This window comes from Typopeltis vanoorti, chromosome 26 (assembly GCF_054136105.1).
Source record: "Typopeltis vanoorti isolate ZY-2024b chromosome 26, IOZ_Tvanoo_1.0, whole genome shotgun sequence".
In the NCBI taxonomy this organism is placed as follows: Eukaryota; Metazoa; Arthropoda; class Arachnida; order Uropygi; family Thelyphonidae; genus Typopeltis; species Typopeltis vanoorti.
Window position 1 is genome coordinate 883,469 of NC_143574.1, and position 243,793 is coordinate 1,127,261.

The window sequence follows — 243,793 nt, forward strand, 5'->3', positions numbered from 1 at the left end:
TGTTTTAGGAGTGCAAAAATTTAGCAGCACAGAAATAGAGAAGATACTTCCCAAGCACTTCGAGATTCTCACGAAATCATAAAAAACTCTAAGTAGGCAATTGATACACTCAACAGCTAAGTAAGATCTGTTTCTAATTTCAAGACGTAAATTACATTTTTGCTAAAGTAGGTTTGATTGAGTGAATGTAATTATTTTGCAGACCGAAATGAGAATTATTGTTTGTTATATTATTGGCAGAACGTACCAATACTGATTCTATTCATACGTCATCCAAACTATATTAACACGTACTGGGATGTTTATCGCTGCTATGGTGTCCTAGGTCTTGGTTTTTAAACCTGTCATTGCCCTACAAATGCTGGTACCATGAATGCAACTAACGGTCATTAAAATAAATAAAAAAGTAAAGTAAAAATTAAAAAAAAAGTAAAAATAAAAGTGTTAAGAAATTGCATTCCATTAAGTAATAATTATCTTGTCACTAGATGCCGCTAGTAAATGAATTTTTCATCAAAGATACAACAATTACATTATCTTGATCTGTGTGAAATCTAAAAGGTCCGAACATTAATATCTTGCTTTTCCACATACGGTTAATTTCTATTAATAGTACTTTTTCATCCAGCTGTTGCTCGTTCGCAACACCAGTCAACATATCACCACCTTTTACCCTCTAGTTTACTCTGTTCTCTAACAGCCCCAACTCTGACTCAACACTAAAGAACTGAAAATTCATCACTTGAATGAGTTGGCAATGACAATGGTTATTTAGTGAACAGAAATATCCCTTAAAAGTATGATAAACAGACCAGAAGAAATTACACAATAACTGAAGGTTTGTTTTTGACCTTGCGCCTCTAAAAAAGAACTGCTAAGGAATATGAAGAAACATTTTTCGCATGAAAACATCTCAAGTAAGTAATAATATATTTACTTCGCGTTACAAGGTTGCGTGTAATGATTACACGATATATTCTAAACGGTGAGCCATCCCAACATTGTAATATTGTCGTGTTACATAATATTTCTTACTCTCCTATTTTTGTGCTTCAGTTTTTGTAATTATTATTCTTTAGCGTATTTCGTGGCTTGAAATCGTGGGGGCGCTGCAACTTTTGAAATATACATACACACTGTAAGTACAGTGTATACGTGTTTGGATAAAATATCAAAATTATGGTAAAAATTTAAAAAAAAATGAAAAATGAAAAAATATTGTTTATTATCAATAAAATTATAGTTTGGAATAATTCAAAATTACTTAAAAATAAAATCCATTATCATAACTCCAATAATGTTCTAAAATAAAAACTATAACGAAAGTAACGTCTTTAATTTATAATATTAAAAATATTATAAATTATTAATATTATAAATTAAAAATATATAAATATACATATATTTATACATATTAAAAATATGTATAAATATATATATACATATTTTTAATATATAAAACTGTCCTCCCTCCTCTCTCCTTATAGCTTCCCCCCCCCACACACACACACACGCACGCACATGCAACGCTTTTTTGATTCACAAACCTTGCTGTTTAACCATGGTGAGCAATATGTTACGTACCGTGCATTTCGTTTACAAACCACTAAAGAAAGAAATCTTTAATCGTTACTAAAAAGGAAGTGAATGTAATGCTTGAAAAGTCACTATCATGAAAGCTGAATAATTATGCCAAAATGTTTCCATCCTATTTAACTCGCCGCAATTGCAATTGTGGTGGCGCTGATGTAGACCAAGAGAACGTTGACATCATTGTTTAAAACAAGTAGGGCATAACTATATAAATGACTAGCTATTGCTGGAAAATTGAGTACGTTTCTCGGATTATGCACTAAAATTATATAAAGTTTTTTGTGTCAAGGGTGAAACCCTGATATATTCTTTTTGCTTTCATGTATTCTAGATCTTGTAAAGCTAACAACTTGTTAAAACACGAAAGTCAACGCTCCGATGTGTTTTTGATTACAATAACACAGGCCATACGCAGTCAAAGTGTATCTATGTAAAGAAAAACTGAGAAACTATTTTTAAGTTGATTTACGACCATTTTAAAGTACTAATGTTAAAAGAAATTAGAACATTTTCCTGTCATTAAACTATCCATACGTTTTATGTCAGTTCACGTGTTCCCAACACAATAAATATCTTTCAAGTGTGGAGGATATTTTTCAATTTGATGATGGAATTGTCAAAAATGGAATGGATTGAATGTCTAAATCGTTTCTTCAAGTTAATTTCAGTTTAGACAGTAAATCGTAAGGGCTTGAGAGAAGTCCAGACTGACTTGAGAACAGGGGCGAATTCTCACTGCTTGCTACGCAAGCTCATTAATTGAGAAAGAAGTAATATTTATTTGCTAATAAATGCGTGCATTTATAAGCATTCCATTTAGGCTTTTATTTTTGTAGACAGAAGACGTCTTAAGCTTGCGCGGCAATAATTGAGCTTTGCGTTGTGTATCGAAGGTCGATGCTTGCTCGTCTAGACAAAGCTACCTTGGCTTGCTCGGTTGTGGGAGCTTTCATGTGCTCGCTACAACACTGTGATTTCATGCGCGCGCATAAACATTTCCGCTCCCTTCACGTAATCTTAAACACAGGCCATATGCAGTCAACGTAGCTCTAGCCAGTGAGCTTCAACCAGCCTTTACAAGTGTGCGTGTTGCTTGGGAAAATTAAGTTACAACCAACTTTTTATGACGATGTAATTGACCAGTTCATAAAGAAGAACCGTAGGATAGAATTTGTATTCAAGTAGCTAAATTGAAAAAGATAGAATATCATTTGTAAAATAAATATTGTATTTGTATGATTAAATGTACATAAATTTCTAAATATGTAGTTTTAAATGATCATTAATTCATTATTCCACTAATCAGACTTCAATCACATCTCCCACTCCCTGAATGATAACAAGAGTGAATTTCAAGACCAGCATTCGCCCCTGCTTGAGAAGTCAGTCAGGGCTTGAGAGAAGTCAGATTGAAAGCCTCAGTGAAGGACACAGAGGCTCTCAATACCACTCTTTCAACACTAACCCAACTTACACAATGTTAGTTTTACTTGCATATTTTTCGGGTCGGGTTGATGAAGGGTTTTAGGGCCCGTTTCCAAATAGAGCTCTGTAAAAAGAAAAGAGAACTGGATTTTATTCTTTAAATTTGTATAATCACCTAATGAAGTTTATTGAATTTGCATTAAAAATATATTTATCCGTTCAACTCGGCTCCCTCAAGATTAAATCCTAAATGCGCCACTGACTCCATATAATTAAACAAAGGAAAAAAATAATTTAAAAAATACATAAGAATTTTTTTCAAGATAAAGGCTTCTATAACCCTTTAACCAGTTGTCAATTGTCCAGAAAAAAAAAAAAAAAACAGACTTAAAACAATTTTTTGTACTTATGTTATTTAGTACTTTTTTAAGCTGCATGCAGCAAAGTAGAATAGCAAGTGGACGGCCAAGGGAGAAACTTCGCGATCCCCCATCACTTGAAAAGAGTTATATCACTATAATTATTTGCACACAAAGCAGCCTTTTGTCAAAGCGCATGTTGAAGGCGTGCGGATCCTGTAGTCAGCTCTTGTTACCAGAACCAATCTTCCATGCGCAAATGTAGACTATTGTTTTTATGATAATCCCGCCACAAAAGGTTATAAATGCATAGCAAATTAATACCGGGTCAGTCGGACATTCCGGAAATAAATCACAGTTAAATATTTATAACGATTTTCAAAAATGAACTGTGGAAGAAAAAAAAAACGGAGTTTTATACATCTAAACTTGTAATCCATTAAGTATCACTATCTTTATCTAAGCCGATACTTAGTTCATTAATAAACGAACTCTTTTAATTTTTTAAGCCAGCCATCCACACGCCACATGTTCGTACTGCTAATGGCCTAGCGAACACCTTAAGTAGCAAGGTCACCTTTATAACCTGTCTTGGCAACCACAAAGAGGGCAACACTGAGTCGATGATGACTTCCCTGCTATTATTTCCAGATGGCTATGATGAATTGACTTCTTTTTTTATCCTCGGCGGCAATGCAGGCTCAGTGTCCACGAAACAGTAAGAAGAATGGGTGCGCATGCGTAAAGAAAAGGGAGCGAAAGAACGATGATGGACAACACAGTGGGCATGGCCACGTGACTTCCGCCGTCAGTCATAATCAGAGAGAATTTTGCTTTCGTAAAGTTTAGTTTCGTAAAAATAGGAAGACCGGTTATTATCAACGGGTTTAGAAGATGTTATTATCGAGATTTATTCTAACAGCATTCATTAATAACCATTATTAAAGGTCTATGAAAAATAAGGGACAAAAAACCTTCAAAGATGTTCATCCTTCTCTCTCCCTTTTTATAGATATAATATGCCTTCGAGTAGAAATGTTTTTGTTATCAGCGAACATCTTTTCAAGTGAAAAAAATTATGTACTGTTTCTTAAGATCTATAATTAAATATAAATAAATTAGGAAGTCTTAAAAGTTATAAGTATATTTATTTGATAAATGTGCGCTGTCTTCTCTCTCTCTCTCTCTCTCTCTTTAGGAGTATTTAGTGGTACGCTTTGTTATCCCTTAAGATATCAGAACTAAAACTCTTCTGGGTTTGTAAGACTTGTTCGAGGAGATTTTTAGCAGTCCACTATCGCCTAAAGCATTTTTCCATTTGATATTTACACAGTACAGTAATAAAATACGTGCAGAATAGCTCAATCATTTTATTAACAATAATAATTAATAATAATTTATTGCTAATTATTAATTAATTAATGTTTAATTAACAATACTAATTACGTAACGTATTAGCAAATTTCCCATTATCACATTCGTTTCGGGATGCATAATTTCCCTAGTTATGCTAATGACCTTTAAATCTCTTATTCATGTTAGATCACAATAAATAAATAAAAAATAAAAAGTACAGATCTTTGGACGGATAATACTGGCATCAAAAATAATTACATCAGAAACTTACAAAATACCTTAAATGATATGATAACAATGAAAGAATTAAAGGACAACCTAAATAAAATAAAAAATGGCAAAACAGCAGAAGATGGGATAAACTCCGAACTGTATGAATTTGCTGGGAAAAAATGTCATCAAAGATTGTTAAAATTTTTAAATAAAATATATACAAATGGACAAATACCAATAGAATGGAATACAAGTATAGTAATACCTATATTTAGAATAGGGGATAAAACAAAACCTGCTAATTACAGAGGTATTAGTTTATTGAATATGCTACAAAATATATAGTAGAATACTATATATTTTTTACTATATATATTATTACTATATATTTATTTATCTCTTCAAAGTGGGGTAAGATACTAAATCCCCACTGTCCCTGCGGAGCCGAGACCCAAAGCATTCGCCATATAGTACAGGAATGTGAGCTGACGGCATATCCAGGTGACTTTAAGGTTATCTTTGACCTATCCCCAGAGGCGATCAACTGGATCTCTTTTTTTATTTACATTATCATATATGTGTATCTTATCTATATTCATGTGTATTTTATCTTATAGTCTTTTAACATGTGTGCATGCCATACGATAAATAAATAAATAAGTAGAATACTTAATGAAAAACTAAAAATATACAGTGAAGAAATATTATTAGAATGTCAAAATGGATTTAGAAAAGGACGCTCTACAATGGATGCAGCTTTCTGTTTAAAACTACTCACAGAAAAAAGAAGAGAATTTAATTTAGAAATTAAATTCTTGCGTGAATTTTGGGTGTCCCAAAATTCACGCAAGATTTAAATTTAGCGCCATTTGTGCGGTAAAGTGTTGCCAACGAGAAAAAAAAAAGACAGCGTGACAGCTGACAGTTCAGGGTTATTAAAAATGACCACACACAGCGAAGAGAGTTCGTCGAACAAAATCATCTTCAGCGACGAGGCTCATTTTCATCTTGATGGCTTCGTTAATCGACAAAATTGTCGCATTTGGGGTTCAGAAAATCCACGCGTGATTGTTGAGAAACAAATGCATCCACAACGTGTCACTGTTTGGTGCGGATTTTGGACTGGAGGCATCATCGGTCCATTCTTCTTCGAAAATGCGGCTGGTAAGGCAAGAACAGTTAATGGTGCTCGCTATCGCGACATGATAATCCAGTTTTCTGTGCCTAAATTGCAAGATAGGGATGTGGACGACATGTGGTTTCAGCAAGACGGTGCCACATGCCATACACCCCGAGAAACAATTCAATTACTGCATGAGTCATTTCCTGGTCGTGTAATTTCCCGTTTTGGTCTGGATCAAAATTGGCCGCCCAGATCATGTGACTTAACGCCGTTGGACTTTTTTCTTTGGGGTTTTTTGAAGTCTAAGGTTTATGCCAACAACCACCCACGCCTTGAAGGAGGAAATTGAGCGCTGTATCAAACGAAATTCAGCCACATTTATGCAAAACGGTCATGGAAAATTTCGACAAAAGAGTGCGTATGTGCCAGCAAAGCCGTGGAGGCCATTTACCCGATATGCTATTCCATGCATAACCCTATACTGTATACTTTATGAATCAATAAGAAATTACAATTAAAATTAAAAACCTGTGTTTTCTATCAAAATTACTTCTTGCGTGAATTTTGGGACACCCTGTATATTTCGAAAAAGCATTTGACAAAGTAAAAAGATATATACTGTTTGATATATTACGAAGAATAAATATACCTAATATTTTACTACATGCAATATTGAATGTATACAAAGATAATGAAATAAAAATAAAAATAAATTAAAACTTGTCTGAAAAACAATCTATAAACCAAGGAGAAGACAGGGATGCCTGCTGTCTCCAACACTTTTCAATATTTACATTAATGAAATATTAACACAGTGGAAGACTTTAAACAATCAATGTAGTCCCGGTTGTTGAGGATTATTAGTCCTTTTTAAGACTTCCAGGGTAACGAATTGCAATGCTGTAGCCAATGAAGTTTTAACTGAGGCTCGGCTATTGCCGTTACCTAGCCATGATTAGAGCTTTTAGCTCAATAACATCTCATCCACACAGATTTTCTTCATTCAGATGACGGGATAAAGACTCAAGGACTCAGTCCATCTGCCAGTTCTTTTAAGAACTTTAAGAACAATCAAGGTATAGAAATTTCCCGGAATAACAAAGTAAATACGCTATTATTTGGATAATCAAGTAAATACAAACAAATTTGTATACACATATCTAGTGTATTGCTGGAGGTCATGAGTAGCTGCGCATGCATATATTACGAGTGATATTCCACACTGTTTATGCTGTCACTTTTGGTTTAATACGTGTTATGTAAAAGGTGTGTGATATTTCATAGTAAATTGTATTTGAGAGATACCACGACCTCCGATGCAAGTATAATATTGGTTTAGTTGTTTTTTTTTTCTTTGTTTTTTTTGTCCATAATTTCTAGATTATAACTGAAAATAAATAAACCATCATGTATTATATTTGCAGTTTTTTTTTTTAATTTTATCGCATTTTAGCACATACTAGTAATGAATGTATCTCTCAGATACACGCGGCCTACGTTGCAATTTTTTCGACCGCGACCTCTGCAGGGATCTGCGGAGGTCGCGGTCGAAATTTTATTAACAATTAAATTATTGCTAATAAAATAACAGCAATATTGTTATTTTATTAACCATATTTAGACATCATTTGCAAGCTTAGATAATAAACGTTTTAACAACATTGATCATTAATGGAGTCTATTTTGTGTACGTGATACATACACAAATACGTACATGGTATTTTAATTTTATTAAAGTACAGCATTGGTCCTGATTAGAGTAAAGCAAATAATATATTTAGTTAGAAACAAATGGCGTAAAACAAAATTATGCATGGAACCAAACGACAGAAAATTCTCAAAATATAAATACTCTAATTCGAGTATAAAATGTTATGTAATATTGTTGGTATCATGTAATATACATACCTAGGTATGTATATTATATGATCTTTTATAGCTTAAATCAAAGGAATATGTTCTGCATGCAGTAGGCACGCTGTTAGTAAGGCGTTATTAACATTTTCTACTATTAACAAACAAAAGTGGAACAGCAACTGCAAATATGGACATTTTGACACTTCGAGAAAAATAGCTATTTTTCTCTAAGATAAATTTAAGATTTATCTTGGCTTCGCATCAACAGAATTACAAGTTATTGGTGCCAGTCAAGAATGTACAAGAATGGAGGTTCTAACAAATACTTCGGATATCCCCTCCCAAAAAAATACGTTGTTCATTCTCACTTTGTTGCAATATTTAAAATAGCAACAGGTTATAGAAATGTAATTGTCTGATATTGAAAAAAAACTAAATACCGGAATTATAGCAATTAAGGCGTAATTAAATATTAAAATTCTGATTTAAGAGCTATGTAATTTGTAAAGGGCATTTTCATAAGGTTTTCCTAAGGTAATAGGGGTTTTTCTCCGTGAAACTCAGATATTTCATCCCTCATACAGGAAAATCGGCCAAAAAACACACGCAAGTTAGACCAAACATACTATTGGTAATAATGGTAGACAGCTCATACGTTTAGGTCAGGGGTCGGCAAAGTGGTCGATGTGGCTATCCAATCCAAGGGGGTCGTAAATGTCGAGGGGTCAAAAGGGGGTCAATAAACACCTAAAACGATTTCGAGTAACACTTAGTAAACATGCAACGCCAACTGGCTACTGTTCATTTAAATAATGTTTAATTATTGGAGATGGTGAGTAGCGTGTAGTGGAGTAATGTGCTCTCCCACGATGAGTACATGTAGGTATCGTGTAATAAATAATAATATTCCGTATTGAATTTGGCCAACATAATGCCCATGTGTGTGTGTGCGTGTTCTCATAAGGAGGACATATCGCCACCTCATCTGTCTGGGTGGTCCCCGATACAATTCATTAAACTAAGAAAATAATATTTTTTTCTTTTTAGTTTTTTTTTTTTTTTACTAAAACAAAAGTACTTATAAAAGTAAACTCGGTGAAATAAATTAGCCTATTTATTAGCTCAGCGAAGCAAGTCAGTAATAGTCACTGTTACAGTCCAGTGATTAGATAATGATACTGATGCTTATCCTGAATTACTGACTTGACTAGATATTTCGTTTTAGTTTATTTACACTGAAAAAATATAGTTCAAGGTTATTTAGCTGTACTGTTGCGATCAGGTACTACTTGCAGTGCTTTTCGTGCCGAGGAATATCCATCCCTACGCTTATTGTGAAAGGTGTGGGTGACATCATTCTACCTGACATCCCCTACAAATACGATGATGTCATCGTAATTAGGATGACTGTACCGCTCACCAAGTTAATTATCTTGGTCAGATACCCATGACTTCGTTTCCTGCTGAGGTTATGTACTTTTAACGACCTGCCAGGTAAAAGTATTCTCCTTCTAAGTAACTGTAGCTGTTTCCTTAATAAACTATTCTAGAGGCAGATTTTTTTCTTTATGTGTGACTATGATACACCTCTACATCAGTAAACACACAATGTTTCATATGCAATACACGAGTTAAGAGGCCTTGATTTATTCACGTAATGTAAAAGTTAGTCAAGAAAAAATGAAAATTCTGTATACGTGAGTTCATTTACGTGGACTGTTGCATACAACCTTTGTATTCACTGTTGGGTGGAGTCTCGAGTTACAATAAACTGTGAAGTATTCCTCAGTCAGAATCCCAGTGCTATTAATATAATTGACGTTCTTCGTATTTAAATATCCATGAAGCAGATGTCCTCATACATTTTTGCAGAGTTAGGCAGCAAACATTTGTATCATTTAATAAATTTTTCATTAGAAAAACTGCGCGTTTCTGCTTATAACAGTAATATAAACATTATAATAAACTTGATGTTATTTGAGTTGTTTTTCTAAAAATTCACGATGGTTTTCTTTATTAAAATATTTGCCAAACAACGGACAAGAGTTCTAACTCCATCCGTTATTATTTTATATAATATTAATAATTAACAACATACCATACACTAAGATTGTTCCAATCCTCCCATTACGAAAGGGTTGGATCTACTTCTCCTACGATGACCCACTCCATATTGGGAGAATCATATATATTTGTCGGAATGAATGTGAAAGACAATCAGAAACATCTACCCTACGAAGTCTTTTGATTGGAGAGTGGATACGCTAACCACTCGGCCAACGAGGCCAGCCTGTACACACTATAAATAAATAATTAAAATTTTCACTTTAGTCTTAGAGATCGAATATTAAACTGAACTGAAATATAATTCTAGCTATTTTAGTGGACACTGAGCCAGCATAGGGTAAGACGATGGATGAAATGTACTTCATATGTAATATTGAGAAAGATTTTTATCCACTCCCAGAGACAATAGCCAATGAAATTAGATTCCAATAAACTGAAATATGCCCAATAAGGAACAGTTTTTTTTTTTTTTTTTTTTTGTGCTGAGAGAACATCGTATTTTCTTGAATACAATATGTACTTTTTTTTTTATCACCATAAATAGACACAGAGAACACGTGCTGTTTACTGTCAACACTGGCTCATAGCATTATTTGTTCTTCCGGCAATTTAGGCAATTTTAGGGGTTGATAGCATATCAATAGATAAGAAAAATCGTAAGAAAAAGAAAATTTAAAGAATCTACATTCGGGTATTCGCACATTGAAAACAATGGCGTTGATTCAGCATTTCTAGTTAAATTTGGAAAACAAGCTACGATAATCCTTTCACCTTTACTTCGTAAAGGGTTTACAAGACCAACACAGAGAATTTTGCTTTCTAAGTGGTAGCTGATAGTTCGAATCTAATCCTATTTATTCTCAGAATGAGATGGGATCAGGACTCTTCCAGTTATTCTACCTTTATTCTCCAATAACATACAAAAACATACTCAGACAATTCTGAGAATTTTATTGTGCTGTTATACACATGGAAGGGAAACGGAAATCACCGTTTGGCTTTCAGATACTTACTTGGATAAAGAAGCTTAGAAATAAAGGAAATAATCCTGTAAAAGACGTGATAATGATATTCTATACTCCCTTTGAACATACAAGTCTTGGTTTGTTAGTAAAGTTATAGGATTTGCTCTCTTTCTTAATCCGCTTGTTCACCCGGGTGTCCTCCTCGTGAACTGTGACAAAACTTTTCCTTTGTGGGGTCGTTCACCCGCACGACAATCCATGTCCCCGTAGACAAAGTAAAACACAAAACGTGAGTTCAGCCGATAATAATAATACCGGTGCATTCACTGAAGAAAGAAAGAAGATAAATTAAAGGATGCCGTATGTAGAGTGGCACAAAAAAAAAAAAAAAAAGTTTGTCTCTCCCCTTTCAGATTTTAGCTAAGAATCACGCAGGGTACTTGTAATACTCGAGTCACATTCATTTAAAGGACATTGATGTCCAGAGGAAATAACGCTACTTCCTCAACGTACTAGAGTCACAAGGAAGCCGCACACTTTATTATTCGAAGTAAAATCCAGTGACTATTACATCTATATGTCTAAAATGACTAGTATAACTACTTCCAAGTTTTTAATAATAGAATGAAGAAAATAATTAAAAGTTTCTTGTTCTGATTTGTTAAAATTAAAATAACTTACCTACAGAAATCAAGGTTATTAAAGTCGATGAGTTATTTACAGTTATTTACAGATGAGATATTTGTCGCTATTCATAGTTTGGCGCTGCAGACAGTTTAGTCTGCAGCGCCAAATTATGAATAGCGACAAATATCTTTTAATTTAAATATTTTTGCACACATCTGTTATTTGCATTTTAAACTATTATTTTCAATGTAAAACTTTTAAAAAGCTTTTTTAATCATTTTAAATTAGTATAATATGTAATAACGCTAAAGTAATGAATAATACTAAATATATGTCTAAATAATGCATAATCTTTATATTTCGAAGCACAGCACAGGTTACAATATAATTTTTTCCAAAAATAAAGGAACCTGCTGATAGCTTTTGTTTTTAATCATCTATCTTAGAGCTCATAGTAAATTATGTATAAGTTTTTGACAACAAGAAATTCTACGACAATTTGAAGCAATTCGAATCCAAGATGAACTGTGAGCTTGCTTGTGCTAAGAACGTTCCCTCTGCGTAATTTACGATCTCATCTCAAGGTAGCTTATGAAGAATTAAACTATCTCAAACATCAAAAAATAAATAACTATTTTTTAAGAATCCCAAATGCCCAGAGGACCTCAAGAGCTACTCTTTATTTTCTAAATGTAAATTAAGAAAGCAACAAACACTCCCACCTTGATTACTATTTCTTTATCATGTTTTATGATCTTGTCGTTAGAAAATATCTTGGAGTTCGTGGAAACAGTTGAAGAAGTGATCGATGCGGTTTTGCTCTGCTACTCCCAACAGATCAAGTATTAATTACTACACTCTTGGGTAATCTATAACTTATATAATGTACCAGTACGTTGACTCATTGAAAGTCGGTAAGTAAAAAAGATAGAATATCTATATGTTTTAATTTCCAAATGAGAAAACAGAGATCAATGTGAGTCATCGTTGATTATATAAAAGCATTTTACAAAATTCTGAGAAATTAACTATGGGAAACTCTAAAGGAATATCACATTCCAAACCAGCTACACAATGCTCTATTGAACATATACCATAATAATGACATAGCAATAAGGCAAAATGATACCATATCTACTTGGAAATCAATAAACAGAGGAGTCCGTCCAAACTGTCCTTTATCACCCATATTATTTAATATATATATGGACAATATTATCAAAAAATTGAGAGAAATAAATACATGAGGCTTCCAAATTAATCGACATACAAAAATAGACACGTTACTCTTTGCTGATGATCAGATCATCTTTGGAAAGACTAAAGACGAACTGCAGAAATCAATTGATAATTTAAATAATATTATACAATAATATGGCCTGGAAATGTCAACGGCGAAAACTAAAGTCATGGCTTTTCATGGAGATAACCCTGTCAGAAGTAAAATAGTAATTAATAATAAAATGGTTGAGCAAGTTAATAATTTCAAATACCTAGGCTGTAAACTGTCTTACATAAATGAAATAGATATTGATTTTAAGATCACAAACTTTATTAAAATCACTGGAGTAATTAACAGAACCTTTAAGCCTAATTACGTACAGAAACACACAAGATTCAAGAGTCTACAAAACAATAGCCAAACCTACATTATTATATGGACGTGAGATACGAAATTCCTTGAAAACAAAAAAACTTACCCTATTAGATAAAAAAGTGAATAATTAAAAATCTCAAATTAAAATCAATCCCATAACAGACTCATTGATTAAATATAGGAAAAACTGGCAGACCATATAGCAAGAATGCAGAGAGAAAGATTACCAAAAAAGATTTTAACATGTAAGCCTAGAGGAACAAGGAATAGGGGAAGACCAAGAAGAAGATGGACTGAGTCCGGAACAGGCCATTTGGCCTAGAACCTGGATAGAAAGATGACGACGGCGAACTACTTGTGTTGAAGTTAAAAAAAAAGGCGACATTAGAAGGGCATTTCGTCCAATTATTTTCGTCCAATGCAAAATCTCGTCCAAACCCTAGATGTCGTCTATTATTTTTCTCGTCCAGTAGGACATTTCGTCCAATCTTATTCGTCCAATCCTGTTTGTCCAATTCTTCATATTAGTCTAAGGAGTTATAAGTAACTTGTGATCATTAATAATAGTCAGTTGACACAGAAGGACGCAAGACAATATGCATGTCCACCCTAACACGTTTCGTTAGGTTAGGTTAGGTTCGTTGGCACTTTGGTTAGTCAGGTGACTAACCTACTAGTCAGTTGTCATAGTAGTAGGTTAGTCAGTTGACGCAGGTGAGAATAATACTCAGCTGACATCGATGGGACAAATTGAGATTGGACGAAATGTCCGACCGGACGAATGTTCCCTTGGACAAAGTTATAAAAGGAAAAAAAATCTTGGATCATCTGCCTTCAAATCTAGAAGACAGTTAGATATTTATAACTTAACTTAAATGAAAAGGTCAAAGAATATAGAAGGAAATGAAAGAGCGTTTATATAGGATGTAGAGATATCTGCTACCAAAAGCAGTAAATAAATACAGACCCATGAGAAACAAAGGAAGGCGAGCTGCAAGATGGAAAGAAGCTGGAACAGGTAAATGCTTAATCCTTGATGAGGAAGAATTACTAGTAATCTGCTGTTTTCTGGTAGAGGGATTAAAAAAAAAATGGCACCATTATGAATGATAATTCTTCACTGAAAATCCTGAGAATGAAATCTGTATGGGGGGGGGTTATATCCCAGGACGCAATACTTGTTGATGAACTGTACATGAGGCAAAAGGAACAAATAAACACATATTCGCCACATCAGAATATCACCTGGATGGGTACTCAGCATCATTACTAAGGGTTGTACACCCCCTTTCCATAATGCTGTCTATTTGCAAGTAAATAATACGGCACGACAAATATCTGTATCCTGATAGATTTTTCAGATATTTTTCTGGCATCTCTTGCTTTTATGTTTATTCTTATTCCTTTAGTTCTGCCCGTTCATAAATATTTATCTCAACTTTCCTAGAACTCATTCGGATTGAACATCTTCAGTTTAAACAGATAATTTATTTTAGCAATTCCCAACTATATTTCCTTATGTTGAACTGCTTCTATTTGATTTTAAAACCATATCTTATATATTTGTGTTCCATTAGTAAAAAAAAATCATTCTAACCTTATTGTCATTAAATTTATTCATAAACTAGAACTTACGAATCATGTTTCAACCAAACGTTGTTTCTCTTCTTAATAACAGCAACCCACATACTTCTGGCCTTCGCCCTAAATCGCGTCCTCGATTCAAAACAATTACTGATTCTGTTGTTCTGTTTTGTATTTTCGTCAATGTCCTTCCAGTAATGAGGTCTCCAAATATAACTACCATACTACAAGGCTATGCAATGCGGGGGAGGGTGGGGGGGGAGGTGAGTTTAATTGTGCCCAACAAATGTTCTGAAAGTCCCAAAGAAAAATTCTGAAGAAGTCCTCATACGTTGGAACTCAAAATTATGCTACTGGTTATGTAATATTCCAAGCAACCATACTAAGCCTTTGTGGTATGGATTCTTAGATACTAAATTTCTTGAGATCATGGATAACTGAAGGTTTCTACAAATCGTTTCCACTGCATATTAAATCCTGCGTTTCTGAGTATGCTGTTTGCACCTTCCTATTATTTGAGGCATCTAGATCCTGCTTATTTTAACCACAAAGTTCAATATCTCTCTGGCAGTCAACATGTAAATGCAGAAAAGGTTGTTTTGCAATATTATAAATTAATTTAACTACAGTATTTGTTTTTTAGTGAAATAACACAGTGTGGAAATTATAACATTAAATTACTCGGTACAGTACTGTATCGTAATATATAGTGAAACATTAGTACACAAAGCGTCTGTGTGCTTACCAATAAAATAAAATAATCAGGTGTAAACAGGTGGAGTAAGAATGATTCTTCAAAGCTGCTGCTTTAATTGGATGATTCATTGGAGAGGAGTTAGGTCATCAACGACAACATTCTTCAAATCTGAGGATGGTTCACCAGATGAGTTAAGCTCCTTTTCAAAGGACAGTAGGAATGGGCTTCTTTGAAAATTTTTACATTACGTCAAATTTGGTCTGCACAATTTGCCTTTTCTACATAAATTTCTCAGTAGTAGCAAATAATTGCAACTCGCATCAATTGTCTACTTTGCCAAATCTCTCCCTGTTGGGATTCATTTCGTGAAATAAGCGAATTGCCTAATTAACAGAAGCAATGCCTCTGCCAAAATAATGTCACTGTCAAGTTTTTTTGTTTTTTTTTTTGAGGGGGGTGGGTTTATTAAGTTTAACACATAAATCAATCGTAGCTTTCTGTTTGAAACTCATTTTCCGACCATTCGTCCAAACACACTGTCACTCTTGGCACTATAACTCGGCTTCTAATGAAACAAATGTCACAAACAGTTGACACAACACTAAAGAAGGTTGCCGCTTTCGACAACAAAAAGATACAACAGGTGGCGCCATTACTTTCTTCTATTTTAGAAACGTTCGGTTTCTTTTTGGACATAGGGTGTAAATATCGTCTGGGATCCCAGGAATCTTTATAAAGGTTACTGAAATGTAGGACAGAGTTGATCTCAATAGAGGTGACAAGATTTTCCCTCACAAAAATACGGATTTTTTACCCCACAAACCAGACAAACTGGCATGAGAACATGCGCAATTTACAGACAATATAGCTGAAAGCATTAGTTGCTTCAACTGCATTTCCGAACAACCAACTCACCCCTACTAATATCAAGTGTCACCGGTAAACTTAGATCGCAAGCCTGTGACACCATGAGTAACGATTGTAAAAGCGAACTTTGGTGTACATCGTTAGTTAGTTTAAGAGATTCCAAAGTCTGACCATTCATTACCGTTTCTATTCCTCTTTCTGTGATTAGTTCTTTGTTCGCTGGCCTACATTTTTCTTGTAACCAGCAAGCTTCAAGTTTCAATAATAAATGTTTATGAGATGCTTGTATCAGAGCTGCGCTAAAACATAAGCACAGTATGTAAACAACTGCCCACATGTAACACTTATTAGTCATTATAACGTCGTTAACTAATAGGGTTCGTTAAACTTGATGTATTTTCTCTTTAAAAGTCCTTCTTCGAATATCTCTTCCGTTCACATTTTTATCTAGTGTTTCAGGATGAATGACTATGTTTCTGTGTATTATAATTCTGTAGTTTACTGAAAACTGAATGCTGCTGATCAGTAATCGTCAACAGTGTTGACAACAATGGGATAAACAAAAAGGATCTTTTGGAGTTCGATAAACAGCTTATTATGGGTGCCGTTCTGGTTGGAGCCACGATTTTGAAAACAGCAGAGCTGACTGATTTCTCAAAAGGTGAGATATCTCAGCTATTTAACCAGTGGAAAAATATCCACACTGCTTGTTCAAGAGGCATAGCTGTGGTCCTAAGACAGATAAACAGAACATCCTGCGTGCAGCAATTGACCCAAGCATTTAATGAAGTCTGTTCCCGACCCATATCTCACCGAACTATGCTCAGGGAATTGATGAGGATCGGTATTGGCAGTCACGTGCTTATACGGAAACCGCTCATTTCTAATTAAGAACCAGAAAGTTCGCCTGTAGTAGTATCAAGAATACTGTGATTGGGCACTAGAAGAATGGAAGAAAGTCATGTGGTCCGACGAGTCAGGGTATACCTTGTTGTCTACCGACAGTACGCAGAGAGTTTGGCGAGAACCCCATGAAGCAATGAACCCAGCTTGCCTTGTAAACAAAACTCAAGGTTCTGAAGGTGGCGTCACGAAACGGTTCCCCTGATATTGCTGGAAAGTCGGGGGTTCTCCAAGGAAGTCTGAACATTGCTGCCGATCAAGTCCATCCGGCAATGCTAATTTTTTATCCATCAAGTGATGGTTGTTTCGTGGACGACAATGCTACTGTCCATCTCGCAAGAACTGTCCAGTAGTAGTTCGGCGAGCGTGACAGCGACTTCCACTATCCTCCCTGACCACTGCAAAGCACGGATCTGAACCCCATTGAGAATGTATGAACATGCTAGAAAAAGAGATCCTGGAGCAGGGTACTCTCCCGTCGAATCTGAACTGGTTCAAGGACCGTCTGGTGAACGCCTGATAGTCCTTATAAGGTTAATTGAATCACGCATGCAATTACTCAGGAAAGATCTGGGTTCAAATCCCGTCTGGACAAGCCATTCCAATTATGGCTTGCCTTTATGGGTTCGGAAGAAGCGCCGTAAAAACAGATTTATTAATTATTTATTAATAAATATATAAATATTTATTAATAAATATTTATACTGGCTAAATAAAAAAGCCTAAGAAAAAACACATTAGTCGGCTCTTCTTCCGATACTATGACGTTATGGGAGTATTGCCACATGAAACTACACAAGTAGCCTTAAAATTATTATTAGAATTTTAGAATTTAAATAACACGACAATTATTATAGTTAGAAGCGTGCATATAAATTAATATATTGGTAGTAAAATCCCTAAGGAATGAATATATGAAGTGAATACAAGATACTTAAAGCAGCGCTTCCCAAACTGTGGGCCGCGGCCCCCTTGGGGACCGTAGGTTTTGTTGAGGGGGGGCGTGAAATAATGAAAACAAATTTAAAATGTTTTAAGACTAAGTAAATTTTTTTATTTTAAAAGAAACGTATTTAACTTTTATTATTTATTATTTCTTTTTTGTTATATTTTATATTTTAATATCAAGAACTGTTGATATTGACTTTATATACATATCAAAACTCGTTTTATATTATCACTGTCATCCGAGCTAGTTTTCTGTCACCAATAAAAGTTTCGCATATACTTCACACATGAAAAAAAGCTTAAACAAGTTCATGTGGAGAGATAGTAACTCGCTTGCAGTGGTAAACAACACCCCTCCCTAACAGCCACTATACTGCAGAGGCAATAAAAACAAGGACTTTTATTATGCCAGTGAATAAGGTATGAGGGGTCTGTGTAATATATTTCTCAACAAATAGTGCAGTTAGAGACAACTGGGATAAAAACACACTAATCACATGTCCCCTCATACAGAAACTATGCTGTATAGACTGAAACCAAACCATATGTTGCATGGGCAAACACAGTATCTAACTAAAAACTATTGTTATTAATTAGATGTGTGTGAGTTTGATTTCCCAAGGCAGCAATAAAATTCAACCGAACGTGTTAAAATTCGTAAAAGTGTTAAAACTAAGTAATATATATATATATAATGAATGTTATGGCAGTTTCACATCTGGAATTCGGTTGAAGAAAGTTAGCATTTCAACTCAATTGTCAGCTATGCTTTTATCTTTCGGTTGCGCGATCTTTTGTTAATACCGCACCAATCATATGCACGTTTTAATAACCTGCCTTTGCTGTCTGTTTCGCGTTAGGCTGAATTACCGTAAAGGGAGAAAAGCCACAAAAGAGAAAAATGTTCCTGGTCCGGGGATTCCCTTATTCAGGTAATATTCACTAATTTCATGTTATCAGTCTGTGGTGTGCCAGTATCGGTAAGTGGTGATATTATTTGATATATTCTACGTTAAAAAATTTAACCCTGAGATGGATAAGTGGCTGATAAAAAAATAAAAAAAAAATCCCGCGAACAATCAGAAGAAGCAGAAACAGACTCAAAAAAAAAAAAAAGGACAGTATTTCATATTTTACCAGACCAGCCCGCATCGTCTGCAGAACCAAAGGTAAGATGCTAAAAATATAATACTATTTGCATTTGATTTTTGCAATATTCGCTGTGTATGTTTTGTATTGAATATAAATACAATAAATATTATAATAATATATCTCTCTATTACGATTTTGTTTCGAGGGGGGGCCGTGAAATATTTTAATTTTTGCAAAGGGGGCCCTGACATCCAGAAGTTTGGGAAGCACTGAACTTAAAGTCCGAGCCATTAGGAAAAAGAAAACCAGGACGTCCTCTTAAAAGATTCAACGCTGACTTCTAAGGCCGGAACAGGCCACTCTAGGCCTAAATCCTTGATAGGCATGATGATGAGTACAAGATATTAAATGGCAGAAAAATTATAAAGCTTTGAAAATGATTTTTGTATAATTAAAAAAAAAGCACGTCACTGTAGACAAACAACAGTGTTCCCCACTACATTGGTTCTGAGAAAAATTGTAGTCATATGAAGTATTGCTCCAACGTGATTCAATATATTCTTCATCTATTCGTGATTCATCTATTCTTCTTTGAAGCTGAGCATAAATGTCATGTCGAAGTGCATTTTTCACCGACCAGCTTTCTTGAAGACAGAGAGAGCATTTTTTTCTACTGTCTCTTTCTATGAATCATCATTATGTTGTCACTGTTCGCACGCGAAAGGGCAGTACGTGGGTGTAAGAGATATTTAACGTTCTCGGAACACGAGTGGGTGTATCATGTGATGCGGAATTCCGTTTTTTTTCCCCAACTGTTGCTATTGCACTGATATTATAGTGACACTATTGATAGTTTTCGCAAAGTATCCATGAGAACGATCGATAAACTCTCATGTGGGAAGGCACATCTATAAAAGATTACAATTTCATCCCACACTCAGGGTAAATTAGATTCAAAATCTGTGCAGTCTCATTATAATAGTCCCTTTAGTTTTAAAGGGATATATTCTAGACAATATTTTTCCAGATAACTTAACAATATCGAGTTTTGAAGCTAGTGGAAACACACTAGATTTCTCTGTTGAAATGTTTTATGGATTTTGCAAAAAGCAAAAGGGTTTACCAATCTAACTTGTGTTTTTTCTTGAATTCGTACTTCTAAAGCATTTAATAATTTGGAACTAATTTCAGTCTTTAAATGTTTAAGTTCATTTAAGAGAAATTCAAATATGCCTTCACTTATTAATAAATTGGCATCTTCCCACCCTAAGGCCTCAGCTGCTAGACGTACTGGTCCCAACACTTTAAGAAGCTCCACGATTTTAGGATATTGAGCTTCATTCCACATATGAGAAGCACCAATATCGTTCAAAGCTAAAACAACACATTCTTTTAATGTTATAAATCTTTCAATCATGGCTTCTAAACTATTCCATCTCGTTTGTCAGTCAATAATCTGACTTCGTTACTTTCACTTTTCTTGTTTTACACAATTCTGAAGGATGCTATCTCTTACGGGAGATTTTCTAAAACATTTGCAAATTTTTCTAATTGGGGAAATTGATTGTTTGTAATTGTCCGACAACATAGGGAATCCACAGTCGTTATCTGGATCAAGAGAATTTAAAAAATCCTTGCCATAGTCATCTTTACATTCATCTTCATCTTCTGATTCTTCACTTATAACATATACATCGGTTTCAAGTCAAAATGTTAACGTTTTTAATTAATAATTATTTTTTACTTATTAATTCTACTTTTTAAAACCTTTTAAATTAAAAAAAAAACGGTTTACAAATTTATCCAGAAGACCGGTTTTTAAAAACACAAACCGAGTACCCAGCGGCTCCCACAAATTTGGAAACAAGTGGAACATTTGGAAAAAAATTGGGAACAAAAGTAGGATTCACTTATTTGTGGGCATCAATATGCAACGCTGTTCCAAAACAATTTTCATCAAACTAACGTTTTCAATACCTTACTTTGCTAGCCTAATTTTTTTTTTATCAATGTTATCTCGTTTTTGTATTTTTTCATCTATTTTTACATAGTCCAGAAACTCTGCTTCTAGAGACCAAACAACAGAACTATTTTCAAGCCACTTCAGACCTCCAATAAGCTGTGGGGGGAGGGGTCAAACGGGACGATGAAATTCATCTCCCACCTAAAGTGGATGCCAAAATATTTTCTTTTTTTTTTTATGAAATGGTGTTTTGAAAAGGAATTATTCTCTGTATTTCAAATCATAAGAAACTGAATGAGATATTTATATAAGGATGAACTATCAAGATGTCAAGGTTGAAACTTATCAAATTAGACCAACTAGTAGTCGATTACTTGCTGTGTTGATAACTGAATAGTTCCGCGGCTGTGTAAATCGTCTTGTTTATATTTTTAGGTTAAACCTACAGAATCTGGACTAGTCTTCGAAATTCAGTAAGACTGTGAATCAAAGTAACAAAACTGAAACGACTAGTAACCTGTGATTTGGGGTGTGGTACCAGTACATAAAAATCCCTCCCTGGAATGTATCCTCAAGAAGTGTTATACACATACCGATCAGTGAATTAGGGACTTTTATTAGACCTGCTTTAATCCGAATTACAGCACCTATGCGGGTCGAATTCCGCCTGGGACGTTGAACTTTATATGATTCTTTTTTTTTCTCATAGTTTTTTATCCCATAAAAAAGACCAATCTGTCGTCAGAACACACAATTTGTAGACATAATACACTAACCTCACAGCTTCGACTGCTTCTGTTGTATTTCCAACTAACTCACCTTCAGTCGAAACGTCCTTATAAAGTTTCGTGCGTTCTGAAGACGCCTTTTCTATCGGGTAGTCATTGATGTCACTATATAACCGTTTTGTGTATGTTTCTTTTTTTTTTTTGTAAGAAAATTCGATCTTCAAAGGTAACGCTAAATGATTTTGGAGATCAAAATGATTAAGAATACCGTATAGCGATTGACATTTGAAAAACATTAGCATTAGATCTCGTATGTTATTATTCCGAAGAAGAAATATAGCAATTCAACTCTCTATCAGTATTTCTATAGACATTTCTATGATATATATATATATATATTAATCTCGAGCGTTATTGAAATATTACTGTCAACTGACAAGGAAACCCATTGTGCATGCTTGTTATGGTTTCATCTGTGGCTGATAGCAATGCGATGAGAAACAGAAAGGTTATCAACTGGAAAAGTACTGTACCTTGTCCTGTTTTCTTTTTCTCGCCTGATTAGACAAAATTTTATCTCTATTCTGAAGAGTGTATTGTCTCTGCCTGACTGAGTCATCGCATTTCATGCCAATAACTACGGAAAAATAGCTTTACCCCCCAGTTAAGGAATGCATTAAGAGTTGCTATTGTCTTTCTTATCTACTACTTAGAAATGTCTACATAGCCAATAGACATTTCATCGAGCACCGATCACTTTCTTGGAAAGGGCTTGATCACCCGTTTTTGTTGATTGGAAACTAGTAATGGTCGTGTTATTCTGGAATCCGATGACCTTTGATGCAGTGTATTCGCCTTGCGTGAGAGTCTTTTTTTTTTCTCTCTAAATATTTTATTTCAAAGGGGAAAATAAAAGGATTTCGTATTTATTTGTAACATTCCTTAAATATTTATAAAAATATAAATACGAGTATAAACTTTAAAACAAACGAATATAAACTTTATAAACTTTTAAACTCGTATTTATACGAGTATAAATACGAGTATAAAAAAAAAATTCAAGATTATAATTGAATATCTAAATTTTAAAAGTTAAATAAAATCACTACAAAGTAAAAGTATGTTTATAAAACTTATAAATTTATTCACAACAGCATATAAAAAAATAATAAAGTAGATTTTATTTAGCTATTGAGACAATTTTAACCAACACCTTTGAAACACAAGCATTTGTTAGAGAACAAAAAGCATTAAAATCATTGTGCTGCTAGCGCCCTCTAAGTGCTACAAGATGGATTTTTATTATTTTTTATACAAAATAAGAGAATTATATAGTATTGTTGATAATTGTTGATGATAAAAATTACATATCGCAAGCAAATATGAATAAATTAATTATATATATATATATATATATATATATATATATATATAAAACCTACTTCTGTCAATTTCGTCTTAAATATTTTCAACGAAGTCATTGAACAGACTGGATGAAGGAAAACTAGGAATTTTTTTTTTTAATATAGCTGTGTTAAAACCACAATCAAAACAAGGAAAACAATAAACGAACACGGACAACTTTGATGCTCTTCTTTTTATGCTTCACTGAAACTCCTCAGCCATTAAACTTTCGATTTTCACATCTTTGAGGCCTCTCTTGCTGTTATCTCTAAATATACCAAACGAGGTCAGCGGATCAAGCTTCTGCTGACACTTGACCTCATTGTTTTTAACCACCCACTAAGCTGTGCCGATGGATGCTTAAGAAAATTAGCTATGATCATGCTGATGGTACTTTACGATTCGTTAAGTTGCAGTCTACATAACTGCGTACTTGACATTTCTCTATTTTAATATCTTGTGAAACAAGAGTGCATATTTGGGAAACAGAGGAAGACAAGAGAGGAAAGAGGTCACAAGAGGAAGCTCGTACAAAAATCTATTTTTCAATTGTCAAAGACTTTATTACAAAATTAGTTTTGTAACTTATGCTGGACTAATTCTGAGCACTGGTAGCATATCTGTTCATATTCGATTAAGATACGATTGTTTTGTATCTATAATCAGCTGTTGGAAAGTTCCAATAGTTGATTACAGGCCATGCATGATATGAGAGAAGTCTAAAAACTTCTGGAGGGGTAGCTATTATAGGATATTGGTGAATGAAATGTCATCACATGGAAGGTGGAGAGGATGAAGAGGGGATACTCGTGGAAATTAAGTATGTGTGTAGCTACGAATGGAGTGAGAGCTAGATTTTTCTTACAGGATAATGAGTGAGTAGAACAGTTTCAGAGCCCAATTTACGCAACAACTTAGGGTCTCGCAATGGGTCTCCATCTCACTATAGATAAGCTAAAATTTAACTAGTAGAGGGCTTCTCAAATGTTATAGTTTGCTTGCTGACGTGTTGAGTGCATCCATTGAATGAACTTAAGAGGTGTGACGTGGTATGAGTGATATGTGGCCTCTCTCTCGAAGTGGTCTTGACTTTCTAAAGGTCTGTAATAATAATAATAATAATAATAATAAAACTACATACTTGTAAGTATACATACATACATACATACAAGCATGTACGATCAGATGCTTCGACATGTATCAGGAAAGAAATAGACATCAAGTTGGATGAGGGGAGAAAATATATTTATTTATTTGAATAGTACTTATTGATACAGAACCAACAAATGCACAAAAACATCTCAGTCTACTAGAGGCACAGGCTAAACGTATTGGTCTACAGATCAACATCCAAAAGTCCGAGGTATTCTCAATAGGTTGTGAAAACTTTATACTTCATATCAACAATAAACCCTTAGAAAGAGTAAAGGACTTTCAATACCTTGGATCGTACATCAGCAATACAGAAAATGATATCAGAAAACGTAGACAGCTGGCTCTAGTCTTCCATAACAAACTCCGCCACACCTGGAAATCATCATTAGCATCATTAAAGACAAAATTAAGACTATACCGTGCAACCAGTAGATCCATCTTCTTGTATGGTTCTCAAACCTGGACAATAAACACCAAAAAAACTACAGATATAATTAACTCCTTTGGAACTACACGTCTCAGACTGATCCTTGAATACACCTGGATGGACCGTGTCACTAACTAGGCTGTGATAAATCTGGCTAAGCAAGAACCACTTGTCAGTATAGTCAAAAAACTACAACTCAGGTGGCTTGGGCATCAACTCAGACATCCTGAAGTCTCGCCCTTTTTGGAATCCCTCATCCTATACAAACCAGAAGATGGCAAACGCAGTAGAGGAAGACCATGCAAACAATTTTGGCAACACATAAGTGAAACCATCAGTGGGCTGAACTGTAAAACTCCATCTGACATCTACCAGTTAGTTCAAGGTAGAGAGACTTGGAAGACCATAATTTGCAATATTTAATTTTTGATATAAATCTGTTTTCGCTTTTCACATTGTATCATATTGTGAAAAAACAGTGTGTGTACACACACACACACACACACACATTTTTTTTTTTTTTTTTTTTTTTTTTTTGTCAACGTTATTTCTATTTTTGAAGTGCATATTTTTTCCAAAGTGTGGGTCAGCTATAACTGTTCATGGACTTCCTTATTTTTCCCATCATTCACAGCAGTAACGTGAAATCCGAAATTTACACACGTTAACGATTTTATATTTAACTTAAAATTATCCATAAAGATTTTAATCTGAGTCTGGCTATTCATAATTCAAAAAAGTAAATTATTTCGTTAGTTTAATTGATAACATTTTACTATTTCATTAATAGTAAGCATTTTCAAACTAAATTTCACGATTAACCCATCCATAGTTTAGCTCCTAAGGCTGTGTATATATAAGTTAAGTTAAGGAGATAATAAATCCTTCATTATTGTACAGCCGAATACTTCGTATCCAGCTGTACAATAATGAGGGATTTATTATCCCCTTAACTTAATTTACGCCGCTGGAAAAAACCGCCGAGATTTCCATTAAATATTGATAAACTGTTATAACCACATTGTGGTTATGACTTTTTGAAGAGGAGGATTTAAATTCATGATAACTTTGGGCCAGATATCAATGACGACTAAGAATACAGTTGGCTGCCCAACTCTACTCTTAGCCGTCATTGATAGGTAGGTCTAAATGGCCTCTCGTACTCCCTTTGGGGAATAAAAGGCGTTAGTCGATTTATACTTATTTATTTATCGGATCACTTTCTTATTTTGTTATTATTTCTATCTTCTGTTTCTAATTCTTTTAACCACATAGGACTGTTACTGAATATACAGTCTTGGGCAAATCAAATATTAACACACGTGCATTTTTAGAGAATTTAAATAAATTCGAAAAATTTACAAATATATCTTTAAATATTCTTTAAATATATATATATATATATATATATATATATATATATATATATTTGCACGTAGTGCAAGTCTGAGGAAACTCGGGGTAAAGGTGGAGCAAGTTCCGATCACTTTCCTTAATATTTTTCCCTAATGCAAAGCACATCCCCTTGCGGAGATGTATGATGCTATGCATTAAAAGCAAGGGCCACTATCAGAAAGTGATCGGAGCTTACTCCACCTTTACCACGAGTTGCCCCAGACTTGCACTACGTGCAGGTGCAAACTTGACTTCCTTGTCTGTTTGCTTACTTGGGAAAAAAAGGATTAAAACCTAGCTTATCCAATTGCTTGGTATGTTTAATATATATATCTACTCTATACTATAAAATGATAACCTAAAATTTGAAACGGACGTCGGCTTGAAACGTTTTTTGTAACTTTTTTGTAACGTTTTTGCCAAGTTATTTGAAACGTTTTGAAACTCAGGGGCTACCCTGAGTGTCGAGGCTTCAAAATTCGAGTCATCAGAATTCAAGGAGAACCTTCCTACCAGTCCGGAACACGGGGGGGGGGGGGTTGGGGCGCAGTAGGTGGAGCCCCCTAGTATATATATATATATATATCTTTGCCCTTACACGCATACACAAGTACGCACGCACAACTCATTAGTCTAATGTTCCAGTACTTTGCAATAAAATTTTTCAAAATGAATTTTTCCCATCATTAACTTGAAGTACATCTTTATGTTCTCTTATTGGTTTGCAGCAAATGCTTGAATCGTGTACTTATTCAGCGCTGGTCAAATCCTGCAACTTAAAACAATTTTCGATTTCGAATCGCTGCTCATTCTTCAACGTCCTTTTTGTTTTTCTTTATTAAAACTAGCTTTAATAAAGAAAAACAAAAAAAAAATTGTTCGCGATGAAATTGAATTTTTTTTTTTTTTTTCAACTGAAGGTGAGTTAGCCGATCGTATACGGAGGTAGCAGCATTTTTCTCCCGGAAACTTGGGTTTTTAATCCCGCGTACAAACAAATCGACCTTGAGAACACAAGCAATATACAGACAAAAAATACTAGTGGTGATTGTGATCAATAGATGACGTGATGTGTACATAGTGATGATAGTAGCCGTCCTGTGTAGTAATAATAATAATATACCGTATAGTCTAACCATTTATCGCATTAGGTGGCCAAGTAAACGGCGTACTGGTGCGAATCTAAATCCGTAGATTCCCACTGTGGCATGGATTTGAAAGTCTTTAGACGACACATGATTTTCATCGCCGATGTAAGACGGCCATGTTCCCTTGCACCACACGTACATATAAATAAAAGTCATAATACATGTTTTTAATCTTTCATGGGATTATCCTAATTTTATTACAAAACAAAACAAACACCCGACAGTAACAGTCTGAAAATATATTCAGTTAAAATCATCATTTACGAAATTGTCATAAACAAGTTACGTATGTTGTAAAACGAATATGTTACAACATATTCACTTCATCTGCGCAAGAATGTATTACTATTAATAAATTACAGAATTACAGCGATGTTTATTTATCTTGCAATCAGTAGCAGCTCGTGGCTTGAAATCGTGGGGGCGCTGCAACTTTCCAAATATACATACACATTGTAAGTACAGTGTATATGTTTGAATAAAACATCGAAATTATGGTAAAAATTTTAAAAAAATTAAAAATTAAAAAATATTGTTTATTATCGATAAAATTATACAGTTTTTTAATTCAAAATTATTTAAAAATTACTATAACAAATGTTATGCCTTTAATTGTAATGTCCAAATATTTAAAGAGACGGGGTAAACAAGATAAGCACTACGAACACTCTACTCCTGGCGCAAACTGCATATAAACAACAGTGGAACTACGCGACGGACAGCGACGCATTACGCTAATAGCTCGCATCTCACTGTGACGTGCATATGCTTGCGCGCGTAGCAATATGACACTGTGGTAAACACAGTGCTGCTAGCGCCCTCTTAAGTGCTACAAGATGGATTTTTATTATTTTTTATACAAAATAAGAGAATTGTTTAGGATTGTTGATGATAAAATTAAATATTACAAGCAAATATAAATAAATTAATAAGTATATTTATATATCGAGAAAAATTGGGGGTGCTGCAGTTCTGCAGTGCCTGTGACCGAGCCAGGACTGTCTTTTTTTTTTCATGACTCAGTGGCATGTGTAATCCTGGACCATAAAAGGTGGCCCAAAAATGTATCATTTATTATTATTATTATTTAATATTTGTGTACTGGGGTGGTCTCCTTTCAAGGTGACTATTTAAAATATTTATCCGTAAACATGTATCTGACAATACCGTAATCAGAATTAATCTTGTTACCTTTATCGGCATTCATCTCTCTCTCTCAATATATGTGTACATATATTTTTTCGGTATTTTTTCTTGAAGATGAGTGAATGAATACCTGCCAAGATTTAAAACTCTGAAACAAGCATTGATTGGTTTAATATTATGTAAAGACTTATGCTTGTAAGTCTTTCCTTCATTTGATGCTTGTAGCGACCTCATGCAATGGCAATATGTATTAATAGAATTCTTGGAAGTGTCTTGCTTATTTCCAATTATTCAATAAGAATAATAGGGAAGTGTGTTTCTGTGGAGGAAGACCTTTCCTAAGCGGAAGAGGCCTAGAATGCTGACGCAATAAATTGAATTACGACATTGAACATGTCACTTAGACCCAGTAAGGGGAATAAATGGTATGACGTGAATCTTTAATATATTAATTCGCTAAAATGAGCCAGCTGAAAACAGGATATAATATGTCCCTTACAGGCACAAATTTATTCCACTCCATATTGCATATTAGTGATATTCCTGGCACGGTACCAGACGACAGCAACTTCCGCTTTAATATCATAAATATGCGGCAGAATAGCCCCTCTATTAGGTTAGGTTATGTGGGTTACTAAAAGGCCGAAATCATTTTTGAAACAAAATAAGTAGTACACAGCTACTCGTGAAAAAAACGAGGTCAATTTTGTTGCTATCAACAAGCGGTAGCCTTAACACCTAAAGCCTGTTTGATTGGAATTAATTCTCTATAGCTTCCGAAGGCCAGGGTCACTACAGATGACGTAACATCGACATTAGACTCTTGTTACTTAGTGGCTCTTTTTTTCTTTTTTCCAAGGCCAAGTAGAGCATCTAGTTTATGCTTCAAGAACATTTCTTAGGAATCTAGTAGACTGTGACTGCTGGCATGTATGAGAGGCCCTATCCAAAAGGTAGTCCTGTGTGGTCTCTGATATGGACCGCTTAATACAAGTTTAAGGTTACCGGCCACTAGTTTTGTTCAAAATGCATGATCTCCACTTCGTTAAATATGTATTTTTTTAAATTTATTTTTCGAAGTTGATCATAGGCCACCGTGTATATCATCTACAAAAATGGTCTGTTTGAAACAGACCGTATTAACGTGGTCTGTTATAAAGCTAATGAAACGCAAGCTAATTAAAATGCAGATCAATAACTACATTTTATTTTCATTTTAGAATATAAAAATCATCCGTGCATTACGACTGTAAAACTGGTTTCCTTTTAGCATTCAATTACCTTTACAGACGCAATCTCCTAACGCTGAGAAGATTAATTTTATTTATTTTGTTTACAAATACAGATAACACGGCTTTCATTCCATAAAGAATATCACCATTTAAGCTTGTATTACAAAAGAAACAAAATAGGCAATGATTTAGGATAAGGTCGTTTCAGAAGAGGTTCCTAACAGTGCATGGCGACCGTTGTGAGTCATGCTTAAATGATGTGAAGCCCTGGAGGACAGGGAAAATGTGGCAGCCCGTGATAGAGGATATATCTAGAATGACTGCCCTCACAAAGTAGAAGTTCTTCTTCTTTTCTCTTCTTTTTTTAAATTCAATTAGAAACAAAACTGCTTAACATTTTAAATATCATCAAAGGGACAAATCGAAGAAGCACATTACATCATTTTATATATATATATATATATATATATAATTATTTCATATGCAACTTAGCGATACAAATACTAAAGAAACAAAGATTGTCTGCAAATTTTCAGAACGAGCTAATTTTACTAAAATCTCCGTCTTTTTTTATTTTATTTTATTTATTTTTTCAGAGATCTCATTATGAAAAGTTGTTTATTGTAATCAAACTGTTTACATTCGATTATCAATTTAAAATATTACGTCCTGTTTTCAAAGCAAAATTTCTTCTTTTTTTATGTTCATTTAACTCGAATTCCTGTGTTTTTTTAAAATTTTCGTGTAGGAAGCACCTTCCAAATATATGACGATCTTCCTCAATCGTATTTCTTAAGATTTTTTTAATCTACAAATTAAGTAATACGTTTAATAGTTTTCTGTTTTGAAAAGTATACAAGAGTAAAACATTGTATACACTAATAAAGATAAATGAATATTCAGTTTATAATATACACTAACTGGGAAAATATCCCCCTGCCAATCGAGGTCATCTTTGAATTAATAATTAATACGCAATATTTACATGAAATCTTACCAATTGTACGCTCGTCATGAAATTCCTGATAATATACTCTTAAGGTGTATATCTGAAATATGTGTACAGGATACTGTCATAGTACTGCATGAAGAGTTTATATTATTCCTATAAACAAACCTCCAAATTAATCTGTTATCGATAAGGACTCCAGTTTTGCCAGAACCTATATTTTGGTCATCTAAGGCAGTTCTGATTGCATCAATCCATCTAGCCTCGGCCTTCCTCTCGCTCCTTTTCTTACCATCTCTTACCATCCTAGCATCTAACACCTGTATGCTAACTTTTTATCCCTCACCAGGTGACGTACCACCTGGAGATTAGCTCCGCACCCAACCAAACACACACACACATTCCTACATGCTAACAATATCAAGTTCATTCCTAGTATCTTCATTTTTAATACGATGCTGCCATACCATCTGTTCGCTCCTCCATAATTTTTTTTATCAAATTCTCATCTCTATGATCTATAGTCTTTGATCAACTGTTTTATTCTTAACCCAGCTCTTAGGAATCCAAAAGGCCAACAAGTTAAAATTCGATTGAACACTGTCTTATATACAACAAGTTGAGTGTTTTGACTAATTTTTCTCTTATGTCACACGAATTTGTTGCTTTGACTCCCCACCATACCAGCTGTGCTTATTCTGTTATTCTATTTCCATATTTAATTTGCCATCTTCACTAAAAATTATTGCTAAATAACTGAAATATTTTATTTGTTCTATAGGTTCTCTATTCAGGACCTAGTTGATGCGTTCGATGTTTCTGCCTATCATTTTTGTCTTTGTATTGCTGATTTTCATACGAATTTATCATACTTGTTATTCAATTTTAATGACGGATTCCCGCAGACCTGCACTAGATGTGTTTAGGAGTACAGCATCATCTGCATAAAGCAAATCGCTAAGTTTGATCCTTCTAATATTGATACTAGGCTTAATACCACTTTCTTTCATAATGGGATCCATATAAACGATAGCTAACAGTAGATATAATGTGCACCCTCCTCTTCCACCTGAACTGCAACTCAAACATAGACTTCTGTTGAAATGTAACTTAAATATAAAGCTACACTTATAAGGCGTAGCATTTTATGCAGTTCACCACTTGTATTTCATTATATGCCTTTTCCGAATCTACAATATGCTCTATATGGCATGAACCCAGCTTGTTCTTCTTCAACTTTCCCTTCCACTTCCTTAGATTTTTCTCAAGTATAGTTACATAAATCTTATATGGAGCATCTCAGTAGAGTGTCATTTGGAAATTCAGTTTTATTTACTGATATAAAGAGCCAAAAAGCTTCACTTCGGCGATGCAAAATTATTCAAATTAAGTGGATATTGAATCCAACATTTTTGCTGAATATAGAAACTATAAAAGTTTCGGAGGATCCTTATGGGCGGATAACTTCTTCATCACTTCAACCCTGAGTATTTACATCTAGGTCTGGCTCCCACTGACGAGACCTCAACAAAGGTCGAAACCGGTCTGGGTCACTACCCAGACCGGTTTCGACCCCATTATACATGTCCGCAGGGAGATGTGCTTTACATTATGGGAAATACTAAGGAAACTGGTCAGAGCTTACTCACCTGTGCCACGAGTTGCCTCGTGATGTCATGTAAGGTTTGCTTACGCTTGGATCCGCCGAAACTTTTATAGTTTCTCTATTCGGCACGAAACTCTTGTAGTTTCTCTATTCGGCTTTGAAATCATGTTGGATTCAATCTACTTAATTTGAATCAGTTTTATTTAATCTTTTTATAGATCTGTAGTCAGAGAACTCGACTCCAATCACACGGAATTCGACCTTCTGCCACTAGGCCTTTGAAATTATGGAATGCAGTCACTAGAAAACTTTTATTTCTTTATTTTTCACCATTCCTGAACGAATATCATCTACATTTCTATAATTGTCTTCATTTATTTAACAATCTTTCAAAGTAATTATTCTTTCCTCGATTTCTAAAGTTTTGTTTTGCTTTTTTATATTTTTCTCCATGTTCTCTCAGAAAACATGTTGAATTACTTGCTTGGAACTTTTGATACTCTTTCTTTTTTCCCACGTCTCCTCTTTAACTTCCACCGCTGAGTTCTGCTTTTTATACCCTTGCAAACAGCTTCATCACGTGCTTCCCTTGATGAATTTTAAATTTTAAATTTAAATTTTAAATGAATTTAAAATAAAATTTAAAGATGAAAGTATTTTAAAATTAAAAAATGAAGTGAAATTTAATATTTGTAACTTTTTTAAAGAAGTTAATTGACACACACATTCTTTTAACCCAAGGAGATCTTAGGATGAGGATAAAAATATAACACTCGTGTTTGTACAAAAAGTGGGTCAATGTTTTCTCAGATGTAACGCAATAACTAATGAAAACAAAAGTGTTTGTCATACAGAAAGGTTGAGCAGATGACAATCAAGATATCCTCCACATAGTTTTGCACCTCTTGTAAAGAAGAGTTAATATTTTAGTACAGAATAAATGCTTTAAAGAACGAAAAAACATATATCATCAAATAACAGACTGAAAATATCATTAAATCACAGACATTTCCAGTAAAGTAAATCAAAAATAATAAGGCAATGGGAAAAAAATCTAAAGCGTTAATCGAACAATTCCAATTATTAACTATTCAATCAATGTCAAAACATAAGCTGTAACCTTTAACATGTTGTACTGCATTTATATGTTGTAAGCATTGTTATTATTTATAAACACAAACAAAATTAAAATTTTTCATTTTTTCCTTGGGGATGCTGCAGTGTCGCAGTGCTTATGTACGACCGCCACTGAGTGAAACTATATAAACACGAGCAACTTCAAACTGTTCAAGTAGCTGAACCTCTACGACTCTGAATACCTTTCAAAATAGAACTTTGCCAATTAAAGGTCATCTTTGCGAAAGCAATCATTAGGCTAATGATAGTGAATCTATCACAAGCAAGATGATATTTACTGGGAAGCCATAAATCTGTTTTGTAGAGAGGGAAAAAGTGGGGAGGAAAATGAAACCAGCTAATCCACCTTCTGTTGAAAAGTCCTCATTTTTTTTCCCATAAAAATGAACTCTGTATGCATCAATTTCTTTACATTGTCACTACTATCACGACAAGAATTGTATTCTAACAACAAATATAATAAAGCTCTCTCTCTCTCTCTCTCTCTCTCTCTCTCTCTCTCTCTCTCTCTCTCTCTCTCTCTCTCCACATTATCATCTCCTCCCTATCCCCATCTCTTCAAAATCGCAACTTGTTAAACAAATTGTTACTAAGGCTCCTTTCAGCCTACTGCATACACGATTATCTTCCACTTGTGTATTTTTTTCCTATGCCCTTCACTCGAATACTACAATAGTGGGCACATTTCCAAATCTTATTCATTTCTTTCTTCAGCAAATAAGATAATACTCTTTATCGGTGAAGTAAGACCCATTATCTTGAACTTGAATCGTTATATTTGACAATCGGTCACCAGAAACCGTATTCATTGTTTCAGTTTATACAGGTTGCACGTGTGTGTGTGTGTGTGCGAGCGTGCGTACGCGTCTTAATATATATATATATAGTCGTTTTTAATTGTCGTATTACACGATAAGACTTGCTAGTTTTTATATAAAAATATCAATTATTGGAAACACAACTATGATAAAGTTTTCATTTTAATTGAATTTATTGTTATAACGAAATTATTTTTAAAAACAAATTATAAATTAGATATTTACTTTTAAAAAAACTGTAATAACTATCATTCGTACATCTTATCTGTTTTTCTTTTTTCTAGGAAAAAAAAAACTTTTTTGGGGGAAAGTGGGAACAAAGGGCATTTATTATTAAATGGACTTTGTCCATTTAATAATAAATCTTAATCAATTTTATTCAGAAAAACTCCTCTCAACTAGCGACACTTACAGCAATGGTGAGGAAAATTCACAGTAGTATTACAATACAGTATTTGGAACTAAGTTCTCGAGACTGTATTTTAGAATTAACGGCGAGTGTTCAAAGTGTCGCCCTGGGAGGATCGCCCTTCCGCTCCTCTCTAGCTACTCCTCTGCATTCTACTCCACGCAGCCACCACTACAATACTTAATCCTCCATCTTCACACAACACCACAGTCCATCGATGAAGCACAACTCCATCTGCCACTTCAGACTTTTTTTTTTTTTTAAATAATCAGAAAGGCTGTAATGAGATCCATTGAAAACCTTGTCTGAAGAATAAACTGAAAAGGTAAGCCAGTAAAATCTGTACATTGAAAAGAAAGAAATCGTCTCTTTGTTGGAAGAGCTTCGATACCCCGTCACGATAATCGAAAGCCAACAAACGAGAATGAATTGCGCTGAAGTTCATAAAAGTGACCCCTACTGGCTGGATTTTATCCGCAATAGTTGCGAACAATAACGGGACATTATTACCATGAGAAAATGATTTGCAATGTGCTCGGTACGTTAGCCGAATGTATACAGCGTGCATTTGACCATGTTTTATAGTTTCCTTCCGAGGATCGTGATACTTCAAGATGTTTTCAAGTTCCTTCGCTTCTGCGACATTGCTGGAATCAATGACGTTGTAGCTGTAATCTCTTTTCGCTCCCCCTCCCTCTCTCTCTCTCTCTCTCTCTCTCTTTCATTCTCTCATAGTCAGAAACAGGGGGGGGGGTACGTGCATAGGCACTGCGGAACTGCAGCATCCCCAATTTTTATCAATATATAAATATATTTATTAATTTATTTATATTTGCTTGTAATATTTAATTTTATCATCAACAATCCTGTACAATTCTCTTATTTTGTATAAAAAATAATAAAAATCCATCTTGTAGCACTTAGGAGGGCGCTAGCAGCACTGTGTTTACCACAGTGTCATATTGCTACGCGCGCAAGCATATGCACGTCATAGTGAGATGCGAGCTATTAGCGTAATGCGGTATTGGTATAGTTTTTATTTTAGAACATTATTGGAGTTATGATAATGGATTTTATTTTTAAGTAATTTTGAATTATACCAAACTGTATAATTTTATCGATAATAAACAATATTTTTTCATGTTTAATTTGTTTTTTTTATTATTTACCATAATTTTGATATTTTATCCAAACACGTATACTGACAGTAAGTATGTATATTTCGAAAGTTGCAGCGCCCCCACGATTTCAAGCCACGAGCCGCCACTGGTCAGAAATAATGTTTGTCTTCAAAGACTGATAATAGGTTACAGATAAAAAATTTTAAACATAACTCAGATGCGAAGTTTTCATTAAAGTGTGGTAAAATTTAGACCTTTTGATATTTACAGAGCCCTCACTCTGTAAATATCAAAAGCTGCGCAGTTCGATAAGCATAGTGGATATTTGAATGTTTGGAATCCTTTTACCAGTCTATGATAGGAATCTAAAAATAGCGATTACTAAAAACGTTATTAATTAAATTAAATTAATTTTCGAGTAATTAATTAACAGAATTATTTTTTCTTAAATTAATAAATTTTTATTATTATTAAATTAAAATTAATAACGTAACTGAATTGAATTTTTAAATTTGTAATTTGTTAACGAAATAATTATTAAAATTCAAAGATGAACTATTAATTTGATAATAATGATTGCATTTATACATTTTATTCTTAATTTTCATTAATTTTAGTATTTTTACATGTATTAATAAATGTTCTTTGAAATTTGGAATTGAGGTTGGAACATAATTTATGGGAATTTCTGTTTTAGAATAAAACTAGTGCAGACGATTATTATTATTATTACTTGACACCTCCTGACTCATCGAGGGTGGTCACTTGCTCTACAACTCTCCATCTCCACCTCTCAATCCACAAACTATCGAACCACATCATCTACACCATCGCCATCTACTGTCCACCACCACTAGTATTTTCACAGAGAATCACAAACATCCATGCCCACGGCGGGATTCGAACCCGCAGCCTTTTGGCTGGAGAGCCCTCACTAATATACCATATTAACAAACTGAATAGTTAAAATGTTTTCGCCTTAAATTAGGGATCGCAAACTAGCAGTTCGCGGGCCGTATCCGGCTCATGAAGGCTTCGTATCCGGCCCCCGACCTTAATGATTTCTAAAAATCAATGTTTCTAACATCCTGCAAAAAATTAACATTTAACTTCTAAATGTTTTATGAGCTTTAAACAAAAGTAAAACTTGTTACTACAATTCTTTGTACCCTGTTTCTATCATCAAATGTTGGCAACACTCAATGGAAGTTACTTGTCAGGCAGCCATTTTAAGCCACGTGATACAATGTCAATAAGTTACAGGTTACCATTGTAATCAAAATCAAATTTTAAAAAAAAAGGACTCGTAGATAAAAAATCTATTTTTGTAAGTCAAAATTATGTATTTAAATAATTTTCTTAAAGTATGAATAAAATGTAATTGAACTTATATTTTCTAACTTGTTATATTTTTAAAATTTTAAAATAAAAATTGTTATAAATTTAAAATTTAAATGGTGGTGTAACTGTTTACGTAAGTCGTAAAGGCCCGGCAACAAAAGGGCCTTTGTTTGGAGCCTTTCTTTTTTTAGTTTGTTTTTGGTTCACAGAATAATCTTGAATACGGCTCGCGTCTGATGTACATCTAATTGACCGGCCCTTTGCTGGGTTTGAGTTTGAGACCCTTGCCTTAAATAATCATAGAAATTTAAATTAGAAAAAAAAAAAAAAAAAGAACTTCAAAGAGACTTAATAAGGTAAAGAAAATAATCTAACATATATACTTGTACAATAATCAGTTTATCTTCATTTACTGCTTCTGATTGAAAATTCACACATGGGGATGAATATGAATGTTTTAATTAGCATTTTTAAGAATATCGAATAACAGGATATTCCGTATTTAAGTTTGAATGCGGGCTTTTGTTCATTTTCATAATACGAAAGGCTATCCAAGATTCTAGTTGTTGTTGTTGTTTGTAGAGGGAAGAAATATTCTTATCTCATCCGTGGCAATATGGTCACCCCAGAAATACTCCACTTCATCATTCGCATATCCCATAAGACTCCAAAAAGTTACCAATCACTTTAGTGACTTCGACAACACATCCATTGCAACCACCTTGAATATAGGCAAACTTTGAGATGAAACTTTATTTTGGAGAAAAAGTAAATGTTTCGAGGGAAGAAAACCTTTATTTAAAACCTTGGCTGCTTGGGATTGAATACAATTCCCACATGCCATTCAAACATTTTATAGCCTTCATGATTCCAGGTGAATTTTTTTTTTCATTTTTTCCCACAAAATTTAAAAATGAGCTTCTCAAACATATAGTATTATTATTATTACGTGACACTTCCTTGGAGACTGCTTGTAAACAGCCCACCCTCTTCCTACTTGTTACTCCAACTACAAACTACATTCCAACTATACAACGCCATTTACCACACAAATCGTATTTTTTGTCTATAAATTGCGTGTTCACTGTGTGCGGGATGAAAAACCCAATTTTCTGGAAAAAAAAAAACCTTGATAACTTCTATGAGATCAGCTCACTCACCGTCAATTGAAAAAAATCTATATAAATATTCCCTCTCATTATGACATGAATCGAACTCCGATTCTTTCCAATCGATGTGTGCAATGCCGTTCTTCCAAATGTGCTACAGAGGTGCTTGTTGACCTTGGAAGTAGCTAATTGATAATAACTAACGCTATCAGACAAAAATTATCGATGCCAGCAGATACGAGTGAGGCTAATTTAACAGTTGACATTAAAGCCTGCGAATAACGAAATATATTGATCACTGCTTCAATTTTATCAGTGATATCATTAGCATATCGCTAAAAGCACCAATAGATGATCGAGTTTATTGTTCAGGACAGAGAATACCGCTGCAGCAAACGAATACTCAACTTAAGTACAACGGAAAAAAAATCGGCTGTCCCGTAAAACCAATTCGTCTTCTGTGGAGGGCTGGAAAACCATTGTAACTGAGGTATGTCTGAAAATATGAATTTGAAAATACGCTGATTATACGTTCCTATTTTTTCCTGAATACCTATTGTTAAGATTCTGTTCCCGTAGCCATAAACTATTCGAATTATTCAAACTTTCAGTATTTCAAAAAATCTTACTTGAATCAGTGAAGCTGGTGAGCATTATAATAAATAGTATTTAAATCTATGAATGAGATTGAAAACTAATTGGAAATTGATTGAGTTTTCAATATTGAAAACTTTCCAATTAAATCCAGCTCTCATTTCTTAAATTATTTATTGATTTATTTATTGTAAAAGAAAAATAGTATTTTGTTTTTAAAAGGTTATTTAAAGAAATACAACAGCAACAGCGACATTAAACTCTTGTTTAATGTTGCTGAATTTATTTAATTTAACTTAATTTTTGTTATCGTATCATATAAATTTGATACGATAACAAAATTTGGATACAGTGTCTGGATCCAAATTTCATTCAAGAGAGATTTATAAAAATAAAATAAAATAAAAAAAGGCAACCAGACAGACAGGCATTTAAAAATCGGAAACCCAAATTGTTTCTTTGAATATGTTTTTCTAGTGCTAATGGAAATCTTTGAATCCTTGGGAATTCCCTCCTATGCCACATCCCCTCATTGATTCGAAAGTAAAAATATCAAACGTTGATTCAAACTGAAAGCAAAATTAAAAGGCTTAGTACACGGGAAATCCCCTTCCTGTTTTTTATTTTATTTTTAAATCTGAGCTCATTATTGAAATCCTCGTGGTCTCTCTTCAAATTATTTGTATTGCTTTTTTTTTTTTTTTTTTTTTAACGAAACCAATACAGCCACGTGCTCTCCTATCAGGATCTTCATAAATAACTCTTTGCGTGTCTTGACGTCAGAAACAGTATACCAAACGTCAAATAGCTAGACTTTCGTGCAAATAAACGAATTATATAGTAGTAGCTATTTATAGAACAATGCAGTTTCGTATTTCACAGAGATATTTATTGCAATTGGGCTGCTTTAGAATGATGCAGATAAATAATTTATGCTTTCATCGCACTAATGGCAGACATAGAGATAAATGCGAGACTAGAGACCTTCCTGTAACAGGAAGTAACAAAAAAAAATAAAAAATGTAATGTAGAAATGAAATAATTATGACATGGTAGCTCGTGCTTTTGAACTTTTTTTTTTTTTTCAAATAATACAAAGTCATAAGACTTATGAATAAAGTTTAAATAAATAATCAAAAGATATAACGTTTTTATATTAAAACATGCTTTATAGGAATGCGTGTTATGAAAATTAAAACGACGACCTTACATTTGTATTCCTGATACGCCAGTAATATTCACAGCGTACAATAGAAAATATATTGCACAGGATCGCTGGACTTCCTGCCAGAACTTACAAGCTTCCTCCTTTCTTGAAAAAAAAAAAAAAAAAAATCAGTACATAAAAATAAAAATAATAAATAAATAAAAGATGTATTAATAAATTCATTAATAAATAAATAAATAATAAGTAAATAAACAAAACCGACATATAAATAATAAATAAATAAATAATAAGTAAATAAACAAAACCGACATATAAATAATAAATAAATAAATAATAAATGATAACTAAAACTAATACATAAATAAATAAATAAAAATAAAAACCAGTACCATATTACTGATACTATTTTTATTTCCTTTTTATTAGTTACTACTAATTAAAGTGCCAATAATAGTTACAGTGCATCGTAAATGAAAGTATTAAGTAATATGTCAAAATGGCGTCTGCTATTTAGCAATAATTTTCTCGATATCTCGAGACTAATCGCGAAGTAATATTTGTAACAAATTTTGAAAATGCCTATTAAAATCGTAATTAGGATTTAATAAAAATCAATTTTTGATGGTGTTGGACACAAATGAATGTATTTTTTAATATCTATTTATTTATTTATTTGCTTATTTTTAAATTTTGTAATGCTGCTCAAGTTCATAACAGATACAACGAGAATTTAAACACGTGACGAAAGGCGTATTCGCTGATGCCTTGTTTAAAAGTGCTACTGAATTTTTTAAATGTCACGAGGGGAAGACTTAGAAAAGTATTTATGATTATTTTTATTTATTTATTTATTTGCACAAATAAATAAATAAATTTATTTATTTGTGCGAATTTACAAATTATTTATTTACAAATTTATTTACAAATTAAACTAAGCTCAAATCTCTCTCATTTCGGAAATATTCTGTTGACAGTCCACGTAACGAAAAAAATTAGAAAAAAAAAAAAGATAAGTTCTGGTAAACTATTCATAGAATTAAATAGAAAAACTAGAGAAACATTTCCATCCTGTGTGCTATATCATTTAACGATGTCAGCTTTTGATTTATTCCGTTTTTAGCCGCTCCAAAATGACACTACCGGTCTAGAAATATCACCTCCGATTTGAATCGGGTCATATGCAGGATTTATACTTCATGTAGTCCTAAGCATGTGATTTTCACTCTTCCTGTTGTCTACCGATCTGATTTTCATTTTCCTTAAAAAATATTTGATTTGCTAAAAAAAAAAGCTTACTTTTAAACTATAATCCAAAAAATATGAAAATGTATATTATAATACATTGACTTTTACTACTTAAAAAAAAACAAGAACATGCTGGCACCTATCTATGATAACTCTGGTATTTTTCATATGTACGTTTAAAAAATAAAACACAAAAAATGATGAACTTGAGAATAAAGAAAGGTCTGCCAACATGGTCAATAATATGAATTAGAAATTATAAATCATCTATGATTTACTGGAGTGTTAATATAATAAACATTGTAGTGGCTTGCCCAGAAATAACAGAACAGTTTATTATAATAATTTTGTCATTAACTCATCGTTTGTTTGATGCTATTAATTGATATTAGTAAATTATGTCATGCTAATAAACGTTATCTGTTTAAATGACAGAAAAATTTTATTGAGTGCCCTATTATTTTTGTCTACCTTATATACAGATTACTATTGTTATAAATATTTATAAAACCTTAATAGCGATGAGTTTATCGTCCGGTGTGAGGCAACCACCTTACTTTGAAAGCCTCAAGCGGTTCGAAAAATTATGTTTAGTGCCTAAAGCAAGGTGTTAAAGGATTATGATAATCGTATAAGTGATAGAGCGCCTAGCATTGATCCTGGTGTGTATTCCAGTGGAATATAAATGGAAGCTTATTGTATTTCTAATTTATTTGCATTTTTCAAATAGGCGTCAGATCAATAACGCAAAATCGAATTTCTAAAACAGTAGACTTGCTGATAAACAGGATATGCATGCGACATTATCAGATGCCTTTGAATAGCTCAAGATAAATGCTTATCCTTATTTCATTGAATCATAAATCATTCATATCAATATTATAGTGATTTATTATGTCACTATAATATTCTGTTCATTCGATGGTTGCTTAGGAGATTAACTCTCGTTAATCCCGTTAAGCAACCATCGAATGAACAGCGACGTTAATCGCTGTTCATTCGATAGTTGAATGAACAGCGACGCTGTTCATTCGTATCACTGTCGTATCACAACAGGCGATGATTTTCATCGCCTGTTGTGATACGACATTTTATTTTTATAGAGGTCTGAATTGACTTTAAAATGGACAAAGTTTCTATAAAGTATATTATCTTTTATCCCACCCACTCTACATTAGCAGAATGGATGGCATAAAAGAAACAGATCTTGAGTATGATTATCATAAAAAAATTGAATTAAAAGTATCTGAAAATTAAAAAAAAAAAATGGTAACTAAAAGTCCCATGTACTTGAACTCTTTGTCCCCACAATAAAGCGAGAATAGTGAAGCGTGTATGTGGAAGCGTGATGATAGAAGGATGTTCTATTATTAGCTACTTATGTGTTTAGAGCTCTAAACACATCGATTTCTTCAGTGAGCGTTGACCTTTGAACTTCCTGAAGAATGACGCTCAACGATATCTTTTGCAATCATTGTCTAAATTTTCAGTGTGTGAAATATAAATTATTGAATTGCAGTAGAGAAAGAGAACATTTATGGTTTTATTTTATTTATGGTTATCGATGCCGGAACACAAAGTTTGGCATCATGGAATTCCTAACAAAATATCAACTGAAAAGTTGATATTTTCTTATTTCAATAAGAAAAAAAACATAATTAAAAAAAAAAGTAAGCAAATTTAAATCATTGACATTAAAACATGATTTCATGTCAGCAATTAATCGAATAAAAAATCTCCCTAGTTCTTGTTCCGGTTTTTATTTATCTTAAAAGTTCCGCTACTCTGTTCAAACGATGTCACTTCCTGACTCCAAAGACGTGTCCATCTAACCACACATAGCCTGAAACTTAATCCGTACATGTTCGGCACGTCTTACTCACACACGGAAACGCTCTGTCAACGTCTGTGACATTTCGCTCACGAGACCTGACGTGTGTGTTTCGGTGTTGTGGCGCCAAGGTGTCCTGCGGATTATCGTGCGGGATGTTTAATGCTAGAAATAGTACTAGGCTCGGAGTGTTGTTTGCTGCAGGCAATGCAGAAACATCAGTCTGAATGGCATAAAAGATGAGACGCACTTGAGACGTGGCCTGCTTTAGGCAGGGTATAGTAGTAGTTCCCGTCAAAACAGTTGTGTCCCATATACAAGAACTTGTAGGAGTGACAGTAATAAATATTATATACAGTAAATATCACAAAGAGTTACATAACTCATCTCAGAAAGTTCAGTGACAAGAAACAGTTTTTCATTCTTCATCTTATGCGAATGTAGTACACTAGTTTCGCAATCACAAGAAAACAAACATTAGATTGCATTAGGACAAAAATAAACTTCACGTGCAATATGCAACGTGTAGTTGCTAATAGGTTTTATCTGCAACCCCTGAGGACAATACGTTTTAGGCTTACACTGGAGCATGTCTTACTTTAGTATCATTATAGGGAGTAACGTTCTCCCATAAACATTGATGCAACCAGGAAGCGTTTCTCCATAAATCACCTTCCCTTACACTGTGTACTTCTAGCCATAAATTTGTTCAGAACAGCAAAATTTTCTATAAAATTGTACAGATTTATTATTGAACATGAACCTCTTTTTTTTTTATGATAATTCAATCCAAAAGGTAGACTTATAGTCGTGCATAGGCACTGCGAAACTGCAGCACCCCCAGTTTTTCTCGAAATATAAATATATTTATTAATTTATTTATATTTGCTTGTAATATTTAATTTTAGCATCAACAATCCTATACAATTTTCTTATTTTGTATAAAAAATAATAAAAATCCATCTTGTAGCTTAGGAGGGCGCTAGCAGCACTGTGTTTACCACAGTGTCATATTGCTACGCGCGCAAGCATATGCACGTCATAGTGAGATACGAGCTATTAGCGTAATGCGACACTGTCAGTCGCGCAGTTCCACTGTTGTTTATATGCAGTTTGTGCCAGTAGTAGAGTGTTCGTAGTGCTTATCGTGTTTACTCCGTCTCTTTAAATATTTGGACATTACAATTAAAGGATTTAATTGTAATGTCCAAAAATTGTAAATCCAAAAATTGATTTTATTTTTAAGTAATTTTGAATTATATTAAACTATAATTTTATCGATAATAAACAATATCGTTTCATGTTTCAAAGTTTATTATTTTATAATTTTTAAGTAATATTTTTAAGTACACTAATAGTTTATTAGTTTATAATTTTTTTTTAAATTTTTACCATAATTTTGATATTTTATCCAAACACGTATACACTGTACTAACAGTGTGTATGTATATTTCGAAAGTTACAGCACCCCTACGATTTGAAGCCACTAACCGCCACTGCCTATAGTACATTAATACTATGTTTGGAATTAATAGATAATTATAAATTTCAAGGATCTTTCTTCAGATCCCAGACAAAGTACTTTTTTTTTTCCAGGTCACTTCAGGCTTTTAATAATCAAGAAGATTTCACACTGGGCGATGAAAATCGTCTTCCACCTATCAAACATCCATGCTGCATTAGGAAAACGACTTCACAAGTTGCTTGGTTGAAAGCAAAGGCACCCACACCGTTACTCAGAATGACGATGTATCCAATTATTTTTATTGATTTTAAAATTCATCATTGTATACATTGCATTTTGTATTGTTTATAACGCTCATCAACAGCTTATCATTCTTTCCAGAATGCAAGCGAAGTAATGTTAATAATATCATTCTTGAGCATTGATGCTGGACGTTGTGTTATTCGAAACGTCGGAGAATTTGAAATGAAAAATGCATCATCCGATGTTTGAATTCACTGACGCAGGTATCCCCAGTACCTTCAGATAATAGTATACCATTAGTAGTGGTAATGTACTGTTTAGAGCTAAATAAGCAGTTTATCGATCTTTTAAAGCCCATACCGCCCTCTTTTGAAAATAAGCATTATTTTTATGGAGTCAAGGAGCAATGGAAGACTATGTTTTGCTAACGTCTGGCATCATTTACCCCATTTAATGATATGCTCACACATGACAAGTCTCATCAAGACCGGTCTTTATTTTTTTAGCTATACCGCGATGCTATAAATTGCGTCTTGAAAGTGTCATTTTCGAGATTCTTTTAAAAGATGTTCTGGACACAATCTGGAAATGTAACAACATGATAGGGCGCCAAAACTTTTATAACAGAAGTTATGAAATCTATGAAATATTTCTTAATTCCTGGAATTTTTTCTTCGATGCCATTGAGCCCTATGAACCCTTAACACGAAGTCAAGCACTCTTGTTGTTACACTAGTGCACCCAGGAATTTGCCTTGCAGGGATGAGTTGGATTAATTTGAATTAGGATAGAAGCAACGTTGTGAGACCACGATGTTTATGTTCTTAGGGTTTTTTCAGAGTAATTTGCACAGTCGATCAAAATATAATTAAAAACTAAACAATTTTAAAGCTTTAATTTTTTTTTTCCGTTCTGAAAACATCATGGAACATACGAAGTAGTGGATTAATGTATATATTAATAGCCAATACGATTTCTATAATCATTTTTACTCCTATCGAACCCGAAAAGGTTTCAAGTGTAATAAATGATTGCATAAATACGCAAGAAAATGTTCATTTCAAAATTATCGAACGAGAATTTACAGGAAAAGCTTTTAAATCAGAAGTGAAAAAACTTTGGAGATGAAGAGAAAAAACCTTTATGCAATCATTTATTATTCTTAAAGGGTTTTTTTATAGGTTTTGCTATTGAGGACTTTTTTCTGAACAGTGTAGGAAGGAGTGTCTTCTAGTTCTCTCCCTTCCTACACTGTTCAGAAAAAAGTCCTCAATAGCAAAACCTATAAAAAAAAACCTTTAAGAATTTATATGCATTTGTCATATCTCTTCTCTTATGCCTCTCAGCTAGTTTTTGGAACCTATTGACCTTTAATCTATTCTCATGTGAAGCACATGGACTCCATAATCTTAGTTACTCGCCTCTGAATCTTCCCAACCATTTGTTCGTCACCCAGAAATCCAGGCCACCAGATCTGTGCGTAATAGTCCAGATGTGTTCTTATTAATGCCTTATAAGGTGGAACAATACTCCCCTATTCCTGCTTTAGTGTGTTCTTCAACAACCACGTAATTTGATGTGAAATCAATAGGATTGAACTAGAAAAATATGATTCAAAGGTAATTACCACAAAACTAAGTTGTCCGAATCAATTTCAGATCATCATCATCATCATCATCGTGCATATCAAGGATTTAGACCTAGAGTGGCCTGTTCCGGCTTTAGAAGTCATTATTTAAGAGGACGTCCTGGTTTTCTTTTTCCTAATGGCTTGTACTTTAAGGCTTGTTTTGGTAATCTTTCTGTTTTCATTCTTTGAACGTGTTCCATCCATTTATGTTTATATTTTTTAATTTTTTCTATTACTGGTTCTTGGTTTAATTCTTTCGTAATTTCTTCGTTTCTTTTGTGATCAAATAGAGTATACTTTTCTCATAAACTTAATTTCTGCTGTTATTAATCTTTGTTTGTCTTTTTGTTTTATTGTCCAGATTTTGCTTCCATGCATTAAGACCGGTAGGACTAATGTATTGTATACTTTTAGTTTGGTTTGGTTTAAATATAGAGTTAATTACGCCTGTTATTTTTAAATATTTTGCAATTTTTACGTTTATATCTTTTTCATTTTCATATGTGATCATACATCCTAGGTAGTTAAATGAAATCAATTTCAGATGTGCATTAAAAAAAAAAAAAATAATAATAATTTAGATGGATACAATATTGGTAATGTCTCAGCAACGTGTGCATATTGTGATGCGTTCCATTACAAATTTCGCACACGCATATCATCATATGCGTGTGCGAAAATCTTTAAGTGGCGGATGATTTTAATCGTGGGTGTAACACAACTATCCTACTTATTGGAAGCCTGAAGTGAGTGGGGAGAAAGTGCCATGTTTAGTCCCTGAGTAGGATTCTCAGATCTAATCCTTATTCCACCCACAGTATTAATTTATACCTACTTTTACAAACCGTTCGTGCGTGGGATTGTCATAAAAGATATTAACCTAAATAATTCAATGCATTTTTTTAAATTCAATGATTTTTGGTATTTTCTGCTTTACATAAACTTGCAGTTGTATTAGCTGGGATTATGGCGAAAGCAACTACGCAAACAATGAACAGGCAGTGATCTCTACAGAAGGATAAATTTATATTTATTGATGAAATCAATAAATATAAATTTATTGATATTAATTGATATCGTATTGAACAACGTACTATACGTACGTCTTCAACACCTTGAAATTCTAAAAAGCGTAACCTAATATCAGTGATACTACTTTCTTATCATGTTTAATTTTTTTTTTCCTGTTTTTATATATAACGACTTTATTTAGAAAATTACGCATCGTGCAAAAACGTTTTGCTTTTAAAGTTGCCAACACAGCCTTCATTTTAACGTGCAGCTTGACACAAAGTGTGCCTTTGGAATTTAAAATTTGTGCACTTAAAAGTATTACACAGAATACGCAAATGAATAAAATCTGTTGCCACGTATAGGAATTCGATCGATCGGTTAATTAAATAAAAAAAAAAAATGGAAAGTTCTTTCAGTTTCCACTAATAAGATATGGGAGAGATGACAAAGAATAAAATGCCAAAGTGATCTTTCATGCGGAAGAAATAAATGAGAATGACATCGCGAGCGGTGGGTGAACTAAACTAGTCAAGTGTACATGTAAGACTAGGCCCAGTTGGAGAAATCACGTAATGAAATGAGTGATTAACGTTCCAATCTTTTAAAAAGAAAATTGGATTGAATTCTTGAACACGTTAGCAATTTCCCGTCCTCATAACACTTAGCTAAATAAAATTAATTTCCTGCATTGTAATTCTTTTTATCATATGTTAAGCAGCAGATTACATCTATCAGTCAACTTCATAGAGAAGTGCATATACGGAAATTATATTATTGGAATCAACCTAATCTTCTCTTCTAGGCAGTTAATCGAAATCAATTTCCTATTGATTATGTGCATTATGGTTATGCCCAAAAATTTAGGTACATGGCACATGTACTTCTCTAAACCGCGTATTACGAGAATGTAATACTGCTAAACAGTCACTTTGTGGTACCAATCGCTTTTTGTTGGCACCAATTTTAGTTCCAGTGACGCGCATCGTCCAGTGTAACTTCATTGAAGGCTTGAAATGGAATGGGGAAAAAATCTTCTCTAGTCGTCGATTACAATCAATACCTTCAAGAGTTAGCAATCTTTAGTTTTTAATTTTAGTTTTAGAAACTAGTTTTTTTTATATATATATATATATTTATTTATTTATTTATTTATTTATATTATAACACATGAATAAGCTTGATGCACTAATGTGCTGTTTCACTCTTTCATGTTGGCGACTGACCGGGGGAGAAAAAAAAAGGAAAGACAGAAAGAAAAAAGTGATTCGGACAGTTATTGGAGTTGGCAGTGGAATCATGGCATTCGCTCATGACGCCAGTTGGACAGCCATACTGATGTGACACTGAGTAGTTTTAATTTTAATTTTTTTTAAATCTTATTTTTTGCTGGGTAAAGTCACATAGTAATTACGCGTTCTGTTTAACTTAGTAATTTAAATCTTGAAGCCTTCATGACAAAGTTGTGGACGGCCGACAGTTCTGATGCCAGAGGCGATTGTTCATGGGTTGGTTTTGAGTAACTGGTTTAGCAGTCGTGATTATGTTACTTTTCTTTGCTAAAGTATTTGTGACAAGGACTAGGTGCATTCTACTGTAGTATGTTTGTCAGACCTTTTCCAGATAAGTTTATCGTATAAAAATTTATAAACATAAAATGAAAAAAAACGGCAACAAAATTATATCTTTTTTTAAGTATGAACAATTTTTTTTTTCAGAATTAAATAGTCAAATTAACCAAAATGTAATAATAAGATCACTCCTTCCACTAACTTGAATTCATTACAGCATTTTTTTTAAACTTCACTTGTTTGTTTTTCACGGTCAGTAGTAAGCTATCGACACTGTACATGCTTACCAACATAGCGACATGAGGATATAAGCTCCAAGTATCGCAGGCAGGAAATTATTTCATGTTTGGTGGAATCTGATGCAATATGCCACTTTTTGAATAGACTGGTGCTATTTTTCTTTTGGATTTAAATAAGGACGACTGACTATCGAAAACTCAAATTCGTGAGAAAGTGACAAATGATATGAAGAACAAATAGAGGTTCTCATTGAGTTTGTGATTCATGGTCCAATGGAAACGAGGTAATTTCCCACTAGCTACAACACTTCCTGCGTGGAGACATTGACTCTATACGTGTAAGCCGATAGAACTTCGTGTGGATAGTTTACAAACGTACACGATACGATTTTAAAATTGCAGTGAATATTCACTGACTGGAAAGCTGAGAATTGATTTCTTTGTTTTTTTTAATGAATGTATCTTTAAACAGTGCATTGGAAGTTTATTTCAGATTAATTTTTATCAAGTAGTACGAAGTGGTGAATAGTTTTTACAAGTTGCCGTTGTAAAAGTATTGACTGTATCCATCTTCCAGTGTAACAGTCTTCAATTAACTACGCTCTGATTCTGTTTTAGAAATCAGAAGGGTTTGAGGATCGTTTCAGTGATTTTGATAACAAAAAATCACTAACCAGAATATGCCAATATAAAGTATGCTTCACTGCTTACATCTGGAATCGTGGATTGCAAAAGATTCTCTGATCCGAAGGTTTAGGGTATACTTTAATAGCCAAAACAAAAGCAAGATCTTATCTTACCGTGCTAGCCTCTATATGGAATTCTTATCTACCCAGTTCTGCATCCTACACTTAAACAACTTTACGAAAATATTATCACCACTTTATAAACGCTAAATGGTCTTATAATTTAATCTCTCTGTCCTTACACAACCTTTCATTAAATAGTCAAGTTTAGGACAATGGCAACTCTTTAAACATTACCTCACAGTTTCATTCACTTCGACAGTCTTTGCATCCAGTAAGCTGCGGCACGAATGTTTACGAAAATCGTTAATTGGCAGATGATTTATTAATAAATTTATTAATAAATAAATTAAATTAAATCCTCCTTAATTTATTGTTTACTTTGTTTCAAGTGTGTTTTATTTAGAGAACCCATTCTGATTCATTTGCAATTTACGAGAGAATTTATTATTGTTATTACTTAACACCTCGATGGAGTACAAGGACTCAATGTGGGACACACTCTACGCCAATGCAACCCACCGTCTACAATACTTAATCCATCATCTACAGCATAAATTTGCCAAGTACGCTATCTACTGCTCACTAACAGTATTTTTGCTTGTTAATTGCGTGTGTTTTCTGGCTGATTCGCCTGCATGTGGAATCCCGAGTTTCCGAGGGAGAAAATGTTAACCGTACGAGTTAGCCAGTGTCACAGTGGAAGAGTTTTTCACCCTGCAACGGACGTAATACGCTTGCTCAATCCAAATAAAGATAACTGTCTAATTTAATGCATCTAAAAATTCTCGATAACTAATTTCGAACGCACATAAGAATGAGTTTAAACAACGTACACTGGTGAAAAATTAAAACGACCCATGAGGATCAAAGACATCAAGTAGTTGATTCCATCCCTTACTAACCAATGATAGGTTCTGGATGGTTTTACATTTAATCTAAGCTTACTGTATGGCCCTATTTTGAAGGAACAATTCTGTTTTAGAAATGGAAATCTGATGCTGCTGTTCCAGCGGCAGTTTGTCCCGTGAACTACCGGTATAAGTTTTAAATTATTAGTATTTTCGCCTACGTTCTAAAAATAGTTTTGGATGAGTAAAAAATCAATTACCACATTAGTAGCAGATCCAGATCTAGTTTCAGATGGAATGGTTGATATGATAGGAGTTGATGATGGAAAATACTTGAATTCTTCTGTATTTCTTATTTTATTATAATTTACTTCGCTTTTCACATAACATTTGTATTACATTTTTATGTATATTATAATTCAAAAATATATAGGTAGGTTTTTTTTATATATTTAATTAAATTCATATAATTTTGTTTTGATTTCTTCAAGCAGTTTTTCCCCTATTATGATGACTCAGAACTCCTTAACGAAAAATTAGTGGCCTAAAATCTCATTAAAAAAATGTCACTTCAGATAAAAAGTTCTGTTATTTGGATTTCTGGTTCAGACGAAATGGCCATTAGAATACACGCAATTTGTAGTCATAATACGCTGGTTGCTTATGCTTAATTCCAACCCTCAGATCCGGGTGATTTTCCATAAAAGTTGTTAAAGTGGGACGTCATCCTTATACGCGATATGACATAGTGTGTTATGCTAATTTTGATTTACAAATAAATTTGCAAATATTATGCAAATATGAACAATTTTATTTAAAGCATTTATTTTTTCTAAACAAACTAATTAATTCGTCATAATCATTTGTGTTTGAATATCATGAAAGTTAGTCTGGACTAGGGGGACTCGTGCATAGGCACTGCGGAACTGCAGCACCCCCAATTTTTCTCGATATATAAATATATTAATTAATTTATTTATATTTGCTTGTAATATTTAATTTTATCATCAACAATCCTATACAATTCTCTTATTTTGTAAAAAAAAATAATAAAAATCCATCTTGTAGGAGGGCGCTAACAGCACTGTGTTTACCACAGTGTCATATTGCTACGCGCAAGCATATGACGTCATAGTGAGATGCGAGCTATTAGCGTAATGCGGCGCTGTCCGTCGCGCAGTTCCACTGTTGTTTATATGCAGTTTGCGCCAGTAGTAGAGTGTTCGTAGTGCTTATCATGTTTACTCCGTCTCTTTAAATATTTAGATATTACAATTAAAGACATAACATTTGTTATAGTTTTTATTTTAGAACATTATTGGGGTTATGATAAGGGATTTTATTTTTAAGTAATTTTGAATTATACTAAACTGTATAATTTTATCGATAATAAACAATATTTTTTCATGTTTAATTTTTACCATAATTTTGATATTTTATCCAAACACGTATACACTGTACTTACAGTGTGTATTATATTTCGAGAGTTGCAGCGCCCCCATGATTTCAAGCCACGAGCCGCCACTGGTCTGGACTGATCTGTTCTGACTAATATACTAACAAATTTCCAGTTAATGTGTACCTAGTTAAAAAAAAAAAATAAATAAAATAAATAAGAGAGAGAGAATTGTTCGTTATCAGTTTTGCTGATTACTTTTTAATTTTCTTTGAGTTTCAGTTCTCTTCAAAGAAAAAAAAATATTGATGAATTCTGAGATAGCATCTTATTATATAACTGTAGGAAATAAAGCCACAAACGTATTTTAATCCCATTATGTTTTTTCGTTTTCCATTTTGTAAAGCAAAAAAGCCAAAACGTTATTACAAAACGTCTTATGCCATTACCTGAAGAGTTCTTTATTATGATGACAAAGCGTAACGCCACCGGATATGTCTCATTGTCATAGCAACTAAGTTATGCCAGCAGGCGTTTCTCTTTCTCTCTCTCTCAAATCAGAAACAAACAGGAAAGACGCTGTGCGCCTCTATTTCTGAAGGAGAAAAAGGAAGTCTTGTCAAATAGAACGACGGCAGAAACTTGCTTTTGCGCTGTGTGCTTAGACCACCTAGAACGTCTGCGTGGAAAGAGCCTGAAGAGTCATTTATATTGCAGTGTTACTGAATACACTGACGCCGTTCAGTCTAGACGAGGAACAGGGACACTAACTGTATATAATGCGACAGAATTTGGCTCTGTTCCTTACCGCTAGGCCGTTTTTTTTTTTTTTAGATTTATTTTTATTAGGATCAAGTTCGCGTTTACATATCGAATACGATTATCGATAGAAGAAGGTTAAGCGGATTCAAATGAACGGGGTGAATATCATCACTTCCTTACCTTCACTTCCTTATATATATATATATATATATATATATATAATGACTCATCGTGAAGCCTTCCAAGATGAGTCCTTTGTCTACATAGAGGTACCCATGTACGGGTAGTAGTAATAATACACAATGCACACAATACCGAAAAAAGAGAGCCAAAAGGCTTCACTTCGGATGCAAAATTATTCAAATTAAGTGGATATCGAATCCAACATTATTTTAAAGCCGAATAGAGAAACTATAAAAGTTTCGACGGATCCTTATCGGTGGATAACATAACTTCAACCTGAGTATTTACATCTGGGTCTGGCTCCCACTGACGAGACCTGAACAAATCTCGAAACCTGTCTGGATAGTGATCTTAATGTCATCATAATGTCCACTAGGAGATGCGTTTTACATTATGGGAAATACTAAGGATAGTGATCAGACTTACTCCACCTTTACTACGAGTTTTCTCTGTGATGAAAGGTTTGCTTACGCGTGGATCCGCCAAAACTTTTATAGTTCCTATATTCGGCACGAAACTCTTGTAGTTTCTCTATTCGGCTTTGAAATAATGTTGGATTCAATATCCACTTAATTTGAATAATGCACACAATAGTTTTACAACGCTCTTTATTTATAATCATCCATAGGATTATTAAAATTTTTAGGAGGTAGTATAACGTGAAACTTTTGTATCGTTCAGTAGGCTTAGGTGTTGACACTTATTCATCATATGTTTGAAGGTTTTGAATTGTTGAGTTGAAGTTGGTCTTAAAATGTCTTCCTCCCAAAGTGTAAATAAATTAATGCCATAATTCTTGAGGTTAGGATAGTGTTTTATTGCTGTTGTATACTTCAAAAACAGTCTCTCCGAATGCAACTTCTATATAACACTGTAATTTTCTTCCATCTAATCCTGAGATAAAGGTCCTCTGTAGGTCAATCGGTGGAAATGAGTGGCGTCGTCAGCGGTATATGAAAATGAGCCAAGTCGTAAAAAGCGGACGTTTTGGAGTGTTTTTCCATTTCTTGTCTGGAATGAGAACAAGATATTTCGTGACACCATTTACTCATGAACTCAGGCGGCCCACCATCGTAAGATCAGAGGCCGGCCAAATTCAGACGGAGGCAATGAAATGGTTACGTGTTAGTGATTTCGTGGTTCACAGACTGTGGAATCGATTCCAACACTGTACACCTTCTTCATTGCATCCTAGAGATGCAGTGAAGGTGTACAGTGCTACTCCGAATCATCTACGATCTGACCCAGCGTCACATTTATAGTGGACACATTTATCCTATAAGACTATAATGCTCATATTCATCGAGAGGTTAGGTTAGGGGAGTGTTAACACACCCCTAACCTTAACAAAAGAAACTTTAACAAGTATGGATGCATTATTTTTTATACAACTTCAAATAGATAGTTGAATAGCCAAAAACGCTATTTTAACAAGAATAGCATTTTTGGGGCTATTCTTGCTAAAATTATTTCACGCTAAATTGAAATCCAGAGAAATAACAGCTATTTAATAAATATATTGTTTATTTTGTGCTTAACGATGTTTAATACTATCAGAAAGTATTGTTGATTTGTTTCACATTTTGCCATTCGTTTCGTATTTTTTGCATCGTGATTGCGAAGTTTGTCCTATGACTGTAAGTTTAGAAAAAAAAAACCTTCTTGGTTAGCAAGATTATTAAAATACACTCCTCAAAACAATTAGTTGATACCATGCAATCAAGATCTACCACTGTTTTGGCTGTTAATGGAGACCATACGCCCGTTTAAAAATTAACAAAAGCGTTTTTGGCTATTCTTGTTAAAATTATTTCACGCTGAAGTGTATAATTTGTTAAATTTGTAATAAATATCGATTATTTAAACAATATTTCATCAATTACACCCTATCCACAAGTAAGAAATATTTATTCGTGTATAAAGTACCCAATAGTTATAATTATTTGCAGAAATTTATACTTATCCGACAGTAACTAAAATATTCTCTAATTAGCAGTGTATTTAAAAAATCATAGTAAATATATCAGCGCACGTTGCAACTCTCAGCAAGCTAATAATGCTAACTACAATTTAAGTTTAAGTTTATCTAAATTTCCATAACATACTGAAAATCAAATTATGCAAAAAAAAAAAAAAAGGAGTGAATGCGTATGTTTTCTGTGTATGTGTAAGGGGGTTGCAGAATGTTACTATGCACTTAATTATATATGTATATACTTTTTTTTCGTATAAATATGATGAATTAGCATATTTTATGCACAATAAAAAAGTAAAACATTAAACCTATGAAAATAAGACTGAATAATCATTGTGTTGGGTTTTTAGATAACTTAATTTTTTTAAAGTAAATTAGGCCATTAACTTTCCCCAGCAGTTTATTAATTATAATACAATAGGTTTCACTTAATCCGATCATTTTATTAATTATCAGTCTTCTATTAAAAGAAGTAATATATTACTCATTGTTCACTGCTTTAAATTTATGCGCCTTTTTGTTTTTTAAAAAAATTATTGAATTTTCACACCTTTAAAATATTTGTCGCTGTTCGGTATTTGCCTATTGTCATCTATGAGTAAATTTAGTAATTGCCAAACTCCAAACCAGCTTCTCCAGGACTTTAATCATCTCCCAGTCTATTTATATGTTCGTATAACATGCACATCTTTAACTACAAACTATTCTCTAGTGAAATGCATGTTTTTATTATTACTGTAACCACTGTCAGTGCCAGGTTATTTTGCGCCCTAGGCAAAGTTTACAAGTGCACCCCTTATTTTACAAGTTGGACATTTTTTTAAATGAAATTTTAAATATAAAAAATAAAAATTATTTTGGCATGCTTGATTAATAATATACAAAGCAATATACAATATGTATAATATATGAAAATCAAATTTTAATTTTTCTTGCCATCTTGAAATTTTGAAAGTTTTGCGCCCCTTCATGGCTTGCGCCTTAGGCGGTTGTCTAGTTTGGCTAAATGGTAACGCCGGCTAACTAGTCGCGTTGTTTTGAATTATGACGGAAGCGATAATGCTATGAGTCGCTCTAAGTGTCGTCTTCAAATTATGCTAGGCTAATATGACTGCACAGTCATCCCTCAACTTACGTCCGTTCGAGTTACGTGCTTTCGAAGATACGTCCGTGATCCCATAAGAGAATAAATAACATTTTCGGCTATACTTTCGAACAAGACGAAGAAGCATAAGGTAAAGCATGCACAGTGGCAACTCAGCGGCAACCTCCCTCGACAGTCGGCACTTGGCTTCACCAGTTCCTCTGTTGATTTTTTGTTTAAAAAAATATGTTATTTGTTTATTTATCGTTAAATACTCGCGATTTTTTGTGCAACATCACCCCAGCATGCCCAATTAAAAAGCTTAGTGAAGAATCACAGAAAAAGAGACGAACAATTGATCTTGAAACGAAGTTTCAAGTTACAAAGCAACATGAAGCTGGTAAGCCCATCAGTATGATCGCATGGTTTTATTCTACAGTGACGACCATTTTGAAAAATAAGGACAAAATCGTCGAGGCTGGGAAAGGATCTGCTTCCATTAAATCGACGAGAGTGACGAAGCAACGACAAGGTCCTATCGGTGATATGGAAAAGCTACTTGAATCATGGATAGAGGACCTGAACCAAAAACGATTGCTTCTTAGCACTATGACCATAACCGCTAAGGCACTAAGTCACTTCAACATGTTGAAAGAGAAAGCAGGGCCCGATTATGACTACGAATTCAACGCTTCTTCCGGTTGGTTCATGAGATCCAAGCAGCATTCTGCGCTCATAATGTGAAATGTATGGGAATCTGCAAGTGCTTAGAAGGCTGCCAAGAAGTTTAGTTTGTGGAAAAATTGGATAAAATTATTACGGAGGAAAATTATTTGCCCCAGCAAATATTTAATATGGTTAAGACGTCCTTGTTTCGGGAAAAAACTGTCCGAGCGTACATTCATCCACAAAAACCTACAATCTATACCTAATTTTAAAGCACTTAATGCCCGTATTAAGATTCTGTTATGGGTAATGTGGCTGGATATAAACTGAAACCATTTGTGATATGGCACAGTGAGAATCCACGAATCTTCAAAAACAGTAGGAAGCATACTCCCAGTTCATTATCGGAGCAATAAGAAGTCGTGGATGACTCAAAAATTGTTTGAGATACCTTAATCAACTGTTATGCGAGTTGATTAAGGATTATGGAAAGTTATTGTGTGAAAGAAAATGTAGAATTTAAAATTTTATTAATTCTAGAATGCTCCAGGTCATCCGTCTTATACGTCCAGGGGCGCGCCGGTCATATGTGCAATGTGTGCGACGCACACAGGCGCCTGGATAGTAAAGGCGCCAAAGAGGAGGAAATACTTAAAAAAACGTTTCTTTTAAAGTGATTTTTTTATTGGAGGGGGGGATAGGGACGCTAACTAAAGTTTTGCACACAGGCGCCGGACACTGCTGGCGCGTCCCTGTATACGTCTTAAAGCGGTGATCTTCACCAAGTTCAAGGTCATGTTTCTCCCTCCAAACACTACTTCATTGATCCACCCAATGGATCAGGGAGTTCTTGCAGTGTTTAAGGTTTATTATCTACAGAGAACTTTTTCACAAGCCAGTTCTGCTACTTAAGGAAATGACAAGATTCTCATGTAATTCTGGAACGCATTCAATATTTATCATGCTACTAAAAATATTGGTGTGGCTTGGGACGAAGTGAACTCTCAATGTATGAGTGGCATATGGAAAAAGACATTAAAAAAGTTTGTGCACAATTTTGGAAGTTTGTAATAGTGGGCCTAGGCAAACAATCTGAATCTCGAAGTGAATGATGACGACATAACTCAACTCATATAAAGTCCTCCCCCCCTGAAGAGTTGACGAACGAATGATTGGTCGAACTGGAGGAACAACTGTTGCAGAAGAGGAAAAACAAGAAAAAAAGAGGTAGTTAACGTACAGTGAAGGATCTTGCAGAAATGTTCGTTGCAGTTAGCGATGTTCTCAAAATAGCTGAAGACATGGACCTCAAATGTTGAACGCTACTTAATAATAGAAACGAAAATACATGACGCGTTTGCTTGCTATGAACAAAATTATGATGTAAAAAAAGAAGAGGAATAAGCAAAGCCCATTGGACATTTTCATCGTAAAAACAAAGGCTACACCAGAAGAGCCACAGCCTGATCGTTCACACAGGGAAGGTAATGAAGATGTGATTGTGGAGGAAGATTTGGATGATTATTCTCCTGTTTTATAGTGGCAGTAACACACACAGTACAGTTTTATAATAAGGTTTAAAAATTAAAATGGCAGTATACTTATTAGGGTTAAGTCCCTAACCCCTATAATTCTATTGATTTAATGTATCCACTTACGTCCGATTCGACTTACGTCCTGCCGGATGGAATGGAACCCCGACGTAAGTCGAGGGATGACTGTAGTCAGTGATCAACAAAGCTTTACTGTCGTCTGACTTTATTCTGTTTATACTTAATTCTATGTGATTTGTTCTATTTATGCTTTATTCTATTTATGCCAGTTTTCTTTCATTTAGAAAATAAACACCAGTGATGAGACTACACTTTCGACGAATCTGCAATACCAGACATTAGTATTATCAAGTCTATTGTACTGAAATATTTTCCATAACAACGTGGTATTCTGTATCAGAATGATGTTTGCCAAAAATTTCAACAGACATCTTTAAAACAAATATGTTAAAGATGCTTATTGAGATAAGTAAGCTTTATGGAAATCACGTCATAGTGCTAGACTGCCAGAAGAAAGACCATTGTAGATTCCGTTCTGCTCACGATGAGAACTTTTAGTAGACCGATTTTCACCAAGTACCCAGGTTCGTCACTCTTTGGAACACGAAAGTAGAGTTCAGAAAAACTGAGTTTTAATCCCATAACTCAAAACTCCACCGTAAAATTTACTGTTGTGAATAATAATATATAAATGCTACCCATCATGGACATAAAACTTAACACGTATATTAATGCCTATGAAATCACTGATAACTTGGTACACAACTATCAGTGATCGTTAAGGACAAAGACTGACCGCCAGTGTAACTTTTAATTAATATTGAAAGAAATCCCGCTCCTTATGGAAATTAAATGTGTTAGCGGGTTTATTTATTTAATTTTGCAAATCCCATATCCAATGGTCACACACTCGAAGAATTAACAAAAATAAAAACGCTTAAAATTGAACAGTCTGTAAAAAGTTAGAAATTGGGAAGTTAAGATTCAAATATATAAAAATATATATTAAATTTTGATATAACATTATATCAAAATTTATTTAAATTTATTTAATCCCACATTATTTCTTCTTATTATTATTTAGTTCATCACATACTTGACAATCGGGGGTCTTGTTTATTATCTGTTTTGTAACTGTTCCTGGAATTCAATACTATTATGTTCTCTCCTTTTTTTTTTTTTTTTTGCTGAGCATGTAATTCGAATACTGTTAAGTTGCCTCTATTTTTAATAGATTTCTTTATTCCACTACTAGAGTATTTGTGATCATCTATCTGTTTTGAAATAATTTATGAATCCAGATTGTAATACCTGCCTTGAATCTTTTTAACATTACAGTATATCAAAATTCTCTTTTTTCCTGTGTTTCCTTTTAATTTTTTCCTTATTTCTGTAATCATTGTAAGTTTGAACCTTCTTATTTATAATTATTACATAACACGATGCAGAGCAACCTCCAACCTCCAAGGATAAGTCCTGAGATTCTGTGGAGAGTCATCTTTAACACCTTACTAATCAACTCTAAATCATCTAACACCTTTTAATATCCAAAGAGAATAAGCAGAACTCTTTTAACTGTAATTTTTGGAAATCAGCAAGCAGCAGTTTCTACCCTTAATTGTCATCTATATTGGTTCTTAGCTACCAACGATTTTGGAGTATATTGGGTGATAGTATGGCAGACGGCTACCGCCATCTTGTTATGAAATCTTAACTGATATTATTGCCTGACATGTGGGAGACCTACTATGAACACAATATTGAAATTTCTGAGTTGTAATGTTAAAAACCAGAATTTCAGGAAGGGTAAACAAACCTGCTTACCTGTAACAAAGATCGATTAACCCGGGAACTGTCTGAAGAAAAAGGCCTAAAACAATCTGCTTTAATTCAAAAAGAAACCAAAGAAAAGAGAAACAGTTATAAGTTCCATGGAATCGAACTTATAACTTTCTTTTTTGTTAATCTAGTATTATGGAACCAAAAATTTTGTCACAAAACGACACTGCAATATTATATCTAATTCTGTTTCGTCTTATTATGTGACACCTCCAGGGAGCCCAAAGACTCATCGAGGGAGAGTGTGCCAACAGCATCGAAACGATTGAACCCCTTCCAACCAACCGCGCTCAAATTTGCTTAACTTTTTGCATGAGCCATCAGTAGCAGAGGCTCTACCAATTCCTGTGTTATGTTCCAGGCCATTTTACTTATTAGCCTATGAAAGTAAAGAAAAATTTTCCCATGTTTTACTACTAAGGCCTATCGATTTGTGTGGTAAACCTTCTGCTTACATAGTGTTAAACCACCAGAAGAATGATCGTTGTTCGCTTATTATTATTATTAGACACCTCCAGGGGGTCCAAGGACTCATCGAGGGAGGGCACCTGCTCTACAATTCTGTCTCCGCCTCTCAATCCACCAACTGACCGCAACTACACCAACGTAATCTACCGCCGCCCACCACCACTAGTATTGCCAAGGACAATCACAGGCATCCATGCCCACGGCGGGATTCGAACCCGCAGTCTTTTGGCTGGAGAGCGGATACGCTAACCACTCGGCCAGCCAAGCTAGCAAAGTCGCTAGAGAATATATTATAGTCGCTAGAGAATTTTTGTACATATATATCAAGCTTAAAAAGTACTTTAAATTGTTGCATTAAATTAAAATTTTCGTATTATATTTAAAATAACAACAAAGTAGGCTGAGAAACTTCATGGTACATTTATAACACCAGGCCTACAGAAGATAGACCTTATAGGTTCGATTCTAGTCACAGACTAGAGAAACTATTACTAGGCTGTTTTAATTATTATTATTATTTATTTATTTATTCACACAGTTAATAAATAAATAAACAAATCAGAGTATGTCGATCTTTGGTGCATGCAAGTATGATTTTTTCTAATAGAAAGAAAGGCGTGTTTTTAATTCTTCAACTGGACAAAATCGACCATAGAACACACACACACACAATAATGCGCACTCAGAAATACCAGTTATTGTTAGAAATTTGCTTCTTACCTAGCATACTATGAGACCTTTGCAATAGTTAGAGGTGATACCCAAATACCTATCGATGTCCAAAATTTTCGTACTGCAATATTCTCTCCTCTCGTTGGGAAACGAAAAGGCATTAGAGGATTTATATTTAAAATCATCACGATATGAAAGGGAAAATTAGATATTGCGGCACGAATCCTCAATAAACACTAATTTACTTTAAAATGTCCACATATTTAAACAACTTTTAACACTCATTGATCTTCAGCTCTGAACATTCTCAACATTAGGCATTCTTCAATATACTTTACGAAGTATCTTTCAATGTTTTGCTTATCTCTCGCTTTCTTACTCATTCAATCATACACCCTCAGCTACATGGAACGTTCCAGGTTAATGTGCCCCTAGTGGTGAGTCACCTTACCTGTCAGCCACAAATGTTCGCCTTTGGAGTTCGCGAGGGTTTGTTCGTGCACGTGTTGTAACTGCAAAAGTAGGGAAAATACGCAACCGGTAGGGGAACTGGAGGTTTTAGTCTTTTATATTGTTAAAATAATAATAATAACGGTCAGGTAGTGTTATAACACTAATTAGCGGTGGAGTAAATATATTTTATGTAGTGTTCAGTCTGGTTTTTCAGCTGTTTAACCGTTGCATTCTGAAGAAAAGTGGTTTGTTTTTGTATTTTAAATGCGTCCCGTTGGAGAATAAAGGTGAGACTTTTTTTTAGATCATTCATCTAATTGACAAGTATATTATTTAGAGATGTTTGATCACATTTCTTTTATAACTCAGGAAGTCTGTTAATTTATGATAATATTAATATAAGAACATATTACCATGTAGTTAATATAATAGCTTTGCAGGCGACACCTTTATTTATAAACAAAAGAAGAAGACAGAAAAAGATTTGAATGAAGAACAATACTCCTTGCTATAATAGGAAATTATTTGAAAATGAACTTGTTCTGAATACTTGTTTAGTAAAATAATAGTAATTATTACAATAGCTTTAATGTTTGCTCATCAGATCATGGCAAACAACATCACATTATCGTGTTGTTTGCTACACAAAACTTCAAAAATACAATTAATTCGCAAGTAATTCAAATCTGTGTAAGAAAATAACAGTGCAACACTAGTGAGATAATATGAGCCTCTATGAAATTTAATACAATTTAAGAAATTCGGGGATATCATCCTTAAGCTCTTCAATCATCATAAACCTTAGGTGGAAATTTGAGCTTTAAGGAACGAAGCTCAACTAGCAAAGTTCACATGCCACATCAGAATCCACATGGGAGGAAAAAATCTTATTTTTTGTACTTTATTGCACTAATAAGCTGTAGAACTTGAATCGGATTTGTTCAATCGGCCTGTTCAATGTATATATCATAAAAATTTCTCAGGGAAGCAGTATTCTTGGTTTCATAGTTATTTATGTAATGATTTTTTCCCCCCAAGATATTACTCACATTGGTAGTAATATTTTTGGTGATATTTTTAATCTCGTGGCAGTGGTTATGCCTAGCATCATTTAGAATGCTCAAGATGTTCTAAATGACATTTTCTTGCTAAAATGCTTTTCTGTGTATTGTGCTTGTAAGACCTGTTCATCAGCTCTTAAGAAAGATTTCTTCATGATCATATGAATGTTCTGTATGCTCTCACCTGTTTTGGAAAGTAATACTGAGTTTGTTTGTTTGTTTTTTTTGGAAAAAATCGTATTTTTTTTATGTAAGAACCATGCTTAATTCAGAATACTACATACAGTTTGGTTTGATTGCTAGTAGTTCCAAGAAGCTTGATAGTTTTCTCCCCCCCCCTCTACATTTCATGCTTATCATATCTGTAGGTAATTCTTTGAAGCAAGGTATGTTTAGAATAATTATTTGAAATTTCAAACATTTATTCAATTAATTAACAATATCATTTGAACTGCATCTTTTTTGATGGAAAAGATTTGACACCAGAAAAATTTTCCCCATTTCATTGAAGTAATGCAGAAATGATTGATGCATCTTGATTAAATAGGTTTTTATCAAATTTAATACAGATTATTGAAAAATAATGAAATGATATACCTTGTTCAGCACATTCAGGTTATTTTTTAATCATTTAGTTAAAGTAATCTTACAATGGATGTGCTCCAGTTATTTTTAATTAATTTTTTAGGCTTTGATATCATGTTACTGATGCAATCCTATGTAAGTTTGTACTCCAATGGGTTTATGCACCTTAAGTTGAAGACTAGTCTAGAGAATTTAAAAGATTAATCCTGATATATATGGAGGTGGGGGGGGAGGAGATGAAGGCAAAATCGGTTTCCTCTGAAGGATTCAACTAATCATTTCCTTAGCAATTAAAATTCCCTTGTAGATAACTGTCATTGTATCTGATAGTTCTCAAAATATGGGCAAAGCTCATAACTGGACTAAAATCAAGTTTATTAATAATAATTTTATTATTATTTCTTTGACTTGTATATTAATATCATTAAAATAATTTGAAAAAAGATTTGAATGAATGCCAGTTCACTGATACTAGTATAGTTTTATACTGCTTTGAAATTATGGCATTTGAAGTAAGTCACCATTTGCTATAGCAATAGGACCACAGTAGATCTGATGATATTGTGGCTGACTAGGAGTTGGAAGGTCATGAGCTATGCAGAAATCATTGCAGTTAAGCAGTCCTTCTTGATCAGATTTCATGTCAGTTATGGTGATGATATGATCTTAATCAAATTTCATCTCAGATATTGTGTGTACTGATTTGGTTTATGTGGACTCTGATTTCAGAGAGTAGAGTAGATAATGGAGAAGATCCAAGGTTATTAACCATGGTAATCATTACTGTGGAATTTTAGCTATAAAAATATCTTGAAGGAGTATAAGTTAATCTTAGTAAATTGGAGGAAAATGGATATGATTGATATAGAGCAAGGGTCAGCAAACTTTTTAGACCATTGACCCCCTTCATGGAATCCTTGATCCCTCATCGACCCCCATGTTAAATAAATGTTATCAATAATTTGGTGTTTATTTGACCCCCTTAGACATTTATCGACCCCTTGGATAGCCACATCGACCACTTTGCCAACCCCTGATATATAGAGGAAATTGACAAAATAAGCCTCATTTAGACAAGTAGACATGGAAGAGATTTGTTATTGGAATGTAAGAGGTGGTAGAGGGAAGAGTAAAAAGCCATTCTTGCAACTTAAATAAAACCTATCATCAACTGAAATGTGTGACAGAAAATCATGTAGCCACATAGCACAGGTCATATGAGAGGCTTTTGCAAGAGCATGGATGGCTGTTGGGGTTACAGTCATCAGGAAAATACTCCATAAGAATGGGAGATCATCCCAAACTGTCTACATGAAACTGATTATATAGAGATATCATTAGTTTATATAATCCCTATTGGCTTCAGTTTTTCAAACTGATATTAATAAAAAGTTTTATTGTTTATATATATATTTTATATATATATATATATATATGATATAAATCTCGACTCACACACAAGATCACAAAATTTGTAGCATAGTAGTACCATGTGTGGGCATAGTAGTACCATGTTTCTTTCTCCTTAACCATAAATGGTTAAGGAGAAAGAAAGATCCTTTACCTATTTTTTGAACAGATGGAGGTTTTAGTCCTTGAGGAAAATGATTTTGAGAGAGGCTGCTCCATAGAACAGACACATGAAAAGAAAAGGTTGGTGGGAAGTCAGTTTGGTAAGTTTGAAGCTGAAATTTGTAAAATATTTGACCAATAGGCTTTTCATACTTGAGACAAGTGGAGGAATTTTGGTTAGTTTGGTTGAGTAGCTCATGAAAACAGCTATAGAAGAGATGAGGAAGAAACTTTACATATTCTCATATAGAATGTGTATGAGAAAGTGAATTGTGAGATGTCTATTAAGTGAGCTGATCTTTTCTGATGTTTACTTCAAATATCAAATATGTCAGAAGTATTTTTAAAGTTGGACAGATTTTGTGGTTTTATATATAGTGTGAATGCTAGCCTGGTTTGCTGAGTGGTTAGCCAACCAACAAGGTGTGGGTTCAGATCTCACTGTGGGCATATATGTGAGTGTCTGTAGGTGGTAGATGAATTTCATTGCCTGGTGTGAGACTGCCATTGGAGGCCTAAAGTGGCTTGAAAAAGTTCTATGTTTGGTCTCTAGAGCAGGACATCTGGACCAGGTAAAAAATAAATTTAAAAATACAAAAAAAGAAAAAAAAAAACTCATAGTACTAATGTGCTATATGCTTACAACCTTTCATGGGTGGAAGTCATATAATATATATATGTGTGTGTGTGTGTGGTGCAAAAAGTTGTATGAGTCTTGAACAAGAGTGAACTAAATTTTTTTTTTATTTTTTTTAATTTTTTTTTTTTTACCATGGACATAATGTGTAAAAGGGGTGGGGGAAAGTGTTGTGAAATCTATTTCATTAAAAATAAGACAGAAACATGCTTTGGTAGCATTAAAAGTCAGTATATTGTCCTTTCCCCTCTGGAGATTGATGTTTAAAAATTGGCTACGACAGATTTTGAAGCTTGAAACATTTTACTGCTACTAGGTTTGGCAAATGAAGAGGAGAAATGGAGTATATAGTCATCATGAAAACTATGGCTAAGATTTAAGGTTAGAGGAATTCTTGGGATAATCCAGCATCAATGGAGAAATCTTGAAGAGAAGAAACAATATTAAGTTACCTTAATATGTAGTGAATGGCCAACTATTAGACTGGTGACTGAGTTGCAGGACAGCAGACCATACATACATAGCTTATGGCAAAAACATGATCTTAAAAAAGAGAATCATGATGTCATTATGTAATAACAGCATTGAAGAATTTAAAATATTTTAAGTTAAAAACTTTGAAGGAAAACATAAGACCCTTCGACACTTCTGCGCATGTCCCAAATAATTTTCTAAGGAGTTGGAAAATTAAAATAAAATAAATAAAAGTTAAAAGTAAAAGTCTTAATATGTTATAATAAGAAAAAACATATCATTATAAATTCTGATCTAAATTTGTAATCCAGGTCACTGATTCAGGAGCTGCTTGTAAAAAGTCATTCAGATAAGCACGAAAGGTGCATTCTTTTACAATTTGTTGTATCTGTCATGGAACACCACAGTCACATACTGAAAACGATTGTCTGTTCCATTTATAGAGAGTATCTCCACATAGGCCATCTGAATCCTGTTTAGTATTGTCCAGGTTTTTCAAGGTAGATCCGATCCTGTAATGATTTTATCACCTTTAAAGATGTTATGCTAAAGTTATTTTGTATTTTCCTTCCATGTTTCCTCCCACTTTGATAAAGAATTAAAATTATTTAGAACTAGTTCTTCTGCTGCTCGTAATGGTGGCGAGATATCAATCTATTGACATTAAGAGTTGGGAGATCCTGATGAATAGGTAGGTTTGGATTACCAGCAATTTTTTGAAATTCACAGACTAAAGAATTCAATCTACATAGTTCTGTAGGGATAATGCCTGCTAAAAGAGGTAACCAATATGTTGGAGTCGATTTAATAGAGCCTGTCATTAATCTTAAGGTATTATTCAATTGAGAATTGATAATCCTTGTGTGAGGACTATTTAGCCACACAGGAGCACAATATTCAGCACTTGAGAATACCAAAGCGAGGGCTGTTGTCCAAAGGATAGAGGCCCTTGAGCATCAGTAGTGCCACAGAATCTCTAGATAGAATATTATTACGTGTCCTTAGTTTATATGCCAAGTTTAAAGGATGTTGCCTGAAACTGAGAGAACAGTTAAGTGTGACTCCCAAGTACTTACGGAATTTATTATATGGAAGTGTTGTTCAATTCAATTTTTAGTTTCACATTTGCCAAGTTATTATTTAGATGAAAACAAGATATTACTGTTTTGCTCCTATTTAAACAGAGTCTCCATTTATTAAAATGTTCATCCAGTATATTTAGGTCAGCTTTTAGAATATCTTTTGTACGATTTATGCTGTATAGTTATTGCTATATCGTAGGAATAACAAAATTTCCTTGATGTATTGACGGGAAGATCAGATATATATAGATTGAATAATAACAGAGATAAAACAGATCCCTGTGGCAATCCATTGTTTAATTTCCTTTCGCTGTTAGTTTTTATTGCCTATAGCCACTATAAATCTTCTATCTCCTAGCATATTGTTAATGATATGGACTATTGTTTTACATGGGATAATTTTATATAATTTATATAGAAGGCCTTGTCCCCAGATGGTGTCGAAGGCTGCTGACAAATCGATAATTGCTTATGTTTTTAAACCTTTTTGAAAACCAGCTTCTATGTGAGTTACTAAAGAGAGAACCTGGTTACGACACCCACAATTTGGTCTGAAGCCAGCTTGTTCTATTGGGAAGATCTAGAATAAGCTCCACCATATTTAAAAATGGTGGAGCTTATTCTATTATAAATAAGTCTTTCAAAGAGTTTATAACAACAACTGAGCAGGGGCGCACCAGTAGTATTTGGCACCTGTGTGCAAAAACTTTAGTTGGTGCTCCTATACACAGTAGCACACCAGTAGTGTCCAGTGCCTGTTGCGCACATTGCACATATGGCCGGTACGCCCCTGCAACTGAGGAAAGTAATAGGTTGGTAACTTTCCAGTTTATGATTAGGCTTACTAGGCTTTAAAATGAAAGTATTTTTGCTTTTTTTAAAATAATGGGAAGTTTACCAGTTGTATGTATATCAGGATAGAACTTAGTTACCCATGATCTTGCATTTCTTCCCAGATTAATCAAAAATTCTGGATGAATGTTATCAAAACTAGGAGCCTTACCAGGCTTTAATTCCTTTAAGGCTGCTTCAACTTTGTGCTGTGTAAAAGGGCATGCAAAATTTGAAGTTATAGGTGAAGTCTTGCTAAATTCTTTTAATTTTCTCTTAATATATCTTGTATGCTTTTTATTGGTTACGGTACATGATGTATTAACAATATGTATAACTAGTTGATCTGGGTGATTCCTGGTTGTTCTTTAATCAATGGAGCACTACCACCTAGTTTCCTAAGAAGGCTCCAAGCTTTACAGCTGGAATGAGTAAAGTCTATACCTTCAACTGTATTACCCATTTTTTCCTTCGGGATATATCCAAGTTCGTCTGGTGTTTTTGGGTCGTTGTTCATCTGATATTCATTATAAAGTAATTCACATTCTTCACTTCAACCATGTATATAGTTATGCCTAATACCTCTAGGAATACTTTTCTTGGCAGCAAGCAGGACTACACCTATAAATCGATTAAAATTATTACTTATTGGAGATATCCAGCGAATACATTTGTCAAGTTCATTTGCGTATTTATTCCAGTCAGCCTTTTTGAAATTCCAATGTGGAAAAGGCATTGATCTGACAAGTGGAATAGAAATACCAATGTCAATTAATACCGGTCTATGTTGACTATGAGGAAAGTCAGTTAAGACCCTTCTCAAATTTTTGCATAGGGTGACCCCTGAATTATTTTTGCTCACAAGACAAATCAGGGCTATAGTCTCTTTTCCAGATGCAGATCTAAAAGTGCCTTTGACTTTGGCACCAAAGGTTAAATGAAGATTACAGTATTTAGATTATGGGTGGATGAAAATGTAATGAAAAACTCTACAGAAAAGTAAATCGAAAAGAGAATTCAATGCAGAAAATAATTAGAAAACTTGTCGTGTCTATAAGATGGATGATAGAAAATAAACAGCAGACCATAAGATGGTAAGTAGGTTTTTATCATTGGCAGTGCCAGTTGGTCCAATGCCTGTTGCTGTCTGATGCAGCTCTCACTATTCTCTACCATCCATCTTATAGATATGTCCAAAAAAGTTTTCTGTTTTCTAATTATTTTCTGCATTACATTCTCTTTTCGATTTACTTTTCTGTAAAGTTCTTCATTACATTTTTCATCCATCCAATTTGTAGGACTTTTCTGTATCACATCCTTTCAAATGCTATTATTCCCATTACAGAGGTTTTTGACAATTACCCAAGGCTCAGTAGAGAGTGCATTTCTGAATAAGTACATGTCATGTAAAGGCCTATTGTTTTACTTTTGCATATCTTATCCTTTATCTGTAGGTTTACAGATAAACTATAAGATATGTTCTTACTCCTTTTTTTCTGTCTGAATTGTGTCTCTGTTGCCCTCTAGGTACATGAAACTCTTAAACTCTCTTTTCCAGTCCACTGATCTTTATTTGCTTATTCAATTCCTTATCCTAAAATATCAGCATTTTATTTATTTTTTCCATGTTCATTATGAAACCTGTACCTCTTTCCTTTGTTTAACTTTAGCACTTTTTTTTCCTACTTTGTTCTGAATAATGACTCATTTACAAATGTTAAGATACTGATTCTCATACCTTGAAACATGGCTCCCTTATATTTTTCCTTCATAGCATCCATTTTTTCTTCCACAAGTATGATGAAGATGCTTGTCTCATGCTTCTTGTCTGAACTATTCTGTTTTTCCAGTATTTTCTCATAGCAATCTGTGCATAACTTGTTATTCTGTAATAGTATGAGTTCCAATCTGCTCTGTGAGATTTAAATGCAGCCTATGCCACTTCGTGATCTATGCCGTTGAATGCTTTCTAAAAGCACAAAGCAGGCCTTAATATTTATATTTTTACAGAGTAGAGCTTTCTCCATGTTTAATCTTAACATTAAGATTTGTCTTTCTGCAGGAGTACAGCATACCAAACATTAATGTAATGTCTCTTCTGAATCCTACTAGCATTTATTTGCTTCTCTGGAAGAATTTTTTCCCCCTTATTTTTTGTTAATATCACGATAAGTACCTTTATCATATGATTTGTGAGTGACTTATGTAATTTTTTCAGTTTGCTTTTTTTTTTTTTTTTTTGTGAATAGTTAATAGAATTGATCTTGTTCATTCTTTTGGTTCTCTGTCTTCATCCCATTGTAGTTCATCTGTCATCTCCTCCTCACTGAACTTGTCTTTCTCAGAACTTTGTGCCATAACAAATCAAATATTCTGGAAATTTTTATTACATAACACCTGCAAAGACTTAACAGGGAGAGAGGACACTATACAAATCCACCATCTGTGCTACATAATCCTTGTACACACACACACCATTTCCTACACACTGTGCCATGCTCAATCTACTTACAATATATCTTACTGCCCATAAATAGTATTTTTTTGTCAGTAAATTGAAGAGTATGTTCTCTGGCCAATTTGCCTGTATGTAGAATGAAAAATCTGAATTTCTGGAAAAAAATGCTACTTTCATATGAGATTGTTAACTCAACTTCTGTAGAAAAGACTCATAAAGATTCCTCTCATCAAGATAAGAATTGAAATGTGGGTCTTTTTCCAGTCAAAGGGTGCTTTGTCTTATTCTTCCAATCATGCTATGGAAGCACTTAACAATGTGAAGATCAACCATGTTTTTAACACCTATCTTTGGACATAATCTCTTATCAAACAATATATCAAAAAAAAAAATATATAAATATATATATATCTTTGATATATCAAAGAATATCTCCCATCAGATATGCTAAGATTTGAGAGGAGATATTGCTCTTCTGTTAAATAGCAGAATCCATAGTGATGATTACTGATTAACTGTTGTACTTCAGGTGGAAGAAGTTTGCTGTAGATGATCCTGTTATTTTGTAATAGAGTTCAAGTGAGGTCTATGGGAAATGGTTTGATGCATGATTCTCCCCTTCCATTTTTTGATATGTTGATTATAAGCATGCTTTTGTTGTCAGATAAAATATCTCATTCAGATGAGTGAGATATTTTGAACACTGTATAGGGTGGATCTTAATTTTGAAGCACAGTTGGGAAGGAGTACTATCTAAACCAGAATTGTTGGTTTTGATAGCTGTTAAATTCTATTGAAGCATGCAGTTAGCTTCCACCATATATCAATCTTGCACATAAAAGTTAAAACCTATATCATATCAGTGATGTTTTGTTGAACAGGAGGTTAAGGCAAGGTGACCTTAGTATTTGGGTGTTTGAACTATAGAATTGCAGGCTTTAGTGATAATTAAAGTTGTAAAGTTGTAAAGCAACAAAGATAGAAAATGAATGCTACAAGAAAATTTCCTTTTTTGAGCCACAGCAACTAGAGAATGACAGGCTGGTGTTTTCTAACATGAGGTGCTATATCTGACAAATGCTTATGTACTGCTGTCCACCTCATCTATCCAAACTATATCGGCGGCCGAGTAGTTAGCATATCTGCTCTCCAGCCAAAAGGCTACGGGTTCGAATCCTGCTGTGGACATGGATGTTTGTGATTGTCTGTAGAAACACTATTGGTATTGGTGGGCAGTAGATGGCATTTGTGCAGTTGCGGTTAGAATGAACTGTAGAGTAGGTTCCCTCCCTCGATGAGTCTTTGGACTCCCTTGAGGTGTCATATAATAATAATAATATTTTACGACATTCATTGAGAAGAAGAGACTGGTTTGAATGACTAAGTGGCGGTGCATACCATTTGTGTTAGTATTGAGGTTATGAATGTTAAAGTGGTTTGTATTATTGGTGTTTTTGCTTGGCATTTGGTATTTTGTTTTTTATGTTTTTGAAATAAAAATTGCTGATATAAAGGGAACCCAGTCTCTCCTGTCTGTGTTGAACTTCTTGGCCTTGTAGAAGACCAAAAAGCTAAACTCAACCTTCTACCAGAAAGTACTTGCTCTGGCTGATTTGGGAGACAGAAAATATGTCATTTGAAAGTTGAAACTGAATTAATTATGTTTGTTCCAAGGAACAGCCATTTCTTTTGCAACATGATGTAAGGCCACATGAAAACATGCTCAGTAACTATCAAAGCGATTTGAAGTTGTGGAACATCCTCACTATAGCCTGGGGTATCATATTTTGATATGATGAACAAGTGAGAAAATAGTTCCAAAAACAGAGTTTTGCTATGATGACTTTAAAAAACAAACTTATATGGTGGAGAAAATGTATTGAAAGGGAGGGAGGTTATGTTGAGAAAGAGTTTAAAGTCTACTTTATTTTCATACACTATCTTTTGTTTTTTATGTCACTGATGTTTCTTTGGGTAGGAAGATTTTGAGTCATTATTTTTGGAACACTTCTCATGCTTATTTAGTTGCTATATGCAATACCATTGTTTACTGCCATACCTTTTAATGCAGGAGTCTCTGGGTTTCTGCAGTTTTTGACATGTTCTTTGCTTCTTACTTGCATTGTTGAGGAGGAGGCAGGGTACAGAAATCAGGAGTGATGCTCTACAAATGGCAACAGCCTGTTCAGGTCTCTTTGCTGTGTTATGATACCACTTAGAAGTAATTTCATCCAACCAGGGAAGTTATGCATTTACAAATGCATATCTGTAATTGGCGATAGTGGTAGAAAAAACAATTCAAGTGAAGAAAATACAATATCTAACATGATGATGGAAAGGATATTGCCAAATCCTATTGGGAATACAACAGTAGGATTAGACTGCATTAAGAGAAATGACATTGTCTATAACAAGTTTAATTTTGAGCACTGGTAGGATCCTAAGGAAATAGGATATGATATTTCTATTACATAAAGAAGGGTCTAAGACAGAAATAACAAATTGCAGTTTATTCAGTATCTGAGGAGTTGTGATTAAGATATTGGAAAACCTAGTTAAGGCCAGAATTTGGGAATGAGTAGATATGAATATTGTCCTTGCTTATTAGGAGCAGCATGGTTCTGTAAAAGAAATGTGACAGTTCAGTTGGATATAGAAAATGGCTATACCATGATATTGTTGGACTTTCCAAGTCATTGGACATGGAAATCTATTACATTAAAAACAAATAGGAATGGATATGGAGTTTGTGACATGGATAAGAGGGTGACTATTAGATGGATAGCAGAGCCAAAACTAGAAGGCAAGTGATCAATAGTGAATCACAGGACTTTATATTTGAACTGCTGTTTAATTTGTACTTTTTTTTTTAGTACAGTAGGTGGACTAAGGATCTAATCTGAGAATCCTGCTTAACAAACTGAACATGGTACTTTTTCAGGTCACTTCAAGTTTTACTATTTTATTCTTTCATGTGGAATAATATTGGCAAAAATCATTGGGAGTCAGACATAGCAGAGGCTGCAAACCCATCAGTTCACATTTGAATGAAGTTGCTACTGCTGTTGTGAAGCAGACTATGAATGGCAGTGTTTGTTCTTGCAGTGCATGTGGATGTGCCTTACACAACTGCCTGGAAAATTCTATAGAAGAGTCTGCATTTCTGCCCATTCAAGATAACCCTGATACAGGAATTGTGCCCACAGGACTTTCATTTGACTGACATTCACTTTAACATTCTCTGCTCGAGTGGAGTGGGATGCTGCATGGCCATGGATGATTTTGTGGTGAGATGCTCATTTTCACCTGAATGGAGCTGTGAATACCCATAGCTGGGTATGAGCTGCACCGTACCCACATGTAATCCAACAAATTCCTTTGCATTCACCCAAAATTATTGTCTGGTGTGGCTTTACAGCTTCATTTATCTTTGGATCATTCTTCACTGAGGACATTTGCCCGTTGAGTCCTCCTGTGACCTGCTCAGTTACTGCCAAGAGGTGTCGTGATATGATAAACAATTTTGTTGTGTTACAACTACAGCAGTGCCTGTGCATGGATTCAGTCAATTTCATGCAGGATGGGTAGCCCTTCCACACATTGGTTGATCTGTACAGGCGGTTCTTCGAGAACATTTCACATTTCACCATGTGTTTCCCACCGCATGGCTGCCTTGTTCACCTGATCTGACCTCCTGTGACTCCTGACCCTGTTGATTTCCTCAAAAATAGGGTTTATTGGGATCATCCTGATAACTTGACAGCACTGAAAGTAAGCATGATGGTGCTGTCAAGGCTATCTGGTGAGAACATGTGCTGTTAGAAAGCTCCTAAAAGATCTGTGATTTTTGTTGATTTATTAAGTGTTTTCTTAGATTTAATTGTGTATTTTTAGTAATTGTAGTTTTATTAGTGTAATTATTGTACTACAGCATTTTATAACATAATTGCATAAATATTATTAGTTTTTACTACTCTTAAGAATGGCACCAAAAACTCATCACAATAAGGCAGTGTTTAAAGTTCAAGTTGTTACTACTCAGGAGAGTGTTTGTCCTGATGAACAAAAGTACTGCTGCAGTGATGATTATAATTTATCTGAGGATAAGTTGACATTAGAAATATCTCGATCAAAAGAAATTATTACAAAATCGACCAGAGAATTGGAAAAGGTGGAAAAACATTTGACTAAACTTAGGCAAGTTAAGAAAAAGGATCAGAACAAGAACAGGCAGGAAAGTACTGAACTTGGTAATCCTAATATTAATAACAACAAAGTAAGTCAGTTAAAATCTAAGAAAAAAGAGATGATATGGTATGGTGACTCAGTCTTAAAATTTGCGCTTGCCGAGGGAGTCACCACATCTAGTTTTCTGGGGGCGAAATTTAAAAATATGACAAACATAATTGGAAAAGAAAAGTAAAAGAGACTATAGTTCTGGTAGGTACTAATAATTTAAGTAATGAGAAATATATATATGAGAGAAGATATGAAAGGACTGGACTGTTGGTAGAAGCGAGAAAGAAATGAGAGTTAAAATTGTAGGATTGCTACCCAGATATGACAGTACTGAGCTATGAAGGAGGGCGATGATAGCAAATGATTTCACGCGCAGTCTGTGTAGAAGAAATGGATGTGTAACGGATATACTATTTTTAGGAATGACAGAAGAGATAGGAGAGGAGGAGTGCTACTAATGATATCTGAAAAGATTTGTATAACTATGATGACCTGCACTTGAATTCATTTGTCAACAAGAGCCTGGAGAAATTTTTTCTTGGTATGAGACCTAATGCAGAGAGTCAGGGAAACTAGATCATCAAGGGAGGAATGGGAAAAGTGTGTGAAAGTTCAGCTATGGTATGTAAATGTGATAAAAATATGAGTGTCTTCAAACATGGTTATGTATGTGGCAAAGGGTGGAAAAATATTCTTTGAGTTCAGACCTTTTAAGTTATGTCTGGGGAGGAAAAAAAGAAAATTCTAGAACAAGACCAAATACATTGCATATCTAATTAGAAGAATAGGCTGGGTGGTATAGTATGCCCACATTTGCTTGGCTTTGTACCAAGAATAGTCGATTCATGCTGAAGGGGAGAAAGAAATGAAGGGTGTACAAATTGATCGCAAACATACGAAATCACATGCTTTATATGTAAAATTTCAACTGTTATACAAGCAAAATAGTTACCGCTTTACAAACTACAATGATCATAAAAGAGAAGTTGATTTTCTGATGTGTAATAATAAACAACTCATCCCACAATAAGGTTTGATTACCCTATTATCGGAATGGATCCTTCTGTTGACATGCGCAGAAGTGTTGAATGGTCTCGTATCTGTGGGCGTACTATAATTTATTATATCTATACACAAATGCCGGGAACATTAGAAACAGAGGGGTTGAGTTTGTTGCTGTATTGAATACGATGTGGCCTAAGATTGTTGGCATTAGTGAAACCTGGCTATCAGAATCAGATATGGTAAGCGGGATCGAGTGTAATGGATATACTATTTTTAGGAATGACAGAAGAGATAGGAGAGGAGGAAGAGTGCTATTAATGATATCAGATGACTTAAGTCCAGTTAGGGTAGAAAACAGCGATAGTAACAATGTCCCATGTAGTGGTGAGTTTAAGTCAATCTGATGTGAAGCAGAGGTTAACAGATGAAATATATGGTGGGGTGTTGCTACACAGTTGCTACTCAGTTGCAGGGGATGAAGAAATGCATTGCCAATTTAGCCTTATGGGTACCAAACGAGTGATCATTATGGATGACTTTAATTTTCCAAGCATTGATTGTGTAGAAGAGCAATCTCATGATAAGAAAGAAGAGGAATTAATTGAATTGTTGCAAGACAACTTTCTTAAGCAGTATATGAAAGAAAGAACTCAAGGTCAAAGAGTGTTGGATTAGCTCATAACGTCAGAAGGGAGGGTCTCTGTTAAGAATATGGCTATTTTACCACCAATTAGTGACAATGATCATGCTGTGCTTTCTTGGAAAGTATCTAATTATATTGATGCTCTGATTAAGACAGGTTACATGCTGAACTACAAAGCTGGAAATTATGATCAACTTAGGAGAGTACTATCTTTGGTCTCATGGTATCAGTTACTGAATGGGAAAAATGTCATAAGAAATTTCTGTGATTTTACGATCCATTTCAGGCTTTCAATCATGAGAACGACCTTTTGCTATCGAAAAAAAAGCACCTAATTGAGCTTTCAAGTGACAGTGGGCTTAAAATGCAATTCCGTGATCGTGGTTTGGCTAGATTCTGGATCTCGCCTTCAGTGAGAAGTGAATTTCCTGAATTATTTGAAGAAGTCGAAAATCGTCATGCAGTTTTCTACAACTTATCTTTGCGAGAAATGAATTTCATCGCTCCTTCAAATAAAAACAAAATACAGAATTCGTCTTAGTGTGTGTGCCGGTCTTCGACTGAAGTTGACCAATATTGAGCCAGATATCCAGCAACTCTGCAAGGTCGAGAAGCTCATCCATCTCATTAAAAGTAAATAGTAACATAATTATATCATTTTATTTATTTGTTTAGTAAAAATTAAAACTTTGTTTTAATTTTTATCCACAAAATTTAATTTATCTATATATCCGGCCTGATTGGCAGACTCTTCAGCCAAAAGGCTGAGAGTTCGAATCCTGCCGTGGGCATGGATGTTTGTGATTGTCTGTGAAAATACTAGCGGTAATGGTCGGCGGTAGACAGCATTGGTGTTGATGATGATTGTGGTTGGTGAAGACGGAGAGTTGTAGAGTAGGTGCCCTTCCTCAATGTCTTTGGACTACCTGGAGATGTTATATAATAATATATCGACAAGCTTTATATGTTCATTGTGCATCACATAGTTTGAATTTGGCACTTGGAAATGCTATATCTGTGACAGATAAGAAATTGCATTGGCATAATTGAAAAGGTACACAATTTCTTCAATACCTCTAAAAGACAGGACGTTCTTGTTGTCTATAGTATTATAATATTAATATCTGTTAAGATTTATAATATCTTTATTTAGCTTGCAAAAGATATTTGCGTGCACCTTACCAGTCTAAAACAATGCAAAAATCTGACAGTGACCTCTTAATTGCCCTAAATTTTGTTGATGATCTGACTCAATTAAATACCGTTCATGAAACACCAGATTTTTCATTTAAAGATATTTACGATGAAGCATGTATAAAAGCCAATAATTTTAATATTGACATTAAAAAGCGAAGGACTTCATCAAAACAAACATTAAAGTCCAATGTTCCAGCCGATTCCGTAGAAGAGTGTTTCAGGAGAACTATTTCATTCCATTTATTGACCAAATATTGACTCAACTTCATGAACGTTTAACTTGGCACCGCAACATTTTGAAATATATTTTTTTCTCTTCTACCAAATGGAAATGATGCTCGAACAGCAAGTGCAATTGGAAGATTTTCGTCAGTTGTGTGAATTTTATATCCAGCAATTTTGAACGCCGAATTCAAGTTGTGGTATAAGAAATTTAAAAAACCGTTTGCAATAGCTCCATGCAAAAATGCCGTTGATGCAGTTTCAAAGTGTGACAAAATGATATATCCTAACATCTATAACTTATTAAAAATATTTGCAATGCTTCCGATAACAACATGCGTCAGTGAAAGGTCATTTTCTAACTTATGCCTTTTAAAAACCTATTTAAGATCTACCATAACACAATCACGATTGAACGGACTGGCTTTGCTATATACATGCACACAGAGAAAGATTAATGTAACCATGACTGAAATAATTCAAGAGCTTTGTAAAAAGAAAACTGGATTTTATTCTTTAAATAAATTTTTATAATTACCTAATGAGTTTTATTGAATGAATGAAATTTAACGAATTTTAGTTGGACAGATAAAAATATTTTTAATGCAAATTCATTGTATTAAAAATATTTTTATCCATTCAACTCCCCCCTCCCCTCCTCAAAATTAAATCCTGGGTGCTGCTGCTTTATAGCCCTGTAACACTTAAGAACTAGACCTTTTTCTAAAGTGCATCAACATTCCATGATGGAATTCACTCTTGAAAGAGACTATCTTTTCTTGACTAGAATTATCCAAAAGCTAAATGGTTATCAACTTTCTGATAATCATTTAGTTTTTGGAACTGTCCTTATCACATCTAAGAATTCTACTCACTTATACAGACTCCTCTCATTGTCCTATTCATAAGCTAAGAAATAGATAAACATCCTGATTCACGAAGACATCATTTTGATTCATCTGAATCACATGTACAAACATGTAATTGTCTTCTACCATAGTCTACTATGATCCTTTTTAATTTATTTGGATAGATGGGCAAATTGGAGGTTTTGTATAGAAAATCAGAATTGCAGACCATACATTAAGTGTCATTTATATGATTTAGTGGGAAAAACCAAAATATTGCACAAAGCAAATTTTATTCGCAAGACTTGAATCATCAATCATTAATAAACCCTCGACACCGCAAGGTAGAAGAGGGAAAGGAAGATGAGACTTGAAGAATCTGAGACCCTAATAAATACATAATAAACACTCATCAAAATATGGCTGTTTGTTTACTGATTTTTGTTTTGAATTAAAAACTATTTTGGTGTGATGGCTTGATAATTATGTATTTCCTTCTTCATTTGCATTAGTGTTTCTTGTTATTTAATAATGGGATGTCCCATCATCTACAGCCTACTAAGTGTGTTAATCTGGCATTGAATATATCATATTAATATAAAAACTTCTCTCTATAAATGTCAAAAACGTCGCATACATGCATGTTCAAGAGTATTTTTAAATTAAACAAATTATTAAATAGTTTCAAATAAGTTTTCTTACATATTATGATGACAAACAGAAATTAGAACTAAAATAGAAGTAACAAATCATTTAGTGACTTCTATTTTAGTTCTAATTTCTGTTTGTCATCATACATATGTAAAAAAACTTATTTGAAACTGAACCAAACTGGAAATAGGGAATCAGACTGTTATTCTCACTGTTTATTGGTTATATAATCCTTAGAACCCTAATTTTTTTTTAAAAATTGTATCACCTACAAACATCTCACTATACAAATATATTTGCATAATAAGCACCTGTTTACCTTTGTTCTGTCCATCCAGCCAGATGGATTTTATTGAAATTCTGTATTTAGAATTCTTGCAGAAATTCTGCTCACAAGCGACTATTTACAGGAGCAAAATGTTTTAGCTGTATATAGCAAACATTAACTCCGCTCTGGCTTCAGTTCAAGTTATTTTTTGCCAGAAGAATTCCAACCAACCGTAATAATTCCTTTGTGTTAATTTGGTGAAATTTCATGATGGATAAATTTTATTGCTGGTGTGCAGGGGCGAATGATGATCTTGAAATTCATGCTTGGTCTTGTTATCATTCAGGGAGTGAGAGGTGTGCTGGAAGTCTGATTAGCAAAATAATGACCATTTAAAAAATATATATTTAGAAATTTATGTACATTTAATCATACAAATACAACATTTATTTTACAAATGATATTCTATCATTTTTCAATTTAGCTACTTGAATACAAATTCTACCCTACGGTTCTTCTTCTTTATGAACTGGTCAATAACATCGTCACAAAAAGTTGGTTGTAACTTAATTTTCCCAAGCAACATGCACACTTGTAAAGGCTGGCTGAAGCTCACTGGCTAGAGCTACTTTCACTGTGTATGGCCTGTGTTTAAACGACGTAAAGGGAGTGGAAATGGCTATGCGTGCGCATGAAATCACAGTGCTGTGGCGAGGACCTGGAAGCTCAGACAACCGAGCAAGCCAAAGTAGCTTTGACTAGACGAGCAAGCATCGGCCTTCGATACACAACGCAAAGTTCAATTATTGCCACGCAAGCTTAAGACGTCTTCTGTCTACAAAAATAAAAGCCTAAATGGAATGCTTATAAATGCATGCATTTATTAACAAATAAATATTACTTCTTTCTCAATTAATGAGCTTTACATACATATCCTATCCACAGTACTAATGCACTATTGGTTTCCAACTTTATGTGGATACATGTTACATCATACATACTGGCAGGAGCGAATTCTCCATGCTTGCTGCGCAAGTTCATTAATTGAGAAAGAAGTAATATTTATTTGTTAATAATTGCATGCATATATAAGCATTCCATGTAGGCTTTTATTTTTGTAAACAGAAGACGTCTTAAGCTTGCACTTAAGTTGTCAATAACTGAGCTTTGTGTTGTGTATCGAAAACCAATGCTTGCTCGTCTAGTCAAAGCTACCTTGGCTTGCTCGGTTGTAGGATCTTCCAGGTTCTCGCTGCAGCACTGTGATTTCATGTGCGCGCATAGCCATTTCCACTCCCTTCACGTCGTCTTAAACACAAGGCCATCAAAGTAGCTGTAGCCAGTGAGCTTCAGCCAGCCTTTACAAGTGTGCGTGTTGCTTGGGAAAATTAAGTTACAACCAACTTTTTATGAAGATGTTATTCACCAGTTTATAAAGAAGAACCGTAGGGTAGAATTTGTATTCAAGTAGCTAAATTGAAAAAGATAGAATATCATTTGTAAAATAAATGTTGTATTTTTATGATTAAATGTACATAAATTTCTAAATATATAGTTTTAAATGGTCAGTAATTCATTATTCCGCTAATCAGACTTCAATCACACCTCTCACTCCCTGAATGATAACAAGAGCAAGCTGAATTTCAAGACCAGCATTTGCTCCTGCATTACTGCCCATATCAGTTTTGGTTAGATTTAACGATTTATAGTATCAAAAGTAAAGAAAATAAATTGCCTACATCATAAACCAAAAGTAGGTTGTTTCAGTAATGGGACATGCTTGTCAGAGGTTATGTATATATCCTCATTCATTAGTACTTTTAAACCTTAAATTTCTTGCAGACATGATTTTTCTCACAATTTTTTTTTAATTTTTTTTTTAATCTAAATCCTACCTACAAAAGGTTGGCTGTTTGAAATTGCAGCTGAAGCATCTAAAACTATAAAATCAGTGTATTATGTTGTGTGTCTGACTGAAAATGGTGTGTCTGACTGACTGGTTTCCCTATTTTGGGAATGAAAAAAAATCCAATTTTTGGGGAAGATGGAAATTCTTTCACCTCCAAATCAAGTTGGCTAACTCACCTTCAGATGGGGGGGAGAAAGAAATCCTTATGAAAATTTTTCACGTCCTAGATGGGTTTTGAATCCAGCCAACAAAAGGTTTGAAAATGTATTGTACATTAATACTCTGGGTGTGCTGAGGAATTAAATCCAGAAATTCTGCTCTAGAGGAAAAACATGGAGCCTTTCGAAGTATAAACAATTCAAACAGCCTATTGATGCAATATATATATATATATATATATATATATATATATATAATTTCAAATAATTTCCTTAATTGTTTATTTTTCATAGCTGTGTGCATTTTTTTGTCAATTTCCTTTTGGCTTTCCTCTTTCCCTATTTTCCTTTTGAAACTGACTCATGCCACTTTATCATCCAGCCTTCCATATGAAAAGGTTGAATACCACTTCAGTGTATATATATATATATATATATATCTAGTTTTCAATTGTTCAAAACTGGCAGAAATTTTCTAACATTTCACGTACTGGAATCTATTTTTCATCCACATGTAGTTAATTTCATTAGAAAGTTGCCAGTTACATAACCTAGTCAAATATTCAAGTCATTTTATTTCCATTTTTTTTTCACTACCTATTAATATGAACTGCTGTAATTTTGAATTGTGTTCAAGGTGAATTCCTGCCTTGTTACAACTCTGATTGCTACTCTTTAACTGCTTTGTAATAATAGCACTGTCAATGTTTCATCAAAATGCACTGAGTGGTTAGTTTACTAGGTACATCCTCTCTCATTGTCGATCTACTTTACCAGTACAATATACTGGTAAAGTAATGCCCTATTGAAATCCGGCCATCCAGGTCTCCTGATCTGATGTTATTGAGCATCATGTCTAGGATGTCGTAGATAGATGTGTTGTTCCTCTCAAACCCTGTCTCCCCCAAAACCTTGAGAGACTTAGAACTTTTGCTGGAGCAATGGTTATCAGCAGCTGAATTTCTGGACACATTATACAGTGCTCACAATGATGTTTCAAATGTATCGATCCCACACTAATGGTCATAAAATTATGTGCAAGCAAGTGCAAAGGAGAAACAGACTCTGTTGATACATATCATTGAACAGCTGTAGGTTGTAGCCCATACCCCGTGGAGACATTAAAAAAAAGGATGTTCTAAAGAACAGAGGCATATGGAACGAAAAAGGATGAGTTTGTTCAAAGACTTGAAGATTCATTCATTCATTTCATGTGATGATTCAATGGCCGTGAGCCCCTTTTACTGGGAGGTACGGCACCACCTCAACTCCCCCCTATTTTTATCCAGGCTTGGGACCGGCATAGCTGACAATTCAGACCTATGGCTGGAGGGATTGTCTTAAATATTCCTGACTGTATCCGTTTGTGTTCAAGGGGCCGGTTTGCCTGCTTGTGGGATAAAAAACCCTGCTGTCCACGCCCAAGACCAGCTAACTTGGCTATGGCTGAGGAAGATCTACTAGTATATTGTATTTTAGGAAATGGCTGTCTGGTCTCCACCTTCGTCATATCTCTAGAGCGGATAGACAAAAGCGATGTCATGCAGCACGTACCGTCTGCGATTTGATGTTCCTAAACCTTAGTAGTATTAATTCGCGAGGTCTGCGGTCGATTTTTCCGATTTGTGGAATTAAAATTTCTACTTACCTACATCAAAATTAAACTATCTCGAGAAATGGCTGAAAAAAAAAAAAAAACTTTGGAAATATTTCTCTAGTCTCTGACTAGAATCGAAAACGGGCTTTCTTATGCCTGTCTAGATTAATGGAAGTTGCCACAAAGCTAGACAGGTATCCCTTAAATTGATTTATATATTTTTATTAAATATTGACCCTGTATTTTTCATTTTGGTTGGAACTTTTGATTATTTTGAATGCTGTTTTAATGTCCTTTACAAGTGGATAGCCCATCTTACTTTTGAAATGCATCATCCTACACTATGAGGATGATCAATATATCTCTAGGATGTTTTTTTTTTTGTTGGGGAGGAAACTATTATGTATCGGCCGGTACTGCTTGTACTCCTTATGTATACTTAATTACAGTTAATTAATCTAGCCAACTTGATTAATTCAGAATTCTGGAGGGAGGGGGGGGGTGTAGGAGGAGATCTTGCACATTACCGATTTTCGAGTATGATACTTCGTCACAGCACTTATTAGATGGTCGTAGATTTATGTTGGTTATTTGGGATTACCGCCAGAAGCAGCGAAGTCTGAGGCCGGTATTCTGTTAACTTCGTAGTTCTGGCAGGTGTGCCTATTTTGCGAGTTAAAAAAAATTGAGTTCTGGGCGGAGAAATCCTTCCAAATCGCCCTACAGACTTAATTCACTCATTGTCAAATGAAAAGAAGAAACAATCTTATAAAGATTCTTTCCATCCTAGTTGGGTTTCGAACTCAAATCTTTCCAACTATAAAGCTTCGCCAGTATGGACTGAGCTATGAGCTATCGTTGCTGTTGAAGGATATTTTGGTGGAGTCTAAGAATTATTTTCGTATTTAGACGTATCCAGTTGCATTAAAGGCAGAGCAAATTGCGTACCACCCAAAAATATCTTCAAAGAAATTTCGTAAATTTGCGTTCAAGGTCACACAAAGGTATACAAGCATACAGCCTAAACCAAAACAAAGATTTGATGGATGCAATCCAGTGTTTAAATAATGTGATAAATTGAGTGTAGATGTTCTAATGTAGGATGCGAAAAAACATCTGCCAAATGAGCAATGCCATGTGGCTGGTGACGTCTTTAAGAACTCAGCAGCCAAATCCTTTAACTTTTTAATCTGTATTTTATTACCCAACTACTCTATGAATGGTCACGTCACCTGATATTTACGTAATCAGACATACCACGTAAGGCGTAGTTTCCTCAAGCTCTCGCATCGTATCCCAGTGATGGAGCCTTAATGCAATTAAAGTTCATTTCCTTGCAGATGTATTCCACTGGTTTATGTAGAGATCAGAATGTCCAGAAAGCAAAACTAAAGATATCTCGGAATGAAATAAGAGGAAATTTGTTGCCCCCAACACTGATAGGACGTGAGTCAGAGGGGCCATATGGCGGTTACTTGCTTGTAATTGCCGATGACGCGCTGAAGTTTATAAGCCGCCGGTAATTACGGAAATAAAGAAAAGAGCGAAGTATTATACACAATTACGATCTATACTTTGTCGTATTATATCATTAGGTATGTTGATTAATGCTCTAGTGGTTTTCAAGTGTCTGCTGACATTGTCCAGCTAGCTATTGTTTATTAAAAATTGCACATGTACCTAATGCTATTCCTAATTAGTTTAACATATGTTATCTAAATGGCAGTTCGCTAGTGGAGATAAATTTGTGGCATTTTGTTCCTCTCAAACTTCTCGTTTTCAATGCTCTCTGGACCAGTTCTAATCACTTTTCTTTTTGTTTTTTCATTGAAATAGTCACCAGTGTTGAAATATCGTGGTGGGCGTATTGTGTTATCCCAATCCAAAATATTCCAAAAGATCCAAAGTATTCCCACATCCCAAGAAATATATTCATGAAAAATATTTTCGATATTTTTCATGAAATTAAAGCGTTCACATCAGAATACACGCTGCTTACACATTCATTTCCCTGCATTATTTAGAAATCTTCCCCCCCCTTCTTAAGCACTTGCCATTACTTATATATATATATATATATATATATATATATATATATATATATATATATATATATATATATATATATATCTGACGCGCACACGAAATGTCACAAAACCCATAGCAGAATTTAGTGTCGTGTGTGGGAAAGAGAAAAAGAAGAATGGAGGAACCTGTTCACATTTTGTTTAAACAGCTGAGTATTTTTTGGGAAGGCCATTCCAAAGAAAAGTAGATGTAATGAAAGAGGAGAAGTGAAGTTGGTTTTTGCAGTCCAAGATGGACTGCAAAAGGGTATTTATTGGTTAACAGTGGCTCTTGTTTTAATAATTGTGGAGGAAAGTGAAGGAATAAAAGTGGCCAATTCAGCAGCGTATTGTCCAATAAAGTATCTGCAGAAGAGGTGCAAGCCAGAAACTTGAACGTCTGTAAGAGAGGGATCATTAATTAACCGGATTGCTCTCTCCTGGATAGAATCGGGCAATCTTAGAGAAGATTTTGGATCCATAATATGGGAGCAATATTAAATGTTTGGGTGGAATTGGGATTTGTATAGAGTTAGTATCTGTGAAGGTGTCCGCGCGGTTAGCCTAGTTGCTTTGCGCTTCGCAACCATATGCCTGGGGAAGGAGTGTCCTAGGTTTGATTCCCGCCGCCGACGTGAGGAGCTTAAGGATCTTCCTCAGCCATAGCGAAGTTAGCCGGTCTCGGGCGTGGACAACAGGGTTCTCCCCCCACCCCCGTTTATCTGGGGTTTTTCATCCTGCAAGCAGGCAAACCGGCCCCGTGAACACACACACACACGGATCTACTGCCATAAATACTTACCTCCCATGAGGGGGGTCAACTCGTCCCAATAGGGGCGGGGGGGAAAGGGAGGGAACTCCATATGAATTAAAAAAAAAAAATCTGTGAAGGTGTGAAAAAGTATACCAGTATATTTCCACGTCTGCAGAAGCTATAGTTGAAATGTCTTTGTGCCAGGAAAGGTTGGAAGTTTAAGTCAGTCCAAGAAGAAAATTCTGATCGTGTGTGGATGTCTGGGTATTATTGAAGGTAAGGGGGATGGATGCGAGTTCTTTCTTGTGATCTCTCACACCTCTTTCTTATGGATAAGATTTGGAAGTCTGTGAGAGTGGGTCGTTTATATATACAGGAGGGAGAAAATTGGTGAAAGAACAGAACCCTGGACACTCCTGTAGTGGTGGGGAAACCGTCCATGACACGTGGTGAGTGGCCAGTGAGAAAGCGATTCAGTTGTGGAGGTGTGGGAGATAGACCATAGGATGTCAATTTGTGAAGTAGGCCCGTGTGCAAAACTCGATCAAATACCTGTGAAATGTCGAGAGCAACCACGTGAGTTTCTCCGAATTTTTCGATGACCTCAGTCCAGAGGTGGATGGTGAAAGCTGGACCAGCTGTAGATCGCGAGCGGCGTAATCTGTCATTGATTATTTGGTAAGTCTTTAGGTAGCACCAAGAGTTGGTTGTTGATGACCTCCCGAATTTTAGAGAGAACAGAAATGAGAGCAATTGGACGGTAGTTGATTGGTTGACTTTTATCACCTGGATGTAGGCCTGTTTCTATGTCGTAGTAGATGCCAGTTGAATAGGATAGATTGAAGAGGCAATGCAGAGTGGGTGTTAATTCTGGGGCACAAGTTTTTAACACAATAGATGGGATACTATCAGGACCAGATGCCTTGTTTGTGTTCAGGTTATTCAGATTTCTTTCTGGCAAAAGACTATGTGACAGGAGCAGTTCTTGGTGGAGTGGAAGGAACTTTGCCCATTTCATTATTGCAGGAATTGAAAGAGAAGAATGATGCCAGTAAGTTGGCCTTGTCTTTAGGTGAAGGTGACTAACTACAGTACCATTCAGATGTGAGAGTGGGGGAGACCTGGGTGAGCAAAAGTTGTACCCTTTGGTCTTGTCAAGGGACCAAAAGGAGCAACTGCCATTTGGACAGGAGGCAATTTGCTGTATTTGTCCCTTTCAAAGTCTGATTGGAATTTGGTGAGGATTCTTTTACAGCTGTTGCAACCTGCAATATAGGCGAAGTGAGCAGCTGGAGTTCAGCTATTCGTGATATGCAGAAGCTTTTTCTTTTACTACATTGGCACTTTTTTTTTTATTTATTTTATTTTATAGCACCAAGGCTTTGATGGTGGCAGTGAATTTGGAGTGGAATAAAGGATGAAAGCCTTCATTTTTGTGAGGATGATTTCTGTTATTCAGTCTGAGCAGAATGCTTAGATCAGATCTGAAGCAGTATTTGGACTATGGGAAGAAGGAACAGATGTCACATCTATTCCTTCTTTCCATTAGTCCACCCTTGAGAGTTTTTCTGTTGCAAAAGACTGGTATGAGGTTGTGATTTAATGCAGATAGAAAACTTTCATTCACAGTACAATTGGAAGGGAAGCTTGTTAGGAAGAGATCAAGTCTATTGACAAATTGGAGGGGAATGGTCAGGTATTCTGATAGATTGATCTACGATAAGTCATTGTTCATGTCACCTCTGCATTCCTGCCTGCTTGATCTATGAATGTGTGTGTAGTGACTGATCTTCAGAGAGTTGAAGTCTCCAGAAAAGCATACAACAGGACCACATGGTGATGATTGATGTTGCACATTGCTGAACAGATGATGGGGGTTTCTTTTGTTTCATTTTTGTTTTTTATGATTTCTTTTGAACTATTTTTTTGGGGGAGAATTTTTCTGATCCGCATTAAAGTCTTATTTCTTTAGGTTGTGATCCATTGTATGTGGCGAGGTAAAGAGGAATGGGACATGCAGTGAGAGGTGACAGACTCGCAAACACACTGCCCACACAGAGGGAACCGGTCTCCTGTCCATACGTGACTTCGACAGTTCCTCCTGCAGCCACTGTACTTGATCTCTCTCCAGTCACGAACTGACAAAAGTGGCCGCAGAATTTGACGTTATCTGATCGGGAAGCCTCCAGATTCTTTACCAACAGGTTCGGTCCGTGCACTGACCAGCAGCCGGCTGGGGAACTGTTTTACTTTTGTACCCTCCAATGGGAGGGAATGCGAACTCCCCCCCCCCCCCTACAGTACGATTGCCATGTCATTGAGAGTATCATTCTCGCTGCATGTGATTAAAAAAAAAAATTCGACGAAATCGACAGATGTGTTAAAACTAAGATTGCAGAAAAATATTTACTTTTAGTTGCTATTTTATTATGCAATCAGTTTTAGTAAATGTATAAAACCTGGTAAAGTACGTGATTTATGATTTTTATCAGATTTGTGTAATTGTTTCTGTAGTTTCGTCAGTGTTTTATGGATGTTATTTTCTTAGAATTTACGCAATACTTACTCAGTTTGATCATTACTGAACAACTAATTTCACTTCATCGTTGTGCTATTTCGTGTGTTTCCTGTTTCCTGTCCATACGTGATTTCAGCAGTTCCTCCTGCAGCCACTGTACTTGATCTCTCTCCAGTCACGAACTGACAAAAGTGTCCGCATGATTTGATGTTAGCTGATCGGGAAGCCTCCAGATTTGTTACTAACAAGCTCGGTCTCGTTCACTAACCAGCGGCCGGCCTGCGGAACCGTTTTACTGGCTAGTTTTTCCTGAGACATTTGATGTTAGGTTAGACAAGTTCATCAAGATTCTTTACGTGATCCGTCTGATGCATCTCTTACTTTGCCCTCAACTTCTGTTGTTAGAGAACCCTGCTTGGAAAATCAAGTGTAATAAAGCATTTTAAGATAAACATTCAGCATATTTCAAGTGGCGAGCCAAAATCTTCTATTTCGCATCGAGTTCCATTTTCCTTCCATGTTTCCACCTCTCGCCAGGTGGTACCGTAACATCACCTATAAGAAAACTTCAGGCATTGGACTCCTGAATACCTTTTAAGATGTGTCTACAATTAATTATATTCCGTATATATTCCTCTATTGTATGATATGAGGGTACATCCCCATTTTTTAAGGCTTTACTAGTTGGAAGTGTCATCTAACATTCTGTACATATGCAAGTCGCCATTCGGGAGGCCTAGATATTCCGGAAAAGTAGCTCAGTCCATACGTTACGGGTTTTTTTTTTTTTTTCTCCTGTAATTTCGATTAGGATCGAGATCTGAAACTAGATACAAGTTAACGACCGCGCTCCAATCAGTGCGGTCGTTAACTTGTACCTACTTTCAAATCCACTTACGCATGGTGAGCAGCCTTACTGGTTATGCATACAATATACTTTTGTACCATGTAAACTTACCTTCGAATGATGGGTGCGTTTTCATGGAGATCCACAGACACGATAAAATTCTCAGATAGTTGTGTTTAGGATGATCTCTTAAATACAGTAATGCATAGTACATATTCATTAGTTAATTCAAGTTTCTTTGAAGAAACTTGAATTGGTTCTGACAGCCAAAGACATCTGTTTGTTAATTTCGTACATGTCTGTGTTCTAGAGCCAGTTTGTTTGCTTTGCGGGATTAAAACGAGGAATTTACGGGATGGAATCAAGCCTCTTTCATCTTCATATGGGACCTGCTAACTCACTCTCCCGGCCGACTGGAAGTTTCTTGGACTACACCATGCACTGTTTGGTGCAAAATGAACTATCCTTATTTAGCAAAGATATAAAAGGTTAGTGAGCCAGTGTTGTATAATAAACCAACTAAAATTACTACTCAGGTCATGGTATAGTGAAGTGATCTGGAAGACAAGTCTTCCGTCGTACACAAGATTTAAGTACCATGTCTTAAACTGACACTATAGCGCAAAATGTTGTTGAATTGGAATTTAAATTTAAGTACGTTGACTATATTCTATGTCCTATATTCCCACATTAAGAAAATAAATTCTTGTGTCCAAATAAAGAATAAAAATGAAGTTCCTGAATTTAATTTTAACATTTTATTTCAAATTAAGCTAATTGTAATAATTAGGATAAAGATTCTCCACCAAGAACAAATCATTTATAATACTCTGAAAATCCAAACGAAACATTCATACAGCTTCGATCTGAAGTTATTTTAAAGAATAGCAATAAGCTTTACCACTCCTAACTTTAGCCGCCATGCTTCCTCTGAGTACATATGCCATGGAAACACCACATTCAAAAGTGAATACAGCAATCCCTCGATTAGTGCCCCTAATGCGTTCCTTAAAACAGGCGCACTAATCGAATATAATAACCTATGGGAAAAAGTATAATTCGTTCTTCCTCAAATTTCTTTTCAGAACCTTAATTTTTTTTTTATAAAAGAATTAAGGTATGTCTCAGGGCCTAGTTAAAGGAAAACCATGAAGCTGAAGACAATAAAACATATTCAGAATATAATTTTCATTATTCTACTTTTTAACAAAGAATTGAGCTAACGTAGTTTGGCGGGCATTTTGTTTCTTTTTTTCATACAACCGACGGTACGGCCCTATTGCCTCTTCTGCAAATTTTACTGCATCTCTCTTCATCAGGGTCAGCCTTTAAGCATTGCTGCTTAAAAACTTCGATTGTATGAAAAATATTTTCAAATTGTTTCTGTGAAATCTCTTTTGGCTGACTATCAGTGCTTAAATTTTCTTCATATTCTTCGGGATCTTCCCGCTGTGCATCTAAATTTAGCAGGTCGGAATCACTCAATTCTTCAGAATGAGATTTAATTAACTCTTGGACGTTATCATTGTCAATCTCATCAAAACCCAGTTCGTGCCCGATGTTGGCAATTTCCTCAACAACATTATCCATTTCATTTGAAAAGCTTGCAAAATCTTTTGCACAATGTGGAAGAATGTGTGCTTCCAAACGGCTCGCATATTGCTAGCAGTAGTTTCATTTCAATAGCAGATTTAACATTAAATTTCTTCCAGAATTCTACTAATGTCATATAATTCTCACCAGATGTTGCTTCTATTGCCTGTTTAAATGTTCTTAGGTAATATGCCTTAAAGGTTGCGATAATCCAATGGTCCATAGGTTGTATGAGAGTAGTTGTATTTGGCTGTAAACATTTGGAACATAGTATACATGGAAGTAGTGTAGTATGCCATTAAAAATGACTTTGTAAAATGTTTTAAATCGATAACTAAATTATTTTATTTCATTCTGGTGAGTGATTTTTTAAAACCTGTAACATTTATTTTTAAGATGCAATATGGGCGCACTAATCGAATTTGGGTATCGAAAAAAAAATGACGCACTAATCGAGGGATTACTGTAGTTCGATAATAGACGCTAGTAAAGAAAAGGACAGTTCGCTTAATTTGATTGAAAGTTGAATGATAATCTTGTTTCTGGAAGATCAAAGCAGAGGAAACGTAGGACAACACTAGTATATACTGGTGGATCCAAAGAGATTTATCAAATGAAAAGATCTTGTTTCAAGTTAATCATCCAGTTGCATTTTATTAATAAGGTGGATGTATATTGGTCTATTGCTGTATTTCTAAATTTTGCAAAGGTATATGACAGACTGTCACATGATATAAGTTGGACAGAAAATGAGTTCTGATAGGAGATTCAGAAAATGTAGTAGTTCTTTAGGACAGTTGAATGAATTCTCTGTGAGGTTAGAATGTTCATAATCAGTTGATTTTGCATTCTGAAACTTGGAAACATGGCATTTGTCACTGAATTGTGTTATGAGAATATAGAAATGGCATCGAAAAACACTTAAGTAAATCAAAATAGTGTTGTATTATCTCAAATTCATTTAAAAAAAAAAAAAGAGTGAGCCAAATACTGAGAGTTAGGCTGCAGTTCAGAAGCGGCTACTTTACTACATTTTTATTGCTGTAATGATATAACTAGGATTTCAAGGGAATTTACGTTCACGATAATTACAGTTGCGCTGTAGTTGGATGACACCAAATAATGTAATCCAACTACGTTTGTGCATTGTAGCAGACAAAAAGGTTCTCGAAAGGGAACCCTCTTTCGAGTCATCAGAATTCAAGGAGAACCGGCCTACCAGTCCAGAACTCGGGGGGTGCCTTAGGCGTCAGGGGGGGAAGGACCCTCTAGTATATGCGTGTGTGTGTGTATATATAAAATCAGTATAGTATAGTATGAAAGATGTAATGTATGTCGAGTACCTTTCCCCTTAAAACATTAAAAACAAAACAGTTAGTTGTAAAAACAGCAACTAGGTTTTAACGACATAATCACGCACCTTCTGAAGCAGTGGCGCACCCAGAGGGGGGGGGAGGACAAGGGGCCCGGGCACCTCCCAAAGAAAAGGAAAAAACACCAGAAAATTTTCCAAAAATCTTTTCCTAATTAAAATTCATTTTTTTATTTATGTTGTGTTGTGGCTTCTATTTCTATACTACTTATGAATTAGCGATCACTGCAGATGTTCAGTCATAGGTCGTATGCGATGCGTAGTGTGTATTCGCAAATCGTCCACTCAACTCGCCCCCCCCCCCCCCCCCCAAGGTTAAATCCTGAGCGTCCGGCCCCCTCCAAGATTAAATCCTGAGTGGTCTCCCCTCCCCGATTAAATCTTGAGTGCTCGGCCCCCTCCAAGATTAAATCCTGAGTGCGCTACTGTTCTGCAGCATTTTGCATGATATTATCAATATACCACCAAGCGCTAATTCCAAATTAATAATAATAAAAAAAAAAAAAAACAGACAATGTATGAGGTACTTAAAACTGAGTAATTGGGGAAAGGTCATTCGTTATGAAAAGGTTAGGACTCTTCCCCCCCCCCCATTATAACAGTTTAAAGTGCATATTTCCAAATGAATATTTTTTGAACATGAAAGCAAAGTTATTTACAAGTTCAAATGTTGTTTATTTTGATAGGTGTGTGTGTGATAAAGGGTAGGATAGCAGCTTTTTAGTAAGTAAATTCAAATATTATGTTGCTTGCTCAACACAAGTTGGAGTAGCAATGGTTCATTTTGCTGGTTAAACTGGAAATTATTCTAAAAATAACTTCCCTCCATGTACGAAGTTGAACGTCCTGCATAAGCAAAGTCAGAAAATCGCACAGCTGGCTAATATATCATGCTGGTGTCAGAGTTCAACTTCATCCATCGGAACAGCTTCCTAAAATTAACACCCGACCAAGTCCATTTAGCTGTAGTCTTGCGGTATTATGCATACTTTGTTCCCTTATATCCCCCCCCCCCTCCACACACACCACTCCCATCTGTTACTAAACTTCGCAGTTAATGGGATTATTTCAGTCATTTCAAAAATGTGATATAGAAATCGCTGTTGCTAGTTGTCCAGAATAAAAACAATGTGAATAAAGCGATCGTGAATTAATATACTTAAAACTGCACATTCAATTAGCTAATAGTTAGATTTAATTAACGTTTCCCTAGCATTATTAAGGAAAGCTTTTAAGTCAGTGGTTGCCAGAGTTGTTGATCTGGCGACCCGAAAAGTGAGCAAAAAATATTTTCGCGTCGCCAAAAACTGTATACCACTTTTTCATGCTCTTTCTTCTTGTACTTAAGTAACGGAGTGGCATAAATAAAAATAATATGCACATATCTTTACGAAATTGTGTCATGTGATGGTTCGACGATTGGAATTATTGCTTTAAATTATTATGCTCACTAGCAAAGCTATTAATACAAAGCTCACCGAATAAATAATGAATTTACTTGCTTCTAGGATTAAGCATTTCTTTAATTTATCAGCTTATACCAAATCGTACTCCAGAATTAAGAATTATAATTTGAAGAATTTCTTCAAGTAATAAAGGATACCGCAAGTTGCATTCTTATTTCACCACATCATAAAATTACAGCTTGAAAACATTATAGGGGAAGTCATTAGCCCCTATATACAAGTAGCCCAGACGTGAAGGATGAAACCAAGAATATAACTTCATGGCATCTGTAATTTATTGTAAATAATTTCCTTTTTCTCCTTAACCACTTGCTCATATGCGTAACTGTTGTGTTAGGTCTTGTGACATCTCATGTACGGCATCAATATGAGAAAAATAAGTTCCTAACTATTCAGATCATTGTTTTAGATAAATCCAAATCTAACAACTCGTTGTTTTCTTCTGTTCGTGCAGATAGGTTTTATACCTTTTTTTTTAAAGGCTTCCTATCTGATGAATACCGAGAGTAGAAGATTCACCATTCGTAAGTATCGCAATTCTTTGCGGTTGCGGGTGAAATAGCTATGAGGATTTAGATTAAGACACTTCTTCTTCTGCAGTTTTTCCCACTTAAGTAGGGTCGCTGTTTGTGGTGAGTCTCCTCCACAACTTCCTGTCTTGGGCTGTAGCCACTTCCAAGTTCTTCATCCTCAAGTCGTCCTCCACCATCTCTTCTTTGGCGGTCCGCGCGTTTCCTCTTCTCCTACACATCCATCTGCATGACCTTTCTTCCCACATACTCTTCCTCCCTCCTCATCACAGACCAAACCATCTCAACCTTGCCTCCTGTATCTTTGCTCCTAAGTTCGTAACTTTCACCGTCCCCCTTACATAGTCATTTCTCAGATGATCAGATGGTCACACCGAACATCCACCTAAGCTTTCTCATCTCCGCTACCTCCATCCTGCTGATGTTATTTTTCCTCAGGGCACCAGTTTCCAAAGCATACGTCATAGTTGGTCTCACTACTGTCCTGTAAATTTTGCCTTTTAGATTGATCGGCACCCTCTTATCACATAGCATTCCAGCCATCTCTCTCTCCAGTTCCTCCATCCTGCTTGTATCCTGCATCCCACTTCCTTCTCAGCCTCACCATCCTCTTTCATTGTTGAACCTAAGTATCTAAAGTCACTGACCTTCGTGATGGCATTTCCTTCCAGCTCCAGATCTGTCTCCTGGCTGCCATCCACTTTGCAACACATATACTCGGTCTTACTTCTGCTCAGTCTTATACCTTTCTCTTCCAGTACTTTCTTCCAACTTTCCAGTTTGGCTACCACTTCTTCTCTTGATTCTGCACACAGCACGATGTCATCTGCATTCAACATAGTCCAAGGCGCGTCTTCTCTCACTTCCTCCGTCACAATATTAAACAGGAACGGACTTAATGCAGACCCTTGATGTAAGCCAACTGTCACTGGAAAACTTTCTGTCACTCCCAGGCAGGTTCGAACACTTGTCTTCACATTTAGAGTAAGGCACTAATCTTTCTAATGTCAGATTATTAGTTTTCTAGTTTTCTCTCTAAATGACAAGCATCCCAAAAGTCGTTGACCAGTCCATGACTATGCTTAGCTCTACTAGCGGTGTAGCAATAATGAAAAGGCTATTGTGAAATATAGGGGACCTATATTTCATACTCAAAGTAATGAAACTACGTAGTCCTCACGAGTGACGCTATCTCTGATAAAAACATTTGTTAACGAACCACACCTAAGAAAAACAGTCTATGCTTGTTTTACTAGCACCCGTAGTGACATAATAATAAATTAAAGGAACTAGTTTCAAAGACGTGCAGTTGAGAACTCTAAGACAGATTCGATTAACAGTATTCCTGTAATGTAAGACTGCTTCAGATGTATTCAACCCATCTCTCTATTTGTTCTCATATTACCGCTACGTGTCAAGAACCACAGTGGCCATATGGCGATAATGACTATATAATTTTTTTAAATATCACTCTCGTGAGATCTACTGTATACGCTTTATTACCTACCGGATTTAAAAAGGAAAAAAAAAAGCATCTGTGTATTGTGTTATAGGAACTGGAGAGTTATTCAGAAATTTCGAATGTAATTATAATTACGAAAAGTTGGATCGAATGTGTCACGTGACTAACCTTTTTAGTAAAAAGCCTCGCAAGTACTACTTTTTTTTCTTCTTTTTTTCAGTCTGTGTCCTAATTATTAAAATAACTGGTAAAGCATTTTCTTCGAAATGTTTATCATATGAACTTTTTTTATGCTGCTCATTTCCTTTCATGCCAGCTTGTAATTGATTTCTAGCTACGACCGACCAACCTCGGCATCCCCGAAGATTGCTGTGACCGAGTACAGTGACATCTCAGTCGCTATTTCTGTATCCGCTTCAACTTATAGGAGAAAATGAAATATTCATATATTCAAATGTAAAAATATAGTGAGCCTTAATAATTGCATTTTAATTTTTAACATAAATAATGAACTTTATGCGTCGTTAAAGTTCATTATTTTACAATTATGGTATATGAAATTCCAGAAAGTATTTATTTGTACTGATGCAGTTAGTACAAATATCTATAACCCCAGATGCCATTTAAAATCATGGTAATCTTGGGCCAGCTATCCGTGATTGGCTAAGGATGTAGATTGGCCGCCGACTGGTCTCCAAAAATTAGTTGAGAATATTTTGGGAATAAAAGACGTTAGCTAATTTAATTAATTATTTTTTATTTTTTGAGTCCATTCTGAATATTACAAAAATCTGATAAACAGTCTGCTTTTTCATATAATGTGCAAAGCTAATTCACCTTTGGTTGAAAAAAAAAAAAAATATTCCGAGGAAATGTTCCCCACGTCAGCGACGAGTATAGAACTAATTTCTTCTCAAAACGCTACAGAGACGCTGCGGCAGGATCATTACTAGTAATACTAAAACATCATTTTTCAGAACAAATGGGTGTTCTACATAGTTTAATAACTTCTCACTGAGAACATCATTGGTATTATTGAACATCGGTTGATAAATTTCTAAACTTCGTATCGCTAACTGAGCAAGAGGGCGAGGCCTATCTCTCGAACTCGTCATAGTTATTGTGACCGTTCACGTCTCAAGGTTTAAAGCATTAGTCAGCCAGTTCCAGGGATCGAGATATTACAAACGACCACGCATCAAGGTCAAAGCGTCATCCACTAAGAGAGTTTAGTTATGGGGACATAACATTTAATGCCGGTTCAGATGAATAAGAGACGTGCAGCTGGAAATGAGTACCTGTGTACTCATTTCCAGTACTCTGTGTATTCATAACCACTTGAGAGTTGTGGGCGGCATTAGCAAAATATATGTGAAGGGCAAGCGTTATTATGTAATATATAAAATTGTTATTCACCTATTTTAATATTAGCTATGACTTATTAAGAAATTCATGTTTGTCAACCTTGATTGCACATAGAAAATGCGCGCGCGAACTTTCCTCCGTTCAAATTAAAGGTTTTATAGTAAGATATTAAATTTAAAAAATATTTTAAAATCACCCTTCATTAAACTTGTGTGAAACCGACACCGAGAAATAATCACGATTTATCTTATTTTATTGGTCGCAATGGATATTTATGGTTTGTGCATTAGGATCATAATGCATTGCCGACAGCAATTCATCTTTCATTTTTCCATCTGGCTCGGATAGTCACCTCAACCACAAGATCGAAATGGTATTTAGATCTCTCACTGTTCTGTAACCGAGATAATGAAGTTTACATTTTCTCTCTTTCCCTTAAGTTTTAAAATAAAAGAATTTGAAAGGCTATTGGCCTCCGTTTTTTCTTTAGATCCTTGGGAATGTTGCCAGAAGGGATGGTCTACGCATTTTCGACCTGCTGTTATTATCGTCAGTACTCGGGAAGGAGGCGGGTGGATATTATTCCTTCTGTAATATAATGAGAGTGCGATTGCACGCAAAGATGTTAGACATTTTACAAAGGCATAACACACAGTTATGCGGTTATTAGCGGAGGGTGTAAATGTTATTCATAATGAAACTTCATTACGAGTAACTCAAGTCGTCCAGACAGATCATTGACCTAAAGAGAAATAGTCTTATAACATTTCAGATTTTTATTTTATTTTTAAACGAGGTTTTTCCTTATCTTTTCTTTAAGGGCTCACAGGTTTTCGAAACCATTTTCTAGTTTAATAATATTTGTGGGATGCTTTTGGTACATATCTCATCCTCAGTTAGTTGCTAGGAAAGTGAAGCCGTTGATTTTTTTTTTTTTTTTTCTGATTTGTTGATGCAGATTGCATATTACATAAAATGGTTTATATAATGAATGAGCTTATTTTATTCCTATTATGAGCACCATCATACCCGAGAAAAATGTGATGTATACGCCAGCGAATGCTGGCGTATACATCACATTTTTAAGGCCAATACAGATGTGGGCGACAATCACTTAGTTTAGGATATCCATTCCATACGTTTCGGTTTGTCCGGAATTTGTCCCCAGCTTTTACAAGTCATTTATGCAAATAATAAACTCAAATTTCTACACACACACACGAGGGGATCTGGAAAGTTCTGATAAACACCTACAACAAAAATGAACATACTAGTAGCAGAGGTATGAAAGTAACTTCATGTGCTGTCTTGTGGTTATATCAGTTGCTTTAATATCATTTTTTGTTGTAGGTGTTGACTTTCCAGACCACTCGTGTATTTATATATATATATATATTTTTTTTTTTCGTGCACCAAATAACGAAACGCCCATATGTGTAGTGAAAAACTCTAAAATCTCCTATAATAGCAGACAATATGTGGATCCCAATTAGGTCTCTCGTTTGTTTGTATTTTTTATATTATATCAGTAAAATGCAGCCTATTGAAAGTAATTACGATATGTAAACATAAGATGAATACAATAATAAAATAAACGGGACTGGATAGAACTCATCTCAATAACAAATCAGAAATATTAAATTATAAATGACAAAGAAGGTGATCGAGTAGACCTGGGGGGAAAAAAGTAAACTAATGAGACCGGAAAAAATTCAAGAAATTGGGTCTCCATCCGTCGATGATTAATATTTCAATCTTTTTATTTCAATCTTAAAGCAATCGCTTAATTCTATAATTCGGCACCTGCATGGCTTAGAATAACAGCTTGTCTCATCATAAACTTATCACAAAGGTTGTCTCACCGGCGTACATTAATCTCTTATGTTATAATCCGTATTGAGACAACCTTTGCGATGACACTAGCTGTTATTCTAAGCCACGCAGCTTGACACCAAGACGGAAGCTTTCATTGACTCGTGTTGCTACTAAGTTAAACATATCTATAAGGCATATGTAGCATATAACTATCACACCGATAAATTTTGCAGTCTGTAGAGATCAAGCGAAAGTTTTGTGCTTTCGGATATGGCTCAAAAGTAATTACTCCGCTGCCCCACCATTTTACTCATTCTCAATCTTTCTCTTTCCCATGGACCTAACGAGATGAGATGCAAACCCATTTCCCATTTTTCTTTGCATATCTTGACAGCTTGTCACAGCCAAACAGTTTTGCCTCATTGTAACCAGATTAATGCTCCGAGCGGTTAATCCTATCTACATAGTGTATTATGGCGGGTGGAGGGATTTACTATCCCTCATGAAACTAGCTAACGCGTCATCATATGAAAAACGGGATTGAAGCCCAGGTCAAACGACATCATAGAAATTGACTCAATTACTGAAGTTCTTCAGTTGCAAACTGCTTCCAATTATTTCTTGGCAACAATTCTTTATAAATATGCTCGTGAGATGTTCACAAATCATTTGTCTTGATAACAAGAGGACGCGCTATCGTTAAGGTTTTATTGCTGATCTGGGGTCGAAACCCATCGATGACTGTAGAACTTTTTTCTCGAGTTCTTCGGCCACTGATGACCGTTGCTTTTCAGTTAATAAGGCTTCTTCGCACATTAATAGACATATTAACATGATTTATATTTTCATGCCTTTATGGTAATTCTAAATATTCTAAACGAATTATGACGAACATATTTTCATATGTGAAAGTTTTCCATGGTGCATTCCACTGTCATCAACTAATTACGAATTTTGCTTCCTGCATGTAGCGGTTTGCTGTGTGGTGATTAGGTAATTAATGTACAATATTTGTTTTGTGCGTTGCCCCAGGAAAGTTTTTCTTTTTTTCTTTGCAAAAATCTTTTCCTTCCATCCATTACTCTATTGAAGTAACGCACAGCAGATTGCGTGAGCGTTCCTTCATTAGTTTCTGTATTATCATCAGGGAAAAAAAAAACGACGATAATGCTTCCGTGTTCTGGACAATAGAAAACTACTGAACTGACCTTTCAAGCTCGCTTGAGTTAATAATATATGTTTATCGTACTTCGCGACTTTCAAGTTTTATGGAGGAAATAGGAATGAATTGAAAATTTTTCTACTGCACACCGATATTTGTGAGATATTTTCTACTTGTATTCCTGGTTTCACTGATGTAAAAATGACTTATTAGTATTTTGAGGACAAATTACTAATAAACAAAGATTAAACTAATTAACTAAATAATTTCTGTAGTTATTAATTATAGCAGCGTCGATAAATTAATTTTATTTTTTGTTGCGATTATCCGGCTGTGTCATTGATCATTATTTATCCTACTAATCATAAAATATTTTACTCTGCTTGTTCCAGCAAATCGAGAGGTTATAGGTTCAGAATAAGAAGGCTGGCTTTCGATGCTATCTTCTGAGCAAATTCAGAGGCAAAGCGAACTGAACTGCACGAAATAGCGAAATTACAAAACGACCTGAATGGATTACTGATAACTTGCACAAACTATGCTAAGTTGGTGATGTCATCACTTCGCGAAAGGTCAAATTGGTTATCCAGTGAATGAAGTTCTAATTTTTTTTTAATCTTCTTCACCGCCTTTTAATTATTGCTTTCGGTTTTATGTGAATTAATTGTATAATTAGGTAATTAATAGAAGAGATTGAAATTAGTGACTATAAAACAGAGATGTAGTTTGTCTCCAACTATTGAGTGTATATATATATATATATATTCATTGGATTGTCTGGGTCTTGTTCACATATACCTTTTTCCTTCATGTAATTCCATAGGAAGGAGTCCGGGGCCTTCAGATCTGGAGATCGTGATGGCCAATTAATTGCAAATCTTCGAAATTATCGCTCACCAAAATGTTTTATAAAATTTCAGAATTTTGATTCGTTGTTGGGTTGTGAACTTTTCCATGATTAATTTCCCAAACATTCCTTAGAATATCTGAAAAATATTCTATATTTTTCAGATATTCTAAGGATATGAAAGACTCAGCAGTGAAAGCAAAAAAAAAAAAAAAAGTGAGAGTAGAAGAGATTAAGGAAAAGTTTTACCTTTGTACTCATTATTATGAGTACAAAGGTAAAAATAATCGTTAAGAAAGGGTGGGATGCGGTAAGTGTTGAAGATTTTAATTTTTCTGGGAGAGTTATCCATGAAGTTAGTTTTTATAGATAAAATCTACCATCACATCATATCGATTGTAATGGTAGACTTATGTTACAGACCTCTCGCCATTAATCTTGGACGCCTGTCGAATGATAATGAATTTTCAGGTCACTAATATACTGGAATGAATTCATAGTAAAATTACTAAATGAGGTCTGGATCATTTTGTAAATGTAGAACTGCAATTCTTCATAATTTTTCTTATGGACTTGGAAATAGTTTTCCTTAAACGGTCGACTGCTAATATTTACTAATAACGAAAAATTAGTAAACTGTTAAATATTTTTATTTCATAATGAAAATTATGTAATAAATTAAAATTATAGTAATTAAGATTTTTAATTGATTAATAAGTATTAATCTATATACAGAACATTGCCACTCAGTGAGTAAAATATAAAAAAAAGTAACATCAGGTTCATCCTGTATTCATCAAAGACATTGGTTCGACGTCGGGATGTTTTCGTTACCTCATCTTGCTAATGTATGGGTTTAATTTTCGTTTAAGTTCATCAAAATGCATGCGATCCAAGCAGCAACCATGCGAAGTGAAACACGTCCAACACTTAAATTTTAAAAATATTTAACTATATAAAGATATTTCGCTTGTTTATTGCCATTATATATATATATATCATCATCAGCCATTGTTGAACCGCTGCTAGATGAAAGCCTTTCCAAGATTACTCCAGAACTGTCTGTCCATGGCTTTCCTTTCCCATGTCACTCCTGCAAATCTGATGATATCATCAATCCACCATGATTTAGGTAGGCGTCGTGGTCGTTTTTCCTCTCGTGGAATACAATCCAGTACTTCTTTTGTCCTTCATTGATTTTGTCTTCGAGCAATATGCCCAGCCCATTGCCACTATGGATGTTTCACTCTTCCTATGATGTCAGCGACTTTGGTTTGATTTCTTATCCATGTATTCCTTCAGTGTCCATGTTTCACAGCCAGTATAGGAAGAATACATCGGTTAAAAACTTTTCTCTTCAGGCATAATGGTAGTTGGCTTTTGAATATTGAATGTAATTTTCCAAATACTTTCCACTCAAGCATCGTGCGCCTTTTAATTTCGTCCATGATATTTTGTTCTATTGATATCTGTTGTCTTAAGTATATGTAGTCATCTACTTGTTTAATTTATCATTATTGATTTTTTTATTATTTCTGGTTGAACATAACTTGGGTCTTCTTTAGATTTATCTTTAGACCAGCTGTTTCGTTAGCAATTTGGAGTTCATGGATACGAGTCTGTAATTCATGTGCAGTTGAAGTAAAGAAATTATGTATTGTTTTTCTTTATAATAACTTGTATTATTGTTTTTGGTGTCGGTGTACACTATGATAAAAACACGGCCTGTTAATTATCTTTAAATTAAATTGAATACTTAAAAGCCTAAACTTGAGAATTCATCCTAGTTGGTGTTAAGTTATATTTAACACCATCAATGAATAATAAAGCAAATCCCGCAAAATGATGCGCGTGTCTTTTTATAAGGAAAATGATCCATTTGTATGCTACACTTGTAATAGCTCCAATGTATTATAATAACTCCCCCCCTTTCTCAAAAAAAAAACAAAAACGTTAATTTATGAACGAAGCCGAAGCAGACATTGCATGTTTACAACGTTGAATTCCCACGTTTACTATCTTGCGCATCTCATGGCACATTCCCATTTTGTTACATGCTTTATTTTCAGTACAAAACCTACTTAAGACAAGGCATGCGTAGATTATCAGTGGAGTATCTTCACGTGGAAATGAGTTCTGCCTTTATATAATTTAGACTTTCATGAACTTAAAAACTTGTAAACCACTTGAAAGCAGTGGTTTTGCATGGAGCAGCATCCCGATATGTTATTGCCATTTCCCAAGTTTAACACAAATGATTTATCAGCAAGTATCATGTAATTATAAATCCGTATTCAATTTACAGTTTACATGAAAACCGTTAATCCTTGTACAGAATTGTGTGTAATTATCGCATGATTTTTAGCTTTGCTAGATTGTCAGCTAAACATACATCTTCAAGGTCCACCTTTCCTAATTGGGTTGTGGGGGAAACAACTGCAAAGAGGAACTTCCAATGGTCACGATCCTCTGCCACCAAGCTCAGGTGTTCTGGTGGGATTCCCAAACGTGTCCACCCAAGGTTTTGGATATAATCTATCCAGAGAGTCCTTGGCCTTCCACGTGGCCTCTCACCCTCTGGCTTGGCAAAGAGGGCCTGCTGAGGGAGCCTCTCTTGTGGCATTCTGACCAGGTGCCCGTACCAACGTAACTGTGATCTCTCAACACGGAGAAGCAGCGGTTGAGTATTGAGGGTTTCCCGAATTGCAGAGCTTCTGATCCTGTCGAGTCTTGTCAGCCCCGCAATCCCTCGAAGAAACCTCATTTCAGCCGCTTGGATTCGTGTCCGCATTCTTTCGGTCATTACCCAACTCTCATGACCATAGGTGAGGATGGGGACATAGACTGTATTGAAGACAGCCAGCTTTGCCTTCTGGCTTAACTCCCGCTTCAATACTACCGAACGGCCAAGCTCCCGCAATATTGAGCTTGTTAAGCCAATCCGAGTAGCTAGCTCTACGTCCCATTTTCCATCATTCGTGAATATGGACTCAAGATATTTAAACTTCTCCACCTGCCTCATTGGGACTCCACTTGGTGTCACAGAGTGCACTGGGATGGTTGTCTTGAGCCACAAATGTTTCAGTTTTGGGCACACTGATCTTCATTCCGGCGTCTGCACAAACAGCTACAAACCTATCCAGGGTCCGCTGGAGGTCATCTGTGGAAGAGCTAAGCAGAACTAGGTCATCTGCAAAAAGCAGACGTCCAATGCTACATCTTCCAATTCTGACACACACACTCACTGCTTCGGCTGTGCCTATCAATCCAGTCCATAAATATTATGAAAAGGAGGGGTGACAGAACACACCCTTGGCGAAGGCTAACGGAGACTGTGAAAGGTTCAGACTAAACATGTCAGAAGAAATTATATGCTTGGTTTAATCCTTTATCCAAGTGCAAGCAAACAAAGTTTGTGGGTGAAGTATCTTCAGGAATGGGCTACTTGTATATAGAGGCTAATGACGTCACATTAATTGCCTTAGTATTTCATAATGCAAAGCACATCTCCTTTCGGACGTGTATAATACTGTACTATGCATTATAAAGTTATGACTTCTGCATTACTTCAACCTTGGTATCTCTTCTGGATCTGGCTCCCACTGATGAGACCTCAAATGTCGAAACCGGTCTGGTGGCCCTTCTCATTATGAGATACTAAGGCAATTGATATGGAGTTATTATCCCGTATATACAACTAGCCCAGTCGTGAAGATACTTTGTTTGCCTACACCTGTATAAAGTGTAGGCAAACAAACCATTTCTTTTTAACACATGGTTTGTATTCACAAACCATGTGTTAAAAATAAACGGTACAGGAGTTATTTATACTTAATGCAGTAGATATGTGGAGTGTATCTTCCACACATCGCCCTTCGTTTCATCAGATCCAAATGCTTGTTATATTATTATAATCAGTAAAACGTGCAGTTAAACATTTCATTTGGGGAAAGCGAATAATGACATTATCTTATACAAATCGATATTTTATTTTGGATCGCTAGTCAAACCTAATTTTTACTACTTAATCTATGCTTAAGGGAGAGTTGCAGATTTCAGATAGGAAACATGAAAAAGATAAGAAATCCCAACGTTGGGTGGGCTTCCAGCATTGGAAGTGTTGTAAGTGTAACGGTTTACTGATTTATTTATTTTTTCAGTAATTTCCACTTGAGATTTCCTAGACTTTAGTGCTTTTTAATACCACTCCCGTGCACGAGAGGTTTCAGAACCTATAGCACATTGATCATAAGTGTGGCTAGGGGTTAAGAGAGAGTAATCAAGCCTTATCTTTGAACAACCTAGAGCTCATGATCCTGAGAACACCATGAGGAAATGAAAGAGGAAACTTCTGTTCGCGGGTTTTAGCAGAAAGGGAAAGAAGATACGGATGCCAGTTCAGTGGAACAGCGTGTAGAAAAGACACATAAAAATAGTCCATCTGGTCCGTAAGATAGCAGTTTGAGTGAGTCGAGATTGGGCTATTGAATCTCTGTTGAACAGCATCAATAACTTTTAGGTAGGTTTTTGATTCATCACCCAAAGGTGAGAACAGTATCCTAATGTTGGCTAAATTTAGGATTTGTGCAGAGCTTAGTAGCTCAACAGGTGAAAATAACATCTTAAGCTAAAAATTACAAAGATTTTAAAGGCCAAAGAAGTTACAGATGTAATGCATTTATGCCAGGAAACACTAGAATAAAATATCAACCCAAGAAGAGAAATCTGGTGGTGTGTGTGTTGAGCTGAGTTATCAGAAATAATGATGACTATGTTTTAGTAACATTTGAAGAATGACCAAAAAAATTGTCCCATCCCTTGGAAGAACGGTATGGTCATTGTTTACAGCACTAGCTCTAGAAAATTTCGAGGTTGGAAATATTTGCGAACCAATGTGAGGTTTATAGAATGTGAATATGCGGACTATTCGCATTAGAACTGTGGATCAGAGATTTGAGATACTTTATGTAGTAGTAAGAATATTAAGGTAAACCCCCCCCCACCTTTCCACTGGTATAAAAATCTGAAGCCATCAGTGAATGGACCAGACACAAAAATGGCCCACTTGCAGAGGTCGAAGGCAAACTAAAAGATGATATTTGGTGAGCAGCCTTCTGTGACAATCTCTCAAATGCCCTGGAAATGTTAAGTGCAGCACTAAATGTTTTTACGAACATTTCTATGACTTGTCTCCAGATGATTTAAGGAGATTTGCTTTTGATTTACTTTTGTAATCTGAATTGATGGACTCTAAGTGGTGGGTCCTCAGATAGTGAAAAGTTAACTGGTAATGACATCCATTATTTTATACAAGAGATGTGAGAACAGTTGGTCGTTAGTTTGACACATCTTATTATAATTTATTATTAGTAGTATTTTGAAATGGCCTACTTCTATACTATCAGGACGAAGACTTTTTAGTATCTAGGTTATTCAAGATTTTTCTTATATCTTGTTGAAAGGAAGGCAATGGGAGTCATGTGGCACATTGTTTCTGGTATGGTTGTAGGCGATTTGGGTTATCTGTGCATGAAAAAAATTGGAAGACAGTGTTGCCAGGAAGTCAGCATTCTCTTTAGATAAGAGAGAGGTGAAAGCACAGATGGGCAGAAGTTAGACCCAGTAACTTTTTCAAAGAACCAAAAGGCAGGACCGCTGTGTGTACAAGGGGGAGTTTACATTTAACTCTCTCAGATTTAAATTTCTTGATTATTTTGCTGCATCTTTCCCTGTAGGCGCTGAGAATGAAGCCGAACCGTCTCAAGAAATCGAGAAACGTTACTCTCCTTGGAGACAGTATATTGCTTGTTTCTCAACAAGAATTTCTGTAATTTAATCAGAGCCATTGTTTGTTTCTCCACTCTCAAAATCAAATTTAAATGAAAGGAGGAGCAGAAATCTCCCAGGTCATACCACTTAGTACATCGAGGTTGAGAATGGCTGAGTGAGGGACGATTCTGTAGTAAAGAAAACATGGATCCTGAATTATAGTCTGAGTTACTGTGAAGAGAGGCGACATCTAGTGTATAGTTGGATGGAGAACTGTTCAAGGAAAGAGGTTGTATTCTGGTTGAACGATTTCGTGAATTACTTACAGCATTCCTCACCATAGCTTCCAGTTAGTCAGTGGAGGGTAAAAAAAAGTTATCCAGTTGAAATATTGAATAACGAAGTTACTAAGGAAGTACTTCACTAACCAATGAATTCAAAATCAGTCTGGTCGTAAATGCCTGTAAGTAATAGTGTATATGATTTATACCTGGAATATTGCTAAATGGATGAGTGATTTTTGTAAGGTATCTGTCATGTTTTTGGTAGGATTTTTAGGGAATTTTTTTTCTAACTTTAATGATTGTGATTCTTTTTCTTTTCATGAATGTTAGAGTAGACATGTAATGAGATGATTCAAGACAGTAGTGTCCATACAGAGAGCATCGAGTTTCTTTCGATAACTTCTCAGCCTCCCTTTGGAATGATGTGACAACGAAAATGACAGCAAGATTTTTCGCTAACTGATTGGGAACTTCTCCTGATGCACTACCACCGTGCTGTGTACTATATAGCAGCTGGCCTGTGTAATCGCTTTTTTGTATCCTCGAATGGAGGAGGGTCTGAAACTCAATAGTATGTTTGGTACACTCCTGAAGGATATTACTTACACTGAATTGAAAACGGGGAGAGAAAGCTGGATCCCCCCATAATGAAAAATTGTTTGATCGAGGTTGAGAAAAGCTGATGAGCTGAAACGTGCCACACCACGAGAAGGCGTGGTTGACAATCGATCGGGAGGGTATATATTGCACTTTACATGCCCATAAGTGGTTAGGAATATTCTGAATAAAGAATGCCGTGTAGCAGGTGTCAATTTCTGGTAATTTAAAATCAGTTAGTAAATTAGTAACTACTCTTTTTTATTAATTATTTCCAGATAACTAAAAACATCGAAAAATAACATTAGTATTTAAATTAGGCTGTCTTCCTGTTGCGCATCCTCCCGAAATTCCATACCATAGATCTTCCATTTAGGGAAACAAAGTTCAACAAAACTTTTTTTTCTGCAAGTATGGTTAATATGTAGATTGTACATATTAAATGTTTTGATTTCCAGAGCTGTTCAGTTTTTCATACACTAAAATAGGATAACGAAATATAGAAAAATATATAATTGTATGTAAAATACATACTATATTTTAGGCACTATTTTATCACATGCATGCATGTATAATATCGAATAAGTTAACCGAAGTCCTCCTGGTTCCTCTGTTTAAAAATTAGCACCTTCTTATAATGTAATGTAGTTAGAAATTAATTTTCCTTATTACTCATGTTTCTCCTTCCATTTATATTACTATATCAAATTGGAAACGAGCCAGATATTCAGGTTGTGTGGCAAAGGGCCAATGTTTTCTTACTTTTACCATGCAGCACTATAAAATTGAGGACCTGTACATATTTTCAGTTTCTGTTTTGTAAATCATTCATGACAATGTAGGTAACAACTGGGGAGGGGATGTTAATTTATTTTTTCCATTTACAGTAATTACCATTGTGACATTTACCGCGTTAAATGCTGTTAAATGAATTTTGCAGTCGTGCTCATTTAGTGGACTACGATTTGCTTCTGTTCAGGGCATCGAGGCACGGTGCATTGAACCTTTCATTCATTTGGACACGTGGGATATTACAGGATATTTTGCTTATCCCTCCTGTGTTTTAGGGATTAAGTCTCCTTCAAAGTTTATTGGGTTATTAGCCAGGTGCCCGAAGTCTTAGACACCAGGTGTTATCGACGAGACAGCACCTGATTTTAAGTAACATCTGCCGTTTCCACGTACAAATTTAAGAAAAACACTCCAGTATTCCTGATCAAATTACAGTGCTATTTCTTAACTTGCGCATGCTCAGTGTTGTATAATATACCGGCGTCGTTGGAACTGTTTAATTTATTCCGAAAATTTAATCTAGGAAACGAAGTTCGTAAGTTGTTCTTGCATAGAAGTAATTTAGGATTATGTATACCTAAAACAGTGATTCTCAGTTTTTAAACCATCACAGATTCCGTTCAGACCAATTTTATTTTGTTGCTCCTATGTCTTTTTAATTATTAGGACTCCAAACTAGGTTTCACTGCCGAATAAGAATAAAGACTAAATCCGAAATACCCAAATGTACTAATTGCAGGGGCGAGCATCCCGCTTACTCTCGAGCATGCCAATGGTGAAAGGATGAAAACTAGATTCAAAAGACCGAGCAGAACGCACCGTATCAGGAGATTGCATACCATCTAGTAGAAAACTCTTTATTATGCCGAGAAAGTAAGATTTAAAAAAAAAAAAAAAAAAAGTTCTCTCTTTAGAGACATTAACATATATGACTGTCTCACCTGCTTACAGCGCCATCGTCACTGAATGGTATGATATAAATGGTATATGGCCTCCTGAAAACACGCCTAAAATGATCCTACCACAGTAACACCTGCTAATTAGAGAAATAATTAACTGTGCACGACAAAGAATAGAGATGCTTCCAGGTTCACAAACAAATCCGATGGATACTTCACTCTCCCACCCGAAGAAATAAAACTATTTAGTGTCCTGGATGGAGTAGAATTTGACGATGTCCTGGATATTTTTCCGCAGCAAAAGAGATGGACAGTAGCCATCCACAATTCTCCAAAAATGAAAAAAAAATTTCCAAGAAAGAAAAAGAAAAAAGACCTCGTAGCACCAGAAGCTAAACGGTTCCATCTAAAAATAAGTAAGGAAATTATTCCTACAATGAAATTATCATGGATTCTGGCGGAATCCATGATAATTTCAAGGGAGAGTTTTGCACAAGCATCGTCGGTTTCGCCGATGCCCTTTAGTTGGAAAGACCGGGTTCGAATCCCGTCTAGGACGCGAAGAACCTTTATCAGGGCTTTTCAACTGAAGATGAGTCAGCTGATCTCATACAGAGGTTGCAATGTTCCTCTCCCGGCAACTCAGAATTTTCATCCCGCAAAACAGACAAACCAGCTATAGCATGCAATTAACAGACATAAAATACACTTTCCCATAGTCTGAGTTGCTTCGACCGTAAATCCAAAATAACCTAACCAAATATTCTTGCCTTTTCCTGAGTTCCCGATCCTCAAACAGAAAAACAAATTCTCTTTCCTTCGAACAGCTTGGAATATTAAAACATTCGAAAGCTAACAATGAGTCCGAAGAACTGTCGCAACTGGGATTATCGTTGCTCCTTTATTCGATTAGCAGGAAAAAAAGAGAAAAAAAAACCTTAATATCCATATACGTCAAATGTGGGATAGGTGCTGGAAAGAAATGAGCATCCTCCGCAATCCTATCTTTCATCTCTTGGAGAGACATATATTTATTGTAACCTCTCTACAGAGCACATATCCTATCGAGACTTAGATTTTAAGTCTGTTTATGTCCGAGAGAGTACTCTTCGGTGGTTGTTTCCATCCATCAAGCAATTAGAACCGCACTCGGATTATTTCAGACCACACTGGTTCTTAGTCTTTATGTCGAAGAATGAGCTAAACACTCATTTGCCTCTTTGGATGTATAAATAGTTCATTGACGTTCTAGATATTATTGTTGACCATATTGCACGAGTGCCTCCTAAACACACGACCTTACCTTGGCATAGTGCATGGAACTTGTATTATACTTTATGGAGATGAAATGCTACTAAAGGTGCATTATTTACTCCGACTCGTTATATCCCAGACATATAGTGTCCTCATTTGGATCCAACATCTCTTCTTTCAGATCTGGAAACTTCGCTTAGACGTTCGCCTATATTGAATCCCAAGTCGTATTGGAATCGAGAGATATGAGGCTGCATACGCTGCTGCTAAGTCGGATCTTTCTCAAAGATATCATCTACCTGTCTCCTACAGGGATATGGACAGATTATAGGAAAGAAATTAATATCCCAGTTATAAATTTGGCAAAGAAAGGGAACAACAAACTATACCAGATGAAGCCTGAACTTACTTTAATCCAATCCGTGCTGAGATCGTAAAGCGGAAATTGTTCTTGCTGAGTCATACTGCTCATCTCATCTCACACAACCCATGTTGAAGATTAATATGCTTATACGCCTGCATGGTGCATTATAGCCTCAAATGCTGGTGCACCATAAATGAAATCAAAAACTTCCTGCTGTAAGCAAGCAAGCAAACCCTGTGAACAGACATAATATACCATCCTTGGGATGGGGGGGGGGGGGGGGGGGCAAGAGGGAAATGGCAAGCCGGATGCCTTAAAACTGCAAATCCTTATTGGTTGTAACAGTTAATGATAAGCTCGAGTGAACTTTTCATAGTCGTTGCACAGTACTCTAGAAAATAATTAAAACTGGCTAGTTCAGCAAACACCAATAATCTGGCGGCTTCATTAGGTTTCTTTTTTTTTTTTTTTTTTTTAATTTTATGACGAAAGTTTAAGATAAAAACCTAAACAAATCGTTAAAGAGAACAGTTGGACGCAAATTAAATACGCCTTCAGGGCGACATGTCAACTGCCTCTCTGTAGAATTGGTCAGTAATTTGTTGAAGTTTAGTCTGAGTCAAGAAAATCACTAATTAGTGATTTTCAGACATTCCAGTCACTGTAGGCGCCTGATTTGCGTTAGATTGTTTCCCTTCTAACAATTTAGGTGTTTAACATCAGCTATTTTCTTTTCTTGTTATTTTATTTTCTTGTATACTGTGCAACGACTAATGAAAAGTTCTGGAAGTATTTTTTTTTTCCAGTCTTATAATACAGTTTAAAAGTTAATGATAGTATAATCTGATCCTGTTTTTATTTAAGACCCGTTTTTGTTTTCATTCAGTTTTAATCTTTTTTTAATTAACTCTTTAAATGTTTGCTCTCCTTTCCACGACATGGCCATCATCCGCAAAAATCAGGATTTGCTTGGGTCTATTTATGATGGTTTCTCTTTGGTAATGGGCTTCGCTTGATATCCTTGTTTTCATCTTACAGCTTTTGTATTGTACCTTGTGTAACTCTCTCCCATGTTGTCGAAGGCCTTATACGCCCAAGGAATTCCAAATGGTTATCTGCCACCAACAAACATTGGTGGACTAGAGGTCCATCAGTATGGATTCGCGCACTCTCGTTCCACAGTGAATCTTCTTGGACACAAACAGTTGAAATGCTTAAAGAAAGAAATTCATCTAGTTGCTGTTGATATTTCCAAGGCATTTGATCTGGCGTAGCACAAAGTCCTACTTACCAATTGCAAAGAGTGGTCTACCGTCCACTCTTTGCAGATTTCTCTCTCTTACACTTTTAGCCGTTCCTGGAATAACTACATCACACTCATAAGCCTCCTTCTTCGTATCCAAAAATAAAAATTTCCGTTCAAGATATTGGTTGTCACTTCTACAACGTCTAACACTAGATTCTAATATTAGAATATTGTTCTCACATTTAAGATGGTACACCAAAAACTCCTTAAACCGAATTGCCTTCTCTTCCGAGAACAATCTGATTTAACCGATTAGTGCTCCGTTACGCCATTCACTTTCTCATAGACTTGTTTCTGCTTTTAAGTATTTGCATGGGCGCTATTCCGCTGGGCTGTCTACCACTTTCTCTACGTTCCTTTAAAACTATAAATGCACGAGCAACTGGTGTTCGATATCCGTTCATTGTTCAGCTTCAAATTAACCAAGCCACCCTCCCTACATCTGCTTTAATTCTATAGCTTCCTCTGCTCTCTATAAATTTTCCCCATGGACTATTTCCTTCCTTCTTAACCTTGCCCTCCTTCCACAGATGTGATATAGGTTTTGCAGCCTCTCGTATGTGTCGGGTTGACAGGTAATGTCTTTTGAATAGATACTTGCTTGAAAATCAAAAGCAAATTCCTCATTAACTTTAATCGTTTCAATCTATTATAGCAGTACATAAAACGAAAGAAATGAGCTAAAGCTTGTTTTCAGCCATTCTGGTAAGACTTCTCATATGTGTATTATCTGATGTAATCATTTCCACAGTTTCTAGCTTACTGCTTATAACATTTCCACTGTTTTGTTCTCTTCTCCACGAGCTTTATTGTATTGCAGTTTGTTAGTACTTTCACACACCGCTTCACAGGAATGTCTTAATAATTGTCCATAGTTTAGGATGGTGTACTGAATAGCTCACGAGTTATTCTTTCCATCTCCTTGTGTTTTTCTGTCACTTACTAATACTTTTTTTTTTTACTGCTGTTTAATTAGAGTTCTTCCCCCCCCTCCCAATTAGTTGCTGTGCTTCTCTCTTTTAAATACTTTCTGTATTTAAAAAAAAAAAGCAACATGGAAGAAAATGGTCCTTTATTTGCATTTTAGATGTAGTGTAGACCAATATGTGGTTTGAGAATTTCATATTTTATCATTTCTTCAATCTCACTTCCTTGCTCAGAAGCCGCATGCCTCGTACTACTGTTTTTATGCAGAAAAATTCATCGTTTTGTATCGCTATCATTATTTAGTACATAATGGTTATACTTTCTGGTTCCGTAAAAACAGACTGAATTAGTACATATATTATTCGTTTTAATATGCACATAACCTTATTAATAGTTTTGAATCATCTGAACTACTACGTAATAAATTCCCATACGTAGTAGGAATCCAGTTTTACTACTCAAATAAATCCAGTAAGTCTGTATGGAGGGTATTCCATTCTTCGCGAAATTTATATCTTGTCATGGGTCTTGTTGCATCACCATTCGAGTGTGCCTTATTTTTTGCCAGTGACATTTTGCTCTCAGTGGCAAGTTAAACGAGAATTACCATAGCAACTGGTGAATCAGCGTCGCCTGAATCCTGACCCGAGAAATATTAAAATTATATTGAAGTTGAGAAGTTGGAATATAAAAATACCATAATATAGACACCAGGAATATAAACTGAGTCAAACATCCATATGGTTCTCCCTTCCCTGCTGAGCCTTGCTTCTTTGATCCTTTCATTAATGAATTCCACTATTACATAATCTTTTTCTTGTACTTCTATGCCAATTTTCCGTTTTACCAAGTCATTAAGTACTTTGATATGTTGCCAATCTAAGATTCCATGATGCCAACTGTAGCTCATGTTGACTTTGTTTCCAGGTCTTTTACCATTACAGACAAATCCGGCTTTGGTATCCTATATTTGAGGTTTTTTGTGACTTCCAACCCAAGAAAGGTTGTAAACCTATAATTCATTAATACCATGGATTGAGTAAGGATTTTTAAATATTTCATTAATTTTTTACATAGTTCAAATCCTGCTACAGAGACCAAACAGGAACCTTTTTTCAACCATTGCAGGCCTTCAGTAGCAGATTGTTGGTTTTACAACACGATGATAAAACCTCCATTTTCAAATATGTCTTGGAACTGTAACAGACTTTATATTCATACACTATTTTAAATCATTAAATATATACCAATTTTATTCAAAATGGGATATATATAAAATGAGTTGGAATGTTTCTTAAAAATGCAAACAGCTTTATTACGACAATATACTATTGACAAATTATATTCTAGTATATTAATCAAGTATCATTTTTCTCCTTCATGCCAACAAAACAAGATAAAAAAAAAGTAATCATTATTATTTGTATTCAGCTTTAAATAACTCAATCTATCTCTTTGCGTGAGGCAGTTTAATTTTCACCGGGGTATAACTAGTATATCAAATACAAATAAATTACTTGAAAATATTCTTTGTGTCAGTATATTAATATTTTCTTGTATATATCTGCACTGACTGATAACTGTTGTTATTTGGTATCGATATTTGCTTGGTGGGTTATGCGTAAATGCACTTCACTTGGTTTTAACAATGATAAGATTGCAGGCAAAGTTTGTGACCTTTGGATTGTACAGTTCTAGAATTACTCAGTAACGGCTACTGCTATGATATTCTTATATTCTGAGAAAAGGATAGGTTCGAAATAACATAAGAAATCAGAGAACTATTGTTTATATATTCACAGCGCCCCATTGTTAATGGGGCGCTGTGAATAGTTTCGGCATTTAAAGTACTATGCTTAAGGTAGCTGTTAGTTATTCGCATTTTAACGTCACTGAACGCTTATGGATGCTCCCCATACCTCATAGGGTTTTAGGAGTGAAGCCTTCTACTGGAAGTAGTAGGATCGCAAATGCCTTTCCACACAGGACAATCACAAACATCCATGTCCATGATGGGATTCGAACCCGCGCCTTTTGGCTGGAGAGGGGATACAATATTTTTTTAATATCGTAATATTGCTACTACTGCATTACAAGCATTTCCTGGAGTCGCTCATTGAGGAGAGGTGGGCGGGGGACTAATTGATCAGCATCTGTTATATGATCTTTGGGTACCTTCTATTGATAGTTTTTGTAGTACTACCCCAGTCTCCCTTTTTAACAATTATTATAAACTAAAGTATTTGACTTTATTATAAATAAGTTACTGTAACACACATATGCATCATATTTTAATGAATTCTGGATCTGGTTGCCAGTAGTTTGTAGATGGCATAATATTTACGGGATATAAATTGTGCTCTTGATTTTTATGAAGCATTGATTAAAGATCCTTAACATACTAGCAAGAGATTCTTGCATCAAGCCACCAAAAAACTCAGTTTTGAAGTTTCTAATTTAAAATTAGCTTAGCTGAAATAACTATGGTTTTATTTTCCTCTCACCAGTGTTTATTGACTATCGAAATTCCACATTCTTCCGAAACTCGAATTGTGTACCTTTTCCATTTGTGGAAAACAATCCTTGAAGTAATATTTGGTATTTTATCTCACATTGTTGTCTGGTTCTATCTTTGAAAGAAAATTGCGAGTTGAACTAACACACTTAACCCCCCCCCCCCACACACACATGCTTGTCCGCACAAAACCGATATTTTATTATTCACTTTGCTCTCCCATACACACAGAAAATTGTTGTATTAACATCCTAGAGGTGACAGACGAGTCATGATATTTACTTAATAGGCAAGTTTTTTCAAGTCATAAAATATTTTGCTGTGTTTTCTCACATCTTCAGAGCACAAATAGTTTCACATTACGGAAACACTGGCAATCAGTTATTAGTAGAATCAATTTAAAATTGTAATTGATATAATAACTAAAGTCCTAATTTGGTGTCCTCTGTTGGATAAAATGAAGTTTGTATGTTAAGTTAGTTGTCCAAAAATGAATGTCTCCTAGACTTTTGGTAAATTAATACAGTCATAGTCATACTTATGGATGTTCTTCTTCTTTACCTCTTTTACTTTGCGGTGTCGAGGATTTTTCTATTCATTTAACCGCAACCATAAGGATAAGGTGGTTAGCCCTACGCCTCCCGGTGTATCCTATGTCTGTAGAAGCGTTGAGTTCTCAAGGCCGGTTTGCCTGCTTGCGGGTTGAAAAATCCCAGATGAACTGGAGGTGGGGGGGGCCTGCAGTCCACGCCCAAGACCAGCTAACTTGGCTATATCTGAGAAAGATCCTAAGCTCCTCACGTCAAAGATGGCAATGAAGCCCATGACACTCCTTTCCCAAGCATATGGTTGCGAAGCGCATAGCCACTCGGCTAACCGCGCGAACTGCTTATGGCTGTTTATTGAGTATTTCATTTGTACAGCAACTGACTCCCAAAATAGGCTCTCCGACTTATGACAATTTCTGTGTAACGCATTCTGGTTTTTCTTCCATTTAACCCTGCGCGAGGCAGTGCCGCGCCCTTGTGCAAAACCTTTTTCAGCGCCCCCATAAAATAAGTTTCCATGAAAACTTTTTGCGAAAAATTTTACTTTGTTAAAAGTGCAAAACAGTTTATACGCATACATAAAATAAATTTTATTTAACAATAGTAGAACATTGTAATCACTAAAATTCATTAATAAGGAAGTTTTAATCATAAAAATTTTCAAAAATGTTTATTCCTTGATATATAAATACAACAGTGTGTGTGTGTGTGTGTGTGTGTGTGTGTGTGTGTGTGTGTGTGTGTGTGTGTGTGTGTGTGTGTGTGTGTGTGTGTGTTTAAAAATAGATTTAATGACTTAAAAACCGAGGTTACTTAAAGATTTAATAAGAATGATACAACTAGTTTCGGCTTATAATAGCCTTCATCAGGTATTCTTAAAGGAAGAGAATAGTAATAAACATTGAAGTATCTAAAAACTGGAAAATACAGGTAAAAAATCGCCACACATAATTGATACATAAAAAAACGTATTTTTTCATTGTGCTAACAGGCGTGCCATTGTTTATTGCAAGTATGCGTGCAGACTCACGTGAATGCCAATATTGAATAACTGCAGCATGGCTATCTGGGATGTTATAACTCAAATTGTTGTTTAAGTGGACAGGATTCAGAAGGATTTCCCTTGATTCTATAATTTTTCTCTCAAACTCATCATCACAGCGAAAAATATTTTCTGATCTATCCCAGCAAACGGAGTGGCTTTGTTGATCATCATTAGGATTATTTGAAAAAAGGTTCCTGTTTGGTCTCTGTAACGGTTCTATAACAGATATGCCAATATTTTTTCTCACTTTCGTATAATCTTTGTTGTGTGCAATCAATAATGCATTTCTTAATCAACGACATTTTAAGTTCGCTGTGTTTTGAACAGTTTTTAATGTGCGCGGAACTTGTCTCGTGTATTTTTAGTATATGACTCAAATGTTGCCAATCGTTACAACCGTATTCGTTAGTAAGTTGGGAATTTTGACTACCAAATATGTTTGCAATAATAACAGAAAACCGAATTTCGCGATTCTGAATAAACTAAATAACTTCGTAAAAGTTTTTCTCTATTTGCTAAAGTTCGATACTAGTATGAATCGGAAAACTTGCGGCCAGATTCATCTTTGGGAAATTCTTTATTAACTACTTGACGTGGACAATGCTCAACTAAACAATCTCTAACTTTGGTAGTTATATGATTCAGCCAAGTACCTGGATCATTAACATTAAAATTTGAAGTTTCGCTGAATCGGAATCCAATATTTCTTCTGCTGCAACTTCTGTAGACGGTCCTGTCAGGCCAGTTTCATTTTCGCATCTAACATTTGTTTCTTCGTAGTTATCTTGTGTCCTCTTTTTCTGTAGTAGAGCTACACGGAGTACTTGCTTCGTCAGAACATTCTGTTCTTCGTTTTTTATGTGGTCCTGAAGTTAAAAATTTATTCAGCGATCCAACCAATTTATGTTCCAGTTGTATTCGTTGCTTTTACTGTTTTGTGCACCAGATAACTTCTTTGGCTTTTTTCCTGACATCTGGGGGTTAACATACTTGGTTAGACTTTAAAATAAGAAGAGCGTTAAAAGTTATCCACCAATATAAATAATAATTGCTGAAATTTTCCCTTAAACTTATTTTTTAACCTCTATTATTTTTAAGGTGAAAGGTCCAAAACTGACTATTTTTTTTACTACAGAATTTGATTTTTCAGATGTTTTGAATAATAAATATGCTTACATTTTAGGTATTTTTTTTTTTTTTTGAAAATTAGCAAGTAGAGATATTAGGCGCCGATTGATTTCTCAGTGATATTTATTTAATATATTTTACATTCTGGTAATTGTTTAATAATTAAGAAATTTCTAGAATATTAAAATTATTTATTAAAGAAATTAGTAAAAGGACCCCAACCCCAATGTCTTCCAACCAGAACAAGAACAAATATAGAAATAAATCTCTTATTGAAAATTATTTATTTTCTAGACGTCTACCCAACATAAGATAAAAATCTTTTGTTTTCAAAATAAGATAATTAAACTAAATGAAACAATGAAACTGATTTTCACCCTTAGCAAAAATATAATAGACGTACTTACTTTACTTGAATAATAATCCAAATTCACAAAAACAATTCAAAAATTGTCCAAAGTCACTTAAATACACGATACACTCAATATGTTTCGCATTCAAAATTGAAATGACGCTGAAAAAAAATTTGGATAGACGCTATTTCGTCTATCCAAATTCGAAGCTGAACTTAAGAAAACGAACATCGTACTATACGCCTATGTTTCAGACTAAATATTTGGATAGATCAGTGTTTCTGAAACTTCAGATATCTGTGTACCCCTTCTTTAATTTTCATTATTGCCAAGTACCTTTTCAAAATAATAATATGAAATATAAATATATTTCATTTTAAATGTTTGTTTTATTTGAATTTAGATATACATTTCAATAAAAAAAAAAAGATTTATTTTTATAGAACAAAATTTATAAAGATACTATACATTTTTACTTAATATAAATAATTTATCATCAATGAGACAAGTGAAATTGCCTATTTCTATATCTGCTATATTGCACTCTTTTGTGCGTTTTATAAATCCAGTCTTTAACCAGTGATCCATACTTAAGAATTTGAAAGCTAAAAAAATTACCGTATTTACTCGACTATAACTCGCACTTTTTTTCCCAAAATTAAAGCTAAAAAATCCTGGTCCGAGATAGTGGAGTAGCTAGAGATGTTGCCGCCCATCTCAATACACACCAAAAGTAATACAAAAAGTCCAAACGACGTATAGGGTAATAAATTAAAACACTATGTTTATTTTTGAAGTAAAACTTTTATTTCAACATTCTAAAATGTTATTTTTCTTGCTTTTCTGTTAGCAAAATCGTCGATGACATTGACGAAGTCTATTTCATAGTAATGTAGGTAATTCTTAATCAAATTTTATTTAGAAAAACTCCTCTCAACTAGCGACACTTACAGCAATTGTGAGGAAAATTCGCAGTAGTATTACAATACAGTATTTGGAACTAAGTTCTCGAGACTGTATTTTAGAATTGACTGCAAAAGTTCAAAATGGTTCAAAGTGCTGCCCGAGGCGGGCTTCCCCATCCACACGCTCCCTTAGCTACGTCACTGGTCCGAGATATATGCGAGGATTTTCGGAAACTAAAGTTTTCAGGAAAAAAAAAAAAACTGAAAATGGGTATGACTTACCAAGAAGCTTCTATTCTCCATCACTTCTTCTTCTGTCCTCGAGAGCAGTTTCCTTGTGTGCAATCAAAGTTATCTACCCAAATAGAGTCATCTTCTTTCCCATTATATCAAGCAAAAATTACCAGTAATTTAAAACTTGAGATACATAATGAACAATCCTTTACAAATTACTAATGAGAAGCGAAAGATGTGCGCGATTGCAGGCTAGTAGAGAAAAAGTAGCTATTAAGAAGTGCATATGATTGGTGCAGTATTAACAAAAAACAAAAGATCGCGCGACCCAAACAAAATAAGCTGACAATTGAATTGAAATGCTAATTCTCTTAAACCGATTTCCATAATATCTGAAATGCATTTACTGTATATTTCTTAGTTTTAACACGTTCATGACGTGGGTAGCGTCAAGTAAAACCATATGGTGCACCTGCAACATGTGGTTTGCTCCAGTCTATACAGCAGAGGAGATGTGATTATTAATTAGTGTTTATATATTCCCAGTTGTCTCTAATTGCACTGTTTGTTGAGAAATATATTACACAGTCTGCAAATTACTGTAGGGAGTAAACAATACTGTTTACTCAGGGAGTAAAATGTGAAAGTCGGGACGATAGTGATTCGCACTTTGAGTAGGAGAATTCATGCATAATATAATTTAATATATATATATATACAGGGTGTTCGGGATAAATTTGACATATTTATAATTAATTATATTTTTCCGTAAGTTACATGTATTAACACACACTTCTCTTCATTTAAAAGTTTGGACCCTTCTTCATTCATATACAAGATGTCAGAAAGGATGGATAGCTGGAACCCACCTGAATCATGGAAGAGAATAACTTGTATCATGATGATTCGTGCCCGCCATCAAAATAAGGATATTACGACTGCTGCCCAATGCTCCCTGAATACAGTAAAAACAATCAGGCATGAACTAGAGACTTGCAATGGTGACTACGAGGATGTAGCAAGAAGAAAGATCCCTAGCAGACGATCTGATTGCGTTCGTACAGCAGAATTCCTCGCAAATCTGCAGGAACAGGTGTTGAAGAACCCTGGCATTGGAATTCGGGCTTTGTTCGTGGAGTTGCTAACTGTAGTCAAGCCCTGGATAACAAGGGTAGCCAATGGTAGGCCGTATGTATGGCAGCAGGATTCGACCCCTTGCCACACCTCTGGGAAAAGTCAAAAATGGTTGTCTGAAAATTTCTACGACTTCACCAGTCCAAATGTTTGGCCTCCAAACTCCCCAGACCTTAACCCCATGGATTATTTTGTATGGGGCGCAGTTGAAAAAGACACCAATCGCACTTCCAGTAATACAAAAGCCCAGTTAATGGATAAAATTAAAACAGTTTTTGCGGCCCTTCCCAGGGAGACTGTAGCATCAGCTTGTTCGAGGTTCCGAAGCAGAATTGAAGCTGTGATCGATGCTAATGGTGGTTATTTTGAGTAAATCTTGTTGATAGTATTGTAATTAACTCTGCCTGTAATGTTTTTTTGTCAATTCATTAAATTTAATAGATACAAAGAAGATTTTCTTTTTCCTTACGAAACTGTCAAATTTATCCCGAACACCCTGTATATATATATATATATATATATATATATATATATATATATATATATATATAGACTATAAAAGTTTATGAAATTCACATCGTATGATACTTTATGGGTTGTTTCGTTAAGTATCTAATAAGTGGGTTCTAAAATGTTTAGTTTTAGTATGTATGACTGTAATTTTTTTTATTAATAAAATATAATAAGCACATATTTAATGTCAATGGGAAATGGAGCCTTTTTTATTTGCTAAACTAAACACTGTATTTTTGTAAAATATCATGTTGCCGTAATACGGCTGAACGAGCCACCTTATTAAGCAGCGCCTTAAAGCAGGCTGCCTCTATGCTACACCCTGTCGACAGTATGAATTCACTGTCCGTCTTAAACTAACAATTTCCACTAAAAATATAATAAACAATCGAGAATATTTATACAATTTTCGCTGAGTCGATGCTTACTCTGTGAAATAAAATCTGTGGTAATATTGATAATGTTTCACTTCAAACAAATTATAATAAAACTGGTGATGTCTTAAGTTAAAAATGTTGTTAGATTATTTAGAATTTATAATAATTTGACTGATTTAAAATTTCATTTTTATTGCATTAACTATAATTTGTAATTGTGTAATTTATATACTACGATATAAGAAAATATTATTATTATTTCCCGTCGTGAAATGGCGCCCCTATCTTCAAGCGCCCTTATGCGGCGCACAACCGCACGGCTCAGCCCTGTGTGAAGGGGGGGGGGGAGATGGTAGGGAATGTATTTACTTTTCGAGGCGAATGTGAACTGATTTTCCCACCTCCATAATAAGCCAGTCCACAGGTATAAGGCAATAATTCATGCACTCCTGGATATGGTTGACGATGGAGTTTGTCGTTAGGCGAACGGATAAAGGTTGTTAATTTGATTTGTGGGTTGAATGTGGCGCGTAGCTTATATTTATGGCTATCTTTTGGGAGTGCCTTGAATATATGAGATGATACTTTTGCTACTGTCTTTATTAGAATGAGGGTTGGGGGTATTTAATGTTTTCCCTAGGTTATAGGGATTATGTCTTCCTCGGATTTTGTAATAATAATTTTAGGATAAAGTGGCTGGTTTTATGCCTATAAGAATACGGATACTTTGTAAATTGTGTGTGTTCCTCTGGCCAGTTTACCTGATTGCTGGATGAAACACCCGATTTTCTGCGGGCGCGGGGGGACCGTTGTCGAAACCGATCGAGCTCTATAGTCTGGATTCCCAACCTGTGAGCGCGACCCCCAAGGGGTCACCGCAGTTATTTTTATAGGAAATTTCACCACGAAGGTTTCAATACTTATTTCAATATGGCTCCGCTGCAATATTCTTACTACTAGTAGTAAGAATATTGCAGCGTATTGTAACACTGATTTTTGATAAATGAAGGGAAGTGACTGAAAGTCCACCGCGGCGTATACTTAAAATATCAAAGGCCCTCTGTGTTCATACATAATAAACATGTTGTATTATTTTAATTATTTGCTATGACGGGCCTTTTAATATTTTTTCAAATTTCTGCCACGGCGGACCTTGATTCACTCCCTAAAAATAAAATATACAAATGTAGTGTTATCATTAGAATAAAATTCTGTGTTACAAATAGTAAGCTGAAAAAAATATTGACTATGATGCAAAATTCATTTTTAATCGGTGTCTCGAGGTTTGAATAACAGCCTGTGGAATAAAGGTGATTTGCTCTGAGCACCTTGAATCCCTTGAAAAGGAATTTCAGCGGCTTCCCCGAGCTTATAGAAGCTGCACTGGTACGAAACCCATTCTCTGCTTCCCTGAATGTAGCCAGCATTCCCGATGAAGTACAGGATGGATTCTTGGATATGCGGAATGATTCCTCGGCGCGTAATTTGTTTTATGAAAAATTGCTGACTCAGTTCTGGTGTGCTATGTGTCAGTCATATCCAAATGTTACCATGCTTGTCTTTCGAGTTTTACTTCCATTTGCCTGTACATCTATATATCTCTGCGAGAGTGGATTTTCATTTCTTCATATCAAAACAAAGGCAAGAACAGACTGAATGTTGAGGATGACATGGGGTGCGCTTTAACAAACACTCAGACGCGAATTTTGAAGTTGGTGGCCCATATGCAAGTACAACCATCCCATTAAATGTTAAGTTAAATTCTGAAAAATCTATTTTTAAAGTGTTTTCTTTACCCTATTAAAAATGCTTCTTATGTCAAATGTGGCGGGGATCGCAGGTTACTTGGCTATCATAAAAGGGGGTCGCGATTCGAAAAAGATCGGTAAACGCTGCTCTATAGGAATATAGTATTGGCTAGAAACGTGTGGCGAAGGCAGATGTATTAAGAACTTCACCATACAGATAGTCTTTGGCTTTCTGTGTTAGTGTTTTTTAGGATAGCGCTCTTTCATGGATCCTTAAATTCCATAGAGGTGTCCGTAATAGTCTTCATTGTTGGGCAGGATTATGATGCGGTTGCTTGTTTAGTATCTTCCAGTGTATATTGACCTTCTATGAATAAAATAAATCCAGTTGAAAAAGTCAAATTAACAGCTATCTGACCTTTCCAGTAGGAAGGTCAGATAGCTTTTTAATTCATTTTCTATTAAGTGTATTAAGTAAATGCAAAGTTTTGAATTGGAGAGCTTCAGATAGTGTATTATATGATTCTAGGGATTTACATGTGATTGTGAACAGGACAGAGGTTATAATAAAGATAATGCAAAAGATAATCTTTATATCCTCCATCACAGCTTTCAAACATTGTATGGCAAGAGGGTTTGACTTCATATGTCTCTGATGATTACCAGCAATTTGAGAGTTGTCAGTACACTAAAACCTTAATCAAAAAGCATTAATAAAGACGAATATTTCTTTGACAAATTGCTTTGGTACTTACCACAAACTTGTGATGATGACAGTTGTATACTTGTAAGCACTTGGTTGCTATCATGAGGTTGTGGTAAGTATCAAAGCAATTCTGTCAAAGAAACCATATACACGTACTTGTCTTTTTAATGCTTTTGATTAAGAGATTACCTCACTGTACACTTTTATCTTTTTTTTGTCTTAACATCAGACAGTCAGCCCCAATTAGTATTTATTAGTTTATTATTAGATATTTGAAAGTTGTGGAACCTCTCATAGTATGTGCTATTCTATTTGAGCAGAACATTTGGGGAAAATTAATTAGCAATGTTGGTTTATAAAATATGTTTAAAATGAAATTCACATATGGTAAATTTTGAAAAATATATATATATTATTATTAAACTTTTTAGTAGTAATTTTAAATATTTGCTACTAAGCTTTGCATACATAATCTTATTATTTCTGAGTTTAATCTTTGATTTGGAGAAATTTTAAAAACTTCAGCAAGAAACCAGGGTATAACATATTTAAATATCACTTTACCTTGAAAAGGAAAACGTTTCATGTTTTCACACAAAGACAAATAATGGTGTTTGTCTTCTGCGTCGTGTGTAGCCATGCTGGGTAGACCAAACAATGAATAGTCATTTTTTTTTACAACAAAATTGACTGGCCACTCCAACCAACAGGCTATGGATTTGAATTCTGCCATGGGTGTGGATATTTATCTTTAGGTAAGAAATGAATTTCATAGTCTGGTTGTAAGATCACTACCTAGTATATTTGAGCCCTGAAGTAGGTTGGAAAAGTTCGATGCTTGGTCTCTAGAACCGAGTTTCTAGATTATGTAAAAAATAGTTTTGTCATTGGCTTGCTGATATCTGACTGCAAATTTTCCAGTTTGTACAAACAATACCATTATTTACCTGGTCACCTGATAACTGACTAGTAGTCAAACATAAGTAGGAAATAAGAATATTTGCATAAAGAAAACCATTTTAGCAAATATTTTATTAGTTTTGTGGGCATCCTCAGCACAGAGATCATTTTAAATGATCAAATAATTGCTCAAACATACATGACAGACCACCAGAGTATTTAAGTAATAGTATTTCTCATAATGGAAATAAGTATACTCTGTCAGATAGTTCAAATCTGGATGATGTAGTAATGTTTCACAATTTTCTTTATACAGGCTTTTCATACAGAATCTGCTTTTATGTAGGATTTCAGTCTGGTGAATACAGGATTCACCAGAGACTGAGTAGATTGTTGTGGCTCATGATTTAAATGTATTTGTATCCTGTTTAAGATTGTTGATTTAAAAAAAAAATCTTAAACAGGATAGAATGATAGAAATATGTAAGTATTACAAGCCATAACAATCCACTTGGTGAATCCTATGTTCACTATATTCAAAGAAAATTGTGAAATATTTACTGCATCATCCAGATTTGAACATGTCTGACAGACTATACTTATTCTCAGCATGAGAAATAATATTACTTAATACACCTTACTGATGCTATGCCAACGTTTTTTCTGGGGGGAACTTTATTTTTAGCCCTTTAGATATAATTAGCACTGCTGCTCTCCAACTCATCCAATATACTTACAGGTGTTAAAAGTTCTATTAGATTCGGCTAGGATAGGTTGAGGACAGTACAATTGAGACTTTTGAGCTGTTGAGAGTTATTTACCAGATGGACACTGGGATATATATTTAAAAGACAGGACAAGCAGAAGAGACAAGGCCTTGAGGTCTCCATGGACCTCAAAAAACCGCTTTTCATGTCAATGAAAAGCAGTTTTTTGTTTGTTTGAATAGAATGCATGGTTTTGGGTTGTGAATGCACAATCAGTTTGAATGATGTGATGCTGTGGTGTGTAGAGCAGGCTGACTTCCTATGAGTTTGACTCCATGGAGATGCTGCGATGATAAGGGATGGCTACATGGTTAGATCCTTGAGAAGAGAAGTTGGAGATGATATAGTTCTGTATTTGTTTGATATTTATTGTTGATTATTATCATTGAAGCTACTAGATCAAAAAGTGGATTTTTATTTTTTATTGTAACAGTCTGTGCTACAATTTTTGCTACTAGTAATTGCTGAATCGAAATATATGGTTATTTATATTAGTAAGACAGCAAGAATAACAAGCAGAAGTGGCACCATAAGATGCATAACAGAAGTCCTACTAATATAAATAACCATATATTTCGATTTGAAACTTATACAGAATTATCTTCATTGTAACTGACAGTTAAAAAAAAAGAAAAAAAAAAGATAAAATAACAGTGGATTTCATAAGCCAGAAAAAAAAAACATGCTAGAGGTCACAGATATAAAGAACAAGAAGATATAAAATTGAAGACTTATGGTTTTGTGTGTGTGTGTGTGTGTGTGTGTGTGTTGTGTGTGAAGTTTTTTACCTTGGGTATACTATACATTAAAGATACCAAGCATTATAAACTTGGTTTTAATCCTTTTTTCCCAAGTAAGCAAAACAAGCAAGTAAGCCAAGTTTGTGCCTGAAGTATTTTCAGGTCTGAGGCAACTAGTGGTGGACTGATCACTTGCCTTAATATCTCCCATAATTCAAAGCACATCTCCTTGCAGACATGATGCTTAGCATTAAGAGATGGGCCACTACCCAGACCGGTTTCGACCTTTATTGAGGACTCATCAGTGGGAGCCAGACTCTGAGGTGGTGATACCAAGGTTGAAGTAATGCAGAACTTATAATTTTTGCCTATATGAGTTGCCACAAGGTGCTTTGACCTTATCATATAAAAAATCTCAGGATGAGAGAAAGATGTGGAAAGTTTTTTACCTTGGGTATACTATATGTTAAAGATCAGAACTTAATCCACCTTTACCACGAGTTGCCTCAGTTGAAAATATTCAGATGCAAACTTGGGAAAAAAGGATTAAAACCAAGTTTATAAAATTACTTGGTATCTTTTAACATATATGTAGAAAGTATTTTACCTTGGGTATAATAAATGTTAAAGATACCAAGCTATCGTTAACACACACACACATACACACACACATATATATATATATATATATATATATATATGCTGCAGCCTCTTAACAGAATGCCCTATTTTGTCCAAATATCATCATCATCAAATTCCTGCCATGTACCCTCAAGGGGTATACAGGATATGACAGTACTACATGAAAAAATTACATCATTACTAACTTCCTATCTACAATTTTCCTCCAAATCAGTCTGTTACTTGTCAAGACTCCAACATCATCAGATCTTATATTTCTATCGTCTAAGGCACTTTGTACCATATCAATCCACCTATATCTTGGTCTTCCTCTGGGTCGTTTTCCTGCCAACCTGGCAGAGAACACTTGTTTTGCTAATCTTTCCTCTCCCATTCTATTTAAGTGACCATACCATCTGAGATTAGCTCTGCTAACGCATTCCTGGATGCTGACAATGTCAAATTCTTTCCTAATATCCTCGTTTTTAATATGATATTGCCATTGATGCCATCTGTTCATGCCTCTAATCTTTCTCAGGACTCTCATATCTGTAGTTTCTAGTCTTTGGTCAAGTATTTTACTTCTGACCCAGCTCTCAGATCCATTAGTTAAAACTGGTTTGAACACTGTCTTGTATACAGCTAATTTAGTGTTCCGACTAATTTCTCTCTTATTCCATATGAATTTATTCAATTGACTTCCCACCATACCAGCTTTGCTGATTCTGTTGTCTATTTCTATTTTTAATTTACCATCTTCAGTAAAAATCATGCCTAAGTAGCTGAAATGTTTTACTTGTTCCACAGGTTCTCCATTCACAACACAGTTGACATTTTCAATGATTCTGCCTATTTTCATTGTCTTTGTCTTTTTATTGCTGACCTTCATACCATATCTATTACAACAGTTATTCAATTTACTCAGAGAATCTTGCAGACTTGTAGCGGATTTAGAAGTATAACATCATCCGCATAAAGCAAAGAGCTGACATTAACATCTCCAATTTTGATATCAGGTTTAATACCACTTTCCTTCATAATGTGATCCATATAGATAATGAATAACAGAGGGGATAATGTACATACTTGTCTCACACCAGATTGAACATTAAACCATCTTCCTGTACTTCCTTCAATTCTAACTGCTGACTTACAACTCACATAAAGACTAAGTATTGTTTGATATAATGCCCCATCGACACCATATAACTGCAGCGTATTGAATGGCTTCTCTCTTGGCACCTTGTCATATGCCTTTTCCAAATCGACAAAACTTAAATACAGATCTTTGTTATATTCCCATGCTTTCTAGACTATTTGTCATAAAGTGAAGATCTGATCCTGACAGCCTCTATTTGGCCTGAATCCAGCTTGTTCTTCACCAAGCTTTTCTTCCACAATTCTTCTCAACCGTTTCTCAAGTATACTTGCATAGATCTTGCCAGGAACACTCAGTAGGGAAATACCTCTGTAATTCTCACATTCAGTTTTATTTCCCTTTTTATATATGGGTACTATGAGAGCTCTACTCCAATCATCGGGAATTCGTCCCTCTGTCCAGGCTTCTGAATTATGCAGTGCAGCCACTATAAGACTTTTATACCACCATACTTCAGCATTTCTGGTCGAATATCATCTACTCCTGCTGCCTTTCCACATTTCAAGCCTTTGGTGGCTTTTTCTACTTCAAGTATGGATATGTATTCCTGACTGCATGCGTGGTCAATGTTTTTTATCACTGTGCTGTCATTACTGCTTGTTTCATTTTTCAAAGTAATTACTCCATACTTCAAGGATATCTTTTTCTCCCGTTTTCATGTCACCTGTATCATCTCTAACTCCTTTTACAGCACTCTTTCCTAAGCTTCTTCAACAACCTCCAGAATATTTTTCCACCTTCTTGATATTTATTTTCTATATTCTTGCCAAAGTCCTCCCATGACTTTTGTTTAGCTAGTTTTACACACTGTTTAGCTTTCTTACATTTGTCTCTGTATTCTGTAAGAGTAAAAGCTGACTTATTTGCCAGGAACAGGAACTTTTGATATGCTTTCTTCTTTTCCTTCACTGCCTCTTTAACTTCCTGTGTCCACCAGGGAGTTCTGATTTTTTTATCCTTGCACACAACCTCACCACATGCCTCTCTGGCAGAATCAATCAATGTTTTCTTCAGAGTTTGCCACTGAATCTCCAAGGTTTGATTCCTGTTCTCAAACTCTTTCATTTTCTTTTCAATAATCTTTCTGTATTTTAGTCTACAGTTCACATCTGAGAGCTGCTCAACTTTTATTCGCTTTAAAACTTTCTTGCATGTTATTCTTTTCAATATGAAATTCAGTTTTATCTTGCTCAAGACTAAATAGTGATCACTTCCAATTTCAAATCCTCTGTACACTCTGGTGTCCTGCACCAGGGAGAAAACATCACAATCAACAATAACATAGTCAATGAGACTTTTCTTATTCCTTGCCTCTTCTCTCCATGTGAATTTGTGCACATTTTTATGTTGGAACATGGTGTTAATAATAACCAGTCCATGTCCTGAGCAGAAATCCAACAGATATTTGCCATTATTATTAGCTTTGCTCTTTTCTCCAAATTTTCCCAAAGTATTTTTGTATGTCTCACAATCATTTCCTACTCTGCTATTTAGATCCCCAACAAGGACCAACTTTTCCTTTTTCATTGTGTCAGTTGCTTTTTCTAAAGTGTCAAAAAATTCATCCACTTCTACCTTAGTAGAACCTTCTCTGGGACCATAGGCACAAATAAGTCTCATTGTCCAGTTCCCCATTCTCATATTTGCCCACATTACTCTACTTGAGACTGACTGCCATTCAAGAAGATTAGCCTCGTATTTTGTGTTGAATACTATGGCTACTCCTTCTTTTCCTTGATTGTCATTGCCTGAATATAACATTTTGTATTTATTGCTCAGAAAGATCTCACCAGTTTTTGTCTTTTTTGTTTCAGTCACCCCTATTATGTCGATCTGGTACTTATCTAATTCCTCAGCTATCATTTCTTTGCCATTCAGGCTTCTTACATTGATAGTACCGATCTTTAACTCTGGTGATGTTGAGTTGGGGTTTGTTTTCAGATTTGTTCCAGTAGCTGACTTTTCGCTGTTCGCCCCGGTTCCCTGGTGAAAACAACGGGGGCCTTGTTTAACTGGGCGACGCCCCAGCCGGCATGAAATTTTGTCATGTTGTACCATCATTTTTTATTTTGGTTTAACCAATAAGAATACAATTTGGTCGGCTAAATCCCAAATTGCCAGCCCATCCTCGTTCGTTCAGTATCAAAGTAGATACCTAACAGGGTGCACCACGAGAAGGTGAGGATTGGACATTAGGTCAGAAGCCCTGGTCGGTTCTTCGCATTCCTTTAAAGGCTATGTGGCGGTCTCCTCTCAGTTATACAGCTTTGACCCTTAAGCACCCCTCCAAATATGAGAGAAGGTAATAACAAAGTACTTGGGAGGAGAGAATTGGTAGGAAAGAAAGTAGGCATCAAGTTATACATTGTCAGGGTCATTGCATTTGGTTCCAGCGATATCTAGAAACTATGTGCATTGTACATGGGCTGAATTATTAGGAACAGGGTTGTCTGTGTTATGCGTTGGAGCTTCTTTGGGTTGAAGCCTTCATAATAACTGGACACTATCCAAGAAATATGATTTCTTGGATAGTGTCCAGTTGTAGCTTAAGGTAAGGGGAAGCAGAACAGACGTGCTCTCTCAAAAAGCCCTTGAATGATGCAATTTTCTGAGAAAGGAAATGTGCTGAGTCATGTATATATCGGCCAGTGAAGGTAGATATATTAAAGTTATTAGCACGCTAGATGAAAACTGGGAGAGGAAGAGGATGTTCAGGCAAATCAATTTTCCGTAGTGAATGAGATTCGAAGTATGACCACACCCTGAAAAGTAGCGAATTGGTTTATAATCTTGGCAAAGAGCAAGAAAGTGTTACCTACAGGCTGCACATCGTCCACAGAAATGTGGCGGGAAAGAAGAGGCAGAAGGTTGGCCTCTAGAAGAAGATTTCTGGATGTGCCTACTCATAGTACTAAATGTGCTACGAGTTTAAACTTTCGTAGGAGCGATGGCTGTAATGTATTCAGAAGACTGAAGGAAAATATCGAAGTGTGCTTGGTAGAATTGCACTTTTGGAAAAAGTGTTGAGGGGGGGGGGGGAGTGACAGTGACAGAAAATGAATGTGGTGATGAAATCAGTGGAGATTGAAAGATGGGATGTTGTGGAGAATTACCATCCAACAATACTGTGCTGTATGTAGATTCACTTCTGGGCGATAAGTGAGTATTGAGAGTGTTTGTGTAAGGATGTAGTGGAGCGTCTCAGAAAGGGAGGTGTAAAAGTTTTGGCAATGGCTGCGAATTAGATGATTGGAATAACGAGTTCGGAGAACTGCTGCTGCGAGAGTGTAAGTATTGAGTGCAAGTTACAATTACCAAGAAGAACGGGAGGTAGGTTGCTAAGGTGTATCAAAATCATATTCTTTGAGTGGGATGTGAGAAAGAACCCTGCTGAACACCGACACGATATTAGAGTGATTGTAATTGCTTGTAGCCATACAATGAAATACGAAGGCCGGGAGCATTGGATAACATGGTTTCTGACGAACTAGGTAAAGAAATAACTATTTATTTCAATAAAAAAAATGTTTGTTTATTTAAGAATGCTGAGTTTTATTGAAGCGAATGGCTTACACGAATAAAATTATAGCAGATTTTGAACAAATCTAGAACTTTTACTCACGTTAAAATGAACTGGAATTTTGTTGAGGAACGATTATATATATATATATAATCCAAGGTAATGATTTATTTATATCTTTTATGGATACCAGTCATCTGAATTTTCCTAGGCATATTTGCCTGTTGGTTGGAAAGACATGAATTAGATTCCGCCTAGGGCTCGAGAAACCTATTAAGGGCATCTCCATCTGAAGACGAGTTAAGCAGTCTCATATATAGAAAGAAGGGATGTTATTTGCATGAAACTATTCTTAATATGAATACAGTTTCGTTGTGATTAAAAACATTCTGCAATTATTGTTGAACTAATAACCCCCCCTTTTGGTAATGTTATTGTCATTTTTTAATGTGCGTGTCCTTCAAGGGGGCGTACCAGATACTATGATGATTTAACACAATTACCCTTTCATTACTAGTTTCGAGAGGAAAAATCCTTATGCTTACCTATGAGACCGGCTAACCCCTCAGTGAGCTAGGAACCTGGTGCTATGTATTCATTCACTGGATCAGTTTTCGGGAGGAGAGACCTTCAGTTTCCATATTCCATAACTCACCGATTAGTTAGAAAATCCTTAAGCACCTCTTGTATTGCGACTGATGATGGCAGTGTCCCCTTCGGTTGATTGAAGCAACTGAGCTTATAGATGCCTCTTCACAGTGGCGCACTCAGGATTTAATCTTGGAGGGGGCCGAGCGCTCAGGATTTAACTTTGGGGGGGGGGCGAGTTGAGTAGACGTTTTGCGAATACACACCACACATCGCATACGACCTATAACTGAGCATCTGCAGTGATTGCTAATTCATAAGTAGCACACAACATAAATTTAAAAAAATGAATTTTAATTAGGAAAAGATTTTTGGAAATTTTTCTAGTGTTTTTCCTTTTCTTTGGGGGAAGCCCGGGCCCCTTGCCCCCCCCCTCTGGGTGCGCCACTGCCTCTTCAGATCAGAGACCTGACCTATAATAGACCAGATACCATAATCATCGCGTTAATAACCCTTTCTCCCCAAACCGGCCTACACACAGAAAGAGTTCTTGTTTGCTGGCCGATTGATGCTATTCGGCTTCACACGGTGGTGGAATAAAACTCAAGTTTTTTATTCCCAAAACAGGCAACTGGCTAGAACACAATGCAATTAATAGATATAATATACCGACATCATAATTTTAGTTGCTTCGTCCGTAATTCAGAATTCATGGTTTGTTATCGAATTCTTAACGTACTATACGTCCCAGCTTTTCATGCGTGGGATGAGGCCAGTAATTAACATAATTGACATATGTACCAAAACACGCGGACCCTAACAAGGATTGGGAAAATTTTACTCATCTTCCGTTCCCTTTAATTGAACATATACCACCTTAGGTCATTGATTAAGTTTGCTTTACATTTGTGAATGTTATATTACAGAACTATCAAGCTCATTTTTAATATCTTTATTTTTACTATGGTTCTGCTGTTCATGCCATCTATTCAATCACCGACAATTTTTTGAGAAGTTTCATATTCAGTGGTCTTCAGCCATTTTTATTTCGAACATAACTCCCAGATTCATATATTAAATTTTGTGAACACCATTGTATAATGATAGCTTAGTATTTCGTCGATTTCTCTCTTGTTCCACACCAGCTTAATTTTTGTACGTTTCACGTTACTATTACAATTATCCCGGGGGCAAAGACTTCAAGGAAAAGTTTTACAAATTATTACAATAGCAACTATTGTAATAATAGTTTCTTATAATTCTCCACTTTAAGAAAACCTATTCACTACTTCAACGATGATGCCTAGTCTTTATCCCTTCCTCTAGTTTTACTATTATACCTCGTGACTAACATTCCAGTCACTTAAATTGTCTTTGTCAACCGCCCCAGCACCCTGTTCAAAATTTCATCACCAGATCAGTAGACCAGATGTGGTCTGATGTCGAAGGTCTTATAACAGTGGAACCACTTTATCTTAACATGAACTGTCCTTACCCCCATTCTCTTGAATTTCAAATTTCTATCAGCCATTATCCTACGATTCTGTTTCTTCTCCACTTCCTCCGGTGTAGTTGCACAGAGTATGCGGCCTCCCACCTGTGGATCCCAAAGTTCAAAATTTTTCACTTAGTGATGTTAAACTACTCGCATCCCCATTCGTTTGCCATGTTTCCTACATATTCAGGTCATCCCGAACAGCCGCACTATATGTAATAGTCCTCCCTAGCTTCACATCATCCGCACACATCTTGCACTTCTTTGATGTTGTTAACATAACTTTTGAACTCCAATGCATCTTTACTTCTAATTGATATTGCTCCCCCTTACCCAACTCTTTGATACCTAACATTTACCAGTCTACTCCATTGATTTCTTAACCATTCATAGCAACTTAAATATTAGCTTGTCGTGTAGCAATTCATCATCAAATACTTTTGCGCCAATATTGGTTAAATTATGTACGGAGTTCTGGTAGGTATCAAGTTTAAAAAAAAAAAAAAACGCGCCAAACAGTAGGATTTGTTATTATAGTTATGCTCGCTTTAATAGTTGTCAAAGATTTCGCTCTAGTGATTTTTTTTTCTTATTATTATTGCTTTTAGAAACGCGATATCCGCGTTGATGACGTCTGTGCATTTCTCACCACGTGGTCGTTCATCTTGATATGTGCGTATGACCTTCACCTCACCCGGCATCAATACGTGTACATGCGTCAGCCGGTAACAAACCTTTTTCCTTAGTCCCTTCTGTTGTTGCGGCGAGACGCAGAGCGCGCGCAATTTTGCTCTGCCCCACAGAGGATAAGAACCGCTAGTGAGCATAATGCCGTCTGAAAAGGGATGCTCTCCGGTCATTTGTCTTTAGTAGACTAACAGACAAGTAGTAGTGCGTTTTTTTCCCTCATCTAGAAGCAAGCCACATATTCGTATAGCACTTACTTCGAGATTAGTGAGGTAGTATGCATATTCTGAAGTGAATCAGTTATGGAAATGATTTTGTTAGATGCAGAAATTGGGTGTGTTTATTATATTGAATATCATCGGATTAGTGTCTTTTGAAGGTGAGTCACATAATTAGTTTGTATGTTTTCGATAGTAAATGGTACTCTTTTAAAACTATGTGACGGAAATTTTAAAATTAAACTTAGCAAGCGTATTTAAGATATTTTACTCTATTTTTGAATAATTAAGGAAAGGCTACACAAATCATGTTGATGGATTGAGCAACTATAAACAGAAAAGTAATTGTAATAAGTGAGAATAATAAACTTAAGATGAATGACCTAATAGCTATTTTCGTAAATAATACTACTAGATCATCTGCTGTCGATTTAAAGTGCTTTGGCCCATCTGCGGAGATATCGATCTCTTGCAATTTTAGCTTTCGTCATGGTTTCTATGGAGATAAATGGATTTGTATGGAACAAGTTATTTAGAAACAGGCCACTACCTTAAGATTTAGTTGCAAGGTTCAGCTAAACTAAACTTGAAATTGTAGTTTCAAGTACTTTATTTACAGTATTCTTTCTTCTTCAGTGCTAACTACTATACTCTTACTTCAATGAGAGAAAGAGATTCCTTTTAGACTTTTAAAATTGAAGCTTGAATGAGAAAATTAATATATAATTCGTTATAAATTAAATGAAAAATCAGATATTGTAACTCACAGCCCAAATTTTGTATAACTTTTACAGTTAATGCAATTATAAATATGCTTATTAGCAAAAAATAGTGTACTCCTAGTAGTTTTACATACATTCAGCAATGTTAATTAGACCATGATTTAACTATATTAATGATTTTAATAATATTATGTAGCACTCTACCTTAAAAGCTATCATATTGTGCCTTGACATTCTTCTAGAAAATGCAAAACATTCTGAAGGAGTATACTGTTCTGCTCCTCTATTGGGATTTATGCTATCTATTTATTAATAGAGGCAAATATCTCTGGTTAATAAGGCAACGCAATTATTTTCACTGTAAACTTTTTTTTTGGGGGGGGGCTTTATCTTGTTCTTTTTTTCTCATGTCTTCTGTAACTTTCTTGCTTCTAGCTCTGTAAGATCATTTGAGAGATTTCTTCCACAATTTCCGTCAGCTACTCTGTATCTTCATTGTCATCTTCTAACATCAGCCTCTTTGGCTAGTAGAACTATCTTTCTCATTGCTTTGTTTTGGTTCTGGCTGTTTTCAAATCCTGTGAATGTATGAACATATATTTTCAGCTGCATCTACCAAACACCATCATACCTTGCTCTTGCCTTACACCATGCTGCATCTGCATTCTTTGTACAATGCAAGATATTGTATTCCAAAATTCTCTGAGGGTTTCATTGCTCCTTGGTAGTAGCAGCAGTAACTTGAGCCAAAGTGCAGTATTTCTTAAATGCTACTGAAGGCAGCAGTAACATCATTATCTGACCCAGTGACTGAATGCATATCAGTGCACACCTGCAAGTGATATTCACTGTGTCAATACTACTTTTGTGTGCAGTGGCATATTAATGGGATGGCAGTTGTGTGAGTTGTCATAAATCAAGGACTGACTCTATTACACAGAAACATGCATACAATGTATTATTATTTTATTTATTTTTTTAAATGTCTGCCAAATTTTGAGCCACTTTTAGTGTTTTTATGCACTAAAGATTTGTTACCAAGTAGCCAAAGAGAAAGAACAAATCCTTTAATTTTTTTTCCATCTGGTTTTACATTTGGTTTCATATGTAACAATATATATTGTACAGACAGCACTAAAGAAAAAAAAAATATGATAAAATACTGTATTCAAATATTGCACATGACCAGAGGGTAGCACTTTGAACCTTTTTGAACTTTTGCAGTTAATTCTAAAATACACTCTCGAACTCATTTCCAAATATTGTAATACTACTGCAAATTTTCCTCACAATTGCTGTAAGTATTGCTAGTTGTGAGAGGAGTTTTTCTAAATAAAATTGATTAAGAATTATCTACATTACTATGAAATACTTTGCCAATGTCATATTTTGCTAACAGAAAAGCAAGAAAAATAATATTTTAGAATGTTGAAATTAAAGTTTTACTTCAAAAATAAACAATGTTTTAATTTATTTCCCCATACGTCGTTTTGACTTTTTGTAGTATTTTTGGTGTATCGAGAGGGGGCGGCAAACTCAGACTGCCCCAGGCGGAAAAAGCTCTAGCTCAGAGACATTTCAGGCCTTTCATGCCACCTTGCCTCTACTAACCATCACATTGAGTGGGAAGAGCCTTATGCCATACATAGAAGATAACTACCATTCAAGAACCTTTAAAGAAGCAGCTACAGTCGTCCGTAAAACTGAAAACCTAAACAAGAATCAAGGTCTAATTTTACCAGAAATTTGGAAAACTTTTATCAGATCATTAAATATCAAAGAAATGAACTTTCATAACAATTACATCATGAGTCATCACGAATAAATCATGTTAACGAGACATGCGCATTGTCACGCACAATACCAATTTTTGTATGATTTAGAACCATCGGTTATAACCTAGTCTGTAACCTTCATTTTGTGCTCACTGATTTGTATTCCCTGAGGATGCCAATAGAAACAGATTGGTGAAACATGTAGGAGGATAAAAATAAAGCTACTTGATAAAGATTTTATAAAAAAGTGTAATAGTCTTATGAATAATTGTCAAGAAAAAATTCAACATAATTTTGGAGATTTTGTTGATTTGTGTAGTGCATGGTTTGAGAAGAAGGCAGACATAATACTTTACTTTCATAGACTGGATTTGTAATTAGAGAAAATTACTGATATACAGGAGGAAGAAGTGGTTGGAAGAACTGAGCTCTTAGTATTCGAACATTAGCTGCAATCTAAGAAAATTAAAGATCCATCCATCATCTCAAGTGCAAATGTAGTTTAGACTTGTAGGCCAAGTAGAATGGTGGTGTTACCTCAGTGATGAAATTTATGTGGCCTTCCCTCTTAGAAGTGTTGGCACCACCCCTTACCTACTTTTGGTTCACTCCTAGACAGTTTTCTTTGGCATTCTGGTTTAATATTTATTAAACCAGAATGGGTTATGCATTCTTTTTTGGGATATCTAAAGGAGAATGTTCACATCTACCACTTCTAGTCCACAAGTCTTTCTACTGTTTGAGTGCAATACAATGGGTAAATTGTTTTTAATTTTTGATTGATTTTTTAAGTGCATTTTGCAAAATTGATAAGGACTTGTTATGTTCTATCTGTCCATTGTTGTATGCATATAACAGCTGCACACTGACTGGATATTTTAAAAAAATTTAGAATTTTTACTGAAATTTGTAGTTATCTCACATTTCATTTAAAGTTCAAGTCTGATTGTTCAGATATTAAATGTTACAAAGCTAAGGAATTTTTTTCCATTTGTAACATAAAAAACGTTTAGTTTACAAGCTGTAGGTTCTATTTTGTTTGTACAGTTTTAACATCAGTTGCTGTAATATCACTATACAGAATGCTACTGAAAAGTACACTTTTTTGAAAAAATGGTTGTTTAAGATCATTTCTTTCTTGTTAGTCAAATGTTTTTAAAAAAGTATTTTAGTTTTTCTGAAAACTCTGTTTAAACTAAAGAATTATTAAAAAAAAAATAATTTGCATCAAAACACCAGTATGATCATTTTAATACATATAATGACAGTCAAAAATCTATATATTGAATGTTAAAATATTCTAGTAACTAATTCTAATAAATATTAACAGCAGGGCCCAGAGTGCATGGACTTTAAGAATTCCATCCATTTTGCTTTAAGATACACGATTTTTTGAAATCTGTAATGAAAAATTATTAAAATGTGATTAAATTTATCTGCGTAATACCACAGTAGTTTGATCTTTCCTGATGCTCAGTAGGTGCATATTGCAGCTACAGAATGTAACTGTTTTTGAGAAATTTCAGAACAGAGGTATGAAGAATGAAGTATCAATTAGTAATACTGAAAGTACCAGTATTACTAAATAATGAATTTTGAGATAAAAAAATCCTAATCGGGGTGATAAAAGGTGGTAATCAGATATTTTTAGCAGAAATGTTGGAACAGTTCCTCCTTTAGAATTCATCTCTATCCTTTACCAACTGTTTTACTTCCCAAAGGAAGTAAAACAATTGGTAAAGGATAGAGATGAATTCTACAGGAGGAGCTGTAGAAATAGGATGAAGTAGGGAGCATCATGGAAAACTAAGACTTAGGTTGATTAGGGAATATCTAACTTACAAAAAGAGGAGACATTAAATGAAAATGTTCAGTTTCATAGAAATGCAAATAAGATGAATTGTTTATTTTGAAATGGGAAACGATTTTAGACAAAATCATTCAAACAGCATGAAATAGGAAAAATGGAACTAAAATTCTAGAAAGCAAATATTAAATATATTTTAAATCATTTTTATATGTGTGCTCTAACTCTGTGCATGTTACGAGGGTGTTCTTAAAAGTTCTCGGCCTTGACCATAGATGGCAACACTATCGGCAAGATACAGCTGTCATAAGCACCCATGTGAAATTGTAAGATACAGCTGTCTGAAGCAAACGTGTCGTCTGTATCCCTTGAAATGAATAAACGTACGGTTATAAAATTCTTTGTAAAAGAAGGTTTAACGCCAAAAGAAATTCATTCGAAGTTCATAAAAGTTTATCAAAATAAAGATATATTTTGACATCTTTATATCGACAATTAAGAAATGGGCTGCTGAGTTTAAATGTGGCCGTACCAGCCTTGAAAATGATCCACGTGAACGACATCCAAAAAAGTCTAACAACATGAGAAATCATTGATCAAGTGTACGATGGATGACCAGCTATTCAAACGTATTGGATGACCAGCTAGTCAAACTGCGTGAAATTGCTGAGACCGTAGACATTTCAAAAGAATGTGTAGGATATATTTTGCATGAATTGCAAATGAAAAAGCTTTGTGCAAGATGGGTGCCGCGGTTGCCCACAGAAGATCAAATATACACTCGCATGAAAATCATTGAACAGTGCTTGGAGCATTTTAACAACAATAAAACTGATTTTGTGGACTGATACTATGAATGAGACTTGGATTTATCATTACATACTAGAATCCAAACAGCTGTCAAAACAGTGGACAAAAGTTGGTTGATCAGCAAAAAAGTCGATTCCATCAACAGAAAAGGTCATGGCATCGGTCTTTTTGGATGCTAAAGACATTTTTGTTTTTATTATCTTGAAAAGGATAAAACAATAACCTGGAAATATTCTAATCTTTTAACCAGACTAGACGAAAAAATTTGTGAGGAAAGACCCAGTTTGCAGAGAAAAAAAAATCATCTTTCATCAGGACAATGCACCTGTCCACAAAGGTGTTTTGGCAATGGGAAAATTAAGGGATCTGCACTGTGAATTGTTGGAATATCCACCCTATTCCCAAGATTTGGCTCCCTCTGACTTCTCTCTTCCCAAAACTAAAACTCTTCCTCACTGGTCAGTGTTTTTCTTTGAATCATGATTGCAGCTGTAGAGGAGTAATTTGCAGATGTTACTGAGAACGACTACAGCGACGGGATAATGCTGCTGGAATAAATGTATTATTGTTAAAGGAGATTATGTTTAAAAATAAAAATAATTTTGAAATTATAAATTAATTTTTTAATTGTTAGGTTGAGAACTTTTCAGACCACCCTCGTATTTGATCAATCATTATAAAGTGACTGTAGAATGTGCAAAATATTCTGAAATGATCAGGATTATTTTTGTCATGTATTATTTTTTACATATTTTTAAATAATTTTTGGTATTGATACTTAACCAGATATTTCTGCTTTTAATTGCAGTAAACCTAAAATATATGCAGATACTTTGACCAGAAATAATGAAATATAGTGAAATACCAACAGAAGTTGCTTCAGGTGGAAGTGGATCGTTACATTCATCAGATGTAAGTAGATATTCTTTACCAGAATGTTAGGAAAACATACATTATGTTGATGTGAATTTACTTAAAGAAAATAAACAGAAAGGAAATTAGATTTAAATGCTTTGTTTGCCAACCTGGTTGGCTGAGTTGCCTACTCTCCAACTAAGCTGCAGGTTCAAATCCCACTGTGGATATGGATGTTTGTGATTGTCTTCAAGTAGGAGATGAATTTCATCATCCATTCTGAGACTACTTTTCTACTCATTTAGAAGCCTTGAATGGCTTGAAAAAGTTTCATGTTTGGTCTCTTGAGCTGAATTTCTGAGTCATAAAAAAAATAATAAAAGTACAGTTAACATACAATTTTATTTGACTTGCATGTCATCCAACTTCTGGTAGCATACCATACTTTTTTTAATTCAATTATCTGGTTTGATAAATAGTAATTACTGTGTAAAATTAATAAAAAAAAAATCTTATCCCACTCACAGTTCTAATGTACTATAGCTGTGTATAACCTTTCGTGGATGCAAATTGCATAAAAACAAAAAAAAGCTTGTTTTGCATGGGCCTCATTTATCTTTAGTTAGCTTTCTGTAAATAATTCAGCAAGCATTTGTTACTATGTAAAGTGGTTTGTTAAAATAGTTTATAAAAAATTAGTTTTTTTGTTCTAAAACAGTAGTGAATGTGACACTGTTGCTTATTAGCATATTTATTATAATGTAATTTCCGGCGTAGACTTCTGTGGCTAATTGGTTCAAAAGATATATTTCGGTGATTACACCACATTTTTTATTATTCAGTTATACAAAATACTGAAATAATAGTTCCCGACAAGTTTTGTAAATCGTAGGATTTACATCTTCAGGGGGTAAATAGTATAACTGTTCAGCCATGCGTATTTCTCCAGATCTTCCCATCTGTCCTACGTAGCAAATCCCGCAAGAGCAATGGATTTTGTAGACTCCTGGTTTTTTAAGAGGATGATGAGGTGGATGTAGTAATCTTGAGATTTTTTCCATAGGAAGGAAGGCTACTTTTATGTTGTGTTTGTTCATTAATTTGGCTAGCTTATCTGTAACATTTTTGATATAAGGAAGGGAAGCGAGATTGCGTTTTTGTAATTCTGTTTTATTGTGTTGTTAGTTGGAGGCATTTTAAGGATTCTCTTGATGGTTTTTGTTTCATATCCATTCTGTTGGAGGATTTGTGTTAAGTATTTTAGTTCATTACATCTTTCTTGTGTGCTGGAGAAATACGCATGGCTGAACACCAAAAAAAGACGTACAATACAAAAGAGAACAAAAAACGGGTCTTGCTTTCCATAACACTTCCACTGGACACGATGTACTCTGGCAAAAAAACGACGATGTCATACACAGAAAACAACAGTTATATAAGAAAATTTAAAGAAGCTGCTAATATGCTAAAAAATCCAACCCAATGCAATAAAAATCAAGGTTTAATTCTCCATCAAGTGTGGTCAGCTCTAATAAAAAATCTACCTCAATCTGAGCTCGGACTGTATGAACGAGAACAAGAACACGTGACATCGTCCAGTATTGTTCAACGTCAATAACGTTTTATATCTGCATTCTGTTATTTGGGTTTAAATAGCCAGATGGTTATGATTTGTGTTTATTAATTCTCTTGTTTAAACTTTAAGTTATACTATTTACCCCCTGAAGATGTAAATCCAACGATTCACGAAACTTGTCGGGAACTATTATTTCAGTATTTTGTGTAACTGAATAATAAAATATGTGGTGTAATCATCGAAATATATCTTTTGAAGGTAATTTCCTTTTAGGCTGAAATCTTCTTAACCTGAAAGGGAACCTATAAAATGCATGTGATATCTAGTGATTTTCTGTGAATGTTCACAGAACTCCAGTGACTTGTTGCCACTTCATCCAAGTAGTGTTGGCTTGAGCTTCAGCATCTGTTGTTGTATTGCCATTGGAGCTAATGCTGGACCCTATATATTTGAACTGGGTGAATCGTTCAGCTCCAAGCCATCCATTGTAAGCATGTCATCTGTTTGGTCACCTCCTTGCATATATTCTGTCTTCTTGGTGTTGTCCTCATTCCAGACACATAAGTGGGTTTTCCATTTCTACACAAGATGCTGGAGTTCATTTTGTGATGTAGTGCTAAGTATTATGTCATCAGCATATAATGGCATCCATGGATGTGGCTTCTGAATATCCTTTATTAGTGACTATGCAAAGGATGAAGAGCAGGAATAAGAAGGCAGATCCCTGTGAACTCCTTCCTTTATTGGGAAGATATCAGAGTTTGCTGCTGTGCAATGTACTGTGCTGGTGATGTTTTGATAGAGTATTTTTATGTACTTCGGGAACATGTGTTCTCAATGCCTTCCAGATGAGATTGTGTAGTATATGGTTAAGCGCCTTTTCTAGATCTAAGAATGCCATGTGTATGTTTATCTTTTCTAGATGTTTCTCCATTAAGAGCCAAATGATATGCATTGTGTCTGTTGTTCCACAAGTTTTAATGACTTCTCACTGATTTGGTGAAATTTTAATGATGGCTCTAAGGCATGTGTTGAGTATCTGAAAATCTTCATTGTATGGCAAAGTAGCCAAATTAATTTGTAGTTTGAACAGTGACCAATGTTCCCCCTTTCCAGATAGAAATTATTATACTGCTTAGCCTGATTGATGGTATTTTATTTTCATTTATGATCTTGTTAAACAGCATTGTCAGCCATTGTGGTCTAAGTAGCTTCCGGATTTCAGTTGGTATATCATCTGGGCTGGTGGCCTTGTTTCATTTGATGGACTGCAGTGTGTACTTCATCAGTGCTGATAAGGGCCATAGGTTTAAGGACTGCTGTGACTGTTTGCAACAGTGGGTGTGGAAACTCTTCATTACCGATTTTATCAAAGTAGTTTTGCCGATGATGTAATATATCTTTCGGTGTCTGCATCATATTTTCATTTTTGATGCCGAGGCATCAAAAATTTGGTCATCAATCAACAGGATCAGAACTAACCAAAGCAGATGTAGCCACCTACTACATAAATGGGGAATGTTAGACCACCCTTATTGTGATTGTTCTCCCGTGGCTCAGACGATTACTCATATTGTGAACGACTGCCCAAGACGCCAATTTCACAGTGGTGGTCTACAGAACATCCATAAGGTTGATAGATGAGGCCTTGGATTGGCTTTCCAGACTGGACATTGACTTGTAGCTGTTCTGTATTATTTTTGCCATAAGAATAAATAAATAAATGCCAAGGCAAGGCGATATATTAGCTTCTTACCTTCTGATGTGTCCAGTCAACATATCTGTTGGTAGTGCTTGGCTTTGGAAGAGGTAATCTTCAGAGTTTCTTGTCTTTGACCAGGTTTTATAGATTTTCTTTTTTCAATTTCGTAGTTTGTTGCACTTCAGGATTCCACCACCAGGTATGCTTGTCAATGAAATGTTGACCAGGTTTTGTGATTCCTAGTGCGGCTGCAGCACTGGTCTTAACATGCTCGGCTAATGTGTTCCAGATGTCATTTGCTGTTTGGTTGAAGTCGTCAGCTGGGCTTTATATTCTGTTAATTTCCACTAGTTTATACCATTTCTCTTTATGGTTGGTCTTATACAATGTTGGTGTAGATGGATCCGTGTATCTAGTACTAATAACCAGATGGGTGGTTATGGGATGACTTTTACATCAGTTATCCATTTTAGATCATGCCAAGGAACCAAACAATAATCAATTTGTGTGACTCGGCCTCCACTGCTATGTATAATTAGATGCAGAATTTTCTTTTTGAAAAAGTATTTGCGACTGCAAAGTCATGGGCTTTGGCAGCTTCTAGGATGTTAGGACCATCTTCATTTCACAATGCACATGTTTGAAGCCATCTCTTGTGCAGCCAAGTATCCGTTTAGATCTCCTCCAATGAATTCATTGGAGGAGATCTAAACATTCATTGTCATTAATAGTCTGAAGATGTCTTTCAAGGTGATTCCAGATTTCATTCTTCGTCTGTTGTGGGTATCTAGTCTGTGGAACATAGATAGATATAACTCGTAAACTGTAGGTTTCCTATATTGATCTTAATGAAGATCACACGGTCAGAGATCCTTGCTACTTCTCCGATGAAATTACATAACCTCTGGCTTACAGTTACTGCAACACCATTTTGGCCATGACAGAAAAGTACTAGTAGAAAACTGGATAAATTTGTAGACATAGTATCTCAAATGTAACAAATTGGATATTTTACCGAGTACTGCAATGATTAATCACAATAGTTATTTCTAAAACATTTTATGAAATAAATTATACTTTCAGATTTAGAAATTTGGAGAGTAATAACTTAGCAGTAGAGCATAAAATTTTGTTTTAGAGCTTTATGCAGCAGAATTTTGCATACAAGTTCTCAAGTTGGCTTCTTCTTGTTTTTCATTCCCCTCCCCCCATCACCCACAAAAGGTAAAATGTTACAGATTAATATCTGTATGGACTGAGGATTAGATAATACAGAAACTCTGCTCTACAGAACAAACATAAAACTCAGTGTAAGTTTCTTTAAATTAACATCTTCACATAATAAATAACAAATTTTATGATAACAACAGTAATTAACTTTAATGAAATGAAAGTACAGATATTGCATGCTGAAAATAACAGTACATCATCAGTGTGCAGAAACAAGCAGATCAACGAAATGGATACAACAGTCGGTTTAAAAATTAAAAACTGTTTCTGCATGCTAGAAATTAATTAATATATTAATAAATAATATTATTAAAATTATTTTTGATGGTTACGTAAAATGAGAATGTCCCGAACTTTTAGGGGGGAGAGAGAGAGAGAGACAATTGTTCAGATTTAGTCAATGTAAAAGAACTTTACAACGTTCTTTGAAAAGGCATTCATATTTTATTTAAAACTGCTTCTATGGAGAAGATGAGTGTCATCCAGAGGGATGAATAGTGTCAATACTCTGCTGTCATCAGCAAATCTCACGTGAGAGAGATCAGGTAAATAGGGAGGGTGGAGAACTGGAGGCTGTGTAGGCTAGGGCATTGTCGCGGTGCAACAACTAATATCCGCTATTCCATATTTCTGGTTGATTTTGTTGCACACTGTCACTTAGTCTTCTCAAAATGGTGGGATAAAAATGTTGGTTTACTGCCTAGGAGGAACAAATTCTCTCTGTACAATTCCATTCACATCAAAAACAAAATCAACATTGTGTTAATGTTTGATCAGACTTGATATGCATTCTTTGGTCTTGGCAAATTTGCATGTTTCCATTGTCTTGATACTTGTTTTTGGATCTAGCACCAAGACTCATTCCCAGGCACAACTTTTTAAAAGAAGGTTCTGGTCATTAAGAGTTTGCTTCCTCAAATCGCAGCAAACATGTGCATGATTTTTATTCTCTGTGAGCAAACAAGGCACAAATTTAGTGGACTCGCACATTTCATTTGCAAATCTTCTGTTAAAATTCGCTGGCTCGAACTCCACGACAAATTTCAAATTTGTTCGATTGTCTTTCAACGATCTTCATTGATTGCCTGGCAAACCCTTTTCGATGTTTTCATAATTTCTGCATCAATGCAAGGAGTATAATGCATCCTTATTATGGATGGGAAACATGATCGAGGCCTGTGACTGGTACGGTACCTTACTTAGACTCCCCTGTGTCACCTAAGTTTCACTGTTTTTTGTTGCTTTTCTGTGTGTGTGTTACAGTTTTATATTGTACTTGAATGATAAATACCAGGTTTTAACCCATTCATTTTTTATTTATACTAGATGGTCAGCTGTTAGGTGGTGTGTGTGTGTGTGTAGAGTGGTTATTAGCTGTCCTGAAGGATGAGTAACTTTTTCATATTTTAGTTGATAATATCACGTTAACTTATTGTAGTTTTTGTTTTAAACGGGTGTGTGATTGACTGTATTTTTAAGTAAACCTTGTATTTTTTCTTTTAAATATGATATTGTTGGTGTGCCAATATGTAGTAGAACAATGGTGGCACATGGTGTGGTGCCAATATGTGATAGAACAATGATGGCACAGACCACATTGTCGGATGATTTGAATTTGTGAGAGTTTCTGTAATGCAGTGTGTGTGTGTGTGTGTGTGTGTGTGTGTGTGTGTGTGTGTGTGTGTGTGTGTGTGAAATGTATTCTTCACGAAAATTAAAGGATATGTGGAAGGAAACTGCAACTAGTCAGAGTGTGTGTATTAAATGTTTCAAAAGTGTTCCTATTAGGTGATGAGAACACGTCAAATGTTAGTACACCCTCTGTCCAAAAAGAAACTTAACTTTTCAAAAAAAAAAAAAAAAAACTACTGGCGCCATCTTTTTGTTGTCGAAAGCTGCAACCTTCATTAGTGTTGTGTCAACTGTTTATGACATTTGTTTCATTAGAAGCAGAATGACAGTGTGTTTTGACAAATGGTCGGAAAATCAGTTTCAAACAGAGAGCTGCGATTGACTTTTGTGTTAAACTTGGTAAACGTTTTGCTGAAATGCATTCAATGCTTCAAAAAGCATACGGTGATGAATGCTTATCCCGAACTCAAGTATACAAGTGGTTTAAGCAATTTCAGAATGGTCGTGAGACACTTGAGGACAATGAAAAGTCGGGCCGTCCAAAAACTGAACTGAGCGAAGTTAACATCCAAAAGTGCATGAATTCATCAAAGAAAATCCGAAATCGTCTATGAGATTGATTACAGATGAATTGGGGATTCCAAAATCTACTGTGCACAACATTTTGACTGAGGGTTGGGCCTTCGTAAATTGAATTTGCGATTTCTTCCCTGCAAGTTTGTTGAGAGCTGCGATTGACTTTTGTGTTAAACTTGGTAAAAGTTTTACTGAAATGCATCAAATGCTTCAAAAACCATACGGTGATAGATGCTTATCCCAAACTCAAGTTTATGAGTGGTTTAAGCGATTTCAAAGTGGTCGTGAGACGCTTGAGGACGACGAAAAGCCAGGCCATCTTAAAACTAGACTGAGAGAAGTTAACATCCAAAAAGTGCGTGATTTTACAAAGAAAACCAGAAATCGTCCGTGAGATTGATTGAAGATGAATTGAGTATTCAAATTCAACTGTGCGCAACATTTTGACTGAGGTTTTGGGCCTTCCTAAATTGAATTCGTGATTTGTTCCCCATAAGTTGACCCACGGCCAAAAAATGTATCGAATTGAACACTGCAAGGACCTCATTAAAACCGCTCGTAAGGACTCAGACTTCCTTGAAATGATCGTTACTGGTGACAAAACGTGGTGTTTTGAGTATGAGCCCAAAACAGAGCTTTAGAGTGCTGAGTGGAGACCACCAGAAGAGGTACATCCGAAAAAAAGTTGCTTGGAGAAGTCAAAAGTAAAGACTGCTGATTTGTTTCTACGATTCCAAGGGCATTATCCACAAAGAATTCGTTCTGCTGGCCCAAACGATCTGAGATAAAACTCAAATCGTTACATGTTCATGAATATCGTGATGCAGACAGCTGGTCACTTTTTCACGATATTGCACCATCTCATCGTTCGAACATTATGAGACAGTTTTTGAACAAAAAACAAGTTTGTGTGTTGGATCAGTTGCCATATTCACCTGATTTAGCATCCTGTGGCTGCTTTCTCTTCCCCCCGACTTCATTTGCCGATGAAAGGAAAGTGATATGACACCATTGAAAATGTACAAGTGGCAGTAACCATGACCCTGAACAGTATCCCAAAAACCGATTTGAATAATGATAATTGGCCTGTGTTTTATTTTCTATCAAAAGTTCAGTTTCTTTTTGGACAGATTGTGTAGGTGGACAGTACCGATGGTAGGATGGAATGTTGGAATTGATGTTAAACATGCAGCCTTAGAAATAGAGGAGAATGAAATAGACATAAATAAAGAAATAGTGTGCTTGGATGTTCATGACAGGACAAAGCATGAAATTGAAAAATTGGAGCAGCGGCAAGAGATTAGCAAGGCTGAGAAGAGAAAGAAGTAGGTGATTTAAATACTGATGGTAGGATTATGAACAAATTTTACACCTCATGAAGAATCATAACTGATTATATAGTTATACTTCTCATAATGCATGGTATTAGTTATTTTTAAGAATGGTGGAGGATGGGAGTGATCAGTGTACATTAGGATGATGTCGACCTTTCTGTAAACAGGTATCCTAGTTGAAGATACTTTACATGTCAGCTTTTGTTTGCTTATACTTCAACTAGGATACCTTTCTGTAAACAGGTATCTTAGTTGAAGATACTTCACATATCAGCTTTTGTTTGCTTATACTTTTTAAACATTAGGATGAAAACACGGATGTAATTTCTGTTTATTTAAATTAATAAACAGAAATGTTTATTAATTTAAATAAACATTTCTGTATGTATGACTTGCTGTCAGAGTTGGTGCAGAATAGCTCTTTATTTGTACCACTTGCCTCAAGAGGAAGTGGAGTAAATTATTTATTAAAAGAAAAAAAAGTTCTGTAGTAACAAGTTACTATAGAACTAAAATACTATAGAAACATATCTTAACATTTTCACTCAAAATATTACAACTTATAGGACAGCCTAAACCAATAATATTTTAATTATAAACTTACTGACCTGGATGAAAAATAAGTGGGCCTTATAGATGACTTCATTAGATGCAAACAGATATTCATTATGAAAAGCCAAACACAGATCGGCTTGTGCAGGTTGATCTGCATGGTTGGAAAATATATAATGTAGAATTAGATGTCATTGTACATATTGACAGTATTTTTAATTGACCTTAAAAGCCTCATGCTAATAAGAGGAGCTTTTGATTTTAAATGGAATATTAGTAACATGTTATAAGGCATATTCAGATTTTCTAGATAATGACCAGTTAGAAAACTTTCAAGGGCTTAAGAAATATGTTTGTGCACTTGAAATTGTCAAGTTGATGAAGTTACTTTGCAAGAAAATTAAATATTGTGCATAATCAAGCGATTGCAAGTTAAAAGAAAAGTGAATTTTTGTTCATTAGATTTTTAATTGTGTTTTTAGATTCATAGCTGTCACTATATATTTTTTTTTGCAGGTTGTTTCTCATAGTCAAGAATTAAATTTTGCATCAGGTACACAGCGGAGACCTGAACCCAGTTACTGCACAAAAACTTATGATGCTGTGGTATTTTCAATACTTCAAGTGGCACCTGAGGATTTTGCGGTAGGTTAATAGATGAATTATTCTTTCATCACATTAAAAATTGAATATGCTTATAGAGCAGGAACAAATGAAATTGGATTATCTTGCATAAATCATAAGTCATCAGTGATCTTTATTAACAGGCCATATTTATTCAAAATTTTTTTATCATCTGAAGCACATCAAATTTGCTTCTTTGAATCTGGAAAACTATGAAGTTTATTCTAGTTAATGCATGTCTCTTTAAAAGTATGTTGTAGTTTTAGTTGTTAATGTATTCCATTATTTATAATGTTTACAGTGACATATTGAGAAACAACTTTGATAGACCATGATTTTATCTTTTGGATTTTCGAGAACATAAAGTAACAATTATTGTCAATTTCTGATATGTACCCTCAAGGAATGTAAAGGATACCATAATAATACTATGATAGTACTGTACATAAAGTTTACATTATTTTTAACTTTCTCTGAACAGTTTTCTTCCAAATTAATCTGTTGTCAGCTGTGTAATAGATCTTACATTTTAGTCCTCTGAGGAACTAACTGCATTAGTTTACCTGGATTTGTCTTTCTGTGGGTCATTTTCTTGTTATTGAACACCTGCTTTGCTAGACTATCCCAATTCTGTTTTAGTTACCATACCTTCTGAGATTAACTCTGTTCACATGAATGCTAACAATGTCAAATTCCTTCTTTATTCTTCATTTTTAATAAGATTCTGTCATTGTCATCTGTTCACTTCCCTAATTTTTTTTCAAACTTTCATATCTGTGGTTTCTAGTTTTGGAACTGTTTTATTTCTAAACGAACTCTCTGATCCATGTGTTAAAATTATTTTGAAACAGCCTTGTATGGTGATAGTTGAGCATTTTGGCTAATGTTATTCCCTATAAATGTATACATTTGATAACCTCTCAGTTTTTATTCTTCTGTTATTTATAACTTTTTAATGGCATTACAATGTCAAATGAACTAAATTATAAAAAGATGTTTATTAACTGGCTTATATTTCACCGGATTTCAAAGTGGCATCCTCAGAACAAAATTAAGTTAAAGTTTTCACATGACAACGATTAAGTGAAACAACTCAAATTGTAATGGACAAAAGAGTTTTGCCCCCCAGCACAAAAAAATTTTCCACATGTGCAAGACACTTTGGATTCATTTGTGGCTTACCTAAACAGCTTACACCCCAAAATTCACTTCACAGTAAGTAAGTATGTAAAATCTCTCTCTAACAGTAATAATTTTCTTTAATTTAAATGAGTTGCCTAATTTGTATATTTTATGACTGAGGAATGTTGAGTCAGTGCCCTGAAATATTGCAAAACTTCAGTATCAATAATGGCATATTATATTGATAGTAAATGAAACCTCTTGAACAGTAAATGTGGAATTCATTGTTGATAAGATAAAAGCAGCATTTGGCATAGTCCTAAGCTATAAAATATATTTAGCAAGCTATTCTTTCTAAATATTGGTTACTAACCTGTATTTAGCAAGAATGACTCAATTTTTAATTGCTAATCAGCAATCACTTAAACATTGAACTTTTCTTTTTATTTCATAAAATGTGAATTTGTTAGTTAGTTTTAAGAATGTGAGTCATTCAGTTAAGTTGAAGTTTTGTTTAGCATTATCAGATATTCTTCCACACTTATTTGCATTCTCGTTTTAATATATTTGCTTTTAATGTTTTAGAGTCAGCTAACCCTGATGAATCTTCCAGTCTTTAAGTCTATTGAACCAGATGTAAGTATACTAATTAGAAATTTCACTCTATCTGAAATTGATTGTTCATTTCGTATTTAACATCTGTAACATCTTCGATGAAATATATCGGAAATTTAAAAAAAAAAGGGGGTGAGGATAAGAAAATTATGAAACAGTAAAGTATAGGAAGTGCACTTTCCAAACCTGCAGAGAATGTGAGAAAATAATATGAAGGAGAAGGAATATTTCATGAACTGCAAAGATAAACTTTGAGGGAAGGACTGAAGTTAGAGGAAGGGTGAACCATTATCAAATGTGATTCCAAGTTTTTTTTTTTTTTGTTACCTTGCTGTAGTTACTATGGTGGTACTTTATAGAATCTTTTCTTTATTCCTGTGAAATGTAGGCAAAATTTTACAATTAAATATCAAGGTTTTGTACTCGAGTTTTCTGTCTTTATTATTATTATAATGCAAGAAGTTTCATGACACAAACACATCGAGCATATCTAGGACCAAGTGCTGATAAAAAGAATGAAAATTATTACTATGGAAGAAATGCATTATATGCAGTGCATTTTGTTTTGATGAAGGGAAATGGGCACTTCCCTTAACAAACATTGTTGAAAAATGTCTAGTAGTAAATATTTATGCAGGAATTCTAGACTTAGAAAGCATATCAAGTCACTAATGTGCAGGTGATGCAGTTATAAGTTGCACCTTCTTGTGTTGTGGCCTGTTTCCCCGAACGGGAACTCGGAGAATATTCCTTCTGTAAAAAAAAAAAAAAAAAAAAAAAAAAAAAAAGATTTTCTTATCTGAGTTCTCTTTTGGGGAAATGCCAGGTAGATCCACTAGCTGGCAGATGACCATCACTCAGGCATGAATGTTTTCTACCAGTATCACTCCCAGTTATTAGAGGCCAGAAGTGGTTTATGTCTTGCTTAGTCTCCAGAGTAAGGTTACCAACTTATATTCCCCTACCTTCTCGATTTTCTATACAATACGAATGATAACCCTACAAAATGATGATGAAGATACTTACCCCCCCCCCCCTTTCAGCTGGCTTTTCTCTTTCAACTGCACTGATTCAGCAGATAGATATGAGGCAATTCCTATCACCAGTGATTACTCACAAATTTTTTCATGCTTGCAGAATACCACTTAATCTTAACTGCCACAAATACTTATTAAGTGCAATAGTGATGAAGACTCCAAATGCACTATGGAATTTGTTTTGTCTCATAGCATTTTAGATTCCATCTTAGTGTTGGTTTTTTCATGTTCTGTGGAACAGCACTCAAACAACCATTTCCATCTGGGGCATTATAGGAATGCCAGGTGCGGTGACCTACTTGGTTTCTCTGCTGTGTTTCCTGGATTGAATTATTTTCAGATCTCTGATCAAATGTTTGCATGAATGTACCTCTGAACTATTACTTTTAGGTATGTAATGCATTCTTCTCCATTCCCCTTTAAATTCTTGTGCTTAAAAACCAACCAGCTTAGTTTTTCATAAAAGCTCAAAATAGTCAGAAGTAAATTATCAGCACACCCAAAATGGATTTTGAAAGGGATAAAAAATATGATATTTGTATCATATCCATTCGACAGGCATGCATTCTGCTCCTTTGCCAATGCTCTTGGCACATAACTGTTGTCCAACCGTACTCCTGCCTCTTTTGCATTGTTTTATTGCATCGTTAAAATAAAAATTTTATTTTAACGATGAAAAATATCTGTAAAAATAAAAAGTTAGTCCCAAAGTAATGGAGAAATTTATGAAAGACATAAGGGAGATCTCCATGTTTCAGCTAGAATATTTTGTTTACATTGTCCATCTTTGGACAAATGTAAAGAAAAGTTTTTTTGGAAAAACAAGTATTTAATGTTGTTATCTCTAAGGCATTTGATTGGATTTGGTATATTTACTTAAGTATGGTTCCATCCCATGAGCTGACTTATGCAATTGAGTTTTCTCTCTTGTTGCATCTTACTGTGATGGTGGAGAATCCATCTTCAAACTTTTCAACCTATGCTTGGGTTACATGCTTTTTTTTTTTTATATACAAGTGAATTCAATCCACAGTTTTGCTAATGATAGCACATCTTCCTCCTCTTTCTTGCATAGCGTGCTACACAAATCAGCCCAACTGGAGTATCTATTTGTAATCCTAAAATGCTAATCTAAAAAAACTAAATTCTTATTAAACACACACACACACACACACACAAAACTTCCAGTCTTACGTCTAACAAGACCTTAACTCTTTGGGATAACTTTCATGTTCAAGGTTTCTTATCATAAATATATTACAAGTATCATCTCCACAGCATCCAAGAAAATTTTTCTTTCACTTATGGTGTTGCATTTCCTCTGGATAGTTTTAAATTGTGGTTAACTGAATGGATAGTGTACAGCAGGTACACTAGTCACTGGTCTATCCACTCCAGACACTATACTCTAGGTTTGCATCCCACTGTAGCATGGATATGGATGTTTGTGGAGATCTAAGCCTATTGCGAGGTCTAACAGATTTGTAACACCCCCCCCCCCCAAAAAAAAATCACATCTGTTCATATTTGGACAATGCAATAAAATTGTAGATTTCTTCATATGGGATCTTGTCCTATGAAATCTGCAGTGTATGACTTGAGTCTTTTTCAATGAGACCTTGCATGAATTCTCAATTATTCCTGATGTATATTTCTTGTTCTTTACAGTGAAGTACTGCCATAGACATTTCTGATTTCTAAAACAAGACACACTTGTGGTATCTGATAAACAGAGGGAAATGCCAGTGGAGGTAGCTTGTTCTTAACTGAAGCCAAGAGTGAAGTAGCTTACAGACAGGATGAAATCCAACCTGAACATTAAGAGTAAAGTCATTAAGGTGCAAGTTATAATTATATTAAAAAACTTGTCACCAATGCCTCAACTCTCATATGTTATAGTTAGAATCAGAAATTAAAGCTATCTTCCTTCTTTAAGCATTGTTTTCTGTCTTTTCATTTCCTATATTTTCTTCTTTCATAGTTGCTGCTGCTTTATTCTTCTATATGGTCTTTACATCCCCCCCCTTTCCTTTCTTAGTAGTACTATTATCCTTCTCCACCATTCTTTCACTCTACCGATGCATCCATTTTCTTAATCTCTTGCTGTTAACTCTATTACTCTATTATTTTAAATATTTCTTGGTTTCTGGGATAGCAGGTTACGTATCTGGTCTTGCATAATAAAATTTAATGGAATAAATACAGCACAAAGAGAAATAATTAAACAGCAAGTTTAATCATTTTGATATTTTGTCTGTCACAGAGACATCTTCAAGAATGCAGTATTAAAATTGTAGTATCGTGCAAAAAAATATTTTTTGAGTGTTAGAATTAGAATTCTAATTAGTATTAGAATCTTTTAGAATATGTTAGCCTTGTTTTAGAATCAACAGATTTAAAAAAGCAGCACCTAATCTTAATAAGTATGGGCGTGTTAACTTCCCAAAATTTGGAAAACTTTAATTCTTAGACCTCCATCCAAACAGCTAAGGCTAGCCAGCAGCACTCATAGAGGATGTCCTCATAAAACTTTTATTCTTTATATAATAGTCTAATTTCTTCCACTAATTGTTTTTTGTGTACTATTACAATTTTAATATTGTATTCCTGAAGATGTCTCATTTATTCCATTAAATTTTATTATGAATGTAAACCAGCACCTAAGTCTAAATACATGATATCTAGTCTGCTTTGAAGAGTGCCGAGTTGAAATAATTGAAATACTGTAATGAATTTGATATGTATTTATTCCATACCCTATTACAGAAGAAAATTATATTTTAGCATATTTGATATTGGTTCTTATTTGATTACATATGACTTTGCATGATACAGAAATAATTTTTATCTTTAACTGGGAGTATGCTAAGCAATTTGTTCCATTGGGCAAATTTTTAATATGTCCACAGTTGTTCATAAACCAAATAAAGGAACTATAGATAGATGAAATATCCTTTTTTCTTTATGTATACAAAACTAATGCACAATGCATTAGTCCACTCTCCTTTCTTCACCTGTGCCTCTTAAGTTATGAGCACAATGTGATATTTCACCTTTGTTGGGTTTGAATCCCATCTGACATGGATTTAAATGCTATCTAGGATGTATGGAACTTTTTAATAAGAGATTTCAGCTGAAGGTGAGTTAATTGGTCTCAATACAGGGGTGGCAGGGTTTTCATCTCTCAAAATAGAAATAGGTTGAAGAGCAATTTACAAACATACTGGTCTCATTTCCTTTGTTTCTGCCTTATATTACCAACCAGTGCATTCATGGATTTGCTTCTACACAAATGTCATAAAATCTCAGGAGTAGGACAAAGCCCTTCTCCATGTGACACGGGAAATGTCATCTTTTTTAAAGGTTACATAATCCCAAGTGGTCATTATCTCTTTACCAGTCTTCAGTGAGATAAGGAATGGTATTGTAAACTTTGATTTTTTTCTTCATGGGATGCTCACACTGGTAGTCTTTCTTGGCATAAATATCACATACATAGCTTCTTCATTCTACAAAAAAAAAAAAAAAAAAAAAAAAAACTTGTAGCAATTTTTGCTTTTCTTCTGAAGGAAAAGTAAAAACTTTACTGCTTAGGATTCTAGTCTCTTATATACAACTGGTGTAACACTATAAATCCTTAATTTGCTCAACCTTGAAATACTACTTGTATGATGGGGAGAGTTTACCACACCTCCCTATGATTGCTTGATGCTGTCTAGTTGATAGATGCTCCCCGCCCCCTCTCTCTCTCTCCCTCATACAGATTCACTCCAATCACTTTCTTTTAGAACATTGTATTTCTCCTTATGCCTCTTTGATAGGTATTTTCATTAGTAGGACACCTTCTAAGATCATAAGAACACAAGCAGTTGTGGTCAATTCAGTCACTCTCCAGCTTCAACCCTGCTGAGTGAATTTTTGTTCCTCTTTCATTCTGTTTGCCTCTCTTCTCTATATTGCAGCCTCCAGAATTCTGTAGCCTGGGAAAGAAACATATCAGTAGATTCCATCTTTTTTATTAATCTCTTTTGCATGCATTCCAGTGATGTACTATGCATTTTACTGCTTTTCCTTTATGGAAATGATGCAAATAAAAACATTCCCTTGTTTCAGGGATGTCACTGCACTGGTTCTGCTTCACTGGTGCTTGAGCTTCAGTGGTCATTATATGCAAGTTGGTAGAAGATGGCATGCCATGATTTAATAACCTTTTCATTAGAAAAGAAAATTATTTTGAAGATTTGAAGGTGAACATTATTTTGCTGCTTGGATATAAAACTAGTGGATATTTATTATCCACTCTTTTAAGAGTCATTTTTCTTTCGGACTGTTCTGATTTTTAGTGTTAGTAAGAGAAGTAATATTGAAAACTAATGAACATATTTTTTATGCATCTTGTGTATTAAAAAAAGTTGATACAAAAGAAATTTTAAAATGGGCACACTGCTCCTACTTCCTGGAATGGGAGGGGGGGTCTGTAAACTTGGTAGTTGCTCATTTAAGCAAAAATTTTGATATGGCCCAGGCCTGCTGAAATACTATATTTCTACTAAACTTCATGGGCTTTAATGGAAGCAGATGGCTGGACAATGAGTGACCTAATATTGTATGAATATAATTCATCTCAGAAACTTCATTTTATTGTCTGAGCTTCTTGTCATTGTTCACATGTTGAAGTTAGAATGTTCTCTACTACAGCTGATCACTTTTAACTTTGATTACGTTTATGTGAAAAGTTAAACATCCTTATTTTTTAATCACTTTTTGTACATACACAACAGAAACAATATTAACATTTTTATATCATTATTTCATGCTGCTGCTGCCCATAAATACTCATTTTCTCATTTGTCTTGCTATTTCTTTTTCTGTCGCTAAATTTTTAATATATTCAGTTTTCTCTAGGTTAATTTTTCATTACACCTTTTCATGTTTGCCTAACTTTTCATTGCATTAAATGTTTTTGCTTTTTTGTGGAATCTAAGTGCTTAATGTTTTATACAGGAGCTTACAAGTTGTGCTTGGAATAAGAAATCAAAGTTGACATTGGCACCAAATATTGTAGCTTTTACACAAAGATTTAATCATGTAAGTAAACATGTTCTTTTTTTAAATTATTATCATTAGTAGTAGTAGTTGTAGTAGTAGTAGTCTTCCACTGGATGACTTAAGTCTCTCAACAGTAGCTATTGCATTAATTCTCAGTTACCTTTAACCAAAAAAAGTGTGCTAGACTGTATTTTTGTAGGGAAAAAAATGGAGCCCTTGAAGAAAAACCAGTCATCTTGAATAGGATGGCTTACATTTCCTTATATTCATAATACTTCACTTGCATTCCCTTTCATCCTTTTATCACTTTTGTCATATATGCGGAAAACATTATTAACACGTTCAGTGGTACTAATTACATAATTGAGTAAGTGCTTGTTATAGGAAACACCTGAAAACTAGTAGAGAAATAGTTTGTTATAGTACAAGGTTCACTGTAGTGAATTTGGATGGGGTGGGAAGACTGACATCTCACTACATTCCTAGGAAACAAATGGCAGGAAACAGAACAAAGCAAATAGTGAGAAAAGAACAGATGAAATGTCTTGAAATCGTAATGGATGAACAGAACAAGATTGGCAGGAACAATATGTAAAACATGACATGACATGTTTTACATATTGATTCAGAATTCCGTTTAAATTTTGAAATGTTATGTTGGCTTTTAATTAATGTCACTTACCTTAAATGTACAGAATGAATTAAATATAACTTTAAAATCAAACCTAACCTGAAATCTTCAACAGTCAGTCAACTTTATAATTGGTCATTTGCTTGTTAGAAAGGGTGGGGGGGGGCATGAATATTTAGCTTGCATTAGTTGCATAAAAGTTAGCTTCCTAATGATGGCATTGTCTTTGTCCCAGGAAGCTGACTTGTTCACATCAGATATGCTGCAATCAATCACTTCTCTTTCCCTTAAAGGGAAAACCTAACCAGCTATTAATCACTTGGGTACCTTCCCTCTTTTAATTGGAGGTAGTAAATTTTAAAGTTGACTGATTGTCTAAGTTTTCAGATTATGTTTCATTTTAATAGTATAGACCACACATTTAGTTCATTATGAAGATTTATAATGCCTAGTCAACATAATTTAAGATATTAAGATGTTAATAAATTCTGGATTTTCATTTTTATAATCTTGTACTGTTCTAGTTCTATTTTTTCTCCCATTATTGTTTGCTTTTGTACTTTTCATGTTTCTTTATGTATAATTCCTATCAGTCTTCCATGTTTTGTCATCAGTGTATGATTTTTCTGCCATTTCCTCCTTTGTTCTCTTTCCACTATCTGTCGTCAGCATAAGCTATTTGTCATTTCCTTTCTTTACTTCTCACTATTTTCTTTGTTTACTGACCTTGACTACATGTTTTCTCCTTTTATTTTCTAGTTTTAATAGAAAATTTGAATAACAAAACAACAATAATAATATAATATGTTCCTTACTAGTTAATTACTAAATGTTGTACAAAACACAGTAAAACGCCATAATAATTATTACCCATAATACCAGCTATTCAACACACACACACACACACACACACACACACACACACGTGTGTGTGTGTGTGTGTGTGTATGTATGTAAAAAGTTTTTTACCTTGGGTATAATATATGTTAAAGATACCAAGCTATTTTAAACCTGGCTTTACTCCATTTCCCAAGTAAGCAAACAGACAAATAAGTCAAGTTTGCACCTGCACGTAGTGTGAGTCTAAACTGACCCACAAGGTAGTGCAAGTCTAGGCAACTCGTGGTAAAGGTTGAATAAGCTCTGATCACTATTCTTAATATTTACCCTTAATGCAAATCCCATCTCCTTGAGGAGATGTATGATGCTATGCATTAAAGGCAAGGAGCCGCTACCCAGACTGGTTTCGACCTTGAGGTCTCATCAGTGGGAGCCAGGCTTAGAAATACCAAGGTTAAGTAATACAGAGCTTATAAGTATTTTACCAAAACAAGTTACCAAAAGGTGCTTTGACTTTATTAAATAAAAATCTCAGGATGAGAGATAGATGTAGAAAGTTTTTTACCTTGGGTATAATATATGTTAAAGATACCAAGCTATTTATTTAATAAGGTCAAAGCACCTTTTGGTAACTTGTTTTGGTAAAATACTTATAAGCTCTGTATTACTTAACCTTGGTATTTCTAAGCCTGACTCCCACTGATAAGAACTCAATACAGGTCGAAACCGGTCTGGGTAGTGGCCCCTTGCCTTTAATGCATAGCATCATACATCTCCTCAAGGAGATGGGCTTTGCATTAAGGGTAAATATTAAGAATAGGGATCAGAGCTTATTCAACCTTTACCACGAGTTGCCTAGACTTGCAGTACCTTGTGGATCAGTTAGACTCACACTACGTGCAGGCGCAAACTTGACTTATTTGTCTGTTTGCTTACTTGGGAAATGGAGTAAAGCCAGGTTTAAAATAGCTTGGTATCTTTAACACACACACACACACACACACACACACACACACACACATATATATATATATATATATATATATATATATATATATATATATATATATATGAAACGTACTATTAACTCGGGGTTGGGATATGTTCATTTTTTAAATTAACTGACTTAAACCCGAGAATTATAACACAATGACATTTATTTGAAAAAAAAGCAACATGTTTCGTCAAAAATGACTTCTTCAGGCGATAAGATTTACATAGAAATTGACAATAAAAGACACTTACAGGCAGAGTTAGCATTGACACACTCTAAAGCTATACAACTATAAAGCCATAATATTCGACTGTAAATTACAGTTATGAGCTTGAACTACACCGAGTTAAAGTTCTATTGTTGTACACCTGTGCGTGTGTGGAATCACGCGATTCTCCAGTATCTAATAGTAGAGTTGAACAGAGTCTGCCAAATTATAGCTACAGATTATTATTCAAATGAAAAGGGTCTAAGGTGATTTCCCTTGACTCTACAATGCGGCGCTCTATTTCATCATGGCTGATGTGTAATTTGAAGTCAATGTCCAATCTATTTCATGTTGGTGGCCTTCGTTGTTCGTGTTTATTGAAAGCAGGACAGTGGCCCGACAGAGCAGTAGCTCTAGTTCTCTTATAGGCAATGTCTCTCTGATGCTCTTCGAGACGTAGTAAGATAGATTTTTCTGTCTGTCCATAGTAAGGCTTTCCGCATTCACAAGTAACCTTGTATACACCTGGGAATTGTAGAAGGTTGTGGAGGCCAAACATTTGGACTGGTGAAGTCGTAGATCTTATTTTTGGCAGAGTCGAGAAGCACGTTTTTATGTTAAACTTTAGAATTCTGCTCAGCTTTTTGGATAGTGTGCTGATATATGGCAAGACGATATGACCTTTGGAGTCGTCCTGTGTCTCTACGTTGTTACGTTGGTGGCGGGATAATTGGTTGTTAATACTTTTTAGAGAGCCCTCTCTCTCCTGTGTTAGCCAACATTTTTTTCGAAGACTTTGAAGAAAAGGCGATCTCCTCTTTTACTTTAAAACCAAAAATTTGGCTTAGATATGTGGACGATATATTCCTCATATGGGAGCATGGTACTGAGAATCTTAACAAGTTCCTCGACCACTTAAACAACCGCCATCAAGATATAAAATTGACTATGGAGATTGAAGAAAATAGTTCCATCTGCTTCCTAGATGTTAAACTCACCAAGACACCTGAATCAATTAAAGTCTCTATTTTTAGAAAGCCAACACACACAGACAGATATTTGCATGCGTCCTCCCATCACCATCCAGCGCAAAAGTTGGGTATTATATCAACTCTAGCGAATCGTGCAAGATCTGTACTGTCAGATGAAGAAGAACTAAAAAAGGAACTACAACATCTTAAATGGACCTTTAAAAACAATGGCTACTCTCTAAAAAGTATTAACAACCAATTATCCCGCCACCAACGTAACAACGTAGAGACACAGGACGACTCCAAAGGTCATATCGTCTTGCCATATATCAGCACACTATCCAAAAAGCTGAGCAGAATTCTAAAGAAGTTTAACATAAAAACGTGCTTCTCGACTCTGCCAAAAATAAGATCACGCTTCAACAACTATAAACAACCTCACAACCTTCTACAATTCCCAGGTGTATACAAGGTTACTTGTGAATGCGGAAAGCCTTACTATGGACAGACAGAAAAATCTATCTTACTACGTCTCGAAGAGCATCAGAGAGACATTGCCTATAAGAGAACTAGAGCTACTGCTCTGTCGGGCCATGTCCTGCTTTCAATAAACACGAACAACGAAGGCCACCAACATGAAATAGATTGGACATTGACTTCAAACCTACACATCAGCCATGATGAAATAGAGCGCCGCATTGTAGAGTCAAGGGAAATCACCTTAGACCCTTTTCATTTGAATAATAATCTTAGCTATAATTTGGCAGACTCTTTCAACTCTACTATTAGATACTGGAGATCGCGTGATTCCACACACGCACAGGTGTACAACAATAGAACTTTAACTCGGACTGTAGTTCAAGCTCATAACTGTAATTTACAGTCGAATATTATGGCTTTATAGTTGTATAGCTTTAGAGTGTGTCAATGCTAATTTAAGTGTCTTTTATTGTCTTTCTATGTTCTTATCGCCTGAAGAAGTCATTTTTGACGAAACATGTTGCTTTTTTTTTTCAAATAAATGTCATTGTGTTATAATTCTCGGGTTTAAGTCAGTTAATTTAAAAAATGAACATATCCCAACCCCGAGTTAATAGTACGTTTCATCATTTCCCTTCTGACGAGGGTAATTGTGCACTTACGAAAGCATATCAGAAGACACTAAAGAGCATTGGAATTAATATCAACAGACTCATCTTCTTGAAGAAATGTAAGTTTTCCTCAATTATTCCAAAGTTCCTACAATTTAAAGAAACCATTACTACAGAAAGAGCGCACCGTATTTACACTAGAGCTAAACTTGAACTGTTAACAGAGAGGATTTGCGATACAAAACGCTATTTATCTTTGCTTTTCACAGAAAAAACATCTTTAGAAAACCAATTAGCAGCCTGCTTAGATCTGGATTCTTGGAATCACATTAAAGATTTAAGTACACACCGTGCATTACATTATCAAAACTTAAATAAACAAAAGCTAATCAGAAAATTCAACTTTCTCAAGTCAAAACAAGAAAGTTCTACCTTAAATAATTGCCATAGCAGTCTTAAGAATTTGGTAATTAACAAATCGTCATACGTGCTAAGTCCCGATGAAGAGAAAATTCTCGAAAAAGGCCTAAACTTTGTGTTAGCACCGAAATGCATCCCTAAAGAATTACTTTTAACTAAGATGGAGAAGGCAGCTTCGCTACTTCCTACCGCAGACGCGAGTTTACTTCGGATCGAAGCAATTCTTGCAATCAACGATGCAAAACCTCCTTCTGATAATATATCCCCTAGTGAGAGACTTGCAATTAAAAATCTACGGATTAACAAGGACATTGTCATCTTAAAGGCTGATAAGGGGAATGCAACTGTAGTTGTAGATAAAATAGACTACCGAGAAAAAATCTTAGCACTGTTAAATTCAGATAGTTATTTGGAAATTGAGAGAGACCCAACAAGAGAAATACACAATAGAACAAATAATCTCCTACAAAAGACCACAGAAATTCCACGGAATACACGGCTCTCCATCCGCTCTTTACACCCCCTCATTCCAAGGTTATATGGACTCCCGAAGGTACACAAAGAAAACTATCCACTGAGACCTATAGTAGACAGCATTGACTCACCCACATACAGGTTATCCAAATATTTGGCGTCATCGTTAAAAGCTTATGCGGGAAAATCTTCTTCTTATATTAAAAACTCAACAGATTTTGTCTCTAAAATAAAGGACCTAAAACTAAAATCTTCTGATATCATGGTGAGCTTTGACGTGGTAGCACTCTTTACCAACGTTCCGACACAGGACGTTCTCCATATTTTAAAAAACAAGATTTCAAATAAAATGTTCTCTCTGTTATCTCACTGTGTAAACTCTGGCTATTTTGAATTCGAAGGTAAACTATACAAACAGGTCAAAGGATTAGCTATGGGAAGCCCTCTCTCTCCTGTGTTAGCCAACATTTTTTTCGAAGACTTTGAAGAAAAGGCGATCTCCTCTTTTACTTTAAAACCAAAAATTTGGCTTAGATATGTGGACGATATATTCCTCATATGGGAGCATGGTACTGAGAATCTTAACAAGTTCCTCGACCACTTAAACAACCGCCATCAAGATATAAAATTGACTATGGAGATTGAAGAAAATAGTTCCATCTGCTTCCTAGATGTTAAACTCACCAAGACGCCTGAATCAATTAAAGTCTCTATTTTTAGAAAGCCAACACACACAGACAGATATTTGCATGCGTCCTCCCATCACCATCCAGCGCAAAAGTTGGGTATTATATCAACTCTAGCGAATCGTGCAAGATCTGTACTGTCAGATGAAGAACTAAAAAAGGAACTACAACATCTTAAATGGACCTTTAAAAACAATGGCTACTCTCTAAAAAGTATTAACAACCAATTATCCCGCCACCAACGTAACAACGTAGAGACACAGGACGACTCCAAAGGTCATATCGTCTTGCCATATATCAGCACACTATCCAAAAAGCTGAGCAGAATTCTAAAGAAGTTTAACATAAAAACGTGCTTCTCGACTCTGCCAAAAATAAGATCACGCTTCAACAACTATAAACAACCTCACAACCTTCTACAATTCCCAGGTGTATACAAGGTTACTTGTGAATGCGGAAAGCCTTACTATGGACAGACAGAAAAATCTATCTTACTACGTCTCGAAGAGCATCAGAGAGACATTGCCTATAAGAGAACTAGAGCTACTGCTCTGTCGGGCCATGTCCTGCTTTCAATAAACACGAACAACGAAGGCCACCAACATGAAATAGATTGGACATTGACTTCAAACCTACACATCAGCCATGATGAAATAGAGCGCCGCATTGTAGAGTCAAGGGAAATCACCTTAGACCCTTTTCATTTGAATAATAATCTTAGCTATAATTTGGCAGACTCTTTCAACTCTACTATTAGATACTGGAGATCGCGTGATTCCACACACGCACAGGTGTACAACAATAGAACTTTAACTCGGACTGTAGTTCAAGCTCATAACTGTAATTTACAGTCGAATATTATGGCTTTATAGTTGTATAGCTTTAGAGTGTGTCAATGCTAATTTAAGTGTCTTTTATTGTCTTTCTATGTTCTTATCGCCTGAAGAAGTCATTTTTGACGAAACATGTTGCTTTTTTTTCAAATAAATGTCATTGTGTTATAATTCTCGGGTTTAAGTCAGTTAATTTAAAAAATGAATATATATATATATATATATATATATTCATTTTTTAAATTAAATGACTTAAACCCGAGAATTATAACACAATGACATTTATTTGAAAAAAACGCAACATGTTTCGTCAAAAATGACTTCTTCAGGCGATAAGAACATAGAAAAGACAATAAAAGACACTTAAATTAATATTGACACACTCCAAAGCTATACAATTACAAAGTCATAATATTCGACTGTAAATTACAGTTATGAGCTTGAACTACAGTCTGAGTTAATGTTCTATTGTTGTGCACCTGTGCGTGTGTGGAATCACGCGATCTCCAGTATCTAATAGTAGAGTTGAAAGAGTCAGCCAAATTATAGCTAAGATTATTATTCAAATGCAAAGGGTCTAAGGTGATTTCCCTTGACTCGACAATGCGGCGCTCTATTTCATCATGGCAGACGTGTAGGTTTGAAGTCGATGTCCAATTTATTTCATGTTGGTGGCCTTCGTTGTTCGTGTTTATTGAAAGCAGGACATGGCCCGACAGAGCAGTTGCTCTGGTTCTCTTATAAAGCAATGTCTCTCTGATGCTCTTCGAGACGTAGTAAGATAGATTTTTCTGTCTGCCCATAGTAAGGCTTTCCGCATTCACAAGTGACCTTGTATACACCTGGGAATTGTAGAAGGTTGTGAGGTTGTTTATAGTTCTTGAAGCGTGATATTATTTTTGGCAGAGTCAAGAAGCACGTTTTTATGTTAAACTTCTTTAGAATTCTGCTCAGCTTTTTGGATAGTGTGCTGATATATGGCAAGACGATATGACCTTTGGAGTCGTCCTGTGTCTCTACGTTGTTACGTTGACGTCGGAATAATTGGTTGTTAATACTTTTTAGAGAGTAGCCATTGTTTTTAAAGGTCCATTTAAGATGTTGTAGTTCCTTTTTCAGTTCTTCTTCATCTGACAGTACAGATCTTGCACGATTCGCTAGAGTTGATATAATACCCAACTTTTGCGCTGGATGGTGATGGGAGGACGCATGCAAATATCTGTCTGTGTGTGTTGGCTTTCTAAAAATAGAGACTTTAATTGATTCAGGCGTCTTGGTGAGTTTAACATCTAGGAAGCAGATGGAACTATTTTCTTCAATCTCCATAGTCAATTTTATATCTTGATGGCGGTTGTTTAAGTGGTCGAGAAACTTGTGAAGATTCTCAGTACCATGCTGTAATTTACAGTCGAATATTATGACTTTGTAATTGTATAGCTTTGGAGTGTGTCAATATTAATTTAAGTGTCTTTTATTATCTTTTCTATGTTCTTATCGCCTGAAGAAGTCATTTTTGACGAAACATGTTGCGTTTTTTTCAAATAAATGTCATTGTGTTATAATTCTCGGGTTTAAGTCAGTTAATTTAAAAAATGAACATATCCCAACCCCGAGTTAATAGTACGTTTCATATATATATATATATATATATATATATATATATAAATGTTGCAATCTAATCTCAGTACAGATCTTCATTCAGGATAGCCTTTCTCTCAGTATCTTGAGTTCCCATAAAATTGTTCTGATAAGCATAATCACATTTAAAAAGGACTATATTGTTATTAACAAAGTCTTTGCTTATTCAAGAATAACAGGGTCTTTAAATCTGTCTTAAGTTCAGATTAGAGGATTACTCTTGTCGAAACTATAAATGATTTTGGGGGAAAAAATATCTCTTCTTAAGTATTGTTTCTTGAACAGTGGACAAAAATTATATATCTAAACAGCTGTACCACTGTATAAATCGATACTTTTTATACACAGTGTTCCTTATACTTAATTTCAGTATTTCAATTTCAGTCTATTTGAGGATTTCTAGAATTTATTTGAAGAAAACTGAATTACATACAGATGTTAAAGTTATGCAATGGAAGAACATTCTTCTAATATGTATATACTAATGAAGTTCACTGTGTGTGCCATTTTGATTCAGTGCAGATCAAGAAGAAGAAGAAACTAGGTTTGGGATTCAGTCATGAGAATGCAGTGGTCCTGACTCTCACCCCCATGATGTTTATGAACAGGGTTGTATGCTGCTTAATGTGAACATCAAGCAGCATACTATCCAAGGAATGCAAAGTGCCAACCAAGGTTTTTTGACTATGTCCAGTCACCTTCTTATAGTGTGCTCTGTTATTAGATAGCCATCTGAATATTGATTGAATAGGAAATGACTGATAATTTGGGACCTAACCCAGCCAAACTGTATTGTAATGTGATGAAATTTCATGCTAGCTGGGATTGTTCCCCCCACTCTTATTTTGTCAGTGGGACCATGACAAATAGTGAAAAGCCAGCTACAACCACAAACTTGCCCTCAGCAGAATTAAAAATAGACACCATCAGCATGAGAGGTATCACTGGAACTTGTAGGCAAGTTGATAACTGAAACAAACAACTTAATCAGATGAGATACTGCTAAATAGTAATAAAATGTTATAGTATTCAGTTGTTTACATTTGAAAAATAACATCGATATACTGATAGTAATGGGAGATATGAATGCAGAGATAGGGAAAGGAAGAGAGGATGGTCTGGTAGACCCCTGGGGCTTGGGAGAAAGAAATGAAAGGGGAGACAGACTGGTGTAGTTTTGTAGAAGACACGAATTGATAGTGACTAACACCTGGTTTCAACAACACAAGAGACTGTCTACTTGGAGAGTACCTGAACAGAGAGGTGAAGGAGTAAGAAATCAGATTGATTACATTCTAATTAATTTGAGATATAGAAATGTAATAAAAATACAAAAACTTATCCTGTAGCAGACTGCAATAGTGACCATAACCTGCTCACAATTAAAGTAAAAATCGGATTAAAACAAATAAAGAAATTGCAACTAGAAAAATAAGAATTGATGGACTAAAAAAGAAAAGATATCAGAGAGAAATATCAAGTCAAGCTGAATTAGAAAATAAGATCAACAATATTGACTGATAGACCTCTAGAAGTAATCTGGACTGATTTAAGAGAGAAAATCAAGGAATGTACTAAACGTCTTCTGGGTGAGGCAGAGAGGAGAGGAAGGAAGCCCTGGATTACTGAGGAAGTGTTAGAAAAAATGGATGAAAGAAGAAAATGGAAGAATAAGAACAACAACGAAGCCCAAGTCAGACATAAAGAGATCAATAAACAAGTAAAAATTCTGACTAAAAAGGCAAAGGAAGACTGGCTCAATCAGGTCTGCAAGGAAATAGAGGAAAATGGTACAGCAAAGGATATGAGAAAGGTCTATGAAGACTTGAACTTGATTTCAGGGAAGAAGAGAAGGACAAAAAAAGCAGTGCTTTGAAGGATGAAAGAGGAAAGATTTTGTTGGAAAAAAAAATAAGGTGGAGGAAGTATGTAACAGGACTTTATGGAGATGAAGATAATCTGGAATGTGCTCAGATGGAAAATGATGATACCCCAGAAATTAAGGAAATGGGAACCCAAAGCAGCCATTAAAAGAATAAAGGATAGGAAAGTTCCGGGAGTGGATGATATTCAAGCAGAGCTGCTGAAGGCATTGGGAAAGGAAGGAATAAAACTTCTATCCATCATCTTTAATAGAAGTCTGGAGGAGGATAGAATACCTAAAGACTTCGTAAGATCTATTTTTATTTCTATTCCCAAGACTACAGGAACGATGTATTGCAATAAGCATAGAACTATCAGCTTGATTAGCCACTTTGCAAAAGTCCTAATCAACATAATATATAGAAGAATGGAACAGATGGTAGAGAGAGAGAATTAAATGACGTACGGTTTGGTTTCAGGGGAACTAGGGAAGCTATTACAACATTACGGATATTGGGAGAAAGAATGATAGAGTGCAATAAAGATTTATATGTATGCTTTGTGGATTACGAAAAAGCTTTCGATAATGTTAATCACTCTTTTACTTGATGTTTTGCATAAAATAGGAATAGATGAAAAAATTATCAGACTGTTGTTCAGAATGTATAAAAGTCAAGAAGCCAGGGTTAGATTTGAAGGAGAGGATACTGAATGGATTCCCATAAGAAAGGGTGTGGGATGTCCCCACTCCTTTTTAATGTCTATACTGAATGGATGATGAGAGAGGCCTTGAAAGATCTGAACAATGGAATAAAGATAAATGGACATCTGATAAATAATAGAAGATATGCAGACGATATTGTGCTTATGAGCGAAACAGAGAAAGGTTTGCAAAGAATTTTGAATAGACTGAACTGGGTTGGAAATGAGAGATATAAAATGAAAATAAAGACAAAGGTTCAGAAGACAAAAAGTGATGAAGATTTCAAGGAAAGGAAATGATGGGATGGAAATCACTTTGAATTGACAAAGAATAGAGAATGTAAAAAGTTTTGAATACCTTGGGAGTTGGATAACAGATGACAATAGATCTAATTATGAAATTAAGAACAGAATTAAAAAAGCAAAAGCAGCATTTTTCCAAATATACCACATATTAAGAAACGGAAATCTGAACAATCAGTTAAAAGTAAGAATCCTCAAGTCAATGATTTGGAGCATGGGAACATATGGATGTGAGTCCTGGATGATCAATAAGGAAATGAGTGACCGATTGAATGCATTTGAAATGTGGTGCTTGAGAAAAATGGATCATATCAGCTGGACTGAAAGAGTGAGAATGAAGAGGTTCTTAAAAGATTCAAAGTGAAAAGAGACTATATGACTAATATCCAAAGAAGAAGAAAAGTAGCATTTGCAGGACATTTGATGAGGGGGTTCTTCTGGAGAGCTCCCCAGAATAGTATTGCAGGGGATGGTGGAGGGAAGGAGAGGAAGACTCCCGACTGCAATGGAAAGACAACATCAAAGGCTGGACAGGCAAGCGTCTTACAGAAGCAAGAGTTAGAGAGGCATGGAAGCAGACTGTTCATCAGCTGCAACCCTCTTAAAAGAGGAGGCAACAGGATTAGATTGAATAGTATTCAATACCAAATGTGATAAATTTTTGAATGGCAGGCAATCTCAAGTAGTGATATGTACAGATTTCAAAATAGAAAATTGGATGGCGTATTTGTGCTTATAGTCCTGCAGAATGTTCTACCCAGAATGGAGATATTTTGAGTCATTAGAGGAGTAACTGATATAAAAACCAGTTCTTGTTAGAGATCATCATAGAGAGCAGAAAATTTTTGAAAATGTTTCATATCATGTAATGTGGTGTATACAGTTCATAGTTGCATAAGGTATCTTGCACATTTAATTTTTATACAATGCTTTCAACTGTTTTTCGCTAATATCTAGCTGACCTGAACTTTTTTTTTTTTGCAATTTTGTGGTATCTTGAAATTGTCCATACTACTTTGGGTTTGGATAGCTTTATTGGAATTTCCTCAAAACCATTAAACATGGAATTATATTACTTCTTTTGCATCCTATAAAAAAAAGAAAAAAGTTAATTTTAAGTTTTCTTAAATAAGTTTCTTTCACTTGATATACCTTATGCTGAAATAAGTATTGGAATCTCTCATTTTAAACGAAATATACTGATATGTGTCTTTCTTCACATGTGGCCTATGCTACTGATAACGCAAATAGAATCTCCTAGATCCAGCTGTACATCAGTATACTATTGATGCCATATCATTTGCCTGTTTGACGTTAGTAATAGACTGCATCAGTTGTATCCAATATTATCAGCCATTGGAAATATGAATATGCCTTCAGCAAGAAACACACAGATTTAGGAAGCACAGGCAATTAAAGGGTGTTTTGGGGAAAGGGGATGGAAGTCTTGACTTTTCCTGTGTGGAAATGATCAACCAAGAGCAGGAGTTAAGAGAATTTCAGAAATACAGGTTAGTGGTAGAACATTACATTTCTACTTGATTTCTACAAAAGAACAGCTGCATTCATGCAAAATAAATTTCTACCATGTAAGTTACAGACCGATCTGTAATAGAGTTACAAATAACACTGAACCATTTACTGGTCAGATGGAAATTTTGTGGAACAGATGCCTGGAGAATGCCATCTATTAGGTGCATCATTCTCCCTTAAAACATAGTAGCTGTAGAGTATACTTGACTTCAAATTTAAATGATATAGTAACAATAAAACACACTATCCATAGTATAGTCAGTGATGAATAGACTTAACAAAATTCCTGCAACTCTACAAAATAAAATTACAAGAAAGAATAATACTACCAATACCTCTCTATGGTAATAATACTACCAATACCTCTCTATGATGGAGAGAAGAAAATGTTGGTTTTTGAAATGAAATGCTTCAGGAAAATAAACAGAACTCATTGGATGGAGCACAAGTGCTGCAAGATATCCCTAAATGAATAATTCTTAATACAGTTAAAAAAAAGCATGAACTGCATTGGTTTTGTCGCATTGTGCAAACAGAACCGGACAGATCCTCACCTGGTATTTGAGGGCACTATGGAGTACAAAACCCAGAGAAAACCAAGATTAACATGGCATAAAGCACATAGAATTGCATTGGACTTTCAAAGCTGTTGGCATATGAAAGAGCTTGCTTTGGACAGATAATGGTGGAAGGCTCTTATTCATGAAGGACTCAACCCATCTTGAGGATGGAAAAGAAGTGTAATTGACTTCTGATTGTGTTACCCGAGAGGATGAATGCCAGTCGATATGCAATGGATAGTACAGTTTCCTATATTGTGGCACTTTTAAAAACTAGAATATGCTGTCTCTTACTTACAAGTGGGTTGTGTCCTGGAGGAACATCCTTGAGTCAAAACTTTTGTAAGCTGAAACTGATCTATCTAATAGATCGGTTTACTGTATTAGTTAGAAATGTTTGTAACATAGTATTAAGTGCTAAAAAAGGGAAATTTAAAATCAGTTGTTCATGATGAACGACGTAAATAAAGAAAATAAATTTAAAATGCAATTTTAAAACTATTTTAAACAATAGTGGATTTCAAGTATTCAAATTAATTAACCTATTCTTTAATATGAGTTCATCCATAACTATTGTATTCAAGTGAATGTAACCAGCTTAATGATGGATAGGCTTGCATTGTCTTGATCACCTTCATAATTTTGATATTTAATTTCATTTTGAGATTCTTATTACATTTGGAAGTGTGTGCAGTGCTCATCTCACTTGCATAACATGCATAAGAAAAAATTATGTGGAAAAATTTGACTGGCTTTTATCCTTTAGAATGAGCTGGAACATCAGGTGCAGGCCAGAGACCAGTACATTCAAGCGTGCACTGGTAATTCATGTCGAAAGAAGAATTGTTCAAAATACCTAACTCTTATTATGATAGATAAGTATCGATGAAAAATGTAATTAGGAACAAAGGATGGTCCACTTGCTATTGAAGTGTGGGCAATTTGGATTTGTCTGAAATATGGTACTATCCCAATACTCATTTTAACAATGTATATTGAATTAGGAAGAAAAATTATCCAACAGTACCTTACATAATGTGGTTTCAAAGTATTGATTTCATTATATTGCAGTTTGCAATTAGTAGAAAATGCAATATAATGTCTGGCCTATATAGACTACGAAAAAGCATTTGAATCAGGTAAAACATCTGCAACACTAAAGCTCTTAAAACCCAAGGAACTGAGAAACCATATATTGAAACACTAAAACATATTTACAATAATGCAACTTCTGTAATTAAATTATATATATAAAAACAGTGAAAAGTTCCCAATGGTATCTGGCAAGGCGATACCATATCTCCCAAATTATTTACAGCTGCACTAGAGGAAGTCTTTAGAAGCCTTGATTGGGAAACAAAAGGAATAAACATAAATGGAGAAAAGCTGCATCATCTGAAATTTGCAGATGATATTGTCCTAATAGCAGATAATCTTGAAGATCTGGAAGAAAGGCTAAATCAGCTAAATGAAGCCTCCAAAGTAATTGTATTAAAAATAAATAGAGAAAAAACAAAAATAATGATGAATAAATACATAAACCATAGAACTGTCAAAGTTGAAAACCATGAAATAGAACAAGTTACTTCATATGTATATTTGGGCCAATTGTTATCCTTTGAGGATTGCCAAAGAAAAGAAATTGAACGAAGAATTCATCTTGGATGGATGGCTTATGGGAAAATGAGAGACATATTCAGAAGTAACATCACTATGAGTCTAAGAAGGAAATCTTTCGACCAGTGCATACTTCCTGTCCTAACATATGGAGGAGAAACATGGACTTTAACAGAAGCCCTAAACAAAATGCTGAGAACATCACATGGAGAGAAGTATGCTAAAAATAACATTAAGAGATAGGAAGACAAATACTTGGATAAGATCTCAAACAGATGTCATGGATATTGTAAAATACATTAAACAGGCTAAGTGGAAATGGGCTGGCCATATTGCCAGATGCAGTGATGGGAACTGGACTAGAAAAACAACAGAGTGGAGACAAATGGATGGAGCAAGACAAAGAGGAAGACTGAGAAGAAGGTGGAGGGATGAACTGGAACAAATTTCAGGAGTGAGATGGATGGGAGAGGCAGAAAACTGAGTGGTCTGGAAAATCATGGGGAAGACCTTCGTCCAGCAGTGGACAGAACCAAAAGGTTGAAGAAGAAGCATTGCAATCTGATTGTAATTTTGTGAGAATGGCAATTATATCGATTGCATTTGACATTAAGTTATTTATTACAGTGGAGTAGTAGTGTGTTACAAAATTAAGATTATACACATTTCTGAGCATTATAAAAAAAAATTATCAAACATTTTGCATTTCTGAATTTACATTACAAAAAGTTCTTGCACATTTCTGTTGATATTTATTGCATTGAAATGAATAAAATTATAGTTGCCAAGATATTCTTGGTTAATCCTTTTACCCAAGTGTAAGCAAACAAAGTTTGTGCAAAGTATCTTCACAACTAGGCTACTTGTATATAGAAGCTGATAACTTTATAACAATTGCCTTAGTATTCCATAATGCAAATCACACTTCCTTTCAGATGTGTATAATGCTAAGCATTAAGAGAGAGGCACTACTCAGACCAATCATGAAGATAATTTACAAACTTCTGTGTGTTAAGGCTTAAGTGCTGGGAGAAAGCCATGTTAAAAGTTTAATGCAGTGAAACAGCATTTCTTCTTTGAGTGCCATCTCCTATCGGAGGTCGGTGACCACCTTTGCAAATTTTGAGCAATCTTCAGCGATTCTGAATAGTCTTTCAGAGCTCATGTCATTCCACTGTCTGATGTCTGCAAACCAAGATCTTCTTAGTCTTCCTTGTCCTCTTCTTCCATTTATCTTCCCTTTTATAATCAATTGAAGTATCTTATATTTTTCATTATGAAGTAGATGACCAAGATATGCAGTTTTTCTTTTTGTAATGTCTAAAAGGTTCCCATGATTTCCCTTCCAGTACTTCTTGATTGGATGTTTTTGATGTCCATGGGATTTTTAACATTCCTCTGTATAACCACATCTTGAAGGCTTCAAGTTTTTTATGTTGTCTTCAAGGTCAAGTTTCTGCACCATACAGCAGTACAGACCATACATAGCATTAATCATGCATACTCAAAGCTCTAAATTTAAGTTGCAGTTACATAGTGTTGATTTCATCAGGAGAAAATTGTTTCTTGCCATTTCATTTCTTTTATTTCCATTTCTGGGTTGTATTCTTCATTTAACCAGCATCTGGGATATTTAAATTTTGTCATGCTTTCTATTTGTTTTCCATTTAAGGAAAGTGCTGAATTAAGAATTGGTTTCTTGCTTATGGCCATGAATTTAGTTTTGGTGATATTTATTCTTAATCCCATTCACTAGTTCAAGAAGATTTGAAGATCCTGAATATTGTCAGCCAGGAGAGCTGTGTCATCAGCATATATGAGATGTTATTGATGGTTTCACCATTTACATTAATCCCTTCCTCTCTTCCTTGTAAGATTTTTTTGAAATATGGCTTCTGAGTATATGTTAAAAAGGAGAGGCGACAGCATGCATCGTACTTACTCTTCTTTTGATTTTAATGGAATCTGTGATAATGTCATCAACTCGAACAGATCCCTTTTGGTTCCAATGTAAGTTTTCGATGATCCTGGTGGAAACAGAACTGGGAAACAATTAAAAATGGTATTTAATTCTTCTAATATATTTTATCTCAGTAACAGAGACATATCATCAGAGAGTACAAAATAAGACTTGCAACACACACACACATACACAAAGGCAGCACAAAACTAAGTGATATACTGATGAAAAACCAGAGTCCTAACTAGGTGGGCACTCTTTACAGACACTTGTTGGCAGCCTAGAATGTAAACTGGGATCTCGAAGCATTAGTGTTCCCATATTTTGCAACCATATTTATTCAGATTACAGTACAAAGACATGGCCATGTCTTTGTACTGTGTCCAAAGATGTGGCTATTTATAAATTTTATGTGCAACCTGTTACCCCTTTATATATTCAATTATAAGAGAGAAAAGGAAATGTTAAGCAAGTGTACCTAAGAAACAAATGTTTGGAATATTTTTTATTATTAAGCCCGGTTATATTAATGCTTCACATAATGCAATTTCAGACAGTATTTAATATTTTCAGCACACATTTACTGCACTATGAAGTATTGCTGTGTACACACACAGTGGTTAAGCAAATTCCTTTATTTACTTTTTTTTCCCTCATAGTTTTTGCATTCTGTTGGATATATAATATATTTGTGATCTTTATCGTTGATTTACTTTCAGATGAATATCTTAATAAGAATTATTACATGTGTATTTTTGTTTTCATTTGAAATATTAAAATAAGTGACTTTTGCATAATAAATTATTTATTTATTTTGTATTGATAAAAAAAAATCAACCTAGGTTAGCTTTTGGACAGTAAAGGAAGTGCTGTCTGCTCAAAATCCCAAGAGTAGAGCTGATATTATAGCCCATTTTATTAAAATAGCTAAGAGATTGCACGAGCTCAACAATCTTCACTCAGAATTTGCCATCATTTCTGCATTGCAAAGTGCTCCAATTTTTCGGTTATCAAAAACATGGGCAGTAAGTAGACTATTTTTTTGTATAGATTATACATATGTGATGTTCTATATAATAAATTAGCTGTTTTGTGAATTGTTTTTTTTTAGCAAATTACATATTAATTTGGTCAAAATTAAATTCTAATTTGGGCTAATTCTTGAATTCTAATCCTCTCTTCACTGTCCCAGCCATGTATATTACATTATGCTCTGTTTTTGTACAGTATTCAACAGTATCTGAAAACTTTGGAAATAGGTGTTGAAAGCTTTTTCTCTGTGTTTTTTTGCAGTGAAATAACTTTCAACATCTATCTCTAATCCAGAGTATTTTAGTAATAAGGTATGACAGCTGGGGTGCTTCAGGGTCAAAGCTGTATAACTAAGAGGAGACCTCCACATAGCCTTTAAAGGAATGCAGAGAACCGACCAGGGCTTCTGACCTAATGTCCAATCCTCACCTTCTCGTGGTGCACCCTGTTGGGTATCTACTTGGATACTGCACGAACGAGGATGGGCTGGCAATTTGGGATTTAGCTGACCAAATTGTATTCTTATTGGTTAAACCAAAATAAAAAATGATGGTACAACATGACAAAATTTCATGCCAGCTGGGGCGTCGCCCGGAAAACAAGGACCCCGTTGTTTTCGCCAGGGAACCAGGGCGAACAGCGAAAAGTCAGCTACTGGAACAAATCTGAAAACACACCCCAACTCAACATCACCAGAGTTAAAGATCGGTACTATCAACATATGAAGCCTGAATGGCAAAGAAATGGAGCTAGCTGAGGAATTAGATAAGTACCAGATCGACATAATATGGGTGACTGAAACAAAAAAGACAAAAACTGGTGAGATCTTTCTGGGCAATAAATACAAAATGTTATATTCAGGCAATGACAATCAAGGAAACGAAGGAGTAGTCATAGTATTCAACACAAAATACGAGGCTAATCTTCTTGAATGGCAGTCAGTCTCAAGTAGAGTAATGTGAGCAAATATGAGAATGGGGAACTGGACAATGAGACTTATTTGTGCCAATGGTCCCACAGAAGGTTCTACTAAGGTAGAAGTGGAGGAAATTTTTGATGCTTTAGAGAAAGCAACTGACACAATGAAAAAGGAAAAGTTGGTCCTTGTTGGGGATCTAAATAGCAGAGTAGGAAATGATTGTGAGACATACAAAAATATTTTGGGAAAATTTGGAGAAAAGAGCAAAGCTAATAATAATGGCAAATATTTGTTGGATTTCTGCTCAGGACATGGACTTGTTATTACTAACACCATGTTCCAACATAAAAATGTGCACAAATTCGCATCGAGAGAAGAGGTCAGGAATAAGAAAAGTCTCGTTGACTATGTTATTGTTGATGGTGATGTTTTCTCCCTGGTGCAGGACACCAGAGTGTACAGAGGATTTGAAATTGGAAGTGATCACTATTTAGTCTTGAGCAGGATAAAATTGAATTTCATATTGAAAAGAATAACATGCAATAAAGTTTTAAAGCAAATAAAAGTTGAGCAGCTCTCAGATGTGAACTGTAGACTAAAATACACAAAGATTATTGAAGAAAAAAATGAAAGAGTTTGAGAACAGGAATCAAACCTTGGAGATTCAGTGGCAAGCCTTGAAGAAAACCCTGATTGATTCAGCTAGAGAGGCATGTGGTGAAGTTGTCTGCAAGGATAGAAAAATCAGAACTTCATAGTGGACACAGGAAGTTAAAGAGGCAGTGAAGGAAAAGAAGAAAGCCTATCAAAAGTTCCTGACAAATAAGTCAGCTTGTGCTCTTAGAGAATACAGAGACAAATGCAAGAATGCTAAACACTGTGTAAAACTAGCTAAACAAAAGTCATGGGAGGACTTTGGCAAGAATATAGAAAATAAATATCAAGAAGGTGGCAAAATATTCCGGAGGTTGTTGAAAAAGCTTAGGAATGGAGGACAGAGTGCTGTAAAAGGAGTTAGAGATGATAGGGTGACATGAAAACAGGAGAAAAAGATATCCTTGAAGTATGGAGTAATTACTTTGAAAAACTGCTAAATGAAACAAGCAGTGACGACAGCACAGTGGCAAAAAACACTGACCAGCATGCAGTCAGGAATACATATCCTTACTTGAAGTAGAAAAAGCCATCAGAGGCTTGAAATGTGGAAAGGCAGCAGGAGTATGTGATATTCGACCAGAAATGCTGAAGTATGGTGGTATAAAAGTCTTACAGTGGCTGCACTGCATAGTTCAGAAAGCCTGGACAGAGGGACGAATTCCCGATGATTGGAGTAGAGCTCTAATAGTACCCATATATAAAAAGGGATATAAAACTGAAGGTGAGAATTGCAGAGGTATTTCCCTACTGAGTGTTCCTGGCAAGATCTATGCAAGTATACTTGAGAAACGGTTGAGAAGAATTGTGGAAGAAAAGCTGGGTGAAGAACAAGCTGGATTCACGCCAAATAGAGGCTGTCAGGATCAGATCTTCACTTTACGACAAATAGTCGAGAAAGCATGGTAATATAATAAAGATCTGTATTTAAGTTGTGAGGATTTGGAAAAGGCATATGACAAGGTGCCAAGAGAGAAGCTATTCAATACGCTACAGTTATATGATGTCAATGGAGCATTATATCAAACAATACTTAGTCTTTATTTGAGTTGTAAGTCAGCAGTTAGAATTGATGGAAGTACAGGAAGATGGTTTAATGTTAAATCTGGTGTCAGACAAGGATGTACATTATCCCCTCTGTTATTCATTATCTATATGGATCACATTATGAAGGAAAGTGGTATTAAACATGATATCAAAATTGGAGATGTTAATGTCAGCTAAAATCCGCTACAAGTCTGCAAGATTCTCTGAGTAAATTGAATAACTGTTGTAATAGATATGGTATGAAGGTCAGCAATAAAAAGACAAAGACAATGAAAATAGGCAGAATCATTGAAAATGTCAACTGTGTTGTGAACGGAGAACCTGTGGAATAAGTAAAACATTTCAGCTACTTAGGCATGATTTTTAGTGAAGGTGGTAAATTAAATATGGAAATAGACAACAGAATCAACAAAGCTGGTATGGTAGGAAGTCAATTGAATAAATTCATATGGAATAAGAGAGAAATTAGTCGGAACACTAAATTAGCTGTATACAAGACAGTGTTCAAACCAGTTTTAACTTATGGATCTGAGAGCTGGGTCAGAAGTATAACACTTGACCAAAGACTAGAGACCGCAAGAGAGTCTTGAGAAATATTATAGGCGTGAACAGATGGCATCAATGGCAATATTATATTAAAAACGAGGATATTAGGAAAGAACTTGACATTGTCAGCATCCAGGAATGCGTTAACAGAGCTAATCTCAGGTGGTATGGTCACTTAAACAGAATGGGCGAAGAAAGATTAGCAAAACAAGTGTTCTCTGCCAGGTTGGCAGCAAAATGACCCAGAGGAAGACCAAGATATAGGTGGATTGATACGGTACAAAGTGCCTTAGGGGATAGAAATATAAGATCTGATAATGTTGGAGTCTTGACAAGTAACAGACTGATTTGGAGGAAAATTGTAGATAGGAAGTTAGTAATGATGTAATTTCTTTTTCATGTAGTACTATCATATCCTGTACACCCCTTGAGGGTATATGGCAGGAATTTCATGATGATGGTATGACAGCTTTTGGCTTACAATGGAACCTCGGTTGTCGAACTTAATTCGTTCTCGAAGGCTGTTCGAAAACTGAAACCATTTTCCCATAAGAATTAATGTAAAATGGAATAATCTGTTACCGAACTCCAGATGATTGTTTATTTAAACCTTTATAACAGTACTTCATGAATAAGATCGTATACAAACATAATGAAAATGCATAAAATCTTACATAAGAAGAATAAACACAATAAATAGATAAAATATAGACAAAAATTGATCGCCTCTTTATTTTTGAGAATTGTACAGATCGTTGATTTCGCCATACCAAACTGTATAGCAAGATCAGAGAAACGAATGCCATTTTCATGTTTGGATATGATTTATTTTTTCATCTCTATTGCAGTGGTTCTAACAACTTTTCTTTTCGCTTTGCTGCTATCACTATTTTTCTGTGGTCCCATGGTGGCTTAATTAATAATAATTTATGAAACAAAACATAAAGAAAATCAAGAAAACTCACTGCAAAATCGAGCAGGTGTCTGCTCTAAATGCAGGCTGCCTCGTAACTGACGCTTGCAGCTCAGCATGCGAAGCAGATGGTTGCCGTTTGTCTGTTCGGGAAGAACCGAAATTTTGTTCAGAAAATATGTTCGACAACTGAGGTTCCACTGTACTTGTATATGGAAATATGACATCTGCATTACTTCAACCTTGGTATCACTTCTGGGTCCCACTGATGATACCTCAATAGAGGTCAAAACCAGCCTGGGCAATGGCCCTTCCCATAATGCATAGCATTATACATGTCAGTAAGGATATGTGTGTTGCATTGTGAGATACTAAGGCAATCCTGTTTTCAATCTTGATGGTAAATTGGATATGTTTGTATTGTTTGTTCAGGTGGCTTAGGAATGTATATAATGTTTTGTGGCTATGGGGTCAAATGGCAAAAATATCATCAACATATCTGAGCCAGACTTTGGGCTCTAGGCTTGCTGAATTTAGAGCTCATTGCTTGAAGTCTTCCATGTAAAAGTCAGCTATAGGAGGAGAAAGTGGCGAGTCTATGGTATACCTTTTTGAAGGTAAAAATTATTTTGCCATACAACATGCCCGGAGCAAAGTATGCGAGCCAAGAGGTGATATCAGGCTGAAGTATGTTCTGTATCAGAAGAATAGTATCATTAATCGGGACATTAGTGAAAAGGCAGTTATGTCAAAACAGACTAATAAATCTTCATCATTGAGTGTAATGTTCTTAATTTTGTTTGAGGTGTGTATTTTTTATGGAGGGAAACATACTAAATTCAAATAAGCTGCTGAGTTGCAATTTAACCTAAGCCAAATAATTAGCCCTTAAATCTTTAAGAAATAATCAAGACATTATTATTACCAAAGTGGATCAAGGCAATGCTGCTGTCGTCCTTGATCGAACAGCATACCTTGAAAAAATGAACCATTTGGTATCTGACCACAACATGTACGAAATGGTTAACTACAACCCTACAAACTACATCATAAAGAAAACGGAATTAATCAAGTCAGTAATCATCTGGCCAGAGGAAACAATTAAAAAGCTAATACCGCATTATGCCCACACGCCCAGCATTTATGGTCTGCCTAAATACCCAAAACAAACACATTACTATGACCAATAGTGGAAGGAATTGACAGCCCCAATTATCACTTAGCCAACTACTCTCAAGCAGTTGTTAGGTCATTCCCCATTTTGCTCCAGTGAGCAGGTACTGAACAAAGAATATGAAATTATTGCCCAAATGTTTATAAAAAAAAAAATGACTACAATAAAAAAACTGTCCACAAGATCCTCCACAAAAATGCCATTAAAAGCAAAAAAGATTACAGGAATGCCATACCCTACGTTAGGAGCATATTGGAAAAATAGAACACTGCATACTTACAATAGGAAGGCAACCTTCAGACCAGTCCTCCTGTGAAATTAAGAAATATACTCAGTTCTTCCAAAGATCCTCTTCCACACCTTGCCCACCCAGAGGTTTACAAAATTCAATGCACCTGCAACCTGTCCTACTTACAGTGGATAGGATGCACCATCCCCATAAGAAAAGACAAAAAAAAAAAGCCACATTAAATTCCTCCACTATGGTAAAACAGAACTGTGAGAACATGTTCTTCAAACATGTCACAGAATCAACTGGAAAGGCACCAAGTCTCTACACTACACAAAACCTGGTTTGAAAGAAAGTTTAACAAAGCCTCTGAGATGCTGAAACGTCATCCAAATCTAAACAAGAATGGTGGATTAATAATTCCAAGAAGGATCCATCTTCAACCTATATAGCATCCAGAACAATCCCAAACAGAAGAAAAACTTAATATGAGAGGACTATAGAAATAGTTTAACGTGTTCTGCTGCAATTTTTTTTTTTTTCAATCATCTGTATATTATTATACTGATATGTATAAAAAGTTTATTTTATGAATTAATTTTTAATTTTGTATATATTTTATTAGTTATTTTTATTAAGTTTTTTTTCCATCAGAAGTGGAAAAAAACTAGGGTAAACAATTAACAAAGTATTTAGATTTATCTTACTTTTGTGTAATGTCATGTAGCTTGTGTTCTGTACATGTATTCCTGATGATGACCTCAATACAGAGGTTGAAATATTGTGTATTATTTTCTTAATTGTAAGTAAAGTAATTACTCCAACACGTATGTTTTTGTCTCATTAAGTTCTTCACAATGAAAGGTGTTTACTTTTGATTCAAAGTATCTGCAAATCTTCGTTTTAAATAAAAATACTATTTGTCTTTGTGACTAGTCACAGGAGTGACTGAATGGCTAAGTAGTGACTAGGAGAATTGACCATTGGCAGTTTGGAATCAGTCACTCAGATATTATGGGAAAATATTTTACTTAGGAAAACTGCTTCTCACTTGACAAAACTGAAGGCCAACTTTCAAAACAATTGGTGTAACTATGATGTAACAATTTAGTTACTAAACCTAGTTTTACCTTAATGAAGTTTATTTAAAAAAAAAATCATGAATACATTTTATAAAGGCGATCACATTGTTTTTTTTCTTTCATAGCAACTATCCAGGAAGGATAAAAATACATATGACAAGCTGGCTGAAATATTCTCAGACACCAACAACTTTGAAAAACTAAGAGAACACATGCAAAATTTGCGATTGCCATGTATACCATATTTGGGTAAGCTATTCTTTTCCTTCAACCAACTTTAGGAACTTGACTTTTCTTTCTTTATTTTATTTTATTTATATTTTTTTTAGTAGAATGTTTTGTTTGATATTTTAAGTCAAACATGATAGGCATTGATGTAATAACTAACCTGTGCTTTGATATTGCTCGAAAGTTAAATGCTTTTCAAATTAGATGTGGCAATTCTTGGGTTATTATAAAAATTCTCCTATTGGAATCTAAACTAAAAAAAATATATATATATATTATTTATCTGATGAGTTCTTTGGCTTTGCTTAGAATATGATAGTAAATTTATGCAGAGTTTGTAAGGTAAGGCTTGCTATGGTCTGCATTATATTTTGTAATGTCACAATTGGACAAAAGTTGCAGCTGATAACTTGGTAACTTTCCCTTGGATGTTTTTACCCAATGTTAAGGTTTCTTATCTTTTCTACTTGCTACTTTACCTTCAGTCAAAAAGCCCTGATAGGATCTTCACACCCTAGATGGAATTGAACCTAGGTTTTTCCATCCAAAGGGGCATCATCAATACTGAATGAGCTATGGAAGTTCTCACATTGTGATTTTTGACAGAGGTGATTTGTTCATTTCATTCATGATTAAAAATGATTATTTATTTAACCAAGAATGATAAATAGGAAATAATAAAGAATATTATGTTTAATACAAGGATATCCTTTTCTCCTTTGTTTTTTTTTCTTCTCCCTCTATGACATTTCTATCCTTTGCAGTTCATTTTTTATATATATATGTGTGTGTCCTCTCCCCCTCCTTTATTTAATAGTCTTTTAATTTTATACCATGTTTGTTGCCTTCCAAAATAACCATCTTCTTCTTCTCTTTATCCATATAAGTCCTGAAGTCTTTTATCTTAAGGATAAACAGTCATAATCTAAGCATTAATTTAAAGAAATTATATCTATTATTTGAAGAAATGCTATGAATTTCTTCAAATAATGGATATAATTGCTCATATCTTAAGGAAATTTTCTTAAGTTCTCTTCATATGATCATCACAGATTTTTGCGTAAGCTTTTTTTCTAAAATACACATTTAAACATCACAGCTCATAAACATAGTATTTAATAAATATCATAGCTTTTTTCTTTTTTTGCTCCTCTTTACTTTTTTTCTTATATTATCTGAAATGTTATAGGAGAAAACATATCTACTTTTGATTTATTTTTTACTATGTAATGTTTTATTTATTTCATCAGTTTCAGAAAAGCTTTTGTCTGAGTTACCTTTTCATTATGCCTTTCCCAGATATATTCCCATGATTTCTCAACTATACAGGGTGTTCGGGATAAATTTGACATATTTATAATTAATTATATTTTTCCGTAAGTTACATGTATTAACACACACTTCTCTTCATTTAAAAGTTTGGACCCTTCTTCATTCATATACAAGATGTCAGAAAGGATGGATAGCTGGAACCCACCTGAATCATGGAAGAGAATAACTTGTATCATGATGATTCGTGCCCGCCATCAAAATAAGGATATTACGACTGCTGCCCAATGCTCCCTGAATACAGTAAAAACAATTAGGCATGAACTAGAGACTTGCAATGGTGACTACGAGGATGTAGCAAGAAGAAAGATCCCTAGCAGACGATCTGATTGCGTTCGTACAGCAGAATTCCTCGCAAATCTGCAGGAACAGGTGTTGAAGAACCCTGGCATTGGAATTCGGGCTTTGTTCGTGGAGTTGCTAACTGTAGTCAAGCCCTGGATAACAAGGGTAGCCAATGGTAGGCCGTATGTATGGCAGCAGGATTCGGCCCCTTGCCACACCTCTGGGAAAAGTCAAAAATGGTTGTCTGAAAATTTCTACGACTTCACCAGTCCAAATGTTTGGCCTCCAAACTCCCCAGACCTTAACCCCATGGATTATTTTGTATGGGGCGCAGTTGAAAAAGACACCAATCGCACTTCCAGTAATACAAAAGCCCAGTTAATGGATAAAATTAAAACAGTTTTTGCGGCCCTTCCCAGGGAGACTGTAGCATCAGCTTGTTCGAGGTTCCGAAGCAGAATTGAAGCTGTGATCGATGCTAATGGTGGTTATTTTGAGTAAATCTTGTTGATAGTATTGTAATTAACTCTGCCTGTAATGTTTTTTTGTCAATTCATTAAATTTAATAGATACAAAGAAGATTTTCTTTTTCCTTACGAAACTGTCAAATTTATCCCGAACACCCTGTATGTCCTTGCATAAATTGTGCCTATAACACTTAGTAAAGACGTTCATCTGTAATTCTCAGTCATTTTATTCCTCTTTTATAGATGGCAACTATGAGAGCTCTACTACAGTCATCTGGAATTCAACCTTCTGACCAGGCCCTGTGAATCATGCAGTGTAACCATAGTCTGCACAATTTTTATACTTCCAGATTTGAGCACTTCTGGTTGAACATCATCTATTTCAGCTGCCATTTCCCACATCTCTTGATTTTGATAGTTTTTTCTACCTCAATATTGATATATATATATACTCCTGTTTGTCACTGCTTGTTTCATCTAAGTCTTTCACAATAATTACTGCAGACATCTAGAATATCTTTATCTTCAGTTTTTATTCCTTTTGCAATACTGTTTTTGCTCCATTTGTAAGCTTTTTTTTTCAATAACCTCCAGAATATTTTGTCACTTTCCTGATGTTTATCTTCTTTTTCTAACTAAAATCTTCCCATGACTTTTTGTTTAGTTTACTTTTAGTTGTCTTTGCACAAATTTAGGCAACTAGACATTTCTCTTCTGTTCACTTCTTTACTTACGTTTTCTGAAATATGATAGGAGAAAACATATCTGCATTTGATTATTATTTTTACCATGGAATGTTTTATTTATTTAGTCTTTTTATTTATAATAATTGCTACTTTTGTTTTTCACTCCTGAAGAAAATAACTATTATAAAAATTATTTACTGTACATTTCATTTTGATTGAAGGGTGAAAAAAAAGTACTGAAACTATCTCTTTTGCTTTTCAATAATAGGCATATTTCTCACAGATCTTGTATTCATTGACATTGCTCATCCTCCTACTCAGGGCTTAGATAATCATCAGAGACAAATGAAGATGAATAACATTCTCAGAGTTATTGCAGACTACCAACAATCATCTTATGGTGAGAATTTTTATGCATAAGTGTTATTTCCTAGGAAGTAATTCGATAATAAACACTAAAGGGAGATCTTTTATTGAGAGTATGGTTAAGCAATGATATCAGTTTCTTAAGCAAATATTCATATAATAAATTAATACATAGTGGCTACAGCCTTACTATAATAAAATAACAATCAAGTTACTATAAGTTTGCATCCTATTTTGGCAGGATGTTTGTGGAAATGTGGTAGATGATAATTATTGCCTGATGTGAGACCATTTCCCCGATTGCTGGAGGCCTGAAGTGTCTTGGGGTGGAAGAAAGATAATGTTTGCTCTTTAGAATGAGTTTGTGGAGTTATCTATCCCTTAGCATATTCATGGTACAATATTGCTATGGAGCATAGGTGATATGGAGTACTGTCAACATATAGATATGCTCTGACCACAGGTGGTTAATCTTGATAAATTGTCCCAGCTTGTTAAATTTACAAATTTTCTAGTTAAATATGTCCCTGAATGTTTTTAAAATGTAATAGGTTATATAGAGCAACAGAGTTTTTTGTGGTACTTAGTCAGAATATGACTATGGAAAAAAAAAAACTCCATTTAAGAGGCAATAATCAAACAATTTATTATAAATTAGAGATGCATATCATACTAAAATCATACAGGGTAAATAAGTCATTGGAATGGGGAGGGAGATTGGGTTTTTCTCAATGAAAATGTGCTCCAAATACTTGAATTACTTAGAATACTGTAAATATATATGCTGGCCTGGTTGGCCGAGTGGTTAACGTATTTGCTCATCGAATATGCTAACCGCTTGTATTTTCACAGACAATCGCAAACATCCAGCTGTGGGCATGGATGTTTGTGATTGTCTGTGAAAATACAAGTAGTGGCAGGTGGGTAGTAGATGGCATTGGTGTAGATGATGTGGTTCACTGTAGTTGGTGGATTGAGGTGGCAGAGACAGAGAGTTGTAGAGTAGGAGCTCTCTCGATGAGTCTTTGTACTCCTTGGAGGTGTCATGTAATAATGATATTTTTTTAAAAAATTTAAGCCATCTTACAAATTCTACAGAAAAGAGTGAAAATAGCATTAATAACACAAAATACCCCAACACAAATTTTTTCCAAAAAAAATGTGCTTAACTTATTTTTTTTTTACCAAACTTTTCAAACAACCCTTGTTTGAACAGCAAAATATAATCGATGCACCATGACAGGTCAGCTTGCTAGTCAGGTCTGTTCAAGCATAGGTAGATGGATACCTCAACAAACTGGCAAGACATCTCTACAAGTAGGTCTATATGCCCGTAGTCTGCATCCCTTTATCCACAACTCATCGTAATGCACATTTCCATTGGTGTTGTATCCATAAAAATTGGACAAAGACACCAATGGACAAATGTACTCTTTACAAATGAGAATTGTTTTTGTGTTTCCTCCTATTCTAGAAGACACTTGACCTGGTAAAACTGGTACTGCTTGCCATCGCAAGAATGTTATTGAAAGGAAGAGATGTGGTGGTGCTGGAATCATAGTGGAGGCATTGTGTTTTATGAAATTCTTCAAGGCCATGTTCAATTGTTCCATGGTGCTGTATCTAAAAATTCATTTTTGTGGATTTTTATATAACAATGTCACAATAGTCTTGAGCAGCATAAAATTGAATTTCATATTGAAAAGAATAACATGTAAGAAAGTATTAAAGCAAATAAAAGTTGAGCAGCTCTCAGATGTGAACTGTAGACAAAAATACACAAAGATTATTGAAGAAAAAATGAAAGAGTTTGAAAACAGGAACCAAGCCTTGAAGAAAACCCTGATTGTTTCAGCCAGAGAGGTATGTGGTGAGGTTGTGCGCAAGGATGGAATGATCAGAACTCCATGGTGGACACAGGAAGTTAAAGTGGCTTAGAAATGGAGGAAAGAGTGCTGTAACAGGAGTTAGAGATGACAAAGGTGACATGAAAACGGGAGAAAAAGATATCTTTGAAGTATGGAGTAATTAGAAAAATTGCTAAATCAAACAAACAGTGATAGCACAGTGGTAAAAAAACACTCAACAGGAATGCATATCCATACTTGAAGTAGAAAAAGCCATGAAAGGCTTAAAATGTGGAAAGGCAGCAGGAGTAGATGATATTCGACCAGAAATGCTGAAGTATAGTGGTATAAAAATCTTACAGTGGCTGCACTGCATAGTTCAGAAGGCCTGGACAGAGGGATGAATTCCTGATGATTGGAGTAGAGCTCTAATAGTACCCATATATAAAAAGGGAAATAAAACTGAATGTGAGAATTGCAGAGGTATTTCCCTACTGAGTGTTCCTGGCAAGATTTATGCCAGTATACTTGAGAAATGGTTGAGAAGAATTGTGGAAGAACAAGCTCAATTCAAGCCAAATAGAGGCTGTCAGGATCAGATCTTCACTTTACAACAAATAGTTGAGAAAGCATAGGAATATAACAAATTAAGTTTTGTCGATCTGGAAAATGTATATGACAAGGTGTCAAGAGAGAAGCTATTCAATACGCTACAGTTATATGATGTCAATGGGGCATTATATCAAACAATACTTAGTCTTTATTTGAGTTGCAAGTCAGCAGTTAGAATTGAAGGAAGTACAGGAAGATGGTTTAATGTTAAATCTGGTGTGAGACATGGGTGTACATTATCCCCTCTGTTATTCATTATCTATATGGATCATATTATGAAGGAAAGTGGTATTAAACATGATATCATGGAGATGTTAATGTCAGCTTTTTGCTTTATGCGGACGATGTTATACTTCTAAATAAATCTGCTACAAGTTTGCAAGATTCCCTGACTTAATTGAATAACTGTTGTATATGGCTTGAAGGTCAGCAATAAAAAGACAAAGACACTGAAAATAGATAGAATCGTTGAAAATGTCAACTGTGTTGTGAACAGAGAACCTGTGGAACAAGTAAAACATTTCAGCTACTTAGGCATGATTTTTAGTGAAGGTGGTAAATTAAATATGGAAATAGACAACAGAATCAACAAAGCTGGTATGGTAGGAAGTCAATTGAATAAATTCATATGGAATAAGAGAGAAATTTAGTCGGAACACTAAATTAGCTGTATACAAGACAGTGTTCAAACCAGTTTTAACTTATGGATCTGAGTGCTGGGTCAGAAGTATAACACTTGACCAAAGACTAGAGACCGCAGATATGAGAGTCCTGAGAAAGATTATAGGCGTGACCAGATGGCTTCAATGGCAATATCATATTAAAAACGAGGATATTAGGAAAGAACTTGACATTGTCAGCATCCAGGAATGCATTAGCAGAGCTAATCTTAGGTGGTCTGGTCACTTAAACAGAATGGGAGAAGAAAGATTAGCAAAACAAGTGTTCTCTGCCAGGTTGGCAGCAAAACGACCCAGAGGAAGACCAAGATATAGGTGGATTGATACGGTACAAAGTGCCAGGGCGATAGAATTATAAGATCTGATAATGTTGGAGTCTTGACAAGTAACAGACTGATTTGGAAGAAAATTGTAGATAGGAGTTAGTAATGATGTAAATTTTTCATGTAGTATTATCATATCCTGTACACCCCTTGAGGGTACATGTCAGGAATTTGATGATGAACAATGTCACACCACATTGTACATGATAGTGGAGATACTTTTGGAGACCGTGGATATTAATCGAATTGAGTGGGCAGCACGTTCCCAACATCTCAAGCTCATAGAACACATTTGGGATGCAATAGGGAGATGCATTGCTTCTCTAAATTCCCCTCCAAAAAATAATCAAGGCTGGTTTGTTTGTTTGTTGTCCTGAATCGCTTCATGTTAAGCATGGTACAATGTCTTTGTGAGAGCTGCATTGCAGTTTGGGGGTGGACATATTCCATACTGAAATGTCTCTCTGCATAGTTTTCTGTAAGCACTTACATTAATTCCTTAACTACATCCTTAGGAAATTTATAATATATTTTTTGTGTAATATAATTTATTAGTATGCTAGCAATAAATTTATGTCCACATTTGGCTGTAGTCATGAAAATGTTTCATGACTACAGCCAAATGTAGTTTGACTGTAGTCATGGAAAACTGATAGAGAGGAGTGCTTTAGGGTCAAAACTGTAAAACTGGGAGGAGACCTCTACATAGCCTTTTAAGGAATGTAGAGAACTTACCAGGTCTTCTGACTTAAATGTCCATTCCTCACCTTCTGGTGCAAGCTGTTAAGTATCTACCTGGATACTGAATGAACTAAGCTGGACTGACAATTTGGGATTTAGCCAACCAAATTGTATGCTTATTGGATTAAACCATAATGTAAAATAAACAACACAACAGAATTTTATGCAGGCTGGGACATTGCCCAGTTAAACAAAGGTCCCCATAGTTTTTGCTAGGGAACCAGAACAAATGGTGCAAAGTCAACTACTGAAACACATTTGAACTCAACATCAGCAGATTTCAAGATGGTACTATCAATGTAAGAAACATCAATGGAAAAGAAATAGAACTAGCAGAACAATTGGATAAGTACCAGATCGACATAATAGGTGTGACCGAAACAAAGAAGGCAAAAACAGATGAGATCTTTCTAAGCAATGAATACAAAATGTTATATTCAGGCAAAAACAGCCAGAGAAAAGAGGGAGTATCTATAGTATTCAACACTAAATATGGGGACAGTCTGCTTCAATGGCAGGCAATATAAAGTAATGTGACAAATATTTAGCAGAATGGGGAAATGGACAATGAGACTTTTTTTTTTTTGTACTTATGTTCCCACAGAAGGTTCTACAAAAAATGAAATGGAGGAATTTTTTCAAGCATAAGTCATTTAAGATTCCCAGTAATCTGGATGGTGATCTAGCATTGAAATTCTTCTACCACCTAAAGACATTGCTATATATGCATTTGGTTAAAGAGTGAATATGGTATACGCTTGACCAATCTGACATGCACACCATTAAAATTTGTCATCTATATTCCATTTTAATGTGCAAACAAGGAATAAAATTTTCTGTATTGCATCTTTCTTTCCTTTGGTTGAAAAGAAAGACTTGAGTTCAATGCTGTAAATTAGGTTGCAAATACCTTCTTAATATCTTTTCAGATAACAGAGTTAGCCATTCTCATATGGAGATAGCAGTTTTCCTCTTGCATACTCCGATTTTTCATCTTGCAAAACATATTGGTCTGACAATGCATGCAGATAACTGACATAACAGTCTGAACAGATAAGGGTAATCTACTTATCAGAGAATGTCACGTTTATGTGAAACCAAGTTGTCTGGTGGTTGTGGTGGAGATAAGTCGTTTGGGCCTAATACATTAGAGAAAATGCAAAACATCCCAAAAACTGGCAATAGATTCATTTGTGGTGAAGAATGGTGTTGTTATATCCACATGCTATTATGAAATGTACCCTTTTTTTTTTATCCTCTGTTGACATTGACTTAACATTCTTTTGAGTCATTCTGTATAATGGACATTTGATCTGACATTGCAAAACATTTACATCTTTTCTTCCAAAACATCACATAATTTCTGAATGAACCTACGTTATTTTTATAATTTGTGCATGTTTTATAACAATTTCTTTTTACCTGTCATGGTAATAAACATTGTTTTCAGTGCAGTTGATCATGTTCTTGAATAGTTTGATATCATCTAAAAGAAACATTAGCTTGAGTTGCTGAATAAACTACACCTTTTTTTAATAAAAAAAAACATTTGGTTATTTCCTTGCTTAAGTGTGTGTGGGTATATATATATATAGTTAACTATTGAATTGATATTATTTTTAATCTACCTCATATCAGAATTTCTGTGTTTGTCTTCTAGATCATCTTCCATATTTTCCGCACGTTCAAAATTATCTGAAATCTGTAAGATACATTGAAGAATTACAAAAGTTTGTGGAAGAAGATAATTATAAGTAAGTTCTTCTTAATTTTGTTATTTTCATATAGTTTTTTTAATGTGATTTCCACTCACGAAATGTAAGCCTATGACCTGTTGGTTAGCAACACTACTAACCACTCAGCCAACCAGGCCAGTAAATTCTTGTTTCCAAAAAAACTAAACTGCATGTTGCTCGCATTCTGATGATTTTATTTTAGTTCTGTAGTTGGTCATCACAACTATCTTATTCCGTGAATAGGGCTGTTCAAATATTAATAATTACATTTGTTTGCGAATCGGTGCGAATTATTAAGAGGTGTTGATTACTGATTTTCAGCAGATGGACTTCTCAGAAATTGTATGCAGAAGTAACAGATCATGAAAGATAAAAATCATTATGTCTCTCAGGTGGTTAAGCCAATTATTTAACTTATTCAATTTCTTATTTATTATATGTGAAAATTTTATTTTCAGAGTGTGAAGATTTCCATCCACTCAATTTCTAAGTCTGATATGCACCTGATGATTCTTGTGTAACAAAACACTGACCCTCAAATACTGTGAATGTTAGTAACTTCTGTTTTGACTGTAGTTATATTTGTGTTGGTTTCTGTCTATGACTACAGTGGACCAGCCATCAGCTTGAACTAGGCTACGTATGCAGAGATAGAAAAAATGTTACATTTTAGGGAGTGTTTAGTAATCTTTTCTGCACCCTTTTATTCCCATCCACAAACGGTTGTAAACCTGTGGTACATTAGTATCCTGATGGGCTATGGATTTTTTCTATATTTTATTAATTTTATATATATATATATATATATTTTTTTTTTGTAACATAATACATAAATCCTACTCTGGAGACCAAACATTGACTTTCTCAAGCCACTTCAGTTCTCCAATAGGTAGGGCAGTGGCCTCACACCAGGTAGTGTGAGGCCACTTAAATAAAATTGCAAACATCCATGCCTACAGTAGGATTCAAACCCACAGCCTGTTGGTTGGATAGCAGATATATTAACCACTCAGCCAACTAGGCCAGCTTGTAATACCAGTGAATAGTATTAGTGATATATCATTAATTCCATTGTAAGAAAAGAATAGCTTAGACAACATTGACTTCATAGCAAAAAGAGATTCTGAGGTAAAATTCCGTAGGTCTCATATACCCTTTAACAATAAAAGTACTAAGATAAGTCAAGGAAGTCTGAAACTTCATTGAATTTATTTGCTTCTGGAAGTTTATTTCAGTGGATGGTGACTCTTTTTTTATATACTACACTTGTTCATGAGAGGCTGCAAAAATAATAGGATGTTCCAGAATTAATACAGCAGTTAGAGAATCCATATTTAAGCAGAAAAATTTGGACATCAGTGGTTCAAATTTTCCACTATTGAGGATTCTGAAATCAAAATAATTTATCACAAAATTGTTTATCACTTAATAACGTAAAATAAAAATCAGTTAATAATGAAAATAATAATCAAATATAAAATAAAATGACATTGTAGCGACCATTGTTCCACCAACTGCCCTATTTCTTCTAGGCCATCCTGTATAGTATATCATTACCTGTTTGGTATGTACATCTATGTGCTCCTGAAAATGATTCTTATACGAAAGTTGGAATTTAAGAAAATAATGTCTGCCTGAAACAGTAGTTTATTCTGTAATTTTTTTTTTTTTTTTTTTTCAGTATCTTTATATGCTACTCACATTATCTTATTCAAGGTTATATCATATATTGAAAACATTACTAGAGAGAGAATTATTAAAGATGACAGCCTCAGTTAAAATAACTCATTTCCATAGAAAACAAATCTAAATGGCTACAGCAGTAACTTTATACAGGCAGTGAAAAATGAACGGGTGCCATTGAAAACTATCATCAATTCCATAGCACAGCATGATTCCTTTCATTAGCAGTATATCTTTTGGAATCGCAAGATTCAACATTGAACAATGCATGTCTCTAAAAAGAAGTTGCCTTCTTGTTTCAAATCTCACAAAGATAAAATTGAAATTAACTCTCAGGTGCATATAAAATAGCTTGTAGCTTTGGTACACATGTTATACTATAAGTTACTTTATAACAAGTTTGTAACAAATTACATTATTTTATAACTAATTATAAATAACCATAACTACATAAAATTAACTGGACCTTGTTAGCAGAACTAAGTAATCCCAGATTTCAAGCTTGAACACTGAGAATGTCCAATATTTCTATATAGAAAACTGTCTGGTGGAACATACTATCACAATAAATTCAGGATATATCATACATGGCTGCCTGATTAACTAGGTTTAATCCCATGTTATCAAGAATGTTTCAACATTCTTGATAATGTGGGTAATTAGTAACTTATACAAGTTATTTTCATTGCCATTTTGATCTAGAAAGAAACATAAGTATATTAAATATTATTTATTAATAAAGTAATTGTTTTAAATGCATCAATTGTAATAAAGTGCATGCATTATATTTTATTTTATTCATGTCAGTCTAGGATTAATTTAGCATTAATTTAGGATAATTAATGTTTTATTCTTGTTAAGTTACAAAAATACTAAAGTTGTCGGTTGTATTTAAAAAAAATAGTAACTTTTTTTTTTTTTTGCATAATAGTTTTCTCAGACATAATCAAACAAGATAGAAGTTGCCTACTTTCTTGACAGCATCGCACTTCTCCTCCCTCTTCCTCTGTATGACTGGCAAAGGAGATCATTAATGATGAACAAACACTTCAGTTTCACGTTATATTTAGTCTGTCATAAGGAAATTTGATGGTTTCTTAATTGTTTATTGCTTAATTTTCAACTTAGTAGGGCATTTGAAATGCATATGACAAGAACAGTAATGGTATTTTGAATCTGAAAAAAAGAAAAAAGAGACGAAAAATGAAAAGGTTTTTTTTTTTTTTTTTTTTTTTTTTTTTTTTTTTTTTTTCGAACATGTACAGCAATGAATAGAACATATGCACAAGAATGGTGATGTTCTGTACAAATTTTTTCCGTCAACGTGGCTATCGCCATTTCTTGCATATGTTCTATTCACTGCTGTACATGTTCGAAAAAAAAAAACGCTAGTGTAGCCTTACCCTCAAGGGCGGCCAATTATCTCTAGCATGCAGGTGTGTCTAACAGTCTAAAACCAGCCCTGACCATATGCACATTACTGGCATGGCTAAGGAAAAGAATAGGTATAAATACAAAAAGATTTGTTACAGATAAATAAATATCTAGTTTACTGTTGAAGTATTGTGGATGGTGCAATAAATAAACAAATTATCATGACAGAGAATCCATTTATAAAGGGATTTGATTAAAAAAGGTAAATAAAATAATTTGTGAATAAAATTTTCTGTTATACTATTGTGTGTAACAGAAAATTACTCTGCCCTCAACATCAGTTTTTCAACCTGTTGACATTTATCTTTCATAGCAGTTATTTTTACTTTGCTATTGATAACATTATCTTTAACATTACTTCTCAATAGATATTTCTTGTATACTTAATTTCTGCTTTAATTTTTACTTTTAAGCTGGTTTCTGCTGATAGATAATTTATATTTTGATATTTTATTTTAAATTTGTTATTGTACTTCACAATTTTTTAATTTGTCAGTATATAAATTAACTATTTTTCTCTATTTATTTTTATGAATATGCAATTGCATAGATCTGATTATTAGTGTTCTGATCAAGTATTAGCACTTACTTTAGACTTATGTTCTCATTCATGTTAGGTTTAATGGCCTATTCATGGCCAAGTAACTTGGTATATTAGAAACATACTTCTCGTGATAGGCCAGTTAATTCTATCTGCATTGTGTGCATGTTGATAAATTGTTCTTCTCACTGATTTGCCCATTTAAAGCCTCTTGAAGGTTCTCTGCATCTTAGATAGGGTTTGAATCCAAGTCTTTCTGACTGAAGGGCATCATCAATCCCTAATGAGCTATGGAGGCTCTTACCAAATTATATTTATCTCAGAATTCTGTTACTGATTCATTATTTACATTTCTTTCTCTCACACCATGCTTAATCATGATATTCTCTGTCTCCCATTAATACTAAATTCAGCATTAAAGTCACCGATAACAAGTATATTATCTTTGCCATGTATCATTATCAGTCTTGCTGAGTAAGCCTTAAAACATTTTTGTCTCCCAAAAGATGCACTTTAGTGGAGCAGTGCACTGAAATTTACTTTTTAAGATATACTGTTATTATCCTCCTGAAACTGTTCCATTCATTCAGTCACCTGGTCCCATCCTGTCAGTGTTCTACTAACCGTTTGCTTATGATTTCAATTCCATAGCAATGCATATCTGCTATATTCAACATCCATAAATAAAGAAACATTTCTATTGGGACAGTTTCTTTTCTTAATGCTATTCCTGCTTACTTCACTAATGTCTAACAATTCAGGCTTGCATCTTTCCATCCCCTCTGTTATACAATGATGTTCGCATGGCTGATTCATGTAATAATGTTACAAGCATTAGTCATCATCAAGGAATACAAGTTTCATATTTATTTGATTTTCAAATGATATTTAAATTTTTAAGAAATTATGGATGGTTATTGCTATTCTGGTGATAGGACTTATCTTTCTAAAACTAGACATGCATGTTATGCACATTATTTCCTTACACACAGCTAGCATGTTGAAAGTTTATTTTTCACTTGGTTAGAGTATAATAAATTTAGTTTAATCCTTTATCCAAGTGTGAGCAAACAAAGTTTGCACCTGAAAGTATCTTCAGGACTGGGGTAAGGTGGTATAATACCAGGGCAACTCGTTGCAAAGGTGGAGCAAGCTACCAACACTCCTGTCTCAGTATCTCCTATAATACAAAACACATCTTTTATTATACTCTAACCAAGTGAAAAATAAACTTTCAACATCTTTCTCTAAATCCAGAGTAATTTATTAAAAAAGGGTGGCACACCATTTGGCAACTCCTATAGGTAGAGATGACCTGCTAATGCTTCTGCCTGGTATCTCAACTTGGGCCTGGCTCCCACTGAAGAGACCTCAATAAAGGTTAAAACTAGTCTGGGTAGTGGCCCTTCCCTTAATGCATAACATTAGACATATCTGCAAGGAGATGTGTTTTGTGTTATAGGAGATACTGAGACAGGAGTGTTGGTAGCTTGCTCCACCTTTGCAAGGAGTTGCCCTGGTGTTGTACCACCTTACCCCATTCCTGAAGATACTTTCAGGTGCAAACTTTGTTTGCTCACACTTGGATAAAGGATTAAACTAAATTTATTATACACAGCTAGCATGGTTAAACTATTGATACTCATTCATTAGAACTTTTTTGATAACAGGTTCTATAGCAAAAAGGAATGGTTGGTCAAGGTTGAGTGGGAGGAACTATATGTTATATACCAATATACCAAGAAGCTGCCTTCATAATATGCTTCTCTGCTACTCAGTTACTACCAATTTAAGGCACTTTGTATATAAATTGCACCAGAAATTCTCTCTTCCTCTTTTGAATTATCCTGGATGGCAGTTTACAACAAAAATGTGATACACATGTTGGTAATTTGTTTTACTAAATGGTCTATATCAGTAAGAGCAGCCCTATCTCTTCAGTCTTATTGGACAGTGTAAGATCTTCCTGAGTTGAGAGAAAATGCTGCCATTCAGTCAGTTCAAGATGATCTAGAGTATGAGGCAAGCCCAGTATTGTATTATTGCAAAATTGAACTTGCCTGATACATAATATTGAATGTTCAAAAATGGAATTCTTGTGAATCTTTATTGTTTTGTCTTGTCTGGTGTCTACAGCCTATACATTCAGAACATGCAATCATTTTTAATGTTCTTAGATATATTCTTAAAATTAATTTTATTGACTTTAGCAGCATGGTGCAGTTTTTCCTTGTCAGCTGTCCTACATATGCTTCTTGCATTAACAACCTATAATTTATCTATATCATTTGTTAAAAATGCACATTTTAACCCTTCTGAACAAAAATTCTTAGTTCTGTAATCAAATTAAAGCTCTATTAGGCATCATTTCTTCAGCATACTTATTTTACTGTAGACTTTCTTCATATTTATTGTGTAGTTTATTCATTTTGTTTTTACATTTTTCACAGATTGTCCTTAAAATTAGAGCCTCCTAGTACACATTCCAACCTCACACAATCTAGGGAAAGTCTTTCCCCAGGTAAAAGATTTTCTGGTTATTCGAGAGATTCACTACCTATGTTTGGATATACTGGACCTCGCTGTTCAAAATCTATGCCAGGATATGGTTGTGCCAAATTTGTTCCTGGTCACAGAAAAGCCTACAGCTTAGGTACCAAGTAAGTATACTGATTTATAATGTAACATTTATATTTAGATTTTAAGTATTTTGGATATGTGTTCTAAATACATATTACACATATACAGTGTCTTTTTGGAACATCATGCTGTACTGGCACATTTATCAACAGTGTCACTTGACACACGGATAACATATTGTTTAAATTTTCAACTTTTCCTGGTAGACAAAGAATGCATACCGGCACCTGTTGTATGACAAAGTGCTGCATGTATATATTATACAATAAACTTCTATATTTTTTACTTTAAATTTATTCTTGACATCAAAAATTCTGTTGGTGTTTCTAATTTGATAAAGCAAAGAGATATTTATTTTAAATTGTCACAAGTTAGAAGAGAATAGGTATTCTTCGTTATTTTTGTACTTGAACCTTCTGCATGCAAAACACGCTGTATCTAAACATCTCTTAATCATCCATTATTCAAGTGAGAATATACATTCCCACTTTAATTTCAAACGGGAAACTTTTCATATCATGCACTGTTTGCCAAGCCTTATTATTCTCTAGACTTAAGTGATTTAAAATTAGAGATACTTTGCATAATTTAGCAAACTTGGATGACTGTCCTGAAAATTATTCTTTTTTTTAGATGACAAATCTGATTTGGGTAATGTTAGTTTTTATGAATCATTCGCAACATACACTAGTTTCCATAAATTAAGTAACAGAGAGATAAATCGCAATAAATTGGGAGGTGGGGGGGATATGTAACAAGCGATGCTGAGTTTGGTTATCGTATATAAATGAGAGTGCTGTCATGGAAATGAGCATGGCATAAAAGTTGGTGTTTTGAAGTGGGTTTTTATGTTGTGTCTGGAGTGTAAGAACAAGAGATTTTGTGAAAGCAGAATTCTTAGATATGGCTGCAAGACATAATTTAACTGATGAATTCAGGTGCAGAGTCATTGTAAGACTAGACTCACCAGAGTCAGGCGGAGATAGCCAGATATTTGCATGCGAGTTGTTCTGTGGTTCATTCACAGACTATAGAATTGAAACCAGTTCTAACAGTTACAAGCAGCATCCGAGAGATATAGTGAAGAAAGCCATGGCTACAGCCACAGTAGGCGACTGATATCTCTAATTATTTGGATTTTAAAAATGCAATTCTTGTTTATAGTAATTGAAAAAATTAACGTTGATTGCTCTGTTTTGATTTAAGTAAATTTTTCTAGAGTAAAATATTTAATTTCTTTATTCTGTTACAGTGTGTTTACATCTTGTTCTGTGGAACATTTGAGGTGAGTTTTTACATATTAAATTAATTTTAAATTCTTTCTTACAATATTTTCTTTCTTTAAGTAACATTTTAAAAAGTTAAAATTTAATGACAAATATATTAATTATTTTGTATTATTTAAAGAAAACGCAAATTTTATTTATTTTAGAAAAGGAAGTTAACTTTGGATTTTTAGTTTTTTTCTGTATGAGATATTGCAGTGTTTCCTCCCTTGGATTTTTAACGATTAGTTTTTAGAATAAAGACAAGATAGTTTTCAGCCTTGAATGATTCTCATATAAATAAAAAAAAATTTTTTTTGTACTTTATAAAAATTTCAGACATCATATACATATGTCTTTCCCTGTTAACAATAGCCAGTTTTTGAATATAAATGCATAAGTATGTTATCTTTCAGTTTTTAAATTTAAGATTTTTTTAATTTTTTGAAAAACTAACAAAAGTGGTTAGGATTCCTGCTTCTCACATAGGTGGCTGGGTTCAATTCCCAGCATGGAAACAATATCCCCCCCCTCCATTGTGAGTGTATATCAAGAAATTGATGATAACAAAAGTAGAGCTTACACAGTAAGCTATTTGCCCCATTCCCTTGGCTTGCTGTTCTTTGTCAATTAAAACAGAAAAAGATTTCTTGAAAGAGGTGAACTTTACTTAACCTGTATGGAATCTAGAGAACTGACTGGACTTCTAACACCATCTAACACTTCTCTGTGGTGTATCTCATTATTAGGCATTCACTTAATTACTGAACAAACAAGGATAGGCTGGCAATCTGAAGCCTTAATAAGCTAAACTGTATTCATTATTGGTTGAAACTACATACTTGCGAGTACAACACAATCAGATAGCAGATATCATGCTGAAACAGTAAGGGAATTATGGTGAAGAGTGAAAAGTAACCACCTCAGCAGACTTGAAGATAGGCACCATCAGCATAAAAAGCATCTATGGAAAAGAGTAGAGATAGCAGAATAGTTACCAAAATACCATATTACCATAATTAATATTACAAGACTAAGGAAACAGGTTCTAAATAATTATAGCATGATATTTTTCCTCCCCTTTCAGGCACTAGGGATCAGAAAGGAAGGAAATAGCTGTGTTATTCAACACAGAACATGAAGCTAAATTTCTTGAATGGGGCATTCAATTTCAAGTAAAAATGGAGATGATTGTTTATATTTCGAAATGGAAAATGCAACACTGAGATCATACAGGTCTCAATGTGTATGTTTGTGATCCTTTTATTTCTTCCTTGGAAGAACATTGTGGGATTTTTTTTTAAGTGATTAGGGAAAGCTGCTGATATAAAAGCAAAGTTGGTTCTTGTTGGAAATGCAAATAGTAGAGTAAGATTTTGGACAGTAAAGGAAATCCCAGATATGCTGAAATATTTGGGAAAATCTGAAAAGAGCTAAGCTGATATTAATGGTAGATACTTGCAGTTAGTGTTCATGACATGAACTAGTCATTATTAAACCATATTTAAACATGTGCAAAATTATGTTGGGTGGACATATGCAGAATAAAACAATAAAATCTGAGATTGTTATTGTTACTGACCACCACATGAGACAGTTGGGGTTCTACTTCGAGATTGGAATGAGTATCCCAAAAAGAAATGTGTATCCATTTTGAAAAGAATCAAAGTTAAACAACTTTGATGTGAACTCTACATTGAAATATTATTTTGGACCTACATGGGATCATAACTCATCATGGAAGTGCTGTCTTAGATAAGTCTCTTCTACAATTCCTTAACCGATTCACTGCTACACCAGCCTTTCTCAATCTGTTTTTTTATCCTAGAGGAATAATTTTCAGGTCTTGGGGAACTCTTGCATAAAAATTCATATCTTTATGTATATATTATATATGATACTTATTATTTTTTTATTTATTTTATTTTTTTTCAGTCACAATCTCACATGGAACCCCAGTTGAGAAACCCTCACTCTCTCTTAGGCAATGTTCCATGCTCCTACTATTCCCCAAACAAAAACAGCCACTCCATACCCTTTTAATCACCACTTCCTTTTACCCATCTTCAGGGATGTCCTCTTGTCCTTGTTCTTTCTCTTGGTGAAGATTTTTTATAATTTCTACCATATGAAATATTTCTTTCAGTGTTGAGCCACTAAATACTGCTTGACAGCTTAAATGTCTTGAATGATAAATACCAGATTTTAACTTGCATATGTTTTTTTTTTTTTTTATTTATACTAGATGCATTTCTTCTACATGTTTCACTGTCTATATGGCTAACAGCATCGTTGGGAGGTTGCTTAACTGTCTTAAATATCTGTCATAACACTCCTTTCTCTTTTATCCACCAGTCTAAAAATTGCATACTCAGTCTATCATTCTCAGTATTGCACCTATCTCCTAGAACACTAGCAAACTCAGTGTTCTGGATTCTTCCTGAAAGTTTTTGGCAAAATAATATTATTTGTCCTAATATTATTTTTATCTGTCTCTATATCCATTCCAAAGTTATCTTCTTCAAATCTCAATGACCAGATCTGGCATATTCCAGATATGGATTTAAAGGCCCTGATCAGAAACTTCAAACAGTGGAACTACTGATTGAAGGTCACTCTTTTCTCACTAGTCAATGTTTCTTCTGTCTATGTTGGTGACTTCAATTCCCATCACATCATGTGGGACTATTCCTCTAACAACCAGGATGGTAATAACCTAGCTAACTTGATGGACACATGTAATTTGTATTTGAATTATGATGCCAAGCAGGACGGCACTCTTTACTCAGCCAGATGGACAGAACCTACACCCCAGATCTGTGCATAGTCACTAAAGACTCCGAAGACCACCCTCTTCCACCAACCAGAACCATCCTTAACAAATTCCTTAATAGTCAACATTGTCCTACATTAATAGAGATAGGAACATCAATCCCAGTCATCAACGGAACACCAATCATTAGATGGAATCTCCGCAGATCCAACTGGTCTGTATTTCAGAAACAAATCGAGCAAACCATTAGAGCAATTCCACCCACTCCTAATTGCTATCCTAGATTTTTTAAACTACTCAAATCTGCAGCAAAAGCCTCTATCCCTAGAGGCTGCAGAAAACAATATATCCCATGTTGGAGTAAAGAAAGTGAGGAACTCCTAGCCAAATATAAGGAAACTGAAGATCCAGCTATTGCTAAGGAGCTCATATCAACCCTGGATAAAAACAGACAGGAAAGATGGATCTCAACCATCAATGAACTCGATTTCGTCACATCTAGTCGTAGAAACTGGTCATTTCTGAGAAAACTAGGTGGATCAGAGCCAACGACACACAAAGCAACAGAGATAACTCCTGATCAAATGGCTAACCATTTATTGAAAACCTCCAAGATTCATCCCAGCTCTACCAGGAAAATTGCTGTACAAGCATCCATCAAACAAAACCTTGAAGACGGAATCCGAGCTTCCTAAACTTATACACCCAATATTTTGGGAAGAGGTACAAATAGCCTTAAAACTTACCAAGAATGGCAAAGCTGCAGGAGTGGATGGTATACTCCCTGTGTTCCTAAAACATCTTGGTCAACATGGCCAAACATGGCTGGTTGCCCTTTTCTCAGAAATCATCATGACTGGTAAATTACCAAAGCTGTGGCGGGAAGCCAAAATAATTGCATGCCAAAACCAGGGAAAGATCCAAATGAAGTGAAAAACCTACGACCTATTTCTTTGCTTTGCACCACCTTTAAGCTCTTTAAAAGAATTTCACCACTCATTGAAAGAGCACTCCCGACTGAACAGGCTGGCTTCAGGCCTGGAAGAAGTTGCTGTGAACAGATCTTGGCCCTGACAACTCAAATTGAAGCAGGCTTCCATAAGAAACTTAAATCTGGAGCCACTTTTATTGACCTAACATCTGCTTATGACACTGTCTGGATCAGGGCCTCCTCTTAAAACTAGAAAATATTATAAAATGTAAAAAAAACTCTACAACTTTTTGAATCTATTCTCTTCAACAGAAAGATCTGGGTCCATATTGGCGGAAAAAAGAGCAGGCCCAGATTCCTACACAACGGTCTTCCTCAGGGCTCTGTTCTTTTTAACGTCTATGTGTATTATCTACCTCATACCAGATCAAGCAAGTTTATGTATGCCGATGACCTAGCAATCTTGCATCAATCCACCTCCTTTACCAACTTAGAATCAACCTTGAATACAGACCTGAACACTCTGGAAGAGTACTTCAAGCAGTGGTACTTGAAGCCAAATCCAACGAAAAGAGTGTCCTCAGTATTTCACCTGTACAATGCAGAGGCAAATCAACAACTCAACCTTTCTTTCTGTGGAAAAATGGTAGAACACGAGCCTCACTCAAAATACCTTGGAGTGAGCCTGGACAGAAACCTACCCTATAAAAGGCACATCATCAACCTCTTCAATAAAATTAAAACCAGAAATAACATCATTTCAAGGCTTGCTGGAACAACCTGGGGTTGTGTTGCAGAAGTCCTAAGGTCGTCTGCACTAGCCCTCGCATTCTCTGCAGCAGAATATTGTGCACCTGTCTGGGAAAGAAGTACACACACTAACATTATCGACACCCAGCTGAACTCTACCATGTGCACAATTAGTGGGACAGTGAGAAGCACCCCTCTCTCCTGGTTGCCTGTTCTATCTAACATTGCTTCACCACACATATGGAGAAGACAAGCCTCGATTAAGGAATTTAATAAAGCAATTAGCAACCCACTCCTACACCAGACTCTCATAAATCCACCTAGTCTTCGCCTCAAATCTAGAAAACCTCTCTAATCAATGGACGAACTCTCTTCAGCTGCACTGCCATCAATATCTGACATATGGAGAGAATACTGGTCCAACAATTTTCCAGCAAACGGCTTCCTGATAGAAGATCCCTGTGCTCCGCAGCCTGGTTTTGGTCTTCCAAAGAAGATTTGGTCATCCATAAACAGGATCAGAACTAGTCAGGGCAGATGTGGCTATCTTCTACATAAATGGAGACTGTCAGATCACCCTTATTGTGATTGTTCTGCCGTGGCTTAAACAATTACTCATATTGTGTACGACTGTCCAAGGTGCCAATTTCATGGTGGTGGCCTACAGGACATCCACAAGGTGAGAGATCAACCCTTGAATTGGCTTTCCAGCCTGGACCTTGACCTGTAGTTGGTGTGGTGGTGGTTATGGAGGAAACAGAAGATCATGGTCCCATCTCACCACAAAGATGTCATTCTAGTAGTCACTCTCATAGTCCTCATCATAGTATCAGCAGAACTCCTCATGTTAGAAGATGATGATACATTGTGAAATGGGCCTCCTCTAATGGATAAAGTTTTCTCACACAAGACACAACAGCTCTCTACTTAAACCTCAGATACAGCCACTTTTATGTTGTGAAGTGTTGTGAGAACATGCAGTATTGTCATACTTGGTGCAGCAGGACGATAATTGTCCCTGGCTTAATTATGACAAGTTACTTTTGCTTATATTTTTTTTTTTTAAAAAAAGAAAGACTTAGTAAGCAGGTTGTGCCTTTTATATAATGAACTTTTATATGTTAAGATTTTCATCATTTGTTTCTGGAAATTGTGATTGTATTTTTCACTTACCAGTTTCATGTAGCCATATAGGAATAAATAAATGTTTCTTCTCAGAATTGCACCTATCTCCTAGGACAGTGTTTCTCAAACTTCAGATATCCACGTACCCTTTCTTAAATTTTCATTATTACCAAGTACCCCGTAACTAATTAAAATTAAATATATATTTTATTTGAATTTATATGTTCATGTAAACAAAAAATATGATTTATTTTTAAATTTTGGTTCTCTAGAGATGTCGGACCACACTCTTATCAATTCCATTTGATCCAGATGCAATATCAACGTTTTCTTGTTGCTTACAGCTACTTGTATTTGCTATATTGCTCTCTTTTGGGGGTTTTATAAATCCAATCTTTAACCAATGATCCATGTGTAAGAATTTGAAAGCTAAAAAAAAAAAATACTGTATTTACTCGAATATAACTCTAACCTTTTTTCCCGAAATGAAAGCTAAAAAATCATGTTGCGAGATACGTGCAGGAATTTTCGGAAACTAAAGTTTTTTAGATAAAAACTGAAAATGGTGCGACTTACCAAGAAGCTCCTACTCATTATCACTACTTTTGGCATCAAGAACAGTTTCTTTGTGTGCATCGTCAAAGTAATCTACCCAAATAGCGTCATCTTCTTTCCCAATATTTCGAGCAAAAATTTCCAGTAATTTACAAGACTTGAGATACGTAGAGCAGCGAAGAACTGCATATGATTGGTGCGGTATTAACAAAAGATCGTGCGAACCAAAGACAAATTAGCATTTCAACAGTTGAGTTGAAATGCTAATTCCCTTCAACTGAATTCCATAATATCTGAAATACATTCACTGTATATTTCTTAGTTTTAACACCTTAACGACAGAGGTGGTGTCAAGCAAAACCATATGTTCCACCGGCAACATATGGTTTTGCTTGGTCTATACAGCAGTTTCTGTTGGAGAGGGGATGTGATTCATTAGTTAGTGCCGTTTTATCCCGGTTGTCTCTAATTGCACTGTTTGTTGAAAAATATAATGACTCTTTTAATTATGCATAGCCAAAAATTACCACTTACCCCCTAACGACCTTTCGCGTACGCCCGGGAGTATGCATACCACACTTTGAGAAACACTGTCCTAGGACATTTGCAACTTGGTGTTCTGTATTTTTCCTGATCTTGTCCCCTAGAATTCAGATTTCTCTCTAACCAAAAGAATCCTTGCTTTCTCCACTTCCTCCAGTATATTTGCACTGAGAGAGAGAGTTTGCAGCTACCTGTGAATCCCAAATTTCAAATCTTATATTTAGCTGTGTTAAGCAGATATTCCCATTCGTTCATATGGATTTGTTCACCTTTCCAGCTTATTCAAATCCTCCCTGAAGAGCCACAACATCAGCACTATTATTAGTAACCTACTCAAGCTTAATATAGTCTCCCACCAACTGAATATCACCCTGCATTCCAGTGACAATATTATTGATATAAAAGTTGAATAGTAACAGTCCTGGTACTGAGTCCTGTGAAATTATGCTTGTAACCTTCTTTCTCCCATATACAACTTTGATCTTTCAGCAAGCGAATTTCTAATCTGATCCACTAACACTATATTTAAACCCATATATGTTTGCAACTTTATCAAGGCAGTATGGACACACATTATTGAGGGAGGCAGGGGGGGGGGGGACTGAATTGACCAGGGAAGTTTTGTAAAGTGGTCTGCAAAGAAAAAGAACTCCACAATAGTTAGAAAAAGTTAAAGAATCAGTCTGTGAGAAGAAGAAGAAATCGCATAGAAAGTTTTTGGCAAATAAGTCAGCATTTGCTCTTAAAGATTATAGGACAACTATATATAAAAGTAGTTAAACAAAAAAAACGGAATATTATGAAAATAATATAAAAGTTTAATGATGTAGGTGAGAAAAATACTTTGGTGGCTGTCCAAGTGAATGAAAGAAAATGACAAAAGGTTAGAGCAAGGAATAAAAAAAAAAAAAAAAAGCTAATGATCAAGGTATTGTGGATGTCTGGAGTAATATATATAAAGTCACCATCTTGAATAAGAGTGATATCTATATTTATATATAGATATCACTCTTATTCATGATAGGCTGCAAAACCTATAGCAAATTAATGCTGTATGTGGAAAAGTGTTTATTTTATTTATTTATTTATTATTTTTTGTTTTGTTGGAGAACTGGAGGTTGTAGTTTTCTCAAAATACTTCATGTGGAAGGCTGTTCCAGGTAACAAATGAAGATGGATTAAAAGATAAATGGGAGTAATTTAGTGGGTTATGCAGTTATTTTTTCAAAGTCTTATTCATCCAGTTAACACCAGTACAATGCATTCTCCTGACTCTAAGGATGCACTCACTTCCCATGACTGACTGACCTGATCAGGGAAGACTGTAATAAAGTTGTCTGCAAAGTAAAAGAATTTCATGATATGTGTGTATTCTTTATGTATATATCTTTCATATAGCCATCCTATCTGACTATCTATATTTACCCTTTAACTGAATGATTTCTCCAAGTACCGATTCCATTTAAGTGTAATTCATCCAAGTATAAATTCTTTTCTATCAAAACACTCCATACAAACACCAGTTTTCCTACACAGCCCAAGCCTTATTATTAAGAGAGACCTCCAGAGAGATAGACTCATTGAAGGAGACCAAATATCATCTCCACCAGCTGTCATACCTTTCTTTTCTTCAATTCATTCACACTACACTCACAACACCTCCAAAGAAAAATCCTTTGAAAAGGATCTCTTCTCCAAAGAAAAAAAGTAGAAGTGAGATATAGGTAGAGATTTTTCTGATTGGGCCAAAGGCAGCAAAAATATTCAGTGATTTTAAAACTTTTACTGTCTTCAGAAATGTCTTGCAATAAAAGATAGGAAATGAGAGTTATTTTTTCTGGATTGGAAGAGTTTTGGTAGAGATACCAAAACTGTTAAAAAGCTTTTTCGATGAAAGAATCTTTAAAACCATTTAATAAAAAGGTGGGTTTAATTCTTTCTGTAATAGTTTGTCTGAAGAACATAAAGAATGGGCAAGATGTGCTAAAGTCTTAATATTTCCAGCCTTTCAGCATGATATGATGGTCTGTATGAATCTTCTTCTGAAAATAGTAAGCTTCCATATGGTTGAAAAAGAATGAGAAGATCTAAAACATCTAATTGGTTGTTTAATTCTTTTTTTTCTAAAGTGAATTGTATCCTAGGATGAAGTGCATTTAATTTAGAAAGAAACTGCTGCAACTCAGAGGAAGAGCCATCCACATATGGTATTTCACATATGGTATTTTGGAACAGTGTGTCATAATGATATGTTGTTCAAAGTATTCCATGAAGCAGTTGGTAATAGTAAGAGAAATAGGATTGCCCATAGCTGTTCATTTGATTTTTTGGATATGATTTGTTTTTAAACGAAAAATATCCTGAATGTAACAAAATCAAATAGTTTAACATCTGAAGGAAATTCTTAAATTAATTCAGTGGTGTCAGATAAAGGAATATTACTAAACAAGGATACAATATCTAAACTGGTCATAATATCAGAAGTGTCTCTAGATAGAGGATCAGAAATGTTATTTTTAAAATCCAAAGCGTTTTTTATATGAGTAGAAGTTCTTCTAGTCAAAATAGCAAGTAAATTGGATAAGAATTTAGATATCTTGTAAATGGGACACCCTGTACAGTCAGCAACTGGTTTTAATGGAGTATGTGGTTTATGAATTTATGAACTTTCAGAAGACTATGGTGGACAACCAAAGAAGGTTTTAAGTATTTTCTTTTGTTTTTCATCTCAAGTAGAAACATTATCAATAAGAGAATTGAGCCTATTTTAAAGATTATGATCAGTTCAGTTTAACTGACAATAAGTCTAAACTTAGAGCATTTGCAATTGGACTGTACTCCTGCATTTTTGTTTCCATACTACGTTATGGAACACAGCCCTCCCCCACACACACCCAGTCCTATGGCTTATTGGAGTTCAAGGGTAATTTCTTTGTTTTCATTAAAAAAAAAGTTAAAAAGACTAACTTTCAAAAACATTTTTTTAAATAGAATAATTTATCTTTTAGTTATTCCAAAGCAAGTGGACGCCACCTTCTTGATGATAGTTTGCTTGAAGATGACACTCCTTTACCTTTAAGGAAAGATTCAATATGTGATGGTGGGTATTTTAAATTACTTATTACAAAATACTTTATTCATAAATTTTAATATGCACAAAATTAACTTTTTGAGCATATAGATTTTTTCTCAAAAAAAAAAAAGTGACAAATGATAACTGACACTGGATTTAATAGGTCATGATAATATAGATAGTTAAACCAATTAATTTTGCCACATATACTAAAGTGGCTTCTTCTGGGTTAGGAAGAACAAAAAAAAGTACAATAAGCAGTAAACACAAAACATTGCATAACTGAAACCAAACATGTAAGAACTGTTGCACAAAAGTAAAAAAAAAAATGGAGAATGGAAGCTGGCACAAGTCAGTCATTGTTCAGTAGGTATGCATGGTAGTTGCTATGATAGTATTCATGAAATCATTCCTTGCTTTTTTGCTGACTGTGCCTTGAGTGGATAACCATCGTAGCCTCTCTGTTGTTGCTAGCACTAAAGTTGTCTTCTGTGTAAGACATGGAGCTCTTATCCCATTCAGTGTTGTGGTAAGTGGGAGAAGGTCAGCTCAGGTCTAGCTTTCATCTCCAACATGCTAGTTTTGTCTAATTTCCAAACTTATAGATGTTTGCTCTATGTAAGCAAGACCACAAGAACATGAAATATTGTAAACTCCAGGATGTTTGTTAAAAGGGTTGTGGCCCCAAGGTCAACGCAACAGTTTGTACAGTCACAATGGACTTGAAAGTCACTCTGTCATGAGATTTCAGGAGATTAGTGATTTTCAGAGAAAGTCTACCAATGTAAGGGATGGAAACTGAGGTACTGTAGCAAATGTCAAGACTTTGTTGTGGAGTAGAGAATAGTATTCTTTTGTATAATTTTTCATAGAATATCCATTGCTCACCTGGAGAAGAAAATGTAATTTTTTTTTGTGTGTGTGTTTCTTCATCTCCTGTAATAGAGATTGCCCCTCTTTTTTAGCATATGTATAATACCTAATTTTTGCAATATATGGTGCAATGAAGAGAAAAGTAGGTAATGGCCTGTATGAGTGGGTTTACGGTGTATGCTAAGAGAGAAACCTCCTTCTGCTTTTTTCAAAATCAAGACATCTAGGAAAGGTAATTTTCCTTCATTTTCAAGAAGGAGTTAATAGATGAAAGAAAATCATGTAATTCAGCCACACTGTGTTTCCCGATTATAAATATGTCATTTACGGATCTCCACCAAACTATTTTGGATTTGTAGATAGCAAGAAATTTTTTCCAAGTTTTCCATGAATAAATCAGCACATGGGAAAGATAGAGGGCTTCCCATTGCAAGGCGAGATAGCTGTTTGTAGATTTCCCATTTTTTCGGAAATAATTAGTGGAGACAATGTTGGGAGATGCCAGGAGGGACAGATCCAAGTGTCATAACTTCATATGCAGGAACATTTTGAACAATATCAATATCTAGACTGGCTAGAATGTCATTGGAAGACAGAATTTCTCCTACTTTACAAAGTGTTGAGTTTTTGATGGAGTTTGTGTATTAAGGCTTAAGTGCTGGAGGACATCATGTTGGAGGTTTAATGGAGATTAACATCTGAAGGATGTTAGGAACCTAGGAAAGGATTAAAAACTAATTTTAATGCTTCCAATATTTCATCTCAGTCACTGAGATATCTTCAGGGATTACAGATAACTTTTGTAACACACACACACATGCACAAAGACAACACTATACTAAGTGAAACACGTGGGTGACTCTAAATTCCTATCTAGGTAGTGTGCCCCTCTATGATGTTTGTAGGTGGCCTAGGATGTAAAGTGGAACCTCTGACAATTACTGTTTCCCAAATTTTGGGAAGTTTATGCATCTGTATTTTTTTAAATTTGGTTGATTTCTGATTCTAAAAATAGTCTTTCCTTTTTAAATTTACCATGGTGGTTTTCTTCCAGAAGATCCTGTGAGTTGTATTGGATACAACTCATATGATCTTCTTCGATCGCAAGGCCAGATTGACCATAGTCATAATTGCAGATGTAAGTTTTGTGTTCATCTAAACAGATAGTGACTGATCACGTGAGCCGAGGAAAAATTAAATCTGTGCAACATCAGAAAAAATAGCGAGGTCCTTAAAAAAAAAAGTATGACCTCCATACAGCTTTTAAGCCCCATTGTAAATTAGCTACCCTTATCCGTTCTACCAAAGATCAGCTCCCTCCAAACGTGCCTGTAGTATATAAAGTACCCTTTTCCTGCAAGCTGGCTTACTTCAGACAGACAGGTAGATCAGCAACCATCCATTTAGAACAGTGCTTCCGAAACTTCTGGATGTCAAGGCCCCCTTTGCAAAAATTAAAATATTTCATGGCCCCCCTCGAAAAAAAATTGTAATAGAAAGATATATTATTATAATATTGTATTTATATTCAATACAAAAAATATTGCAAAAATCAAATGCATATATTACATTTTTTTGCATCTTACCGTTTGGTTCTGAAGACAATGCGGGCTGTTCTGGTAAAATATGAAATACCATCCTTTTTTTTTTTTTTTTTTTTTTTGGAGTCTGTTTTTGATTGTTCATGAGAATTTTTTTATATTTTTTATCAGCCACTTATCCATCTCAGGGTTAAATTTTTTAATGTAGAATAGATCAAATAATATCATCACTTACCGATACTGGCACGCCACACACTGATAACATGAAATTAGTGAATATTATCTGAATAAGGGAATCCCCGGACCAGGAACATTTTTCTCTTTTGTGACTTTTCTCCCTTTACGGTAATTAAGCCTAACGCGAAACAGACAGCAAGGGCAGGTTATTAAAACGTGCATATGATTGGTGTGGTATTAACAAAAGATTGTGCAACTGAAAGATAAAAGCATAGCTGACAATTAAGTTGAAATGCTAACTCTCTTCAACCAAATTCCATATGTGAAACTGCCATAACATTCATTATATATATATATATATATATATATATATATATATATATATATATATATATATATATATATATATATATATATATATATATATTACTTAGTTTTAACACTTTTATGAATTTTAACATGTTCGGTTGAATTTTATTGCTGCCTTGGGAAATCGAACTCGCACACATCTAATTAATAACAATAGTTTTTAGTTAGATACTGTGTTTGCCCATGCAACATATGGTTTTGTTTCACTCTATACAGCATAGTTTCTGAATGAGGGGACATGTGATTCATTAATTAGTGTGTTTTTATCTCAGTTGGTCTAATTGCACTATTTGTTGAGAAATATATTACACAGACTCCTCATACCTTATTCATTGGCATAATAAAAGTACTTGTTTTTATTGCCTCTGCAGCATAGTGGCTGTTAGGGAGGGCGTGTTGTTTACCACTGCAAGCGAGTTACTGTCTCCCCACATGAACTTGTTTAAGCTTTTTTTCATGTGTGAAGTATATGCGAAACTTTTATTGGTAACAGAAAACTAGCTCGGATGACACTGATAATATAAAACGAGTTTTGATATGTATATAAAGTCAATATCAATAGTCCCTGATTACAAGTGCATGATGAAAGGGACAGGAAGATTTGTAGCTTCCCCGGAGAGCATTCGAAGTAAATACAATTAACCACTGCTTTGAAATGAAACATGAATAAGCAATATTTACTAATATTCATTAAGCACCGAAATACGCAGGAAGCAAAGTTTGTGAACCAACACCAATGTGTGAATTTTCCATTAAAATATAAAAAATAACAAAAAAAGAAATAATAAAAGTTAAATACGTTTCTTTTAAAATAAAAAAAAAATTACTTAGTCTTAAAACATTTTAAATTTGTTTTCATTATTTCATGGTCCCCCTCAACAAAACCTACGGGCCCCAAGGGGGCCGCGCCCACAGTTTGGGAAGCGCTGGTTTAGAAGACCACAAATCATACATCTGCAGTCATAACTATTGTCAATCTGGCCTTGCATACCATGTTTTGGATACAACCCACAGGATCTCCTGGTAAAAAAAAACACCATGCTCCACCATAGTAAAAAAAAAAAAAAAAAAAAAAATGTTTTTAGAAATAAAATACAGATTAAATACAGTTGCATAAAACTTCCCAAAATTTCGGAAACATTAATTATCAGAGATCCCGCTTTACATCCTAGGCCATCTACAAATGCCATAGAGGGTGCACTACCTAGATAGAACTTTAGAGTCACCCACGTGTTTCACTTAGTATTGTGTTGTATTACAAAAGTTATTTAAAATCCCAGAAGATGTCTCACTGACTGAGATGAAATATTGGAAGCATTCAAATCAGTTTTTTATCCTTTCCCAGTGCTGTAAATATTCAATTAAACCTCCAACATGATGTCCTCACTTAAGCCTCAACACACAGGTTTAAAATCAATCACCTTGAAATAGAAGCATTTGCATGGTAATGCTGCTGCTTCTCAAAATATTTGAATATATTTGAATAATGATTTTGAAAGCAATCGCATAAGTGATTGCTTTCAAAATCAGTATGTTTTTTAAATCCCTTAAATGTTTGTTCTTTCAAACTGCTATTCAGGTTTGGAAATAAGTGGAATCATTTGCAGCCATATTTAGCGATTAAGATAAGTTATACTTTTGTAGTATACTAAAAAGGTGTTCCCTGACTGCAGGATAATAGCACATTGGCCTAACATATGGAGTTGACATTTGTTATAGATTATTTATTGTCAGGACAGTTTTTGCCTTATGTAACATCTTTGATATCAATATTCTTCATACAAAATATTATGCATTGCAAAAAATGTCCTGATAGCCTGACAGTAAATAATAATCTGACAAATGTTAATCAGGATTATTTGCAATTTTTAACCAAGTAGGGAATTCGATGCTATAATAAGAAGAAAGAACTGCCTGGTATAAGACTGCTATCCTGCTTATGGTAGTCTCACTTCAATCCTTGAAATAACTTTCATGTGTGAATTTTTTCATTATAATGTTTTCATTATCTATTCCATAGCCTACCCATGACTCTAACATAAATAAAATATATATAGTAGGCTATTTAAACCATCAAATATTTTCCCCAGCTTTCTTTAAACTTGTATTTCATTAAAACATAAACCAGCTAGAGAATTGATGCAATTATGAGACATACTACACAAAACTTAGTTTAGAGGCCCCTGACATTATTTTATCCACCTAGACTTTTCTTAAATGCACCAAAAAAGCAAATTTGCATGTGAAAATGCAGAGAGTTAGATCAGTAGTAAATGAAAAAACAACTTCTGACTTAAGAAATAAATGTTATCTTACATCTTTTCTTATTAGTGCATAGCAGTTAGGTTTAATTACATCTTTTATTTAGAGTTTCATATATTAACTTGAGATAATATATTGATTCTTAGGTGAAGTTGTCTTATGCACTGTGTCACATCATTTATATATATACATATATGTGTAACACCTCTGCATGAGAGGTTGCAAGATTTATAGCACATTAGTGCCATGTGTGAGCAATCTTATGTGGTTTCATGTACAAACTTTGTTTTTGCTGCATTGCAGAGATATGAAAACTTTTTCACCTTTTGTAGGTTCTGCTGCCATAAATAGTTTTAAGGATTTTTCATATTGTTATTCTGCTTTAACATAATTGCTATGTACCTGTAAGACAACACTTGAACATGTGCTTATGGTCACCTGCTGGAGGACTGATCTATTTAAACAAAACTGTTTCAGTATATGTTAGAATGTCTCAATACATATCATTCCTAAACACTACATTAGCCCCTTAATAAATTCAAGTCTTATTTACTTTCTAGCTACATCAGTTGTAGCTATGGGATCTATATGATTTGTGTGTGTGTGCGCATGTGCATTTCACTTTCCTGATCCAAACATCTGAACTAATAATTGAAATAATACTCATTTAAATGAGCCTTCATTTCCCACTCCACTGCAAACTCCTGATCCTTACCCAAACCCTGATCTTCAAATAGAACGTGCCTCTGCAATCCATGATAAAAATGTAGCATTTATTCAGTGGCTTAAATTAAAAACTCCAGTTCTTATTCAGCTTACTAAGCAGTCCAAAACAAGTTATTATGAAGTATTTAAAAAAAAAAAGTTATCAAACAAAGCTGACTTCATAAGAATGAAATGCAATAAACTTTCTCTCTGCTCTCTTGCTAAAGCTGTTGAGCATAACTTATGCCCTTCCTTGTACTCGCCTCTCTTGCATCCTGATTGTATCATAGTAATCTCACCCAAGGAAAAGATGGACCTCTTGGCACGTGTCTGTATTTCCCCTCCAAGTCTTACTTGGATGACACCAAGGCAAATCACCTCTTGCACTACCACACTGTCCACTGCATGTCTTCTCTTAACTTTCTACAGAAGGACATAAGAAAAACCTTGATTAATTTCAATACTAATAAGGTTCTTTATACAGATGATATTCCTCCAGTTGTGCTCAAACCTTGTACCACAGAATTCACACCCTCCTGTATCTCTTATATAAGCATATTCAGCTAGCATGGAAACAGGATTTCATCCAGCTTGTACCCGAAAAGGGAGACAAAAGTCAGCCATCTAACTGTCGTCCCATTGTTCTCACCTCAGTACTTTCAAAGGTAATCGAAGGTTATTAACAACTATCTTCTTCACACTACCTGGAGACTTGCCAATTAATTGACTCTCATCAGTATGAATTCCCCCATTCTCATTCTACATCTGAACACCTCACTAGTCTCACTCACTTTTGAACACAGGCCATGGAAATAGTTAGAGAAACCCATGTTTTTGCTCTCAATATTTCAAAGCATTCAATCTTGTCTTGCATCGAGGCCTCCTGAACAAGCTACCACCTTATGACCTCCCTCCTGCACTTTGTGATTGGATTGCCAGCTTCCTCGCTGGTCATTTATTAGTCATGGTGGATGGTTTCCTTTTATCAACTTTCTTTGTCAATTCTGAACTATCCCAGGGTGTTCTATACTCTCATCTGTACTCTTCCTCTTTTACATCAATGACCTTCTCTCTCTGACTTCAAATCCTACTCACAGTTTTACTGATGACAATACTCTTCATTCCTCTTTCTCATTCAAGAAACCAGGTAGTACTCAAATGATAGAAGCCTCCAGATTTACAATAGCCAATATATATAATGATTATTATGACTTAAGTGATATAATATAATTATATAATTAAATTATATAATATAATTTAAGTGATATAATGACTTAAATACTGATTTCCTGAAATGGAGTGAAGACAAAAAAAAAAAAAAAAAAAAAAAAAAACTTCACCTCCCACTTACTTTTGATAATGTGCCAATTTCCTTTCAAGATCAGCTTTTCTTGTGCTGACTGTCACATGCGGTTTATCCTCGCACAAATGTATTACATTACCTCCTCTGCTGCTAAAAACCTTGGTTCTTTTCCATTCAAAGCATTACTTCTCTCCCTGCAACTCCTAGCACTTTATACATTTGGGGTGGCGCATCAGAAATCTTCCTAAGAATTCTTGATGATGTACAGAAGAGAGGGATGTGCTTAATTGGTGATGCTTCTGTCACTTCCCCATAGACAGTTTTATTTCTGCACTGTGTGCATTTTCTATGGGTACTTATGGGCATTGCTCCTATGATTTGGTTGCTACCATTTCTTTACTTTTTTCTAACCATGTAAGAACGAACTAGAGCAGCCACTGTCCAACTCTAAACATACCGAATAAACTTCTCTTCGTCCTCCTTTATTTCATCCATCTATGTTCTTAGGAACAGTCTCCCCATGCTGTTTTTCCCGTGGAGTACAACCTCCAACTCTTGGAACCCTCTAACCTCCTACTCTCAGTAGATTACTTCTTTCTCCATAAATACTTACCCATGCATGGCATGGTTATGTTATATGTCATGTGATCTCGTGTGGGGTCATCACAAGAAAAAATAAATAAAAATATATTTATGAATTCCAGATATCCTCCATGAGAAATGTAATTAAGCACATCTTTTATAGAAGTCATGATCATTATTAACTTTTTTTTTACCATGTATTTACATGCAGTGATTCTTCTCAAAATGTCTTTCAGATTCAGATGAACATTGGAAGAGTATTTTATCTCCCTTGAGAATCAGGTACAGTTATGTTTTTATTTATCTTGTGATGATATTACAATACTGCAGGAGTTATATTTTGCATTAGTTGTTTAAGATATAAAAATAGAATATGTTGGCCGAGTGGTTAGTCTCCAGTCAAAGGGCTGCAGGTTCAAATCCCACCGTGAGCATGGATGTTTGTGATTGTGTCTGTGAAAATACTAGTGGTCGGCAGTAGATGGCATTCATGTAGATGATAAAAGTAGTTGCGGTTGGTGAAGTGGTGGAGACGGATAGTTATAGAGTAGGCACCCTTCCTCGATGAGTCTTTGGACTCTCTGGAGGTGTTATGTGATAATAATATTAGTTCATGCTTGTTACCATTTATTTGAAAAGTATAAATATAAAATTTCACATAGCCTTTATTGAAGCATCCAATTTTCAACCATAATAATAATACTAATAATTAAAAACTGACATTTTAAATTGCTAATTATAAATATGCTGTATGCACAGGAAATAGTTTAAACCAATACAACAATTATTTTTTCCACTATTACATTCAAGACAAATAGGATATTGCATGTCATTCAGTTGTAATCATTTTTCCCATTGATTAAACAAAGTCATATGAAACATTTAGTCTGATTGGAAGAATATAATAAATATTGTTTATTTACATATGTTTCCTAATGTTAATATATATATATCTTTCTTCTCCCTATGAGGTTGAAAACTTAGAGCACATTATGGTATATGGGTAGGATCCACTTTGATAGCATAACATGGTTCTGTTCTGTGTTGAAGAAAGAGCAGTAAACACAGTGAATGTATGTTGATGCTTGAAGTAGTATGGGAAGTTTTTAAACATAATTCCCCATAAACTGGTTTATAGAATAGTTGCTCAGCAAGTTCCACAGTCTACCATATGTGTCATGCATAAGAGACTTGTAGTTTAGAGCTAGTGAAATTCAAATTTGCGTGTTAGCTGGTTTTGACCTTTATTGAAGTCTCATTAGTGGGAGCCAGACTGAGAAGAGAATACCAAGGTTGAATAAATGTAGAAGTCATATATTTCCCTTATAATACAAGGAGTGAAAAGTTGTATCATCTTATTAGAATACTCTGGATCAGAGAAAGGCCGAAACCAGTTTGGGTAGTGGTCCTTCTCATAATGCATAGTATTATGGAATTTTAAGGCAATTGATATGAAGTCATTAACCTTGATATATGTATACAAGCAGCCCAGTTGCGAAAATACTTCACACACAAACTTTGTTTGCTTTCACCTGGATTGACATTGATTAAACAAAAATATAATTTCTCAGCAAATTTAACTTATATGTATGGAAATAGATAATAGAATAAGCAAAACTGGTTTGGCGAGCCATTTGAATAAATTTGTAGCAAATAAGAGAGAAATTAGCCAAAGGTTAAACGAGCAGTATAAGACAGTGTTCAAACCAGTTTTAAGTTATGGATCTGAGTTGGATTTGAAATAAAGTACTTGATCAAAGATTAGAGACCACAGATATGAGAGTCCTGAGAAAAATTAGAGGCCTGAACAGATGCCTCAGTGATGGCAGGAAGAAGACACTTGGGTCTTCTTCCTGCAATCAAACTAGGTGGATTGATTCAGTCAGAAATGCCTTAGAAGACCAAAATGTTAGATTTGACAAAATTGGAGTGCTGACAAGTAATAGAGTAATTTAGAGGAAAATTGTTCATATGAGATTAATAAGAATGTAAACTTAATTATGGAGTGCTGTCATAGTTGTACAGTGACTACTATGACAGCAGTTGGTGTTAGATTATGAAGGTTAGTGGAGTAGTGAGACGAAGAGTTGTAGAGTAGATGCCCTCCCTCGATGAGTCTTTGGACTCCCTGGAGGTGTGATGTAATAACATGTACTCCTTGAGGGTACATATCAGAAAATTGATGATGAATTAAAAACCTAGCCCATCTATAGTAATGTATTATAATGTACATTCCATTACAATAAATTACTATATGTATACCACTCCTGTGACTGACCTGTCATTACATTGCCTACAAAGTAACTTCTATCACCTCCATGAGAAGACTGTTGAAAGTTTATTTTTCACTTGGTTAGAGTATAATAAATTTCGTTTAATCTTTTATCCAAGTGTGAGAAAACAAAGTTTGCACCTGAAAGTATCTTCAGGACTGGGGTAAGGTGGTACAACACCGGGTCGACTCCTTGCAAAGGTGGAGCAAGCTACCAACACTCCTATCTCAGTATCTCCCATAATGCAAAACACATCTCCTTGCGGATATGTCTAATGTTATGCATTAAGGGAAGGGCCACAACCCAGACTAGTTTCGACCTTTATTGAGGTCTCTTCAGTGGGAGCCAGGCCCAAGTGGAGATACCAGGCAGAAGCATTAGCAGGTCATCTCTACCTATAGGAGTTGCCAAATGGTGTGCCGCCCTTTTTTTAATAAATTACTCTGGATTTAGAGAAAGATGAAAGTTTATTTTTCACTTGGTTAGAGTATAATAAATTTAGTTTAATCCTTTATCCAAGTGTGAGCAAACAAAGTTTGTGAATGAAGGTATCTTCAGGACTGGGGTAAGGTGGTACAACACCAGGGAACTCCTTGCAAAGGTGGAATAAGTTACCAACACTCCTATCTCAGTATCTCCCATAATGCAAAACACATCTCCTTGTGGATATGTCTAATGTTATGCATTAAGGGAAGGGCCACAACCCAGACTAGTTTCGACCTTTATATTGAGGTCTCTTCAGTGGGAGCTAGGCTCAAGTGGAGATACCAGGCAGAAGCATTAGCAGGTCATCTCTACCTATAGGCAACTCCTATAGGTAGAGATGACCTGCTAATGCTTCTGCCTGGTATCTCCACTTGGGCCTGGCTCCCACTGAAGAGACCTCAATAAAGGTCGAAACTAGTCTGGGTTGTGGCCCTTCTCTTAATGCATAACATTAGACATATCCGCAAGAACATGAGAAGACTAGCCATTAAATCGAGATTTAATTCTAGAATGGATATGACTTAGTTACAACCATCAACAACAGAGATAATCTATTTGTCCTATTTGCAGTACGGCCTTGACTACCACAGCATTCTTGGATGTGTGGTGGTGAGTAAAATACTCTGTCATCCCCTGCAAACCCTTCTACAACTTGAAATCTTCTTACAACATCCAATTATCAAAATATCTTAGTCCAACCAGAACTTTGTCTCTGTTTCGGGCTTCAGTATAGGCACTGAAGGAGGATGGAGTTCTTAATTTGAGCCAGTTGTGGTATGCCTGATTTGTCATTTGTACAGCCTTGGCACATCTTTTGGAGAACCAGGGTTGGATAGGGAACGGTAGTTCAGAGTGGTGTGGGGAATGTATGTTATCCTGCCAGTGAGGATTATTTTGGTGATGTGTTTGGAGTAACTGTGTAAGCGTTGCTGCATGGGGCAGGAGATGAGCACTAGGTTGTAGTCAGAATTACCCAGAGGGGGACTCGCTACATTCACTGTATATTTGGAAGGGTCATTGGTAAGGAAGAGATCTACGGTATTTGGGGTAGTGATTTGAGTTATCTGGTATTCTGGTCGGTTTGTGAACAATTTGTGTAAGATCATTGGTGATGGCAAATATTTCAGCGTCTCTGCCTGCAGGATCTGTACAACTGGAAGAGGAAAGCCAGTTGGTGTTATGGATATTAAAATCACCTAGGAGGATGATTTCACTATTAGGATAGTGGGACTGGAGGAATTCAACTTTTGAGGAAAGGAAATTAAAGAACTCGGAGTGGTTGGTGGTATTAGGAGAGCAATAGAGACAGCAGATGAATTTGACTAAGTGGGGGAGGGATATTTTTAGCCAAAGAAGGGCCAAGTTGGGCAATTCTAGGTTGGGTGCTCTCTGGCAGGGTACGTCAGAGCAGATATTCTCGCACACCACCCTTGGGTCGAAAGGAGTTGAATAGTGAATAGTTTGGATGGTGCCAGGGGAAGGTGAAATTTGAGTTTCTGTTAAGAAGAGTAGGTGGGGTTCAGTTGACTACAGATGATAGTGAACGCTATTAAGGTTGGAGTTGAGACCACAGATGTTGGTGTAGTGGATATGTAAGGGTCTGTGGGGCATGGCTTTGACCACAAGGGTCTTGCACGTTTCCTATGCAGTGTCTGCATACTGGTCTCCTTGGTGGCTACTAGTGGCGCCACTTGGTTTTTGCCCTAGTTTGGTTTGTTTGTAGTCTATGGTCCAGCTGTTGTTTCCATTTTGACGTTTTTCTTCTAGCTGTCTTCAGAGTTGACGTCTTTGTTCAAAAGTTAAGTCAGGTCGAGCACATACATGCGATTGGGGTGCACTGTCCTTTAGCTTGCTGTTTATTGCCATTATTAATTTGGAAGTGCATGGTCTCTTTTCTTCCATCCTCCTCCCAATCCTTACATCATGCGGTGTGAGCAGTATTTATTCAAGGACATGCCTACTACGCTAACTAGAGGAAGTCAATTACATCTTCCATTCAAGGGTGTATAACAGGTTCAGTCCTTATATAATATCTAGCAGCTGGCTTCAGAACCTGCTGGTAATGCAGTGGAAATTTTTCAGTCAGCTAGCAAATAATCCTGCTGTTATTTATTTTGTCATATCATGCCTGAAGGGCATGATATGACAAAATATAGCATTGTATATGTATGTGTGGGATTGTGGATAGGGAGGGCTAAGGATGGTGGATCTCACACACAAAAATACCATCACATATACATAGATGGTATTTTTGTGTGTGTGAGAGAGAGATGGACATATTCATGTCATTCATCCCCATACCATGTCCTTGCTTGCTCTGTAATTAACCCTCCAACAATACCAAATGATGAAAGGATTCCATGAGTAAATGCAGTCACATGGTGGATCAGAAAATATTCACCACAAAAAAACATGAACCAACTAAAATCCATCCAGTTAATAAACTTATTCACTTCAGCATTTGTGACCTTAACATAAATGATGTGCCACCTCTTATATTATCTAAAACTGACCTGCTGTTTCATTACATATACCTCATGTGGAAACTTCAGCTATTGTCCACCTCACCTATCCAAACCACACTTTTTCTTGAATCCTGTAAAACAGTGCGCATGTCTGAACTGACATTTCATTGCCCTTCATTCTGATAATCACTCTGACTCTCTTTGGCTGTTTATAGCTGAAGTCTGATTACCAAACAGAGAAGGCATCTTCCATAGTGATCTCCATTCATGACTCAAACATTGGCTTCCCTTATCTGATTCCATTGATCAAGCTGGAAGAGCTTGATTATATGTCTACCTACCTAAATGCAGGATGATCCTCATGCTTTTCTAAGCACTCTGGATCAATACTTAACCAACAGTATTAAAATGTAGTTGAGTCTCACTATGTACATATACACCATTATAGCAAACTCACTTGCAGTAGCAAGTGGGCACAGATTGTTTGTGATTGTGAAATACTAGTGGTCATGGTAGTCAGTAGATGATGAGGTTCGCTGTAGTTGGTGGATTGGGTGGTGGAGGCAGAGAGTTGTTGAGCAGGTACCCTCCCTCAATGAGTCTTTGGACTTCCTGGAGGTATTGCATAGTAATAATTATCCAAAAGTCTCAAAGGAAGCCTTAGCACAATGCTATTCTGATAACAATTCACTATAACACTCTATACTTGAAGTTTCTACAAGTTCACTATAATGTGAGCTGACTGCATAATGTAGATGCCAGCTCTCCTTTCAGTAACTCACACCATAATCTTGTTCATATTTCCTTTTTTCTGCACAATATCCTTCACTCAGCCATTCTCATTCCCCATGTCCTTGAGCACCACAGTAATATCAATTGGAATTACCTCAATGATTTCTTCCTTTCCTAACCATAGTCTGATTATTGTTTTTGCTCGCTCAATCCAAATGTCATCTCTGACAGAATAACGGAATTAATTCTTGTGATAGTTTGGTAAGTAGTTCTGTAAGCCCCACCTGATCACAGGCTTAGGAAATGTCAAGAATTATCGCATGAATTTGACCAAACTTTCTTCATGGTTTGTGTCCAAAGTTGGATAAGGTTGGCAAAGAGATTGTTGATTGATATTGGAGGATTCCATTGGTGATCACTAATTGGCAGGCCCCTAAGTAGTGAAGTTGACTCTTGATATTCTTTTCAATTGTTTTTGAGAGGATTAAGGTAAGGTAAGTTATAAATGACAAGAAATTATATTATTGTTTTAATCTTTTACCCAAGCACATACAAACGTTTGTACATGACATATCTTCACAACTGGTTTGCTTATGTGTAGGGGGGGATTTGTTAAGTTATGAGATAACGGCCATATAGTATTCACACTCAGGCATATTTTGGTGATTGCTCCTTGTTTTTGAATTTTATATCTTAAACTAAATGTCCTGAAAGGCGCAGTATAAAATAAATATTTAGCGACACTAAGGGGAGAAGAAGCTTGAATATTTGTATTTGGGTGATGTCTCAAATATATAGATAAGATTTGGATAAAGACAAGTAGAGTTTTACATGCAAGGATGGTTGAAAGCATAATAATCGTAAAATGGGACACAACACCATTCTCTGGGGTAGTGAAGACAATAAACATCAGTATTACCAAAGCACAGCTGTCCTATTTCTCATAAGAAAAATCTCACTTCACTATTTCCTTTTATAAGACTTATCTCTATTCAAGATGAGATTTCTCATCTCAAGCTAACTTATTTTCTAGCCTTATGTGATACAAAACACTAGCATTTCACAGGCTTCCTCAATTTTTAAAATCTTGGTATCCTTTTCTGTTCAAGATCACCTGTATAACTCCTAACACTATACATAAATCCCACATTTATCCTAATCTAGAATACTGTTCTCACATTTGGGTAGTGCATCAAAAAATCTCTAAATCTCTGCTCTCATTCTTCCAGTTTCCTCTAAGAATGTAAAAACTTGACTAAGAATGTATAAACAGCTGCTAGTTGTGACATCCATACACAGTTCAATTGCATTCTATCTATTCAGCAAAGTAGCTTTCCTCACATTGTTTCTCTAAGGACTACAACCTCCACTGCTGTTCAAGAAACACGTTGACAACAGGTCCATTTTTTCTCCTTTAACTGCTTGCTCACACAAAACTTATTGTGTTATAAGTTTTGACCTCTGTATAGAGCTGCTATTTTAACAAGTGTTAAAAATTTTATCTCATATAAAATTGAAGTTTTAGCTATGTGTAAGCATCATGATATATATATATATATATGATGTTTGTATAGCAAGGTATGTTTTTAATATAATTCTGATGACTTTATTTTGTATCATTATGATTGATAAACATGCTCCTCTTTTTACTAGTGAATCTCAAGAGTTGATAGTGGGAACTGTGGATCTTCTTCCTACTTATCAGGGATGTGTTCGTAGAAAAACTATTTTAAAAGAAGGAAGAAAACCAGCTGTATGTAGTTGTTTATTTTTTTAGTTTGATTTCTGTATACATTTATTATACACTGGTTTATTTTTTAGATTAAAATAATGAAATAATAAAATCAATTGTAAACTATTTTATTCCAAGAAAATAATAATGTGAAAAGATTTTAAGTATTGCTTATGATATAAACAAACAGTTGGAGAAAATTATTTTGTAGAACAGTTTCTTTATAATGGTCAAAATGTAAAAAAAAAAAAAAAAAATTGGCATATGTAGTCTCCTTTGAAACCAAAACAATGTGTACAGGGAAGGAGGAATTAGTTTTAGAAATATATAAGTAACTAATAATTAACAGTATTTCTATATTCATTGCACTCAAGTTCATACTGTTTGCATCAAGTAATATAATGGTACTTTGTTACTTGATATAAATAGTAAAATGTTTTTCATGCCATTTATTAAAACTATTTTGACAGAACACTATTTGCTAAACAGTTAACAAATGGTATCTAATATAATGCACATCTACTTAAATTCCATCCTCATTTTCACCGTAGTGTACTCCGTTCCCTAGTTGGAGATTCTGGATGAAAGTCAGATTTGGATAACCATTCTGCTAGCAGTGGAGTGAAATATCATTACTTTTGCTATCTTGAGACTAAAAAAAGTATTATTTTTTTCTCCAGAGTTGATCATCAGTTGGCTGGTATACCATAATGGTGACCTTATATTTATAATATAAAATTTTCAGCCAGAAGCAAGACTAATTGGAAATGATATTGGATAATACCAGTGGAATAATGAAACTGAAAATTTTGACTTGGAATGTTAGGAAAAAAAATAATATAAATAAATTTGATTAAAGCATTGCAAGACATTGATATTTCTTTTATATCAGAAATAAAAGAAATAAAAAACAGTTCATCATCATCTAACTTCCTATCTACAATTTTCCTCCAAATCAGTCTGTTACTTGTCAAGACTCCAACATTATCAGATCTTATATTTCTATCGTCTAAGGCACTTTATACCGTATCAATCCACCTATATCTTGGTCTTCCTCTGGGTTGTTTTGCTGCCAACCTGGCAGAGAACGCTTGTTTTGCTAATTTTTCCTCACCCATTCTGTTTAAGTGACCATACCACCTGGGATTAGCTCTGATAACGCATTCCTGGATGCTGACAATGTCAAGTTCTTTCCTAATATCCTCGTTTTTAATATGATATTGCCATTGATGCCATCTGTTCATGCCCATAATCTTTCTCAGGACTCTCATATCTGCGGTCTCTAGTCTTTGGTCAAGTGTTTTACTTCTGACCCAGCTCTCAGATCCATAAGTTAAAACTGGTTTGAACACTGTCTTGTATACAACTAATTTAGTGTTCCGACTAATTTCTCTCTTATTCCATATGAATTTATTCAATTGACTTCCCACCATGCCAGCTTTGCTGATTCTGTTGTCTATTTCTATATTTAATTTACCATCTTCACTAAAAATCGTGCCTAAGTAGCTGAAATGTTTTACTTGTTCCACAGGTTCTCCGTTCACAACACAGTTGACATTTTCAATGATTCTGCCTATTTTCATTGTCTTTGTCTTTTTATTGCTGACCTTCATACCATATCTATTACAACAGTTATTCAATTTACTCAGAGAATCTTGCAGACTTGTAGCGGATTTATTTAGAAGTATAACATCATCCGAATAAAGCAAAGAGTTGACATTAACATCTCCAATTTTGATATCATACTTAATACCACTTTCCTTCATAATGTACATCCTTGTCTCACACCAGATTTAACATTAAACTATCTTCCTGTACTTCCTTCAATTCTAACTGCTGACTTACAACTCAAATAAAGACTAAGTATTGCCTGATGTAATGCCCCATTAACAGCATATAACTGCAGCGTATTGAATAGCTTCTCTCTTGGCACTTTGTCATATGCCTTTTCCAAATCGACAAAACTTAAATACAGATCTTTGTTATATTCCCATGCTTTCTCGACTATTTGTCGTAAAGTGAAGATCTGATCCTGACAGCCTCTATTTGGCCTGAATCCAGCTTGTTCTTCACCCAGCTTTTCTTCCACAATTCTTCTCAAAATAAAAAAAAGTTTAGATGTATATATCATAATTACCACTAGTTGATTTCCCACTCCAAAATAAATATTGAATTAAGAATATTAACAAAATGACCTTGATTGTTCATTCAGTAAACTTGAAAACATCAAACTAATTTTTCAGGCCTAAGGATGTACATAATATTGGCATTATTTACATAAGTGTGTGTGTGTTTTGTGTGATATATATTATCATTAAAAATAATTATTACTTCTAATAATAAACTCATCATTCAGTAGAGGTTGGAGTGTACAGCGGAAGTGAGATTGATAGCAGTCATATTTTTTACTTAAAAGTAAATTCAAGATGTTCATTGGAAAATATGCATATCTTCCAAAAAGAAATTAAGAAATAACAAACAATAAATCTAAAAATGCACTTATTGGAATAAGATATTAGATCTCTATGAAAACAGATTAAAAAAAAAGCTTAAATTTATTGCATAGAACAGCGATGGCAAAATATAAAGGCAGCAATTCTGTTGTGGAAATGCAGAAAATTCTGGGATTCAAATGACCAGGGGATAAACTGGATTAGGATATGAAATTAATAAATAAAAGCTTTAATTGATGAGAATCAACTGCATTCATTAATGGGAATTATTTTTAAAAAATATGAAAGAGAAATGTAAAAGGTCATATTGATTATATACAACAGAAAAGAATGCAGGCAAATTTTTGAAAAATATAAGATGAAATGACCAAATAGTTTAATTCCTTGGAATATGCTTCTATAGCCATCGAAAATGGAATTTAAAGTGATCTACAGTAGAATTTAAAGTAAAGAATAGAAAATTTTCCAAAGTGTGATTAATCTGATAGATCAAAATAAAGAAATAAGGCTTAGAGGAAATAAATTAAGCTTTTTTTTTTAAGGTAAAGAAAACAGGAAAAGTCATTAGATAACTTAAATGTAATAATTATTTAAATATAGAGAAACTTTAGCTAAAGAAAGACTATTGAAATTATTTAACTCGGATTCTGGGGAGGGGGGGAGACATTATAGGGAGTATACTCTCACCAGCTTAAAATTTGTATCATGACATACTGAAGAACAAATTAAATAAATTTGCAGAACAGTTATATTGGATGAAACAGTTATTTTTAGACCATGTAAAAGCATATGGCGTTCTGAAGTATAAAACACTACAGAAAATATTAAAAGGTGAGAATATACCAACATAATCGCTATAGTGAATGTACTGTTATCCTAACACTGATGCTGTTGAACTTTGTACTAACACTTTGCTGTTAAGGATCTCAATAGGAATTCTCAGTGAAAAATAGAATCCTCAATAGGAAAGTGTGTAACATAACTCAGTGGACTGTCCTCATTAGACAGTCCTTATTTCTTTAAGTGCAATCATTTTATCACTTTTAGAAATCTGGCTGCACCCTATATGCTCTTTTAGAGTTATAAAATCTTTCTATTAAAAGTAACAGGGCATAAAATATTTTGCACCTTTTAAAACTTGCTTTAGGTGTTATAATTATTTGAGTAAATAATAATAATAATAAATGTCTACCAGAATTATTACTCGAGTAAATGGATCCAAGTTTAAAAATATAATTTTTTCTAATTTCAGATGTGTCCATGGATGCGTTACTGGCTGGTTTTAAAAGGGACTAACTTGTTATATTATGCACCAAAGTCTTTGCGGGGAACTGAATCATCTGATGTGAGTGTATTTAAATATATGTGTTGAACTAAGAATAATGACATAGCATGTGTCCATGCAGCTTTATTTCCAACCATGTTATTGCTCTTAAAAGCAGTGGACAACCAATCTGAGCATTCTTAAAAAAATCTGTTCAAAATAGTGCTTTCACTTATGACAGCAGGGTGCCATTTCCAAACCATGCTGTTGTAAGTTGAAAAGGTTGTAAATTGGAGATCACTCTATGAATCATAAGGATATGTTAGCAGTTAACTGATTTTACTGAAATAATACAGCATACAAATTATAACATAAAATTGCTGTATGTTGTATTTTACTATAATGAAACATGAGTGTATGGTGTTCTGTAATGCTTACAGTAAAATAATCAGCTGGAAACACGTGGACCAAAAGTAATTCTTCAAAGCTGCTGCTTTGTTAATTAGTTATTTCATCAGAGAAGGTAGAGGAGGCTAGTTCATCAACAAGAAATTCTTTTCAAGTTCAGGAATTGCAACAAAGTGTTCTGGGTATGGTTCACCAAATTTAACTTGCGGAAGGTCTAGGCTTGTCTTCAGGTATTAGGTGATAGCAGGTGTTGAGCTTCTTTAAAATCTTACGTCCAGCTTAATGTGCATAGTTTGACTTTTTTTTTTTTTTTGCATAAATTTCTCTGTAGTAAGTAGTTGCAGTTTTAGACAGTTTAAGAGTCACTTAAAGGTGAAAGCTAGATAACTGGGAGGAGACTTTCACATAGCTTCACAGTGTGCCCTGTCAGTAGGTATTTGTTTGGATAATGATTGAATAAGCTGGTCATTTTGGCTTAAACCAAAGCAAAATGATAGTATAACATAATGAAATTTCTTGCTGGCTGCAGTGTCTCCAGTTAAACAAAGAAATATTCTAAACAAATTCAAGATGTTATGTTCAGGAAATAATGATCAGGGATGTGGGCAGACAACAAAATAAGGAATTGGACAATGGGGAATATTTGTGCCTATGGTCCCACAGAAGTTTCTACTAAGGAAGAGGTGGAGGTTTTTCATGTCATTAGAGAAGGCAGCTAATGTAAGGAAAATGGGAAAAGTTGGTCCTTGTTGGAAATCTAAGCAGCAAGGTAGGAAATGTTTACCAGACAGAAATTTTTGGGGGAAAATTTGGAGAAAAGGGCAAAGCTAATAATAATGGTAAGTACCTGCTGAATTTCTGTTCAAGACACAAATCGTTACTGACACCATGTCCCAACAAAAAAGATGTGCACAAATTCAGATGAAGAGAAGACAAAAGAAATAAGAAAAAATCTAATTGAGTATCTTATTTTCAATAGTGATTCTTCATGCTGGTTCAGAACAAAGAAGTATATGCAGGGGATTTGAAATAGGAAATAATCGCCATTTGTTTTTGAGCACGATAAAATTGTACATCATACTGAAAAGAAAAATGTGCGAGAAAATTTTAAAATGAATCAAACATCTTTCAGAAGTGAACTGAGATATATAAATCTTATTTTAAAAAAATCAAAGTTTGTAAACAAGAACCAAACTTTAAAGACCAATTGGCAGACACTGAAGAAATCATTGATTAATTCAGTTGGAGAGGCATATAGTGAAATTTTCTGCAAGGAGGATAGAAAAATCAGAAGCCCTGTGGTAGACTCAGAAATTTAGAGATAGTTATTAGCAAGTAAATTAGCATGTGCTCTGGGAGAATATAGATAAAAACATAAGAAATCAAAATGTAACTAAAGTCATGGAAAGATTTTGGTAATAATACAGAAGATAAATATCAAAGAAGGTGGTAAAATGTTGTGGGTGCTATCAAAAAAACTTAGACATGGAAAAAATACTGCCATAAAAACATCGGAGATAACAAATGTGACATGAAAATGGAAGATAATTTTCTAGATGTCTTTGAAAAATTACTAAATTATTGTTATGGGCACCTGCATAGTCAGAAGACTCATTGATGGATGTCCACACTACCCATTGTTCATGCTTTAACTCATTCACTCTCAGAGCACTTAGAACCACTTCTGTCAATCCATTCCACTTATTCACTTTCTTCAAGCAAACATTTTGTTTCCCCCACCCCCTTACTACCCTTACACAACCTCTAGGGATAATCCCTAGTTCTCTCTTTACACATCATGTATTGAAAAACTCCTTCTCTATCAATCTTGTAGAACCCCTTTAGTAACTTATAAGTTTGTCATGTCTTCTCTTTTCCACCCATCAACTGAACTTTGCAACTAGTGCACCTTAATCTGTCCTCAGAGGCATTCCACAGACCTCTCATCCCCAGGAAACACAGATGACCAAATTATGTACATTAGTCAAGATGCAGTTGTATCATAGCCTTATAAAGAAGTATAATAACCTTCCTTTCTCTTCTTGTGGATGTAAACATCCAAGTATTTTGTCAACTTTTGAAGTTAAAATATTTGTTTACCATAACCCCCAAATTCTTAATCTCATCAGTTTAGTATAACAGTGTAATACTCAGTGTGTAATCTTTTCATCCTGAAATGCATAATCTAACCTTTTGCCACATTAAACTGATAACCCTCATCCTTTGTCCACCTTATTTAACTCATCCTGCAAGAGCTCTAGATTACCTTTATTAACCAGTTTTGCATTATCAATGAACAACCAAATATTCCCCCTTAAATAATCATTTCACTGTATCATTAATATAAAATTTGAACACTGGCACTATACTAGCACAGAGTACAGAGCCATATGGCTGTACTCTGTAAGCTGCTACTGTTTAATTTGTGTATTAATGATATACTTTGTACTGAATTCTACTCCACCATATACTACTCACTGGTGTCTGTTACACAACAGTCTCCTTTCCCATGCCACCAGCCTTATACCCATTCCTGTTTGACCCAACATATGTAAAATTTCCATGCAGTATTCTGTCAGATGCCTTTGCAAAGTCCAGTATCATTAGCGTAGCCATCTCCCCTGTCCAACTCATCTCACTCTATTATAGAATGAAACAAGAAATGATAGAGCAGTGGTAGAAAATACTCAAGAGGAATGCAATCTGGAATACATATCATTACATGAAGTAGAAAAAGTTATCAATAACCTGAAATATAAAAGGCAGCTTAATTTTGCTGCACTACATAATTCACAAAGACTGGTCAGAGAGTTGAATTCTATAAGAAATAAAACAATGTGAGAATTACAGAGTACAGAGGAATCCCCCTATTAAATGTTCTAGGTAAGATTTATGCAAGCATACATGAAAAGAGTGAATAAACAGAATCATGGAAGAGAAACCTTAAGAACAAGTTGTCAGGATCAGATTTTCACTTTAAGACAAATGTTGAGAAATCATGGGAATATAACAAGTATCTGATTTTTTTTAAAAATCTGGGAAAGGCATATCACATTGTAAACAGGTTATTGTATGAGCAATACATAGTCAATACTTAAATTGTAAATCAGCAGTTCTAATTGTAGGAAAACAGATGGTCTGATGTAAAAACAGGTGTGAGACACAGGTACATATTATCTTCACCATTACTCATCTATTCGGATCACGTCATGAAGGAAAGTGGCATTATGCCCGATTTCAAAATTGGAGATGTTCACCTCAGCTCTTTACTTTATGCAGATGATGTCTATCCCCTTAATAAATCCATTAAGTTTTCGGGATTGCCTACCTAATTTGAATAACTGCTCTAATAATTTAATTAACAATTAAACAAACTGTGAAAATAAGCAAAAACATTGAAAACATCATATTCATCCTGAATGAATAACCTGTAGGGTAAGTAAAGCATTTCATCTATTTAGGCACAGTTTTTAGTGAAGATAATAAATTAAATATGGAAATAGACAACAAAATTAACTAAACTGGTATAATAGGAGTCAACTGAATTGATTTATATGGAATAAGAGAAATTATTCAAGAGACAAAATAGCAATATTGATCTGAGAGCTGGATTAGAAATAAAACATTCAAAGACTGGAGACCGTAGAAAAGATCTATGAAAAATTTGAGGTGAACAGATGGTATCAGTGTCAGCATCATATTAGAAATGAAGAAATTAGGAAGGAATTCAACAATGTTAGCATTCAGGAATGTTAACTCAGCTCACAATTGTTACACTCATCTTTTCTGATCCTTTTTGCAGTATTCTCTTTTTGCCAATGTCTAACTTTCATTTGAATAGCTTTTTTATTTTTTTCTCTGTATGCTTTACATACATTGTTTTCTGTGTATTCTGTCAGTTTTCTGACTTGCCAGAACTTCTGATATGATTTTTTTCCCCTTTTTTGGAACAACCTCTTTAACTTTTGTCTACCCATTCTCCATGATTTTCTCTGTCCTCATAGAAAGTTTCATCACATGCTTTCCTGGCTGAATTAGTTTTTTTTTTTTTTTTTTTCAGATTATTTGATTGGTTTCTAAAATGTGTTTATTGTTTTCAAACTATATTTGAGTCTATAGTATACCTGAAACTGCTCAACTTTGATCTCCTCCAATTCCCCAAATTGTACATATCTTTATTTCTTGTGTCTTCTCCATGTTAAAATTTTCATCTAGATATTTCATGTTTGGGATTCATTTCCTACTCTGCAGTTTAAACCAAAAGACTTTCCCTTCAAAAGGGAAAGTTTTTTGGTTTAAGTCTTCCTTATGTCAGCTACCTTTTAATGGTCTAAAAAATTCTGTTTATTCTCTAGTAGATCCTTCTTTGTGACCATATACATAAATGTCTCGCAGTTGTGTTTTTTATTTTGAAATTTGCTCTAATCACTTCTTGAAGTGTTCTGGCAAGTTGGGTAGATTGTTATCTTTGTGTTTAATGTTGAATATTATTATTATTATTGCTTTCTTTTCCTGATCAGCATTGCTTGAATACATATTATAGTTATTAGAAGTATCTTAGCTGGTTTAGTTTAGTTTTCTTTGTCTCACTATTACTAGCTATGATGACATTGCTACCTCTGCATGCTCCACCTCATTTCCACTGGTGCTTCTAATGTTGATGGTGCTTTTTTCAATTCTGTTGAGTTTATTTTAGTAGCCAATGTTTCCCTGTTCACCTTTGTTTTCTGTTAAAAACAATGGGTACCTTATTTAACTAGGTGATATCTCATTTTTATTAAAGTAAAACTTAATTTATTTTTAGTTGATTTTAAAATTAATCAAGACATGTTTTTTTAAAGTCATGTAAACAAGTTATCTCAACATTAATTAAAAAGTGCAGTTTTTATTTCTAGTCTTTTCAAAGATTCTAATTCTCAAAAAAGTATTTAAATATTACAAAATTTGTTACATCACTTTCACAAAACAGTTCATGATGTTTATTGTTCCCTCAAACTTTTATTGATTCAAATATTCTTTTTATGCAGTTCAAAAGCACAGCAAGCAAAACAGTTTCAATAGTTGACTGGTTAGTTGTTTGCAGTGAAAATCCTCGTCAACCAGATTCCTTCCAGTTGACAGATCCAATAAAGGGTAATGTTTATAAATTCAGAGCAGGCACTCAGAGTAAAGCACTACAGTGGTGCAAGTATTTAAGTGAAGTAACAAAGTGTAATGAGACCAAGGTAATTTTAAAAAGTTCTGATTTATTCAAATTATTTCATTTACTTTTTCACATTAATAATGTTCAGATTAAAAACAATCTTTGATATACCAAGAAAAAGTTGTATTCATCACCATCATTGTTATATGATAGTAAATCAAGAAAAAAAAAAGATCCATAATTTTTAGCTAAAGAGTACACTGCTGCGATTCATTAGCAGTGGATTGAGTCTCTATCCTTATCTTACAAGTTAGGGAGTTTGAATCCCACTGTGGTATGCATTAGTCTACCATGCTGTTTACTGGAGAATTTAAAGTGGCCTAAATTCCATATTTGTTCTTAGGCTGTAACACTAGGTCATAAAATAACTTGACCGTATATCCTCTAGCTAGTTTGTTTACTTGGTCAAAGTAAAATATACTTGACAAGAAATTGAATTTGTTTTAATCCTTTACCAAAGTGTCAGCAAATAAGTCGATTACTTCTCACATAAACATGCTTTGGTAAAGAATTAAAACAAGAATATAATTTCTTGTTAAGTATTATTTGATATATCCTGTTAAGACTTGACTAACCTCGTCAGAATTTGATTTTCACCAGAGGCTTGTAGAAACCCAAATACCTTTTTAAGTTACTCATCATGGAAGACATTATCTTTCAGCTACAATGCAATAAATATGGCCTCTCTTTAAGAGGTTATGGTTGCATTTGAACAGGATACAGGTACTGCAGAGAACAAACAGCTACTGCATTGAACAACTGAATTTGGATTTTGCTGTGTTTACTTTTCCTACTGCTTGGTTGTAAAATACCTTTTGTCTTTCCTCAATCAAAATACTTTCTTAATAAACTATGCCTGAGCCATTTCAGAAATTTTCTTAAAATATAATGATTATTTTGTTATATGAATGCTAAAATACACACTTTTCTGAGTAGCATTTCTGTGATGATAATGTACATGACTCACTATAACAAACTGTAAAAAAAAAAAAAAAAAAAAATTCCCACTGAGCAACAGTACTATTCTAAAGGATATGAACTAAGCTAGTCTTCTGCTATAACATATAACAAAAGCCTCTTATTATAGCAAAAGTAGTTTTTCAGTAGGTTTGCTATAGTGAGAGTTGATTTGCATTTAGAAGTAGCTTGTCACCAACTTTTAGTAATGAAGTTTGATATGAATGAAGGGGATCTTGGACGTCAATATTTCTGTGCATTAGTGGATCTTTATTTCATTTCCAGTATTGAGATCACATGTTTCTAAACATAAACAGATTTATTAAAATTATTAAACTATATTATTAATTTCCTGATATGTACCCTCAATGGTTGTTCAGGCTACTATGACAGCAGTATATAATTAAGTTTACATTTCTAGTAATTTCCTATCGACAATTTTCCTCCAGATTAGTCTTTTACTTGTGAGCATGCCAATATTGTTGTAGCTAACATTTTGTGCTTCTAAGGCATTTACTTGGCAACAAACAGAAATGCCATATATTAATCATAACTGTTGTATAAGAAAATTTAAAGATCCCTCAGAAATGCTCTGGATCCCCACTATAACCAAGGTTTAATCTTATACCAAGTTTGGTCTGCATCCATCAAAAATCTAACAACTATGAACCTGGGATATGTCACAGAATGTGATAGCAACACCTAGCGTTGTTCCAATGCTTACATATTAGTTAATACAATATTTTTTTCTGTTCGTTTTGTTTTGTATATCTCATAGTTTAAAGTTCTGATTAATGGAGGCCTGAAAAAGTTGTATGTTTTGTCTCTTGAGCTGAGTTCCTGGATTACAATAACACTTACCAACCATTCTTGAATTCACATATAAAAAGATAATTTAAATTGTTCAACTTAAAACAACTTTGTGGTGAGGGTCCTGATAGCTTGTTAGTGAGCATCCATGGCTGCTTAATTATTTTTTTATCAGAGGAACAACAATTGTCATCTGATCACAATTCAGTCATATTTTTGATGATCTCATGCTGCTGCCTCCTCTAAGTAACTTGATGTGCTCTGTGCATTCTGAGAATATTCAGTAAGTGCATAATCTCAGAGCATGGATTTTGATGCCATCTGCTACTAAATGCAACAGTTTATCTTATATTCTCTTTAACATTAGATTGTTTTGTCACTGCCAAGTAACTTGACTTCATAGAAACATAATTACTGAAAGAGCATTAATCCTCTCTGCATATCTAGGAATAAAACTCTGCTACCTTGAAAAGCCATTATAAAGGTTACTGGCATCTTATACAGGATTCAAATGTAGATTTGTCCATCCAAAGGATATTATCATTACTGATTGGCATGTAGAAATGCAGTGTTCATTTCAATTCAATTTTTAGATATTTTATTTTTCCAACATAATTTAATTTAAACTATATGGAAAAATGTAATATAATTTAAACATCTTGCTACTTATTAAGTAGGAAGATGTTTCTTGCTACTTAATAATTGCTACTTTCAGGGAATGTTCTTTTATTTCATTCTTAGTATTTTTGCTGTTGTTATTCCTAGGTATTAACATTTCATTCCTTGTCCAATATTTTTACATCTCTGGTTCTTCTGCAGTTACTGCTATTTTTTGATTTCTCTGTTGATAATTTCCATTAAAAATTGCTATATATCTGTTGGAATGTAAACAGTTGCCTTTGGAGGTCATCTTTATTTCTTGTGATACTGTATCAACCAAAATTTAAATTTTCTATTTGGATTTTTATTTCATTTAATTAATTTTTTTAATTATCATTTTACCAATTATGTTAGATAAATATGGCTTAAAGAATTGCCTAATCCTTTTTCTTAGGATTTCTTGCATATTGTGATATTTTTTTCACAAATTTTTTGTGTATGTATATATATCTTTGATCATTTTGATAATTTGCAGGTATAGTTATTGATGCTGATGCTTGTCCATGGTAGATAGTAAAAAAAAAAAAGACGGATTTTGAGCTGGTTTGAAGATAGTATATACATTGTATTTGAAAAGCAGCTGAGGGATCATTACTGTTGATTGTTGATAATTTTCTAGATGATACTTTCATTATAACCATTAATCACAAAGTGATTTTTATTTTATTTAATTCACCTACCAAAAAGGAATCAGATGAACAGATTACACAAACTCTGTGTACAAGACTTATCTGTCTTCTGTAATGATGATGGTGTGATTCATTCCCCAGTAAAGGAAAGCTTTCTCTAAACAGATTCAGTATTTTTCTTGAACTTTCCTCGGGAAGTTCAGATTATTAAAATATCCAAAAGGGAAAGACTGTCGTTGGATTCACATTCAACAGTGAATTTGATATGAGAATACACTATTGAACATGAATCCAACTGAGAGAAAAAATATATATATATATATATGGGAGTTTGTTTATTTTTTGGTTTTCTAGATCAGGGACTGGCAACCTTGTCATACTTGCGGGCCACACTCAACTTTTATTTTTAATAATCAGGCCACAAGTGTTTAACTAAAAGAAAATAGTGAGCGAAAAAATACTTAAGTTATCAATTTTTATTATATTAATCTTAAAAAACACAGAAATATTTAGAGTACGAGATAAAGTACGACATTCTCGTAATGACATCTGATATTGTATTCTTTCATAACAGCAACAGTTTATGATAAATAAGACAAAGGGACTTGCCCCCCATTTTTCAATAAAGAAGTACTTGCTATTCCATTCATCATTAAACTTTCGTCCTTCATCTGCAATTTTACGTTTTCTTGAACCCATTTTTGAAATTATTTTTAACAAATATATATCCTCTGAAAATAATAGTTGATGTTATTGAATTATATTAAAAAGACTGACCAGGGAACGCAACTGCAGAAGTGTGCTAAAATCTCAGTTGTCGTCGGATGAAGTCGCCTTTGTTATGAATGGGGACTCTCATAATGACTCCCGCCAAGTTGCACGGCGAACATCACGAAGTATAGGTATAAAATTATTTTTAATTTATTATTCATATTATAAAACTATTATTTAAATAATTCAACATACGGGCCACATGCCATGTAGTATGGTTGACCCTTTATGGGCTGCCAAAAATGCACTTCTGGGCCACCGGTTGTCGACCCTGTTCTAGATAGTCAATAAAATAATCAGCTAAAGCTGGTAACATAGGAGTGCCATCACTGTTCCTTCAGTCTGCTTGTATAGCTTATCCTGCCACATAAAACAGTTTGCATTGATGCTGCATTTAAATTATATCTCTGGGGGAAATCAGCTTGTAAAAATTCAAGTATTCCCTTGATGTGGTATGTTGGTGACTTAGCATAAAGGAAAACAATTATTTTATTATCCAGCAGACAGAGAAATTTAATTTTATCTTTGAAGGCAGTGACTATTTTTAATATAATAGTGTAGCCAGTAAAAATTTGAAGAAGATTAGAAAAATTAACAGTTTGTACCTAAACCTTATGATATAAAGAATTTCTAAACCTTTGTTAAGGTTTTTTGTTGATGGTGTCCTTAGCACTTGAAGTGGATGGTCTAACGAAGAGGGCAATTTATTTGGCAACCAAATATTAATCGTTGTATCAGCAATGCTTGTGCCATAAGGTTTCACAAATTAACGATATCAGAAGGAAAAGAGTGATTAATATATTTAATAGCCATATATTTCAACCTGAAAATTACTGGCTATCTTTAGTGGCATCAGGCAGTTGAATGCAAAGTAGAACATGAACAATGGATTATTTAAAACAATAAGAGCCATGTTATGTTATACATGGATAATGATATTATAAAAATGTTCCATTTTGTTTTTGAATAATAATACTATGTTTCCTCTGTTATTCATTTGCATTGTTCTGTGTATAATGTCACATGATTTTTACTGTTTTAATTAACCCATTGTGATCATTATTTTTAAGCATTTCCAGTTAACTTTGGACCCATTAAAATTTTGAATCTCATACATTATACTATGTGATATCTCTCTCTCTCTTTCCCCAGTATAAAATCTGTAACATAATAGTGGCATATGGGGGAAATTAGTGTCATACATATGACATTAGTTATAAATTCAAAAAAGCAATTTCATTCAGGTGACGTTCCATCTAAACAAAGATGTGATTTAAAAAAAAAAAAGTATGCATCGAAATTTGAATCAGTTGAATATATCTAGGTAAGGCATAGGGAAATATTATTTAGTTATTTTTTTAGTAAATTTCAACAAAAATTAATTCTGCTGGCATTTATTAAAATTTCAGTAATTTATACTGCACTGATTTCAGCTAATTAATTGTTTTTATCAATTTACAGCCTCCTACCAATTTGATGAGTTTTGAATGAATCAAGGAAACTTCCAGTCTTTCCTATTCTATATTCAGTCCAGAGCAGTACAGATCAGTGTGCCTTTTCTTGTTGAAACCGTTCCAAGCTAGTAAAAGTGCCTAAGAGTGTATTCATGTGCCATGAACTGAACTTATCTGGTCTCATTTAAAAACTGTATCCTAACAGATCTTGTACATAAGCTTTCTCCTGTTTATTTTCTGTTAGTCTTACTGATTATGCTGCAGTAGGAACTGACTTGTGCAGCATTTATCTCCAAATGAGACACTACAACACATTGGAAAGCCGCATCGTTCAGGTGATGTTCCATCTAAGCAAAGATGTGATAAAAAAAGAAGTGTGAATCGAGACCCGCTTCTTGTTTATAGCATGGTATTTTAAAAATACCCAGTACTTTATATACACATACTTTAAGCTTAAATGGATATTGATCTATTTCAAGAGGAAGGAAAGTTTTTTTTCTCCTTCTGAACTGTAAGCTAATGGTGTATGAACTATTCATGTGTATCTAAAAAAAAGATTCATAAAACAAACCAACTTCCAGCACTTTATGCTCAGGATACTGATATTTATAATACAACTTATTTTTTAGTAAACTGAAATTTGTCTCTAATTTAATGCATTCAGTATTGAAAAAGTTTGCCAGTTATAAAAGTTAATACCAACTTTGAATGTGTAATGAACATATCATTACTCATGGCCTATGCCATGTAAAATTTCTTAGGTGGAAATGTTTATATATTTGATAGTGGTTTTGTGAAAAACGTTTTTGTTTACAGGAACAGGAAAAGAAATCTTTATACACTATACCTACCTGACCCTTGATTTATAATGTTTTTTTTTTTTTTTTTATTTTTAATATATTAATGCCAAAGAATTTGCAAATGCTCATGTGAGATCTAAGTACATATGGGCCATGTACTTAGTTTTAACCACCCAGATAGACTAGTACCAGAAAACTCCAATGTTTAAAATTGTTGGTTAAATAAAACTTTTGTTCATTTTATCTACTTTAACCCTAACTTACACAATCTTTATACTAGTGTTATTTGAAAATTTTATTCGAAAATTTTAAAATTATTAAATATCTGAATGATATTTCAGTGCACTTGAGGCAAAACTTAATTGAAATTATGCCTCTTGTATTATCTAAAATAAGTCAAAATATCCAACAAAAAAAAAAATTGAAATCAAGTTCTTTGTATCAATTTCTTTGTATAAAAATAAAAATAAAAATTCAGTTTATTAACGAATAAATGTTATTGTAATATCACCATTATACTATTTCAAATAGAACAGTTCTGTTTGAAATAGTACAATGTTATAAAACAGAGTTCTGAACTAAGTTGGCGTGGTGAATCTAGATCTTTTATAATGAGAATATTCCAGCATTCATTTTTGAATGATACTAATTGATGTAGCATCTGTTTGGGTGGTTAATTTCATTTTCTGATATGCAGTCCACTGCATGTGTGCTTGTATATATACTCACACTGTAATTTCAGCCCTCAATGCACTTTCATCATGTTGCATCAAACCAAAGATTTTTTTTGTATCAATAAGAGGCCATTTTTTTCGATATTTTCACATATGTTTATTGTTGTGCAATTTTTTAAAAATTATTTTTGTACATAATTTTCATATGTAATGCTATAATGTTTTCTGTATATTGGTAACATTCTCTAATGAATTGTTAGGACACGTATGATTTTGTAGCATTAATTCAAAAATAGAAGGAAAAGTTTGTTAAATATAATAATACAGGAGGTGGACAATTTTTTCATTTTCATACTTTAAAATTATTTTAGCTTTACCTGCCTTTGAATACCATATGTGAACTCTTGGAAATATCAATATATTCCTTATACTGATAGGAATTTCTTCTCTTTATTATAATACTATGTCAACTGATTTTAATTTCCATTAGATTTACTTTGTTTCATATATTTGCACTTAACCATTTGTAAACAATAACTATTCTCCTGTTTTATATGCTTTTTTAACGTGAATTGTTATCATAATTGCTGTTTATATTTGTGAGGTCCTGAATTTATTCATTGTGCATATCATCTATAATGTGTATAAATTCCCTTTCTTGGCTTTTTAAATGGTTCTCTACTACCAACTATTTTTATATTTTGAAAATTTTGCATTTCAGCAAAGCCGAAGTTGATTAGAACTTGGGTGCCTTGAGGATATTGGTGGGACCAGTATGATTAGAACAAAGTATGAAAACTGAAAGTGCAACAAGAAATAACTCTTGAATTTCTATGTTTTTGCAAGTATACATCGATTGAGTTGGTTTCCCTTTTAATAGTTCCATAATTTTAAGAAAGTATTTCCAAATTACTTCTGTTTTGAAATCTAAAATATTTTATTTCATTTTTAATGGAACTATTGCATCACTTTCTTTTTCTCTTGGTTTGAGTGCAGTTTTTAGAAAAGAAACTATTAAAGCAGCACCATTTTGTAGGTTTCAAATGCAGAAGTAATATAGATCATAATTATTTATAACTATGCATAGTGCAGCTGTTTTATTGTTTATTTTTCCCTTCCCCCTAAAGTCTTTCAGTAGCGAATCAGTTCACTTTTAAAAGTTCATATTATGGAAGAGTTACTTTGTGATATTTTTCAGCACCATACTAAATCTATATATATATGTGCTGTATACATACAAAATTTTATCTGTTTAGTTAAGTTCCTAGATTTCACATTATTTATAACCAAAGAATGTTAATCCACATAGAAAAATAATTTTTGCACCATATAATGTAAACACTTTTATATGTCGCTTTTTTGTCTAATTTTTTAAAGATTCTTTGCCATCAAACTCATTAAATGTGTACACTATTCATATCTGTAAATGTTACAGAAATGTATATAATGTTTGCTTTATACATAGACACATGTGATCCCTAGGCATAATTTTCTTACTCATGGAAATTCCTATCAACACTTTTGTAAGTATTCTGTAGGTCATATTCTTTAAAAAGTACTGTATCCTATTTCTATGATTTTTTGATGCCTCTGTCTTGTATATTATATTATTTTATTTGCTGTAATTTTGACTGACTGTGTTCCTTGTCTATATTGGACTATCAAGCATATGTGCTTTTGTAATAATTTTAAATGTCATTGCATCTTTTTATAATTCTGTTAATAAATACCATAGAAGAGGTTTTAGCTATAAATTAAAATGTCTTAAAATCTTTTCTGTATTGACATCTAAATTCAAAGAATAACAAGGAAATAAAAATTCTTTCTCATGCATTTAATTTATAAACTTACTATTTAACATATTTCATATTCGTTGCTTGCAGATCATACGCTTCATATTTCTTTAAAACAATGCTTATTGCAAATGAAAAACTGAGCTTGAGATCAAGAGAAAAATAAAGTAATCTGTTGATCTACTTTTTGAAAAACTGGTGAAGGCTAATCTTTAGAACTGAGGTTGATGAAATGAAAGAAGAATGGGAGTAGCAGGTTTGATGACTCAGTAGTTCAACTGGATCCTGAACAGCTGGTTAACAGAAATGGAAGTATGATGAATGAATGCCAGTTCTGCTAAACAGCACCCAGGAAAATATCTTCAGAAGAGACACAGTGATCGGAATACATTATGAAAAATTAGAGACAACTACCGTATTAGAGCAAAACTTTAGTTTAATATAAACCAAAATGAACATTCGATGTTTCTACCTTCATATCAAGGCCATCATCTGGAGCATACACATATATTCAAAGAAACAAGCTGCACTAC

At 34.7% G+C, this 243,793-nt stretch overlaps 1 protein-coding gene across 2 annotated transcripts; it reads left to right on the forward strand.

The window, feature by feature from the left end:
* The first annotated feature begins 62,071 nt into the window (after positions 1-62,071).
* Positions 62,072-243,300, forward strand: RalGPS (Ral GEF with PH domain and SH3 binding motif). 2 transcript variants are annotated; one of them, XM_090415068.1, is made up of 17 exons: positions 62,072-62,293; positions 141,256-141,359; positions 150,421-150,549; positions 152,236-152,286; positions 158,307-158,390; positions 176,518-176,700; positions 183,397-183,520; positions 186,535-186,666; positions 192,496-192,589; positions 198,680-198,889; positions 200,122-200,154; positions 209,820-209,911; positions 217,933-217,978; positions 225,306-225,405; positions 229,090-229,182; positions 234,537-234,734; positions 240,001-243,300. In XM_090415068.1, exons 2-17 carry the CDS (start codon positions 141,294-141,296, stop codon positions 240,028-240,030), a joined length of 1,665 nt encoding a protein of 554 aa, XP_090271194.1. In that variant the 5' UTR covers positions 62,072-62,293; positions 141,256-141,293; the 3' UTR covers positions 240,031-243,300. The 2 variants fall into 2 exon arrangements, with proteins under 2 accessions (XP_090271194.1, XP_090271193.1); XM_090415067.1 differs by lacking the exon at positions 62,072-62,293 and adding an exon at positions 135,176-135,494.
* Positions 243,301-243,793: the final 493 nt, after the last annotated feature.

Bases quoted from the DNA above. Each gene is read 5' to 3' on its own strand.
- RalGPS (XM_090415068.1), top strand. From the start codon at position 141,294: ATGAAATATAGTGAAATACCAACAGAAGTTGCTTCAGGTGGAAGTGGA. The intron at 150,550-152,235 runs GTAGGTTAATAG...TTAATGTTTTAG, and splicing joins TGGCACCTGAGGATTTTGCG to AGTCAGCTAACCCTGATGAA. The intron at 183,521-186,534 runs GTAAGCTATTCT...TTTCAATAATAG, and splicing joins GCCATGTATACCATATTTGG to GCATATTTCTCACAGATCTT.